Source organism: Ranitomeya imitator, chromosome 4, assembly GCF_032444005.1.
Source record: "Ranitomeya imitator isolate aRanImi1 chromosome 4, aRanImi1.pri, whole genome shotgun sequence".
Classification (NCBI taxonomy): domain Eukaryota; kingdom Metazoa; phylum Chordata; class Amphibia; order Anura; family Dendrobatidae; genus Ranitomeya; species Ranitomeya imitator.
This window is the reverse complement of record NC_091285.1, coordinates 132,556,373-132,844,730: the sequence shown is the minus strand read 5'-3', so window position 1 is coordinate 132,844,730 and position 288,358 is coordinate 132,556,373. Positions and strand designations below refer to the sequence as shown.

At 45.0% G+C, this 288,358-nt stretch overlaps 1 long non-coding RNA gene across 1 annotated transcript; it reads left to right on the top strand.

The window, feature by feature from the left end:
* The first annotated feature begins 48,417 nt into the window (after window positions 1-48,417).
* On the top strand, window positions 48,418-241,158 carry LOC138673971 (uncharacterized). The gene is made up of 3 exons (XR_011320399.1): window positions 48,418-48,510; window positions 49,398-49,487; window positions 240,239-241,158. It is a non-coding gene; the product is annotated as an uncharacterized lncRNA (long non-coding RNA).
* Window positions 241,159-288,358: the final 47,200 nt, after the last annotated feature.

The following is a 288,358-nucleotide window of genomic DNA, read 5'->3' as shown; positions in this document are numbered from 1 at the left end:
CATTTATACCATGCACCCTCTATTTTTCCACATGATTTGCAAACAATTGTTTTGGATATCCCAAGATTATATAGGTCTTGTGCTTACTTACCCAGGTACCCCTACCAATACTTACCAGATTTTTGTATTCTTTGGTCTTTCTCTGTGGATCCTTATTCATTTTTGGACTTTCCACTTTATGACAGCTAGTAGTATTGGGATAGGTAGTAGGTAGTAGTATAGGTGTGTTTACTCAATTCAACATTAGCCATAGATCACGCACCCTACAGTTGCTTCGTCTATTTCAGAACCAGGGGTGTCTAACCAGTGGTTTTTACATGTGTTTTTAGATACTTTTATCATGTACATTTTGTTTAACCCCTTCATGACCCAGCCTATTTTGACCTTAAAGACCTTGCCGTTTTTTGCAATTCTGACCAGTGTCCCTTTATGAGGTAATAACTCAGGAACGCTTCAACGGATCCTAGCGGTTCTGAGATTGTTTTTTCGTGACATATTGGGCTTCATGTTAGTGGTAAATTTAGGTCAATAAATTATGCATTTATTTGTGATAAAAATGGAAATTTGGCGAAAATTTTGAAAATTTCGCAATTTTCACATTTTGAATTTTTATTCTGTTAAACCAGAGAGTTATGTGACACAAAATAGTTAATAAATAACATTTCCCACATGTTTACTTTACATCAGCACAATTTTGGAAACAAATTTTTTTTTGCTAGGAAGTTATAAGGGTTAAAATTTGACCAGCGATTTCTCATTTTTACAACGAAATTTACAAAACCATTTTTTTAGGGACCACCTCACATTTGAAGTCAGTTTGAGGGGTCTATATGGCTGAAAATACCCCAAAGTGACACCATTCTAAAACTGCACCCCTCAAGGTACTGAAAACCACATTCCAGAAGTTTATTAACCCTTCAGGTGCTTCACAGCAGCAGAAGCAACATGGAAGGAAAAAATGAACATTTAACTTTTTAGTCACAAAAATTATCTTTTAGCAACAATTTTTTTATTTTCCCAATGGTAAAAGGAGAAACTGAACCATGAAAGTTGTTGTCCAATTTGTCCTGAGTACGCTGATACCTCATATGTGGGGGTAAACCACTGTTTGGGCGCACGGCAGGGCTTGGAAGGGAAGGAGCGCCATTTGACTTTTTGAATCAAAAATTGGCTCCACTCTTTAGCGGGCACCATGTCACGTTTGGAGAGCCCCCATGTGCCTAAAAATTGGAGCTCCCCCACAAGTGACCCCATTTTGGAAACTAGACGCCCCAGGGAACTTATCTAGATGCATAGTGAGCACTTTGAACCCCCAGGTGCTTCACAAATTGATCCGTAAAAATGAAAAAGTACTTTTTTTTCACAAAAAAATTCTTTTAGCCTCAATTTTTTCATTTTCACATGGGCAACAGGATAAAATGGATCCTAAAATTTGTTGGGCAATTTCTCCTGAGTACACTGATACCTCATATGTGGGGGTAAACCACTGTTTGGGCACATGGTAAGGCTCGGAAGGGAAGGAGCGCCATTTGACTTTTTGAATGAAAAATTATCTCCATCGTTAGCGGACACCATGTCGCGTTTGGAAAGCTCCTGTGTGCCTAAACATTGGCGCTCCCCCACAAGTGACCCCATTTTGGAAACTAGACCCCCCAAGGAACTTATTTAGATGCCTAGTGATCACTTTAAACCCTCAGGTGCTTCACAAATTGATCTGTAAAAATGAAAAAGTACTTTTTTTTCACAAAAAAATTTTTTCGCCTCAATTTTTTCATTATCACATGGGCAATAGGATAAAATGGATCATAAAATTTGTTGGGCAATTTCTCCCGAGTACGCCGATACCTCATATGTGGGGGTAAACCACTGTTTGGGCACTCGGCAGGGCTCGGAAGGGAAGGCGCGCCATTTGACTTTTTGAATGGAAAATTAGCTCCAATTGTTAGCGGACACCATGTCGCGTTTGGAGAGCCCCTGTGTGCCTAAACATTGGAGCTCCCCCACAAGTGACCCCATTTTGGAAACTAGACCCCCCAAGGAACTTATCTAGATGCATATTGAGCACTTTAAACCCCCAGGTGCTTCACAGAAGTTTATAACGCAGAGCCATGAAAATAAAAAATAATTTTTCTTTCCTCAAAAATGATTTTTTAGCCTGGAATTTCCTATTTTGCCAAGGGTAATAGGAGAAATTGGACCCCAAATGTTGTTGTCCAGTTTGTCCTGAGTACGCTGATACCTCATATGTGGGGGTAAACCACTGTTTGGGCGCACGGCAGGGCTCGGAAGGGAAGGCACGCCATTTGGCTTTTTAAATGGAAAATTAGCTCCAATCATTAGCGGACACCATGTCACGTTTGGAAAGCCCCTGTGTGCCTAAACATTGGAGATCCCCCAGAAATGACCCCATTTTGGAAACTAGTCCACCAAAGGAACTAATCTAGATGTGTGGTGAGGACTTTGAACCCCCAAGTGCTTCACAGAAGTTTATAACGCAGAGACATGAAAATAAAAAAAAAAAATTAATTTCTCAAAAATGATCTTTTAGCCTGGAATTTTTTATTTTCCCAAGGGTATCAGGAGAAATTTGACCCCAAAATTTGTTGTCCAGTTTCTCCTGAGTACGCTGATACCCCATATGTGGGGGTAAACCACTGTTTGGGCACATGCCGGGGCTCGGAAGTGAAGTAGTGACGTTTTGAAATGCAGACTTTGATGGAATGCTCTGTGGGCGTCACGTTGCGTTTGCAGAGCCCCTGATGTGGCTTAACAGTAGAAACCCCCCACAAGTGACCCCATTTTGGAAACTAGACCCCGAAAGGAACTTATCTAGATGTGTGGTGAGCACTTTGAACCCCCAAGTGCTTCACAGACGTTTATAATGCAGAGCCGTGAAAATAATAAATACGTTTTCTTTCCTCAAAAATAATTATTTAGCCCAGAATTTTTTAATTTTCCCAAGGGTAACAGGAGAAATTTGACCCCAACATATGTTGTCCAGTTTCTCCTGAGTACGGTGATACCCCATATGTGGGGGTAAACTACTGTTTGGGCACATGCCGGGGCTCGGAATTGAAGTAGTGACGTTTTGAAATGCAGACTTTGATGGAATGCTCTGCGGGCGTCACGTTGCGTTTGCAGAGCCCCTGATGTGGCTAAACAGTAGAAACCCCCCACAAGTGACCCCATTTTGGAAACTAGACCCCGAAAGGAACTTATCTAGATGTGTGGTGAGCACTTTGAACCCCCAAGTGCTTCATAGAAGTATATAATGCAGAGCCGTGAAAATAATAAATACGTTTTCTTTCCTCAAAAATTATTATTTAGCCCAGAATTTTTTATTTTCCCAAGGGTTACAGGAGAAATTGGACCCCAAAAGTTGTTGTTCAGTTTCTCCTGAGTACGCTGATACCCCATGTGTGGAGGTAAACCACTGTTTGGGCACACGTCGGGGCTCAGAAGGGAAGTAGTGACTTTTGAAATGCACACTTTGATGGAATGGTCTGCGGGCGTCACGTTGCGTTTGCAGAGCCCCTGGTGTGCCTAAACAGTAGAAACCCCCCACAAGTGACCCCATTTTAGAAACTAGACCCCCCAAGGAACTTATCTAGATATGTGGTGAGCACTTTGAACCCCCAAGTGCTTCACAGACGTTTACAACGTAGAGCCGTGAAAATAATAAATCATTTTTCTTTCCTCAAAAATGATGTTTAGCAAGCATTTTTTTATTTTCACAAGGGTAACAGGAGAAATTGGACCCCAATAATTGTTGCGCAGTTTATCCTGAGTATGCTGGTACCCCATATGTGGGGGTAAACCACTGTTTGGGCACACGTCAGGGCTCGGAATTGAGGGAGCACCATTTGACTTTTTGAATACGAGATTGGCTGGAATCAATGGTGGTGCCATGTTGCGTTTGGAGACCCCTGATGTGCCTAAACAGTGGTAACCCCTCAATTCTACCTCCAACACTAACCCCAACACACCCCTAACCCTAATCCCAACTGTAGTCATAACCCTAATCACAACCCTAACCCCAACACACCCCTAACCACAACCCTAACCCCAACACACCCCTAACCCTAACCACAACCCTAATTCCAACCCTAAGCCTAACCACAACCCTAATTCCAACTGTAGCCATAACCCTAATCACAGCCCTAACCCTAACCCCAACACACCCCTAACCCTAATCCCAACTGTAGCCATAACCCTAATCACAACCCTAACCACAACACACCCCTAACCACAACCCTAATTCCAACCCTAACCCTAAGGTTATGTGCCCACGTTGCGGATTCGTGTGAGATTTTTCAGCATCATTTTTTAAAAATCCGCAGGTAAAAGGCACTGCGTTTTACCTGCGGATTTTCCGCGGATTTCCAGTGTTTTTTGTGTGGATTTCACCTGCGGATTCCTATTGAGGAACAGGTGTAAAACGCTGCGGAATCCGCACAAAGAATTGACATGCTGCGGAAAATACAACGCAGCGTTTCCGCGCGGTATTTTCCGCACCATGGGCACAGCGGATTTGATTTCCATATGTTTACATGGTACTGTACACCTGATGGAACACTGCTGCGAATCCGCAGCGGCCAATCCGCTGCGGATCCGCAGCCAAATCCGCACCGTGTGCACATGGCCTAATTCTAAAGGTATGTACACACGCTGCGGAAAACGCTGCGGATCCGCAGCAGTTTCCCATGAGTTTACAGTTCAATGTAAACCTATGGGAAACAAAAATCGCTGTACACTTGCTGCGGAAAAACTGCACGGAAACGCAGCGGTTTACATTCCGCAGCATGTCACTTCTTTGTGCGGATTCCGCAGCGGTTTTACAACTGCTCAAATAGAAAATCGCAGTTGTAAAACCGCAGTGAAATGCGCAGAAAAAACGCGTTAAATCCGCCATAAATCCGCAGCGGTTTAGCACTGCGGATTTATCAAATCCACAGCGGAAAAATCCGCAGAGGACCAGAATACGTGTGCACATACCGAAACCCTAACCCTACCCCTACCCCCCTAGCCCTAACCCTACCCCTAACCCTACCCCTAACCCTAGCCCTAACCCTACCCCTACCCCTAACCCTACCCCTAACCCTACCCCTAGCCCTAACCCTAACCCTACCCCTAACCCTACCCCTACCCCTAACCCTACCCCTAACCCTACCCCTAACCCTAACCCTACCCCTAACCCTAACCCTACCACTAACCCTAACCCTAACCCTATTCTAACATTAGTGGAAAGAAAAAAATTCTTTATTTTTTTATTGTCCCTACCTATGGGGGTGACAAGGGGGGGGGGGGTCATTTATTATTTTTTTTATTTTGATCACTGAGATAGATTATATCTCAGTGATCAAAATGCACTTTGGAACGAATCCGCCGGCCGGCAGATTCGGCGGGTGCACTGCGCATGCGCCCGCCATTTTGGAAGATGGCGGCGCCCGGGGAGAAGACGGACGGACCCCGGCAGGATCGGTAAGTATGATAGGGTGGGGGGGGAGCACGGGGGGGATCGGAGCATGGGGGGGTGAATCGGAGCGCGGGAGGGGTGGAACGGAGCACCGGGGGGGTAGAACGGAGCACGGAGGGGGTGGAACGGAGCACGGGGGGGTGGAACGGAGCACGGAGGGGGGTGGATCAGAGTGCAGGGGGGGTGATCAGAGCACGGGGGGGTGATTGAAGCACGGGGGGAGCGGAAAAGAGCACGGGGGGGAGCGGAGCACAGGACAGAGGGGAGCCGGAGCAGTGTACCGGCCAGATCGGGGGGCAGTGGGGGCGATCGGTGGGGTGGGCTGGGGGCACATTAGTATTTCCAGCCATGGCCGATGATATTGCAGCATCGGCCATGGCTGGAGTGTAATATTTCACCCGTTATAATAGGTGAAATATTACAAATCGCTCTGATTGGCAGTTTCACTTTCAACAGCCAATCAGAGCGATCGTAGCCACGAGGGGGTGAAGCCATCCCCCCTGGGCTAAACTACCACTCCCCCTGTCCCTGCAGATCGGGTGAAATGGAAGTTAACCCTTTCACCCGATCTGCAGGGACGCGATCTTTCCATGACGCCACATAGGCGTCATGGGTCGGATTGGCACCGACTTTCATGATGCCTATGTGGCGTCAAAGGTCGGGAAGGGGTTAATAAAGATGTGTTGTTACATATAATTAGGCTTGCGCATCACTCATATGTTGGCCTTTTCTTCTAGTTCTCAAAGAGCAAAATGCACTCAGAGGCCTCAATATTATTGTGGTGTGCATGGTTGTCAAATTGGGCATTTCAATCTGGTACATGTAAATTTTATAAAAAGTTTCTATGCTTATAACACTCTTATCTCCCCCCTCCTTGAGAAACTGTTTACTTTCTCACTTTCGTCTGCCATTGAGTTGCTCACACATTGTGCATTCTCACACTTTGGTTTGCCACAAGCATTGCTCAATTTCACACCATGGTCAGCCAATGTTTACCATATACAGATTACTAAATTACAGTTGTCCTCAAAAGTTTACATACCCTCGCAGAATTTTTGCTTTCTTGGCCTTTTTTTCAGAGAATATTAATGATAACACCAAAACTTTTTCTCCACTCTTGGTTAGTGGTTGGGTGAAGCCATTTATTGTCAAACTACTGCTTTCTTTTTTTTAAATCATAATGACTACCCAAAACATCCAAATTACCCTGACCAAAAGTTCACATACTCCATGTTAGGGCTAGCGGAACGCACCGAGTAAATAGAGATGTTTATTGATATTGGTGCGTTCGCAGCCCGGGGTCCACCGTGCAGGAGTACCTGCTGCTAGCAAACAGCGGAGCTATATGGCGGTATAGACTAACTCAGTTAATTCACTGAGTAGCCGTGAAAGGAAAGCACTGTGCCCTGTTAGACTCCACAGAGGCACAGGCTAACTGCCCAAACAGAGAGCAGTCAGTGGTCACACAAACACACAAAACTCCTCGCCGGAGGAGCCAGCATTCTAGGGGCTTATTTCAGCCGGGTCCCTGAATACACTCAGACTCAATCTCCTCGCCGGAGGAGCCAGCATTCTAGGGGCTTATTTCAGCAGGGTCCCTGAACACACATACATGTGACCACACTGGCGCAAAGCACATAACATAAGACAATACTAGCGCATGGCCGTGCGGTCATGCGCAGTTTATATAGTTTCAGCACAGGAAGCTGCTACCGAAGTTTTGCCCTTTCAGGACCTAACTGGAGGACCAATGGGATGCGCTGCAGTACCTGAACATGTGACCGAACATGTGACCCTCGACCTCCAATGGGAGACCTTGCCCTGGGCATGCTCAGTGTGTACAAATAAGGACTTAGTCCCAGAGAGACCCGCTCGCCGCAGATCAGTGCAGGGTACCATAGGAAAGCCAGAAAAGGCAGTGGTGACCCTATGCACAGATTCAGCCTCAGCGAGACGCTGGGAGCGACGTCTCTGCTGAGCAGACCCCACTGCGGCCGATGCTGAATGGGAGACCGCAGCAGACACGGATCGAGATTCCCCCTGTGCAGCAGAGGAAACTCAACTCCTAACATTACCCCCCCTCCTAGGGCCCCCCGCTCCTTGAGCCTCACTACGCTCAAAAGCTGCGATAAGCAGCGGAGCCCGAATGTGCTCCACAGGCTCCCAGGTTCTATCCTCTGGGCCGTGACCCTTCCAGTCCACCAGATAAAATTTCTTGCCACGTACCACCTTGCACCCCACAACAGCATTCACCTCAAACTCATCCGTGGATGAACCCGATGTCCCAGCAGATGACTCAGAAAACCGGGACAAACGAACGGGCTTTAAGAGGGAAACGTGAAAAGTATCGGTGATACCAAGGCGTGGAGGAATAGCCAAACGGTAGACCACAGGGTTGACCTGTTCCAGAACCTTAAACGGGCCAATGTAGCGAGGAGCAAACTTAGTGGACTCAACTCGCAGCCTGATGTTACGGGCGGAGAGCCACACTAAGTCGCCAGGAGCAAAGACTGGAGTGGGGCGCCGGTGTGTATCAGCCGAAACCCTCATTCTCTCCTTGGAGGCCCGGATGGCATCCTGTGTGCGGTCCCAGATGTCACGTGCCTCCACCGCCCAGTCTGCCACCCTAGAATCGGTGGATGACACGGGCATGGGCACAGGGACACGCGGATGCTGGCCGTAATTAAGGAGAAAAGGTGTTTGACCAGTGGAATCGGCTACGGCGTTGTTCAAGGCAAATTCCGCCCAAGGTAGCAAAGATGCCCAGTCATCCTACCTAGCAGAGACGAAATGTCGCAAATATGTCACCAGAGTCTGGTTGGTTCTCTCTACCAACCCATTTGTCTCGGGATGGTATGCAGAGGAGAGGTTTAACTCTATGCTGAGTAAACGGCAGAGCTCTCTCCAAAACCGAGACGCGAACTGGGGACCCCGATCGCTGACAATTTTATCAGGCATACCATGCAATCGGAAAACGTGCTTGATGAACAACACCGCCAAGGCCCGTGCTGAGGGTAACCGAGGAAGCGGCACCAAATGCACCATCTTAGAGAAATGGTCGGTGACAACCCAAATAGTGGAGCAGCCACGCGACTTGGGTAAGCCCACCACAAAGTCCATCCCGACCATCTCCCAGGGCCTGTCTGCCACCGGTAGAGGGTAAAGCAACCCAGCAGGCCGTTGCCGAGGAGACCGATTCTGGGCGCAAGAAACGCACGCCTGAATATAGTCCCTGACATCTCGGGCCATATGCGGCCACCAGTATGTTCTCGCCAAAAGCTCAGATGTCCTCTTGGTCCCAAAATGCCCACCCACTCTGGAGGAGTGAGCCCAAGAGAGAACCTCCGGTCGCAAGTTAGCTGGTACGAAAGTCTTGCCCGGGGGCACAGACTCTAGCGAAACCGGAGCTACAGTTCTCAGGCTCTCAGAAGGGACAATAAGCCGAGGCTCCTCCTCCTCCTCCTCCGATGACACTACAGAGCGGGAGAGAGCGTCAGCACGAACGTTCTTCTCCCCGGAGAGGAAATGGAGAGAAAAATGGAACCGGGAGAAGAACAGGGACCATCTAGCCTGGCGAGAATTCAGCCGCTGGGCCGTTTGTAGATATACCAAGTTCTTGTGGTCAGTGAAGACTTGGATCCCGCTCGTGTCACCTCTAAGGCCTCATGTGACTCGGATGCCTGGACTGGAGATTCCAAAGGTTTGGCGAAGGTGGGAGCCAGCCGAAACCTCTGCCTACACTGGGCTCGCTCCAACCTCCGCTCGTTAAAACGGAGGTGAATACGAGTAGAGACAGTTATTAACTCCTCCAGTGTGGCAGGAATCTCCCTAGTGGCCAGAGCGTCCTTAATGTGGTCAGCCAGGCCCCTCCAAAATATGGGGATAAGGGCTTTATCCGACCACTCCAGCTCGGAAGCTAAAGTACGGAAGCGGACGGAAAAATGGCTGACCAAGGACTCACCCTGAGTTAATGCCAGTAGTTGGAGCGCTGTGTCATGGGTGACTTGAGGTCCTAAAAAGACCTTTTTCAGAGTGCTCAGGAACAACGGAGCACTCTGCATCACATGATCACCACGCTCCCACAGCGGCGTAGCCCACTCCAACGCCCTGTCCGACAAAAGAGACACAATAAATCCCACCTTAGCCCGCTCTGTAGGAAAACATGCAGCCAGGAGCTCGAGGTGATTAGAGCACTGACTCAAGAATCCCCTACAAGTTTTACTATTTCCAGAAAATTTTTCTGGCAGCGGGAGGCGAGATAACGTCGGAACAGGGGTGGCAGTGGACAAGGTTGCTGCAGCCACGCTAGCAGCCTGTACAGCAACTGCGGTAACATCCACAGCTGAGGTTGAGCTCTCGAGAGCCGCCAACCTACCCTCCAGCTGCTGGATATACCGCAAAGATTGCTGAATGTCCGCCATTTACTAGCCAGACCCTGGCGCTAGTATTCTGTTAGGGCTAGCGGAACGCACCGAGTAAATAGAGATGTTTATTGATATTGGTGCGTTCGCAGCCCGCGGTCCACCGTGCAGGAGTACCTGCTGCTAGCAAACGGCGGAGCTATATGGCGGTGTAGACTAACTCAGTTAATTCACTCAGTAGCCGTGAAAGGAAAGCACTGTGCCCTGTTAGACTCCACAGAGGCACAGGCTAACTGCCCAAACAGAGAGCAGTCAGTGGTCACACAAACACACAAAACTCCTCGCCGGAGGAGCCAGCATTCTAGGGGCTTATTTCAGCCGGGTCCCTGAATACACTCAGACTCAATCTTCTCACCGGAGGAGCCAGCATTCTAGGGGCTTATTTCAGCCAGGTCCCTGAACACACATACATGTGACCACACTGGCGCAAAGCACATAACATAAGACATGGCCATGCGGTCATGCGCAGTTTATATAGTTTCAGCACAGGAAGCTGCTACCGAAGTTTTGCCCTTTCAGGACCTTCCTGGAGGACCAATGGGATGCGCTGCAGTACCTGAACATGTGACCGAACATGTGACCCTCGACCTCCAATGGGAGACCTTGCCCTGGGCATGCTCAGTGTGTGCAAATAAGGACTTAGTCCCAGAGAGACCCGCTCGCCGCAGATCAGTGCAGGGTACCATAGGAAAGCCAGAAAAGGCAGTGGTGACCCTATGCACAGATTCAGCCTCAGTGAGATGCTGGGAGCGACGTTTCTGCTGAGCAGACCCCACTGCGGCCGATGCTGAATGGGAGACCGCAGCAGACACGGATTGAGATTCCCCCTGTGCAGCAGAGGAAACTCGACTCCTAACACTCCATTTCTTAATACCGTGTATTGCCCCTTCTAACATCAATGACAGCTTGAAGTCTTTTGTGGTAGTTGTGGTTGAGGTTCTTTACTTTCTCAGATGGTAAAGCTGCCCACATTACCTAGCTAAAAGCCTCCAGTTTCTGTAAATACCTGGGCTGTCTAGCATGAACAGCGTGCTTGAGATCTCCCCAGAGTGGCTCAATGATACTGAGGTCTGGAGACTGAGATGACCACTCCAGAACCTTCACTTTGTTCTGCTGTAGCCAATGACAGGTTGACTTGGCCTTGTGCTTTGGATTGTTGTCATGTTGGAACGTCCAAGTACGTCCCATGCGCAGCTTCTGGGCTGATGAGTACAAACTTGTCTCCAGTATTTTCTGATAATGTGCTGCATTCGTCTTTCCTTCAACATTGACCAAGTTTCCTGTGCCTTTGTAGCGCGCACATCCCCAAAACATCAGCGATCCACTGTGCTTTACAGTAGGAATGGTGTTCCTTTCATCATAGGCCTTGATGACTGGTCTCATAATGTAACGTTTATGGTTGTGGCCAAAAAGTTTAATTTTGGTCTCAGCACTCCAAATTACCTTGTTCCAGAAGTTTTGAGGCTTGTCTCTGTGCTGTTTTGCATATTGAAGGCAAGATACTTTGTGGCATTTGCGCAGTAATGGGTTTCTTCTGGTGACGCGACCATTCCGCCCATTTTTCTTTAAGTGCCTCCTTATTGTGCATCTTGAAACAGCCACATCGCTAGTTTTCAGAGAGTCCTTTATTTCAGCCGATGTTATTTTTGGGTTTTTATTTGCATCCCAAACAATTTTCCTGGCAGATGTGGATGACATTTTTGATAGTCTACCTGACCAGCCTTTTGTTTTCACAGAGCCCCAGATTTTCCATTTGTTAATCACAGTTTGAATGCTGGTGACTGGCATTATCAATTCCCTGGATATTTTTTTGTATCCCTTTCCTGTTTTATACAGTTCAACTACCTATTCCCATAGATCCGTTGACAATTCTTTTGCTTTCCCCATGACTCACAATCCAGAAATGTCAGTGACTTGATGAAAGATACAACAGTCTTTCTGGATCCCAGAAACTCACTCAGCTTTTATGTACACACACTGATTACAAGCAAACAGGTCAAAGGTGAGGAGGTTACCTTTAATCAAACCCATTTGTATCAACTTCTGTGCATGTTATCAGGCCAAAAACACTAGGGTATATGAACTTTTGATCAGAGTCATTTGGATGTTTTGAATTGTCATTTGATTTAAAAATAAAAAACAGTAGTTTGACAACAAGTGGCTTCACCCAATCACTAACCATGAGTGGAGGAAAAGTTTTAGTGTTATCATCCATATTCTCTGAAAAAAGGCCAAGAAAGCAAAAATTCTGCCAGGATGTGTAAACTTTGGAGCACAACTGTAATTAAACTACTATTCCCAACTGTCATTTCCAGTGAACAAGACAAGATGGTAAACCTGGAAAAATCACAAAAATAATTGGGTTTCATATACTGCTGTACTTGCTTTTTATCATTACCCATTGCTTTCAATGGTTGAAAAATGGGAAAAAAACGCTGAAAGAAGTGACATGCTCTATGTCAAAAAAACATGCAAAGCGCAAAATACCAATGACAAAAAAACAATGGGTGTGCGAGACATTTCTGAAATTTCAGAGGCTTTGCTGGTACTGTCAAAAAAAGCTGAAAATTAGCATTAAAAAACACAGCAAAAACATCCAGAATAAACTTAGCTTAAAGGTACCTTCACACTCAGCGATGCTGCAGCGATACCGACAATGATGTCGATCGCTACAGCGTCGCTGTTTGGTCGCTGGAGAGCTGTCACACAGACAGCTCTCCAGCGACCAACGATGCCGGTAACCAGGGTAAACATCGGGTTACTAAGCGCAGGGCCGCACTTAGTAACCCGATGTTTACCCTGGTTACCATCGTAAAAGTAAAAAAACAAACACTACATACTTACCTTCCGCACTGACTGTGAGCACAGCGGCCGGAAAGCAGAGCGGTGACATCACCGCTGTGCTTTCCGGCTGGCCGGCGCTCACAGCCAGTGCAGGAAAGCACAGCGCCGGGGACAGACAGCGGAAAGTAAGTATGTAGTGTTTTTTTTTTTACTTTTACGCTGGTAACCAGGGTAAACATCGGGTTACTAAGCGCGGCCCTGCGCCTTACCCGCTGGCTGCATGCTGGCTGCAATATTGGATTGAAGTTCATTCTCTGTCCTCCGTAGTACACGCCTGCACAAGACAATCTTGCCTTGCGCAGGCGTGTACTATGGAGGATAGAGAATGAACTTCAATCCAATATTGCAGCCAGCATGCAGCCAGCGGGTAAGGAAAGGGTGAATCAAAAACCCCAAAACCCCGCCTCCATGGCTGAAGATTGTTCCCTCCATATCCAGGTGACTGTGTCCCTTTAAACCCACAGCGGATACTTGACTCATTTGGGTTTACATTATTTAATTGTATTATGTTGTGGGTCTTTACATTACATTATATAAGTGGTTGGTCTGTTGTCTATTTTTTTGATCCTTATTGGATATGTTTTTAATGCTTTTATGTTTTATATGTGCTGGTTTTCTAATAAAGTTGTGTATTATTCATATATATAGTTGTGCACGCTTTTTATGCAATGTCTTTCTTCTTTTTTGTTTGGTATTTATATTCTTCATGCATTGCGTAGCACCCTAGTTGATATATATTTCTTTGTCTATTGGTAGTGCTCCCGACATATTTTGCTATTTCAAACTGAATGATATCGCTAGCCAGGAAGCTGCAACGTCACGGATCGCTAGCGATATCGTTCAGTGTGAAGGTACCTTAAGTCCGCTGATGCTTCCACCTCTCCTACCTAAATCCTTTATTTCTCTGTCTCTAATGACAAGCTTTACACTCTGATGATCTTTTTATAGCCTGTAACCAGGGCCGCCATCAGGGCATGACGGCCGTGACTGGCGTATGGGGCCCGGTGAGCAGAGGGGGCCCGCATCGGGCCCCGTCTCATCTGGTCACCGGGTCCCCCCTGCAGGCGCTGCGGCAGCGGCACACTATTGACATGCGGGCCCGCGCCCGCACGTCAATAGTTAACAGCCGCCAGCCAGTCTGAGGCTGGCGGCTGAATAGGGCCGCAGTGCGCACTCGCCGGCGTTGCCGGCGTCTGACGTCATTGTCAGCCGCCGGGCCCGGCGGCGAGTGCGTCTGTGTGGAGCCTGGAGAGGGAGCTTCACCCGGCGCTGGAGCTTGGCCAGGTAAGAAGTTGTTTTTTTTTTTTCTTTGAGAGCTGCTGCGATCCAGGGGGGCCCGGGGGGCAGGATGATGGACACACAGGGGCAGAAATGCTGGACACACAGGGGCAGAATGGTGGACACAGTGGGGCAGAATGCTGGACACACAGGGGCAGAAATGCCGGACACAGTGGCAGTGGGGCAGAAATGCTGGACACAGTGGGGCAGAATGGTGGACACACAGGGGCAGAAATGCTGGACACAGTGGGGCAGAATGGTGGACACACAGGGGCAGAATGGTGGACACAGTGGGGCAGAATGCTGGACACATTGACACAGGGGCAGAAATGCCGGACACAGTGGGGCAGAATGGTGGACACAGTGGGGCAGAAATGTGGACACAGTGGGGCAGAAATGCTGGACACAGTGGGGCAGAAATGCTGGACACAGTGGGGCAGAAATGCTGGATACAGTGGGGCAGAAATGCTGGACACAGTGGGGCAGAAATGCTGGACACAGTGGGGCAGAAATGCTGGACACAGTGGGGCAGAAATGCTGGACACAGTGGGGCAGAAATGCTGGACACAGTGGGGCAGAAATGCTGGACACACTTGGGGCAGAAATGCTGGACACAGTGGGGCAGAAATGCTGGATACAGTTGGGCAGAAATGCTGGACACAGTGGGGCAGAAATGCTGGACACAGTGGGGCAGAAATGCTGGACACAGTGGGGCAGAAATGCTGGACACAGTGGGACAGAATGGTGGACACGGGCAGAAATGCTGGACACAGTGGGGCTGAATGCTGGACACAGTGGGGCAGAATGCTGGACACACAGTGGGGCAGAATGCTGGACACACAGTGGGGCAGAATGTTGGACACAGTGGGGCAGAATGCTGGACACAGTGGGGCAGAATGCTGGACACAGTGGGGCAGAAATGCTGGACACAGTGACAGGGGCAGAATGCTGGACACAGTGACAGGTGCAGAATGCTGGACACAGGGGCAGACTGTGAGACCCAGGGGCAGAATGGAGATACGGGGCATGATTGGAGACACGGGGCAGGATGAAAGACATGGGGGCATGACTGGAGACAGATGGGGCAGGATTGGAGACAGATGGGGCAGAATGGAGACACAGGGGGCATGATTGGAGACAAGTGTCAGGATTGCAGACATGGGGGCATGGTTGGAGACATAGGGGGCAGAATGGAGACATGGGGCATGATTGGAGACACTGGGGGCAGAATTGGAGACAGATCGTGCAGGATCATGGGGCAGGATGGATATGATGGAGACAGATGGGGCAGGATGGAGAGATCACATGGGGCGATCATATGGGGCAGGATAAGGAGATCATATGGGGCAGAATGGATACTCATGAGGGCAGGATGGGAGAATATCTGGCTGACGCCAGGAATGAGACACACGGGGCCAGGCTGGGTGATATTATTAATACCATAGGGGCTAATTTAGGGATATTATTACTGCAGTGATGTATTTATTTTATTTTTTGAGTATACTGTTTTAAATGGGGGGCGGTCCTGTTACTGTATAGAGTGATACTATGTCGCCTTCTTCATGTGGTGTAATGTAGAAGTTGTGAAAAATTAAGTAATGTGTTCTGCAAGCGGAGCTCGAGATAACTGTGTTATTTCCTGCAGAGAGAAGTCCTGGCTGGATGAAATGATGGTGGTCTGTGCTGGATGAAAGATGAAGGACTTCACCTAGAGACGTCACTGGTGAGTCAGTGTGTTACCTATACACTGACACTATACACTGTATACAGAGCTCCTGTGTATAATTTCACTAGTGATCACTATATTATCTGTACACAGACACTGCATACTAAGTACAGATCTCCTGTGTATAATGGCACTTATGGTGATAGTATGGTGCTTTTTTAAAAATTACTGATCAGAATTGTAGTATTCAGTCACTATGTGGTGGTAATATGTGGTCTGGACATGGTGTTGTGGTATTTGTTCCTTGTATGTGATATTATTCGATCACTGTGGTGGTAATATGTGGTCTGGTCATGGTGTTGTGGTATTTGTTCCTTGTATGTGATATTATTCGATCACTGTGGTGGTAATATGTCATCTGGTCATGGTGTTGTGGTATTTGTTCCTTCTCTGTGATATTATTGGGCATTTTAAAAATTGAAAAATAAATAAAAATATACCTAAATTGTATTGCATATTTTAACAAATATTTAATAGGTTACAGCAGAGTAGGGCCCGGCCAAAAGTGTCTACCGTGTTATGGTGGCGGCTTAAAAAATCTTTTGGCCAAAACAAAAGCTGCCTGCTATATGTGTGATCTGGTGATGGGAACTGTTAATGTGTGATTGGTGAGAAGTGGAGTTTTTCCAAGAGAGAGCGGTGGGACTGTGGACAGTTCGAGGGGTGGAGCCTGGAGGCGGGGCTGGGGTGGAGCCTGGGCGGAGTCTCAAGGGGGCCCCGAAAATTTTGCCAGTATGGGGCCCTGAAATTTCTAGTGGCAGCCCTGCCTGTAACACCCTAAAATAACTACACCATTCCCTTCCTAAGCTCTGATAGCCAGTATTGACTGATTGCACTATATAATGTGATGTGATAGCTGCAAGAAATGATGTGGAAGCTGGGCGGCTGCACATGAGATTATGAGAGGGCTCCAGCTGATGCAATCTCCGGCAAGGTGTAGAAAGGGACCAGGCCCTTTTTTGTCAATTCGCGTGAATCTATTGTAAATTCTTTTCCAGTACCTGCTTATTTTATGAAATTCGACACAAAGTCAATTTGCATTTAATGGATTCACTCATGTTTAGTTATAAGATAATGCGTGATTTATTGAATATATGACATCAAAGGACATTAGAAAGATTAGCATAAAGGAATGACTATCCCATACCAGGGATTGTGGATTGCAACCCAAAATACAAAATATGTAGACCGAAAAATGTAAAATAATATTTTGTCAGACAAGCTAATCATGATATAATCCAGGAAATGACAAGATACAGTGAAACTTTGTTCTGGTTGACCTTATGACCATGCCTGCTGGGTTCTCAGAAAGAAGACATTATAGATAAGGAATGAAAAGACTGAAACACTGAAGGAAGGGATTTCTTGAATTATTCATAAAAGATTTTGAAATGTATTTTTGTCTCATTAAAAATATTTCTTGAGGTTGGGAGATGTACTGCCGTAAATGCGGTGCTCATGTGGAAATAAGTCCACTTGGCACGAGCAGAATGTTTGTCAGATATGTAAACAGTAGCACTCTGTGGCTAAATGGGAACGATTTGTGACTGAATCATATCAAAGCTGTTAGGAAGAAAAAAATTCCATCCAAAAATAAGTGTATAGTAAGATCAACATTCTCTAGAGAATCCTGCTTTCCTAATATTTCCCTACTGAGTTCTTGTTTTCACAGAATTCTCTACTCTTCAAAAAGAATGAAATGATCTTTATGTGAATAGTCAGCTTTTGTTCCATAAACTGAATATTTCAAATAATTTAACATCTCAAATAGCATTTATGAAATGATTAGAATTTGCAGTACATAGGGTTAATGTGATCCCAATTTAAATGGATTTTCCTATCTGGGACATTTATAGCATATCCGCAAGATATAGCACAGCTACTAAGGGGCTTGGAGCTATTGTTAGAAAGTACAAGAATTGGGTTAGTTTGAGATGTTCAAAATTCCATAGTAATAGTGTGTGAAGTATTATCATAATTTCACATTCGGAATTCATCTCACCACTCCTTGTCGGAGATAATAGTCTTTCAGCCCCAGCTGAGTTCTCTTGCCACTATTTACTCTTTACAAATATCCTTCTCTCACTCCTGGTCCAGAATGGTGCTAGGAAGCAAGCATACACTTCTTTGCTCTATTTTCTTATGGAAGCTGCTCCAATCCAAAAAGGTGAGTTGTTCTGTTTGTGGCTCTAGTAGTTCCTCGTTATATAGTACACGCCTACAAATGTATTCCTATTTGCTGTATAACATGTAGAGGCTATGTTGGACACACAGAAAGTAGAAAAAATATACTGTGTAAATTCTCATTATAAGTTTCTTCCACACATGTAAATGGTTAAAATCAGCACATCAAGTAAAACATCTGTTAGATATCTGATTCACGTTACCAGGCTTTGCCAAGGGCTTTTCTTAGATAATATTCACATCAGGTTTTTGAACCTTACAATTAGTCATATAGGTGTAAAGACATGTCTTAGCTTGGCAGGGCTCTACCTCCCTCGCCAATGACTGCTGCTCTCTGCTGTGCTCCACATCGGGTTTTACAAATGACCAAGCGTGCCTCCAGAACATTATCTCCCTAGGCTTTTAAGGCCCATTTAAATGCAACCCTGGATCGAGCATTGTACTAGGATGGTGTCCTATAGGTTTGTTTTGGTATAGGTTTGTGTTGGTCTCTGACTTTATACAAGTGCTTGGTTTCTGTTATCTTCTCAAGAGTTCTGTGAACTCTTCATCATTTTGGTAGGTTAACTCAGTCTTTGCCAAATGCTTCTTGAACTATTACTGAAGTTTGTTTGTAATACTCAGATCTGGTGCCATTTAACCCACTCCCTGCTGTGATCATTTGGAAATATTATAGGAGACTGTTCACATTACTTAGACATGTGTGCCTTCTTAACACTGACCATATTCCTACTTTTGTCCTCCTTCGTTACCAGATTCTCTGCTGTTTGCATTGCCAGTTATCTCACCTTACTTCATGCCTGACAGCCTGGTGTGCTGATGCCTGGGGTTCCTGTGTGGAACCTGACCAGTGGCTTTGTGGATCCATCTCACTAGGTGAGCTTAACAATACATCAATGTTCACAGTTTGATCTTACAATATAAGAAAACTCCAGAAATATTTCACAACTACAATATATCAATTACAAAAATGCATCAAATTATCATTCCCAAATTCTGAATTTTAAAATCCCTGATGAATTCAATATAGTTGATTTTGAGATTAATTTTTACTAAGGCTGTAAATTAACCTTTATAAAATGTACAACAAAGCAGGATAAGTGATAGCTTGATGATCAATAGGTGTCTGACTGGTAGAACCTACACCAATTGGCATAATTGAGAAATTTTATCCACAGTTGGGGAATTTTATCCTTTTTGTAAAATGGAACAACAGGCGAGACGTCTATCAACCGCTCCATTCATTTTCCTAGGTTGCAGGAAAAAGCCTAGTTCAGCATTCGACTGTCCCAAAGGGAATGTATAAAGCGGCAGTTGAGCATGGGCATTGTTGCTCCATTCTAACTTGGATAACAGTTTTTCCCATTTTGCTCATCGTTGTGGGTCCAAGCAGTCGAACTCTCACCAATCAAAAAGTTATCAACTATTCTGTGTATTTTTTTCTGGTCAACCTCTTTAAGTATGGTTATTATTCAAAACACACTTGAAACACCAAGCTCAATAGGTCCACTGGGATTTGGTTATCTGATGAATTAAGTAAATGGAGCAAAAATTCATTTCATTAGCAAATAAATTTGAGACCGTTAACGCTTCTCAGCATTCTGAAAACCTCTCTGCTCATAATTAAAGAGGATGCATTGCAGGCAGAGCACGAGGACATGGAGCATGGTGATTACACTCAGCCCAGCCTCATGTCGTCCTAACGTGGATTGGTAGACAATGAGGAGGAGGAAGAACAGGAGCTAGTTTCATGCGCTATAGATGGTACTACAAGCACAGCTGTCATACCGTCTGTTCAGCGTAGATGGCCTGAGGACAGGGAGGAGGAGGACAGCATGGTCAGTCGTCCTGTTGGTGAGAACACTGAAGTCTTGCCTGTTAGCAGTCTGGCAGGCATGGCTGAGTTTATGTTGCGCTCCGTTTCCTGTGACCCTGTCATTATTAACATTTTTGGTGACACTCATTACTGGTTGGTGACACTTCTAGACCCACGCTACAAGAAGAACTTTCAATCTCTTCTTCCAGAGGCAGACAGGTGTACTAAAATGTTGCAGTAGCAGAGGATCCTTGTAGCGGAATTACTAAAAAAACTTCCATCTGAGAACACTGGCAACAGATGTCAGAGTTTGTTGTACAACCAAGGAGTCCAAGCAAGAGAGACAGAAGTACAATCCAGCTCAGGCAGGGGAACAATGGAAAAGTTCTGGGACAGTTTTCTCAGACCCTCCCATCGTGCCAGCACAGAGGCAACGGGTGCTGTCACAAGAAGTGCAATGTTTGGGAAGATGTTGAGGGAGTACCTTGCTGATCGTACAAACGTCCTCTGTGATTCCTCTGTGCTTTTTAATTATTGGGTATCCAAGCTGGACATGTGGCATGAACTGGCTCTCTACGCCTTGGAAGTCCTGGCCTGCCCTGCTGCTAGTGTTCTGTCAGATTTTGTTTTTAGTGCCGCTGGTGGAATTATAACAGATAAGTGCATCCGCCTGTCACTGAAAATGCTGACAAGCTGAATCTTATAAAAATGAACAAGGACTGGATTGGGCAAGACTCCTGTACACCACCGAATTTAAACAGCGAAATATAACATCAAATGCATGTCTTTTTTGCAGAGGTGTATTTTCATTCACCTCTTTACAACCAAACATGGGTATTCAGTTCCTGATTTGGTCTGTTTGGTGTTATTCTCCTCCTCCGTATCCTCATCCTCATCATCCTCAACCGTACGAACACCAGGGTGATGCAAAAGTCACTCATTTTTTGTGCAAGGGTGTTTTTATGATGCCTGTTAATAATTTTAAACTAAAAAAAATTGTACTCCTGCAGGGGGAAGTGTTTGTCAGCCCATACACTTAGTGTATGGGCATTAGAAGTCTAGGAGACCCACTCCTTTACATTGGGCCTAGTTTTTAATGAGGCCTTCATTAATGTCTCATCATTATTGGCCACTAGATCAGCAGGGTTAACATGTTCTTTTCTTCTACAGCCAGTCAATTTTTGGGCAAGGGTGTCTATGATCCCCATAAAATATTTTTTTAAAATGTACCCCCATGGGGAAATGTTTGTCAGCCCATGCACTTAGTGTATGGGCATTACGAGTCTAGGAGACCCGCTTCTTTGTAATGGGACAGTTTTTTTATGAAGCTCTCCTCCATGTTGCTTCCAAGGGGGGATTGTGTTTCGTGCAAATTTAGGTCAAGGCGGCCCTTGCACTCAATGCATAAGGAAATAGAATGGCAGGACCAACTGAAGAATGTGAAGTAGGTTTTCCTGTGGCCATCCAGTACCTGGGTTCAAAGGCTTATTGGGGTGCATATGACTTGGTAGCAGAGCAGGCCTTGCAGTTAATACATAAGAAAACAGTATGGGATTACAAAATGAATAATGTGAAGTGTATTTTCCTGTGGCCATCCAGTACCTGGGTTCAAAGACTTATTGGGGTGCATATGACTTGGTAGCACGGCAGGCCTTGCAGTTAATACATAAGAAAACAGTATGGGATACAAAATGAATAATGTGAAGTGTATTTTCCTGTGGCCATCCAGTACCAGGGTTCAAAGCCTTATTTGGGTGCATATGACTTGGTAGCATGGCAGGCCTTGCAGTCAATACATAAGAAAACAGTATTTGATTACAAAATGACTAATGTGAAGCGGATTTTCCTGTGGCCATCCAGTACCTGGGTTCAAAGGATTCTTGCTGTGCATATGACTTGATAGCAGGGCAGGCCTTGCATTCAATGCAACATTTTTTCAGGAAGCCCTCCTGTACCTCTCCTGAAAGGGGTATTGGGGTGCGTCATAATTCATGGCAGCCCGGCCACTCACTGCATAGGGAATAACAGCATAGGAGACCCACTGTTTGATAATGGTCTATAATTGAGAATATTATTGCTGCCTGATGCCCCTATAAAAATAGGCTTTGTGACTTTAAGAGTCCATTCTTCATAAATGAAACAAGATGTCTCCTTATGTGGCACACAACACATGGCCAGCTAGGGTTGTTAAATGTTACAATGACATTTCCAAGTGAATGCATTTGTATTGGTTGAAAGCAATGTTAAAGTTGAAAAACGCATCAAAAACACTGTGGTTCCTCCACCACCAAGTGGTGGAGGAACATTTTTGTCTCGGGTTAATTATTTTGCCTTATATACAAGTCATTACCCTGAAAAGGATACAAGTCATTACACTGGAAAGGATGTACCTTAACATATTTCCCAGCAAAATCCATTTTGGTTTAGTTTTTGTATGTTTTTTGGTGCACCTCTAAAAATGGCGTGAAACTCCGACAACATTGCTTAAAGCTGTGACCTACGAGTCAGAAATGCTTCCAGGGGTGATCCCATGATGTTCCTATGTCATTTGAGCAGTGTTTCCATAATTCAGATGTTTTTAGACCTTAAAAGGATAGCAGTAAAAATACTCAGGTTTTCCAAAGACTTACATTGGGCTCATTGCTCGGGTCGAGTACTCGAGTATTCCAATTTACTCAACCAGAGCATTTTAGTGCTTGCCCATCACCAGTGATAACTTATTGATCATTTAGGTCCAACCATTGTAAACCGCACCGATCAGCTTAAGCGGAATTTTTATCCCTGATAGGATACTAACCCCCATTTTAAAATGGAGTAGCGGTTGGGATGTCTGACCGCAGCTCCATTCATTCTCTTTGGGGCTTCCAGAAAAACACAAGAGTAGTGCTCACAGCCACTGAGGGAATGAATGGCTATGCTGCTTCAGTCTCATGAGGATAAAAGCTGCACGTTCTGACGATTGGGTCAACAGTCAGACCCCCACCAATCAATACATTAGCACTTATGCTTTGAAGAGGTAGATTACTTTTTTCCATCGTAAAAACACTATAGGTGTATCTCTGCTGCTGTGTTGCAAGAATTTAATCACTAATGGAAATAAAGAATCTTCTCCTAATTAATATCAGAGAGAACAAATGACCTCCATACATAGCACAACCCACTATACCAATGCCAATAATACCACATACAAGAGAGAAATATCATCACACCATGAACAGACAGTGTAAAGTATATAGTGTAAAGATGTTTATATAGTATGGAATTCACACTATATATACACTGCTGCCACATCTCTACACTATATAATATATACACCACTCTATATTCCTTAATACAGTATATAATATGCCGCTGTGTATATAATAGATTGTAGTATACCGTATAAACTCGTGTATAAGCCGAGTTTTTCAGCTTATTTTTTTTGAGCTGAAAACACCCCCCCTTGGCTTATACGCGAGTCATTGTCCCAGAAAGACGGAGAGGGAGCAGCAGGTCACAGAGGCAGGAGCCGGCGGCTGCGGCTAAAGCCTGTGCCGCGGCTAAAGCCTGTGCCGCTGCTAAAGTGAAATGAATATTTACTTCTCTGGCATTGAATATTAATTTCTCTTATAGCATTCACAGCTACAGCTACCGGCTTCATCACACATCCTACTTACCTTCCCTGCGCTCCCTCGCTGCATCTCGTTCCGGCGCCAGCAGCTCTTCAGGCAGAGGGATCATGTGTCCTCCGCTCATTAAGGTAATGAGTATTCACCCCTCTCCACTCCCATAGGTTTGGGTAAATATTCATTACCTTAATGAGCGGGGGACACGTGATCGCACAGAAACAGGAGCTGCTGGCACCAGAATGAGATGCTGCGAGGGCATGCAGGGAAGGTAAGTAGGATGTAAGTAGGATGTTTTTTTTTTCTATTGGAACCATGCATGCATGAACAGGGATAATGAGCCATGCATACAAGGATGGGGATAAGGAGCCATGCATACAAGGACGGGGATAAAGAGCCATGCATACAAGGACGGGGTAAGGAGCCCATGCATACAAGGATGGGGATAAGGAGCCATGCATACAAGGACGGGGATAAGGAGCCATGCATACAAGAATGGGAATAAGAGGCCCTTATTGTATGGTGGGAATCATACAAGGACGGGGATAAGGAGCCATGCATACAAGGACAGGGATAAGGAGCCCATGCATACAAGGATGGGGATAAGGAGCCATGCATACAAGGACGGGGATAAGGAGCCATGCATACAAGGATGGGGATAAGGAGCCATACATACAAGGACGGGGTTAAGGAGCCATGCATACAAGGATGGGGATAAGGAGCCATGCATACAATGACAGGGATAAGGAGCCATGCATACAAGGACAGGGATAAAGAGCCATGCACAGAAGGACGGGGACAAGGAGCCCATGCATACCAGGATGGGGATAAGGAGCCATGCATACAAGGACAGGGATAAGGAGCCATGCATACAAGGATGGGGATAAGGAGCCATGCATACAAGGATGGGGATAAGGAGCCATGCATACAATGACAGGGATAAGGAGCCATGCATACAAGGACAGGGATAAAGAGCCATGCACAGAAGGACGGGGATAAGGAGCCCATGCATACCAGGATGGGGATAAGGAGCCATGCATACAAGGACAGGGATAAGGAGCCATGCATACAAGGATGGGGATAAGGAGCCATGCATACAAGGATGGGGATAAGGAGCCATGCATACAAGGATGGGGATAAGGAGCCATGCATACAAGGACGGGGATGTGGGAGCCCATGCATACAAGGATGGGGATAAGGAGCCATGCATATAAGGACAGGGATAAGGAGCAATGCACACAAGGACAGGGATGTGGGAACCATGCAGACAAGGATGGGGATGAGGAGCCATGCACACAAGGACGGGGATAAGGAGCCATGCATACAAGGACGGGGATAAGGAGCCATGCATACAAGGACAGGGATAAGGAGCCCATGCATATAAGGATGGGGATAAGGAGCCCATGCATATAAGGATGGGGATAAGGAGCCCATGCATATAAGGATGGGGATAAGGAGCCATGCATACAAGGACGGGGATAAGGAGCCATGCATACAAGGATGGGGATAAGGAGCCATGCATACAAGGACGGGGTTAAGGAGCCATGCATACAAGGATGGGGATATGGAGTCATGCATACAATGACAGGGATAAGGAGCCATGCATACAAGGACAGGGATAAGGAGCCATGCATATAAGGATGGGGATAAGGAGCCATGCATACAAGGACGGGGATATGGCGCCATGCATACAAGGACGGGGTTAAGGAGCCATGCATACAAGGATGGGGATATGGAGCCATGCATACAATGACAGGGATAAGGAGCCATGCATACAAGGACAGGGATAAGGAGCCATGCACAGAAGGACGGGGATAAGGAGCCCATGCATACCAGGATGGGGATAAGGAGCCATGCATACAAGGACAAGGATAAGGAGCCATGCATACAAGGATGGGGATAAGGAGCCATGCATACAAGGACGGGGATGTGGGAGCCCATGCATACAAGGATGGGGATAAGGAGCCATGCATATAAGGACAGGGATAAGGAGCAATGCACACAAGGACAGGGATGTGGGAACCATGCAGACAAGGATGGGGATGAGGAGCCATGCACACAAGGACGGGGATAAGGAGCCATGCATACAAGGATGGGGATAAGGAGCCATGCATATAAGGACAGGGATAAGGAGCAATGCACACAAGGACAGGGATGTGGGAACCATGCAGACAAGGATGGGGATGAGGAGCCATGCACACAAGGACGGGGATAAGGAGCCATGCATGCAAGGACAGGGACAGGGGAGCCATGCAAACAAAGACGGGGATGAGGAGCCATGCATATAAGGACAGGGATAAGGAGCAATGCACACAAGGACAGGGATGTGGGAACCATGCAGGCAAGGATGGGGATGAGGAGCCATGCACACAAGGATTCGGATAAGGAGCCATACATACAAGGATGTGGATAAGAAGCGATGCACACAAAGACAGGGACAGGGGAGCCATGCGTATAAAGATGGGGATAAGGAGCCATGCATACAGGGACAGGTGAGCCATGCATACAAGGACGGGGATGTGGGGACAATGCATACCCGGCTTATACTCGACTCAATAAGTTTTCCCAGTTTTTTGTGGTAAAATTTGGTGCCTTGGCTTATACTTGGGTCGACTTATACTCAAGTATATATGGTATATTGTGGAGTTGTGTATACTTCTACTGTCCTGCATAAATGGTGTAATTCTCAGTATCTATTCTTATTATGTATGTGTATCTGTCTATCTATCACTCCGATTAAGGCCGGCCGTATATTACGGCGTATATTACGGCCGTAATACGCTGAAAAGTCCCAAAAATAGTGGTCCGTAGCTTCTCCGTATGCAGGGTGTTTCAGCGTTTTTTGCGCATGGCATCCTCCGTATGTAATCCGTATGGCATCCGTACTGCGTGTTTTTATCGCAGGCTTGCAAAACCGACATACGGCTATACAAGGGATCCATGTGTAAAAAAAAAAAAAACATATATACTGTCTAATATATATATATATATATATATATAATGTCAGTAGACACATATATGTATATATATTAATATTTCATCCAGCGCGATATAGCAGAAAGCCGGTAATTCAATTACCGGCTTTTGCTTTCTCCTTCCTAAACCCGACATGATATGAGACATGGTTTACATACAGTAAACCATCTCATATCACCATTTTTTTTGCATATTCCACACTACTAATGTCAGTAGTGTGTCTATGCAAAATTTAGCTGTTCTAGCTAGTAAATTAAAGGGTTAAATGGCGGAAAAAATTGTGCGGGAGCCCACGCCAATTTTTTCCGCCATTTATTCTACCTATTCTACCGTAAGCTGTCAGTGTGATTTTACTGTACACCGCACTGAATTGCCGGCTTTTCTCTCTAACAGCACTGCGTATTCCTCGCAAGTCACACTGCTGGTCCGTGTGTAATCCGTATTTTTGGGGCTTCCATAGACTTTCATTGATGTTTTATTTGCGCAATACGGTGACAAACGCAGCATGCTGCGATTTTCTACGGCCGTAGAAAGCCGTATAATACTGATCAGTTTAATACGGCAGATAGGAGCAGGGGCATAGAGAATAATTGTGCCGTATGTTTTGCGAGTTTTACGGACGTAGTTTCTGCGCTCTTATGTCCGTAAAACTCGCAAGTGTGACGCCGGCCTAATTGTGAGAAAAGTAGCGTACTCTTTATTGGCCCATGTGGCAACGTTTTGGATCAATTTCTCTGTCTCCTCTACACCTGTGCTGTGAGAGCATTGACACTTGGCTCACACTCACAGCAGAGCAAGAGCCGAGTGTCATTGCCGTAACACATCTGATGCCATATGCTAGTATGATTCCACCCTAATGAGTACCTGTATTAAGCCCACGTTCACACGGTCAGTATTTGTTCAGTATTTTAATCAGTATGTGTGAGCTAAAATCAGGACTGGAACAATCAGAGGAAAAGTATAATAGAAACACGTCACCACTTCTGTATTTATCATCCACTCCTGGTTCTCCTGGTTTTCGCTTACAAATACTGAGGTGAAATACTGACCAAATACTGACCGTGTGAATGTGGCCTTATTCTGTATATATACACTGCACAGTACCACTCCTCCTGTATATATGCACTGCACAGTACCACAACTCCTGTCCTGTATATATACACTGCACAGTATCACTCCTCCTGTCCTGTATATACACTGCACAGTACCACTAACCCTGTCCTGTATATATACACTACACAGTATCACTCCTCCTGTCCTGTATATACACTGCACAGTACCACTAATCCTGTCCTGTATATATACACTGCACAGTACTACTAATGCTGTCGTGTATATATACACTGCACAGTACCACTCCTCCTGTACTGTATATGAACACTGCACAGTACCGATCATCCTGTCCTGTATATATACACTGCACAGTACCGATCATCCTGTCCTGTATATATACACTGCACAGTACCGCTCCTCCTGTCCTGCATATATACACTGCACACTACCACTCCTCCTGTCCTGTATATATACACTGCACAGTACCACTCCTCCTGTCCTGCATATATACACTGCACACTACCACTCCTCCTGTCCTGTATATATACACTGCACAGTACCGCTCCTCCTGTCCTGCATATATACACTGCACACTACCACTCCTCCTGCCCTGTATATATACACTGCACAGTACCACTCCTCCTGTCCTGCATATATACACTGCACACTACCACTCCTCCTGTCCTGTATATATACACTGGACAGTACCGCTCCTCCTGTCCTGCATATATACACTGCACACTACCACTCCTCCTGTCCTGTATATATACACTGCACAGTACCGCTCCTCCTGTCCTGCATATATACACTGCACACTACCACTCCTCCTGTCCTGTATATATACACTACACAGTACCGCTCCTCCTGTCCTGCATATATACACTGCACACTACCGCTCCTCCTGTCCTGTATATATACACTGCACAGTACCACTCGTCCTGTCCTGTATATATACACTGCACAGTACCACTCCTCCTGTCCTGTATATATACACTGCACAGTACCACTCCTCCTGTCCTGTATATATACACTGCACAGTACCGCTCCTCCTGTCCTGCATATATACACTGCACACTACCGCTCCTCCTGTCCTGTATATATACACTGCACAGTACCACTCGTCCTGTCCTGTATATATACACTGCACAGTACCACTCCTCCTGTCCTGTATATATACACTGCACAGTACCACTCCTCCTGTCCTGCATATATACACTGCACACTACCACTCCTCCTGTCCTGTATATATACACTGCACAGTACCGCTCCTCCTGTCCTGCATATATACACTGCACACTACCGCTCCTCCTGTCCTGTATATATACACTGCACAGTACCACTCGTCCTGTCCTGTATATATACACTGCACAGTACCACTCCTCCTGTCCTGTATATATACACTGCACAGTACCACTCCTCCTGTCCTGTATATATACACTGCACACTACCACTCCTCCTGTCCTGTATATATACACTGCACAGTACCGCTCCTCCTGTCCTGCATATATACACTGCACACTACCGCTCCTCCTGTCCTGTATATATACACTGCACAGTACCACTCGTCCTGTCCTGTATATATACACTGCACAGTACCACTCCTCCTGTCCTGTATATATACACTGCACAGTACCACTCCTCCTGTCCTGCATATATACACTGCACACTACCACTCCTCCTGTCCTGTATATATACACTGCACAGTACCGCTCCTCTTGTCCTGCATATATACACTGCACACTACCACTCCTCCTGTCCTGTATATATACACTGCACAGTACCGCTCCTCCTGTCCTGTATATATACACTGCACAGTACCGCTCCTCCTGTCCTGCATATATACACTGCACACTACCACTCCTCCTGTCCTGTATATATACACTGCACAGTACCGCTCCTCCTGTCCTGCATATATACACTGCACACTACCACTCCTCCTGTCCTGTATATATACACTGCACAGTACCATTTCTCCTGTTCTGTTGTCAGAGAGGCGACATTCGTCTTTGGGAAGGTCAATACTGGTTTATTGATTTCATTTTTTTATGGTAAAATAAAAAAAAATTGGAAAATGCATTTAAATGGATTATCCCAAGGAATCTCCTATGCCGAGAACTTTTCAATCGCTGGGGTCCAACTGCTGGGACCGCCATGATCCCGAGAGCTGGAGCTCTAAAGAGCACCATGTAAATGGACCTGTGGTCGATCATGTGCACTGCGGCGCCATTCACATGCTGCTCTTCAAATAACGCTTGTAAGAGGAGTGTTGAAGGGCAGGACAAAGTATAGCAAAATTCACAGATCGGGGATGGGGAGTGTTATATTATGTGGGCTGGTGGGGTTTGTGTGGTAGGGCTGATTTTTTGTCCCAGTCCGGCCCTGTGTGTGTGTCATTATACAGTGTGTGTGTGTGACTGTACAGTGGGGCTGTGTGTGTGTGAGATTATACCATGGGGCTGTGCATGTTATTATACAGTGGGGTTGTGCGTGTATCATTAATTATACAGTGGGGCTGTGCGTGTCATTATACAGTGGGGCTGTGCCTGTCATTATACAGTGGGGCTGTGCGTGTCATTATACAGTGGGGCTATGCTTGTCATTATACAGTGGGGCTGTGCGTGTCATTATACAGTGGGGCTGTGCGTGTCATTATACAGTGGGGCTGTGCCTGTCATTATACAGTGGGGCTGTGCCTGTCATTATACAGTGGGGTTGTGCGTGTATCATTAATTATACAGTGGGGCTGTGCATGTCATTATACAGTGGGGCTGTGCGTGTCATTATACAGTGGGGCTGTGCGTGTCATTATACAGTGGGGCTGTGCGTGTCATTATACAGTGGGGCTGTGCGTGTCATTATACAGTGGGGCTGTGCGTGTCATTATACAGTGGGGCTGTGCCTGTCATTATACAGTCGGGCTGTGTGTGTGCCTGTCATTATACAGTGGGGCTGTGCGTGTCATTATACAGTGGGGCTATGCTTGTCATTATACAGTTGGGCTGTGCCTGTCATTATACAGTGGGGTTGTGTGTCATTACACAGTAGGGCTGTGTGTGACTGTCACTTTACAGTGGGACTGTGCATATATATACTGTATATATATATATTCGCATGCTTGCAGTCACAAGACCACCTGTTCCCGGTGCCGGCATCAGAGAATCCTTACAGAGTACAGAGTGCACGATATGAGGATTCACACATAGTGACTGTAGACATGTATCTTAAGATCCGACAACCCCTTTAAGGATGGGCCGCTACTCATGGGCCACTGCTGTGTGCTTGTCCCCAGGCTAAAATTTGCCAGCCAGCCCCTGTGAACAGACCACATATTTCCAGCATATAGCAAGCAAATTATTCCACATACAAAGAACAAATACATCACACATGACCAGACCACATATTACCAGCATATAGTGACCAATAATACCACATAAATGGAACAGCTCTTGATAGAGGCAAAGCAATATTTTTCCAGCACACAGAATACTAGCATTTAGTGCTGACATTTTTTTAAAGCACCAGTCTATTTTCCCTGCTGTTTTTGGGGTCCGAGCATGGCTTCTGCTGTCCACATTAGTCCACTTAAAAAGGCGGTAAGTGCCCTATGCAAAGCAGTTGTCCAAACATTTCCTATTGCCTGCTATAAAGCACGCACCAGGCCATTTTCCCCATTGCCATTTTTCACTGCTGTTTTGGGGTCAAAGCCTACCTTCTGCTGTCCACATTAGTCCACTTATAATGGTGGTTTGTGCCCTATGCAAAGCAGTAGTCCAAACATTTCCTACTGCCTGCTACCAAGCATGCACCAGGCCATTTCCCCCACTATTGTGGCTGTGACAGCTAACTTGGCATGTGCCATCAACATCTAAAAATCTGTGAGCAAAACCCAAAATGCCAAAAAAAAGCCTGTTGTTAAGGGACAGGGATGTGGACGTGGACGTGGTGTTGTCAGTGGGGCGTGAAAAGACTCCGAGTCTGTGTCAGGTCAGAAGAAGCTTGATGCATCCCTATGTTCCTTGAAAAATTTTCTGGTCTGGAAAGTAAATGTTTGTGGAAGCCAGAAAAGCAAGAACAGATTCTGTCTTGGATAGCAGACAAGGCCTCTATGCATTTGTCAAGCAGCAACTAATCTTCCACCATAACACAGTCTACAGTCCATACAAAGAAGGCTAGCCCATCCAATCATGAAGCTGGTTCTCCTTCCTCCCACCATTATTAGTCGCAGGAGACATATGACCCCAAGCTTGGCCACTCTGAGGATCTGTTTGCTACGTATCCTTTGGTTGGCTCTGTCCTATCACCGTGAAGCATTGAAGAGGGACATGAGGAGGTGGCGTGCACTCATGCTCATGTACTTGAGGAACTACGGCATCATTTACTGTCTCCAGAGGTGGAGGCTGATGATAATGAGACACAGTTGCCATAAGGTCAGCCTACAATGTCAACTGGTAAGGAGGATGAGATGGAAGACGATGTGGTCGATGATGAGTCCACTGATCTGACCTGGACCGTTGGCACGCCTAGCCATCACAGCAACACAGAGGAAGATGGATATGTACCACCAACAGCAAGGGGCAGTAGTTTCCCCAGAGTGAGAACTGGGTCAATTGTTCCCAAGAGCAGGGCAAGGGGAGGTTCAGCCGCTGTGTGGAATTTTTTTTTTCCTGAAAGTCATTTAGGGAAATTTTAGTCTGTAGCATCTGCCATACCAAGTTGAGCAGAGGCCAGGTCAAAGGCAACCTGAGCACCACCAGTATGCAAAACCCCATGGCAGCCAAGCAATCTAGTAGGTGGGCGGATCACCAGTGTACCAAATCTGTGTCTGCAGGTGAAACCACTGCCATGTCGCCTGGGCCATGTCCTTCAGAAAGTGCTGTTCAGGAATGAGGCGATCATACCTCCTGCCCACAAGCTGCGGTTGATCACAAAGAAACATTAACCGCATCCACTTTGTTGTCCCAGCAATGCGTCCAATTGTCCGTGCCCGAGAGCTTGGAAAGAAAGTGTAAATACCCAGCCACACACCCACAGGCACAAATATTAAACTCGCACATTGCCAAATTGCTAGCTGTGGAGATGTTGCCATTTAGGCTTGTGGGAACAAGTTGTCACGATCCGTGTTTGGATCTGTGGCAGATCTGGTTTCCCTCAGAATTAAACCTTTTTTCCTTTCTGGTCATTGGGGGTTAATGCAGTTTTCTCACCCTGGTGGCCGCTGGTGTTATTGCATTGCATTGCTGCTGGGTCAGCTAATGTTTGTGACCACTCCCACCATCCTTTATAAGGTCACCTGGTGCTTCAGCTGACTATTGGTTATACAGGTCCTTTGGATACCAACTTTGCTGGAATAGGAGCTTGCTGAGTGCTGTTGTTCTACAGCTGAATACGTATTCCTGGTGCCTTACTCTGCTGTGCGGTGCATTGCAGCCGACAAAGCTAAGTGTGGTGTTATTGTTTCTTTGTCCCTTTGTAGTTTTTGCATTCACCTTTTGGTATCGTGTTCCCCTCACTCTCATATTGTTTATTCCTGTTTATTTGCTTTGAGGTGCTGTTTACACAGTAACATACCAGCAGTTAGAAGAGGGATAGAAGTACATGGGATTCAGGGGATGCTGTGGCTAGTTCACATTAGGAGACATTTCGCACATAACAGCAGTTAGAAGAGGGATAGAAGTACATGGGATTCAGGGAGTGCAGTGGCTATTTCAGATTAGGAGACAGTTCGCACATACCTGTGAATGAAAGGAGATGGATCAGGGCATGACAGCATGAAGGAGAATATACCATGGGTTATCTTTCTGCTATATTTCTGATGACACTTAAAAGATGTCACTTCAAATGATGTCACATCTGACCGAGGCCATATCACTTAAACTGCATTTACTAAATTCAACAATGACCTACTAACTGCCAAATCCAAGCAATACTACTTTGTCCTCCTCCTTACTGGACCTGTCATCTGCCTTCGATACAGTGGACCATTCCCTCTTGCTAGAGACTTTCTCTTCTCTTGGCATCACAGACTGGCCCTATCTTGGATCTCCTCATACCTCACAGACAGGACATTCAGTGTCTCTCACCCTCACACCACATCCTCATCTCGCCCCCTATCTGTCAGTCCCCCCTAAGGTTTAGTTTTAGGAACCCTGCACTATTCCATCTACACCTTCGGGCTGGGACAGCTTACAGAGTCTCATGGCTTTCAGTATCAGCTCTATGCTGATGACACACAGATCTACCTCTCTGGACCTGATATCACCTCCTTACTTACCAGAATCTCACAATGTCAGTCCTCTATTTCATCTTTCTTCTCTTCTAGGTTTCTAAAACTTAACATGGATAAAACCAAATTCATCATCTTTCCACCATCTCATTTAAACCCCTTCCAACTCATCTATCCATCAAAATCAATTACTTGATTATGATCTTTTCTTCAAATCTAAGATCCAAGCCCTTTCTGCTAACTCCAGTTCAAAAATATATCCTGAATCCACAGATTTCTCAACCATGAATCTGCAATAACACTAGTGCATGTCCTCATCATCTCCCACCTCGACTACTGCAACCTTCTGCTCTGTGACCTCCCTTCTATCACTATCGCACCCATCCAATCTATCCTGAACTCTGCTGCCCAACTAATCCACATGTCACTCCACTATTCCCCAGCTTCTTCTCTCTGTCAATCCCTGCCCTGATTTTGAACCCCCATTTTGGCATACAAAGCGATCCAAACCTGTTTCCTCCATACAGCTGTGACCTCGTGCATGCAACCTCCGATCGTCACAAGGTACAAAAGCACAAATCTTTTAAGTACCGTAGTTTTCGCTTTATAAGATGCAGCTGATTATAAGACACACCCCCAAATTTGGCCCCCCCAGTCACTACATGCCCCCCTGCAGGCACACACATCGCCCCCCCAGTCACTACATGGCCCCCCAGCCACTATATGGCCCCTGCTGGCAGGCACATGATAAAATAACAAACACTTAACTCACCTTCTGATGATGGCTCCATGCTCCCAGCTCCTCGGCTGCACTTCCTGTTTCCCAGGCATCAGATCATGTGACCTGGGCACACAGTGATGACATCACTGTGCTGTGCCGATCACATGATCGGATGTCGGCACAGACACAGGAAGAGCCACGGGAGAACTGGGAGCAGGGAGCCATCATCAGAAGGTGAGTTAAGTGTTTGTTATTTTATCATTCATGATGGGAGGAGGGGGAGTGCAGGCACATGTAATATGCACTGCTTCCCTGTCAACCAACTCGGCACGGCCTCAGCACAGAGGTGATGGACAGCAGGTGCAGTGAATATTACATGAGGCTAATGAGCGGGAGCACAGGACCTCCTACTGTCTCTGTAGCCTTCAGCCAGCCCACCCCAGCCCCCTGACACCACTTCAGAGCCACCCCCCCCCCTCCTCTACAGCACAGCACATAACAAAGATTTGGATTATAAGATGCACCCTCCACTTTCCTCCAAAATTTGGGGGAACAAAAGTGCGTCTTTACACTACTACTATCTGAAAACGCTAGGTCCACAATTTAGTGATCATAACCGTTTGGTCATTCAAGCTTTGGAGTTTTGTCTCACAAAAAATTATTTTCTTTTTGACAATAAGCACTTCCACCAGCTCAGGGGCACAGCCATGGGGAGCCCCTGTGCCCCCTCATAGGCTAATTTGCTCCTGGGCTGGTAGGAGGAAAATTTCATTTTTGCAGAAACTATGTCTATGGCCGAGGAGAACATCGTACTTGTTAGGATTGGCGGAATGAACAGAGTGTGTATATATATATATATATATATACCACTGCGTAAGCAGCTTTACCCTCACCTATTGTATCCTCACCCATCCTCCTGGGCTGGGTTATATATATATAAATATGTATTAGGTGCGTTCTCAACCAGGGGTCCACCATGCAGGAGAGGAACCTGTTGCTGGCAAATGGCAGCGCTATAGGGCGGTATAAGCAAACTCTGTTAACTTCACAGAGTCGCTAGGAACAAGATGCTGTGCGCTGTTAACCTCACAGAGGTACACAGCTACCAACCAGAGCAAACTATGGTCATGCAGTCAGAGAAAACAGACAAACAACTCCTCACCATAGGTGCCAGTATTCTAGCAGCTTATTTCAGCGAAGGCCCTGAACACACTCATACAAACTCCTCACTGGAGGTGCCGGTATTCTAGGGGCTTATTTCAGCCAAACCCTAACCGCATCCAGACATGACCACACTGGCGCTGAGCTCATAAACATGCGGCCATGCGAACCTTTTATAGCTGCAGCAGTTTCAGGACCTTCCTAGAGGACCAATGGGAGCTGCTACAGTACCTGAGCAACTTCAGGACCTTCCTAGAGGACCAATGAGAGCTGCTGCAGTATCTGAGCATGTGACTCCCGACCTCCAATGAGAGGTCTTACCCTGGGCATGCTCAGAATGGGAAAAGCAGGACTTAGTCCCAGAGACGTCTGCTCGCCTCTGACCAGTACTGGCTACAACGGCAGAGCCTGGAAGAACAGTAGTAACCAGTCGCCCAGTATCAGCCTGAGTCAGACACTGGGACTGACGTCTCTGCTGAGCAGGCTCCACTGCATCTGGAGAAGAATAGGAGACGACAGCGGAGGTGGTTCGAGATTCCCCCTGTGCAGAGGTGGGAACTCGACACCTAACAGTACTTTGGCTACGTTACATAGACGATGTGTTTGTGATATGGAGGGGAAGTGAAGCCAGTTTCAGTACTTTTGGGGTGGGTCTGAATATAGATGATCTGGGCCTACACTTCACACATGAGACTAACACCTCCAATTTGCCCTTTTTGGTCATCTTGATTGAGAGAGGAAGAGAGGGGAAGTTGATTACAAGCACCTATAGAAAGCCAACAGCATCAAATTCTCTCCTGAGATGGGAATCTAATCATCTTTCCCCTCTCAGGAGAGGAATCACCAAAGGCCAGCACCTCCGAATACGGAGAAACTGATCACGGGATGCACAAAAAACAAGCAAACTACCTAAGAGAAGGTTTTCAGAAGCGCGGTTACCCAGACAATGTTCTGAGGGAAGCGTATAGGTCTGCTGTTGTGAGACAGGAAAGAATTACTTACACCGGTCCAGAAAAAGGAAGAAGATAACAAAAACATTATCAGGTTCAACACTAGATAGACGAATGGGGCAGATAGACAATGATCTGAGAGACATTGTAACCACCTCCCCTCAGATTACTTTCAGGAGAGGTCGTTCTATCAAAGATAGGATTGTCCACAGCCATTTCCCCCTCCCAACCCTACAAACTCACTTGGATGGACAATAAGATCAAGGGCTTTTACAGATGTGGAGGGTGTAAGTATTGTGGTTCCATGTGTCAGGGAAAATAATTTATAGGTAATGTGATAGGGAAAACTTTTCAAAAATCATGTTTAAGATGTTGCATGAGGTATCTGGGCACAGCAGGCTTACACCAGTCCGTCATCCACTTTGTCTTAAATAAAACTTCAATTCAAAGCTGTAAATACTGGCTCAGACCCTGATACCTTATGCATGGCTCATGGATGACTGTTTCCATGCCATTATAACAGGTTCTAGTGTGGGTCAATTGATGATAATAATAATAATAATAATAATAATAATTTTTATTTATATAGCGCCAACATATTCTGCAGCACTTTACAATTAAGCGGGGACATGTACAGACAATAAATTCAGTATAATTTAAGACAATTTAAACAGTGAGATTAGGGGTGAGGTCCCTGCTCGCAAGCGTACAATCTACAAGGAAAAGGGGGGACACTATAGGTGAAAAGTGCTTGTTATTTCAGGTCTGGCAATTATAATATATAGGGATTTTCATATAAAGCTGCATGATCCGGTCATCAGCCTGTGTGTTTAAGTGCAATAGTCAAGTATCAAGTGCAGTTATCATGTGCATGGAGGGTGTGGAAACAGATGAATAGTAGGGTGCAGATTCACATGCAGATAATATTTGGAAGGAGGGAACAGGACAAAGTTAGTTTACTGAGTAGTTGATGTGGTAGGCTTGTTTGAAGAGATGGGTTTTGAAAGCGCGCTTGAATAGGTCGGGGCTAGGTATCAGTCTGATCGTCTGGGGAAGTGCATTCCAGAGAGCTGGCGCAGCACGAGAGAAGTCTTGGAGATGGAGGTGCGAGGTTCGGATTACGGGGGATGTTAGTCTTAGGTCATTTGTAGAACGGAGGGCACGTGTAGGGCGATAGACTAGATGAGAGAGGAGATATAAGGCGGTGCAGAACTGCGGAGAGCTTTGTGGGTGAGAGAGATGAGTTTATACTGGACCCTGTAGCGAATGGGCAGCCAGTGTAATGACTGATCAGTCAACTACCTATGTAACTATTTTTACACTTTTCTATCAATAGTAGTCTATATACCTGATCTTTGTGCCATCTGAACTGTTCGACATACAGTGGTCATTCGGCGGACCCAAACTGAACCTTGAGGTTATGTGTGCACGTTGACAATTTGCTTGCAGAAATTTCTTCAAGGTTTCTGCATCTCTTAACAGGAAAAATGCTGCAGAAAACCCACATGCTTTTGGTGCATATTTGTATGCGTTTATGCATGCATCTTTGTACAGCATAAAGGCTTTTTTTAGCTAAATAAAGATATTTAAAAAAAAGTTTTGTGATGTAATTTCTTGGTTCAGCACCACATTTTTCATTCTGATGCAGTAGTAGGGCTTGGTGTCAGCAGCTGTCATTGACACCTAGCTCGAGGCTTAGTAATGAAAAGGTGTCAGCCTCACCCTGTAGTGCTCTGACCGACAGTCTGCGGTAGCATTACCGAGTGTCGCAGTCACAGCTGCGGGGTCACACTGACAACTGTCAGCATGATCCCACAGCGCTGTGACCAACAGTACCAGAAGTTGCATTACCGCGGGTGACAGTCACAGCTGTGGGGTCATGCTGACATCTGCGAGCATGATTCCACAGCGCTCTGACCAACGGTCTTACCGGCGGTAGCGTTACCACTGATATGACCCACTGCGCCAGTGTTCGCCAATGCTGTCACACAGAGGACAGCTTTGAAAACACCATAGGAAAATGGTAAAATACAAAACAAAAACTCAGCAAATCCGCAAAAATTTTTACACCTGCATTTTTGCATTTTGCTGCGGATTTCACTGACTCAATTGAAGTCTATGGGTGCAGAAACGCTGTAGAAACGCAAAAAGAATTGACATGCTGCAGAAAAAAATGCACTGAAAATATGCACAGAAATTTGCTGATCATGTGCACAACATTTCAGGATTGTCATTGAATAAGCTTGCATAAGGATCCCATAGTGTTTTGGCCTATTTCCGTGCAAAAAAAGCAGCAAAAACGCATAAAAAACGCACTGTGTGCACATAGCCTTAAAGGTTCGCTTGGCTCTTTTTATTACCCCATTCATAGTTTTTTTGCCTTGTTTGAATCATGATTTTCTCTATTTTGTGTGTATTCATATTCCTTACAATTCTACATAGAAAGGAAAGCTGGCAACAACTGTGTAGATCTGTAACGGCAGACATAAAAACTATAAGCTTCCTGAGAAACTGGTATAAATAACCAAAATGTAAACAGCTGTATTGCTTAGGAGGGAATGTAAAGGTCTGTATGTGATGTTTTATTTGTGCATGTCTATTCATTAAAATGAAGTAACTACAGAGGTTAATGTTGACACCATGTAACATCATGGTAATTAGCAAAGCTTCATTTGAAGTTTTTCTGATGAGTCCTAAATGAATTTTCTACAACAGGTTCAGGTTAAAAATAACATTGCTGTTAGCCTTTCAGTTATTAGTTTTTGCAAACTTGCAAAATAATGTAAAAAGTACCACAACATGATAGTTGGTTTACAAATACATACTCATTACTACTAATTATACAAATTGTTATTTATAGGATTATTGCTAAGATAGTAAAGAGTCTATGTTATACAGGCGTCATCCGCACACAAAAAAAAATTCTTGTGATACTAACATTCAACAGTAAGGAAGATCTCACTTTGAAATCATTGGGAGCACCTAATCTATATTATACAGGCATCATTGACACAAAAAAATTTCTTCAGTTACTAGCTTTCCACAGTAGTTAAGATCTCAGTTTGAAATTGTTTGGAGCATCTAGTCTATAATATAGTCTAGGCCTCATCCACAGCCCAAAATTTTTTTATTTGGTTACTAACGTTCTACAGTAGGGAAGATCTCAGTTTGAAAATGTTTGGAGCATCTAGTCTATGTTATACAGGCCTCATCCAAAGCCCCCCCCCAAAATTTCTTCAGTTATTAATGCTCTACAGTAGGGGATATCTCAGTTTGAAACTGTTTAAAGCATCTAGTCTATGTGAAACAGGCCTCAGCTACAAAAAATATATTCTTATGTTACTAACATTCTACAATAGGGAAGATCTCACTTTGAAATTGTTTGGAGCATCTACTCTATTTTATACAAGCCTCGGCCCTCATCCACACCAAATTAAAAAAAAAATATTCTGTTACTAATGGAACACCCACCAGAGCCGTGGGGTATACCGGGTCCAGCCGTTATTAAAGGGGTGGTCACGGTGGCAGCAACCCGGTCTTTAAAGTGGTTTGAATAAAGTCTGTAAAATAGGAAATGTTCATGACGCCACCTGTGGTACTCGGTCAGGAGTGACCGACGCTGCCTAAAGGGGTCCTCTGGGGGTGATATTATTACAACAAAAATGGCATCACTTCCCACAGGTGAAGCTGGGTCCCCAGGGCTCCCAATGTGTTTGGGCAAAGATGGTGTGGTGCCAGAAAGAAATGGAGGACACAGGGCTGCAGTCTCTTTACCTGGTTTACTGTTGGTTGGCAGTCTCAGCCCAGGGTACTGGCAACCGGTGATGTGGAGTCCAGGCAGCCTGGAAACTAATTGAACCCCCTTGGTCAGGTCAGATTGGGAGCCTTCCACTATGCGCTGAATATTAGTCCCTTGCTGCCTGCGGCATCCTTACAAGGTCCTCTTTTTCTCCTGTCCTGGGACAGTATCTGCATGGTAGGCAACTTGAGCCATTTCTTTGGGGTCTCTATCCACGGTGACTCTGGGCTCTGGTTGTTGCTTTACCTCAGGTGTAATGTAGACAAGTCACTTCCAATTTCCTGCCCTCCAGTTCTGCCGTGGAACTTATAGTTCCACACAGCTTCGGGCTCCCGGTGCTTGGTTTCTGTGCTCTAGCTTAGAGGGAGCCCACTCACAGCTCTCCTCTAGCTCCTGACTTCTCCTGTGCTCCTTCACTGTTCTATCTCTGCACCAGACTACTTAACTCCTCCTCCAGACCAGAATGTATATAATCTAGGGAAGCTCTCCGGAAAACCAAGTTCAGAGCTCCACCTTCTGGCCTTGAGTCAGAAAGTGTTGCATGTAAAGATTACCTGTCAAAGGGATCCTCCTCGTTTCCAGGCATGGCATCACCCACCATGAGAGGAAGACAATACCACTGTGGTACCTGAACTCCTGGGGTGCCACACTAATGTTGTACAGTAGGGAAGAACTCACTTTGAAATTGTTTGGAGCATCTAGACTAATTTATGCAGGCCTCATCCTCAGAAAAAAAATGTCTTTGGTTACTAACATTCTACAGTCGGTAAGATCTCAGTTTTAAATTTTTTTGGAGCTTCTAGGCTATGTTATACAGACCTTATTCACAGCTCTCAAAAAAAATTCTTCTGTTACTAATGTTCTACAGTAGGGTAAATCTCAGATTGAAATTGATGCATCTAGTTTATGTTATACAGGCCTCATCCACAGCTAAAAAAATGCATTTTTTACTAACATCATACTGCACGTTAGATCTCACTTTGAAAGTGTTTGGAGCATCTAGTCTTTTATTATACAGGCCTCATTCAAACATACAAAAAAATTCTTCTGTTACTAACGTCATACAGTAGGGAAGATCTCATTTTGAAATTGTTTGGAACATATCTTCTTTGTCATACATGCCTGATCCCCACTCAAACAATTATTTCTTCTGTTACTAACATCATACAGTAGGGGCAATCTCATTTTCAAATTGTTTGGAGCATATCTTCTGTGTCATACAGGCCTCATCCATACTCAAACAATTCTTTCTTCTGTTACTAATATACAGTAGGGGAGATCTAATTTTGACATTGTTTGGAGCATATGTTTTATTTATACAAGCCTTATCCACACTCAAACAATTCATTCTTCAGTTACTAACGTCATACAGTAAGGGAGATCTCATTTTGAAATTGTTTGGAACATATCTTCTTTGTCATACATGCCTCATCCCCAAACAAACAATTCTTTTATCCATTACTAACATTGTACAGTAAAAGAGATCTAATTTTGAAACTGTTTTGAGTATATCTTCTTTGTCATACAGGCCTCATCCACACTCAAACAATTCTTTCTTCTGTTACTAATGTTATACAGTAGGGGAGATCTCATTTTCAAATTGTTTGGAACATATCTTCTTTGTTATACAGGCCTCATCCACACTCAAACAATTCTTTCTTCTGTTACTAACGTTATACAGTAGGGGAGATCTAATTTTGAAATTGTTTGGAGCACACAGTGCCTTGCGAAACTATTCGACCACCTGGAACTTTTCAACCTTTTCCCACATATCATGCTTCAAACATAAAGATACCAAATGTAAATTTTTGCTGAAGAATCAACAACATGTGGAACAAAATTGTGAAGTTGAATGAAATTTATTGGTTATTTAAAATTTTTGGGGAAATTCAAAAACTGAAAAGTGGGGCGTGCAATATTATTTGGCCCCTTTACTTTCAGTGCAGCAAACTCACTCCAGAAGTTCATTGTGGATCTCTGAATGATCCAATGTTGTCCTAAATGACTAATGATGATAAATATAATCCACCTGTGTGTAATCAAGTCTCCGTATAAATGCATCTGCTCTGTGATAGTCTCAGGGTTCTGTTGGAAGCACAGAGAGCATCATGAAGACCAAGGACCACAACAGGCAGGTCCGTGATACTGTTGTGGAGAAGTTTAAAGCTGGATTTGGATACAAAATGATTTCCAAAACTTTAAACCTCCCAAGGAGCACTGTGCAAGCGATCATATTGAAATGGAAGGAGTATCATACCACTGCAAATCTACCAAGACGCGGCCGGCCCTCTAAACTTTCATCTCAAACAAGGAGAAGACTGATAAGAGATGCAGCCAAGAGGCCCATGATCACTCTGGATGAACTGCAGAGATCTACAGCTGAGGTGGGACAGTCTGTCCATAGGACAACAATCAGTCGTACACTGCACAAATCTGGCCTTTATGGAAGAGTGGCAAGAAGAAAGCCATTTCTCAAAGATATCCATAAAAAGTGTATTTTAAAGTTTGCAACAAGCCACCTGGGAGACACACCAAACATGTGGAAGAAGGTGCTCTGGTCAGATGAAACCAAAATCAAACTTTTTGGCAACAATGCCAAACGATATGTTTGGTGTAAAGGCAACACAGCTCATCACCCTGAACACACCATCCCCACTGTTAAACATGGTGGTGGAAGCATCATGGTTTGGGCCTGCTTTTCTTGAGCAGGGACAGGGAAGGTGGTTAAAATTGATGGGAAGATGGATGGAGCCAAATACAGGACCATTCTTGAAGAAAACCTGTTGAAGTCTGAAAAAAACCTGAGACTGGGATGGAGATTTGTCTTCCAAAAAGACAATGATCCCAAACAAAAAGCAAAATCTACAATGGAATGGTTCACAAATAAACGTATCCAGGTGTTAGAATGGCCAAGTCAAAGTCCAGACCTCAATCCAATCGAGAGTTTGTGGAAAGACCTGAAAACTGCTGTTCACTAACGATCTTCATCAAACCTCACTGAGCTCGAGCTGTTTGCCAAGGAAGAATGGGCAAGAATTTCAGTCTCTCGATGTTCAAAACTGATAGAGAGAAACCCCAGGCCACTTGCAGCTGTAATCGCAGTAAAAGGTGGCGCAACAAAGTATTAAGTTAAAGGGGCTGAATAATACTGCACGCCCCATTTTTCAGTTTTTGAATTTCCACAGAAATTTAAAATAACCAATAAATTTCATTCAACTTCACAATTGTGTTCCATTTACTGTTGACGACACCGAACTCTGTTGGGTATTAAAATCAGATCTTGACACTATAACATTGTCAAACAATCTGGATAAGATGACGGAATGGGCAAACACTTGGAAAATTAGATTTAATATAGATAAATGTAGATTAATGCAGCTAAGATGGAATAATCCTATTGCTGCATATACATTAAATGGGAAATCCGAACAGAAGGATTTATGTATTCTGGCTACAAGTATGCTGATCAGTAGTACTCAATGTCAAGCAGAAGCCGCAAAACCAAACAAAACTTTAGGGTGTATAAAAAGAGATAAAATCCCACGATCCCAACGTAATGGGTTTATAAATCACTTGTAAAGTCACATCTATAATATGGGATCCAGTCTTGGGCGCCACATTTTCAAAAGGATATTCAGAAGTTAGAGTCAGTTCAAAGGAATGCAACTGGGGATGGAAGACCTCCGATATGATGAAAGGTTGGAGAAGTTGGACTTGTTTAGCTGAGAAAAAAGATACTTCAGAGGAGATCTAATTTACGCTATGGATGAGTAATTGAAAACAGAAACATATTTTCACGCATTTTTGGACTGTTATATACTACCGAAAAGTAACAGAAAGCAATTAATACTTTATGAATGCACATGGAAAGAAAAATCCAGCTCCAGGAATAAAAAGTATCAAAAATTTATTTAAACATATTAAAATATGGAAAACTGCTGACAAGTGAAAAATTACATCATTTGGATGGAAGCTACCATGTAGTCGCTGGACGCGTTTTAAGCACAAACGGGGCTCTTAGACTTCAGCATAAGACTAAACAGATGAACCCAATATATAACCACTAAAAACAAGTGAAAATAATTCAGCTAAGTACTTTGGGTCACTACCATGCCAACTTTGCGGGAGGGAGAGAACCAAAGCAAAAACTGCAATAACAACAAGACATGTAAAATATTCATGAAAGAAAAAACACATAACAGGCAAATGTAAAAAAAATGAATAACTAAATATGAAGTGGGGAATAAACAAAAAACACAAGTATGAGTTAATAATGCAACATAGCTTCTTTTCTGAGATTTAACCCTGATGGAACACGAGTATTTTGCAAATAGATCCAGAATGCTTCTCTGTCACGTAGTTTTTTCTCTCTATCTCCCCCCCTGATATCTCGGTATATTTGTTCAATTGCAAAAACTCTTTAAAAAGTTGTTTGTCTGTTATGTATTCTAATAAAGTGATTAGAAATGTTGGAAACGTGTCTGACTGTTGGTTGCAATATGTCATGAAGATGTTCACGTAAACGATCTTTTAATCTTCTTATAGTAGATCTGACATAAAAAAGTTTGCAATCTGTGCACTCAATGATATAAATTACGTAATTTGTATTGCAACTCAAAAAACTCTTAATAAAAAAATTCTTCTGATTTTCAGAACAGGAGAAATTAGCGTTTTTTTAGTATAAGAACAGGTTTTAAAAGAGTGTGACCCACATTTGAAAAACCCTTTAGTGGATAACCATCCAGTTGGATTCCTGGCACTCATAGAATCTGAATAACTAGTGGATAAAATATTACCCAAAGTGGGAGCACGTCTTGATACTATTTTTATACCATCCTGAAGAATAGTATCCATAATATGGTCGTCCCTTAATATGTTAAGATTTTTATGAACAATATTAGATACAGATTTAAAAAAAAGTACTATAGGTTAATACCAAAACTGGTTGATCACTAGAATTTTTATTAGTGATGTTTTGTATTTCAGAAATGGAATTAATATTGATAAGGTCCGATCTGTGTTTGGTGTCAGCAATATCAAAAGCAGAGGTGTCAAACTGCATTCCTCGAGGGCTGCAAACAGGTCATGTTTTCAGGATTTCCTTAGTATTGCACAGGTGATGGAATCATTCTGTGCAGGTGATTAACCCTGCTGTTCTGTTCGGGTCATAGTGACCCGAACAGACTTTTTGCGGCCCTGTAGATTTTTTTCTGTAAGTCTCTAAAACTTGAGACTCCTTGACTTTTCCTCATTTGGGGGGACCTACCTATGAGTATTTCTTTTTTTTTTTTTTTTTTCGTTTACTTTTTGCTACACGCAAAAAGTTACACTTGTTGTGTTCGGGTCATAGTGACCCGACATCGTTTTTTACAGCTGTGAGGCCATATTTTCAGTGAAATAAAAGAGTTATAACCTCAGTTGGGTCTATTTATTGCATCTACTATTGTATATCAATTGATTTATTTCCTAAATTATTTCAATGGGGTCGTACACGCGCTCTACCGGGGGTATGCATTGAGATCTGCGCACCATAAAAATGGCTTTATATTGATTATTTTTGGTGCGCAGTCTATTCTAAAATGTAGAGTGCATCTGGAGAGATCACTAGGTGTGCACTACACGTGTATATTATGCGCAGAACGGACTGCTCAGAACGCGCTAAGACGTTTTTTTTTGTAAAGCTGAGCTGTAATGTCTTGCAAATAATTTTTTTTGCTAAGTAAGTCTGTCTTCCTGGCTTATCTGCTTGTTTTCAGAAGGGTTCTTATCTTCTCTGCTCTTATCAGTACACATCTGCTAGCCCAGACATGTTACCTTTCAGTTTCTTTGGAGAGCAGCTGTGTGCTTCTACCCCCATGGCCTCTTCCGGCATCAAAAGAAAAAGATGCAGCTATTGCCCTTCTACTTGTGACAACAAGACGAGTATAACATGTTCTGGCTGTAAAACATTTCTATGCAAAAATCATGTGTATTGTTTTTCATGCAAGAATCTGTAAATTTATATGATCATGTAAATATATTCACATTGTAATGTTTATTATCTTTAATTTTTTATCACAAAATGTTTGATTTGATTGTTTAGTTGTTTTTTTTTTACAAAATATGTGTAGTTTTCTATTTTCTTTTTGCTCATTGGATGGATCTGTTTTTTCAGAATAAAAACCAAATAAAAAAGATTTCTAGTTCATTTTTCTTTTTTTTTTTACTACCAAACATGTTCACAAACAGTCTAGTAAGCAAAAAGTATAAAAAAAAATGGAGTTAGAGTGTCTAAAATCAAGGTTTAATAAGCCGGGTCATAGTGACCCGGAACACTACAAGTGTATAGTAAATGCGAACAAAACAGCAGGGTTAAAGGGACACTGTCACCTGGATTTGGAGGGAACAATCTTCAGCCATGGAGGCGGGGTTTTGGGGTTTTTGACTCACCCATTCCTTACCCGCTGGCTGCATGCTGGCTGCAATATTGGATTGAAGTTCATTCTCTGTCCTCCATAGTACACGCCTGCGCAACGAAAGATTGCCTTGTGCAGGCATGTACTACAGAGGACAGAGAATGAACTTCAATCCAATACTGCAGCCAGCATGCAGCCAGCGGGTAAGGAAAGGGTGAATCAAAAACCCCAAAACCCCGCCTCCACGGCTGAAGATTGTTCCCTCCAAATCCAGGTGACAGTGTCCCTTTAAATTATCACCTGTGCAACACAAGGAAATCCTGAAAACATGACCCGTTTGCAGCCCTCGAGGAATGCAGTTTAACACCTCTGATCAAAAGCACATTTAATGCTCCAATTGGGATAATGTCTGGTGGTCAGACTTTTTTAATGATGTTTTTTTCACGATTAAAAGCTAAATTATTGCTGCAGTTTCTCTTGGCTTTGAGTACTTTGCCCAATGGAATAGATTGAATAGTATAAACGTTTCAACGTCAGACAGAGATGTTTTTTCCTTGCTCGGACATTATGTGGACCACAGACGAATGTTTCTACAGGTGAGCTGAAAAGTTTTTCTGTTTTTCTACAATACTTTATGAATAATTTAATTAATTCATTTTTCAATGCTTTTTTGGAGTGTTATTTACCACCAAAATTTAACAGAAAACAAAAATACTGTATGGATAACTAACTGAATCCAGACAAAATTTTTCAAAGCTTTTTTTGAGTCGTATACCACCAATATTTAGCCGAAGGTACCAAATACCATATGGAATTGAATCCAGACAAATATTTGAACGCTTTTTTGTAGTCTTACATACCAACAAAATGTCACAGAAAGCACCTAATACTACATGGATGACTAGTTGAATCCAGACAAAATTTTTTTTACACTTTTTAGAAGTCTTTAGAAGCAGCGTTCGAGGTCCGTCCGAAACTAACGGCACATCGCAGACGCATGCCAAAAATGTCATACGTTTGCGATGCGTTAGGGATCCGTTAGCACATTGCAGTCAATGGGTGCGCTAACGGATCCGTTACATAGCGTTAATTGCAACAATTGCGCCATGTAACGGAGTCCGCTAGCGGACACCCATTAACGCAATGTGAACCTAGCCTTACAAAAATGAAAATTATTATTCATGATAAAGGAATAGATTTGTAAATTTGAAATTATCTTTTTTAAGTAAACTACTTCTTATCAGTAGAAACACAATTTGCGGGTTTCCTAATTTCATGGACCTCCATAGCTATTTAGAAAAAACAATCCAGTAAAATAATAAAATATCCCCTGACAACAGGAGGAACATACTGTATAAGGATTGTTTAGTTTAACAGAAGTTATATAAATCCTCATGTAATGGCATTAGAAAGCTGCTGAAGAAAAGTTTTATTTTTAGAGTCTTATATCTGAAAATCAGAGCTATGACTCATAAAGAATTTGGAAATATGTAAAGTAAATGAAAAAAAATTAATTTTCCCATAATTATAATTTATTATTACCATCAAAACCATTTTAAGAATATAATACAAATCCCGAAAAAAGAGAGCCCAGGAAAAAGGTTGAGTCTATCAGAGTAGACACCACTAAAATTTCCCTGATTTGCCGTGCATGACAATGTGTGCTTTCCCATCTTAGTCACTACATTAAATTGCACTTGCTGCATAGGGAACAGGATGAAGCCAATAGAGAAAAAAACAGAAGTGGCAGAACCACACGTCATGTGACTGATGACGTCGGAGCAACCATGTGATTCGACGCGTCAGGCACATAAAGACAAAGGGGACAGTCCGCAGCTGGGACACGAGAGAGTGCATGCGCACAGCCAGTAACACCGTATGGGTAAGTGGTAGATATAGCGAGACGGTGGGGACGTGCATGGTATACAAGGGTGACAGATGTGTGCGGAAGTTAATGTAAGAGATAAATAATGCGATGGGAAATGAAATGGAAGTGGGGGAGTATGTGGCAAAGAGAAGTGAGGGAGGAGCAGGAAATGGCAAGAAATGTCTGTTCAATAATGAATATAAGGAATATAAGGACATGAACAATCAGGGTAGATCAATCTTAAATATAAATGCTATATATAATTGATACATACAAGTGCAAACTGTGAGAAAGCAGTGACTCTACATCCGTAAATAATAACAGGGAGGGAAGGGGCAAGAGACATGCAAGTATATGCCAAATGGATGTGGGAAAATGGGGTGCACGGGGGAAGGGGAATGTATTGTTAAAAATGTATACAAAGGTAACATCACAGCAATATATGTGTGAAGTTAACACAAATGTGTAGGGGACAATATAGAACAAGAAATAGTGAAGTAAAAAATATCCAATAAAGGTCAAAGACAAGTACAAAAAGTTAAATATAATTGAAAGAAATATAGTATGGAAGAACCCGCCGTAGATAGGAAAAAATTTTTTTTTGCATAATTAGAAGTGTGTATATAAAATGCTAAGTCATAAAAAGTAGATTAAAATACAAATAGCAAATAACATGCTACATATAGTATAATATATCAAAATAACATGTACATACATGTAGTGCAGCACATAAATAATAAATACATTGGTAGATCACAAGTGACGAAGAAACAGCACACATCCATAAACATAGGTATGCATGAATGTCATAAATAATGATTAAGAAAGAAGGGGGGGGGGGATAAGTGGAGTGTACAGGGGTAGGTAAATAACCATAAATACCTAAATCTGTGTTGTCATAGGAAGAGGGAAAACTTCACTGCTTGAGTCAAAGGGGACCATGAAAAAACTCCAGACGACTGCAATCAAGAGGGTCCAGCACGAAAGTATGAGTAAGTAAATGCTAAAAGGAAAGGGAGGGAAATGAAAATAATTAAAAAAAAAAGAGTATGTACAAAAGAATAAAATACACCAAACCATCTCCCAATGGTTCAGGGGACACGCAGGGTCTACAAAAAAAGATACAAAACTTAGATTCTCATTGAGAGCATGGGGGGTTACAGTTCTCAGGGTCCAAATCCATTTGGTCTCTAATCTTGTCAGGGCGGTGGTGATCTTACCACCTCTAATGTTGGGAAAAATGCGATCAATACCAATGACCTTGAGTCCCACAGGGTCACAGTCATGGTATAGTCTGAAGCAAAGTGGGAGAGTTTTTAATGTGGTAATGTCCTCTATGTTGGCTGAGCTGATAACTAGCACGTGTTCACGTACACAGACTTTTAATTGCCGGATTGTTAGGCCAACATAGATGAGTGAGCACGAACATGTAGCATAATACACAAGGGAGAGAGAACAGGCTGTGGAGGGGTTTAGCCTCCAAAAGTACTATAAACATAAGGATGAATGACCTCTGGGAGATCAAAACATCCAACACCGTGCAGACACCATCACGTGTTTCTCAACGCAGTGATCCAGAACACTGCTCCCATCCCTTATGGGAAATATGCAAATGCATGTAGAAAAGCCGCGGAGACACCATCACGTGTTTCTCAACGCAAGCAATAAATAGCCAGGTCTTTCACCGGGAAGGAACAACCACGGGAAGGGCAGCATCCCAGAAGGAAAACCACCTATGCCAAAACATGGTATCCATCCACAGACCTGGCTATTTATTGCTTGCGTTGAGAAACACGTGATGGTGTCTCCATGGCTTTTCTACATGCATTAGCCTCCAAAAGTAGGCATGGTTTGGGGCAAATATTTTTTTGGGTGGAATAACATACTGTCCAGAGGAATATCTGCACAAGGTAGTACGTGGATATTTGGCACATGACTTTGGATATTTGGATATACGGTAAATATACATTTGGATATTTGACTGAGGGCATTTTTACATCTCCACTTTTGGCAATTGTATATTTAGAAACCCGTCTTGATAATCTATTGCATATTTCTTAAATTATAGGTAGACATTTGTAAATTCTATCTATATCCTTGTTTTGCACAGAACCCCCATAGGAAAAGCGTAGTTGTAGTCATTAAATATTTTTTCCTTTTTCAGCATATTAATTTTCAGTTTGAGCGTTCGGAGAGTATTTCCAGAAATATGAAGGAACATTATGACAAATGATAAACTATTTCCTGGTTCATTTATATGGCATTCCTTATGTAGGGATCTCACTGCTGTATATTTTCTTATGCAAGAGAATCAGGATGATTATGGAAATGTCATTTGGATCAAACTGTGTCTGAGTTTTAACCCAGTTTCACATTAATATGATTTGATTCTGTCGTATTAGAGAATCACAGTACAGGTGTAGAGAAAACGAGTAGCTTAATTTCTCTATCTTATCCATTATCTGTGTTTGTGTAAATTGGACTGCAGTCAGATGACATCCGAGTGCAATACAATGTCTCACATGCACTCATAGACTTACATGACCAGGGCCGCCACCAGGGCATTACTTCCCTTTCTGCTGTATGGGGCCCGGTGAGCAGCAGTAAAGACGAGGGCCCCGGGCCCCCCTATTGTGCTTCTGTTAACCGGGTCCCATTGTGCAGTGAAGTGCTGTGCTTGGCGCACACACGGCACAGGGAGTTTGTCTAAGAGCTCCATGGCAGTCTAACCTGAACGGCTGAGCAGCTCCCGCTCCCTCCACCTTTTCTAGACTTCTTGTCAGGTGATGGTGCGATTACGTCATATATATGTAAATATAATGTGTCTGAAATGAACTATTTAAGTCGGATATCAACACAGCCAGATCATGAGTGATGATTTGTTGTAGATCTTAATGATATAATAAATGAATAAGTCATTAAATGTTATTTAGAAAGTGCCAGTATAATGTCAACAGTGATCACTGTGTTACCTGAACACTGACACTATATACAGAGCTCCTGTGTATAATGATACTGGTGATCACTGTATTACCTGTACACTATACACTATATACATAGCTCCTGGGTATAATGTCACTGGTAATCCCTGTATGACCTGTATATTATACACTATATACAGAGCTCCTGTATATAATGTCACCAGTGATCACTGTTTTACCTGTACACTGACACTATATACAGAGCTCCTGTGTATAATGGCACTGGTGATCACTCTATTACCTTGACACTGACACTATATACAGAGCTCCTGTCTACAATAGCACTTGGTATTGTGTTTTTATTAAATTAATGATCAGTATTGTAGTAATTGGTCACTATGTAGCGGTGATATGTGTTCTGGTCATGGTGTGGTGGTATTTGTTCCTTGCATGTGGCATTATTCAGTTACTATATGATGGTAATATGAGGTCTGGTAATGGTGTAGTGGTATTTGTCCCTTGTATGTGGTATTATTTGATCCCTAAGTGTTAGTAATATGTGATCCTGTCATGATGTGACAGTATTTGTCACTTGTAAGTGGTGGTAATATGTGATCCTGTAATGGTGTGATGGTATTTGTCACTTGTAAGTGGTGGTAATATGTGATCCTGTCATGGTGTGACGGTATTTGTCCCTTGCATGTGGCACTAATCATTTTAAAAAATGTTTAAGACACGTTCCCTTAAAGAAAAATAAATAAAAATATACCTAAAAAGAGTATTGGATAGTTTAAGAAATTTTGAATAGGTTAGAGTAGAGTAGAGCCCCACCAAAAGAATCTACCTAGTCGTGATGGCGGCTCAAAAAATCTTTCGGCAAAAACATAAGCTGCTGGCCATGTATGTGATCTGGTCTTCAATGGGAACTGTTACTGTGTGATTGGAGATGACATAATGCAGAAGTGGATTTTTTCCAAGAGTGGGAGGTGGGATTGTGGAAGGTTTCGAGGGGTGGAGGTGGATCTGGGGTAGAGCCTGGGTGGAGTCTCAAGGGGGCTCATAAATTTTGTCAGTATAGGGCCCTGAAATTCCTAGTGGCAGCCCTGCACATGATTCTATCATTGACTGCATGTGCATGTGATTGTTTTCCCATGCCAAAAAGGTCTGCACTGCCCCATAGTATAACATTGGGCCAAGTGGGCCAAGTGCTATCCGATAAAATATATCACTCAGCCGTGTTATACATTAGTGAGAGCAAGCCCTTATACTTAGGATACATTTATACTTCCATGTGCTGATTTGAGAGTATGGATCACAATACACGTATGTGTCATGGGTCCCCTGATCCCTGACCCAAATTCAACAGCCTCATATATGACTATGAGACTGTTGAGTTTGGGTCAGATGACTAGTAGCTGATCAGTACATTGTGATCCCTACTCAGACTATGACACAGGCGTGTGTGAATGTAACCTTACATGCCATTGTAAACAATGGAAATTCTTCTAGTTAAATACTGAATACATTGTCTTATTGTTACATCTACTGTATATACTCGAGTATAAGCCGAGATTTTCAGCCCAAATTTTTGGGCTGAAAGTGCCCCTCTCGGCTTATACTCGAGTCAAGGTGGGTGGCAGGGTCGGCGGGTGAGGGCGCTGAGGCATACTTACCTAGTCCCAGCGATCCTGGCGCTCCCCCTGCCGTCCCACGGTCTTCTGTGCTGCAGCTTTTTCCCCTCTTCAGCGGTCACGTGGGACCGCTCATTAGAGAAAGGAATAGGCGGCTCCACCTCCCATAGGGGTGGAGCCACCTATTCATTTCTCTAAGCAGTGGTAACGGTGACCGCTGATTAGAGAAAGAAGCTGCGGCACCGAAGACCAGCTGTGACAGGCAGAGGGATCCGGACGTCGGGACCAGGTAAGTATGTAATATTCACCTGTCCGCGTTCCATCCGCCGGGCGCCGCTCCATCTTCCCGGTGTCTGCGCTCTGACTGTTCAGGTCAGAGGGCGCGATGACGCATATAGTGTGCGCGGCGCCCTCTGCCTGATCAGTCAGTGCAGAGAGACGCCGGGATGAGACGCTGGGAGCTGCAAGCAAGAGAGGTGAGTATGGCATTTTTTTTTTTTTTTACTGCAGCAGCAGCGGCAATGGCAGAGCTTTCTATGGGGAACTATGAACGGTGCAGAGCACTATATGGGGCACAGCTATAGGGAAATAATGAACGGTGCAGAGCATATATGGGGCACAGCTATGGGGCAATAATGAACGGTGCAGAGCACTATATGGGGCACAGCTATGGGGAAATAATGAACGGTGCAGAGCACTATATGGGGCACAGCTATAGGGAAACAATGAACGGTGCAGAGCACTATATGGGGCACAGCTATAGGGAAACAATGAACGGTGCAGAGCACTATATGGGGCACAGCTATAGGGAAACAATGAACGGTGCAGAGCACTATATGGGGCACAGCTATAGGGAAACAATGAACGGTGCAGAGCACTATATGGGGCACAGCTATAGGGAACTATGTACGGTGCAGAGCACTGTATGGGGCACAGCTATAGGGAAATAATGAATGGTGCAGAGCACTATATGGGGCACAGCTATATGGCAATAATGAACGGTGCAGAGCACTATATGGGGCACAGCTATAGGGCAATAATGAATGGTACAGAGCACTATATGGCACAGCCAGGGCCGTATTTGCCACTAGGCACGCGAGGGCACGTGCCTAGGGCGGCGACATTGCGGGGGGCGGCACCTGAGCAAGGTGTGTTTTTTTTTTTTATAAGTCCCGGCCCGGGTCAAAAACGCGACCGACGGCCCCGCCCCCCACCTATGAGTCCCCCCGCCTCCGAGTCCCCCCACCTCCGAGTCCCCCCACCTCCAAGTCTCCGAGTCCCCCCGCCTCCGAGTCCCACCCACCCCCCTTGAAGACAATACTCACCTGCTCCAGCGATGCCTGGTCTCAGCGTCTGTAGCACGTCCTGAGTGAGCGGTCATATGGTACCGCTAATTAAGGTCATGAATATGCTAATATTCATTACCTTAATTAGCGGTACCACATGACCGCTCACCCAGGAAGAAGGCGCTGCGGCGGGACAGAGCCGGAGCCGGAGGGATGTCGGCGCGGCGTGTGGAACAGGCAGCTGACAGGTGAGTATGAGGGATTAGGGGCGGGTGGGCGGGGGGAGGATGGTAAGCCACCCACGCCATGCAAGATGGCCCAGGAGAAGGAGCGGGGGAGGGGGTGGAGAGATGAGCCATGCATAGGGAGGGGGGGGAATTATGAGCGCCATCAGCCATGCATAGGGAGGGAGGGGGGGGGGAATTGTGAGCCATCAGCCATGCATAGGGAGGGGGGGAATTATGAGCGCCATCAGCCATGCATAGGGAGGGAGGGTGGGAATTGTGAGCCATCAGCCATGCATAGGGAGGGGGGGGGAATTATGAGGGCCATCAGCCATGCATAGGGAGGGAGGGAGGGGGGGGGGGAAATTGTGAGCCATCAGCCATGCATAGGGAGGGGGGGGAATTATGAGCGCCATCAGCCATGCATAGGGAGGGAGGGGGGGGAATGGTGAGCCATCAGCCATGCATAGGGAGTGAGGGGGGGAATTGTGAGCCATCAGCCATGCATAGGGAGGGGGGGGAATTATGAACGCCATCAGCCATGCATAGGGAGGGAGGGGGGGGGGAATTGTGAGCCGTCAGCCATGCATAGGGAGGGGGGGAATTATGAGCGCCATCAGCCATGCATAGGGAGGGAGGGGGGGAATTGTGAGCCATCAGCCATGCATAGGGAGGGGGGGGGAATTATGAGCGCCATCAGCCATGCATAGGGAGGGAGGGGGGGGAATTGTGAGCCATCAGCCATGCATAGGGAGGGGGGGGAATTATGAGCGCCATCAGCCATGCATAGGGAGGGAGGGGGGGAATGGTGAGCCATCAGCCATGCATAGGGAGTGAGGGGGGGAATTGTGAGCCATCAGCCATGCATAGGGAGGGGGGGGGAATTATGAGCGCCATCAGCCATGCATAGGGAGGGAGGGGGGGGGGGAATTGTGAGCCATCAGCCATGCATAGGGAGGGGGGGAATTATGAGCGCCATCAGCCATGCATAGGGAGGGAGGGGGGGAATTGTGAGCCATCAGCCATGCATAGGGAGGGGGAGGGAATTATGAGCGCCATCAGCCATGCATAGGGAGGGAGGGAGGGGGGGGAATTGTGAGCCATCAGCCATGCATAGGGAGGGGGGGGAATTATGAGCGCCATCAGCCATGCATAGGGAAGGAGGGGGGGTAATTGTGAGCCAACAGCCATGCATAGGGAGGGGGGGGAATTATGAGCGCCATCAGCCATGCATAGGGAGGGAGGGGGGGGAATTGTGAGCCATCAGCCATGCATAGGGAGGGGGGGGAATTATGAGCGCCATCAGCCATGCATAGGGAGGGAGGGGGGGGAATTGTGAGCCATCAGCCATGCATAGGGAGGGGGGGGAATTATGAGCGCCATCAGCCATGCATAGGGAGGGAGGGGGGAATTGTGAGCCATCAGCCATGCATAGGGAGGGGGGGGAATTATGAGCGCCATCAGCCATGCATAGGGAGGGAGGGGGGGGAATTGTGAGCCATCAGCCATGCATAGGGAGGGGGGGAATTATGAGCGCCATCAGCCATGCATAGGGAGGGAGGGAGGGGGGGGGAATTGTGAGCCATCAGCCATGCATAGGGAGGGGGGGGAATTATGAGCGCCATCAGCCATGCATAGGGAAGGAGGGGGGTAATTGTGAGCCAACAGCCATGCATAGGGAGGGGGGGGGAATTATGAGCGCCATCAGCCATGCATAGGGAGGGAGGGGGGGGGGGAATTGTGAGCCATCAGCCATGCATAGGGAGGGGGGGGAATTATGAGCGCCATCAGCCATGCATAGGGAGGGAGGGGGGGAATTGTGAGCCATCAGCCATGCATAGGGAGGGGGGGGAATTATGAGCGCCATCAGCCATGCATAGGGAGGGAGGGGGGAATTGTGAGCCATCAGCCATGCATAGGGAGGGGGGGGAATTATGAGCGCCATCAGCCATGCATAGGGAGGGAGGGGGGGGAATTGTGAGCCATCAGCCATGCATAGGGAGGGGGGGGAATTATGAGCGCCATCAGTCATGCATAGGGAGGGAGAGGGGGGGAATTGTGAGCCATCAGCCATGCATAGGGAGTGGGGGGGAATTATGAGCGCCATCAGCCAGGCATAGGGAGGGAGGGGGGGGGGGAATTATGAGCGCCATCAGCCATGCATAGGGAGGGGGGGGGATTATGAGCGCCATCAGCCATGCATAGGGGGGGAAATTATGAGCGCCATCAGCCATGCATAGGGAGGGAGGGGGGGAATTGTGAGCCATCAGCCATGCATACAGGGGGGGGGGAATTATGAGCCATCAGCCATGCATACAGGGGGAGGGGGGAATTATGAGCCATCAGCCATGCATACAGGGGGGGGAATTATGAGCCATCAGCCATGCATACAGGGAGGGAATTATGAGCCATCAGCCATGCATACAGGGGGGGAATTATGAGCCATGCATACAGGAGGAGGGGGGGATATGAGCCATGGCCATTATACAATATGGAGCATCATGTGGGGCCATTATACAGTATGGAGCATCATGTGCGGTCATTATACAGTATGGAGCATCATGTGGGGCCATTATAAAGTATGGAGCATCATGTGAGGTCATTATACAGTATAGAGCATCATGTGCGGATATTATACAGTATGGAGCACTGTGCGGTCATTATACAGTATTGAGCATCATGTGAGGTCATTATACAGTATGGAGCATCATGTGCGGTCATTATACAGTATTGAGCATCATGTGCGGCCATTATACAGTATGGAGCATCATGTGCGGTCATTATACAGCATTGAGCATCATGTGGGGCCATTATAAAGTATGGAGCATCATGTGAGGTTATTATACAGTATGGAGCATCATGTGCGGATATTATACAGTATGGAGCACTGTGCGGTCATTATACAGTATTGAGCATCATGTGAGGTCATTATACAGTATGGAGCATCATGTGCGGTCATTATACAGTATTGAGCATCATGTGCGGCCATTATACAGTATGGAGCATCATGTGCGGTCATTATACAGTATTGAGCATCATGTGGGGCCATTCTAAAGTATGGAGCATCATGTGCGGTCATTATACAGTATTGAGCATCATGTATGACCATTATACAGTATTGAGTATCATGTGTGGTCATTATACAGTATTGAGCATCATGTATGGCCATTATACAGTATTGAGTATCATGTGTGGTCATTATACAGTATGGAGCATCATGTGTGACCATTATACAGTATGGAGCATCATGTGGGGCCATTATACAGTATGGAGCATCATGTGGGGCCATTATACAGTATGGAGCATCATGTGTGGCCATTATACAGTATGGAGCATCATGTGCGGTCATTATACAGTATTGAGCATCATGTGGGGCCATTATAAAGTGTGGAGCATCATGTATGGCCATTATACAGTATTGAGTATCATGTGTGGTCATTATACAGTATGGAGCATCATATGTGACCATTATACAGTATGGAGCATCATGTGGGACCATTATACAGTATGGAGCATCATGTGGGGCCATTATACAGTATTGAGCATCATGTGAGGTCATTATACAGTATGGAGCATCATGTGCGGTCATTATACAGTATTGAGCATCATGTGGGGCCATTATACAGTATGGAGCATCATGTGGGGCCATTATACAGTATGGAGCATCATGTGTGGCCATTATACAGTATGGAGCATCATGTGCGGTCATTATACAGTATTGAGCATCATGTGGGGCCATTATAAAGTGTGGAGCATCATGTATGGCCATTATACAGTATTGAGTATCATGTGTGGTCATTATACAGTATGGAGCATCATGTGTGACCATTATACAGTATGGAGCATCATGTGGGACCATTATACAGTATGGAGCATCATGTGGGGCCATTATACAGTATTGAGCATCATGTGAGGTCATTATACAGTATTGAGCATCATGTGAGGTCATTATACAGTATGGAGCATCATGTGAGGTTATTATACAGTATAGAGCATCATGTGCGGTCATTATACAGTATTGAGCATCATGTATGACCATTATACAGTATTGAGTATCATGTGTGGTCATTATACAGTATTGAGCATCATGTATGGCCATTATACAGTATTGAGTATCATGTGTGGTCATTATACAGTATGGAGCATCATGTGTGACCATTATACAGTATGGAGCATCATGTGGGGCCATTATACAGTATGGAGCATCATGTGGGGCCATTATACAGTATGGAGCATCATGTGTGGCCATTATACAGTATGGAGCATCATGTGCGGTCATTATACAGTATTGAGCATCATGTGGGGCCATTATAAAGTGTGGAGCATCATGTATGGCCATTATACAGTATTGAGTATCATGTGTGGTCATTATACAGTATGGAGCATCATGTGTGACCATTATACAGTATGGAGCATCATGTGGGACCATTATACAGTATGGAGCATCATGTGGGGCCATTATACAGTATTGAGCATCATGTGAGGTCATTATACAGTATGGAGCATCATGTGTGGTCATTATACAGTATTGAGCATCATGTGGGGCCATTGTAAAGTGTGGAGCATCATGTATGGCCATTATACAGTATTGAGTATCATGTGTGGTCATTATACAGTATGGAGCTTGTGTGACCATTATACAGTATGGAGCATCATGTGGGACCATTATACAGTATGGAGCATCATGTGGGGCCATTATACAGTATGGAGCATCATGTGTGGCCATTATACAGTATGGCCTTTAATGAAGAGAAGGGTGCACTCTAGCCGTATATAAAAACTAGTCTAAAGTGTGCAGAGCCAAGTCCAATAATGTAGATACCCAAACTAAACAGAGAAAAGAATGGCCTACAAGAAGGCTCGCACAACCATATATAATATGAAAATGCAAAAACGTTTATTCAAAACACCACAACAAAACAAATAAAAACACTAAAAACACGATATCCTATACAAATCACCCGCATATATATATACCTGTAGGAAATAAATCCATATGGCTGTATCACATATACCGTGCAATGAACTGGGTTAAGCCCAAGACATAATACCTCAAAAACTGTAACGGCTGAAACCAGAGCCCACATAAATATAATAATCCACAGTGGCCCAGCTATGAAAAGAATACCCCCTAATAAAGTCTGGATGAGAAGATAATGAGGTATAATACCTATACAGACCTAAAGGGTGACATAGCGCCAGAATGTCAATATGTTCAGCTGAGTCAGAGAGTAGCTGAGCCAACACCCGCACCTAAACCAGCCATGAGATCCTAAACAGATGTCCATGCCTAAGTGTCCGGCATAAGGACACAAAAATGGGGTGAAAGGAGAACGCCCCACGCGTATCGCCGCCACAGCGGCTTCGTCAGGCGATTATACAGTATGGAGCATCATGTAGGGCCATTATACAGTATGTGGAGCACTGCGTAGCTATTATACAGTATGGAGCACTGCGTGGCCATATTTTTTTGGTTTTAATTATTGTATATGAAACAGTGTGATCAGCAGTGCTGAATGGGTGTGGTTGGGACTTGGATATGGGTGTGATTAGTTGTGAAATGGGTGTGGTCAGAGGCGTGGCCCAAAATTTGCCGTGGCGCACTACGTGCGCCGCAACCTTTACACCTTTTTCCCTTCTTCAAAAGTTTGGAGGTATGGTACAGCATTTCCCAAATCACAGCAAGTACCGCAAATCCCATAGGGAATGAATGAAACCAAACGCAGTGTTGCCGTAAGTGATCCGTTACATGGCAGATGCAGAAAAACTGCCCCGATCTACTGCAAACAGCGACTTTCACAACAGTGATTCTTGCCAAAGTCACTGCGGATAGTGTCATACTCACCAATGGGGGAGGCAGCACTAAAAGTGCCTAGGGCAGCAGAAACTCTAAATACGGCCCTGGGCACAGCTATAGGGAAATAATGAACGGTGCAGAGCACTATATGGGGCACAGCTATAGGGAACTATGAATGGTGCAGAGCACTATATGGCACAGCTATGGGGAAATAATGATCTATTTTTATTTTTGAAATTCACCGGTAAATGCTGCATTTCCACCCTAGGCTTATACTCGAGTCAATACGTTTTCCCAGTTTTTTGTGGCAAAATTAGGGGGGTCGGCTTATACTCGGGTCGGCTTATACTCGAGTATATACGGTAATTACTATAGTCACTGAAATTGAAACCAGTTGCTTGTGTTCTGTGCTCTAAGTGTTGTCATTTCATATCAGCATGTATAAATGTTAATGGAGTGTTACTAATAGAGCTTATCTTAATGATCTCCTAAACCAATAGTGATGGCACTTTGTTCCAGAATTATTCAATTATCCAAGTTATTCTTGTCATCTAAGCTATTTGCATACTGTATGTGAATGCAAATAAAACAAGTTCTCTTCAACATTCTGTTTCACCTGTCAACGTTTTGGTATTTGCGTTATGGATGATTTTTAAGGGAAATATTAATTTTAGTTGTTTCATTACTTTACAGACTACTACTTATGTATTTTAACTGTGGCTATAAAAGGGCTAAAATAGTAAACAATCATAGGTCTATACTATGCAATGCATGTTTGTATCAATATATATAACACTGAAAAAAAACCAAAAGCATAATTAAAGCATGAAGGAAGCCATAGAGTATTTTCAACCTTAAAAAAAACTATTTTATTAAAATAAACACACTATTAAAAATACAGTTGGTGTGGAAAGTATTCATACCCCTATAAATGTTTCATTCATTGATTGCAGCCATTTGGCAAATTCAAACAAGTTCATTTTTTTCACATTAACGAACACTCTGCACCCCATCTTGACTGAAAAACATAAATGTGGAAATTTTTACAAATTTAATGAAAAAGAAAAACTGAAATATCACATGGTCATAAGTATTCAGCCCCTTTGCTCAGACACTCATATTTAAGTCACATGCTATCCATTTAATTAAACTGATAGGACTTGATTTGGAAAGGCACACACCTGTCCATATAAGACCTCACAGCTCACAGTGCATGTCAGACCAAATGAGAATCATGAGGTCAAAGGAACAAGCCAATGAGCTCAGGCAAGGCACAGGCAAGGCGCAGATCTGGCCAAGGTTACAACAGAATTTCTGCAGTACTCAAGGTTCCTAAGAGCACAGTGGCTTCCATAATCCTTAAATGGAAAAAATTTGAGACCACCAGAAGTCTTCCTAGACCTGGCCATCCAGCCAAACTGAGCAATTGTGGGAGAAGAGCCTTGGCGAGAGAGGTAAAGAAGAACCTCAAGATCACTGTGGCTGAACTACAGAGATGCAGTAGGAAGACGGGAGAAAGTTCCACAAAGTCAACTATCACTGCAGCCCCCCACAGTCGGGCCTTTATGGCAGAATGGCTCAATGGAAGCCTCTCCACAGTGCAAGACATATGAAAGCCTGCATAGAGTTTGCTAAAAACACATGGAGGACTCCCAGACTATGAGAAATAAGATTCTCTGGTCTGATGAGACTAAGATAGACCATTTGGTGATAATTCTAAGCGGTATGTGTGGAGAAAATGAGGCACTGCTCATCACCTGCCCAATACAATCCCAACAGTGAAACATGGTGGTGGCAGCATCATGCTATGGGGGTGTTTTTCAGCTGCAGCGACAGCACGACTGATTGGCATTGAAAGAAACATGAATGCGGCCAAGTACAGAGATTTCCTGGATGAAAACCTCTTCCAGAGTGCTCTGGACCTCAGACTTTGTCAAAGGTCCACTTTCCAACAAGACAATGACTCTAAGCACACAGCTGAAATAACAAAGGAGTGGCTTCAGAACAACTCTGTGACTATTATTGACTGGCCCGGCCAGAGCCCTTGTCATGGTTTACTGTGCTCTCAGGTCAGGTAGTTGCAGGGTTAATTGGAATGGCCTCTTTCTGGATCCTGGGAGGCTTTTTATAGCCTCACTGTGAGGTCAATCCTTGTCGTTTATACTCTGACCCTTGGCTGAGTGTGTCTGACTCTGGTGTGCCTCTGCTTTGTGCAAATACTAGTCTGTCTGTTTGGTTTCTGATCTGGTCCTGTCCCTGTTGTGATTCCTGCCTGCTGTTTCTGTACCGTCTATTGCCCGTTCTGGTTTTCTGATTCTGGCTACGTTCTGACTATTCTCTGCTCGCCTCTTCTGTACCGCGCCGCCCTCTCCATGTATGACCCCCGCCTGTCCGACCTGAGTTCCCCTCTCCTCTATTTCAGATTTCCTGTAAAATCCTGCACTCATCCCCAGCAGCAGGACGCTAAGCCCCGCCCCCTGTGGTCACATGATCGTAGGTCCTTCTGTTCTCTATCATACTCAGCATGCTGTGCAGGTCCCGTCTGTCTGAGTTTTCCTTGTAGTATCTGACTCTGGGCTCTCCAGCAGTGTGGGTGAGTCACCTTGTTCAGCCATGGCAGTGCGCCAGTGCTGACAGGATCCTGACAGCCCTGACCTAAACCTAATTGAGCATCTCTGGAGAGACCTGAAAATGGCTGTCCACCAACATTCACCCTCCAACCTGATGGAATGGGAGAGGATCTGCCAGGAAGAATGGCAGATGATCCCCAAATCCAGGTGTTAATAAACTTGTTGCATCATTCCCAAGAAGACTGATGGCTCTAGTAGCTCAAAAGGGTGCTTCTACATAATACTGAGCAAAGGGTCTGAATACTTATGACCGTGTGATATTTCAGGTTTTCTTTCTTAATAAATTTGCAAAAATTACTACATTTCTGTTTTTTTCAGTCAAGATGGGGTGCAGAGTGTACATTAATGAGAAAAAATGAACTTTTTTGAATTTACCAAATGGCTGCAGTGAAACAAAGAGTGAAAAGTTTAAAGGGGTCTGAATACTTTCCGTACCCACTGTGTGTATGAACAGAATATCACCTCTAAAAGGAGGAGAAAATTGAGGGATCAACAATCAAATATGCAGCCATAGGTATGTATTCATGCATAAAATATCTGTGGTATCAATATGATCACTGTGTAAGGAGATAGACTGGATGTCGGGTACCTGCATGCCCGGTCCGGAACTGGAGAGGCTGCACCCTCTGTTCCTGGGGGGAAGCCTGAGTGGGACAGAGCTTTCCCTGCTGCATGAGGGAAGCTTGAGAGGGAGAGGGTTTCCTGCTGAGAGGAGGGGGCCGGGAGCCAGAGAGTAGAAAGCACACGTAAGAGGAGAGTTGCGGGCCAGAGCAGAGAGCAGTGCAGTGAGTGGCGTGCTCAGCCTCCCTTGCCCTCAGAGAGGACTGGCACTGTAGCAGGCCACATAGAGGGGGCATCATCACCTGCAGAGACAGGCGTGCACAGTAGCACGCAAGAGAGAGACCGTTACAGAACTATACAGAGCGGAGCAGAGCCGTGCAGAACAAAGGTGTGCAGAGCTGTGCACACAGAGCGGAGCCAGAGACGGTGCCGCCACAGATATAGAGAGGAGTGCTTTGGTCGGGAGCACCAGCGCCAAAGTCGTCTGCCACCAACAGCGGGGACCAGGGAGAGCGGGAACTGCAGTGTGTGCCTAATAATAGCCAGAGAGTACCAGGTGCTGTACATGATGTGATCGTGAGTACCTCACATGCGCTGCCCCCAAGAGAGATCACACAAGGGACTGAGACTTGCACCCTGAAGTGGGGAGAGAATACTTGTCCTGACATTCGGTAACCTGACTACCCCCCATTTGAGATAATTAATAAGCCAAGTTGGGCTCGCACCTGACTGTGGCCTGTGACTTTAATAGTCACATTAATATATGGACTAGGCCCAGTGGAAGGTACCGGAGACCGACCACTGCCGCAAGAAGATGGAACTTGCGACTACAGTACCCTCCAGGAGGAGGCGCCGACGCTATTTAGTGCACATAGATTTATAAAAAACAGCCGCACTCAAGGTATAGGTTTTCAAATGCAAAAATTGAGTGACATTTTATTGTATTCACCACAGTAGCATAAAGGTGTTGAGGCAACGTTTCGACCCCGTAATGGGCCTTTATCAAACCTCACTGGAGAAAACAATAAAGATACAGTACAATAGATGTTGAAGTAAAAAGTAATATGCCAGAACTATATACAAAACTATATACAAACATAACATAAGTTCCGATATCAAATAGAAAGAGATCCGATACCAATTGAAAAATGCATGTGGAACTACATACAGTGACATATACACTGTGCCTTTAATACCGTTAACTCTTTACCTCCTTGCATGGAGTATCTCCCCTGTAAATAAACGTGTTAACCCTTGCTCTGCCTCCCCTCCGTCACTGCATCCCGCGCTCCTGCTTGATTATCTTACAACTGCACCCCTAGATGAATTTATTGAGAGGTGTAGTTTGTAAAATGGGGTCACTTATGGGACTTCTGCTGTTCTGGCACTTCATGTGCTCTCCCAGTGGGTCATGGCACCTGCAAACCATAACAGTAAAATCTGGCACTCCTTGCCTTCTGAGCTTTGCACTGTGCCTGAAAAATATTTCCCAATTACATATAGGGTATTGGTGCACTCAAGAAAAAATGGACCAAAGTTTATAGTAAAAAAAAATCCTATTAGCCCTTAGAAAAATTAAAAACTTAGGGCTGAAACAACATTTTAGTGGTAAAAATGTAATTTATTCTTTCTTCACCGCTCAGTGGTCTAAAATTCTGTGAGGTACATGTGGTGTCAATGTGATCACTGCACAACTAGATGAATTAATTGGGGAGAGTAGTTTGTAAAATTAGTTCACATATATGTGGTTTCTGTTGTTCTGGCCTCTCAGGGGCTCTGCCAATGTGACATGGCACTCTCAAACCATTCCAGCAAGATTTGAACTCCAATACGGCGCCTCTTCCTTTCTGAGCTTTGCACTGTGCCTCAAAAGTAGTTTTTCTGCCTTCCTCCTTGTATGACACTGTATGGATTTCAGCATACGGCTAAACCCTCATCCACTTCCCAGTAAACAGACTGTATGGATTCTTAAGTCTATATTTTTTGAGATGATGATGTGAACGATAACGGTGAACAATAATGGTGGACGATAATAGTGGATGATATTAATGGACCATAATTGTGGATGATATTGGTAAAAATTGCAAAGAATAAACAGCGTATCAGTACTGGCATGTCACAGCAACAACAGCATAATACAGGGTGCAATTACATAAGTAACTGGGACTTTACAGGAAAGAATGATACAGGGTGCATAGTGCAGAAATGCTACTAGCATTGCCCTACTCCATACATAAATTCATCTATCTATATGCAGAGCAAAGAGCATTATCACTAAATTGAAGGACACAGAACACAATATGCCTCACTTCCTAATATGCAATAAGGAGTCTGCATAAGGTTCACTGATACAGATTCTAACACACACATGACTGCATTACAACTCTCACTGGGATCCGCTGGACAGGAGGAGTGATTGTAGGGAGTGAGCCAGGAACACGTGTGCATCACTAAGAAAGCCCTGAGAAAGATGTCTGCATATCTTGTTTTCCCCAGGAAACTAAGGGGGCGGTTCTAACCAGAACACACTGCTTCTTTAAAGGAGAAATTCTCATGTTTACAGAAAATGGGATAAATGGGTAACCAATGACCTCTAAGGGTTGTAACTAGTGATGAGAGAGTGTACTCATTGCTCGGTGTTTCCCGATCACGCTCAGGTGGTCTCCGAGTATTTGTAACTAGGGTTGAGCGAAACGGGTCGGCAATTTTCAGAAGTCGCCGACTTTTGGCAAAGTCGGGTTTCATGAAACCCGACCCGACCCCTGTGTGGGGTCGGCCATGAAGTCGGCGATCTTCTGAATCTGGAATCGGAATTCCGGTACCGATTCCCGATATGTTTAAGGTATCGGGAATTGGTATCGGAATTCAGATTTAAGTGTAAAATAAAGAATTAAAATAAAAAATATCGCCATACTTACCCTCTGACGCGCCCTGGTACTAACCGGGAACCTTCCTTCCTTCGAATCAGCCTTCCAGGACCTTGCGGTGACGTCGCGGTGACGTCGCGGCTTGTGATTGGTCGCGCGGCCGCCCATGTGACCGCTCGCGCGACCAATCACAAGCCGCGACGTCACCGCGATGTCACCGAAGGTCCTGGAAGGGCTGATTCTTAGGAAGGAAGGCTGCCGGAAAGAAGCAGGGCGCGTCCGAGGGTGAGTATATACCTAATAGGAATATATACCTAATAGGAATATACTCACCCTCGGACGCGCCCTGCTTCTTTCCGGCAACCTTCCTTCCTAAGAATCAGCCCTTCCAGGACCTTCGGTGACGTCGCGGTGACGTCGCGGCTTGTGATTGGTCGCGCGAGCGGTCACATGGGCGGCCGCGTGACCAATCACAAGCCGCGACGTCACCGCAAGGTCCTGGAAGGCTGATTCGAAGGAAGGAAGGTTCCCGGTTAGTACCAGGGCGCGTCAGAGGGTAAGTATGGCGATATTTTTTATTTTAATTCTTTATTTTACGCTTAAATATGGATCCCAGGGCCTGAAGGAGAGTTTCCGCTCCTTCAGACCCTGGGAACCATTGGAAACTCAATGCACTGCATTGGGTTTCGAGTTTCGGCCGACCCCGACCCCGACTTTTTTATAGGATCGGCCGATTTCACTCGACCCGACTTATGAAAAAGTCGGGTTTCGTGAAACCCGACCCTATAAAAGTAAAGGTCGCTCAACCCTATTTGTAACTGCTTGGAGATTTAGTTTTTGTTGACGCAGATGCATGATTTATGGCTGCTAGTCAGCCTGAGTACATGTGGGGGTTGCCTGGTTGCTAGGGAATCAGCTGTCTATCAGCTGTAAATCATGCAGCTGAGGCAACAAAAAATAAATCTCTGAGCACTTACAAATACTCGGAGATCACCCGAGCAACAAGTATACTCGCTGATCACTAACATAGGAGGGAAGGAGTGAGGGGAAGTGTAGAAAGCTCACCACGTTGCCAATTTCAAGTCCATATGTCAGCCGGGATCCATTCTGAGGCTGCCGCACCCATTGGTTATCACAAGCAAAAGAAAAAAGAAAAGGGAAATCCACCGGCACGTCCAACAGGAGAATAAAATTTACTATTTATTAGAAAAAACTTTAAAACATGGTAAAAAATGAAACCTCAGAAACCTAATTCTTCTGAGGTTTCATTTTTTACCATGTTTTAAAGTTTTTTCTAATAAATAGTACATTTTATTCTCCTGTTGGACGTGCCGGTGGATTTTTCTTTTCTTTTTTCTTTTGCTCATCACTAGTTGTAACTGGTACTACGCTATGAATATTTAACTGCTGCTCATAAATGGGCAGAATAGTAGTATTCCCACACATATGCGGTATTGCTGTACTCAGAAGAAATTGCACAACAAACTGTATGGTGCAATCTCTCCTGTTAACCTTATGAAAGTGCAACATTTGGGGCCAAGACAACATATTTATGGGGAAAATGTGATTTTTTTTATTTTCCCGGCTCAATGTTAAAAAACTTCTGTGAAGTACCTGGGGGTTCAAGGTGCTCACCATGCATTTAAGTACATTCCTTGAGGGGCCTAGTTTCCAAAATGGGGTCACTTGTTGGGGGGGTTTCTACTATGTAGGCACATCAGTGGCTCTCAAAATGGGACATGATGTCTGCTAACGATTCCAGCAAACTTTACATTGGAAAAGTTAAATGACGCTCCTTCCATTCTGAGCCCTGTTGTGTGTGCAAACAGTAATTTTCTCCCTCATTTGGGGTAAACTCTTTCTCAGGAGAAATTGTATTACAAATTGTATGGTGCAATATCTTCTGTTACCCAAATGAAAATGCAAAATTTGGGGCTAAAATATAATTTTTGTAAGGAAAATTTGATTCTATTATTTTCACGGCTCAACGTTATAAACTTATGTGAAGTACCTGGGGGTTCAAGGTGCTCACCATGCATTTAAGTGCATTCCTTGCAGGTTCTTGTTACCAAAATGGGGTAACTTGTGGGGGGTGTCCACTGTTTAGGCACATCAGGTGCTCTCCAAATGGGACATGACTGACATACACTATTGATTCGAGGAAATTTTACATTAAAAAATTCAAATGACCCTCTTTCCCTTCCGAGCCCTGCCGTGCGCCCAAAACATTATTTTTCTCCCTCATTTTGGGTATCTGCATACTCAGAAATAATTGCACAACAAATTGTATGGTGAAATTTCTTCTGTTACCCTTATGAAAGTGCAATATTTAGTGCTACAAACATATTTGTGGGGAAATTTTTATTTTTTTATTTTTACAGCTCAATTTTATAAACTTCTGTGAAGCATCTGAGGGCTCACCACACATCTATATCAGTTCCCTGAGGGGTCTAGTTTCCAAAATTGTGTTACTTATGGGGGATTTTCATTGTTTAGGCACATCAGAGGCTCTCAGAATGCAACATGGCAGCAGTCAATTATTCCAGCAAATTTTGCATTCAAAAAGTCAAATGGCACTCTTTCCCTTCCAAGCTCTGCTGTGCGCCCAAACTGTGTTTTTCTCCCTCATATGGGGTATCAGCATGCTCAGGAGAAATTACACAGCAAATTTTGGGGTAAATTTTTTTCTGTTACCCTTGTCAAAAAAAATCGATCTGAAGTGAATTTTTTGAGAAAAAAAGTTAAATGTTAATTTATTGATTTTTTTTTCAAATAATTCATGTGAAGCACCTAGAGGGTTAATAAACTTTTTGAATGTGGTTTTTAGCACCTTGAGGAGAGCTGTTTTTAGAATGGTGTCACTTTTGGGTATGTTCCATCATATAGTCCCCTCAAAGTGACTTCAAATGTGATGTGGTCCCTAAATAAATGGTTTTGTAAATTTTGCTGGAAAAATGAAAAACCACTGTTCAACTCTCCACCCTTATAACTTCCTAACAAAATAAAATTTTGCTTCCAAAATTGTGCTGATGTACATGTATTTATTAACTATTTTGTGTGACATATCTCTGTGATTTAAGAGTATGAAAATTCAAAGTTGGAAAATGCAAAATTCTCAATTTTTGAAAATTTCAGTTTTTTTCACAAATTAACGCTTGTCATACTGAAAAAATGTTACCACTATCATGAAGTACAATCACAATAACACAGTCTCAGAGTCATCAGGATCCATTGAAGTGTTCCAGAGTTATTACTTCATAATGTGAAAATGGTAAGAATTGTAAAAATTGGTGCCATCATTAAAGTGCAAACCACATTCGGGGGTACAGGATTTAAGGTTGAAAATAATCAATGGCTATCCTTTAATTATGCTTTTAGTTTTTTTCATTGTTATAATATTTATTGAGCTCTGATTCGTTATAATTTGGGAAATATTGTGCTTAATGAGATATCTATCTATCTATCTATCTATCTATCTATCTATCTATCTATCTATCTATGTCAGTGTTGTTCCTTGGCCAAGACTGCTAACACTATAGTGCCTACTTCAATAAACATGAGAGTGTCACGAACAGAACAAAGAGTCATGCCGGCTCGGATGTTGCCCAGATTAACAAGGTCCTTGTCACATGTCGAGGAACCAGGACAATCTGCTGATAAATGGGCTACTGGAACAAACCATACGTGGACAAGGCAATAGAACCAGGGTTCTGATGAAATGCTACTATCACAGCAGACGAAATGAGAAAGGTTACATGAAGTATATGAGGAAACTCAGGATGGATGCAAGACCGCCATGTCTACTGACTGAGAAACAACTAGTCACCCAATGTTTCAATATCATAAAGAGAAAGCTACTATCACAACTTGAGATCGATCAACTGCACTGCAGATCCACCTCACATGAAGACCTGGAAGAACAACATGTGCAACCTCATGGAAATCCTGATCCAATCCTGCAACTAGAGAGCACTGCAGCTGATTTGAAACAGGAGATCTTAGATAAACTAAATGCCATCAATACCAGAGATCAACTGCCAAGGCTCAGCAAAGAAACACCACCAGTCAGTATGCTAGAAGATGCCAATAGAGCACTTGCATCTATACCTACCACCACTATAGCGCAAACTAATAAACTGATCTATGCTACTGCCTCAGCAATCCTGGAAATGCTTGGCTATACAACCAACAAGAACAACAGAAGTACATGGAAAAGAAGACTGGAGACCAAGACTGGAGACCAAGATCAAGATGACACGAAGGGAAGACAGCCAACTAACAGAAATACAGAGGGGTGTAAAGATAAGACCAAGCTGGACAAGTACAAAGGCCCGGTTCTCCAAAGAACCATCCAAGGTGTACTCCCAACTACAGAGTAATAGCACAAAGGCGGCAACTCCTCCAATAGCAGAGACTGAACAATACTGGAGGAACATACGGGAGAAGGAAAAAATTCACAGCAAGAACCAGTCACCATTACAGGAGCAGACATCCATCAGTGTGTAAAGAACATGAAGACCTGGTCAGCACCTGGCCCAGACATGATCCACACCCACTGGCTAAATAAATTAACAGTGGTACATTAACGTATGGCAAAGGAGATGAACCAACTGCCACCACCCAGATTGGCTAACAAAAGGAAGAACAATGCTAATCATGAAGGATCCTCACAAAGGATCCAACTATCGCCAAATAATCTGCCTTACAACAACATAGAAACTCCTGTCAGGCATCATAGCCACCAAGCTACAGAACAATATGAACCAGTACATGAATCCAGCTCAGAAAGGCATTGGAACTGACACCAGAGGCTCTAAGAACCAGCTCCTAGTAGATAGAGCAGTCACTCAAGACTCAAGATTTAGACAGACCAATCTCAGCACAGCCTGGATTGACTACAGGAAAGCCTATGACTCAATGCCAAACACATAGATCTGAGAATGCTTGGCTCTCTACAATGTCAACAGGAAATTACTACAAGAAATAGGAGTCTTCATCAGAAACTCAATGGGGCAAAGGAGAACAACATTGGAAGTCAACTCAAGACAACTAGCACAAGTGACCATCAAATGTGGCATATACCAAGGTGATGCTCTGTCCCCATTTCTGTTCTCCATAGGCTTAAACCCCCTCAGTCAGAAAATTACAGAGTCTGGCTATGGATACAAGTTCAAGAGTGTAAGCACCATCAGCCACCTCCTGTACATGAATGACATCAAGCTGTATGCAAAAACAAACGAGACATCAAGTCGCTGATCCACCAGACAAGGATCTACAGTGAAGACATCGGGATGTCCTTCAGACTGAAGAAGTGCGGCCGGCTGTTAATAAAGAGAGGCAAGGTAGTCAAGACTGATGGAGTGTAATTACCAACAGGGCACATAGCAGATGTACAGACAAGCTACAAGTACCTCGGCATCCCACAGGGATATGATAACCATGATGAAGAGGCAAGGAAAGCAGCAGCATCCAAATACCATCAAAGGGTAAGACAGGTCCTGAAGAGTCAGCTCAATGGGTAGAATGAAATTTGCAACATCAATACATATGCCTTGCCAGTTATCAGATACCCTGCTGGCATAGTGTGTTGGCCAAAAGAAGAGATGGAAGCTGCAGATGTGAAGACACAAAAGCTTCTCACAATGCAGGGAGGTCTCAACCCTAAGTCTAATGCCCGAATATTGTATACCAACAGAAAGGAGGGTGGGCGAGGCTTGATAAGCATCCAAGCCACCATCATGGATGAAATAAGGAATATCAAGGAATACATCAGATAAATGGCACCAAAAGATGAGATGCTGAGAGGAAGCCTAAGGCAGCAACAGCAACAGATCTGGAAGGCAAGACAAGCTACTACATGGGATGTACTATCGACAAATAATGGAAGTGGGTGACATGGAGAAATCCTACCAATGGCATAGATTCCTGCTTCTATGGATCTTGTACAAAACAGCTGACATGTCGTGACTTTGATGTGGGCTCACCGCCGGAGTCCACATCAAAGGGGGACACACAACATACGCTGTACAAGTATGGGCATGTCGTGAAGGGGTTAACTACCCCTGATAACCTATACCCCAGAGATTTTTTGATTCTGGGGTTTACTATACCCTTAATTCTCGGTGCTGAGGAATAAGTACCCTTAACTGCCACCGTTAAAAGGCGTATCGGCGGTCGTTAAGGGGTTAAAAAATTGCTTTGTGGCTGATATTGAACTTGGATTCAAAGGCTAGAGAATTCAATGGGGTATTCCTTGTCCTGCAGATTTCCACTGTGCATGTTTTTCTCTGTAAAATGACATATCACTTAGATTTTCTTTGAAGTTGTCCAAACAAAGCCAAGACCTATGCCATCAATGCACTTTATGCTTTACAGCTCACTTAGTAGAAACATTGATGAATGGAAGAAAACTTCACTCAGCACAGTATAGAAAGGTGCCAAAGTATGGTGGCACAGTGCAGCACTGGAGTCCAGGGTTTAAATTCCACTAAGGACAACATTTGCAAGGAGTTTTTATGTTCTCCCACACTCCAAAGACATACTGATAGGGAATTTAGATTGTGAGCCTCAATGAAAACAGCTATTATAATGTCTGTAAAGTGCTGTGGAATAAGATAGCAATGCATAATAAATAATATGATTAGTGTAAAGGGATAAAGTGATTACATAAATAAAGGGCGTTCAAATATAAACTTAAAAATACATATGCAATAATTCATATTCTCTTACCAAGAAATGTATATTTTGTTGTTTATTTATTACATTTTTTCATCATTGTGTGTATTTGGAGAATTTTCTCAGATCTGTGCAACTCCATTGATTGCATCATAGCTATCTCTGTCTTTCTAACATTTAAAACATATATTGAGGTCATGTTCACACACAGCGTAAATGCTACTTTTCTGTTGCATATTTTCCATAGCTGTCCACAACATATTACACAATTTTCTTTAATTGTTGCTGCAATTTTGCTTTTCTATGGTGTTTTCCATTCTTTTATATGTTTTTTAAGCAAATTAAAATCAGCATTTTTGAAATGCATTTTTTAAATAATAGACCAACAAAAAACAATGAAATGCTCAATGAGTAAACATATACTGTATCAAAAAGAAGGGATGGGATCGTAAAAGACAAAAACAAGCATATATCAGCCCAGCACCAAAAATATACTAATTTACACATCAATATGTATATAATATTATTGGAAAGAATATTGATTATCAAATATAGATAATTGAAAAACATACAAGACAAAGTAAAAATAGAACAATAGAAAGCAGAAGAGCAGGGATAAATGGATCAATGTGTAGGCTTGGATATTAAAGATATGAGATGAAGATATATCTAATAAATAAATAAATATGAAATATATATCTAATAACTATGGAAAAACAAAATATAAATATACAGTCATGACTGAAAGTGTTTCTCGCACCCATTGATTGCATTGGCAAGTCTTGTCCAAGATATGAGGCCAATCACAGCATACTGTGATTTTTATCTTATCTCGATCTGAGCAAGGACTCATAGATTAACATTGGTCTGAGTGCAATCCGATTTTTTGTTGGGTTGCACTCGTCCGTTTTCCTCGCACATGAGTAAGAGCCCTAACACTGGCAATCCAGATTACCAGAGGCAAGTATACAGTGGGGAAAAAAAAGTATCCAGTCAGCCACCAATTGTGCAAGTTCTCCCATTTAAAAGATGAGAGAGGCCTGTAATTGACATGATAGGTAGACCACAACTATGAGAGTCAAAATGAGAAAACAAATCCAGAAAATCACCTTGTCTGATTTGGCAAGATTTATTTAGCAAATTATGGTGGAAAATAAGTATTTGGTGACCTAGCAACATGCAAGATTTCTGTCTCTCAAAGACCTGTAGCTTCTTTAAGAGGCTCCTCTGTCCTCCACTCATTACCTGTTTGAACTAGCTATCAATATAAAAGACACCTGTCCACAACCCTATAGAATGTAAGTCCGCAAGGACAGGGTCCTCTACCCTCTGTACCAGTCTGTCACCATAAACTTGTTTACTGTAAACTTTATCTATAACTCTGTATATAACCATACCATCTCATGTACAGCACCATGGAATTAATGGTGCTATATAAATAAATAATAATAATAATAATAATAATAATAATAATAATAATAATCATAATAATAACCTCAACTATTCACACTCCAAACTCCACTATGGTGAAGAAAAAAGAGCTGTTGAAGGACACAAGAAACAAAATTTAAACCCTGCACCAGGCTGGGAAGCCTGAATCTGCAATAGGCAAGCAGCTTGTTGTGATGAAATCAACTGTGGGAACAACAATAATAAGAAAAGAGAAGACATACAAGAGCACTGATAATTTCCCTCGATCTGGTCCTCCACGCAATATCTCACCCAATGGGGTCAAACTGATTACAAGAACGGTGAGCAAAAATCCCAGAACCACCCGAGGGGACCTAGTGAATGATGTGCATGGAGCTGAGACCACCGTAACAAAGGCTACCATCAGTAACACACTACGCCGCCAGGGACGCAGTTCCTACAGTGCGAGACGTGTCACCCTGCTTAAGCCTGTACATGTCCAGGCCCGTCTGAAGTTTGCTAGATAGCATTTGGATTATCCAGAAGAGTACTGGGAGAATGTCATACGGTCTGATGAAACCAAAGTAGAGCTGTTTGGTAGAAACAAAACTTGTCGTGTTTGGAGGATTCACAATGCTGAGTTGCATCCAAAGAACACCATACTTACTGTGAAGCATGGGGGTGGCAATGTAAGATGTTAGCAGGTGCGTAGGATGCAGTGACACACAGTAGGCCGAGCAAGGGTTAACAGGGATTTTTATGTAACACAGTAATAAATCAAGCAGGTGGGTATTGTAAAAGTAACAACAGTTCAACTTATCAGTCTCTGGGCTTTGGTAGGAGGTGGCTGGAAGATCCCTTGGTGATGCCGCAGGCGGCGCGAGAAGTCTCCAATTCTGTCCCGCAGAAAGGCGATGCACTGTCTCCTTGTGGTGGTGAATCCTCCGGGTCCTTCGGCACATGGTCTCCTGGTCCAGGCACAAGATGTTGTAAAGGTGTTGGTCAGAAAAAAAACAGAAAGAATGGACTAAAACAAGCTCGCACAACCCTGAGGTATAGAAAAAATAATAAACACGTTTATTGAATCACCACAACATGATCTAAAAACACTTAAAAACTCACAACAAGTGTGTACAAAACACCCCCATAACACAATAAAGTATCTATAGCAAATATACATATATGTATGAGATATCATGCATAGCCGGACATGTGGTTAAATACATTACAGTGGGGTAATAATCATGACCATAAATCAGGGAAATATATAAATGCATACAATCATTGCATACCCAACTGGTAACTAAATATCCCTAATGGACCTAAAATACTCTAAGGATCCAAATAATGCCCACTGTGTGATGTAAATGTGGAAGAAAAAAGTCAAAATAGAAAGATAAGACTTCTATGGAGCAAAAAACCAGACAGCATAACGCCAGAGATACTCAGCTGTGTCTAAGACGGTATAGCCGGGAGCAATATGCTGCTGGGCTGTAGATCGCTCCAAAGGTCCACATATAACACATGCCCGGCAAGGTCAAAAAAGAAGAAGAGGGGGTGTGAGGAGGAGACCCCACGCGTATCGCCGCCGCAGCGGCTTCGTCAAATTTGCATATTGTAAAGGTGTTGGTCCACGCCACAGCAGATGTAGCAAAGTGTTCAGCAGACAAGGCCACAGAAGTAGTATGTAGTCCATCGGTTGTGGTAACAGGTACAGGCCGGCACTCAGTGGGCACCACAGGGATAGGACTGAGCGGTGCCTCTGTGATGGTTAGCGGAACAATGCTCTGCAGTCCATACCGGTCACTGTACCATGCGGCGATCTCTCTAGGCTGTGGGCCGTCAGTCGGGATGGAACTGCTCAACGGGTGAGAAGGCAGGGATAGCTGGAGTCGGTCAGTCAAGAGGGAGTCAGCGTTCTCTGTGCTCTCACGCTGGTTCCCCGCCAAAAGCCCCATCTTCGCGTGCATACCGCTATTTAAGTCGGACCTGCCACCTTCAGTCAGATGTCCTGAACTGCTCCGGACAGAAATCTCTTCCCCTAGGAATGATGGTGACAGCCCCGACAGTTCCAGCCCAGACAAAGAGGGACCATTAGGCTGGCTCTCCTCCCTACAGCAACATCATGCTTTTTGGGCTGTTTCTCTGCAAAGGGACCAGGATACCTGATCCGTGTACATTAAAGAATGAATGGGGCCATGTATTGTGAGATTTTGAGTTCAAACCTCCTTCCATTGACATAGAAGGGCATTGAAGATGAAACGTGGATGAGTTCTTCAGCATGATAGTGATCCCAAGCACACTGCCAGAGCAATGAAGGAGTGGCTTCGTAAGAAGCATATGAAGGTCCTGGAGTGACCTAGCCCTTCTCCAGATCTGAACCCCATAGAAAAGTTTTGGAGGGCGTTGAAAGTCTGTGTTGCCCAGCGACAGGCCCAAAACATCACTGCTCTAGAGGAGATCTGCATGGAAGAATGGGCCAACATACCATCAACAGCGTGTGCCAACCTTGTGAAGACTTACAGAAAATGTTTCAAAAACCTGACCTGCACATCCAAACATAGACTCAGTGTGAACAGGTGCTGAACCTAGAGTCGCCAACTCGTACATAGTTAAGCAAATAAGGCAGCACACTGCAGCGCTAAAACATGCAAACTTGAAAACACGAAATTTGAACTGCATTACTGCACTAGAAATATGAAAAATGAGAGCTTTTAGCGCATAAAAATGGCCAATTTTATGTGTACCTGGTAGCCCCTTTACGGCATCTCTCTTATACCAGGTCCTACGCTTGCCTTACCTCGCTGAGAATAAACGTCTCCATCTGAATGGGTGCATGTGAAACCTCTTCTTAGACTAAAATTCTCTCTCTCTGTGGAGGGGTATTGGACCTGCTGTAATTAAAACACCTGAAGCTAGGAGGCGGAGTGCACGATCAGAAGGCTAGAGAATACATTTCAAAAACCTGACCTGCAGATCCAAACATAGACTCAGTGTGAACAGGTGCTGAACCTAGAGTCGCCAACTCGTACATAGTTAAGCAAATAAGGCAGCACACTGCAGCGCTAAAACATGCAAACTTGAAAACACGAAATTTGAACTGCATTACTGTACTAGAAATATGAAAAATGAGAGCTTTTAGCGCATAAAAATGGCCAATTTTATGTGTACCTGGTTTTATGCGCTAAAAGCTCTCATTTTTCATATTTCTAGTGCAGTAATGCAGTTCAAATTTCGTGTTTTCAAGTTTGCATGTTTTAGCGCTGCAGTGTGCTGCCTTATTTGCTTTACAGAAAATGTTTGACCTCTATAACAAAGAGAAAAAAGCACATGCAAAAATTCAGGATCACCACAATGTTAACAATACAAAAAGTTTTTAGTATTTCCAAACCAGAAAAAACACTCACAAATTTAAAAACACTTAAACATCCCAGAAGGCACATACATGATAGATCCAATATACAAAAAAATGATATTCACAATAAGTGTATATGATTAAACCATTGGCTACACTGATACTTTATAATATTGATGCATGGTATTGCAAGCAAATACTGTCAATCATAATAACCTCCATGATAGCATTAGGCACAATTAAACCTAGCTTCCCATGCTTTTATGCGTCCTGCAGTAACATACATCATTTTCTAGGGTATATATATATATATAACAACCTCCGGACCCTATACAGTGATAGCTGGGCTGATGGTACTCCCAACACAACAAGTTCCTGAACAAACCAGACAAATAGGATTATAAACCAAGGCAAGCTGATACTTAACCCTAGCCAGTCCATGTCATTGCAAACAAAGGATATATAACAAAATATCGAGATGTTTTGTTAATGACCAAATACTTATTTTCCACCATAGTTTGCAAAATAAATCTTGCAAAATCAGACAAGGTGATTTTCTGGATTTTTTTCCCATTTTGACTGTCATAGTTGTGGTCTACCTATGATGTCAATTACAGGATTCTCTCATCTTTTTAAGTAGGAGAACTTGCACAATTTGTGGTTGACTAAGGCTGGTTTCACATTTGCGTTTTTTTGTGTGTTTTTGCGGTAAAAAACGCAAAAAAACACATGCGTTTTTTCCCCTATATTTAACATTAAAAACGCATACGTTATTTTGCATGCATTTTGATGCGTTTTGCAACGCATGCGTTTTTTCTCTGCATTTCTGCATACGTTGTGTTGCAGAAATGCAACATGTAGTAATTTTTGCGGCGTTTTTTTGCCGCAAAAAATGAATGCGTTTTTTCGCGGCAAAAAAACCTATTGATGTCTATGTAAACGCATGCGTTTTTAAGCACATGTGTTTGTTTGCGTTAAAAATGCATGCATTTTTATAAAAAAAAAAAAACAGAAAACACACTGATATGCCACCCCCCACCATAAAGGTGATAAAGGGATCCTAACCCTAACCCTAAAGGTATCCTAACCCTATCCCTAAAGGGATCCTAAGCCTATCCCTAACCCTAACCCTACCCCTAACCCTAACCCTACCCCTACCCCTAACCCTAACCCTAAAGGGATCCTAACCCTAACCCTACCCCTACCCCTAACTCTAAAGGGATCATAACCCTAACCCTAACGCTAATCCCTTTAGGGTTAGGGTTAGGGTTAGAATCCCTTTAACCTTAGGGTTAGGGATAGGGTTAGGGTTAGGATCCCTTTAGGGTTAGGGTTAGGGTCATGATCCCTACCCCTAACCCTACCCCTAACCCTAACCCTAACTATTTCTGTTTATAGGGGGTTTTTTACTTTATTTTGATGATTGGCAGCTGTCACACATTTCTCAGCATGCGTTTAAAAAACACAAACGCATGAAAAAGTGCATGTAAACGCGTCAAAACGCCGCGTTTTTTCACCACATGCAAAAACGCATGCGTCAAAAAAACGCAGCGTTTGCACGCGTTTACATGCGTTTTTTCACCATGCGTTTTTTTTTAAAACGCATGTGTGAAACCAGCCTAAATGCTTTTTTTTCCCCACTGTATACTCGCCTCTGGCAATCTGGATTGCCAGTGTTAGGGCTCTTACTCAATCGGATTGCACTCAGACCAGTCCTTGCTCAGATTGAGATAAGAAAAAATCACAGCATGCTGCGATTCTCCTCATATCTTGGATGAGACTTACCAATGCAAGTCAATGGGTGCAAGAAAAAAAATCAAACGGCAGTTCGATCATGCATGTGCCATCCAACTTTTACACATCAATGTCCTTTGAAAAGCTGGCAATTCATCTGCCCCATACATTAAAATCACAGCATGACCCAACAGAACAGAATAACTAGAAAAAAAGATATTTACACATAGAATAGATAGATAGATATAAAGATGTCAGTGACATATATAATTGGTGCTTGTGTAGCTTACTGTACATGTATTTTTGTATATACTAAATTATTTTCTGAAAAACATGGCATAGGATCCCCCAACATTTTATTAGCCATCAGACGGAAAGCGGATAGATGGAGGCAGGTGTTTATTGCCTGGTAAGGGTTAATACCCATGAATCTTCCCTGACTAATAATATCAGCTCACAGTTGCATACTTAGCCTTTACTGGTTATTAAAATGGGGAACCCCTCAAAAAAAGTACGTAAGGTTCCCCTATATTTAATAACCAGCAAAGGCTAGGCAGACAGTTCCAGGCTGATATTAATAGCCTAGGAAGGGACCATGGATATTGACCTCCTCCCAGACTAATAACATCAGCTCTCAGCCACCCCAGAAAAGGTGTATCCATAAGATGCTTCAATTCTGCCACTTAACCTTGCTCTTCCCACTTGACCTGGTGTGGTGGCATGTGGGGTAATAGTTGGGAGGTTGATGCTACCTTTGTATTGTCATTTTTGGGGGTCACCCATTTTAAAAACCAGGAAAGGCTGATATCAATAGGCTGGGAAGCTCTATGAGTATTACCCTCTTGTGGGTGACCCAAACGCAATTTTTTCCGTAAGGAATTTATTTGATAAAAATAAACATGTACAGTAAACTACACACAGAAAGCACTGATTATATATCTCACTCACATATGTAAATCTATCTTTTTGTATTTATCTATCTTTCCATTTATCTATCTATCTAATTTCTCTCTCTCTATACTGTATATATATTTATTTATTGTAAGATGGCCGAATGGGTCCTTGAGGGGAGATATGTGTCATCACAGTTATTAGCTACAATGATGTGAGCTCAGAAGCATGCTCCAGCACCTATAGTCCTAAGAGAGTTATTCTAGGATTGGTTTTACGAGCAGTCATAAGAGATGGGTGGAAATGACTGCTCACATATCCCAACCCCAGGGGCGTGTTTTGGCCGATAAAATGGAGGCCGAGTTTCTCATTCAGTGTCTGGAGCTGGAGATGTGTGGATCTCCTGTGTGTTGGTCTGTGCTAAGGCCTAAAGAACTGGACACTATCCTGAGCGGGTGGACCCCCTATACATTGTATGGACTTTTTACTTCATCAAAAAGTGAAAAAGCAGAAAAAACAGCGCCAAACTGTTAACTGCAGTCTGAATCAGTCCTTAATCCCCAGAGCTTTTTTTTTAGTTTTGCGTTTTCGTTTTTCGCTCCCCTTCTTCCCAGAGCCATAACTTTTTTATTTTTCTGTCAATATGGCCATGTGAGGGCTTTTTTTTGTTCGACGAGTTATACTTTTGAAGGACACCATTGGTTTTGCGATGTCCTGTACTAGAAAAAAGGAAAACAATTCCAAGTGCGGTGAAATTGCAAAAAAAGTGCGATCCCAGACTTGTTTTTTGTCTGGCTTTTTTGCTAGGTTCACTAAATGCTAAAACTAACCTAACCATATGATTCTCCAGGTCATTACGAGTTCATAGACAGCAAATATGTCTAGGTTCTTTTTTATCCTAAGTGGTTAAAAAAAAAAACAAACTTTGTTAAAAAAAAAAAAAAAAATTGTGCCATTTTCCGATACCCGTAGCCTCTCCATTTTTCCTGATCTCGGGTCGGGTGCCAAGCTGACGTTTTTAATTATACCGTTTTGGTGCAGATCTGATCTTTTGATCGCCCGCTATTGCATTTTAATGCGATGTCATGGCGACCCAAAAATTTAATTTGGACGTTTTTACTTTTTTTCCCACTACGCCATTTAGCGATCAGGCTAACCCTTTTTTTTTACTGATAGATTGGGCGGTTCTGAACGATACCAAATATGTGTATGTTTGATTTTATTTTTGTTTTATTTTGAATTGGGAGAAAGGGGGTGATTTGAACATTTTTTAAATATTTTTAAAAACATTTTTTTTTTTACTTTGGGCATGCTTTAATAGTCTCCATGGGAGACTAGAAGCTGCCATAACCCGATTGGCTCTGCTACACCACTGGGTGGTGCTCACAGCAAGCCGGCACTGACAACCATAGAGGTTTCCAGGAGACCTCAGGTTGTCATGCCAAAACACTGGTGACCCGCGATCACGTGACGGGGTCACATGTGTGCATATTTCTGGCCCGATGGCCGGAAGCACAATTTAAATGCTGCTGTCAGAGTTTGATAGCGGTATTTAACTGGTTAATAGCCTCGGGTGGATCTCAATTCCACCTGCGGATATTGCGGGCACATGTCAGCTGTTCGGAGCCCACATCAAAGGGAGTGACCCTGAAACCGGCGTAAATGTATGTCCGATGTCAGTAAGGGGTTAACATAAAGCATGCCACATGATAGTGAGCTAGGTGGTGCATGAAAAATATGTTGAAGACCAAGTATATTCAATATTGAAAAGAGTTGCAGCACTCACCATTGCTTATTGCTTGCTTCCTTGACGCGCGTTTCGATGTTAGATTTTCATCAGAAGGGGTGCATCTGAGGAAGATCTAACATAGAAACATGTGTCAAGGGTACACTGGACGTGACTGCACATTGCGTATTTATATATCCCTGGCTCTTACGCTGTTTAATATATGCTGCTTTACTTAGTTACCTTGAGCTATGGTGTGCACAATATTGTCTCTGACTTCCACTAGGAGTTGTGCGCCTTATCTTACTTTTTCTTATATTTTTTATTGATACCTTACATCTCTCTAGGAGGAATCAGAGATAAATAATATTAAAAAAAACAGGTGTGTCTGATTTTTTTTATCTATGTATCTCGCATCCCTGTGCATATTATAATCATCTGCACAATGCACTTTACTTAGAACTAATTTATACTTTCTACCTCATTGAGCTGTTTATTTCACAATATTGGTTGTAAAAATAAATTTTAGGATGTGGTACACTCTGTGTTATCTTTCAGGGGGGCACAGATTCAGTACACTTTTTGTTCACTGTTTGCTTTATTCCATCCTCTGGTCTGCTTTCATCTCCAATTACTCTATATTTATTTTTGATAATAATATGTAAACTAATAATAATATTATTTATTTGGTTTGTAACCTCGTGTTGGAGGACTTTGTTTTTTCTACACAATTTTTGGCTTGTATACAGTCATCCATATTTATATTCGAGGGCCTTGTAGTTTACACATGGAATAAAGGATATTATCCTTTTTAAGAAGCTATGGTGAGTGCTGTTTCTTTTTTCAGTATTGAATATACTTTTTACTTTCTTTTCGCTTTGTGCCGGAAAAGGCCCCTCTTTTGTTTTGCTATCCTGAGAAGGCGATGCAGTTTAAATAAAATTGCATGGAAATGTCAGCAATACTGCTTCCTGTGCCTACCTCAACCACAGCTGAGTGAGTGCAAACCTCTACAACTGTTGGAGAATGTGAGCACGAATCCCAAGGGGTAGTGTGACTGCCGCACACATACCGCATGTCCTGGGTGAAATCAACTGCAGGAGCGAAACCCGACAACATTTAGGAATTAATAAAGCAACTGGTGCAGCCTAATCTCCAACAGCAACAGATATGAAAGCAGCAGCAGCATCAACAGCAGCAGCAGATGCAGCAGCACAGGCAGCAGATGGAACTCCTAGCTGAGGCGATCCATGGCAGGGCACCTGCCCCAACATAAAATCCAGGCGATGACTCTCACGTGAGAAAGACAGTAAAAAGAACATTGCAAAAGATGACCCCGGGAGATGACGTTGAGGCATTCCTGACGATTTTCAAGAGTATGGCGGTGCAGGAGAAATCATCTGGAGCAGAGGGTGGAGGTTCTGGCGTCATATTTAACACGTGAACCACAGAAGGCCTATTATGACCTGGCCTTGCAGGATGCTAAAAAGTATGCCAAGTTAAAAGCTGAGATCTTGGCATGCTTCAGAGTAATTCTGACTGTCAACGGGTGTACCAGTGGGACTATCGCAGTGACAAACCTCCCAGGTTCAAAATGTTTGACCTCCTACACCTGGGCCAAAAATGGTTGCAACCTGAATCTTCCTCCCCAGCACAGATGGTGGAGAAGGTTTTCATAGACAGGTTAATACACTCCCTACCAAGGGCGGTGCAATTCTGGGTTGCCCAAAGTGGTCCCCATAATGCCAATGACCTACTGAGCCTGTTGGAGATGTACCAGGTGGTTGAGAGTTCCTTGGAGAAGCAAGATGTCACAGCATCCTCATACTGAGGTTCCCAAAGGGGTTCTGAAAAGAGGGGAGCTAGAGCCTTAACTGGGAGACATCCAAAAGCTCAGGAGGCATCTGCGTTGTTGTCAAAGGCCCCATCCAATAGTATAATTGTTTGGAGGTGTCATACCCCACGTCACATAGCCACCCATTGCCTCATGGCAACCGAGCTAATGGACTGCAGCAAAGGATGGCACTGCTCATATTTTGCATATCCCACCTGCAGTGCTGTCCCTCAAAAAGGTGAGGGACCATAGGCATTCCCTGTAACAGTGAACGGGTTACAAATGACTTGTATGTTGGACTCAGGGAGTTTGGTAATCCTAGTGAGGGCCACAATTCCCTATTGGCTGACTCATAAAAGGAGGGTGGGCATCCTCTGTATCCATAGAGATGCTAAGGACTACTCTATGGCCCAAGTGGTCGTAAACACAAACTTTGGCACAAAGTCACATGAGGTGGGTGTAGTCAAGGACCTATTGCACCCTATTATAATAGGATAGGACTTTTCATTAGGTGGGGGAAAGGGAGTATGTCTGGTTGTCCGGACAACAGCCAGGTTGCTCCTAAAGAAACCTTGTCGCAGGCCGCAGCTTTCCATTTTGTGTACTTGTTGGCGATGATGATCAGACAGCATCCCCATAGGCCAATATCCCTGAGCTGGAGGTGCCCAGGGGAAACTTTGGAACTGCTCAACTCAGGGATTTAACTCTAAAATGGGCATTTGATAATGTGACAGTGCTTAATGGTGTTGCTCAAAAGCTGGGGCTGACACTCAATACCCATATTTTGCTTTGAATGGGGAGTTGAAATATTGGGTCACCAAGCTGAGAGAGGACGTAATTAAGCAATTACTGGTGCCAGGGCCGTAGAGGCGCAGTGTGTTAGAAATGGCCCATACACATGTGTTAGGTAGTCACCTGGACATAGAAAAAACCCAGGAATGGACCCTCCAGAGGCTCAAGTGGCCCGGATGAAAGGGGTTGCCTAAAGAGATCCTGACTGGCCAAGAGACCCCGTTTATGTCAAAGGTGGTGAAGAAGTTGTGCAAAACCCTGCAGATCACACAACTCTGGACCTCAGTCTACCACACATCGTCCACAGACGGATGGCTTGGTAGAAAGGTTCTGTAAAACCTTGAAGGCCATGTCAAAGAAGGTCATAGAGAAGGACGGCCAAGACTTCAGCTGTCTACTACCGTACCTTCTATTCTCCATCAGTGAAGACCCAAAGGCCTCTACTGGGTTCTCCCGTTATGAACTTTTGTATGGCCAACACCCCCTTGGGCTCCTCGATGTAACAAAAGAGACATGGGAGGTGGAGTTTACACCTTACTGGAGTGTAATCAAACATGTGGCCCATATGCTAATGAAGATTGCCGAGGTGATGCCCATTGTGAGAGAACACCTCCTCAAAGCACAAGAGGTGCAGTCGAGGGTGTACAATAGGTCAGCGACAGTGAGACACTTAGACCTTAGGGATTGTGTACTGGTGCTGGTACCTATGGTGGAGAGCACATTCTGGGACAAATGGCAGGGCCCCTATGAAATTGTTGAAAAGGTTGGGGATATCAACTATAAAGTCCACCAACCAGGGAGAAGGAAACCCAACAGGTATACCACGTCAACCTGATAAAGCCATGATGAGATACGGAGCCCGTGGAAGCTCCGTGCTTGGTGACTAAACCTGAAGCTGATGTGGAAGAAGTTAAGGTGGCAGAGACACTGTCACGTGCCTAAAATCAACAGTGGTGAGTAGGGTTGAGCGAAACGGGTCGTTCATTTTCAAAAGTCGCCGACTTTTGGCAAAGTCGGGTTTCATGAAACCCGATCCGACCACTGTGCGGGGTCGGCCATGCGGTACGCGACTTTCGCGCCAAAGTCGCGTTTCAATGACGCGAAAAGCGCCATTTCTCAGCCAATGAAGGTAAACGCAGAGTGTGGGCAGCGTGATGACATAGGTCCTGGTCCCCACCATCTTAGAGAAGGGCATTGCAGTGATTGGCTTGCTGTCTGCGGCGTCACAGGGGCTATAAAGGGGAGTTCCCGCCGACTGCCATGTTACTGCTGCTGATCTGAGCTTAGGGAGAGGTTGCTGCCGCTTTGTCAGAAGCAGGGATAGCGTTAGGCAGGGTCCATTAACCACCAAACCGCTTGTGCTGTAGCGATTTGCACTGTCCAACACCACCTTCGGTGTGCAGGGACAGTGGAAGCTACATTTTTTTTTTTCCTCAGCGCTGTAGCTCATTGGGCTGCCCAAGAAGGCTCCCTGATAGCTGCATTGCTGTGTGTACGCCGCTGTGCAAACCAACTGCATTTTTCAAAGCACAAATCCTCTTGTTCCTTCCTTTCTGCACAGCTATCTTGTTTGTTTGTCCACATTTTTTATTTAATTTGTGCATCAGTCCACTCCTTATTGCTGCCTGCCATACCTGGCTGAGGTTACTGCAGGGAGATAGTAATTGAAGGACAGTTCCTTTTTTTTTTTTTTTTGTGGGAGATTAAGATTGGCATTTCTGCTAGAGTGCCATCCCTGTCTGTGCCATCTCTCACTCAGTGGGCCATAGAAAGCCTATTTATTTTTTTGCTTGATTTGGGTTCTAAAATCTACCTGAAAAAATCACTACATCAATCAGTGGGAGAAAAATATTGGCCTCAGGGCTTGTGTGCCACTCCTGACTCCTGTGTGTGCCATCTCTCAGTCAGTGGGCCATAGAAAGCCTATTTATTTTTTTGCTTGATTTGGGTTCCAAAATCTACCTGAAAAAATCACTACATCAATCAGTGGGAGAAAAATATTGGCCTCAGGGCTTGTGTGCCACTCCTGACTCCTGTGTGCATCATCACTCACTCAGTGGGCCATAGAAAGCCTATTTTTTTTTTGCTTTATTTGGGTTCTAAATTCTACCTGAAAAAAATCAATAAATCAATCAGTGGGAGATTAATATTGGCCTTTGGGCTTGTGTGCCAGTCCTGAGCGTGCCATCTCTCTCACAAATAGTGGGCCATAGAAAGCCTATTTATTTATTTTTTTTGGTTTTATAAATTCTCCCTGAAAAAAAAAAGGGAGATTAATATTGGCCTTTGGGCTTGTGTGCCAGTCCTAAGCGTGCCATCTCTCTCTCTCAGATAGTGGGCCATAGAAAGCCTATTTATAATTTTTTTTTATTGGGTTTATAAATTTTCCCTGAAAAAAAAAAAAAAAAGTGGGAGATTAATATTGGCCTCTGGGCTTGTGTGCCACTCCTGACTCCTGTGTGTGCCATCTCTCAGTCAGTGGGCCATAGAAAGCCTATTTTTTGTTTTATTTGTTTTCTAAATTCTCCCTGAAAAAATCATTTTATTTTATTTGGTTTCTAAATTCTTCCTGAAAAAAATCATTTTTTTTAATTATTTTTTTTTCTAAAGTCTCCCTGAAAAAAAAAAAAAATCAAATCAGTTGGAGATTAATATTGCCCTTTCTGCTTGTGTGCCAGTCTTGACTCCTGGGTGTGCCATCTCTCTCTCTCTCTCCAATTGTGGGCCATAGAAAGCCTATTATTTTTTTAGCTTGATTTGTGTTATGGCTGGCAATCAGGCAACACAGCGTGCAGTAATCAGCGCACATACAGAGATCTGGCAATAACCAAAAACAATAGGACGAGCTCTGAGACGTGGAATCTCTGTAGACTGCAGTACCTGATCTATCCTCACACAACTATAAGCAGCAGTGGATTGCGCCTATCACTACCTATGCAACTCGGCACTGCCTGAGGAGCTAACTAGCCTGAAGATAGAAATACAAGCCTGACTTACCTCAGAGAAATACCCCAAAGGAATAGGCAGCCCCCCCACATATAATGACTGTTAGCAAGATGAAAAGACAAACGTAGGAATGAAATAGATTCAGCAAAGTGAGGCCCGATATTCTAGACAGAGCGAGGATAGCAAAGAGAACTATGCAGTCTACAAAAAACCCTAAAACGAAAACCACGCAAAGGGGCAAAAAGACCCACCGTGCCGAACTAACAGCACGGCGGTGCACCCCTTTGCTTCTCAGAGCTTCCAGCAAAAGTTAATAGCAAGCTGGACAGAAAAAACAGAAAACAAACTAGAAGCACTTATCTAGCAGAGCAGCAGGCCCAAGGAAAGATGCAGTAGCTCAGATCCAACACTGGAACATTGACAAGGAGCAAGGAAGACAGACTCAGGTGGAGCTAAATAGCAAGGCAGCCAACGAGCTCACCAAAACACCTGAGGGAGGAAGCCCAGAGACTGCAATACCACTTGTGACCACAGAAGTGAATTCAGCCACAGAATTCACAACAGTACCCCCCCCTTGAGGAGGGGTCACCGAACCCTCACCAGAACCGCCAGGCCGACCAGGATGAGCCACATGAAAGGCACGAACAAGATCTGGGGCATGGACATCAGAGGCAAAAACCCAGGAATTATCTTCCTGAGCATAACCCTTCCATTTGACCAGATACTGGAGTTTCCGTCTAGAGACACGAGAATCCAAAATCTTCTCCACAATATACTCCAATTCCCCCTCCACCAAAACAGGGGCAGGAGGCTCCACAGATGGAACCATAGGTGCCACGTATCTCCTCAACAACGACCTATGGAATACATTATGTATGGAAAAGGAGTTTGGGAGGATCAGACGAAAAGACACCGGATTGAGAATCTCAGAAATCCTATACGGACCAATAAAACGAGGTTTAAATTTAGGAGAGGAAACCTTCATAGGAATATGACGAGAAGATAACCAAACCAGATCCCCAACACGAAGTCGGGGTCCCACACGGCGTCTGCGATTAGCGAAAAGCTGAGCCTTCTCCTGGGACAAGGTCAAATTGTCCACTACCTGAGTCCAGATCTGCTGCAACCTGTCCACCACAGAATCCACACCAGGACAGTCCGAAGACTCAACCTGTCCTGAAGAGAAACGAGGATGGAACCCAGAATTGCAGAAAAATGGAGAGACCAAGGTAGCCGAGCTGGCCCGATTATTAAGGGCGAACTCAGCCAACGGCAAAAATGACACCCAATCATCCTGGTCAGCGGAAACAAAACATCTCAGATATGTTTCCAAGGTCTGATTGGTTCGTTCGGTCTGGCCATTAGTCTGAGGATGGAAGGCCGAGGAGAAAGATAGGTCAATGCCCATCCTACCACAAAAGGCTCGCCAGAACCTCGAGACAAACTGGGAACCTCTGTCAGAAACAATATTCTCAGGAATGCCATGTAAACGAACCACATGCTGGAAGAACAAAGGCACCAAATCAGAGGAGGAAGGCAATTTAACCAAAGGCACCAGATGGACCATTTTAGAAAAGCGATCACAGACCACCCAAATGACCGACATTTTTTGAGAAACGGGAAGGTCAGAAATGAAATCCATCGAAATATGTGTCCAAGGCCTCTTCGGGACCGGCAAGGGCAAAAGCAACCCACTGGCACGTGAACAGCAGGGCTTAGCCCTAGCACAAATTCCACAGGACTGCACAAAAGCACGCACATCCCGCGACAGAGATGGCCACCAGAAGGATCTAGCAACCAACTCCCTGGTACCAAAGATTCCTGGATGACCGGCCAGCACCGAACAATGAAGTTCAGAGATAACTTTACTAGTCCACCTATCAGGGACGAACAGTTTCTCGGCCGGACAACGATCAGGTTTATTAGCCTGAAATTTCTGCAACACTCTCCGCAAATCAGGGGAGATGGCAGACACAATGACTCCTTCCTTGAGGATACTCGCCGGCTCAGATAACCCCGGAGAGTCGGGCACAAAACTCCTAGACAGAGCATCCGCCTTCACATTTTTAGAGCCCGGAAGGTATGAAATCACAAAATCAAAACGAGCAAAAAATAACGACCAACGGGCCTGTCTAGGATTCAAGCGCTTGGCAGACTCAAGATAAGTAAGGTTCTTATGATCAGTCAAAACCACCACGCGATGCTTAGCACCCTCAAGCCAATGACGCCACTCCTCGAATGCCCACTTCATGGCCAGCAACTCTCGGTTGCCCACATCATAATTACGCTCAACAGCAGAAAATTTCCTGGAAAAGAAAGCACATGGTTTGAACACTGAGCAACCAGAACCTCTCTGTGACAAAACCGCCCCTGCACCAATCTCAGAAGCATCAACCTCGACCTGGAACGGAAGAGAAACATCAGGTTGACACAACACATGGGCACAGCAAAAACGACGCTTCAACTCCTGAAAAGCTTCCACGGCAGCAGAAGACCAATTAACCAAATCAGCACCCTTCTTGGTCAAATCGGTCAATGGTCTGGCAATGCTAGAAAAATTACAGATGAAGCGACGATAAAAATTAGCAAAGCCCAGGAATTTCTGCAGACTTTTTAGAGATGTCGGCTGAGTCCAATCCTGGATGGCCTGAACCTTAACCGGATCCATCTCGATAGTAGAAGGGGAAAAGATGAACCCCAAAAATGAAACTTTCTGCACACCGAAGAGACACTTTGATCCCTTCACGAACAAGGAATTAGCACGCAGTACCTGGAAAACCATTCTGACTTGCTTCACATGAGACTCCCAATCATCTGAGAAGATCAAAATGTCATCCAAGTAAACAATCAAGAATTTATCCAGATACTCACGGAAAATGTCATGCATAAAAGACTGAAAAACAGATGGAGCATTGGCAAGTCCGAACGGCATCACCAGATACTCAAAATGACCCTCGGGCGTATTAAATGCCGTTTTCCATTCATCTCCCTGCCTGATTCTCACCAGATTATACGCACCACGAAGATCAATCTTAGTAAACCAACTAGCCCCCTTAATCCGAGCAAACAAGTCAGAAATCAATGGCAAGGGATACTGAAACTTAACAGTGATCTTATTAAGAAGGCGGTAATCAATACACGGTCTTAGCGAACCATCCTTCTTGGCTACAAAAAAGAACCCTGCTCCCAATGGTGACGACGATGGGCGAATATGTCCCTTCTCCAGGGACTCCTTCACATAACTGCGCATAGCGGTGTGTTCAGGTACGGACAAATTAAATAAACGACCCTTAGGGAATTTACTACCAGGAATCAAATCGATAGCACAATCACAATTCCTATGCGGAGGTAGGGCATCAGACTTGGACTCTTCAAATACATCCTGAAAGTCCGACAAGAACTCTGGGATGTCAGAAGGAATGGATGACGAAATAGACAAAAATGGAACATCACCATGTACTCCCTGACAACCCCAGCTGGTTACCGACATAGAGTTCCAATCCAATACTGGATTATGGGTTTGTAGCCATGGCAACCCCAACACGACCACATCATGCAAATTATGCAGTACCAGAAAGCGAATAACTTCCTGATGTGCAGGAGCAATGCACATGGTCAGCTGGGCCCAGTACTGAGGCTTATTCTTGGCCAAAGGTGTAGCATCAATTCCTCTCAACGGAATAGGACACCGCAAAGGCTCCAAGAAAAATCCACAACGTTTAGCATAATCCAAATCCATCAGATTCAGGGCAGCGCCTGAATCCACAAACGCCATGACAGAATACGATGACAAAGAGCACATTAAGGTAATGGACAAAAGGAATTTGGACTGTACAGTACCAATAACGGCAGAGCTATCGAACCGCCTAGTGCGTTTAGGACAATTAGAAATAGCATGAGTAGAATCACCACAATAGAAACACAGTCTGTTCAGACGTCTGTGTTCTTGCCGTTCTACTTTAGTCATAGTCCTGTCGCACTGCATAGGCTCAGGTTTACTCTCAGACAATACCGCCAGATGGTGCACAGATTTACGCTCGCGCAAGCGACGACCGATCTGAATGGCCAAGGACATAGACTCATTCAAACCAGCAGGCATAGGAAATCCCACCATTACATCCTTAAGAGCTTCAGAGAGACCCTTTCTGAACAAAGCCGCTAGTGAAGATTCATTCCACAGAGTGAGTACTGACCACTTCCTAAATTTCTGACAATATACTTCTACATCATCCTGACCCTGGCATAAAGCCAGCAGATTTTTCTCAGCTTGATCCACTGAATTAGGCTCATCGTAAAGCAATCCCAGCGCCTGGAAAAATGCATCAACATTACTCAATGCAGAATCTCCTGGTGCAAGAGAAAACGCCCAGTCCTGTGGGTCGCCGCGCAAAAAAGAAATAATAATCAAAACCTGTTGAATAGGATTACCAGAAGAATGAGGTTTCAAGGCCAAAAATAGCTTACAATTATTTCTGAAGCTCAGGAATTTAGTTCTGTCACCAAAAAACAAATCAGGAATCGGAATTCTTGGTTCTAGCATCGATTTCTGATCAATAGTATCTTGAATCTTTTGTACATTTACAACGAGATTATCCATTGAGGAGCACAGAGCCTGAATATCCATGTCCACAGCTGTGTCCTGAAGCACTCTAATGTCTAGGGGAAAAAAAAGACTGAAGACAGAGCTAAGAAAAAAAAATGCTGTCAGGATTTCTTTTTTCCCTCTATTGGGAATCATTGGTGTGGCTCCTTGTACTGTTATGGCTGGCAATCAGGCAACACAGCGTGCAGTAATCAGCGCACATACAGAGATCTGGCAATAACCAAAAACAATAGGACGAGCTCTGAGACGTGGAATCTCTGTAGACTGCAGTACCTGATCTATCCTCACACAACTATAAGCAGCAGTGGATTGCGCCTATCACTACCTATGCAACTCGGCACTGCCTGAGGAGCTAACTAGCCTGAAGATAGAAATACAAGCCTGACTTACCTCAGAGAAATACCCCAAAGGAATAGGCAGCCCCCCACATATAATGACTGTTAGCAAGATGAAAAGACAAACGTAGGAATGAAATAGATTCAGCAAAGTGAGGCCCGATATTCTAGACAGAGCGAGGATAGCAAAGAGAACTATGCAGTCTACAAAAAACCCTAAAACGAAAACCACGCAAAGGGGCAAAAAGACCCACCGTGCCGAACTAACAGCACGGCGGTGCACCCCTTTGCTTCTCAGAGCTTCCAGCAAAAGTTAATAGCAAGCTGGACAGAAAAAACAGAAAACAAACTAGAAGCACTTATCTAGCAGAGCAGCAGGCCCAAGGAAAGATGCAGTAGCTCAGATCCAACACTGGAACATTGACAAGGAGCAAGGAAGACAGACTCAGGTGGAGCTAAATAGCAAGGCAGCCAACGAGCTCACCAAAACACCTGAGGGAGGAAGCCCAGAGACTGCAATACCACTTGTGACCACAGAAGTGAATTCAGCCACAGAATTCACAACAGATTTGGGTTCCAAAATCTACCTAAAAAAATCACTACATCAATCATTGGGAGAACAATATTGGCTTCTGGGCTTGTGTGCCACTCCTGACTCCTGTGTGCGTCATCTCTCACTCAGTGGGCCATAGAAAGCCTATTTTTTGTTTTATTTGTTTTCTAAATTCTCCCTGAAAAAAATCATTTTATTTTATTTGGATTCTAAATTCTTCCTGAAAAAATCTTTTTTTTTTATTAATTTTTTTTTTCTAAAGTCTCCCTGAAAAAAAACAAAAAAACAAATCAGTGGGAGATTAATATTGCCCTTTCTGTTTGTGTGCCAGTCTTGACTCCTGGGTGTGCCATCTCTCTCTCTCTCTCCAATTGTGGGCCATAGAAAGCCTATTATTTTTTTTGCTTGATTTGGGTTCCAAAATCTACCAGAAAAAATCACTAAATCAATCAGTGGGAGATAAATATTGGCCTCTGGGCTTGTGTGCCACTCCTGACTCCTGTGTGCGTCATCTCTCACTCAGTGGGCCATAGAAAGCCTATTTTTTGTTTTATTTGTTTTCTAAATTCTCCCTGAAGAAATCATTTTATTTTATTTGGTTTCTAAATTCTTCCGGAAAAAATCATTTTATTCTATTATTTTTTTTCTCTAAAGTCTCCCTGAAAAAAAAAAAAAAAAATCAGTGGGAGATTAATATTGCCCTTTCTGCTTGTGTGCCAGTCTTGACTCCTGGGTGTGCCATCTCTCTCTCTCCAATTGTGGGCCATAGAAAGCCTATTATTTTTTTAGCTTGATTTGGGTTCCAAAATGTACCTGAAAAAATCACTACATCAATCAGTGGGAGAACAATATTGGCTTCTGGGCTTGTGTGCCACTCCTGACTCCTGTGTGCGTCATCTCTCACTCAGTGGGCCATAGAAAGCCTATTTTTTGTTTTATTTGTTTTCTAAATTCTCCCTGAAAAAATCATTTTATGTTATTTGGTTTCTAAATTCTTCCTGAAAAAATCATTTTATTCTATTATTTTTTTTTCTAAAGTCTCCCTGAAAAAAAAAAAAAAATCAGTGGGAGATTAATATTGCCCTTTCTGCTTGTGTGCCAGTCTTGACTCCTGGGTGTGCCATCTCTCTCTCTCTCTCTCCAATTGTGGGCCATAGAAAGCCTATTATTTTTTTTGCTTGATTTGGGTTCCAAAATCTACCTGAAAAAATCACTACATCAATCATTGGGAGAAAAATATTGGCCTCTGGGCTTGTGTGCCACTCCTGACTCCTGTGTGTGGCATCTCTCACTCAGTGGGGCATAGAAAGCCTTCTTTTTTTTTTTTTAATTTGGTTTCTAAATTGTCATTGGAAAAATCATTTTATGTTATTTGGTTTCTAAATTCTTCCTGAAAAAATCATTTTATTTTATTTTGTTTCTAAAGTCTCCCTGAAAAAAATAAATAAATAAAAAAAAACAGTGGGAGATTAATATTAACATTTGTGCTTCAGTGACAGTCCTGCGTCTGTGGCATCTCTTTCATTTGGTGCCACCAAAAACAGAGTGTGTAACATTGTGCCTGATTTTCGTTGTGGTCTCACCCACCTGTAAAGGGGTAGCTAAATCATACTGAAGTTATAGCTCACCGTGTAAGTTGTGTGACAGCAACAAATACCGTTAGTTTGGTTACGTTTTTAAAGCAATGAGGAAGTCTGGTGGAAGAGGTCGTGGCCGGGGGCGTTCATTGTCAGCTGGTAATGAGGGTAGTGGTAGTGGTGGAGCATCAGGTGGTCATGGGAAAAAAAATATTGCACCTAAGTCTGGAGCTGTGGAGCCAGGTTCGTCGTCTGGCTACACAAGGCCTCGAACGCTCCCTTTTCTGGGAGTAGGAAAACCGCTTTTAAAGCCGGAGCAGCAAGAGCAAGTTTTGGCTTATCTTGCTGACTCAGCCTCTAGCTCTTTTGCCTCCTCTCGTGAAACTGGTAAATGTAAAAGCAGCGCGTCGTTAGTGGATGTACACGGTCAGGGACAAGTCGCTTCCTTGTCCTCTTCAGCAAAAACAACAACAGAGAAGAATGCAGCAGGTGACACAATGGGTTACTCCATGGAGCTCTTTACACATACCGTCCCTGGCTTAGAAAGTGAAGCAGTTAACAGTCCATGCCCATTACAAGTTGAATCTGACATGGAGTGCACTGATGCACAGCCACAGCCAGACTACTATGCTGGTCCTTTGACTCAGACCACAACATTGCCCTCGCAGGGTAATGATCAAGAATCAGACCCTGATGAGACTATGTTGCCCCATCACGAACGCTATACCACCGACCGACACGGTGACACAGACGAAGTTGCACACGAGCTACAAGAAGAGGTAATAGATGACCCAGTTCTTGACCACGATTGGCAGCCATTGGGGGAACAGGGTGCAGGCGGCAGCAGTTCTGAAGCGGAGGAGGAGGGGCCGCAGCAGGCATCAACATCGCAACAGGTTCCATCTGCCGGGCCCGTATCTTGCCCAAAACGCGTGGCAAAGCCAAAACCTGTTGGAGGACAGCGTGGCCATCCGGTTAAAGCTCAGTCTGCAATGCCTGAAAAGGTATCCGATGCTAGAAAGAGTGCAGTCTGGCATTTTTTTAAACAACATCCAATTGATCAGCGCAAAGTCATCTGTCAAAAATGTTCAACTACCTTAAGCAGAGGGCAGAATCTGAAAAGTCTCAATACAAGTTGCATGCATAGACATTTAACCACCATGCATTTGCAAGCTTGGACTAACTACCAAACGTCCCTTAAGGTTGTAGCACCCTCGGCCAATGAAGCTAGTCATCAACGCAACATCCCTTCCGGCAGTGTAGGGCCACCATTTTCCGCACCACCTGCAGTATCTGTGCAGGTTTCTTTGCCAGGCCAAAGCAGTCAGGGTCAGGGAATCACCAGTTTCGTAGTAGGAAACATTGCATCTAGGGCACGGGCGGCAACAATACCATCACCCACCGTCTCTCAGTCTGCCATGTCCACCGGCACCCCCGCTAGTTCCACGATCTCCAGCTCTCCAGTCCAGCTCACCCTACATGAGACTATGGTTAGAAAAAGGAAGTACTTAGCCTCACATCCGCGTACACAGGGTTTGAACGCCCACATAGCTAGACTAATCTCGTTAGAGATGATGCCCTACCGGTTAGTTGAAAGCGAAGCTTTCAAAGCCCTGATGGACTACGCTGTACCACGCTACGAGCTACCCAGTCGACACTTTTTTTCCAGAAAAGCCATCCCAGCCCTCCACCAGCATGTTAAAGAGCGCATCGTCCATGCACTCAGGCAATCTGTGAGCACAAAGGTGCACCTGACAACAGATGCATGGACCAGTAGGCATGGCCAGGGACGTTACGTGTCCATCACGGCACACTGGGTGAATGTTGTGGATGCAGGGTCCACAGGGGACAGCAAGTTTGGGACAGTTCTGCCTAGCCCACGGTCTAGGAAACAGTTGGCTGTAGCCGTTCGCACCCCCTCCTCCTCCTCCTCGTCCTCCTGCAGAAGCGAGAGCTTGTCCACAGACCGCAGTCGCACAACCACTCCATCCGCAGCTGCCACTGTTGCACACCAGGTCTCCCATTATGGGGCAGCTACTGGCAAACGTCAGCAGGCTGTATTGGCTATGAAGTGTTTGGGCGACAACAGACACACCGCGGAAGTTCTGTCCGAGTTCTTGCAGAAAGAAACGCAGTCGTGGCTGGGCACTGCAGATCTTGAGGCAGGCAAGGTAGTGAGTGATAACGGAAGGAATTTCATGGCTGCCATCTCCCTTTCCCAACTGAAACACATTCCTTGCCTGGCTCACACCTTAAACCTGGTGGTGCAGTGCTTCCTGAAAAGTTATCCGGGGTTATCCGACCTGCTCTTCAAAGTGCGTGGACTTTGCTCACATATCCGCCGTTCGCCCGTACACTCCAGCCGTATGCGGACCTATCAGCGTTCTTTGAACCTTCCCCATCATCGCCTAATCATAGACGTTGCAACAAGGTGGAACTCAACACTGCACATGCTTCAGAGACTGTGCGAACAGAGGCGGGCTGTTATGTTTTTGTGGGAGGATACACATACACGGGCAGGCAGTAGGATGGCAGACATGGAGTTGTCAGGTGTGCAGTGGTCGAAGATTTAAGACATGTGTCAAGTCCTTCAGTGTTTTGAGGAATGCACACGGCTGGTTAGTGCAGACAACGCCATAATAAGCATGAGCATCCCCCTAATGCGTCTGCTGATGCAAAGTTTGACGCACATAAAGGATCAGGCGTCTGCAGCTGAGGAAGAGGAAAGCCTTGATGACAGTCAGCCATTGTCTGGCCAGGGCAGTGTACAGGACGAGGTAGCGGGCGAAGAGGAGGAGGAGGACGAGGAGGATGATGGGGATGATTATATTTTTAATGAGGAAGCTTTTCCGGGGCCACTGGAAATTGTTGGCGCGGCAAGGCCGGGTTCTGGTTTTTGGAGGGACACAAGTGACGTGGATTTGCCTGAAACTGCCCCTCAACCAAGCACAACCGCAGATTTGAGAACTGGAACTTTGGCCCACATGGCGGATTATGCCTAACGTATCCTCAAAAGGGACACACGCATTACTAAAATGATGAACGATGACGATTACTGGTTGGCCTGCCTCCTTGATCCTCGCTATAAAGGCAAATTGCAAAATATAATGCCACATGACAACTTGGAAATAATATTAGCAACCAAACAATCAACTCTTGTTGACCGTTTGCTTCTGGCATTCCCTGCACACAGCGCCCGTGATCGTTCTCACACGAGCTGCAGGGGCCAGCAGACCAGAGGTGTTAGAGGGGCAGAAATCAGAAGTGGCGTTGGCCAGAGGGGTTTTCTGACCAGGTTGTGGAGTGATTTTGCTATGACCGCAGACAGGACAGGTACTGCAGCATCAATTCAAAGTGACAGGAGACAACATTTGTCCAGTATGGTTACAAACTATTTTTCATCCCTTATCGACGTTCTCCCTCAACTGCCATTCCCATTTGATTACAGACACCTGGCCAGAATTGGCAGAATATGCATTGCAGGAGCTTGCTTGCCCGGCAGCTAGTGTCCTATCAGAAAGAGTATTCAGTGCTGCAGGTTCAATACTAACAGAAAAAAGGACTCGTCTGGCTACCCAAAATGTAGATGATCTAACCTTCATTAAAATGAACCACAACTGGATTTCAAAATCTTTTGCCCCACCTTGCCCGGCTGACACCTAGCTTTCCTATGAAAAGGTCTTGCCTGTGGACTATTCTGAATGACTTTTCCAATCTCGTAATTTTCTGCACCTGATTGTCCAGCATACGACATGTTTACACCTCACTAAATGGCCAAACTCCCCACACGGGGCCGTGGTATCGCCACTTGGCGCCAGCACCCGTGAGAGTGCTGTTTGTCTGAAGAGGTGGGTGTGCCCGCTTTTGGTCGACGGCACTGCCACTGGGTCCCTCATAGTACAATAAAGTGTCTCTGGCGGTGGTGGTGCGCACCCAACATCAGACACACCGTTGTAATATGAGGGGCCCTGGGCCTGTACCGCCGGCCACAAGACAGTTCCCCCCCCAGCTCAAACAGTGCTCTACCACTTGCAAAATTATCTCTCACAGCTCCACCAATGTTTAGTCTATGCGCTGACATCCTTCAATGCCTGGCACTGACAATACCATTGTATTGACATTTTTGTTATGTTAGGCCTTCGAAGCCTGTCTGCGGTCCCTCCTTCCACTAGGCCTCCACTGACCATTGTACTGCTGCCCGTGTACCCCTGGAACCAATTTTAAATTGCCAACAGCCCTTTTTTTATGTTAGGCCTTCGAAGCCTGTCTGCGGTCCCTCCTTCCACTAGGCCTCCACTGACCATTGTACTGCTGCCCTTGTACCACTGGAACCAATTTTAAATTGCCAACAGCCCTATTTTTTTATGTTAGGCCTTCGAAGCCTGTCTGCGGTCCCTCCTTCCACTAGGCCTCCACTGACCATTGTACTGCTGCCCTTGTACCACTGGAACCAATTTTAAATTGCCAACAGCCCTATTTTTTTATGTTAGGCCTTCGAAGCCTGTCTGCGGTCCCTCCTTCCACTAGGCCTCCACTGACCATTGTACTGCTGCCCATGTACCCCTGGAACCAATTTTAAATTGCCAACAGCCCTATTTTTTTATGTTAGGCCTTCGAAGCCTGTCTGCGGTCCCTCCTTCCACTAGGCCTCCACTGACCATTGTACTGCTGCCCTTGTACCACTGGAACCAATTTTAAGTTGCCAACAGCCCTATTTTTTTATGTTAGGCCTTCGAAGCCTGTCTGCGGTCCCTCCTTCCACTAGGCCTCCACTGACCACACCACTGCTGCCCGTGTACCCCTGGAACCAATTTAAAATTGCCGACAGCCAGCCCAATTTTATTATGTTAGGCCTTCGAAGCCTGTCTGCGGTCCGTTCTTTCTACTACTACTACACTGACTAGGCCACTGCTGCCAATGTTCCCCTGGAACCAATTTAAAATTGCCTACAGCCATCTGTTATTATGTTAGGCCTTCGATGCCTGTTTGCGGTCACTCCTTCCACTAGGCCTCCACTGACCACACCACTGCTGCCCGTGTACCCCTGGAACCAATTTAAAATTGCCTACAGCCAGCCCAATTTTTTTATGTTAGGCCTTCGAAGCCTGTCTGCGGTCCGTTCTTTCTACTACTACTACACTGACCGGGACACTGCTGCCCGTGTTCCCCTGGAACCAATTTAAAATTGCCTACAGCCATCTGTTATTATGTTAGGCCTTCGATGCCTGTTTGCGGTCACTCCTTCCACTAGGCCTCCACTGGCCACACCACTGCTGCCCGTGTACCCATGGAAACAATTTAAAATTGCCTACAGCCATCTGGTATTATGTTAGGCCTTTGATGCCTGTCTGCGGTCACTCCTTCCACTAGGCCTCCACTGACCACACCACTGCTGCCCGTGTACCCCTGGAACCAATTTAAAATTGCCTACAGCCATCTGTTATTATGTTAGGCCTTCGATGCCTGTCTGCGGTCACTCCTTCCACTAGGCCTCCACTGACCACCACTGCTGCCCGTGTACCCCTGGAACCAATTTAAAATTGCCTACAGCCATCTGTTATTATGTTAGGCCTTCGAAGCCTGTCTGCGGTCCTTCCTTCCAATAGTTCTCCACTGACCAGACCAATGCTGGCCGTGTACCCCTGGAACCCAGCTGAAAGTGCATGTAGCCTCCTTTTTTTCTTTGTTTTATATTTAGAAAGCCCAGATGAACTACGCTGTGCAACGGTTCAAGCTACCCAGTCGACATTTCTTTTGCAAGAAAAGCCATCCCAGCCCTCCAGCGGCATGAAAAAGTCTGCATTGTCATAGCACTCAGGCAATCAAACAGTAGAAAGGTGCACCTGACAAGAGACGCATGGACCAGTAGGCATGTCCACAAAAAGTTACGTGTCCATTACGGCGCACTGGGTTAATGTGTTGGATGCATGGTCCACAGGGGACAGCCTACAAAGTCTGTCTGCAGTCCCTAATTCCAATTTTCCTCCGCTGACCACACCACTGCTGCCCGTGTACCCCTGGAACCAATTTTACAGTGTCTACAGCCTAATTTTGTTATGTTAGGCCTACTACGCCTGTCTGCGGTCCCTCCTTCCAATACTCGTCCACTGACCACACCACTGCTGCCCGTGGACCCCTGGAACCTATTTTTAATTGCATAGAGCATCCTTTTTTTAATAGTAGGCGTACAAAGTCTGTCTGCGGTCCACTATTGAAATTGTCCTCCACTGCCCAGAGCACTGCTGCTTGTGTACCCCTGTAACTTTTTTAAGCTGCAGTGAGCCACATTTTTGGTTTAAGTCCTACTACCTGTGTCTGTCTGCGCCACTCAATTCAGCTGTGTTCCTTTGAAAAAAGCTGAGCGTCAATAGTCTTGTGTTCAGCCTCTAGGAATTTTAAAACTGCATTGGGGGTACAACTTTGGTAGGGCCTACTAACGGTGTCTGCCTCCCCAAGGTGTGCCCCAGGTTTCCTCGCCATTGCTTCGATCTTAATGCTCTCGTTTAGCAGTTGTTGGAAACTACACTGCATTAGGCCTACAAATTGGGTATGGGGTGTAGAGAGATGGTGTGTTCCACTCCAAGGTGTTCCCCAGGTTTCCTCTCCATTGCTTCGATCTTCATGCTCTCGTTTAGTAGTTGTTGGAAACTACACTGCATTAGGCCTACAAATTGGGTATGGGGTGTAGAGAGATGGTGTGTTCCACTCCAAGGTGTTCCCCAGGTTTCCTCTCCATTGCTTCGATCTTCATGCTCTCGTTTAGTAGTTGTTGGAAACTACACTGCATTAGGCCTACAAATTGGGTATGGGGTGTAGAGAGATGGTGTGTTCCACTCCAAGGTGTTCCCCAGGTTTCCTCTCCATTGCTTCGATCTTCATGCTCTCGTTTACTAGTTGTTGGAAACTACGCTGCATTAGGCCTACAAATTGGGTATGGGGTGTAGAGAGATGGTGTGTTCCACTCCAAGGTGTTCTCCAGGTTGCCTTTCCTGAGCTTCGATCTTCTGGCTCTCGTTTAGTAGTTGTTGGAAACTACGCTGCATTAGGCCTACAAATTGGGTATGGGGTGTAGAGAGATGGTGTATTCCACTCCAAGGTGTTCCCCAGGTTTCCTCTCCATTGCTTCGATCTTCATGGTCTCGTTTAGTAGTTGTTGGAAACTACACTGCATTAGGCCTACAAATTGGGTATGGGGTGTAGAGAGATGGTGTGTTCCACTCCAAGGTGTTCTCCAGGTTGCCTTTCCTGAGCTTCGATCTTCCGGCTCTCGTTTAGTAGTTGTTGGAAACTACACTGCATTAGGCCTACAAATTGGGTATGGGGTGTAGAGAGATGGTGTGTTACACTCCAAGGTGTTCCCCAGGTTTCCTCTCCATTGCTTCGATCTTCATGCTCTCGTTTAGTAGTTGTTGGAAACTACGCTGCATTAGGCCTACAAATTGGGTATGGGGTGTAGAGAGATGGTGTGTTCCACTCCAAGGTGTTCTCCAGGTTGCCTTTCCTGAGCTTCGATCTTCTGGCTCTCGTTAAGTAGTTGTTGGAAACTACGCTGCATTAGGCCTACAAATTGGGTATGGGGTGTAGAGAGATGGTGTGTTCCACTCCAAGGTGTTCCCCAGGTTTCCTGTCCATTGCTTCGATCTTCATGCTCTCGTTTAGTAGTTGTTGGAAACTACACTGCATTAGGCCTACAAATTGGGTATGGGGTGTAGAGAGATGGTGTGTTCCACTCCAAGGTGTTCCCCAGGTTTCGTCCACATTGCTTCGATCTTCCGACTCTCGTTTAGTAGCTGTAGAAAACTACACTGCATTAGGCCTACAAATTGGGTATGGGGTGTAGAGAGACGGTGTGTTACACTCCAAGGTGTTCCCCAGGTTTCGTCCACATTGCTTCGATCTTCCGACTCTCGTTTAGTAGTTGTTGAAAACTACACTGCATTAGGCCTACAAATTGGGTATGGGGTGTAGAGAGATGGTGTGTTACACTCCAAGGTGTTCTCCAGGTTGCCTTTCCTGAACTTCTATCTTCAGGCTCTCATTAAATTGTGGTTAAATGGAACAACTGCACTTGGCGTACTAGTTGGTTTGGGGCCTACTATCGGTGTCTGCTACTCCTTGCTGTTCTCCTGGTTTCCTGTCCTGAAATTCCATTTTCAGGCTCTCGTTAAGTAGTTGTTAATGTTAGACTGCATTTGGCCTACTAGTTGGGTTGGGGCCTACTATCGGTGTCTGCCACTCCTTGCTGTTCTCCTCCACTGAACAAAGCTGTGCCGCCTGTTTACTACGGTTGCCAATTTTGAACTGCATTTCGACTACTTACTGATTTGGGCCTACTCTCTGTGTCAGCCTCTCATTCCAGTTGTCCTCCACTGCAATGCCCCCTGGTTAGTCCTGTGTTACCAATTTTGAACTGCATTTAGCCAACTTTATTCTTTGGGCCTATATCTGTGTTTCCTCCTCATCCTGCCCATTGCCCAGCCAGTGATAGATGAGTCTGCTGGTACATTGACCCATAACGCAAAATTCCCCGTGCACGCTACACAGCAAGATTGTGACCCTGCTGAAAGTCAGGTTCCTTTTCCCGCATACCATACCACCTTACACGGGGACAAAGAGGAAGGTGCAGATGAAAGTGCAGGTTCCTTCATCAGGTGGGGGGAGGAATACTAGTTGGCGACGTCACTGGCACAGGGCCTCTCATAGTACGCAAAAGTGTTGCTGCCGGTGGGAGGCGCTCCCGCCGTGCAAACACACCGCTGTACTTTGAGGGGCCCTGTGCCAGTGCCAATGCCAACGAGTGGGCCTCCCCTGCTTGCTCAGGATCACAGCACTTGCAAAGTTGAAATACTTACCTCTCCCTGCTCCACTGCCGTGACGTGGTCCAGATTTCCTGGGCCCACTAATTACTTGAACCAGCCCTACCCCCCACAACTTTAGCCAAATGACCCCCAATTTCAAATGCCTTCCAATTATTATAAGCTAAATTACGATTGACAAGCTTCTGTAACAAGAATGGATGTTTTTGCCATTAACCCCTTCCCAACCTTTGACGCATACGCTGCGTCATGAAAGTCGGTGCCATTCCGACCCATGACGCAGCATATGCGTCATGGAAAGATCGCGTCCCTGCAGATCGGGTGAAAGGGTTAACTCCCATTTCACCCGATCTGCAGGGACAGGGGGAGTGGTAGTTTAGCCCAGGGGGGGTGGCTTCACCCCCTCGTGGCTACGATCGCTCTGATTGGCTGTTGAAAGTGAAACTGCCAATCAGAGCGATTTGTAATATTTCACCTAAAAAACTGGTGAAATATTACAATCCAGCCATGGCCGATGCTGCAATATCATCGGCCATGGCTGGACACACTAATGTGCACCCACCCCACTCCTCCGATCGCCCCCCCAGCCTCCCGATCTGTGGTCCGCTCCCCTCGGTCCTGTGCTCCGCTCCCCCGTCCTCCTGTCCGCTTCCCCCGTGCACCAATCACACCCCCCGCGCTCCAATCAAACCCCCCCGCACTCCGATCCCCCCCCGCACACAGCGACCCCCCCCCCGTGCTCCGATCCACCCCCCCCGCACAGCGATCCCCCACCCCGTGCTCCAATCCTCCCCCGTGCTCCAATCCTCCCTCCCGTGTTCCGATCCACCCCCCCATGCTCCGATCCACCCCCCCGTGCTCCGACGCCCCCCCCCCGTACCCTGATCTCCCCCCCCTTATACTTACCTAGCCGCCCGAGGTCCGTCCGTCTTCTTTCCTGGGCGCCGCCATCTTCCAAAATGGCGGGCGCATGTGCAGTGCGCCCGCCGAATCTGCCGGCCGGCAGATTCGTTCCAGAGTGAATTTTGATCACTGAGATATAACCTATCTCAGTGATCAAAATAAAAAAAATAGTAAATGACCCCCCCCTTTGTCACCCCCATAGATAGGGACAATAAAAAAAATAAAGAATTTTTTTTTTTTCACTAAGGTTGGGGTAAGAACTAGGGTTAGGGTTAGGGGTAGGGTTAGGGGTAGGGGTAGGGTTAGGGTTAGGGTTAGGGGTAGGGTTAGGGGTAGGGTTAGGGCTAGGGTTAGGGCTAGGGTTAGGGTTAGGGGTAGGGTTAGGGGTAGGGTTAGGGGTAGGGTTAGGGCTAGGGTTAGGGCTAGGGTTAGGGTTTCGGTATGTGCACACGTATTCTGGTCCTATGCGGATTTTTTCGCAGCGGATTTGAAAAATCCACAGTGCTAAACCGCTGCCGATTTATCGTGGATTTACCGCGGTTTTTCTGCGCATTTCACTGCGGTTTTACAACTGCGATTTTCTATTGGAGCAGTTGTAAAACCGCTGCGGAATCCGCAGAAAGAAGTGACATGCTGCGGAATGTAAACCGCTGCGTTTCCGTGCAGTTTTTCCGCAGCATGTGTACAGCGATTTTTGGTTCCCATAGGTTCACATTGAACTGTAAACTCATGGGAAACTGCTGCGGATCCGCAGCATTTTCTGCAGCGTGTGCACATACCTTTAGAATTAGGCTATGTGCACACGGTGCGGATTTGGCTGCGGATCCGCAGCAGTGTTCCATCAGGTTTACAGTACAATGTAAACATATGGAAAACCAAATCCGCTGTGCCCATGGTGCAGAAAATACCGCGCGGGAACGCTGCGTTGTATTTTCCGCAGCATGCCAATTCTTTGTGCGGATTCCGCAGCGTTTTACACCTGTTCCTCAATAGGAATCCACAGGTGAAATCCGCACAAAAAACACTGGAAATCCACGGTAAATCCACAGGTAAAACGCAGTGCCTTTTACCCGCGGATTTTTCAAAAATGGTGCTGAAAAATCTCATACGAATCCGCAACGTTGGCACATAGCCTTAGGGTTGGGTTGGAATTAGGGTTGTGGTTAGGGTTAGGGGTGTGTTGGGGTTAGGGTTGTGGTTAGGGGTGTGTTGGGGTTAGGGTTGTGATTAGGGTTACGGCTACAGTTGGGATAAGGGTTAGGGGTGTGTTGGAGGTAGAATTGAGGGGTTTCCACTGTTTAGGCACTTCAGGGGGTCTCCAAACGCAACATGGCGCCACCATTGATTCCAGCCAATCTTGTATTCAAAAATTCAAATGGTGCTCTCTCACTTCCGAACCCTGACGTGTGCCCAAACAGTGGTTTACCCCCACATATGGGGTACCAGCATACTCAGGACAAACTGCGCAACAATTACTGGGGTCCAATTTCTCCTGTTACCCTTGAGAAAATAAAAAATTGCTTGCTAAAACATCATTTTTGAGGAAAGAAAAATGATTTTTTATTTTCACGGCTCTGCGTTGTAAACGTCTGTGAAGCACTTGGGGGTTCAAAGTGCTCACCACATATCTAGATAAGTTCCTTGGGGGGTCTAGTTTCCAAAATGGGGTCACTTGTGGGGGGTTTCTACTGTTTAGGCACACCAGGGGCTCTGCAAACGCAACGTGACGCCCGCAGACCATTCCATCAAAGTCTGCATTTCAAAAGTCACTACTTCCCTTCTGAGCCCCCACGTGTGCCCAAACAGTGGTTTACCCCCACACATGGGGCATCAGCGTACTCAGGAGAAACTGGACAACAACTTTTGTGGTCCAATTTCTCCTGTAACCCTTGGGAAAATAAAAAATTCTGGGCTAAAAAATTATTTTTGAGGAAAGAAAACGTATTTATTATTTTCACGGCTCTGCGTTATAAACTTCTGTAAAGCACTTGGGGGTTGAAAGTGCTCACCACACATCTAGATAAGTTCCTTTGGGGGTCTAGTTTCCAAAATGGGGTCACTTGTGGGGGGTTTCTACTGTTTAGGCACACCAGGGGCTCTGCAAACGCAATGTGACGCCCGCAGGCCATTCCATCAAAGTCTGCATTTCAAAAGTCACTACTTCCCTTCTGAGCCCCCACGTGTGCCCAAACAGTGGTTTACCCCCACACATGGGGTATCAGCGTACTCAGGAGAAACTGGACAACAACTTTTGTGGTCCAATTTCTCCTGTAACCCTTGGGAAAATAAAAAATTCTGGGCTAAAAAATTATTTTTGAGGAAAGAAAACGTATTTATTATTTTCACTGCTCTGTGTTATGAACTTCTGTGAAGCACTTGGGGGTTCAAAGTGCTCACCTCACATCTAGATAAGTTCCTTTCGGGGTCTAGTTTCCAAAATGGGGACACTTGTGGGGGGTTTCTACTGTTTAGCCACATCAGGGGCTCTGCAAACGCAACGTGACGCCCACAGAGCATTCCATCAAAGTCTGCATTTCAAAACGTCACTACTTCACTTCCGAGCCCCAGCATGTGCCTAAACAGTGGTTTACCCCCACATATGGGGTATCAGCGTACTCAGGAGAAACTGGACAACAACTTTTGGGGTCAAATTTCTCCTGTTACCCTTGGGAAAATAAAAAATTGCGGGCTAAAATTCATTTTTGAGAAAATAATTTTTTTTTTTTATTTTCATGGCTCTGCGTTATAAACTTCTGTGAAGCACTTGAGGGTTCAAAGTGCTCACTACACATCTAGATTAGTTCCTTTGGGGGTCTAGTTTCCAAAATGGGGTAATTTGTGGGGGATCTCCAATGTTTAGGCACACAGGGGCTCTCCAAACGCGACATGGTGTCCGCTAATGATTGGAGATAATTTTCCATTTAAAAAGCCAAATGGTGTGCCTTCCCTTCTGAGCCCTGCCGTGCGCCCAAACAGTGGTTTACCCCCACATATGGGGTATCTGCATACTCAGGACAAACTGGACAACAACATTTGTGGTCCAATTTCTCCTATTACCATTGGCAAAATAGGAAATTCCAGGCTAAAAAATCATTTTTGAGAAAAGAAAAATTATTTTTTATTTTCATGGCTCTGCATTATAAACTTCTGTGAAGCATCTGGGGGTTTAAAGTGCTCAGTATACATCTAGATAAGTTCCTTGGGGGGTCTAGTTTCCAAAATGGGGTCACTTGTGGGGGAGCTCCATTGCATAGGCACACAGGGGCTCTCCAAATGCGACACGGTGTCCGCTAACAATTGGAGCTAATTTACCATTCAAAAAGTTAAAAGGCGCGCCTTCCCTTCCGAGCCCTGCCGTGTGCCCAAACAGTGGTTTACCCCCACATATGAGGTATCGGCGTACTCGGGAGAAATTGCTCAACAAATTTTAGGATCCATTTTTTCCTATTGCCCATGTAAAAATGAAAAAATTGAGGCGAAAATAAATTTTTTTGTGAAAAAAAAGTACTTTTTCATTTTTACGGATCAATTTGTGAAGCACCTGAGGGTTTAAAGTGCTCACTATGCATCTAGATAAGTTCCTTGGGGGGTCCAGTTTCCAAAATGGGGTCACTTGTGGGGGAGCTCCAATGTTTAAGCACACAGGGTCTCTCCAAACGCGACATGGTGTCCGCTAACGATGGAGATAATTTTTCATTCAAAAAGTCAAATGGCGCTCCTTCCCTTCCGAGCCTTACCATGTGCCCAAACAGTGGTTTACCCCCACATGTGAAGTATCGGTGTACTCAGGAGAAATTGCCAAACAAATTTTAGGATCCATTTTATCCTGTTGTCCATGTGAAAATGAAAAAATTGAGGCTAAAAGAATTTTTTTGTGAAAAAAAGTACTTTTTCATTTTTACGGATCAATTTGTGAAGCACCTGGGGGTTTAAAGGGCTCACTATGCATCTAGATAAGTTCCTTGGGGCGTCTAGTTTCCAAAATGGGGTTACTTGTGGGGGAGCTCCAATTTTTAGGCACACGGGGGCTCTCCAAATGTGACATGGTGTCCGCTAAAGAGTGCAGCCAATTTTTCATTCAAAAAGTCAAATGGCGCTCCTTCCCTTCCAAGCCCTGCCGTGCGCCCAAACAGTGGTTTACCCCCACATATGAGGTATCAGCGTACTCAGGACAAATTGGACAACAACTTACGTGGTTCAGTTTCTCCTTTTACCATTGGGAAAATAAAAAATTGTTGCTGAAAAATCATTTTTGTGACTAAAAAGTTAAATGTTCATTTTTTCCTTCCATGTTGCTTCTGCTGCTGTGAAGCACCTGAAGGGTTAATAAACTTCTTGAATGTGGTTTTGTGCACCTTGAGGGGTGCAGTTTTTAGAATGGTGTCACTTTTGGGTATTTTCAGCCATATAGACCCCTCAAACTGACTTCAAATGTGAGGTGGTCCCTAAAAAAAATGGTTTTGTAAATTTCGTTGTAAAAATGAGAAATCGCTGGTCAAATTTTAACCCTTATAACTTCCTAGCAAAAAAAAATTTTGTTTCCAAAATTGTGCTGATGTAAAGTAGACATGTGGGAAATGTTATTTATTAACTATTTTGTGTCACATAACTCTCTGGTTTAACAGAATAAAAATTCAAAATGTGAAAATTGCGAAATTTTCAAAATTTTCGCCAAATTTCCGTTTTTATCACAAATAAACACAGAATTTATTGACCTAAATTTACCACTAACATGAAGCCCAATATGTCACGAAAAAACAATCTCAGAACCGCTAGGATCCATTGAAGCGTTCCTGAGTTATTACCTCATGAAGGGACACTGGTCAGAATTGCAAAAAACGGCAAGGTCTTTAAGGTCAAAATAGGCTGGGTCATGATGGGCAGTGTAGGTGTTTTCCTGGCCTCCACTCACTGCCGACTATGCTCCCCCATTGACTTGCATTGGGTTTCGTGTTTCGGGCGATACCCGACTTTTCGCCATAATCGGCCGATTCCACTCGACTCGACTTCTAAGATAGTCGGGTTTCGCGAAACACGACTCGACTCTAAAAAGGTCAAGGTCGCTCAACCCTAGTGGCGAGAGTTGTTACAACAGAACAGAGACCTGTTCTCGGAGCTGCCAGGTTGTTCAAAGGTCATAGAGCACGAGGTTCTGACTGAGACTCATGTCCAGGTCAGCTTGAAGCTATATCAGATTCACGAAGCCCCTCAGGAGCTGATCTCGAAAGAGGTAAAGTGGATGCTGAGCCTGGGAGTCATCGAAGAGTCCAAGAGCGGGTGGTTCTGTTCAATAATCTTAGTACCAAAACCAGATGGAGAATGGCAGTTTTGTAATGACTATAGGAAACTTAGTGAGGTCTCTAAGTTCGATGCATACCCAATGCCCCGTGTCAATGAATTAATTGAGAGGCTAGGGCCGGTTTGGTAATTTACTACCCTTTACCTCACAAAAGGGTACTGGCAAATTCCCATGTCATAAGATGCCAAGAAGACTGCCTTTTCAATGCTGGATGGATGCTTCCAGTACACTAGGTTGCTGTTTGGGTTACAAGGCACTCAACCCACATTCCAGAGAGCCATGGACCAGATTCTAGCACCCCACAAGAGGCACACGCAGCCTACCTGGATGACATTGTGCTCTTCAGCCAGGATTGGGGAAACCATCTGAGCAAGGTCCAGGCGATACTTGATGCTCTACGGAAGACAGGATTTTCCATAAACCCAAAGAAATGTGCCATGGGAAAGGAGGAAGCAAAATACTTGGATGATCCAGGGTTGGCCACAACCCCTCTCAAAGAAGTAGGTGAGAGCATTCCTGGGCATTGTGGGATACTACTGCCGGTTTATCCCAAACTTCATCATGATCCAACTCTCTGATGGACCTCCTTAAAGGGACAAAGTTTGCTATGGCTAAGTGGTTTCCAGAAGATGAGATGGCTTCCCAGGAACTAAAGCTAACCCTGTGTAAACAGTCGGTGCTGGTGGCACCGGATTTCCCCTAGAGTTTTTGGTCCAAATGGACGAGTCAGATGTCGGGCTGGACGCTTTCTTATTATGAGAGGTGAACGGGGAACAGCATTCCATAATGAATCTGAGTCAGAAGTTGTCATCCTGCAAGAAGAATTACTTCATAGTGGAGAAGGAATGTTGTTTGGCCATCAAGTGGGCGTTGGATACTCTAAGGTACTACCTCTTAGGCAGGAAATTCAGACTATTGTCAGACCATGCCCCACTGAAGTGGAGGAGGGAAAAGAAGGGTAACAATGCCCAAGAGACCAGGTGGTTTCTGGTACTTCAGGATTTTAACTTCAATGTGAAGCATAGGCCAGTGAAACTGCGTGACACCCTCTCTCGAGTCCACTGTTTGATGACATAAAGTGCCAAGCCCCCCAGCTTTCAGCAGAGGGGGAATATGTAAGATGGCCACTGGAACGGTCCTTGAGGGGAGATATGTGTCCTCACAGTTATTAGCTGCGGTGATGTGAGCTTGGAAGCATACTCCAGCATATGTAACGCTGAGAGAGTTATTAAGCCATTCCAGTGCTGGGTTTTACAAGCAGTCATAAGAGATGGGTGGGCATGACTGCTTACATATCCCAACCCCAGGGGCGTGGTTTAGCAGTTTAAATGGAGGTCAAGTGTCTCATTCAGTGTCTGGAGCTGGAGATGTGTGGCTCTCCTGTGTGGTGGTCTGTGATAAGGCCTAAAGAACCGGACACTATCCTTAGCAAGCGGACCTGCTGTATGTTGTCTGGACTTTTTACTTTATATTTCACTTTGTGCCAGAAAAGGCTCTTCTTTTGTTTTGCAATCCTGAGCGGTTTATTCTGTTTAAATAAACTTGCCTGGACATTTCAACAATAACGCTTCCTGTGCCTACCTCAACCGCAGCTGAGTGTGTACAAACTAAAGTTTGGACACACCTTCTCATTTAAAGATTTTTCTGTATTTTCATGACGAGGGTTGAGCGAAATGGGTCGGCCATTTTCAGAAGTCGCCGACTTTTGGCAAAGTCGGGTTTCATGAAACCCGACCTGACCCCTGTGTGGGGTCGGCCATGAGGTCGGCGATCTTCTGAATCTGGTATCGGAATTCCGATACAGAGTTCCGATATGTTTGCAATATCGGAAATCGGTATCGGAATCCATATTTAAGTGTAAAATAAAGAATTAAAATAAAAAATATTGCTATACTCACCCTCTGATGCGCCCTGGTACTAACCGTCAGCCTTCCTTCCTTAGAATCAGCGCGTAAAGGGCCTTAGATGACGTCATGGCTTGTGATTGGTCGTGCGACCGCCCATGTGACCGCTCGCGTTACCAATCACAAGCAGCGACGTCACCGAAGGTCCTTCAAGCGCTGATTCTAAGGAAGGAAGGCTGCCGGTTAGTACCAGGGCGCGTCAGAGGGTGAGTATAGCAATATTTTTTATTTTAATTCTTTATTTTACACTTAAATATGGATCCCAGGGCCTGAAGGAGAGTTTCCTCTCCTTCAGACCCTGGGAACCATTGGAAACCCAATGCACTGCATTGGGTTTCGTGTTTCTGCCGACCCCTACTTTTTTATAGGATCGGCCGATTTCACTCGAACCCGACCCGATCCTATAAAAGTAAAAGTCGCTCAACCCTATTCATAACTATGAAAATTGTAAATTCACACTGAAGGCATCAACACTATGAATTAACACATGTGGAATTATATACTTACCAAAAAAGTGCGAAACAACTAAAATTATATCTTATATTCTAGGTTCTTCAAAGTAGCCACCTTTTGCTTTGATGACTGCTTTGCAAACTCTTGGCATTCTCTTGATGAGCTTCAAGAGGTAGTCACCGGAAATGGTTTTCACTTCACAGGTGTGCCCTGTCAGGTTTAATAAGTGGGATTTCTTGCCTTATAAATGGGGTTGGGACCATCAGTTGTGTTGAGCAGAAGTCTGGTGGATACACAGCTGATAGTCCTACTGAATAGACTGTTAGAATTTGTATTATGGCTAGTGTTGAGCATTCCGATACTGCAAGTATCGGGTATCGGCCAATATTCACGGTATCGGAATTCCGATACTGAGTTCCGATACTTTTGCAATATAGGATATCGGAATCGGAAGTTCCCATAATGCAATCAGCCAGTTTGATTTAATTCAGCCAATGAGGAATCATTAGAAATGTTGGCACATCCTGTTCTGCATGTTAGGCATGTAACTACTGGTATGGCTGTGATTGGCTGCTGAAATGATGTCATGATGCACTATAAAAGTCGCCGCCACCATTTGGGGTTCACTCTGCTGTGAATTCAGTTAGGGACAGGACGCTGTGTTCTTCTGACTGAGGGCTAGTTTGAGATGGCGATTTGCTTCATTATGCTTTACCCAGGCTAATTTAGCAACCGCTGTGTGAGAACCTTGTTTTTGCCTTGCAGCGCTGTTCACGGCTGTCTGCAAGGTCTCTGTGTGAGTGCAGCTCACTCTGTAGTCTGTTCTGCAGCCACAGCCGGTTGTAGACAGCTCAGCGTGCATCACTGCCTCATACTGTTCCATTGTCCTTTTTTCAATTAGTGCTGCCTGCTGCACATTTTGTCCTGATTTATCCTATTAGTGGGTTTCCATCCGTATACTGCTAGATTGATTGTGGAAAAACACAATATAGGAGTACATAGAGGAGCTTTTTAGGCCTTGCAGCGCCGTTCACGGCTGTCTGCAAGGTCTCTTTGTGAGTGCAGCTCACTCTGTAGTGTGTTCTGCAGCCACAGCCGGTTGTAGACAGCTCAGCGTGCGTCACTGCCTCATACTGTTCCATTGTCCTTTTTTCAATTAGTGCTGCCTTCTACACATTTTGTCCTGATTTATCATATTAGTGGGTTTCCATCCGTATCCTGCTAGATTGTGGAAAAACACTATATAAGAGTACACAGAGGAGCTTTTTTTGGCCTTGCAGCGCTGTTCACGGCTGTCTGCAAGGTCTCTGTGTGACTTCAGCTCACGCTGTAGTCTGTTCTGCGAAAAAAACAAAAAGTTAATAAAGTTCACCAAACACTCCACTTTACAGTTGTATACAGTCATGGCCAAAAGTTTTGAGAATGACACCAAAATTATATTTTCACATGATCTGCTGCCCTCTGGTTTTTATTAGTGTTTGTCTGATGTTTATATCACATACAGAAATATAATTGCAATCATATTATGAGTACCAATAGGTTATATTGACAGTTAGAATGAGTTAATGCAGCAAGTCAATATTTGCAGTGTTGACCCTTCTTCTTCAAGACCTCTGCAATTCTCCCTGGCATGCTCTCAATCAACTTCTGGACCAAATCCTGACTGATAGCAGTCCATTCTTGCATAATCAATGCTTGCATTTTGCCAGAATTTGTTAGTTTTTGTTTGTCCACCCGTCGCTTGATGATTGACCACAAGTTCTCAATGGGATTAAGATCTGGGGAGTTTCCAGGCCATGGACCCAAAATCTCTATGTTTTGTTCCATGAGCCATTTAGTTATCACCTTTGCTTTATGGCAAGGTGCTCCATCATGCTGGAAAAGGCATTGTTGGGCACCAAACTGCTCTTGGACGGTTGGGAGAAGTTGTTCTTGGAGGACATTCTGGTACCATTCTTTTTTCATGGCTGTGTTTTTAGGCAAGACTGTGATTGAGCCGATTCCCTTGGCTGAGAAGCAACCCCACACATGAATGGTTTCAGGATGCTTTACAGTTGGCATGAGACAAGACTGGTGGTATCGCTCACCTCTTCTTCCAAACAATCGAAAAGGGGATTCATCAGAGAAAATGACTTTGCCCCAGTCCTCAGCAGTCCACTCCCTGTACCTTTTGCAGAATATCAGTCGGTCCCTGATGTTTTTTCTGGAGATAAGTGGCTTCTTTGCTGCCCTCCTTGAAACCAGACCTTGCTCAAAGAGTCTCCGCCTCACAGTGCATGCAGAAGCACTCATACCAGCCTGCTGCCATTCCTGAGCAAGCTCGGCACCTCTGGTAGTCCGATCCCACAGCTGAAACAGTTTTAAGATACGGTCCTGGCGCTTGCTGGTCTTTCTTGGGCACCCTGGAGCCTTTTTGACAACAATGGAAGCTCACTCCTTGAAGTTCTTGATGATGCAATAGATTGTTGACTGAGGTGCAATCTTTGTAGCTGCGATACTCTTCCCTGTTAGGCCATTTTTGTGCAGTGCAATGATGGCTGCACGTGTTTCTTTAGAGATAACTATGGTTAACTGAAGAGAAACAATGATACCAAGCACCAGCCTCCTTTTAAAGTGTCCAGTGATGTCATTCTTACTTAATCATGACTGGTTGATCGCCAGCCCTGTCCTCATCAACACCCACACCTGTGTTAATGGATCAATCACTAAAACAATGTTAGCTGCTACTTTTAAGGCAGGACTGCAATGATGTTGAAATGTGTTTTGGGGTTAAAGTTCATTTTCTGGGCAAATATTGACTTTGCAAGTACAGTAATTGCTGTTAAGTTGATCACTCTGACATTCCGGAGTACATGCAAATTGCCATTAGAAAATATAAAGCAGTAGACTTTGGAAAAATTAATATTTGTCTCATTCTCAAAATTTTTGTCCATGACTGTAGGCCACATTAGCTCATATTAACTTCTAGTCCACACTTTATAAAATTAGTGTTTCTTATACCTGTTAGCAGCTGTTCAGGAATAAGCACACTAAGCCCTTAGCACTTTTCTGCCTATCGGTATCAGTCTACCAAGATGAAGAAGGCAGGGAGTAAGGCACGTGGTAGTGGGCGTGGAGTAGGAGCAGTGAGAGGACGTGGGGATTCTGTGCCTGCTGCGGGCACCGGTGACTCTTCATCCCCCAGTTTTAGCAGGGAACAGTCCTTCATGCACATCTTTGTAGGAGCTCGCCGTACCCCACTGCTGCGGGATGAACAAATTGAAGCCGTTGTCGGATGTATGGCAGCTAATGCATCGACTTCAATTAGTGCCACATCCTCTCACGCACAGAGCACTAAAGAGCACCCATCTGTCTCTTCACCACCTGCCAAATTGCCCAGACAGTCAGAGAGCCCAGGACAGGAGCCATCTCTGTTCTCTGAATCTCTTGGCTTGGAAAGAGGGGGCCAGCCAAGCAGTATTCTAGAATCTGACGAGGTAGTATGCAGTGATGCGCAACAGCTTTATCTCTCTGAATCTGAAGAGGCAGGTGGGTCAGTGCCTACGGTCAGCACACCTCAGTACGCATCTGATGATGAGACTCAGGTGCCACTTTCTGGTGTGTACCGTGCTGCCGAGACTACCCAGGAGAAGCAGTTGTTGGAAGAAGGTAGTGTAGATGATGAAGTCCATGACCCATCATGGCGTGAGGCACAGGAGGTGGTGGGAGCTGTTCTGAGGAAGAGATTCCCCAAATGGCCCAAAAAAGGAGGGAGAGGGAGGAGGAAGACGGCATTGCCTGTAGCCTCCACTTCGGCACCCATTAGGAGCATGCCTCTTCCAAAAGCCAAAACGGGCTCTCCCAAGACTTGCAGTGCCTGGTCCTTTCTTGACACAGTTGCAGATGACATTTGCTTTATCAAATGCAAGCTGCGTCATCAGAAAGTCAAAAGAGGGAAAAGTGCCAGCAACCTCAATACCACAAATATGTGGAAACATGTGCGGACCAAGCACGTGGTGGAGTTACAAAAACACACTGAAGACCTAGGCCAACCTACAGCGGCACCTACCACCTCTTCAGCTCGTGTTGTAGCCTCTTCCTCCAGCTCACACACAGCTGATCCCTAAGCGCATGCCACGGTGATTAGGGAACAGCTGACGCCGCACAGTCTTAAGAAGGCGGTGGGAGATGAGTGAGAGGTGAAGATATGCACTGCACATGCCCATGAATCCCAGCCCCGCAGTGTGAATAAATCAGAAGACACTGTGGGGTGGGATCTTGGGCAGCGTGGCCGCACAGCCTGACAACAAATGATGTCAGAAGACGGGCAGCGCTAACTGCGCATGCCCAAGGGATAACATAACAGCGCATGCTCCGGGACAGATTCAAACAACGCTGAGGAGATGGCGCCTGGTGCCAAAGGGGTATGAATGATGGCTGTGTTGCGTCTCATTAAGAGGGAAAGTCCCACCTTCGGGACGGTTTCACGGTATGAGGGGGCACATTTTATAAGTATTAACTTCAGCGTGTGCAAGGATCATAAGTAAAAGAGCCACCTTTTCCTTCTGCAGCATTAGTGCTGCACAAGATGGCTCTTTTAGTTACAACTGCCTGGGAGGGTTACAGGTTTCCTTTCAACTTGCTCCAATTAGGCCTCAGCCTATACTCTGTTTCTCCTGTAATCCCTGGGCTCCAACACCACCAGTTGCTGCTTGGAAGTGCTGTCTGCACAGTCAACACATGCTTTACACGAACATCAAAAGAAAAACCCCCCCGCACAGCTGCTATGTAGTTAGATTCTGTTATACAAACAACCCTTGTTTTCAGAGAAGACCGATCAGGCATACCTTTTCACATATCCACGGGGTGCGACTTGCAAAGTAACACACTGCAGTCCATGAAATAGAGAAAAAAAGAAGTGCACTTACCCTTATGTGATGGTCACAATTTTTATTCGGACATATATAACAATGTGCAGGGAGGGATGTGAAAAAAGCGGACAACGGCCGTTTCGTGCCTCAGCACTTCAACGGGTCCTCACCCAATGAAGGACCCGTTGAAGTGCTGAGGCACGAAACGGCCGTTGTCCGCTTTTTTCACATCCCTCCCTGCACATTGTTATATATGTCCGAATAAAAATTGTGACCATCACATAAGGGTAAGTGAACTTCTTTTTCTCTCTATTTCATGGACAACACATGCTTTAGTGTTTTGAGGTTCAGTAACGTCAGCTGATCACCAGCTGTGTGTGCGACAATTTGTCCTGCTCCCTCCACATTGACACCACTACAGATTTTAAGCTTGCTCCAATTAGGCCTCAGCCTACACTTTGTTTCTCATGTAATCCCTGGGCTCCAACACTGCCAGTTGCTGCTCAGAAGTGTCTTTGGCAAGGGTACTCCCTCCTGCCCAGACTGGTTCCAGCACGCCAGCTGTTTCCGGGTAGTGTCAAGGTCACTTTGCCTCCAATACATTGTCCTGTCGGGTTGCGGTCGAGTTGGCCAACTCTACGGTGCCTGCAGCTTAGGTGCTTCCTATGTGGGCTGTGGGAACTGGCAATGAAGGCTGGTTCCATAGTGCCAATAGGACAAGCTCCCCCTGTAGGACTGTGGGTTTTCGGTAACTATGGCCAGCTCGCGGCCTAGCAATTTTTTTTTCCTGTGGACTTTCTGCTGCTTATCTGAGTTTCAGCATCATAACCTGGTTCTTTAGAAAACAATCTTGAATAGGTCCCCCTGGTTCCAGTACCGTCAGCTGGTTCCAGGCACAGCCTTTGGCTTAGGAGCTTCTTTCTGGGTATCCGAGTTCCACCAACGTCTGGTGGTCCTTGGTAGTGCTTTCTGGCACAGGTACCTCCTGCTTAGTAACCGGGTTCCAGTACCTTCAGCTGGTCCTCGGTAGTTCCATTGGCTCTTGTACCTTCTGCTACCCATCTGGGTTCTAGTACCATCAGCTGGTTCTCGGCAGTGTCTTTGGCACGGATACTCTCTCCTGCCCAGCCTGATTCCAGCACGCCAGCTGTTTCCAGGTAGTGTCAAGGTCACTTTGCCTCCAATACGTTTTCCTGTCGGGTTGCAGTCGGGTTAGCCAACTCTATGGTGCCTGCAGTTTAGGTGCTTCCTATGTGGGCTGCGGGAACTGGCAATCAAGGCTGGTTCCGTAGTGCCAATAGGACAAGCTCCACCTGTAGGACTGTGGGTTTTTGGTAACTATGGCCGGCTCGCAGCCTAGCAATTATTTTTTTTTCCTGTGGACCTTCTGCTGCCTATCTGAGTTCCAGCACCATTAGATGGTTCTTTGGAAAACAATCTTGAATACAGTAGGTCCCCCTGGTTCCAGTACAGTTGGTTCCAGGCACAGCCTTTGGCTTAGGTTTCTCCTTCTGGGTATCCGAGTTCCACCAACGTCTGGTGGTCCTTGGTAGAGCTTTCTGGCACAAGTACCTCCTGCTTAGTAACCGGGTTCCAGTACCATCAGCCGGTCCTCGGTAGTTCCATTGGCTCTTGTACCTTCTGCTACCCATCCAAGTTCCAGTACCATCAGCTGCTTCTCGGCAGTGTCTTTGGCTCTTGTACCTTCTGCTCCCCATCCTGGTTCCAGTACCGTCAGCTGATTCCAGGCAGAGCATTTGGCTTAGGTGCCTCCTTCCGGGTATCTGAGTTCCACCAACATCTGGTGGTCCTTGGTAGTGCTTTCTGGCACGGGTACCTCCTGCTTGGCAACTGGGTTCCAGTACCATCAGCTGATCCTCGGTAGTTCCATTGGCTCTTGCACCTTCGGCTACCCATCCGGGTTCCAGTACCATCAGCTAGTTCTCGGCAATTCCTCAGCCTTCTTGTACCTTCTGCTAAATTTCCAAGTTCAAGTTTTTGGAAATTGTTTTTGCTAATCACTCTAATCACCCCGAAGAAGACAACGACCCCGGAGACGACGACCCTGGAGACGATGACCCTGGAGACGATGACCCTGAAGACCACCCCAAAGAAGACGACGACCCCGGAGACCACGACCCTGGAGACGACGACCCTGGAGAAGATGACCCTGGAGACGACGACCCTGAAGGCCAAGAAGCAGAAGAACAAGAAGCTGCAGAAGAAAAAGCAGAAGAAAATTAAGCATAAGACTGAAAATCAGAGCAAAAGATAGTATCTAAATTATAAGCAGAAGAAGACTAAGCAGTGTATGGGGTTGTGTCCGCTCCTCCTCGTGGTGCCCCTGGAAAAAACCTGCTGCTGCAGGCCAAACTGAACACGGACAAATCCTGTTGATATCCAATATTTTTTGGATATCTGCCGATCCAATCCAATACCGATATTTCTGAATATCGGAAGGTATCGCTCAACACTAATTATGGCAAGAAAAAAGCAGCTAAGTAAAGAAAAACGAGTGGCCATCATTACTTTAAGAAATGAAGATCAGTCAGTCTGAAAAATTGGGAAAACTTTGAAATCGTCCCCAAGTGCAGTGGCAAAAACCACGCTACAAAGAAACTGGCTCACATGAGGACCGCCACAGGAAAGGAAGACCAAGAGTCACCTCTGCTTCTGAGGATAGGTTTTTCCGAGTCACCAGCCTCAGAAATCGCATGTTAACAACAGCTCAGATTAGAGACCAGGTCAATGCCACAGAGAGTTCTAGCAGTAGACACATCTCTACAGCAACTGTTAAGAGGAGACTTTGTGCAGCAGGCCTTCATGGTAAAATAGCTGCTAGGAAGCCACTGCTAAGGACAGGCAACAAGCAGAAGAGACTTGTTTGGACTAAAGAACACAAGGAATGGACATTAGACCAGTGGAAATCTGTGCTTTGGTCTGATGAGTCCAAATTTGAGATCTTTAGTTCCAACCACCGTGTGTTTGTGCGACGCAGAAAACGTGAACAGATGGACTCTACATGCCTGGTTCCCACTGTGAAGCATGGAGGAGGTGAGATGGTGTGGGGGTGCTTTGCTGGTGATGCTGTTGGGGATTTATTCAAAATTGATGGCATACTGAATGAGCATGGCTACCACAGCATCTTGCAGCGGCATGCTATTCCATCCGGGTTTGCGTTTAGTTGGGCCATCATTTATTTTTCAACAGAAAAATGACCCCAAACACACCTTCAGGCTGTGTAAGGGCTAGTTGACTAAGAAGGAGAGTGATGGGGTGCTATGCCAGATGACATGGCCTCCACAGTCACCAGACCTGAACCCAATCGAGATGGTTTGAGGTGAGCTGGGCCGCAAAGTGAAGGCAAAAGTGCCAACAAGTGCTAAGCATCTCTGGGAACTCCTTCAAGATTGTTGGAAGACCATTCCAGGTGACTACCTCTTGAAATTCATCAAGAGAATGCCAAGAGTGTGCAAAGCAGTCATCAAAGCAAAAGGTGGCTACTTTGAAGAACCTAGAATGTAAGACATAATTTCAGTTGTTTCACACTTTTTTGCTAAGTATATAATTCCACATATGTTAATTCATAGTTTTGATGCCTTCAGTGTGAATGTAGAATTTTCATAGTCATGAAAATAAAGAGAAATCTTTAAATGAGAAGGTGTGACCAAACTTTTGGTCTGTATACAGTTGTGGCCAAAGTATAGACACCCCTGCAATTCTGTCAGATAATACTCAGTTTCTTCCTGAAAATGATTGCAATCACAAATTCTTTGGTATTATTATCTTCATTTAGTTTGTCTTAAATGAAAAAACACAAAAGAGAATGAAGCAAAAAGCAAAACATTGATCATTTCACACAAAACACCAAAAATGGGCCAGATAAAAGTATTGGCACCCTCAGCCTAATAATTGGTTGCACAACCTTTAGCCAAAATAACTGCGACCAACCGCTTCTGGTAACCATCAATGAATTTCTTACAATGCTCTGCTGAAATTTTAGACCATTCTTCTTTGGCAAACTGCTCCAGGTCCCTGATATTTGAAGGGTGCCTTCTCCAAACTGCCATTTTTAGATCTCTCCACAGGTGTTCTATGGGATTCAGGTCTGTTCTCATTGCTGCCCACTAGAGTTGAGCGACCTTGACCTTTTTAGAGTCGAGCCGGGTTTTGCGAAACCCGACTATGTCCAAAGTCGGGTCGAGTGAAATCGGCCGATTATGACGTAAAGTCGGGATCGACCGAAACACGAAACCCAATGCAAGTCAATGGGGCAGCATAGTCGGCAGTGAGTGGGGGCCAGGAAAACACCTAGAGTGGCCATTTTAATGTCAAAACCATCCATTCTTCTTAATGAAGCTTGTCAAGCGTAATTTACCTTATAATAATTGGAAGGCATTTGAAATTGGGGGTCATTTGGCTAAAGTTGTGGGGGGTAGGGCTGGTTCAAGTAATTAGTGGGCCCAGGAAATCTGGACCACGTCACGGCAGTGGAGCAGGGAGAGGTAAGTATTTCAACTTTGCAAGTGCTGTGAACCTGAGCAAGCAGGGGGGGCCCACTCGTTGGCATTGGCACTGGCACAGGGCCCCTCAAAGTACAGCGGTGTGTTTGCACGGCGGGGGCGCCTCCCACCGGCAGCAACACTTTTGCGTACTATGAGAGGCCCTGTGCCAGTGACGTCGCCAACTAGTATTCCTCCCCCCACCTGATGAAGGAACCTGCACTTTCATCTGCACCTTCCTCTTTGTCCCCGTGTAAGGTGGTATGGTATGCGGGAAGAGCAACCTGACTTTCAGCAGGGTCACAATGTTGTTGTGTAGCGTGCACGGGGAATGTTGCGTTATGGGTCAATGTACCAGCAGACTCATCTATCACTGGCTGGGCAATGGGCACGATGAAGTGGAAACACAGATATAGGCCCAAAGAAGAAAGTGGGCTAAATGCAGTTCAAAATTGGTAACACAGGAATAACCAGGGGGCATTGCAGTGGAGGACAACTGGAATGAGAGGCTGACACAGAGAGTAGGGCCAAATCAGTAAGTAGTCGAAATGCAGTTCAAAATTGGCAACCGTAGTAAACAGGCGGCACAGCTTTGTTCAGTGGAGGAGAACAGCAAGGAGTGGCAGACACCGATAGTAGGCCCCAAACCAACTAGTACGCCAAATGCAGTTGTTCCATTTAACCACAATTTAATGAGAGCCTGAAGATAGAAGCTCAGGAAAGGCAACCTGGGGAACACCTTGGAGTGTAACACACCATCTCTCTCCACCCCATACCCATTTTGTATGGCCTAATGCAGTGTACTTTTCTACAACTACTAAACGAGAGTCGGAAGACCGAAGCAATGGCAAGGAAACCTGGGGAACACCTTAGAGTGTAACACACCCTCTCTCTACACCCCATACCCAATTTGAAGGTCTAATGCAGTGTAGTTTCCAAGAACTACTAAACGAGAGCCGGAAGATCGAAGCTCAGGAAAGGCAACCTGGGGAACACCTTGGAGTGTAACACACCCTCTCGCTACACCCCATACCCAATTTGAAGGCCTAATGCAGCGTAGTTTCCAACAACTACTAAACGAGAGCCGGAAGATCGAAGCTCAGGAAAGGCAACCTGGGGAACACCTTGGAGTGTAACAAACCCTCTCTCTACACCCCATACCCAATTTGTAGGCCTAATGCAGCGTAGTTTCCGACAACTACTAAACGAGAGCCGGAATATCGAAGCTCAGGAAAGGCAACCTGGGGAACACCTTGGAGTGTAACACACCCTCTCTCTACACCCCATACCAAATTTGAAGGCCTAATGCAGTGTAGTTTCCAAGAACTACTAAACGAGAGCCGGAAGATCGAAGCTCAGGAAAGGCAACCTGGGGAACACCTTGGAGTGTAACACACCCTCTCGCTACACCCCATACCCAATTTGAAGGCCTAATGCAGCGTAGTTTCCAACAACTACTAAACGAGAGCCGGAAGATCGAAGCTCAGGAAAGGCAACCTGGGGAACACCTTGGAGTGGAACACACCATCTCTCTACACCCCATACCCAATTTGAAGGCCTAATGCAGAGTAGTTTCCAAGAACTACTAAACGAGAGCCGGAAGATCGAAGCTCAGGAAAGGCAACCTGGGGAACACCTTGGAGTGTAACACAACGTCTCTCTACACGACGGAAGGGCTGATTCTTAGGAAGGAAGGCTGTTGGAAATAAGCATTGCGCGTCCGAGGGTGATTATATTCTTATTAGGTATATACTCACCCTCGGACGCGCCCTGCTTCTTTATTTGGAATGAATGTTTATTTGCAATGTGGTGTTGACTTTCTCTATTATTTTGGTAATTAATGATTTTATTATTTTCATTATTTTGCATCTTCTCGGCAATAATATAAAGAAGACGCGACAGGACAACACTCGGTGGATGCCATATGTGTGTTTTCAATTTAAAAAAACTTTCAGTTAACTACTTGCAGGAGAAAGTAATTGTAGCTGGTGGCCATTTTTAGTACTGTACCAGATTTTAGTTGTGTGTTTGTTTTTAATGTTAAAATGTCTGCATTTGATATCTCACCAGTATTTTCTTTTTTATAAGCAAAATACTTATTTTTATATTTTCTGATGTTGGTTCCAGGGGTACACGGCCAGCAGTGCCCTGGTCAGTGTAGTAGTAGTTGAAAGAATGGACCGCAGACAGGCATCGAAGGCCTAAAATAATAACACATGGCTGTAGGCAATTTTAAATTGGTTCCAGGGGTACACGGACAGCAGTGGTGTGGTCAGTGGAGGCCTAGTGGAAGGAGTGACCGCAGACAGGCATCGAAGGCCTAAAATAATAACACATGGCTGTAGGCAATTTTAAATTGGTTCCAGGGGTACACGGGCAGCAGTGACCTGGTCAGTGTAGTAGTAGTTGAAAAAATGGACCGCAGACAGGCATCGAATGCCTAAAATAATAACACATGGCTGTAGGCAATTTTAAATTGGTTCCCGGGGTACACGGGCAGCAGTGACCTGGTCAGTGTAGTAGTAGTTGAAAAAATGGACCGCAGACAGGCATCGAATGCCTAAAATAATAACACATGGCTGTAGGCAATTTTAAATTGGTTCCAGGGGTACACGGGCAGCAGTGACCTGGTCAGTGTAGTAGTAGTTGAAAGAATGGACCGCAGACAGGCATCGAAGGCCTAAAATAAAAAAATTGGGCTGGCTGTAGGCAATTTTAAATTGGTTCCAGGGGTACACGGACAGCAGTGGTGTGGTCAGTGGAGGCCTAGTGGAAGGAGTGACCGCAGACAGGCATCGAAGGCCTAAAATAATAACACATGGCTGTAGGCAATTTTAAATTGGTTCCAGGGGTACACGGGCAGCAGTGACCTGGTCAGTGTAGTAGTAGTTGAAAGAATGGACCGCAGACAGGCATCGAAGGCCTAAAATAAAAAAATTGGGCTGGCTGTAGGCAATTTTAAATTGGTTCCAGGGGTACACGGGCAGCAGTGACCTGGTCAGTGTAGTAGTAGTTGAAAAAATGGACCGCAGACAGGCATCGAATGCCTAAAATAATAACACATGGCTGTAGGCAATTTTAAATTGGTTCCAGGGGTACACGGACAGCAGTGGTGTGGTCAGTGGAGGCCTAGTGGAAGGAGTGACCGCAGACAGGCATCGAAGGCCTAAAATAATAACACATGGCTGTAGGCAATTTTAAATTGGTTCCAGGGGTACACGGGCAGCAGTGACCTGGTCAGTGTAGTAGTAGTTGAAAAAATGGACCGCAGACAGGCATCGAATGCCTAAAATAATAACACATGGCTATAGGCAATTTTAAATTGGTTCCAGGGGTACACGGACAGCAGTGGTGTGGTCAGTGGAGGCCTAGTGGAAGGAGTGACCGCAGACAGGCATCGAAGGCCTAAAATAATAACACATGGCTGTAGGCAATTTTAAATTGGTTCCAGGGGTACACGGGCAGCAGTGACCTGGTCAGTGTAGTAGTAGTTGAAAAAATGGACCGCAGACAGGCATCGAATGCCTAAAATAATAACACATGGCTGTAGGCAATTTTAAATTGGTTCCCGGGGTACACGGGCAGCAGTGACCTGGTCAGTGTAGTAGTAGTTGAAAAAATGGACCGCAGACAGGCATCGAATGCCTAAAATAATAACACATGGCTGTAGGCAATTTTAAATTGGTTCCAGGGGTACACGGGCAGCAGTGACCTGGTCAGTGTAGTAGTAGTTGAAAGAATGGACCGCAGACAGGCTTCGAAGGCCTAACATAACAAAATTGGGCTGGCTGTAGGCACTTTAAATTGGTTCCAGGGGTACATGGGCAGCAGTGTATGGTCAGTGGAAGTCTAGTGGAAGGAGTGACGGCAGACAGTCTTCGAAGGCCTAACATAACAAAATTGGGCTGACTGTAGGCACTTTTAAATTGGTTCCAGGGTAACACGGCCAGCAGTGGCCTGGTCAGTGTAGTAGTTGTAGAAAGAAGGGACCGCAGACAGGCTTCGAAGGCCTAACATAACAAAAATGTCAAAACAATGGTATTGTCAGTGCCAGGCATTGAAGGATGTCAGCGGCTAGACTACACATTGGTGAAGCTGTGAGAGATAATTTTGCTAGTGGTAGAGCACTGTTTGAGCTGGGGGGGGGAACTGTCTTGTGGCCGGCGGTACAGGCACAGGGCCCCTCATATTACAACGGTGTGTCTGACGTTGGGTGCGCACCACCACCGCCAGAGACACTTTATTGTACTATGAGGGACCCAGTGGCAGTGCCGTCGACCAAAAGCGGCCACACCCACCTCTTCAGACAAACAGCACTCTCAAGGGTCCAAGCGCAAAGTGGCGATAGCACGGCCCCGTGTGGGGAGTTTGGCCATTTCGTGAGGTGGAAACATGTCGTATGCTGGACAATCAGGTGAAGAAAATTACGAGATTGGAAAAGTCATTCAGAATAGTCCACAGGCAAGACCTTTTCATAGGAAAGCTAGGTGTCAGCCGGGCAGGGTGGGGCAAAAGATTTTGAAATCCAGTTGTGGTTCATTTTAATGAAGGTTAGATCATCTACATTTTGGGTAGCCAGACGAGTCCTTTTTTCTGTTAGTATTGAACCTGCAGCACTGAATACTCTTTCTGATAGGACACTAGCTGCCGGGCAAGCAAGCTCCTGCAATGCATATTCTGCCAATTCTGGCCAGGTGTCTAATTTGGATGCCCAGTAATCAAATGGGAATGACGGTTGAGGGAGAACGTCGATAAGGGATGAAAAATAGTTTGTAACCATACTGGACAAATGTTGTCTCCTGTCACTTTGAATTGATGCTGCAGTACCTGTCCTGTCTGCGGTCATAGAAAAATCACTCCACAACCTGGTCAGAAAACCCCTCTGTCCAACGCCACTTCTGATTTCTGCCCCTCTAACACCTCTGGTCTGCTGGCCCCTGGAGCTCGTGTGAGAACGATCACGGGCGCTGTGTGCAGGGAATGCCAGAAGCAAACGGTCAACAAGAGTTGATTGTTTTGTTGCTAATATTAGTTCCAAGTTCTCATGTGGCATAATATTTTGCAATTTGCCTTTATAGCGAGGATCAAGGAGGCAGGCCAACCAGTAATCGTCATCGTTCATCATTTTTGTAATGCGTGTGTCCCTTTTGAGGATACGCAAGGCATAATCCGCCATGTGGGCCAAAGTTCCCGTTGTCAAATCTGCGGTTGTGCTTGGTTGAGGGGCAGTTGCAGGCAAATCTACGTCACTTGTGTCCCTCAAAAAACCAGAACCCGGCCTTGCCACGCCACCAATTTCCCGTGCCCCCGGGAAAGCTTCCTCATTAAAAATATACTCATCCCCATCATCCTCCTCATCCTCCACCTCCTCTTCGCCCGGTACCTCGTCATGTACACTGCCCTGACCAGACAATCGCTGACTGTCATCAAGGCTTTCCTCTTCCTCTGGTGCAGACGCCTGATCCTTTATGTGCGTCAAACTTTGCATCAGCAGACGCATTAGGGGGATGCTCATGCTTATTATGGCGTTGTCTGCACTAACCAGCCGTGTGCATTCCTCAAAACACTGAAGGACTTGACACATGTCTTGAATCTTCGACCACTGCACACCTGACAACTCCATGTCTGCCATCCTACTGCCTGCCCGTGTATGTGTATCCTCCCACAAAAACATAACAGCCCGCCTCTGTTCGCACAGTCTCTGAAGCATGTGCAGTGTTGAGTTCCACCTTGTTGCAACGTCTATGATTAGGCGATGCTGGGGAAGGTTCAAAGAACGCTGATAGGTCTGCATACGGCTGGAGTGTACAGGCGAACGGCGGATATGTGCGCAAAGTCCACGCACTTTGAGGAGCAGGTCGGATAACCCCGGATAACTTTTCAGGAAGCACTGCACCACCAGGTTTAAGGTGTGAGCCAGGCAAGGAATGTGTTTCAGTTGGGAAAGGGAGATGGCAGCCATGAAATTCCTTCCGTTATCACTCACTACCTTGCCTGCCTCAAGATCTACAGTGCCCAGCCACGACTGCGTTTCTTGCTGCAAGAACTCGGACAGAACTTCCGCGGTGTGTCTATTGTCGCCCAAACACTTCATAGCCAATACAGCCTGCTGACGTATGCCAGTAGCTGCCCCATAATGGGAGACCTGGTGTGCAACAGTGGCAGGTGCGGATGGAGTGTTTGTGCGACTGCGGTCTGTGGACGAGCTCTTGCTTCTGCAGGAGGACGAGGAGGAGGAGGAGGAGGGGGTGCGAACGGCTACAGACAACTGTTTACTAGACCGTGGGCTAGGCAGAACTGTCCCAAACTTGCTGTCCCCTGTGGACCCTGAATCCACCACATTTACCCAGTGTGCCGTGATGGACACGTAACGTCCCTGGCCATGCCTACTGGTCCATGCATCTGTTGTCAGGTGCACCTTTGTGCTCACAGATTGCCTGAGTGCATGGACGATGCGCTCTTTAACATGCTGGTGGAGGGCTGGGATGGCTTTTCTGGAAAAAAAGTGTCGACTGGGTAGCTCGTAGCGTGGTACAGCGTAGTCCATCAGGTCTTTGAAAGCTTCGCTTTCAACTAACCGGTAGGGCATCATCTCTAACGAGATTAGTCTAGCTATGTGGGCGTTCAAACCCTGTGTACGCGGATGCGAGGCTAAGTATTTCCTTTTTCTAACCATAGTCTCATGTAGGGTGAGCTGGACTGGAGAGCTGGAGATCGTGGAACTAGCGGGGGTGCCGGTGGACATGGCAGACTGAGAGACGGTGGGAGATGGTATTGTTGCCGCCGGTGCCCTAGATGCAGTGTTTCCTACTACGAAACTGGTGATTCCCTGACCCTGACTGCTTTGGCCTGGCAAAGATACCTGCACAGATACAGCAGGTGGTGCGCTAAATGGTGGTCCTACACTGCCGGAAGGGATGTTGCGTTGATGACTAGCTTCATTGGCCGAGGGTGCAACAACCTTAAGGGACGTTTGGTAGTTAGTCCAAGCTTTCAAATGCATGGTGGTTAAATGTCTATGCATGCAACTAGTATTGAGACTTTTCAGATTCTGACCTCTGCTTAAGGAAGTAGAACATTTTTGACAGATGACTTTGCGCTGATCAATTGGATGTTGTTTAAAAAAATGCCAGACTGCACTCTTTCTAGCATCGGATACCTTTTCAGGCATTGCAGACTGAGCTTTAACCGGATGGCCACGCTGTCCTCCACCAGGTTTTGGCTTTGCCACGCGTTTTGGGCAAGATACGGGCCCGGCAGATGGAACCTGTGGCGATGTTGATGCCTGCTGCGGCCCCTCCTCCTCCTCTGCTTCAGAACTGCTGCCGCCTGCACCCTGTTCCCCCAATGGCTGCCAATCGGGGTCAAGAACTGGGTCATCTAATAACTCTTCTTGTACCTCCTGCGCAACTTCGTCTGTGTCACCGTGTCGTTCGGTGGTATAGCGTTCGTGATGGGGCAACATAGTCTCATCAGGGTCTGATTCTTGATCAGCACCCTGCGAGGGCAATGTTGTGGTCTGAGTCAAAGGACCAGCATAGTAGTCTGGCTGTGGCTGTGCGTCAGTGCACTCCATGTCAGATTCAATTTGTAATGGGCATGGACTGTTAACTGCTTCACTTTCTAAGCCAGGGACGGTATGTGTAAAGAGCTCCATGGAGTAACCCGTTGTGTCGCCTGCTGCATTCTTCTCTGTTGTTGTTTTTGCTGAAGAGGACAAGGAAGTGACTTGTCCCTGACCGTGAACATCCACTAACGACGCGCTGCTTTTACTTTTACCAGTTTCACGAGATGAGGCAAAAGAGCTAGAGGCTGAGTCAGCAAGATAAGCCAAAACTTGCTCTTGCTGCTCCGGCTTTAAAAGCGGTTTTCCTAATCCCAGAAAAGGGAGCGTTCGAGGCCTTGTGTAGCCGGACGACGAACCTGGCTCCACAGCTCCAGACTTAGGTGCAATATTTTTTCCCCCACGACCACCTGATGCTCCACCACTACCACTACCCTCATTACCAGCTGACAATGAACGCCCCCGGCCACGACCTCTTCCACTAGACTTCCTCATTGTTTTAAAAACGTAACCAAACTAACGTTATTTGTTGCAGTCACACAACTTACACGGTGAGCTATAACTTCAGTATGATTTAGCTACCCCTTTACAGGTTGGTGAGACCACAGCGAAAATCAGGCCCAATGTTACACACTCTTTTTTTGGTGGCTGCAAATTAGAGAGATGCCCCACACGCAGGACTGTCACTGAAGCACAAATGTTAATATTAATGTCACACTATTATTTTTTTTTTATTTTTATTTTTTTCAGGAACACTTTAGAAACCCCCCAAAAAAAAAAAAATAGATTTTTGCAGGGAGAATTTAGAAAACAAATGTAACAAACTATATGCTTTCTATGGGCCACTGAGTGAGAGATGACGCACACAGGAATCAGGAGTGGCACACAAGCCCAGAGGCCAATATTTTTCTACCAATGATTGATGGAGTTATTTTCTCTGGTAGATTTTGGAACCCAAATCAAGGAAAAAAAATGTAGGCTTTCTATGGACCACAATTGGAGAGAGAGAGAGAGAGAGATGGCACACCCAGGAGTCAAGACTGGCACACAAGCAGAAAGGCCAATATTAATCTCCCACTGTTTTTTTTTTTTTTTTTTTTTTTGTTTTTTTTTCAGGGAGACTTTAGAAAAAAAAATAATAAAAAAAATATGATTTTATCAGGAAGAATTTAGAAACCAAATAAAATAAAATGATTTTTTCAGGGAGAATTTATAAAACAAATAAAAACAAAAATAGGCGTTCTATGGCCCACTGACTGAGAGATGACGCACACAGGAGTCAGGAGTGGCACACAAACCCAGAGGCCAATATTTTTCTACCAATGATTGATGGAGTTATTTTCTCTGGTAGATTTTGGAACCCAAATCAAGGAAAAAAAATGTAGGCTTTCTATGGACCACAATTGGAGAGAGAGAGAGAGAGAGATGGCACACCCAGGAGTCAAGACTGGCACACAAGCAGAAAGGCCAATATTAATCTCCCACTGTTTTTTTTTTTTTTCAGGGAGACTTTAGAAAAAAAAATAATAAAAAAAATATGATTTTATCAGGAAGAATTTAGAAACCAAATAAAATAAAATGATTTTTTCAGGGAGAATTTAGAAAACAAATAAAACCAAAAATAGGCGTTCTATGGCCCACTGACTGAGAGAGAGAGAGAGAGATGGAACGCTTAGTACTGGCACACAAGCCCAAAGGGCAATATTAATCTCCCTTTTTTTTTCCAGGGAGAATTTCTAAAACCCAAAAAAAAAATAAAATAGGCTTTCTATGGCCCACTATTTGTGAGAGAGATGGGACGCTCAGGACTGGCACAGATGGCACGCTCAGGACTGGCACACAAGCCCAGAGGCCAATATTAATCTCCCTTTTTTTCTGGGAGAATTTATAAAACCAAAAAAATATTTAAATAGGCTTTCTATGGCCCACTATTTGTGAGAGAGATGGCACGCTCAGGACTGGCACAGATGGCACGCTCACAACTGGCACACAAGCCCAGAGGCCAATATTAATCTCCCTTTTTTCAGGGAAAATTGATAAAACAAAAAAAAAAATTAAATAGGCTTTCTATGGCCCACTATTTGTGAGAGAGATGGCACGCTCAGGGCTGGCACAGATGGCACGCTCAGGACTGGCACACAAGCCCAGAGGCCAATATTAATCTCCCTTTTTTTCAGGGAGAATTTATAAAACCCCCAAAAAAAATAAAATAGGCTTTCTATGGCCCACTATTTGTGAGAGAGATGGGACGCTCAGGACTGGCACAGATGGCACGCTCAGGACTGGCACAGAAGCCCAGAGGCCAATATTAATCTCCCTTTTTTTCTGGGAGAATTTATAAAACCAAAAAAATATTTAAATAGGCTTTCTATGGCCCACTATTTGTGAGAGAGATGGCACGCTCAGGACTGGCACAGATGGCACGCTCACAACTGGCACACAAGCCCAGAGGCCAATATTAATCTCCCTTTTTTCAGGGAAAATTGATAAAACAAAAAAAAAAATTAAATAGGCTTTCTATGGCCCACTATTTGTGAGAGAGATGGCACGCTCAGGGCTGGCACAGATGGCACGCTCAGGACTGGCACACAAGCCCAGAGGCCAATATTAATCTCCCTTTTTTTCAGGGAGAATTTATAAAACCCCCCAAAAAAATAAAATAGGCTTTCTATGGCCCACTATTTGTGAGAGAGATGGGACGCTCAGGACTGGCACAGATGGCACGCTCAGGACTGGCACAGAAGCCCAGAGGCCAATATTAATCTCCCTTTTTTTCTGGGAGAATTTATAAAACCAAAAAAATATTTAAATAGGCTTTCTATGGCCCACTATTTGTGAGAGAGATGGCACGCTCAGGACTGGCACAGATGGCACGCTCACAACTGGCACACAAGCCCAGAGGCCAATATTAATCTCCCTTTTTTCAGGGAAAATTGATAAAACAAAAAAAAAAATTAAATAGGCTTTCTATGGCCCACTATTTGTGAGAGAGATGGCACGCTCAGGGCTGGCACAGATGGCACGCTCAGGACTGGCACACAAGCCCAGAGGCCAATATTAATCTCCCTTTTTTTCAGGGAGAATTTATAAAACCCCCCAAAAAAATAAAATAGGCTTTCTATGGCCCACTATTTGTGAGAGAGATGGGACGCTCAGGACTGGCACAGATGGCACGCTCAGGACTGGCACAGAAGCCCAGAGGCCAATATTAATCTCCCTTTTTTTCTGGGAGAATTTATAAAACCAAAAAAATATTTAAATAGGCTTTCTATGGCCCACTATTTGTGAGAGAGATGGCACGCTCAGGACTGGCACAGATGGCACGCTCACAACTGGCACACAAGCCCAGAGGCCAATATTAATCTCCCTTTTTTCAGGGAAAATTGATAAAACAAAAAAAAAAATTAAATAGGCTTTCTATGGCCCACTATTTGTGAGAGAGATGGCACGCTCAGGGCTGGCACAGATGGCACGCTCAGGACTGGCACACAAGCCCAGAGGCCAATATTAATCTCCCTTTTTTTCAGGGAGAATTTATAAAACCCCCCAAAAAAATAAAATAGGCTTTCTATGGCCCACTATTTGTGAGAGAGATGGGACGCTCAGGACTGGCACAGATGGCACGCTCAGGACTGGCACAGAAGCCCAGAGGCCAATATTAATCTCCCTTTTTTTCAGGGAGAATTTATAAAACCAAAAAAAAAAATAAATAGGCTTTCTATGGCCCACTATTTGTGAGAGAGATGGCACGCCTAGGGCTGGCACAGATGGCACGCTCAGGACTGGCACACAAGCCCAGAGGCCAATATTAATCTCCCTTTTTTTCAGGGAGAATTTATAAAACCCCAAAAAAAATAAAATAGGCTTTCTATTGCCCACTATTTGTGAGAGAGATGGCACACTCAGGACTGGCACACAAGCCCAAAGGCCAATATTAATCTCCCACTGTATTTTTATCAGGGAGAATTTATACACCCCACAAAAAAAAATACAGAAAAATGAAAAGGCTTTCTATGGCCCACTATGTGAGAGAGATGGCACACACAGGGATGGCACTCTAGCAGAAATGCCAAATTGCCAATCTTAATCTCCCACCAAAAAAAAAAAAAAAAAAAAAACAGGGAATGTCCTACAATTACTATCTCCCTGCCTGCAGTAATCTCAGCCAGGTATGGCAGGCAGCTACTATCTCCCTGCCTGCAGTAATCTCAGCCAGGTATGGCAGGCAGCAATAAGGAGTGGACTGATGCACAAATGAAATAAAAAGTGTGGACAAACAAAAAAGATAGCTGTGCAGAAAGGAAGGAACAAGAGGATTTGTGCTTTGAAAAAAGCAGTTGGTTTGCACAGCGGCGTACACACAGCAATGCAGCTATCAGGGAGCCTTCTAGGGCAGCCCAATGAGCTACAGCGCTGAGGGGGAAAAAAAAAAAAAAAAAACTTCCACTGTCCCTGCACACCGAGGGTGGTGTTGGACAGTGCAAATCGCTGCAGCACAAGCGGTTTTGTGGTTAATGGACCCTGCCTAACGCTATCCCTGCTTCTGACAAAGCGGCAGCAACCTCTCCCTAAGCTCAGATCAGCAGCAGTAAGATGGCGGTCGGCGGGAACGCCTCTTTATAGCCCCTGTGACGTCGCAGACAGCAAGCCAATCACTGCAATGCCCTTCTCTAAGATGGTGGGGACCAGGACCTATGTCATCACGCTGCCCACACTCTGCGTTTACCTTCATTGGCTGAGAAATGGCGCTTTTCGCGTCATTGAAACGCGACTTTGGCGCGAAAGTCGCGTACCGCATGGCCGACCCCGCACAGGGGTCGGATCGGGTTTCATGAAACCCCGACTTAGCCAAAAGTCGGCGACTTTTGAAAATGTTCGACCCGTTTCGCTCAACCCTACTGCCCACCTTAGAAGTCTCCAGTGCTTTCTCTCAAACCATTTTCTAGTGCTTTTTTAAGTGTTCTTTGGGTCATTAGCCTGCTGGAAGACCCATGACCTCTGAGGGAGACCCAGCTTTCTCACACTGGGGCCTACATTATGCAGCAAAATTTGTTGGTAGTCATCAGACTTCATAATGCCATGCACATGGTCAAGCCTGGTAACCATCAACAAGCTTCTTACACTTCTCAAATGGAATTTTGAACCACTCTTGTCTTGCAAATTGTCTCTCATATTTGAAGGGCGCCTTCTCCAAACAACAATTTTAAGATCTCTCCATAGGTCTTCAATGGGATTTAGTTTCGGACTCATTGTTGGCCACTTCAGAATTAATTACTTGCACAGTGATGGCTTTCTTCTGGTGACTTGACTGTGCAGCCCATTTTTCTTCAAGTGCCTCCTTATTGTGCATCTTGAAACTGCCACACTGCTAGTTTTTAGAGAGTCCTGTATTTCAGCTGATGTTATTTGTGGGTTTTTCTTTGCATCCCAAACAATTTTCCTAGCAGTTGTGGAAACATTTTTGTTGGTCTACCTGACTGTGGTTTTGTTTTTACAGAGCCCCTGATTATCCATTTGGTAATTACTGGTTGAACTCTGCAGACCGTCATTATCAATTCCTTGGATATCTTTTTGTATCCCGTTCCTGTTTTATACAGTTCACCTACCTTTTCCCATGAGTCCATGGACAATTCTTTTGCTTTTTCCATGACTCACAATCCAGAAATGTCAGTGGCTGGTTGAATGATGCAAGAGTCTGTCTGGACCCCAGAAACTCACTCAGCTTTTATGCACACACACTGATTACAAGTAAACAGGTCACAGGTAAGAATGTTACCTTTAGTAGCCATTCAAACCCATTTGTGTCAACATCTGTGCATGTTGGCAGGCCAAAATCACCAGGGTATGTGAACTTTGAATCAGGGTCATCTGGATGTTTTGGGTTTTTATTATGATTTAAAAAGAGAAAACACAGTAGTTTAACAATAAATGACTTCACCCACCCACTAATCATGAGTGGAGAAAAAGTTTTGGTGTTATCATTCATATTCTCTGAAAAAAGGTCAAAAAAGCAAAAATGATGCCAGGGTATGTAAACTTCTGAGCACAACTGTATGTGTGTAATGCAGACCTTGTTGGAACATTATTGAAAATTATGCTCCTCCACTCTGCTCTTCAACTCACGTTTTGCATTTGCTTTCTCAGGGAGTGAGGAGGCAGGGAGGGCTGTCAATTCTTATAGTTGATGAGGAGAGGTGTCCAGCCAATGAAAGCTAAAAAAGGCTTTAGTCATTATCGCTTGTGACGTTAGATTGAGTGTGATTGAAAATCAGGAAGTCTGCAAAAGTGCAGAGCTCAGGAGGTCCGAAGCCACCACCCAGTAGTGACATCACTGCAATTATGTATAAACTGAAGCATAACGCTAGACCCATCCTAATTAATATGGTAATTGTGCGCAATAAACTAAGAAAGGTACTACATGTCAGGTTATTCCCACTCTCCACCTAAACAAGTGTTATTCACATTTTTTCCTCTCGACCCTATACATTTCCATCTAGATGTGTTAATATGAAAATTTCTTATATCACTATCTCATCAACCATGCATTGAAAAGGAGGACCTGAGTCACCATATCGGTGGGCTACGTGGACGCTGCTCGGACAGGAGTTACCGCACTCATGGGTAATTAACCCTTTTGATCCTTAATTTTTTATGGCATTACATAACGAACACTGAATTTTTGGTACCATGGTATTGTATGGGCATTATAGTAGCATGGACTGATCTGGGTTGATTCATTCAGTCCTTTTCCTTTATGTGGATGGTCTGTTTTTGATTTAGGCCATTTCTTTACCATGTGGCCATATATATTAATGATTATATATATGATTAGTACAGGCAAGAAAAAAGAAGGCACTCACCAATCTAAAAGTTGGCAATCTTTATTCAATCTTCATATAAAATCTTCATGGCCGGGGGAGTGGGGAAAGGAGCTCATGCATTGTGTGTGTGCAGGTGGTTATTGTAGTATTTGAGCGCATACAGGTACTTAAATGTGAATGAATAAACCTCTCTCCTGCCTGGTCACAGAGAAAAGAAAAAGGTTTTTTTTTTTCTTTTTTGTGAATTAGGCAGGAGTGAGTGGAGTATTGATGTTTATAACTGTCGTTATGGACGCTCATGCATATTTTAATGTTTTGTATTTCTGGTGGTGTGGGAGGGAATGGACAGGGGGAGGAGTGTATTGTGGCTGGTATATTTCCTTTTCCTTCCATGCCTACACACATGCTGACCCGTAGAAGCGCAAGCACAGCGCGAAACGGCCTGTTGTGAATTCTGTGGCTGAATTCACTCCTGTGGTCACAAGTGGTACTGCAGCTTCTGAGCTTCCTCCCTCAGGTGTTCTGGTGAGCTCGTTAACTGCTTCATTACTTAACTCCGCCTGATGCTGCTGTCCTTGCTCCTTGTCAATGTTTCAGTGTTGGATCTGAGCTTCTCCTGATTGTTCCTGTGACCTGCTGCTCTGTATAGCTAAGTGCTTTTTGCTTTTTTGTTGCTTTTTTTCTGTCCAGCTTGTCTTTTGTTTTGCTGGAAGCTCTGAGACGCAAAGGGTGTACCGCCGTGCCGTTAGTTCGGCACGGTGGGTTTTTTTTGCCCCCTTTGCGTGGTTTTGCTTTAGGGTTTTTTGTAGACTGCAAAGTTCGCTTTACTGTCCTCGCTCTGTCCTAGAATATCGGGCCCCACTTTGCTGAATCTATTTCATCCCTACGTTTTGTCTTTTCATCTTACTCACAGTCATTATATGTGGGGGGCTGCCTTTTCCTTTGGGGAATTTCTCTGGGGCAAGTCAGGCCTATTTTTCTATCTTCAGGCTAGCTAGTTTCTTAGGCTGTGCCGAGTTGCCTAGGTAGTTGTTAGGCGCAATCCACAGCCGCTTTTAGTTGTGTTTAGGATAGGATCAGGTGTGCAGTCTACAGAGTTTCCACGTCTCAGAGCTCGTTCTTGTATTTTTGGGTGTTTGTCAGATCACTGTGTGCGCTCTGATCGCTAAGCACACTGTGTTTCTGGATTGCCTTCATAACACCTGTCATTAGCAAACATAACAGTACAAGGAGCCATAACTAATGATTCTCAATAGAGGGAAAGAAAAAGTTCTGACATCATTTTTTTTTTTTTCTGCTCTGTGTTCATTTTTTTTTTTTCCCCTAGACATTTGGGTGATTCTGGACACAGGTGTGGACATCTCGGCTTTGTGGTTTGCATCTCGGCTTTGGGAAAATGGCCGCCGCGATCTCTAATGCGCACGCGCGGCATCCCGCGGCCATTTTCCTGAAGCCCTGTGCAGCAGAGCACTCGATCTGCGCACGCGCGGCCCCAGGAAGATGGCCGCCCCCACCGACGAAAGGGATGACAGCGCAGATCGCGCGCTGTGTCTTCACCACTACGCCACTACGCCACCAACGTAAAGCTGAGGAAGAACCAGCGATGTCACCACGCCCTCCCGACCTGACCAGCCTGATTGACAGGCGAAAACGGCGACTTTGGTAAGTTATTTCTCAGCATACATGGGGAATCGGGGTACACTACATACACTATAGGAACACACAGCGCAGGCCCTATTTAACAGTATTTATAGCTCAATCTCAAAAAACGGGGTGACAGGTTCCCTTTAAGGTCCAAGCCATCCAGGATTGGATTCAGCCGACATCTCTGAAAAGTCTGCAAAAGTTCCTGGGCTTTGCTAATTTTTATCGTCGCTTCATCTGTAATTTTTCTGGCATTGCCAAACCATTGACCGATTTGACCAAGAAGGGTGCTGATTTGGTTAATTGGTCTTCTGCTGCTGTGGAAGCTTTTCAGGAGTTGAAGCGTCGTTTTTGTTCTGCCCCTGTGTTGTGTCAGCCAGATGTTTCTCTTCCGTTCCAGGTCGAGGTTGATGCTTCTGAGATTGGAGCAGGGGCGGTTTTGTCACAGAGAGGTTCTGATTGATCAGTGATGAAACCATGTGCTTTCTTTTCCAGGAAGTTTTCGCCCGCTGAGCGTAATTATGATGTGGGCAATCGAGAGTTGCTGGCCATGAAGTGGGCATTCGAGGAGTGGCGTCATTGGCTTGAAGGAGCTAAGCATCGCGTGGTGGTATTGACTGATCATAAGAACTTGACTTATCTCGAGTCTGCCAAGCGCTTGAATCCTAGACAGGCCCGTTGGTCGTTATTTTTTGCCCGCTTCGACTTTGTGATTTCGTACCTTCCGGGCTCTAAAAATGTGAAGGCGGATGCTCTGTCTAGGAGTTTTGTGCCCGACTCTCCGGGTTTATCTGAGCCAGCGGGTATCCTCAAGGAAGGAGTCATTGTGTCTGCCATCTCCCCTGATTTGCGGCGGGTGCTGCAAAAATTTCAGGCGAATAAACCTGATCGTTGTCCAGCAGAGAAACTGTTCGTCCCTGATAGGTGGACTAATAAGCTTATCTCTGAACTTCATTGTTCGGTGTTGGCTGGTCATCCTGGAATCTTTGGTACCAGAGAGTTAGTGGCTAGATCCTTCTGGTGGCCATCTCTGTCACGGGATGTACGTACTTTTGTGCAGTCCTGTGGGATTTGTGCTAGGGCTAAGCCCTGCTGTTCTCGTGCCAGTGGGTTGCTTTTGCCCTTGCCGGTCCCAAAGAGGCCTTGGACACATATTTCGATGGATTTCATTTCTGACCTTCCCGTTTCTCAAAAGATGTCAGTCATTTGGGTGGTCTGTGATCGCTTTTCTAAAATGGTCCATCTGGTGCCCTTGGCTAAATTGCCTTCCTCCTCTGATTTGGTACCTTTGTTCTTTCAGCATGTGGTTCGGTTGCATGGCATTCCTGAGAATATTGTTTCTGACAGAGGTTCCCAGTTTGTTTCAAGGTTTTGGCGAGCCTTTTGTGGTAGGATGGGCATTGACCTATCCTTTTCCTCGGCTTTCCATCCTCAGACTAATGGCCAGACCGAACGAACCAATCAGACCTTGGAAACATATCTGAGATGTTTTGTTTCTGCAGACCAGGATGATTGGGTGTCCTTTTTGCCGTTGGCTGAGTTCGCCCTTAATAATCGGGCCAGCTCGGCTACCTTGGTTTCTCCATTTTTTTGCAATTCTGGGTTCCATCCTCGTTTCTCTTCAGGACAGGTTGAGTCTTCGGACTGTCCTGGTGTGGATTCTGTGGTGGATAGGTTGCAGCAGATCTGGACTCAGGTAGTGGACAATTTGATCTTGTCCCAGGAGAAAGCTCAACTTTTCGCTAATCGCAGACGCCGTGTGGGTCCCCGACTTCGTGTTGGGGATCTGGTTTGGTTATCTTCTCGTCATATTCCTATGAAGGTTTCCTCTCCTAAATTTAAACCTCGTTTTATTGGTCCGTATAGGATTTCTGAGGTTCTCAATCCTGTGTCTTTTCGTTTGACCCTCCCAGACTCCTTTTCCATACATAATGTATTCCATAGGTCGTTGTTGCGGAGATACGTGGCACCTATGGTTCCATCTGTTGAGCCTCCTGCCCCGGTTTTGGTGGAGGGGGAATTGGAGTATATTGTGGAGAAGATTTTGGATTCTCGTGTTTCTAGACGGAAACTCCAGTATCTGGTTAAATGGAAGGGTTATGCTCAGGAAGATAATTCCTGGGTTTTTGCCTCTGATGTTCATGCTTCCGATCTTGTTCGTGCCTTTCATGCGGCTCATCCTGGTCGGCCTGGGGGCTCTGGTGAGGGTTCGGTGACCCCTCCTCAAGGGGGGGGTACTGTTGTGAATTCTGTGGCTGAATTCACTCCTGTGGTCACAAGTGGTACTGCAGCTTCTGAGCTTCCTCCCTCAGGTGTTCTGGTGAGCTCGTTAACTGCTTCATTACTTAACTCCGCCTGATGCTGCTGTCCTTGCTCCTTGTCAATGTTTCAGTGTTGGATCTGAGCTTCTCCTGATTGTTCCTGTGACCTGCTGCTCTGTATAGCTAAGTGCTTTTTGATTTTTTGTTGCTTTTTTTCTGTCCAGCTTGTCTTTTGTTTTGCTGGAAGCTCTGAGACGCAAAGGGTGTACCGCCGTGCCGTTAGTTCGGCACGGTGGTTTTTTTTTGCCCCCTTTGCATGGTTTTGCTTTAGGGTTTTTTGTAGACTGCAAAAGTTCGCTTTACTGTCCTCGCTCTGTCCTAGAATATCGGGCCCCACTTTGCTGAATCTATTTCATCCCTACGTTTTGTCTTTTCATCTTACTCACAGTCATTATATGTGGGGGGCTGCCTTTTCCTTTGGGGAATTTCTCTGGGGCAAGTCAGGCCTATTTTTCTATCTTCAGGCTAGCTAGTTTCTTAGGCTGTGCCGAGTTGCCTAGGTAGTTGTTAGGCGCAATCCACAGCCGCTTTTAGTTGTGTTTAGGATAGGATCAGGTGTGCAGTCTACAGAGTTGCCACGTCTCAGAGCTCGTTCTTGTATTTTTGGGTATTTGTCAGATCACTGTGTGCGCTCTGATCGCTAAGCACACTGTGTTTCTGGATTGCCTTCATAACACCTGTCATTAGCAAACATAACAACGGCCGTCGTTTGCACCTGCTCGCATGAGCTCCTTTCCTCACTCCCCCGGCCATGAAGTTTTTACATGAAGATTGAATAAAGATTGCCAACTTTTAGATCGGTGAGTGCCTTCTTTTTTCTTGCCTGTACTATTGGAATTGTCTGCTTCATTCTGTAGAGCACCCGATCTGAGCATATGTGGCTGGCAGTATAATGATTGTTGATTAACACTGGCTCCCGGAGGGGAGCGGCCTTGGCTTTGTTCAGACAGTGCCATTTTTGTCTTTTTGGTCGATGATATATATGATTAGACTATGTTGCAAATGGTGTTCTGATATGTTTTCCTGGCCGTAGTCTATGACCTTTACATCTTGTGAATCACCATTTTTCAAATCCATAAATATGTAAAGAAATAATTCTCTTAATACTTCTATATTGTACTTTTATTCTGAAATCTATTTTTATATTAATAAATATTGTATTTCATAATATATGGTGACTCATGTCCTGGTTTTAAATGCATTGTATATTGGAGTAAATATGTGTTAGGTCTCGAGTTCCCGCTTCTGCACAGGGGGAATCTCGAGCCACCTCCGCTGCGGTCTCCCATTCTTGTCCAGCCGCAGTGGAGTCTGCTCAGCAGGGACGTCGGTCCCAGCGTCTTGCTCAGTCTCACTCTGTACAGAGAGTTACTGCTGCTTCTTCAGCTTCTGCCATTAAAGCCAGTGCTGGTCAGCAGCGAGCGGACTTCTCTGGGACTAAGTCCTTGTCTGCACACACTGAGCATGCCCAGGGCAAGATCTCCCGTTGGAGATCGAGGGTCATGTGCTCAGGCTCTGCAGCACATTCCATTGGTCCTCTTGGCAGGTCTTGGAAAGGCAAAGTTTCTGTGGCCACTTCCTGTGCTGCAACTATATAAACTGCGCATGACCGCACGGCCATGCGCTAGTGTACAATTGTTAATGTGTGTATGTTGTGAGTGCAAGTCGTCCTTGGATACCCCTACCCTATTGAATGTCTGTTCGCGGAAGGTGTATGGTTGCTATCTAGCGCCCGACTAAGCCTACAGCGCTAATCACACATTACAGCGTCCAGTTGCTGTGACCGCCAGCACGGCGCCGAGCACTTTCTCTGTGCTTTCCTTACCCAAGCCTGGGTGGTTAGTGGCGTTCGTCAGTGCGGCACCGCATGCACTCTTGTGCCTTAAAATTGTTATTGAGTTTCCTTACACACCCAGTTGCGGTGTTGTGCCAGCAAGGGTCTAATCGGACTTCAATCCTAGTTGGGGTTGAGTTCGCTGACTACTTGCTCGCGCTCTATGTGCGGTACCGCGGTCCTGTGATGCAACAGGATCGCTTCCTTCACGCTGGGTGAAGTTTAACCCACGTGTGTATACTTATGAGTACCGCCATATAGTCCGTCATTACTTGGCAGCAGGTTCCATCTCTGCACGGTGGACCCCGGGCTGCGAACGCACCATACTCTATCTGTCTTATTATTTGGTGCGTTCCGCTAGCCCTAACAATATGTTTGCGAATACTGTGATAATTTAGTACTGGTAATATTTTTGCAGTGCCCCAGGGTCCTGGTCGTTGCAGTAATATCATTTTCCTCTAGGGGGAGTGATGTTATGTTTGGAGGCAATAAAGGAGATCTCTTTACCAGGTACCACAAGCATACAACACATTTCATACTCCAGTCCACCAGGGGGAGCTATGCTCCTATTTATTAAGGCACTCTTCACACTTAGGTAAAACTGGTGGGCTGGATAGGAAGTTAGGCACTTGCTGGCTGAGCTTCGGCTCAGGTAGTTGGTCCCTGACAGGGGTGGGATCCTGTCAGAGACCCAGACAGAAGGACACGGAGCTACACCTGCCCCACGTGCAGCAGTTTCCTAAGAAAGGACACGAACAGAGAACTGTATTGTAGAGAGTGAGAAAGAAGTCATAGCAAAAGGAGTGGAAACCAAAAGGAGTTCTGCCCTGGACAGGCTGCCTACTTCTGAGGTGCAGGATCCCAGTAGCCGGAACACCGAGGGAGCAACAGTCCTTTATGCCTTGCTCCAGAGACCGGCAGGACAGCTAATTTCACGTTACGTTCAAAGGTTGATACATAAAATTAGAATAATGGGGATGGGGAAAATATGTGTAAGTGGGTTGAGAGCTGGCTCAGGGATAGGAAACAAAGGGTGGTTATTAATGGAGCACACTCGGACTGGGTAGCGGTTAGCAGTGGGGTACCACAGGGGTCAGTATTGGGCCCTCTTCTTTTTAACATATTTATTAATGACCTTGTAGGGGGCATTCAGAGTAGAATTTCAATATTTGCAGATGACACTAAACTCTGCAGGGTAATCAATACAGAGGAGGACAATTTTATTACAGGATGATTTATGTAAACTAGAAGATTGGGCTGATAAATGGCAAATGAGCTTTAATGGGGATAAATGTAAGGTAATGCACTTGGGTAGAAGTAATAAGATGTATAACTATGTGCTTAATTCTAAAACTCTGGGCAAAACCGTCAATGAAAAAGGCCTGGGTGTATGGGTGGATGACAAACTCATGTTCAGTGGCCAGTGTCAGGCAGCTGCTACAAAGGCAAATAAAATAATGGGATGCATTAAAAGAGGTATAGATGCTCATGAGGAGAACATAATTTTACCTCTATACAAGTCACTAGTTCGACCACACTTAGAATACTCTGCACAGTTCTGGTCTCCAGTGTATAAGAAAGACATAGCTGAACTGGAGCGGGTGCAGAGAAGAGCGACCAAGGTTATTAGAGGACTGGGGGATTTGCAATATCAAGATAGGTTATTACACTTGGGGCTATTTAGTTTGGAAAAACGAAGACTAAGGGGTGATCTTATTTTAACGTATAAATATATGAGGGGACAGTACAAAGACCTTTCTGATGATCTTTTTAATCATAGACCTGAAACAGGGACAAGGGGGCATCCTCTACGTTTGGAGGAAAAAAGGTTTAAGCATAATAACAGACACGGATTCTTTACTGTAAGAGCAGTGAGACTATGGAACTCTCTGCCGTATGATGTTGTAATGAGTGATTCATTACTTAAATTTAACAGGGGACTGGATACATTTCTGGAAAAGTATAATGTTACAGGGTATATACACTAGATTCCTTGATAGGGCGTTTATCCAGGGAACTAGTCTGATTGCCGTATGTGGAGTCGGGAAGGAATTTTTTTCCCCAACGTGGAGCTTACTCTTTGCCACATGGGGTTTTATTTTTGCCTTCCTCTGGATCAACATGTTAGGGCATGTTAGGTTAGACTATGGGTTGAACTAGATGGACTTATAGTCTTCTTTCAACCTTAATAACTGTGTAACTATGTAACTATGTTACTGATCCACCCCATACCCAGGAGGCAAGGTGGCACCCACAAGAGGCCGGGGTGTGCTAGAGTCCCTGTAAAAGCCTCAGGCCACCGGTCATATGGGTTGTCCTATCCATCTGGGGGACAGAGAGAGACATTACATCTAGAACATCTACAACAGTTGTGATAACCTTATGAGAGGCTCAGCAATAAGGTACTGTTATGATACGGTGGTCTAGGAGCAACATGGAACGAGCTCTGAAGGAAGTGGTAACTGTACTGACCGCAGTCCCTAAGCTCAACACAACACTAGAAGTAGCCGTGGGATGCTCCTAACTCTCCCTAGGCACCTCGTCACAGCCTAAGAGCTAACTACCCCTAAAGATAGAAGCAGGAAAACTATCTTGCCTCAGAGAAAATCCCCAAAGGATAGATTAGCCCCCCACAAATAATGACTGTGAGTGGAGAGGGAAAAGACATACACAGAATGAAACCAAGATGAGCACAGAAGGCCAGTCTAGCTAAATAGATAGGACAGGATGGAATACTGTGCGGTCAGTATAAAACACTACAAAAATCCACGCAGAGTTTACAAAAAATCTCCACACCTGACTAAAGGTGTGGAGGGTAAATCTGCTTCCCAGAGCTTCCAGCAAGACAGAATTAATTCATACTGATAAGCTGGACAAACATAGAAAGCACAGAACGGATAAGTCCACAATCTATGGACAGAAAAGAGCAAGCAAAAACTTAGCTTTGCTGAACTGGTCAGGATAACAGGGAAATCCAAAGAGATGTGAATCCAACCAGGAACCATTTACAAGTGGCACTGGCTAAAGGAAAGAGCCAGGCATAAATAGCCGAGCAGAAAAGACGATCAGTGGAAGCAGCTGATGACAGCTAAATCCAAGGAGCAGCCATACCACTAGAAACCACAAGAGGGAGCCCAAGAGCAGAACTCACAAAAGTGCCACTTACAACCACCGGAGGGAGCCCAAGAGCGGAATTCACAACAGGTACTACAACACCCAGGTGCTAGAGGAAGGCTACTGATTTCCACCTGGATAAGGGGACTCTGGATTTGCCTCCAAACCGGCCAGATTCTGCCTTCCCTGTGATCTGTGCTCTGGACTGTGGATGCTGAAGCCTTCAGTAAAAGGTAAAGAGACTGCAACCTTGTGTCCTCGTTCTTCACCGCGCCCCTCACCATCCACCATCTACACACTGGGAAGCCCTGGGGACATACTTCACCTGTGGGAAGGTATACCATCTAGCTGCCATAACATCACCCCAGTGGACCCCTTAAAGCAGAGTCCCTGACCGAATACCACAGGTGGCATCACGAACACAAACTTTATCCCTTTAAAGACCTTTCCCCTTTTACAACGGACATCCTGAGGGCCACGGACCGGGTTAGCCACTGTGACATCTCCCTTGAGAACCGAAAGGACCCGGTACCGAGTACCCCTAGCCCTTGGGGGCGATCCATCTTCATGCTAACTCATCAACCATGCGTGACTGATAAATAAATATTTTGCTATTTGTTTTATCGATTATTGACTTACAGCTACTTTCATGTTTCAAATACAAGTGAACAAAGTAGCAGACCACAGATTACAAAAGTAATAGAATATATATATATATATATATAGGAATAATAATACTCAATTTATATGCAATAGATGGCTGCTAAAACCTATGAATGGCAGACCATTCGGATAGTAAGTATAAAAACAAGACCCCAAACTGGAAGTCTAACTTATATTATATATACCAAATAAGATAATAAAAGAAAGGCAAATATAATGTGACAAAATAATATCTTTATTGAATCATAAAATTGTGGCACTACAAGAATTGTGCCTGTGCTTGGAGATATATAATAGATGGGTATGTGCTATCACAAAATGGCCTATAAAACGGAAAATATTCCAATACCTATAGCACAACCAAATAAATGGACACACCAGGAGGTAGAATAAAAATATAAAAAACTCTATCACTGGCACCTAGGGCATGCAAGGGCATATGTATGCATATAAATGCAGGGGGAGCCAAAATGTGAGTGCTATAAGAAAACTCATATGTATACTCTGCAAGCTAATCAAAAACTATAAAAAGTGCTAATAATTATATATATATATGTACAAAACCAAATATGTGGAAAAAATATATATAAATACAAGAATATATATGTAAGAAAACAAAAAGAATGTGCCTCAGTGCAATATATACACAAAATACATGTGCCCAAAATTAGGAACAGGCAGTGGAAAAAATGACTCCGTCTGGAAGTACAGCGCACAATATGCCCCAAAACATGCACCAATCGCCGCCCGGCGCCAAGTAATGTATATAAACAAATACACAGATCAATTCAGATAGTAACTACCTGCCAAGGTCCGTTCCCCAAGCACAGCGCACCCCGACGCGCGTTTCGGATACACTCCTTCATCAGGGGGTGTTGTGCGAGAGGAACCGGAGGGCATATATATACCATTCATGGCCGCCGATGAACGGGGCGGACTGACAATGGCGCATGCGCAACCAGGAGGACCCGGAAGTGTGCAGCGCCCGCGTCACGCAACCCGGCAGCAAAGGATCGCTACCAAGGCAACCAAGACGCCGGATGCACGCATCCCGGGACGCAGGCCGCGCACGCGTACAGTGGCCGCCCACAGACATGGGCATGTAGGTAAGGAATAATAGACGTAAACAGAAAATCAGGACGGAACAGAGAAAAAAACATACTTCCTACAGCTGCAGTGATATACAGGTACTATAGCGGTACATTCATATACATTACACGTACCCACAATAGAATGTAGGGACATGGACATAAAGCAGTATCACATACGGCCAGATACTACATATCAAAAGTAGAGGTAAAATATAGGCAATATTATGACAGCACATAAATATATGCAAAAAAATTATAATAATAATAAATGATGAATGCACATAATGTTTCGTAACAAAGACAGTCCCAACGATCCTGAGAGGAAGAATGTCCATCAAATGGAAAAACCATTCTGATTCTGGATGAACACCAAATAATCCCAATAGAAAACGTTGTCCAGATAATGGAAAGTTCATTCTGATTGTGCAATATGCTGCATACACCAGACGGTTCTGGATGAACACCTTCACGATAGTTCCAGAAACAAAATATCCGTGAAACAAAGATATACATTTCACTAAAAAAATATAAAAATAGAAGAATTAATCAAAAATACACATCAATATACCACCTACTTAAAAGCATGAATGAGCAAAAAAATGTGTGCAATATACAAATAATTTCTCACCGCATATATACGATGAGACACAAATACTGTATATGATAAAAAACATAGAGGGACACATTAAAATGCAATAAAAGATTAAAATGTATAAAATATAGAAATATATAAAAAAACATATAAAAAACCGGTGTCACAACGGTTCACAAAAAAGCAGCAAAATTAAAATTTTCATTAAGACCTAGAGGTGAAACAGTTTTGAGGGTCCAAATCCACTTGGATTCTAATCTCGCCAAGGGAACACTAATCTTACCCCCTCTCAAAGTTGGTTTGATAGCGTCAATACCAATGACCCGTAATAAAGTGGCATCACAATTGTGGTATAGTTTAAAGTGCTTCGGAAGGGTTTTTAAAAGTGACAAATCCCTGACTTCTTTAGCAGCAGTAATCCCCAGAACATGTTCACGAACCCTAATTTTTAGATGTCGGGTAGTCAGACCTACATAAATTAGAGCACAAGGACAGGTGGCATAATATACCACCGCCTTGGTGGTACAGGTTATGGAAGACATGATTTTAAAGGTATTCAAGCCGTCCGAACTCACAAATTCAGGGGCTTTGGCCACATTTGGACAAGCCACGCATTTCCCACAGGGGCGGCAGCCAACTGATGATTTGAACCCGGATAGAAAAGTTTTATTTTCATCCACATAGTGGCTCTTGACCAACTTGTTTCCCAGATTCGTAGATCTTTTAAATGTTAAGCTTGGTTTGTCACCGATATATTGGGAGATCACAGGGCCACCAGGAGAATGGGCCATGATTTCTCTAGATATTGTCTCATCAAATCCGCCTGGCCATTAAATTGTGTAATATATCTAACCATTTTATTAGGTTTAGTGGATTTTGCGGAATACAAAGCTTGGTGTCTAGTAGTATTCCTCGCCCGATTATATGCCCTCTTAATGGAGCGATGGCTATACCCCCTGTCCAAAAATCTCACTTTGAGGTCCGCAGCTAGTTTCTCAAAATCAATATCTGAGGAGCAAATCCTGCGGAGACGCAGGAATTGACCAATTGGTATGGACCGAATCATGGCAGGAGGGTGTGAAGATGAAGCGTGCAAAAAAGAATTGACCGCCGTATCCTTGCGATTCAAATCAGTCTGCAGGCAATCATCCGCACCCCTAAATACCCTGACATCCAAAAATTCAATTTGATCCCTGTTGGGGAGTCATTTTTTCCACTGCCTGTTCCTAATTTTGGGCACATGTATTTTGTGTAAATATTGCACTGAGGCACATTCTTTTTGTTTTCTTACATATATATTCTTGTATTTATATATATTTTTCCACATATTTGGTTTTGTACATATATATATATATATATATATATATATAATTATTAGCACTTTTTATAGTTTTTGATTGCCTTGCAGAGTATACATATGAGTTTTCTTATAGCACTCACATTTTGGCTCCCCCTGCATTTATATGCATTCATATGCCCTTGCATGCCCTAGGTGCCAGTGATACACAGTTTTTTATATTTTTATTCTACCTCCTGGTGTGTCCGTTTATTTGGTTGTGCTATAGGTATTGGAATATTTTCCGTTTTATAGGCCATTTTGTGATAGCACATACCCATCTATTATATATCTCCAAGCACAGGCACAATTCTTGTAGTGCCACGATTTTATGATTCAATAAAGATATTATTTTGTCACATTATATTTGCCTTTCTTTTATTATCTTATTTGGTATATATAATATAAGTTAGATTTCCAGTTTGGGGTCTTGTTTTTATACATGTTTCAAATACGTATTTAAATATTGTGTATACAATGATAAACAAATGATTTGAAGATGGAGTCAGCTTTTAACTTTGCTATTAATAATTGGAAGCAGCTTGTCTTGTTGGCCTATTTTCTTTATTAAATAATTAATCTTGCATGAAAAATACAAAAAAGTTATCAGGATTCAAAAAGCATTTGGAGTATGATGTAAAAATATATAAATGACTGTTACATACCTGCTTTATCATAACCGTTCACGTTGTGCTCCATTTCTCTATGAGCATCACTCTTTTTTGTGCTCCATGTCGTGTTTTACAGATGCCTTGGTGGTCCTCAGTCATATACTGTACTTTCTCAAGTCCTTTTAAGGCCCATTTGGACACACCCCTGTCTCTGAGTATTGAGATATGAGTGTGTTCAGTTGATGGTTGTTTGGAGATTGCCACCATTCAGTATCTTCTGTTGCCATCATTTCCTCAGATACCTGTGATTTCTACTGTTTGTATCTGTTGATCCATGACCATGACCTGCTGCTTAATGAATCAATTGCTGTAAACATCACATACTCTTATTGGATTGTTTAACCCCTTAGTGACCGAGCCAAATTTTTGAAATCTGACCAGTGTCACTTTATGTGGTAATAACTCTGCAATGCTTCAACAAATCCCAGTGATTTTGAGATTGTTTTTTCGTGACACATTATACTTTATGATAATGGTAAATTTAGTTCAAAATTTTTTGTGTTTATTTATAAAAAATATAAAAAATTTGAGAAAAATGTTAAAAAATTTGCAATTTTCTAAATTTGAATGATTATCCCTTTAATCCAGATAGTTATACAACAGCAAACCATTAATAAATAACATTTCCCTCATGTCTGCTTTACATCCGCACCATTTGTAAAATGTTATTTTATTTTGTTAGCATTTTAGGAGGTTTAAAAATGTAGCAGCAATTTTTCATTTTTTCAAAGAAATTTACCACATTTATTTTTTAGGGACTTATCCATGTTTGAAGTGACTTTAGGGGTCCCATATATTGGGAAACCCCCAAACGTGATACCATTTTAAAAACAGCACCCCTAAACATATTGAAAACTGCTGTCAGGTAGTTTATTAACCCTTCAGGTGCTTTACAGGAATTAATGCAAAGTGGCATGACAGAAATGAAAATGTGTATTTTTACCACCTAAATGTTGCTAACTTCTAAACAGATTACTATAGCCGTCAGACTCTAAGGCCGCTATTTGGTCATGAATTGCCATCGCAAACATCAGGACCACAAAATCATGATCTGAGGGCACCAATTGGGATAAAGAAGAAGCCCCCACCCTCTGTTAACCATTTATGATGAAGTAATCACTATTGACAGCAGCATCTAAGGGGTTAAACAGATTTAGAAGGTGCAAATACTGATCGTGGCTGATACAGCAAGTTGTCAGCTATAGTGTACAACCAACAGATGCTGGATTGTCATCTGTATGGGGAGGCTATTCTCTTATATCTCAGGTCAGTTAAAAGACGTATTGGCGGTCATTAAGGGGTTAAAATACTTTGCAATTTTCTGCAGATTCTATAATTTGCATCTGCTGTTTCTGTGACCTGCTGTATAACCCATTGTTTGTTGTAAGCATCACAAACTGTTATTTAAGACTATTCACATTATGGTACCAACTGTTGTAGATTCTGGTACCTGCATCTGAATTCTGTTTTAGACCTGCCACTTTCCTCTTCCTTTGCCCTCATTGTTCTGTGGCTTCTGGGATGTCCTACCTCCTTCACATATTTGCCTGCTATTTATCATAGTCTGTAGTCTGATTCTTTACTGCTCCTTATGACTTTCAGCCCGATTAACAAACACATTGGGTCAGGGCCGGACTGGCCATCGGGCAGGGCCGGTACCAGTAGTAGGCCGCTGCACTCTTTCCCCCCCTCCCCACGCCAGTGCCGCCGCATTCAACTATACCGGCGTCTATAACGCCGGTATAGTTCAATGCAATGATGGAGGAGAGAGTGTCCGCTGACACTCCCTCTCCCATCATTCCCCGCTCTGCCTCTGACACTGCGGGTGCGCAATGACGTCATATCATCGCGCACCTGCTGTGTCCTAGGCAGACTGCAGCCGCTGAGACAGGAGCAGTGCGGGCAAGAGGAAAGGTGAGGAGAGTGTTGCTTTTTTAACTGGACTGTGGAGCCATTATCGGGGGGATGAGATGTGGGTTGTGCTGTATATACCACTGTGTGGGCTGTGCTGTGTATATACCACTGTGTGGGCTGTGCTGTGTATATACCACTGTGTGGGCTGTGCTGTGTGTATACCACTGTGTTTGCTGTGCTGTGTATATACCACTGTGTGGGCTGTGCTGTGTATATACCACTGTGTGGGCTGTGCTGTATATACCACTGTTTGGGCTGTGCTCTGTATATACCACTGTGTGAGCTGTGCTGTGTATATACCACTGTGTGGGCTGTGCTATATACCACTATGTGTAGGCTGTGCTGTATATACCACTGTGTGGGCTGTGCTGTGTATATACCACTGTGTGAACTGTGCTGTGTATATACCACTGTGTGGGCTGTGCTGTGTATATACCACTGTGTGGGCTGTACTGTGTATACTACTATGCGGGCTGTGCTGTATATACTACTACGCGGGCTGTTCTGTATATACTACTACGCGGGCTGTGCTGTATATACTACTACGTGGGCTGTGCTGTATATACTACTACGCGGGCTGTGCTGTATATACTACTACGTGGGCTGTGCTATATTATGCAGGCTGTGCTATATACTATGCAAGTTGTGCTATATTATATGCAGCTTTGATATATACTATGGGAGGTATATTATATTCTATGGGGGAAGCCGTGTTATATACTATGGGGGGTATATTATATTCTTTGGGGGAGGCTGTCTTATATACTATGGGGGGCTGCATTATATTTTATGGGGGGCTACATTATATATTATGGGGAGGTGGGCTGCATTATATTCTATGGGGGGGCTGTATTAGATTTTATGAGGGATGATTGCATCATACTCTTTGATGGGGCTGCATTATATTCTATGAGGAGGTGGGCTGTATTCTATTCTATTCGGGGCTACATTATATTCTATGGGGGGCTGTATTATATTTATATTCTATGAGGGGTGATTGCATCATACTCTATGGAGGGGCTGCATTATATTCTTTGGGGGTTACATTATACTCTGGGGTGGCTGCATTATACACTGGGGTGGCTGCATTATACTCTGTAGGGTGGTGGCTGCATTATACTGTATGTGGGCTGCATTATACTGTATTGAGGATTATGGGGAATATGTTATACTATATGAAGGACTATGGTGTGCATTATACTATGGGAAGTGAATTGTACTACATGGATGACTATGGCGGAGCATTATACTATATGGAGCACTATGATGAGTGTATTATGCTATATGAAGGACTATGAGGACTGTAATATACTATGTGGAGGACTGAGCAGTGTATTTTAATATATGGAGGACTATAGGGAGTGTATTATACTATATGGCGGACTGTGGTGCACATAAGTTATACAATTTATATTCTAAAAAACAAAGCCTCATACAGCCACATCAGTGAAATAATAAAAAATGAATAGAGGCAAAAACAAACAAACAAAATTGCAATTCATTTTGGCCCATTCAGGCCTGGTCACTAAGGGTTTAATACATTTAACCTTAATAACAAAAAAAATATAAACATTGGCTCTCACGTACCTATTGTATCATTGCAGAATTCAGGGAACCAATTTCCCAGCTTTTTTTTTAACGATACCATTCTTTTCATGACACACTTTAATCTTACCCAATCAATCTATCTGTCGCTTAACTATAGGATTCCTGGGAATTTAGTCAACTCTGTGAGAATCAGACACAAGACATATTTATGTAGTGATCTGAGTTAATAGTTGTTTGTCTGAGAACCATCTTAATTGAAAATCGAGCTATGAGTCTATAAATCATGATGTGGATAGATGAGAGTGCATAATAAATCAGGCCACATGTGAAGAAAAAGAAAGACTGTTGTGTCTACAGATTTATTTTAATCCGATAAAATATTTTAGGAGCGCAGAAGATTTAGAAATGTTACATTTTCAATGAGCATGGGTTTTATTTGAATCATGGAAGTATACTGATGTAGAAGCAGAATAGAATTTCACAGACGCAAAGCTACATTTTATGGGACAAAAAATGAAAAAATATGCTATGAAATTCGTCCTTGCTAGGAATAATTTATAGACTGTAATTAGTCCTGAATTTTTCAATGCTGAGTTCATACACCTAGGATATACCTAGCGTCTACCAGTAGTAGAAGAAATAATATGGCTGTGGGCTACACTTTACAGCACACATGTACACTAGCTGTGAGCCGAAATATAAATTATTGAAGATGTCCTTAAATTTGAGGATTCTAGCAAACTTTAATGTTTTGGGCATTTGATTTGCTCAATGATAGCAGGTTGCTTGTTGGCTGTGTTCACATTAGCCAGGAGGGTGATAAAAACAATAAAACACTCACCTAGTCCCTTAACTACATCTACTGCCAACAACTCCCCGTTGGCCATCAACTGGTTTTCTAAAGAATTTGTCATCTGTTCACTATTTTCTTCTGGAAATGATTAGGACTCAATGTTCTCACGATGTCATAACGTGTATTGCCCAAAACAGTTATGTGATGCAGAGCACATTATGATGGCATGATAGCCGTGGACGCCTAGCCAGTGTTGGAAGCTCAAGGACCCAATTGAAGACCAGTGTGGTACTGCAGTGGCACTAATAGGTGAGGAGTGAGAGGAGTGTGATGTTTTATTGCTTTTGAACCTATTTCTGGCCCTTCTGATTATCATGCTTAGGAGAACTTGGAGCATAAAGGCTTTTTTAATAGCAATTGAGTCACATGTGATTCACATAGAGACACCCAGCAGAATTTCAGCAAATCTCCTAAATTTGAATTTTTGCAGATTCCCTCATATTTATAAAATATGTTTAAGCACTTTTTACATTATGAGAAAATGCATCATATGTGCATTTATATCACACAGCATATGAAGAGCTTTCAGAAGCATTTACAGTTAGGGCCAGAAATATTTGGACAGTGACACAAGTTTTGTTATTTTAGCTGTTTACAAAAACATGTTCAGAAATACAATTATATATATAATATGGGCTGAAAATGCACACTCCCAGCTGCAATATGATAGTTTCCACATCCAAATCGGAGAAAGGGTTTAGGAATCATAGCTCTGTAATGCATAGCGTCCTCTTTTTCAAGGGACCAAAAGTAATTGGACAATGGACTCTAAGGGCTGCAATTAACTCTGAAGGCGTCTCCCTCGTTAACCTGTAATCAATGAAGTAGTTAAAAGGTCAGGGGTGGATTCCAGGTGTGTGGTTTTGCATTTGGAAGCTGTTGCTGGGAGCAGACAACATGCGGTCAAAGGAACTCTCAATTGAGGTGAAGCAGAACATCCTGAGGCTGAAAAAAAAGAAAAAAATCCATCAGAGAGATAGCAGACATGCTTGGAGTAGCAAAATCAACAGTTGGGTACATTCTGAGAAAAAAGGAATTGACTGGTGAGCTTGGGAACTCACAAAGGCCTGGGCGTCCACGGATGACAACAGTGGTGCATGATCGCCGCATACTTAATTTGGTGAAGAAGAACCCGTTCACAACATCAACTGAAGTCCAGAACACTCTCAGTGAAGTAGGTGTATCTGTCTCTAAGTCAACAGTAAAGAGAAGACTCCATGACAGTAAATACAAAGGGTTCACATCTAGATGCAAACCATTCATCAATACCAAAAATAGACAGGCCAGAGTTAAATTTGCAGAAAAACACCTCAAGAAGCCAGCTCAGTTCTGGAAAAGTATTCTATGGACAGATGAGACAAAGATCAACCTGTACCAGAATGATGGGAAGAAAAAAGTTTGGAGAAGAAAGGGAACGGCACATGATCCAAGGCACACCACATCCTCTGTAAAACATGGTGGAAGCAACGTGATGGCATGGGCATGCATGGCTTTCAATGGCACTGGGTCACTTGTGTTTATTGATGACATAAGAGCAGACAAGAGTAGCCGGATGAATTCTGAAGTGTACCGGGATATACTTTCAGCCCAGATTCAGCCAAATGCTGCAAAGTTGATTGGACGGCGCTTCATAGTACAGATGGACAATGACCCCAAGCATACATCCAAAGCTACCCAGGAGTTCATGAGTGCCAAAAAGTGGAACATTCTGCAATGGCCAAGTCAATCTCCAGATCTAAACCCAATTGAGCATGCATTTCACTTGCTCAAATCCAGACTTAAGACGGAAAGACCCACAAACAAGCAAGACCTGAAGGCTGCGGCTGTAAAGGCCTGGCAAAGCATTAAGAAGGAGGAAACCCAGCGTTTGGTGATGTCCATGGGTTCCAGACTTAAGGCAGTGATTGCCTCCAAAGGATTTGCAACAAAATATTGAAAATAAAAATATTTTGTTTGGGTTATGTTTATTTGTCCAATTACTTTTGGCCTCCTAAAATGTGGAGTGTTTGTAAAGAAATGTGTACAATTCCTACATTTTCTATCAGATATTTTTGTTCAACCCTTCAAATTAAACGTTACAATCTGCACTTGAATTCTGTTGTAGAGGTTTCATTTCAAATCCAATGTGGTGGCATGCAGAGCCCAACTCGCGAGAATTGTGTCACTGTCCAAATATTTCTGGCCCTAACTGTATATCACTTTGCCTGAAAAACCTGTGGTCTTGTTATGCAAAGTAATTCCTTCTTTTATTATTATTATTATTATTATTATTATTATCATCAGTATTCATCTTTATTAGGGATAAGCAGACCCATGGAAGTTTGGGTTCGGCTGAATTTTAGTCCAAAATTTGGTTCGGGCACCAGAACTGGACCCGAACTTGACCCCAGACCTTTAACCCCATATAAGTAAATGGGGACTTGAACTTCTGGTGCTGTAAAATGGCAACAAAATGGTCATCATAAGGGCTAGGGCACTGAAAAAGGAAAAAAAATGGGGGTAAGAGAATGAAAATTGTCCTGCAAACAAATGTGGATAGAGAAATTACTTAAAATAGCATAAAAATTAATAAAAATAAAATAATAATCATGAACCGGGAAGTGGAGGTCCAAGTGGAGGAGTTAAGCAGAGCCTTATACAGTGGGGCAAAAAAGTATTTAGTCAGTCAGCAATAGTGCAAGTTCCACCACTTAAAAAGATGAGAGGCGTCTGTAATTTACATCATAGGTAGACCTCAACTATGGGAGACAAACTGAGAAAAAAAAATCCAGAAAATCACATTGTCTGTTTTTTTAAGAATTTATTTGCATATTATGGTGGAAAATAAGTATTTGGTCAGAAACAAACAATCAAGATTTCTGGCTCTCACAGACCTGTAACTTCTTCTTTAAGAGTCTCCTCTTTCCTCCACTCATTACCTGTAGTAATGGCACCTGTTTAAACTTGTTATCAGTATAAAAAGACACCTGTGCACACCCTCAAACAGTCTGACTCCAAACTCCACTATGGTGAAGACCAAAGAGCTGTCAAAGGACACCAGAAACAAAATTGTAGCCCTGCACCAGGCTGGGAAGACTGAATCTGCAATAGCCAACCAGCTTGGAGTGAAGAAATCAACAGTGGGAGCAATAATTAGAAAATGGAAGACATACAAGACCACTGATAATCTCCCTCGATCTGGGGCTCCACGCAAAATCCCACCCCGTGGGGTCAGAATGATCACAAGAACGGTGAGCAAAAATCCCAGAACCATGCGGGGGGACCTAGTGAATGAACTGCAGAGAGCTGGGAACAATGTAACAAGGCCTACCATAAGTAACACACTACGCCACCATGGACTGAGATCCTGCAGTGCCAGACGTGTCCCACTGCTTAAGCCAGTACATGTCCGGGCCCGTCTGAAGTTTGCTAGAGAGCATTTGGATGATCCAGAGGAGTTTTGGGAGAATGTCCTATGGTCTGATGAAACCAAACTGGAATTGTTTGGTAGAAACACAACTTGTCGTATTTGGAGGAAAAAGAATACTGAGTTGCATCCATCAAACATTATACCTACTGTAAAGCATGGTGGTGGAAACATCATGCTTTGGGGCTGTTTCTCTGCAAAGGGGCCAGGACGACTGATCCGGGTACATGAAAGAATGAATGGGGCCATGTATCGTGAGATTTTGAGTGCAAACCTCCTTCCATCAGCAAGGGCATTGAAGATGAAACGTGGCTGGGTCTTTCAACATGACAATGATCCAAAGCACACCGCCAGGGCAATGAAGGAGTGGCTTCGTAAGAAGCATTTCAAGGTCCTGGAGTGGCCTAGCCAGTCTCCAGATCTCAACCCTATAGAAAACCTTTGGAGGGAGTTGAAAGTCCGTGTTGCCAAGCAAAAAGCCAAAAACATCACTGCTCTAGAGGAGATCTGCATGGAGGAATGGGCCAACATACCAACAACAGTGTGTGGCAACCTTGTGAAGACTTACAGAAAACGTTTGACCTCTGTCATTGCCAACAAAGGATATATTACAAAGTATTGAGATGAAATTTTGTTTCTGACCAAATACTTATTTTCCACCATAATATGCAAATAAAATGTTAAAAAAACAGACAATGTGATTTTCTGGATTTTTTTTTCTCAGTTTGTCTCCCATAGTTGAGGTCTACCTATGATGTAAATTACAGACGCCTCTCATCTTTTTAAGTGGTGGAACTTGCACTATTGCTGACTGACTAAATACTTTTTTGCCCCACTGTATGTGTAGTTTGCTGTATTTGTTAATATATAAAAAAGTAAATGAAACAATCTGGGGTCTCCATAACCAGCCAAGGGAAAGCAGAAAGCAGGGTAAGCTGGCCTTATTATGCTAGGAAAGGGACAATATCTATGGACCTTCCCAGCCTATTAATTTAAGTCCTCAGCTGACTGCTTTGCCTAGGCAGGTTATTAAAAATGGGGACCCACCCAAAAAAGATGTGGGGTCCTCCCTATTTTCAATAACCAGCTAAGGCAAAGCAGGCAGCTGGGGGCAGATATTAAAAGTCCGGGAAGGTCCATGGATATTGGGTCCTTCACAGCCTAATAATACCAGCCCTCAGGGCCCCAGAAATGGTGCACCCATTAAAAACACCAACAGTGGTGCCTAGCCTTAGTTCTTCCTTATTGCCCTGGTTCAGTGATAATAAGTTCTTCCTTATTGCCCTGGTTCAGTGGCAATCAGGGTAATGGGATTGTGAGGTTGATGTCTGCAGCTAGCAGTGACACCAAGCCCAAGGGTTACTAATGGAGAGACTTCTATCAGACATTTCCATTACTAGCTCAGTAATGCTGGTTTCACATTTGCGTTTAAAAACGCAGCGTTTTAAACGCAAACGCATTTGGTGAAAAACGCATTTAAACGCGTTTAAATGCTGTTATTTAGGCACATGCGTTTTTGCATGTTTTAACACAAATGCGGCGTTTTGACGCGTTTACATTGGTTTTTTCCTGCATTTGCGTTTTTGAAACGCATGATGAGAAGTGTGTGACAGCTGCCAATCATCAAAATCAACTAGAAAACCCACTATAAACAGAAATACCTAGGGTTAGGGTTAGGGTTAGGATCCCTAGTAACCCTAGGGATCCTAACCCTAACCCTAAAACACAAACTCTAACCCTAACCCTAATCCTAAAACACAAACTCTAACCCTAACCCTAACCCTAACCCAAATTCTAACCCTAACCCTAACACAAACCCTAACACAAACTCTAACAGAAACTCTAACACAAACTCTAACCCTAACCCTAACACAAACTCTAACACTAACTCTAACACAAACTCTAACACAAACTCTAACCCTAACACAAACTCTAACCCTAACCCTAAAACACAAACTCTAATCCTAACCCTAACCCTAAAACACAAACTCTAACCCTAACCCAAACTCTAACCCTAACCCTAACACAAACTCTAACACAAACTCTAACCCTAACCTTAACACAAACTCTAACACAAACCCTAACACAAACCCTAACACAAACTCTAACCCGAACCCTAAAACACAAACTCTAACCCTAACCCAAAAATACAAACTCTAACCCTAACCCTAACCCTAGGGACCCTAACCCTAGGGACCCTAACCCTAACCCTAGGGACCCTAACCCTAACCCTAGGGATCCTAACCCTAACCCTAACCCTACAGGATCCTAACCCTAACCCCTAGGGTTAGGGTTAGGGGGTGGCTTTTCAGTGTGTATTCTTGTGTTTTTCTATAAAAAACGTATGCGTTTAAAAACGCATGCAAACGCATGTGCTTAAAAACGCATGCATTTACATAGACATCAATACGTTTTCTTTGCGGCAAAAAAACGCCGCTAAAATTACTACATGTTGCATTTCTGCAACACAACGTATGCAGATAAAAAACGCATGTGTTGTCAAAACGCGTCAAAACGCATGCAAAAAAAGCATGCGTTTTTAATTTTAAGTATAGGGAAAAAAACGCATGCTTTTTTTGCGCAAAAACGCAAAAAAAAAACGCAAATGTGAAACCAGCCTAAGTAATGAAATAAAAAATAGATACAGAAGAAAATATTTTTTGGGGGAAATACTGAAAAAATCTTTATTTGAAATAAAACTCCCCAATATTTTTTATTAATTAATAGAAGCTGCATGATTATTGAACCCTTACCTGCATAATAAGACTAGCTCACAGCCAATAGAAGCCAATGGGGGCCCTAATTTTTTTTGCTGTGAAATGGGGATAATAAAGGGTAGGGGGCTGAAAAAGGATGCAAAATGGGGGTGGAAAATTGTCCTGCAAGCAACTGTTGATGCCGGTCCACACACTGCATAAAACTCAGCACTTGGCTCCTGTGTTTCGTCATCCTCTGAAATGTGCTGCGGTGGTCCACTGATTAGCCTTCCCATGTACTCATTCCCCAACATAAAAAGTGGTTGGTCATCAGTGCACACAGTCTCTTCCACTTTTTTGGCAGTTAAAGGTGGATGGGTCACAGAAACCCAGACAGCGGTGTCATCAAAAAGCAGAAGAGATTGCTGTATGACTTTGGGCCCAGACTGACTGGATGATTTGCAAAGGGGGTTAAGTAGAAGAAAGATGTTCATGGATCTCAGGTGCCAACTCTGCACTTTCTGCAAAGGACTGGGTGGAAGAGAATGTAAAGAAACTGGAGGAACTCAGCCACCCAATCTAACACCGCCTCAATTTACTCTGGCATCACCATTTGTCCAGTGCTACTCAGGTCTACAAAATAACCTAAAATGTCCTGTTGCTTGCGTGCACCTGAGGAAGATGTTGCACTTGGACACATAATAGGTACAGATTGACCACAACCTTTCACTGCAGCAGCTACACCATCACCACCAGCAGCACCATAATCACTCTCCTCATGTATAATATATTTGATGCTCTCCTCATGTTTTTTTCCTCTAATAAAAATTCCTAGTACAGAAGAGGCCTGATTAGGGCACTCTGCACTAGGCTTTTAGGGCAGTATGCACCAGGAGATAATACAGGCACGCTACACCAGCTTTTATTATGGGCACGCTTAACTAGCTTGTATTATGGGCATGCTACACAAGGCTATATTATGGGTATGCTACACCTCCTTGTATTACGAGCATGCTATACAAGGCTGAATTAGGGGCATGCTACACCAGCCTATATTATGGGCACACTATACCTGTCTGTCTTATGAGCACGCTACACCCGTCTATATTATGGTCAAGCTACACCAGGCTGCATTATGGACACTCTACACCAGGTTATATTACGGACACACTATACCAGGCTGTATTACGGGAATGCTACACCAAGTTGTATTACGGGAACTCTACACCAGGCTGTATTACGGACACGCTGCACCAGGCTGTTATGTCATTCTACATAAGCCTATTAGGGCACTCTAGAGAATATGTATTTTTTGCATGCTGCACCAGGCTCTTAGGGCACAAGGATCTGAAGACAGAATGGCGTCGCAACACGTGATCCAGCCTTTACACCGGACGTGTCGCGTGGTGCACTGGCCAAACACAGCCATGTATATACTTGGCATGGCTGTTATTAGTTCAGAAGTGCCCACAGTCTTAGAGCTTGTTGATTGGCTGTGCTGCAGCCTTCCAGCAAGCTTTATTAGGCCATTGAACCCTAAGAGGAAGTCCATGTTTAAGGTTCGATACCAGGCACTAGGTGTCCGGTACGAACCCCGAACTTTACCTTTTGGGTTTGCTTATTCTTAATCTCTATTACAAAAAAAGATGATCCAATATCCAGTGAGTTCTTCATAAATTATTCTGCTTTATTCAAACTATGTTAAAGGGAACCTGTCTTGCTGAACATTGTATGTGATCTGCCACAGAAGCTGATCAGATTGATGTACATTTCAGCATGAAAAGTTTCAACATATCTTACTTCTTTTTCTTTGAAATGCCAGGTGTCTGTGTGGCACCCCAGGAGTCCAGTTTGCCACAGTGGCATTGCCTCCCTCACAGGGGGTGATGACATGTCTGGAAGCAAGAAGGGTTTCCCTGACTAGATAACACTTACATCAACATCCTTCCTACCAGAAGACCAGAAGGGAGAGCTCTAACACCTGATTTCAGGGGAGCTTCCTGATATTAGTTCTGGCTTGGAGGCGGAGTTAGTTAGTCTGAAGATGACAGAGAGGAGAGAAGAAGTCAAGGAAGAACCTGAGGAGTGGAGCTGTAGATAAGCTGACCTCAGGGTCAAGTGCTAGAGACTGCATGCCAGAGTCCGTGGTTGTGCCTTTGGTTGCAAACAAAGGGTACAGGACAGTATACGGGGCTATGCACTTAACCTTCAGAAAGCACCACAGGCTGTAAAGCTGGTTGACCCTGACAGTGTGCAAGATGAAGATAAGTTGCTGATGGAGAAGTTTATAGAAAGCTGCATTAATTTAAACCGTGCAGTCCATGCAAGAGGCCCCAAAGAAGAAGATTCAGCTGGCCTCCAGTCCAGATGACGTCCCATGGCAACGGCAGAGGAGGAATCCACTGACCAGAGGGAGAGACAACAACCGCTACGAGCAGGATGGACAACCCATTTGTTGCCGCTGCAACAAGGTGGGACACATCGCAAAATTCTGCAATTTAAATGAGCAAACCCCTGGGGAAGAGGGCTAACCCCCAGGAGTAAGATGTCCAGGCCCCCACAGTTGGCGAGACAAGTACGTGGGAGGATGGCCAGTCCTGTCTGTTGTAAACGATGGAATCCCGATGAACGCTTTACTGGACACCGGTTACCAGGTGAAGACTATGCCATATATTCTTTACAAATAGTACTGGGCTGACTCTGATATTACCCGTGGCCCAGGTAATGATCTGATAATAGTCGCCAGAAATGGTCAGCCTTTGCCACAAGTAGGGTATAAAGAGGTGACCATTAAGATTGGTCAAGTAGAATTGCCGTCACAAGGTTTGATTGGAGTTGATATTGACAAAAGAGAATGCCATCCTATGATCACTTTAGGTACCAATGTAATAGAACATTGTCTTGCAGAAATTATTGTTTTGTTGCAACAGGTAGCTGAGACGGCCAGTTCCAGTCAACAATGAATCCTGCGAAAGGAGATCAAAGCACTGATGCAGAGACAGCAGGTGGAGTTGTCTGGTGGAGAAGTCGGCAGTGTCAGAGTGAGTGATCCGTTCCCCATTGCAGTACCTCCAAGGATTGAAATGTTAAGTTGGTGTCGGGCAGCCATAGGCCTCAGGGGTCAAGATTACCAGGCCCTGGTAGAACCAGTGTACTCTGATATTAGGCTCTCTGTCCTGACAGCCAGGGGCGTAGTCGATGTCCGCAAGGGGAGAGTACCGATACGCATCCTGAATTGTGGGGAAAAAGAGGTCTATTTACCCTGACATTCCACTCTTCTAAGCTGTTCACTGTAAGTAACAATGTAATAGAGACAGCAGAACCCTTGCTTCCGTCCAACCAGGTGAGGACAATAGCTCTGAAGGGCAGCTGGAGGATTGGTGTCAACAGCTACATGTAGGCACTGACTCCACTCATTTGCACCAAAAGCATGGGGCTTAACCGGGTGGCTCGAGAGTATGAGTGGGTCTTCAGCAAACTTCCTCTAGACTTTGGGCAGATAAAAGGGGTCCAACACCATATCCCCACTGAAAATCATTCGCCCATTAAAGAAGGGTACCGGAGTGTATCCCCAGCACATTATCAATGTGCCAAGGATATGTTGCGGGAGATGAAGGAGGCTGGGGTAATCAGAGATAGTTGTAGCCCCTGGGCAGCTCCGTTAGACCTCGTAAAAAGAAAGATGGTACCATAGTAACATAGTAACATAGTTAGTAAGGCCGAAAAAAGACATTTGTCCATCCAGTTCAGCCTATATTCCATCATAATAAATCCCCAGATCTACGTCTTTCTACAGAACCTAATAATTGTATGATACAATATTGTTCTGCTCCAGGAAGACATCCAGGCCTCTCTTGAACCCCTCGACTGAGTTCGCCATAACCACCTCCTCAGGCAAGCAATTCCAGAATCTCACTGCCCTAACAGTAAAGAATCCTCTTCTATGTTGGTGGAAAAACCTTCTCTCCTCCAGACGCAAAGAACGCCCCCTTGTGCCCGTCACCTTCCTTGGTATAAACAGATCCTCAGCGAGATATTTGTATTGTCCCCTTATATACTTATACATGGTTATTAGATTGCCCCTCAGTCATCTTTTTTCTAGACTAAATTATCTTAATTTCGCTAATCTATCTGGGTATTGTAGTTCTCCCATCCCCTTTATTAATGAGATTGTGTGTAGACAATAGGTGAATTAACAGCATTACACACAAGAACGCCTACCCATTACCTGACAAGTGACAGCTTTGCAATCCGGTAACAGCAGCACGGCGTGCAAAGCCTGAAAAGGTATTCCATAGTAGGACGAGTGCAGTGTGGCAATTTTTTAACCAAGATCCGAATGATCAGTCCAAAGTTATCTGTAAGAAATGCTCCAAGACCTTTAGCAGAGGGAAGAATGTTCAAAATTTAAATACAATGTGCATGCGTAGACATCTAACGAGCAGGCACTTGGAAGCATGGACTAACTACCAAACGTCCCGTACCGTTGGTGCACCTGCTCATATTGAAGCTAGTCAGCAACGCAACATTGCTTCCCTCACTGGAAGCCCACCGGTTATGACAACAACAGTACCAAATGTGGAGGTATTGTCGCAAGGCCAAAGCAGTCAGGGAATCGCAAGGTACTTGGTTGGAAACACAGTAGGTAGGCCCACATCAAGAATACCATCATCAAATCTCTCTCAATCTGCCATGTCCACCACCACCCCCGCTAGTTCCACCATATGCAGCTCTCCAGTCCAGCTCAGCCTAAAAGAGACTCTCAATAGGAAAAGAAAGTACTCTTCCTCTCATCCGCGTACACAGGGTTTGAATGGCTACATTGCTTGACTAATCTCGTTAGAGATGATGCCCTACCGTTTGGTTGAAAGCGAAGCTTTCAAAGCCCTGATGGCCACACTATGACCTACCCAGTCGACACTTCTTTGCGAGAAAAGCCATCCCAGCACACCACCAGCATGTCAAAGAACGCATTGTCCATGCACTCAGGCAATCGGTCAGTAGAAAGGCGCACCTCACAACAGATGCATGGACCAGCAGGCATGGCCAGGGACGTTATGTGTCCATTACGGCACACTAGGTTAATGTGGTGGATGCAGGGTCCACAGGGGACAGCCATAGTGGCACAGTTCTGCCTAGCCCACGGTCTAGGAAACAGTTGGCTGTAGGCGTTTGCCCCTCCTCCTCCAGAAGCGAAAGCTCGTCCACAGAGCGCAGTCGCACAACCACCCCATCCGCAGCTGCCAGTGTTGCACCCATGGTGTCCCATTATGGAACAACTAGTGGGAAGCGTCAGCAGGCTGTGCTGCAAATGAAGTGTTTGGGCGACAACAGACACATCACGGAAGTACTGGCCGAGTACTTGCAGCAAGAAACTCAGTCATGGCTGGGCAGTGTACATCTTCAGGGAGGCAAGGTAGTCAGTGATAACGAAAGGAATTTTATGGCTGCCATAGCCCTTTCAGAACTGAAACACATACCTTGCCTGGCTCACACCTTGAACCTGGTGGTGCAGTGCTTCCTCAAGAATTACCCTGATTTACCAGCCCTGCTCCTGAAGGTGCGCAGACTGTGCTCGCACATCCGCCGATCACCCGTACACTCCAGCCGTAACCATCAGCGATCGCAGAATCTTCCCCAGCACCGCCTAATAATGAACGTTTCTACAAGGTGGAACTCTACACTGCACATGCTTCAGAGGCTGTGCGAACAGAGGAATGCTGTCATGTATTTGTGGGAGGATACACGTACACGGGCAGGCAGTTGGATGGCAGACATGGAGTTGTCTGGTGTGCAGTGGTCGAAGCGCCAAGACCTCTGTCAAGTCCTTCAGTGTTTTGAGAAATGCACACGGCTGGTCAGTGCGGACGACACCATCATAAGCATGAGCATCCCACTAATGCGTCTGCTGATGCAAAGTTTGACGCACATCAAGGAGCAGGCATCTGCGGCCGAGGAGGAGGGAAGCCTTGATGACAGCCATTGTCTGCTCAGGGAACTTTCCTGGACGAGGTGGCGGACGAAGAGGAGGAGGAGGAGGAGGACACGTCTGGCTCCCCGAAATGTTGATGATGTAATTTTCATTAAAATGAACCAATCATGGATTTCGAATTATTTTGCCCCACCTTTCCCTGCTGACACGTACCTTGCCAGAAAAATTTATTGTATTTTGCCTCCTCTTACTGACTGCTCCAATTCTGCCATTTGCAGGTGCCGAATGTCCACCATAGGCCATTTGTATACCTCCCTAAATGGTCTGACCCCCCCACAGGGCCGTGGTCACAACTTGGCGCAAGCACCCGTGCGAGTGCCGTTTTCCTGGACAGGTGTGTGTGCCCACTCTTGGGCGACGGCACTGGCATAGGGTCCCACATAGTATAATGAAGTGTCTCTGACGGTGGTGGTGCACAACCAACGTCAGGCACACCGTCGTAGTATGAGGGGCCCTGTGCCAGTACCGTCGCCCACGAGAGAGTGTTCCCCCCCAGCTCGAACAGTGCTCTACCACTTGCAATACTTACCTCTCCCTGCTCCACCACTGTGTAGTCTGTGCTGTTAAATCCTTAAGTGGCACTGCCATTACAAATTTTGTGCAATAAAAGATAATAGTAACAATATACAGGGGCCCTGGCCTCCATTTAGACCCCTTAATACTTTGCGCCAAATACCACTGTCTGCAACTCTGTAGAGGAGCCCACCCCTGTACCTCGCTATGCCACCAGTTTATTTATGAACAATTAATTGGCAGACATTTAGCCCAATTTAGTTTTTTGGCCTACTAACTGTGTCAGCCACTTATAACAGTTGTCCTCCGCTGAACAAAGCTATGCCACCTGAGTAATCCTGTTACCAATTGTGAACTGCATATAGCCTACTTACTTATTTGTGCCTAGTAACTGTGTCAGCCTCTCCTAACAGTTGTCCTCCCACGCAGAATCAAGCTAGGCCGCCTGGTTAGTCCTGGTAGCAGTTTTGAACTGCATGAAGCCACCTTTTTTTATTTTAGGCCTCTGTCTGTCTGTCTGTCAGTCTGTGCCACACATTACCACTGCCCCTCCCCCCTGAAACAAGCTAGGCCACCTGGTTAGTCCTGCTAGCAGTTTTGAACTGCATTTAGCCACCTTTTTTTTATTTTAGGCCTCTGTCTGTCTGTCTGTCTGAGCCACACATTACAACTGTCCCCCCCTGAAACAAGCTAGGCCACCTGGTTACTCCTGGTAGCAGTTTTGAACTGCATGAAGCCACCTTTTTTATTTTAGGCCTCTGTCTGTCTGTCTGTCTGTCTGCGCCACACATTTCAACTGTCCCCCCTGAAACAAGCTAGGCCGCCTGCTTAGTCCTGCTTGCAGTTTTGATCTGCATGAAGCCACCTTTTTCTATTTTAGTCCTCTGTCTGTATGTCTGTCTGTCTGCGCCACACATTACAACTGTTCCCCCCCCCCTGAAACAAGCTAGGCCGCCTGGTTAGCCCTGGTAGCAGTTTTGAACTGCATTTAGCCACCTTTTTTTCTTTTAGGCCTCTGTCTGTCTGTCTGCCTGTCTGCGCCACACATTACAACTGCCCCCCACCCCCCGAAGCAAGCTAGGCCGCCTGGTTAGTCCTGGTAGCAGTTTCGAACTGCATTTAGCCACCTTTTTTTATTTTAGGCTTCTGTCTGTCTGTATGTCTGTCTGTCTGCGCCACACATTACAACTGTCCCCCGCTGAAACAAGCTAGGCCGCCTGGTAAGTCCTGGTAGCAGTTTTGAACTGCATGAAGCCACCTTTTTTAATTTTAGGCCTCTGTCTGTCTGTATGTCTGTCTGTCTGTGCCACACATTACAACTGTCCTCCGCTGAACAAAGCTATGCCGCCTGTGTACTACTCAAACAAATTTTGAACAGACATTAGCCTACTTTTTATATTTTAGGCCTACTCTGTCTGTCTGAGCCACTTATTACAGTTGTCGTCCGTTGAACCAAGCTATGCCGCCTGTGTACTCCTGTTACCAATTTGGAACTGCATTCAGCCAACTGTTTTATTTTAGGACTACTCAGTCTGTCTGAGCCACTTATTACAGTTGTCCTCCTCCGCTGAACCAAGCTATGCCGCCTGTGTGCTCCTCTTACCAATTTAGAACAGCATTTAGCCTACTTACTTATTTGGGCCTAGTAACTGTGTCAGACTCTCACAGCAGTTGTCCTCCACCACTGAACCCAGCAATGCCGCCTCTGTAGTCCTCTTACCTTAACTGCATATGGCCTACTTCTTTGGTTGGGCCAACTAACGGTGTCTGCCGCTGCTTGGTGTTCTCCACTGAACAAATCTGAGCTTCAATCTTTAGGCTTTCAGCCTATATCAGATATTAAACTGCATTTGGGCTACTGGTTTGGTTGGGCCTACTAACGGTGTCTGCAGCTGCTTGGTGTTCTCCTCAACTTTACAAAGCTGAGCTTCAATCTTCAGGCTTTCGGCCTATATCAGATATTACACTGCATTTGGGCTACTGGTTTGGTTGGGCGTACTAATGGTGTCTGCAGCTGCTTGCTTTTCTCCACTTTACAAAGCTGAGCTTCAATCTTCAGGCTTTCGGCCTATATCAGATATTAAACTGCATTTGGCCTACTGGTTTGGTTGGGCGTACTAACGGTGTCTGCCGCTGCTTGGTGTTCTCCTCCACTTTACAAAGCTGAGCTTCAATCTTCAGGCTTTTGGCCTATATCAGATATTACACTGCATTCGGGCTACTGGTTTGGTTAGGCGCACTAATGGTGTCTGCGGCTGCTTGCTTTTCTCGACTGTACAAAGCTGAGCTTCAATCTTCAGGCTTTCGGCCTATATCAGATATTAAACTGCATTTGGGCTACTGGTTTAGTTGGGCGTACTAATGGTGTCTGCGGCTGCTTGCTTTTCTCCACTTTACAAAGCTGAGCTTCAATCTTCAGGCTTTCGGCCTATATCAGATATTAAACTGCATTTGGCCTACTTGTTTGGTTGGGCCTACTAACGGTGTCTGCTTGTTGTTCTCCAGCACTGAACAAAGCAGTGCTGCCTGTTTACTCCTGTTACCAATTTTGAACTTCATTTGGCCCACTTTATTACTTGGGCCTACTAACTGTGTCTGCCACTCTTTACAGTTTTTCGCCACTGAACAAAGCTATGCCGCCTGTTTAGTCCTGTTACCAATTTTGAACTGCATTTAGCCTACTTTATTCTTTGGGACTATATCTGTGTTTCCTCCTCATCCTGCCCATTGGCCAGCCACTGCTACATGAGTCTGCTGGTACATTGACTCAGACCACTACATTCCCCTTGCACTCTACACAGCCAGAATCTGACCCTGCTGAAAGTCAGGTTCCCCTTCCCGCATACTATACCACCTTACACTGGGACAAAGAGGAAGGTGCAGGTTCCTTCATCAGGTGGGGGGGAATACTCGTTCGCGATGTCACTGGCACAGGGCCCCTCATAGTATGCAAAAGTGTCTCTGCCGGTGGGAGGTGCCCCCGCCGTCAAACACACCGCCATACTTTGAGGGGCCCTGTGCCAGTGCCAATGCGAACAAGTGGGTACCCACTGCTTGCTCGGGATCACAGGACTTGCAAAGTTTTAATACTTACCTCTCCCTGCTCCACCGCCGTGATGTAGTCCGCGTTTCCTGGGCCCACGAAGAACTTGAACCAGCCCTACCCCCCACAACTTTAGCCAAATGACCCCCAATTTTCAATGCCTAACTATTATTATAAGGTAAATTAAGATTCACAAGCTTAAGTGACAAGAATTGATGTTTTTGACATTACAATGGGCACTGTAGGTGTTTTCCTGTCCTCCACTCAATGCCGACTTTGATTCCCCATTGACTTACATTGGGTTTCGTGTTTCGATCGATCCATGACTTTTCGCAATAATCGGCCGATTTCACCTGACCCGACTTTTGACAAAGTCGGGTTTCACGAAACCCAACTCGATCCTAAAAATGTAAAAGTTGCTCAACCCTACCCATGACTGCTGCTGTGCCATTTGCAAATTTCTACTGTGGGTCAATTGATGACACTTTTCATGGTGATTACCCCTAATTTTAGCTATTTGCGAAGCTTTTTGTCACCCCTTATGATGTTGTTTAGAATCTAATGACATTCGGGTACATTCATTGACCAATTGTCGAACTTGTTCAGCGAACGTCTAATTGTTTGCTGAATCTAACAGAACCGAACCTTGAGAATTTCAATCATCTCTAGCAAATACACCAGCAAAACAAGATGTCCATTTTTTATATGGCCAGGGACATGTATCTTTGGCAGCCAATCACAAAAGACATTGTATCATGACATTGAGAATGGTTTCTGAGCTATTATTAGCTGACAGAATCAATACACATAAAGTTAAGGGAGGGAAAAAAAAAGAGCGTGTCACTACTTTAACATCTTCACACGCTCTTCTAACCTCTCTCCAACTACTCTCTTCATCAAACATGTATCCCCATCCCCTCCGCTCATCATACTGCACCGCTATCCTAGCCAAAGTAATAACAAAGGTATTGGTGGAAACGCGATGATTTACCGAACTATGACAAAATTTTGCTGACTTTGAGTAAAAATGCTCATGAAAGTGAACACGAATCCGAATGTGATACATTTGTGGCGAATTTGAGATTGGCGAACGTTTTTCGAACAGGTTCCCTCATCTCTAGTATGTATTTGAGCCATGAAAAACTAATGTCTATATTTAGCCTTATTGGTAGTGGTTTTCTTTGTTTTATTTGGTCTCATGGCATTATAAAAGTGTAAAGATCATTTTCCCCATTTAATGAAAAGACAGAAGTTTATGCAAGCATTCCCTTTAAAAATACAGCCATCAAATAGAAAAGGCAACATGTTCCATCAAGCAGAAAATACACTTCAAATGAAAGTTCTGAATTAAGAAATAGTTGTAACATTAAAATATTTTAAAAGTAATTGACACTTGTTTGAAATGTAAAACACCCTCTGAATTTATTTTTGACAGGTTGCACAGTGAACTAAAATTATATTTTCTAATGAAACCGTAAAGTGAATGTATTATATTTAAAGATGAGTCAGTTCCAGAAGAATAGTTGGACTAAAGTAAATGTATTTTGCTACTTATGCTTCTCTCCCAGAAAACAGATCATACATTTGCAAAAAAAAAATCAACTCTAATTCTTCTGCATCAAAGCAGTACTCTGCACACAAAATTAAAAAGAAGGTGAGAAAATATGGGTGACTTTCCAATTGGCGCTCTTAAGAGAGAGCTTGGTCACCAACAACAACAAAAAAAGAGTTTCTTTACTTGTGCTGGTTAAAGATTCTACTGGGGCACAAAATGCAGAAGAGGGAGCAGCGCAATCAGAGATGTTGTCCCGATGACCCTGGTAATTGTGCAACAGGAGAACGAACAGTAGGCAGCTGTGGCCAACCCTCATGATGCAACATATTAGAAAGCATCTGGAACAATGTTATATAGGACCAGAATGGGGGTACTACTACTCTACATTGGGTGACATTAATAATATTCACCACTGTGGCCGATACATTTTTTATTATTAAACGTATTACCGGTATGTCAGTAGGATCAACTCTCCAAAACTGTCTATGGGGGCTTGCAAGTCATAGGGAGCTGGATTAAGTGATAATGGCATATGTGCGATCCAAATAAAACTACTTATTCCAGAGAAAATTGTATTTTTCTTATAAGTAAATGAGCTGTTCAGGACTAGAAAAGAGCAAAGGTGTTTAGAAAACGTTTGCCAGTCTCAAATTCAGTACAAGCGTAGCACATTCAGATTCGTATTCGCTTTCACGAGCATTTTTACTCAAAGTTGGCAAAAGTCTATCACGGTTCGGTAAATCATCACGTTTCCACTAATGCTTTTGTTATTGCTTTGGCTATGAGAGTGGTGCTGTATGATGAGAGGGTGAATTGGGAGACGTGTTTGATGAAGGGAGGGGTGTGCAGAGGTTAAAGGAGTGTCCGAAGAGATTACAGCAGCGCCATGCGCTTTTTCTTTTTTTTTTTTTAACTTACATTAACTTTATGTGTGTTGATTCCGGCAACAAATCAGTGTGCAGAAACCAACCACAATGCCATGACACAAGGTCTTCTGTGATTGGTTGCCGAAGTCACATGTCCCTGGCCATATAAATAGCAGACATCTTGTTTTGCTGGCACCATTTTTTCAGTGTCACAGTGCAGAAAGGTCACTCCTGCACTAGTGCTGCTGCTGAAAGTGAACTTATCCTGTGTGAAATCCATTGTCCAGCATCGATGTAGATTGTGCAAAAACTGTGTGGCAGTCTCCAGAAACCCTATTAGCTACTCCAAATATTTTGTGCTAACACTGTGTTTCAGTGGCAAATTAGAAGGCCAGATTTCCACTTAATAATCAGTAGTGATGAGCAAATACATTCGTCACTATTCGTTATAGTACGGTATTCGGCTATTCGTTACACCTCGGTATATTTGAGTGACCAGCCCAGCATGTTTGGCGCTTTATTTGCAGCCAATGAAAATGCTGGGCTTGCTTGCCCATCCCAGTAATGCCGGCGCCATCTTTAGTGTGATATTACTGTGATTTGCTGACCTTCCAGTGTCATAGGGGATATTTAAAGGCTGATGGCACCATCTTGCGCACATTGCAGCCGGAAACAGCGTAGGGAGAGTGAAGTTTGAGTGTAGGGAGGTGAAAGGCTCTTAGGGAGAATGACAGAAGCGTCATTCATTCCAGAAAGCTCTTTTAAGGACTGAAGATTGTCAAGATTAGTTATTTGTTAGGTGGGGATTTAGTAGGGAGAGATTTAATAGGAGGAAGAGTGAAAGGCAGATCCTGGGTGTCCTCATCATTGCGAGTACATGAGGAAAATCTCTGCTATTTTCCACTGTGTTGTATAGTAGTTAGTACTATATAATCTACTATATAATTGTCTGAGGGGTACTTCCGTCTGTCTGTCTTTCTGTCTGTCTGTCCTGGAAATCCCGCGTCGCTGATAGGTCTTGCCAGCTGCCTGTCCTGGCTGCCGCGACGAATCAGCGATGGGCACAGTCCGGCCAAGAATTAGTCCCTCCCTACTCCTGTCCAGTCAGTGCCCGGCGCCCGCTCTATACTTCCCTCCAGTCAGCGCTCACACAGGGTTAATGGCAGCGTTAACAGACCGCGTTATGCCGCGGGTAACGCACTCCGTTAACGCTGCTATTAACCCTGTATGACCAACTTTTTACTATTGATGCTGCCTATGCAGCATCAATAGTAAAAAGATCTAATGTTAAAAAAATAAAAAAACAAAAAACCTGCTATTCTCACCTTCCATCGTCCGCCGAGGCGCGCGCGGCGGCTGCCGCCAGCTTCCGTTCCCAGAGATGAATTGCAAAATTACCCAGAAGACTTAGCGGTCTTGTGACCGCTAGGTCATCTGGGCAATTTTGCAATGCATCGCTTTGAACAGAAGCTGGCGGCAACCACGTGCGCATCGACACAGCTTCGCTGGATGACAGAGGGTGAGTATAGAACTATTTTTATTTAAATTTTTTTTTAACAGGGATGTTTGCCACACTGTTATATACTACGTGGGCTGTGTTATATACTGTGTGGCTGCTATATACTACGTGGCCAGTGTTAGATACTGCGTGGGCTGCGTTATATACTGCGTGGGCTGTGCTATATATTACGTGGGCAGTGTTATATACTGCGTGGGCAATGTTATATACTACGTGGGCAGTGTTATATACTGCGTGGGCAGTGTTATATACTGCATGGGCTCTGTTATATACTGCGTGGGGTGTGTTATATACTGCGTGGGCTGTGCTATATACTACGTGGGCAGTGTTACATACTACGTGGCTGCTATATACAACATGGGCAATGTTATATACTGCGTGGGCTGTGTTATATACTGTTTGGTACGTGGCCTGTACTATATAGTATGTGGCTGCTATATACATACATACATATTCTAGATTACCCGATGCGTTAGAATCGGGCCACCATCTAGTACCTAATATTTGTCTAGCAGTTGTGCAACTGGCGCAAAACAAGTACAGATAATCTTACATGACAATTTAGCAAGGGCAATAATCTTCATGACTCCGCATTTCTTGTGTGTCACCAAGAAGATTTAAAAGAAATCATAATTTTCTATTGGTTTAAAAAATAGTATTTCTTTCGCTAGCAGTTGTACATTTGGTGCAATTTGGGTAGATATAATCGTATGTGACAATTTAGCAAGAGCAACAATCTTCAATTCTCTGTATTTGGAGTGTGTCAGCAAGGTGACTGGAAAAAAATCATAATTTTCTACTGGTTTAAAAAATATTGTTTCTTTATCTAGCAGTTGTGCGACTGGCGCAATCCGGGTAGAGATAATCTTATGTGACAATTTGGCAGGGGCAATACTCTTCATTACTCCACATTTGGAGTGTGTCAGCAAGACAATTTAAAAAGAATTATAATTTTCTGTGGTTAAAGAAAGAGCGTATATTTATCTAGCAGTTATGCAACTGGCGCAGTCCAGGTAGAGATACTCTTATGTGACAGCTTAGCAGTGGCAATAATCTTCATTACTCCGCTGTTGGAGTGGGTCATCAAGGGAATCGATATGGAGTACAAGTTTCACCATTGCACAAAGTTCCAACTTTTCACATCGTTAAAGACATTAGCCACATGGGTTATACATACATTACCACTAAGTACTTGTTGCAAAAGCAGAAGGAAAAGGAAGTGATCTCCTGAACAAAATGGGTTTGGATAGTAAGGGATCGATGTTAAGACAACTTCCCCCCAAAAAACATTTGGGCTGCTTTTACATTAGTTTGCTGTTATCCATAGGACTTGCAAAGTCTGAGGAAATCCAGCCCTTGTTCAATTTTAGAAGAGTCAGCCTGTCTATAGTTGCGCTCAAAAGTTTCATATCCCGGCAGAATTTTTGCTTTCTTGACCTTTTTTCAGAGAATATGAATGATATGAACTGATATGAATTACAAAGGTGGGGGGGGGCGGACAAAAGGGGAATATTGTGTCCCCTCTGCCCAAGGGCGCAACCTGTGGGCTAATGCATTAGGGACATGCATCTCACATGGAACCTATTATACATACATATAACTGCACAACATATTCTGGGTGCTGAGTGGTTCCGTAACACGTAACAATCATATTGAATGGTTTATGCTTATGAAAAAAAAATCCTGGCATTACTCTTCTACTACCCTCACAGAGGTGTTATGTACAAAATCAATATATCTAGCAATATGTGGCAATTTTTTTTAAGATATCAGTTTTATTACACACGGCAACAGCAGACTCACGAAAATTAGAGATAAATTGTCATGATTGCGTATCTCTGCAGGATTTGTGCTAGTTGCCCAACTGCTAGATAAAGATTTGCTATTTATTAAACCAATAGAAAAGTAGTGCTCTTTTTTATATACCTCTTGTAATAAATGCAAAGTATATTATGATGTCCCCATCACGACATCTTTCAATGTGTATGATACAGACCCCTTGGGTTAATTTTTGGAAACCTTTGTACATTGTGCAAACGTCAAATTTCTACTCTCAATCTTTATATATTCTGCTAGTTCGAAAATCTTACCCACAAATTTCTTTATAAAGGGAAATTCTACATAATACCTCTGTTAGCATACGCCATATACTGCTCATATACGCAGCACCCTGTAGGTTGGTGGAACGCCTGGGTACAAACTCTGTGTCTGACGGTGAAACCACTGGCCCTTTCCATGTGTTAGGTCCTTCCCAATCTGCTGTCCAGGAAGGATGCGCTGATGCCTCCTGTCCACAACCTGAAATTGCACAGATACATCAGTCATCAATCATGTCCAATTTGTTGTCCCAGCACAGCGTTCAGTTGTCCCTTGTCAGCATATATGTCTGTTAACGATATGTTAGTTAGGTAGGGCATACATATTCGTTAGCACTTTACATTGTCCAGTGCAGGACAAAAAGCATTGCTGACTTTTCCAGGCTCCTAAATGAGATTTGTGTCTCTTTATTAAACTGTCACTTCCCTTGCATTTTCTAAATTTGGATCCTTACAAAAATCATGGTTGTGGGGTATTGGCCAGTTTCTGTACATTTTAACCCCTTAGTGATGGGGCAAAATTTTAGAAATTTGACCAGTGTCACATTACGTGGTAATAACTCTGAAATGCTTCAACATATCTAATTGATTTGGAGGTTTTTTTGTGACACATTATACTTTATGATAATGGTAAATTTACATCAATATGTTTTGTGTTTATAAAAAATATCAGAAATTTGACAATTTTTTTTAAAAAAATAGCAATTTTCAAACTTTGAATGATTATCCCTTTTACCCAAATTGTCATACCACAGAAAAACATTAATAAATAACATTTCCCTCATGTCTGCTCTAAATCAGCACCATTTTTAAAATGTTATTTTATTTTATTAGCATTTTAGGAGGTTTAAAAATGTAGCAGCAATTTTTCTTTTTCCCAAGGAAATTTACAAAATTATTTTTTAAGGGACCTATCCAGATTTGAAGAGACTTTGGGGGTCCTATACATTGGAAACCCCCCAAAAGTTATACCATTTTAAAAACAGCACCTCTTGAAATATTCAAAACTGCTGTCAGGTAGCTTATTTACTCGTCAAGTAATTTTCAGGAATTAATGCAAAGTGACATGACAGGAATGAAAAAATATATTTGTATTACCTAAATATTGCTAACTTATGAACAGATTGCTACAGCACATTATTTGGTCGTAAATTGCCATGGCAAACATTAGGACCACACAATCATAATCTCTGGGTGCTGATGGGGATAAAGAGGAAGCCCCCACACTCTGTTAACCATTTATATGATGTTAGTAGAAACCAACCACCAGAGCTAAAGACCTAATTCCAAGAAATTAGTGGCAAGGATATACGTGTTATCACAATAGTACTTTATTTGTAATGGTAACAACATATTTATATGTGCACATGTTTGAAAGGTATAAAAAACATATAATAAATGACAAATAAAATCATCAATAATATATAAAAACCTAAATAGGTATAAGGTACACCATAAAAAGAAGGGTTAATCTCAGCACTCCTATTACAAATCAATAAGGAATATTAAAAATTAGTATGTGCCACGAGTGCTAAAAAATGGGATAAAAAATATATAATGTGGGCGTGTAACGCCTAAAAAAATGATGGGGTTAAATTATATAACCCACAATGTAACCAATTCTTATGGCCAAACACCATGCAACAAAGTGCAATGTGCAATCATGTGGCAAAAGAACCAAAGTGCAAAGTGTGCAAAAATAGCTATATATAAAAGAGGGGGTAATGAGAGGGAAGTATATAGGAGTTCCTGTACCTTAATGGCGTCACCAGATCCAAACAATACACACCCCGACACGCGTTTCGGATATAAAATCCTTCGTCAGGCACTCGTGGCACATTGTTATGACCTGGTGGTCAGGACAATAATGGACCTGGTGGTTAAGAGCACACGGAATTACCTAATAGCTACTGATAATAAAGGACGAGCTCTGGGACGTGGGAACTCTGCTGACCGCAATCCCTAATCCTATCAAACACACTAGAAATAGCCGTGGATTGCGCCTAACGCTCCCTATGCAACTCGGCACAGCCTAAGGAACTAGCTAGCCCTGAAGATAGAAAAATAAAGCCTACCTTGCCTCAGAGAAATTCCCCAAAGGAAAAGGCAGCCCCCCACAAATAATGACTGTGAGTAAAGATGAAAATACAAACACAGAGATGAAATAGATTTAGCAAAATGAGGCCCGACTTACTGAACAGACCGAGGATAGGAAAGGTGACTTTGCGGTCAGCACAAAAACCTACAAAAAGACCATGCAGAGGGCGCAAAAAAGACCCTCCGCACCGACTCACGGTGCGGAGGCGCTCCCTCTGGGTCCCAGAGCTTCCAGCAAGCAAGACAACAATAAAAATAGCAAGCTGGACAGAAAAATAGCAAACCAAAGAAATACAAGCTGGAACTTAGCTTCTGCTGGGAAGACAGTTCACAAGAACGATCCAGGAGTGAACTAGACCAATACTGGAACATTGACAGGTGGCATGGAGCAAAGATCTAAGTGGACTTAAATAGAGCATCCAGCTAACGAATTAACCTCGTCACCTGTGGAAGGAAACTCAGAAACACCCACCAGAGGAAGTCCATGGACAGAACCAGCCGAAGTACCATTCATGACCACAGGAGGGAGCCCGACAACAGAATTCACAACAGTACCCCTTCCTTGAGGAGGGGTCACCGAACCCTCACCAGAGCCCCCAGGCCGACCAGGATGAACCAAATGAAAGGCACGAACCAGATCGGCAGCATGAACAGAGGCAAAAACCCAGGAATTATCTTCCTGACCATAACCCTTCCACTTGACCAGGTACTGGAGTTTCCGTCTCGAAACACGAGAATCCAAAATCTTCTCCACCACATACTCCAACTCCCCCTCAACCAACACCGGGGCAGGAGGATCAACGGATGGAACCACAGGCGCCACGTATCTCCGCAATAACGACCTATGGAACACATTATGGATGGCAAAAGAAGCAGGAAGGGCCAAACGAAATGACACAGGATTGATAACCTCAGAAATCTTATACGGACCAATGAAACGAGGCTTAAACTTAGGAAAGGAAACCTTCATAGGAACATAACGAGACGACAACCAAACCAAATCCCCAACACGAAGTCTGGGACCCACACAGCGCCGGCGGTTAGCGAAATGTTGAGCCTTCTCCTGGGACAATGTCAAATTGTCCACCACATGAGTCCAAATCTGCTGCAACCTATCCACCACAGTATCTACACCAGGACAGTCCAAAGACTCAACCTGCCCTGAAGAGAAACGAGGATGGAAACCAGAATTGCAGAAAAACGGCGAAACCAAAGTAGCCGAGCTGGCCCGATTATTAAGGGCGAACTCAGCCAAAGGCAAAAAGGACACCCAATCATCCTGATCAGCAGAAACAAAGCATCTCAGATGTTTCCAAAGTTTGATTAGTTCGTTCGGTTTGGCCATTTGTCTGAGGATGGAAAGCCGAGGAAAAAGACAAATCAATGCCCATCCTTGCACAAAAGGATCGCCAAAACCTCGAAACAAACTGGGAACCTCTGTCAGAAACGATGTTCTCCGGGATACCATGTAAATGAACCACATGCTGGAAAAATAATGGCACCAAATCAGAGGAGGAAGGCAATTTAGACAAAGGTACCAAATGGACCATCTTAGAAAAGCGATCACAAACCACCCAAATGACAGACAGCTTTTGAGAGACGGGGAGATCCGAAATAAAATCCATAGAAATATGCGTCCAGGGCCTCTTCGGGACCGGCAAGGGCAAAAGCAACCCACTGGCATGAGAACAGCAGGGCTTAGCCCGAGCACAAGTCCCACAGGACTGCACAAAAGAACGCACATCCCGTGACAAAGAAGGCCACCAAAAGGATCTAGCCACCAAATCTCTGGTACCAAAGATTCCAGGATGACCAGCCAACACTGAACAATGAATCTCAGAGATAACTCTACTAGTCCATCTATCAGGGACAAACAGTTTCTCCGCTGGGCAACGGTCAGGTCTATCAGCCTGAAATTTTTGCAGCACCCGCCGCAAATCAGGGGAGATGGCAGACAAAATTACCCCCTCTTTGAGAATACCCGCCGGCTCAGGAACACCCGGAGAGTCAGGCACAATACTCCTTGACAGGGCATCAGCCTTCACATTCTTAGAGCCCGGAAGGTACGAAACCACAAAATCAAAACGGGAGAAAAATAACGACCATCTAGCCTGTCTCGGATTCAACCGTTTGGCAGACTCAAGATAAGTCAAATTCTTGTGATCTGTCAAGACCACCACGCGATGCTTGGCTCCTTCAAGCCAATGACGCCACTCCTCGAATGCCCACTTCATGGCCAACAACTCACGATTACCAACATCATAATTACGCTCAGCAGGTGAAAACTTTCTAGAAAAGAAAGCACATGGCTTCATCACCGAGCCATCAGAACTTCTTTGCGACAAAACAGCCCCTGCTCCAATCTCAGAAGCATCAACCTCAACCTGAAACGGGAGCGAAACATCTGGCTGGCACAACACTGGGGCAGAAGAAAAACGACGCTTCAACTCCTGAAAAGCCTCTACAGCTGCAGAAGACCAATTGACCACATCAGCACCCTTCTTGGTCAAATCAGTCAACGGTTTAGCAACAGTAGAAAATTAGCGATGAAGCGCCGATAAAAATTAGCAAAGCCCAGGAACTTTTGCAGGCTCTTCACAGATGTCGGCTGAGTCCAATCGTAAATGGCCTGGACTGTAACAGGGTCCATCTCGATAATAGAAGGGGAAAAAATGAACCCCAAAAATGAAACCTTCTGAACTCCAAAGAGACACTTTGACCCCTTCACAAACAAGGAATTCGCACGAAGGACCTGGAACACCATTCTGACCTGCTTCACATGAGACTCCCAATCATCCGAAAAGACCAAAATATCATCCAAATACACAATCATGAATCTATCCAGGTACTCTCGGAAGATGTCATGCATAAAGGACTGAAATACTGATGGAGCATTGGAAAGCCCGAATGGCATAACCAGGTACTCAAAATGGCCCCAAATGGCCCTCGGGCGTATTAAATGCTGTTCTCCATTCATTGCCTTGTTTAATACGCACAATATTATACGCCCCTCGAAGATCTATCTTGGTGAACCAACTAGCCCCTTTAATACGAGCAAACAAATCAGACAGCAACGGCAAAGGATACTGAAATTTGACTGTAATTTTATTAAGAAGGCAGTAATCAATACAAGGTCTCAAAGAACCATCCTTCTTGGCCACAAAAAAGAACCCTGCTCCTAACGGTGATGACGACGGGCGAATATGGCCTTTCTCCAAGGATTCCTTTATATAACTCCGCATAGCGGCGTGTTCTGGCACAGATAAATTGAACAATCGGCCCTTAGGAAACTTACTACCAGGAATCAAATTAATTGCACAATCGCAATCCCTATGAGGAGGTAGGGCACTGGCTTTGGGCTCATCAAATACATCCCGATAATCCGACAAAAACTCTGGAACTTCAGAAGGAGTGGAAGACGAAATAGACAAAAATGGAACATCATCATGTAGCCCCTGGCAACCCCAGCTGGACACAGATATAGATTTCCAGTCCAATACTGGATTATGAACCTGTAGCCATGGCAACCCCAAAATGACCACATCATGCAGATTATGCAACACCAGAAAGCGGATATCCTCCTGATGTGCAGGAGCCATGCACATGGTCAATTGGGTCCAGTACTGAGGCTTATTCTTGGCCAAAGGCGTAGCATCAATTCCTCTCAATGGAATAGGATACTGCAAGGGCTCCAAGAAAAAACCACAGCGCCTAGCATACTCCAAGTCCATCAAATTCAGGGCAGTGCCTGAATCCACAAATGCCATAACAGAATAGGATGACAAAGAGCAAATCAGAGTAACGGACAATAGAAATTTAGACTGTACCGTACCAATGGTGGCTGACCTAGCAAACCGCTTAGTGCGCTTAGGACAATCGGAGATAGCATGAGTGGAATCACCACAGTAAAAACATAGCCCATTCCGACGTCTGTGTTCTTGCCGTTCAGCTCTGGTCAAAGTCCTATCACATTGCATAGGCTCAGGCCCATGCTCAGATAGTACCGCCAAATGGTGCACAGCTTTACGCAAGCGTCGATCGATCTGAATGGCCAAGGACATAGACTCATTCAGACCAGCAGGCATGGGAAATCCCACCATGACATCCTTAAGGGGTTCAGAGAGACCCTTTCTGAAGATTGCTGCCAGGGCACATTCATTCCACTGAGTGAGCACAGACCACTTTCTAAACTTCTGACAATATATCTCCGCTTCATCCTGACCCTGACACAGAGCCAGCAATATTTTCTCTGCCTGAACCACTGAATTAGGTTCGTCATAAAGCAATCCAAGCGCCAGGAAAAGCGCATCAACATCACACAATGCCGGATCTCCTGGAGCAAGGGAAAATGCCCAGTCTTGAGGGTCACCACGTAACAAAGAAATAATGATCTTTACTTGTTGAACAGGGTCACCTGAGGAGCGAGGTTTCAAGGCAAGAAACAATTTACAATTATTTTTGAAATTCAAGAACTTAGATCTATCACCAAAAAACAAATCAGGAATTGGAATCCTAGGCTCTGACATCGGATTCTGAACCACAAAATCTTGAATGTTTTGTACCCTTGTAGTGAGATTATCCATCCAAGAGGACAGACCTTGAATGTCCATGTTTACACCTGTGTCCTGAACCACCCAGAGGTAAAGGGGAAAAGAGAGACAAAACACACTGCAAAGAAAAAAAAATGGTCTCAGAACTTCCCTTATCCCTCTATTGAGATGCATTAGTACTTTGGGCCACCTGTACTGTTATGACCTGGTGGTCAGGACAATAATGGACCACACGGAATGACCTAATAGCTACTGATAATAAAGGACGAGCTCTGGGACGTGGGAACTCTGCTGACCGCAATCCCTAATCCTATCAAACACACTAGAAATAGCCGTGGATTGCGCCTAACGCTCCCTATGCAACTCGGCACAGCCTAAGGAACTAGCTAGCCCTGAAGATAGAAAAATAAAGCCTACCTTGCCTCAGAGAAATTCCCCAAAGGAAAAGGCAGCCCCCCACAAATAATGACTGTGAGTAAAGATGAAAATACAAACACAGAGATGAAATAGATTTAGCAAAATGAGGCCCGACTTACTGAACAGACCGAGGATAGGAAAGGTGACTTTGCGGTCAGCACAAAAACCTACAAAAAGACCATGCAGAGGGTGCAAAAAAGACCCTCCGCACCGACTCACGGTGCGGAGGCGCTCCCTCTGGGTCCCAGAGCTTCCAGCAAGCAAGACAACAATAAAAATAGCAAGCTGGACAGAAAAATAGCAAACCAAAGAAATACAAGCTGGAACTTAGCTTCCTCTGGGAAGACAGGTCACAAGAACGATCCAGGAGTGAACTAGACCAATACTGGAACATTGACAGGTGGCATGGAGCAAAGATCTAAGTGGAGTTAAATAGAGCAGCCAGCTAACGAATTAACCTCGTCACCTGTGGAAGGAAACTCAGAAACACCCACCAGAGGAAGTCCATGGACAGAACCAGCCGAAGTACCATTCATGACCACAGGAGGGAGCCCGACAACAGAATTCACAACAGCACATACTACTTTTTACTATTCCTTATTGATTTGTAATAGGAGTCCTGAGATTAACCCTTCCTTTTATGGTGTACCTTATACCTATTTAGGTTTTTATATATTATTGGTGATTTTATTTATGTCATTTATTATATGTTTTTTATACCTTTCAAACATGTGCACATATAAATATGTTGTTACCATTACAAATAAAGTACTATTGTGATAATACGTCTATCCTTGCCACTAATTTCTTGGAATTAGGTCTTTAGCTCTGGTGGTTGGTTTCTACTGTTTATGCGAGTGGTTCCCACTCACCCTATTTGTTCTCACTGGGGTCCACTTAATAAATCTCCAACACATATATTTAGATCTGATATAGAATTTTATTGCCGCCTTCAAGTGTTAACACATTTTCTTGCCATTTATATGATGTAGCAGGGCCAGACTCCTTCACTGCCTGTCAGATCGCTGATCTCACAGGGTGCTTTGTACAGTGATGTCCCACCCTCGGACAATGTAAAAAAGTTTAAAAAAATTTACTGGGTAAAAATATTTTTAAAAAATTCTACATAAAGAAAATAAATATATATTGTTCCAATAAATACATTTCTTTTTTTAATTAAATAAATTAATAAAAGTACACATATTTAGTATCGCCGCGTCTATAACAACCCGACCTATAAAACTTTCCCACTAGTTAACCCCTTTAGTGAACCCCATAAAAGAAACAACGCAAAAAAATACTTTATCATCATACCGCCAATCAAAAAGTGGAATAACACACGATCAAAAAGACAAATATAAATAAACATGGTACTGCTTAAAACGTCATCTTGTGCCGCAAAAAAATGACCTGCCATACAGCATCATCAGGGAAAAAATAAAAAAGTGATAGCTCTCAGATTAAAGCGATGCAAAAATTATTGTTTTTTATATAAAATATCTTTTATTGTATAAAAGCACCAAAGCATAAAAAATTATATAAATGAGGTGTTGCTGTAATCGTGCTGACCCGCAGAATAAAACTGCCTTATCAATTTTGTCACATACGGAATGGTGTGAAGGCCCTCCAAAAGAAATTCATCAAGGGCTGGTTTTAGTTCATTCTGCCTCCCAAAAATCATAATAAAAGTGATCCAAAAATGTCATGTGCCCGAAAATGGTACCAATAAAAACGTCAACTCATCCCGCAAGACTTCACATGACTCTGTGGACCGAAATATGTTAAAATTATAGATCTCAAAATGTGGTGATGCAATAACTATTTTTTGCAATAAAAATCATCTTTAGCCTGTGACAGCTACCAAACATAAAAACCCGCTATAAAAACCCACTAGAAATAGTATATCAACCCCTTTATCACCCCCTTAGTTAGGGAGAAATAATAACATTAAAAAATGTATTTATTTCCCTTTTCCAATTAGGGTTAGGGTTAGGGCTAAAGTTAGGGTTAGGGTCTGGGCTAAAGTTAGGGTTAGGGTTGGGGCTAAAGTTAGGTTTAGGATTTGGATTAGAGTTAGGGTTGGGATTACATTTATGGTTGGGATTATGGTTAGGGTTGGGATTAGGGTTAGGGGTGTGTCAGGGTTAAGGGTGTGGTTAGGGTTATGGTTAGGGTTGGGTTTAGGGTTGTGGTTAAGGTTGTGATTAGGGTTAGGGGTGTGTTCAAGTTAAGGGTGTAGTTAGGGTTATGGTTATGGTTGGGATTAGGGTTATGGGTGTGTTGGGGTTAGGGTTGGACTTAGAGTTGGGGGGTTTCCACTGTTTAGGCACATCAGGGGCTCTCCAAACGCAACATGGCATCCAATTTCAATTCCAGCCAATTCTACGTTGAAAAAGTCAAACCGTGGTCCTTCCCTTTTTGAGCTCTGCCAAACAGTGGTTTACCCACAAATATGGGGAATGAGCGTACTCAAGACAAATTGCATAACAGCTTTTGGTGTACAATTTCTCCTGTTACCCTTGGGAAAATAAAAAATTCGGGGCAAAAAATAATTTTTGTTAAAAAAATATGATTTTTATTTTTACGTCTCTACATTATATACTTCTGTGAAGCACTTGGAGGATCAAAGTGCTCACCACACATCTAAATAAGTTCCTTAGAGGGTCTACTTTCCAAAATAGTGTCAATTGTGGGGGGTTTCCACTGTTTCGGCACATCAGGAGCTCTCCAAACGTGACATGGCTTCCGATCTCAATTCCAGCCAATTTTGTATTGAAAAGTCAAACGGCACTCCTTCCCTTTTTGAGCTCTGCCAAACAGTGGTTTACCCACAAATATGGGGAATGAGCGTACTCAAGACAAATTGCATAACAGCTTTTGGTGTACAATTTCTCCTGTTACCCTTGGGAAAATAAAAATTCGGGGCAAAAAATAATTTTTGTTAAAAAAATATGATTTTTATTTTTACGTCTCTACATTATAAACTTCTGTGAAGCACTTGGGGATTCAAAGTCCTCACCACCAGTCCTGTTACCCTTGGTAAAATAAAACAAATTGGATCTGTGGTAAATTTTTGTGAAAAATTTAAAAAATTCCAAAAATTCCTGTGAAGCACTTACAGTTAATAAACTTCTTGAATGTGGTTTTGAACACCTTGAGGGGTGCAGTGTTTAGAATTTTGTAACTTTTGGGTATTTTCTGTCATATAGACCCCTCAAAGTGACTTCAAATGTGATGTGGTCCCTAAAAAAATGGTTCAGTGGCAAATAAGAAGGCCAGATTTCCACGTACAAATCATTAAGCCTACTCAGGGGCCGACACTTGGGGTCCCTAGGCAAGAAATGTGTCTGGGCCCACCTCCTTTTATGGCTACAAAGCTATATATATTGTGGAGATATAGCTCATCAGGGATCTCTGCTTTGGCCCAAGCAGGTGGCTATGGAGTCACAACGAACAATAGCAGGCTAGCGAGTTCCACACAGGTATGTGTCAGGTGTATTTATTGTACACATTTGCCGTACAATGTTACACGTGCCAAACATGAAATAAAATGTCTAAGGCCGTCTGGCCACTAACTAACAACAAGATACTAACTGCAAAATAAACCTACACAACAAGAAAGAAGTTTGTGCAACCTTACTGTGTCAGCTCCCAGACCAGCAGATGAGAGACTGAGAGCCCAGCAGTTCCTGATTATATCAGCTGAATCAGACAGGAGTCAAAAGCTGGATTGAATGTGTGGAAGGGAAGCACCAGTCCTTTCAGGCTGATCACTAAAGAAAACCAGGACCGGATTACAGTGAAATAAACAGCTTCACAATCAATACCGCGATACATATGAAATGAAACGGGGAGAAACATATCTGTTTTCTAGTACTTCTCCCCTTGGCACCTCACATACCCCCTTCCTCTGTTCGAGCCCGTGGGGTCGGACACAACGAGCTGCCAAGCAATGTGTCCTAGACAACGCATCTGCATTCCCGTGCGCTGCACCTGCCCTGTGCTCAACGGAAAAGTTAAAAGGTTGTAATGCCAAGAACCAGCGTGTCACCCTCGCATTGCCCTCTTTTGTGCGGGACATCCATGTTAGGGGTGAATGGTCCGTTACTAGCCTAAATTGGCGACCTAGTAAATAATAGCATAAGGTGTATAGGGCCCATTTTATAGCCAGGGCTTCTCGCTCAACCACGCTATAATTCTTTTCTGCCCTAGTAAGCTTTCTGCTTAGATAGATCACTGGGTGTTCCTCGCCATTCACTTCCTGTGACAATACTGCACCGAGGCCGACACCAGAGGCATCCGTTTGGACAATAAACTCCCGTTTAAAGTCAGGGGCAACCAACACTGGTTGGTCACAGAGGACCGTTTTTAAATACTGAAAGGCCTTCTCTGCTTCTGTGTTCCACTTTATTGTGACAGATTTCGAGCCCTTAGTAAGATCTGTGAGAGGGGCCGCGATGTGGCAAAATGTTTGCTGAACCGCCTATAATAACCAACGATCCCCAAAAAGGCTCCAACTTGCTTTTTGGTGACTGGTCGTGGCCAATTCTGAATAGCGTCCACCTTATTGGTCTGTGGCTTTACGACTCCTCGCCCTATGCTATATCCCAGATAGCGAGCTTCTTCCAATCCCAAAGTACATTTCTTAGGATTGGCAGTTAACCCAGCAGCTTTTATTGAGTCCAAGACGGCTTGTACTTTTGACAAATGTGTGTCCCAGTCATCACTAAATACAATGATATCGTCCAAGTATGCGGACGCATACTGGACGTGAGGTTTTAGGACAATATCCATTAGACGTTGGAAGGTGGCTGCAGCACCATGTAACCCAAATGGCATATCACGGTACTGGAACAGTCCCTGGGGCGTTACAAAGGCCGTTTTCTCTTTGGCTGAATCCGTGAGGGGAATCTGCCAATAACCTTTTGTTAAGTCGATAGTGGATATGTACCTGGCCGACCCCAGTCTCTCTATAAGTTCATCAACTCTCGGCATCGGGTAGGCATCAAATTTCAATACCTCATTTAATTTCCGAAAATCATTACAAAATCGAATAGTCCCATCGGGTTTGGGCACCAGCACGATTGGGCTAGCCCAATCACTCCGGGACTCTTCATTGACTCCAAGTTCTAACATTTTCTCGACTTCCTGGGCAATGGCTTGTCTCCGAGCCTTCGGAATTCGATATGGTTTTAGTCGTACACGGGCCTGTGGATCAGTAACAATGTCATGTTTAATTAAGTGAGTACGGCCAGGAAGCTCTGAAAAAACCTCTGCGTTTTTCTGTATAAATTCCTTGGTCTCTCGTTTTTGACTTTCGGATAGTGTCTCTGCAATACCCACCTCTGGCAACGCCACCTGGGGGTCATTTACCACAGATGGGGGTGCCCTACGAGGTCCATCATTAAGGGTGGCTTTTGTCATTAGACTCTCCCTATCCCGCCAGGCCTTAAGCAAGTTTATGTGGTAGATTTGTTCGGTTTTCCTCTTGTCTGGTTGATATATCTTATAGTTCACTTCACCTATTCTCTCCAACACCTCGTATGGGCCTTGCCACTTCGCAAGAAATTTATTTTCTACAGTAGGTACTAATACTAACACCCTGTCTCCAGGTTGAAAGACTCGTGTTTTAGCCGCTCGGTTATATACCGTGCTTTGGGCCTGTTGCGCACGTTCTAAACATTCTTTAACTATTGGCATGACCGCCTCAATTCTATCTTGCATAAGCATTATGTGTTCAATTACACTGCGATAAGGAGTCACCTCTTGTTCCCAAGTCTCTTTAGCAATATCTAACAGGCCTCTAGGACATCGCCCGTAAACTAACTCAAAAGGCGAAAAGGAGGATTGGGGTACTTCCCGTATAGCGAACAGGAGATATGGTAGGAGAGCATCCCAATCCCTCCCATCCTTATCTACTACCCTTTTCAACATTGCCTTCAGGGTTTTATTAAATTGCTCCACCAACCCGTCAGTCTGAGGGTGATATACTGAAGTACGCAAGTGAGAGATTTTTAGCAGCTTACACAAGTCCTTAAGTATTCGAGACATAAAGGGGGTTCCCTGATCTGTTAGTATTTCTTTCGGAATGCCGGTGCGAGAAAACATATTAACAAGCTCCTTTGAAATTGTTTTCGCATTGGCATTCCGCAGAGGCACTGCTTCAGGGTAACGAGTGGCATAATCTAGTACTACCAAAATGTACTGATGTCCCCTGGCAGATTTAACTAATGGACCCACTATATCCATTGCTATCCTCTCGAAGGGCACCTCTATTATTGGTAAGGGCACAAGGGGGCTTCTAAAATGTGACATAGGTGTGGTCAATTGACACGTAGGACAGGACTGACAATACCGGGTCACGTCCCCCCTAGACCCGGCCAAAAGAAACGCTGCAGAATACTGTGTTTTGTTTTTTCTCCGGCCAGGTGTCCCCCCAAGGGATGTTTATGTGCCAGTTCCAAAACTACCTTGCGAAAGGACTTGGGCATCACTAGTTGCTCTACCGCCACCCCTCGCACTTTGTCTATGTGATACAGCATACCCTGTTGCACAGCTAGATGTGGGAACCATCGAAACCTTCAAAAAGAACCTGAAGACTCACCTCTTCCGACAAGCCTACAACCTGCAGTAACCACCGATTGACCAAACCGCTGCACGGCCAGCTCTACCCTCACCTACTGTATCCTCACCCATCCCTTGTAGATTGTGAGCCCTCGCGGGCAGGGTCCTCTCTCCTCCTGTACCAGTTGTGACTTGTATTTTTCAAGATTATTGTACTTGTTTTATTATGTATACCCCTCCTCACATGTAAAGCGCCATGGAATAAATGGCGCTATAATAATAAATAATAATAATAATAATAACTCATTTTGAGCCCCTGGGTACAATGGTCTTCCCTCAGAGACCTTTATATTTTCCCATGCCCTTGCCAGAGTAGGGTCCTGGTGTTGAGCGGTCCCGAACTTACCACGGGCCACCTCAAGACCTGGCATTTCTATAGCCTCCTCTAGTTCACTTGCGTCGCCTGCATATACAGCCAGAGGTGAGTCTACAGATTCTGGAGTTACCTCTGAGATGGACTCCCCCCACCTCTTGCTGCAATAGCTCAGGGGTTAGCCCCACGGCACCCTCCTCAACTAGAGTGCTCATGCCATTTTTAAGGCTCCACAAGTCCCAAAATAAGGGAAAGTCTCTCCCCAATATTACATCATGTCCCATAGACTTTAGGACTGCCGCTTGATGTCTTTTGGTTCCTACTGGCGTGGCAAGGGTGACCCAGGCAGTGGGGTAGTTTTTTATATCGCCATGGATGCAACTAATACCCAGGGTTGAGTTTGTTAGGGCTCTAGGGTCCACCAAACTGGCATGTACCAGAGTTACTTGACTGCTGGAATCCAAGACGGCATTCACACTATGGCCGTCGACCTCGAGGCAACACACGTGTCGTTCATTTCCTGTGAGGACCTCTGCAACACAGACCGACTGTACATATAACGAAAGGTGTCTCATAGCGTTACAGTCCATTGGCTCTGTAGTCATTGGGCAGTTAGCTGCTACATGGCCAAGCCCGCGACATCGCCAACATTGTATAGGACCTTGCTTCCTCGCCGGAGACGCCTGATAGGGTCTGCTGAATTGCTGTGAGACTGTACCGCCTCCATAGTTCTTTGTGGGTCTGCTACCCTTTATTGCAACGTTCTCTTCTTTTGAAGATGAAGTAGGTTTCGCAGTATTTTCTGGCAATTTCTTGGGAGCCCAGCGAGGTGATAACGTCCCTTGGAGTAGGCTTTCGGAAGCATTGTAGCGTTCGACCATATTCACCAACTGTTCGGCTGTATATGGGTCACCTTGTCCAACCCATCTCTGTATCTTAGGGGCAAGGACCGCAGGTACTTGTCTAGAACAACACGTTCCACCATCTCTGCAGATGTCAAAATCTCTGGTTGCAGCCATTTTTTTACTAGATGGATAAGATCATGCATTTGTGAGCGGGCTGGCTGATCTTCCATAAAAGTCCATAAATGTACCCTCTGTGCTCGTACATATGGGTTTACTCCCAGCCTTGCCAGGATTTCGCCTTTTAATTTGGTATAGTCCATAGCATCCACTCCGTAATAGGCCTTTTGTGGGTCCCCGCTCAAAAATGGCGCAACCACTTCAGCCCACGTGTCCACCGGTAAATGCTCACGTTCTGCAATACGTTCAAATACAGTGAGATACGCTTCTACATCATCGTCAGCAGTCATTTTAAGCAGGGTGTTTTGTACGGCTTTCCGTGCACCAGCAACACTTTGTGCATGATCCCTCTCATCTCGGGGCTGCCGAATCAAAGCCTGCTTTATTGCATTCAACTGCTCTTGCTGAATATGGTTTTGCTGGTCCAGGGCTTGCTGGAAGTAAGTATTAGTCTGCTGTTGTTGAACATTTGCCTGCAATAACTGTTTCACTAGTTCCTCCATATTACTGGACTCTTGGCTCCTCAAAAGCACCGGAGCTTTCAGCCAAGACATACACAGAGCACTTTATCTGCAGTCACAGTCCAACAGCCAGTATGCCCGCATTCTCAAAACCATTTGTGGAGATATAGCTCATCAGGGATCTCTGCTTTGGCCCAAGCAGGTGGCTATGGAGTCACAACGAACAATAGCAGGCTAGCGAGTTCCACACAGGTATGTGTCAGGTGTATTTATTGTACACATTTGCCGTACAATGTTACACGTGCCAAACATGAAATAAAATGTCTAAGGCCGTCTGGCCACTAACTAACAACAAGATACTAACTGCAAAATAAACCTACACAACAAGAAAGAAGTTTGTGCAACCTTACTGTGTCAGCTCCCCAGACCAGCAGATGAGAGAGTGAGATCCCAGCAGTTCCTGATTATATCAGCTGAATCAGACAGGAGTCAAAAGCTGGATTGAATGTATGGAAGGGAAGCACCAGTCCTTTCAGGCTGATCACTAAAGAAAACCAGGACCGGATTACAGTGAAATAAACAGCTTCACAATCAATACCGTGATACATATGAAATGAAATGGGGAGAAACATATCTGTTTTCTAGTACTTCTCCCCTTGGCACCTCACAATATATATATATATATATATATATATATATATATATTATATATAGTATATATACAGTATTATATATATATATTGTATAAATTAAGAAAACTTCCTTCTCACCCCCAATGGGGGTGGTCTTTGTTGTCCTTTCTCATCCTTGGGTCCTCTACCAGAGTACTGAGAGTTTGAGGGTTCTGTGCAGGATCTTAGTTGCTCATTTGATCTGTTGTAGCCATTCTTCCAATTTAGGGGTCACTGCTCCAAGTGCTCCTATCACCACTGGAATCACTTTTGCCTTCACCTTCCACATCTTCTCCTTTGAGGCTCTGGTATTTCTCCAGCTTCTCATATTCCTTCTTTCTGATGTTGCTGTCACTTGGCACTGCCACATCTATTATCCTTGCTGTCTTCTGATCCTTGTCTACTATCACAATGTCTGGTTGGTTAGCCAACACCTGTTTATCCACCTGGATCTTGAAGTCCCATAGGATTTTAGCCCTTTCATTCTCCACCACATTTTCTGGGATCTCTCACTTGGACTTAGGGGGAATTAGCCCATATGCTGTGCAGATATTCCTGTATAGAATTCCCACTACTTGGTTGTAGCATTCGGTATATGCTGTTCCTGCTTGCATTTTGCATCCTGCCACTATGTGTTGCATGGTATCAGATGTTTATTTGCATAATCTGCACCTTGGGTCTTGTCTTGTGTGGTAGAATCCTGCTTCTATGGATCTGGTACTTAGTGCTTGCTCTTGTGCCACTATGATTAGTTCCTCTTGTAGTCCCGCTTTCTCCAGCCATTGGTAGGATTTCTCCACATCAGCCACCTCCATTATCTGTCGGTTGTACATCCCATGCAGCGGCTTGTCTTGCCATGGCACTTCATGGTCCTGTTCTTCATTCCAGATCTGTTGTTGTTGCTGCCTTAGGCTTTCTCTCAGCATCTCATCTTTTGTTGCCATTTTCTGATGTATTCCTGGATACTCCTTGCTTCAACCGTGATGGTGGCTTGGATGCTTATCAAGCCTCACCCACCCTCCTTTCTGTTGATATACAATCTTTGGGTGTTAGACTTAGGGTGGAGACCTCCATGCATTGTGAGGAGCTTTTGTGTATTTACATCTGCAGCTTCCATCTTTGGCCAGCACACTATGCCAGCAGGGTATCTGTATTGATGATGCAGATTTTATTCTTCCCATTGAGCTGACTTATCAGGAGGACCTGTCTTACCCTTTGATGGCATTTGGGTGTTGCTGTTTTTCTTGCCTCCTCATCATGGTTACCATATTCCTGTGGAATGCCGAGGTACTTGTAGCTTGTCTGTACATCTGCTATGTGCCCTGCTGGTAATTCCACTCCATCAGTCTTGACTACCTTGCCTCTCTTTTCTACCAATCGGCCGCACTTCTCCAGCCGAAGGACATCCCAATGTCTTAACTGTGGGTCCTTGTCAGGTGGATCAGTGAATTGATGTCTCGTTCATTTTTCTCACACAGTTTGACGTCATCCATGTACAGGAGGTGATTATCTGACTGAGGGGTTCAAGCCTATGCAGAACAGCAATGGGGACAGTGCATCACCTTGGTATATGCCGCATTTGATGGTCACTTGTGCTAGTTGTGCTAGTTGTCTTGAGTTGACTTCCAATGTTGTTCTCCATTGCCCCATTGTTTCTGGGGTAGGTTCTTAATTTCCTGTTGACATTGTAGAGAGCCAGGCATTCACAGATCCATGTGTGTGGTACTGAGTCATAGGCTTTCCTGTAGTCAATCCAGGCTGTGCTGAGATTGGTCTGTCTGGATCTTGAGTCTTGAGAGACTGGTCTATCTACTAGCAGCTGGTTCTTAGAGCCTCTGGTGTTGGTACCAATGCCTTTGTGAGCTGGATTCATGTACTGGTTCATATGGTTCTGTAGCTTAGTGGCTATGATATCTGATAGGAGTTTCGATGTTGTTGTAAGGCAGGTTATTGGGCAGGAGTTGGATGGAACTGTTCCTTCATGAGGATCCTTGATGATCATCAGCACTGAGAGATGCCGTAAAGTGGATACCAGGTACACATAAAATTGGCCATTTTTATGCGCTAAACGCTCTCATTTTTCATATTTCTAGTGCAATAACGCAGTTCAATTTTCGTGTTTCATGTTTGCAGGTTTTAGCGCTGCAGTGTGCTGCCTTATTTACTTGACTATATACGAGTTGGCGACTCTAGGTTCAGCACCTGTTCACACTTAAGGTACCTTCACACATAACGATTTCATTAATGATATCGTTGCAACGTCACGCTTTTTGTGACGTAGCAACGATCCCGCTAACGATCTCGTTATGTGTGACAGCGACCAACGATCAGGCCCCTGCTGGGAGATTGTTGGTCGTTGGGGAATGATCAGGACCTTTTTTGGTCGCTGATCACCCGCTGTCATCGCTGGATCGGCATGTGTGACGCCAATCCAGCGATGTGTTCACTTGTAACCAGGGTAAATATCGGGTTACTAAGCGCAGGGCCGCGCTTAATTGCCCGATATTTACCCTGGTTACCATTGTAAAAGTTAAAAAAACAAAACAGTACATACTCACATTCTGATGTCTGTCACGTCCCCGCCGTCAGCTTCCCTGCACTGACTGTCAGTGCCAGCCGTAAAGCAGAGCACAGTGGTGACATACCGCTGTGCTCTGCTTTACGGACAGTGCTGACACAGTCAGTGGAGGAAGCTGACGGCGGGGGACGTGACAGACATCGGAATGTGAGTATGTACTGTTTTGTTTTTTTAACTTTTACAAGTCCTCTTTTACAAGTCCTCTTCAAGACTAGAGGAGCATTGATATTCTCTAGAGGCTCCCAAGACCTTACCTCGGGTCCAAACCCTTTCCAATCGATCAAATAAAACGTCCTGCCCTTGACAGATTTCTTAGCGAGAATATTCTAGACTTCAAAAGAGGCATCGGAAGAAATAGGTTGGTGACAACGTGACGAAAATGATTAAAAAATTGCGGGTTTGAGGAGTGATACATGAAAAGCTTTAGGAATGCATAGGGAAGCGGGCAACTTCAACTTGTACACATCATTATTAATTTGGCTATAAACCTCAAAGGGACCGATGTAACGTGGTCCTAACTTCTGAGAAGGAATCTTGAGTCTGATGTAGCTAGAGGAAAGCCAGACCTTATTGCCAGGTCGATAAGGAGGGACATCCAAAAGCCTTTTGTCAGCATACCTTTTCATTCTGCTACTAGCCTTTTCAAGCTCCTCCTTAGTCTCCTGCCAAATCTTGGAAAACTCCTGGGACAAGGAATCCGCCACCGGTACACTTGAGGTGGGGAGAACAGGGAGAGGAATGCCGGTATGTTGCCCAAAAACAATAAAAAAGGGAGACTTAGTTGAAGATTCGCTAGTGTGGTTATTGTAGGCGAATTCTGCCCAGGGAAGAAGAGACACCCAGTCATCATGATGAGCATTGGTAAAATGACGAAGATAAGATATGTAGTATTGAAAGATAGGAGACAAAAAAAGCGCAAATAGGGTCTTATCCCCAGGATTGTTCTTAATCAATTGTGAGAGAACTGCTCACCTGGTAGTACACAGTACAAGCGTGTAGTTGTCAGCTGCTGCAGATCCACAGGTCGGCATTGCGACCTCTCAGAACCGTTATAATAAATGAAATGTGGATTACATCTGCGCTGCTGCGACAAATAATAGATCCAGATATACTGTTAGGGTGTTCGGGTGGTTTATTCAACGCGTTTCGAAGCTCAAAGGCTTCTTCTTCAGGAAGTTTCCACACAATGATATCTTTGTGTGGAAACTTCCTGAAGAAGAAGCCTTTGAACTTCGAAACGCGTTGAATAAACCACCCGAACACCCTAACAGTATATCTGGATCTATTATTTGTCGCAGCAGCGCAGATGTAATCCACATTTCATTTATTATAACGAAGATAAGATATGAGGATTTGATTTACACGCTCCACCTGACCGTTGGACTGGGGATGGTAAGCCGAAAAATCTAGCGATACCTTCATAAGACCACAAAGGGCTCTCCAAAAACAGGAGTTAAACTGGACTCCTTGGTCGGACACGATATGCTGAGGGAATCCGTGGAGTCGAAAAACTTGAAGTAAAAAGATCTTCACTAGGTCAGGAGCAGATGGTAGACCAGGTATATAGATGAAGTGGGCCATCTTGGAAAATCTGTCTTCCACCACCAAAATTTCTGTGCAATTAGAAGACTTTGGTAAGTCGGTGACAAAGTCCATAGCAATATGACTCCAGGGAATAGATGGCACAGGAAGTGGAAGCAAAGAACCTGAAGGAAACTGTCGAGGAACCTTGTTCCGAGCACACGAGAAACAGGAAGCAACGAAATCCAACACATCCTGGCGAAGAGAAGGCCACCGATAATGACGAGAAATCAGGGAGAGAGTCTTCTTACCTCCAACAGGTCTCCAACAAGTCTAGCGAACTGGGAGCAATGACCCCAACGTAAGACCTTCAACTTGTCACGATTTGATACAAAGGTTTTTCCCATAGGAGGAGTGGTCATATCTAGAGGAGCCAAGGAAACAATCTTAGCTGGATCAAGAATATGTGTAGGTGTTAGGGCTAGCGGAACGCACCAAATAATAAGACAGATAGAGTATGGTGCGTTTGCAGCCCAGGGTCCACCGTGCAGAGATGGAACCTGCTGCCAAGTAATGACGGACTATATGGCGGTACTCATAAGTATACACACGTGGGTTAAACTTCACCCAGCGTGAAGGAAGCGATCCTGTTGCATCACAGGACCGCGGTACCGCACATAGAGCGCGAGCAAGTAGTCAGCGAACTCAACCCCAACTAGGATTGAAGTCCGATTAGACCCTTGCTGGCACAACACCGCAACTGGGTGTGTAAGGAAACTCAATAACAATTTTAAGGCACAAGAGTGCATGCGGTGCTGCACTGACGAACGCCACTAACCACCCAGGCTTGGGTAAGGAAAGCACAGAGGAAGTGCACGGCGCCGTACTGGCGGTCACAGCAACTGGACGCTGTAATGTGTGATAGCGCTGTAGGCTAAGTTGGGCGCTAGATAGCAACCATACACCTTCCGCGAACAGACATTCAATAGGGTAGGGGTATCCAAGGACGACTTGCACTCACAACATACACACATTAACAATTGTACAATAGCGCATGGCCGTGCGGTCATGCGCAGTTTATATAGTTGCAGCACAGGAAGTGGCCACAGAAACTTTGCCCTTCCAAGACCTGCCAAGAGGACCAATAGAATGTGCTGCAGAGCCTGAGCACATGACCCTCGATCTCCAACGGGAGATCTTGCCCTGGGCATGCGCAGTGTGTGCAGACAAGGACTTAGTCCCAGAGAAGTCCGCTCGCTGCTGACCAGCACTGGCTTTAATGGCAGAAGCTGAAGAAGCAGCAGTAACTCTCAGTACAGAGTGAGACTGAGCAAGACGCTGGGACCGACGTCCTTGCTGAGCAGACTCCACTGTGGCTGGATGAGAATGGGAGACCGCAGCGGAGATGGCTCGAGATTCCCCCTGTGCAGAAGCGGGAACTCGAGACCTAACAGTAGGTCTCTCCTCTTCATCCAACGGTTGAAAAGACCGTGATAGGGCGTCAGCTTTGATGTTTTTATTTCCAGGTCGGAAATGTCATTCGAAGTCGAAACGTCCGAAGAACAAGGACCATTTGGCTTGTCGAGGATTCAGCCTTTGGGCAGACTGGACATAGGCTAGATTCTTGTGATCCTTAAAAATGACGAAAGATGAACAGCCCCTTCAAGAAGATACCACCACTCCTCCAAGGCCAATTTGATGGCTAACAATTCCTTGTCACCGATGGAATAATTACGATCAGGAGGAGAAAATGCTTTGGAGAAAAAGCCACAGGAGACTAATGAACCCGAGTTAGAACTCTGTAAAAGTACAGCTCCGGCTCTGATAGAAGACGCATCCACTTCAAGAATAAATGGCCTATTGGTATCCGGTCGATGAAGCACTGATGCAGAAGCAAACTCTCGCTTCAGAGTTTAGAAGGCTGTTTCAGCTTCCAGTGGCCAAAGATTAGGATCGACCTCCTTGCGGACCAGAGCAGAGATTAGTTTAGACAAAGAGAAGAAGTGAGGAATAAATTGTCTGTAGTAATTGGCAAAGCCAAGAAATCGCTGAATAGCCTTTACTCCTGATAGACGGGGCCAATTCAGAACGGCAGACACCTTCTCAGGATCCATCTTCAGGCCATCCTCGGAAACGATATAACCCAGGAAAGGCACAGAGGACTGTTCAAAGACGCATTTTTAAATCTTCACGAAGAGATGATTCTCCCTTAGACGAAGTAAGACCTGGCGAACGTCTCGTCAATGGGTGGATAGATCAGGAGAGAAGACGAGAATGTCACCCAAGTACACTACAACACTGGTATAGAGGCAGTCTCGAAAGATGTAATTGACGAACTCTTGGAACACAACAGGAGCATTACAAAGCCCAAATGGCATTACCAAATACTCGTAGTGACCGTCCCGAGTGTTGAATGTGGTCTTCCGCTCATCTCCTGCACAGATACGAACCAAGTTGTAGGCTCCCCGAAGATCAAGCTTGGTAAAAATTCGTGCTCCTCTCAGACAGTCGAAAAGTTCAGAGATAAGAGGTAAAGGGTATTTGTTCTTCACAATGATGTTATTTAATCCTATGTAATCAATACACGGGTGAAGAGTACCATCCTTCTTTTTCACGAAAAAGAAACCTGCCCCAGCTGGAGAAGATTTCTGAATACAGCCTCTAGTGAGGTTCTCCTGAACATAGTCCAGCATAGCTTGTGTTTCTGCAGGTGAGAGAGGATAGATTCTTCCCCTAGGAGGCAGGGTACCAGGAACGAGGTCTATAGGACAGTCGTAGGGTCGATGTGGCAAAGGAGACTCTGCCTCCTTTTTGTCAAAAACATCCGAAAATGAAGAAAAAGCAGAAGGCAACCCAGAGGGAGTGGGGGAGGGACAAGGAACACCAACAGGATGCATCGGCAGCAGACAACGAGACCGACAGGTATCTCCCTAATGAAGAATGTTTCCCTAATGCCAATCTAAGAAAGGTTTGTGGAGTTGCAACAAGGAGAATAGGATGAGAGATGTTGGCTAAAACAAAGAACGAAATTCTCTCCCTATGAAGAGCCCCTACCTGAAGCTCTACCAAGTGCGTAACTTTAATTATGGTTTCTTGCAGGGGTCTCCCGTCAACGGAAGCGAGAAGAAGAGGATTCTCTAAAGACCTAACAGGGACTGAGAATTTATTTACCTCCTCCAACCTAGTAAAATTTCCCGCTGCACCCGAGTCCAGATAAGCCTCAAGAGAGAAACGTTTATCATGAATATGCAACAAAATAGGCAGAGTGAGGGGTTGAGAGGTTTCACATGCACCTAGGGAGGCCTGACCCCAGGACCTTATAGTACTAGACGACCAGTCCAGCAAAGGATTGTGCATTTTTAACCAGGGTAAACCCAGGACAACTGGGCAAGGTAATTTAGCAAGGACAAACAAGTCTATACACTCCTGATGTTCCATATTCACAGAAAGTGGGAACCCGGTAACCTTTCGAGACATACACCCATGTTCCAGAGGAGTGTTATCAATAGCCACAACAGGAATAGGAGACGTCAATGGTTCAGAATCAAACTTATATTTGTCTAGGAATTGTTGATCAATCAAATTAAGTGCAGAACCACAATCCACCATTACCTGAAAATCAATGGAATGACCATGATATGTGGTATTACCAGAAAAAAAAACTCCTGTGGATCGTAAAAATGCAATACGAACTGGAGTGTTACTCCTACTGACCTATTTTTTTTCTTTCCTTATGCGAATCTCACATTGCTTAATGAAATGGTCAGCCTTACCACAATACAAGCATAGCCCTTCAGAAAACCTCTTCTCCCTCTCCTGGGAATGAGAGGGTATCACCCCAAGTTGCATTGGTTCCCCGCTGTCGACGGGGCTATCCTGAGAGACGGGGTTCAGCATTATAAGAGCCTTCTCTTCATTCTGTCTCTCAATCTTCTATCCACACGGATAGCTAACTGCATAGCAGTTTCCAAAGTATCAGGTGCAAGATATGCAATGAGCAAATCTTTAACTCTTTCACTCAATCCTGCTAAAAACTGACTCTTGAGCGCTGGGTCATTCCACCTCTCCTCTTCAGACCATCGTCTGAACTGGGTGCAATACCTCTCAGCATAAGCAGAACCCTTTTATTATTATTATTATTATTTATTTATATAGCACCATTAATTCCATGGTGCTGTACATGAGAAAGGGGTTACATACAGAGTTATAGATATCGTTTACAGTAAACAAACTAACAATGACAGACTGGTACAGAGGGGAGAGGACCCTGTCCATGCAGACTTACATTCTATGGGATTGTGTTTAAGCCATCTGAGCTCTGCCTCAGCTGACGTGACCCGATAAGGATCATCATATAACAACCCCATAGCAGAAAAAAATGCTTCTACTGATGTCAAAACAAAGATCATCAGGATGTAATAAAAATGACCAGATTTGGGGTTCATCTCGCAATAAAGACATAATAATCCCCACACGCTGTAATTCACTCCCTGAGGATCTGGGTCTAAGCCAAAAATATAGTAAAAATGAATTTTTAAACGTAAAACATTTCTGCCGTTTACCAGAAAAAACTCAGGTAATCCTACCTTAGGTTCTTCAGAGCGTAATTACTCACAGAATCTATCTTTCAATCTGCGAATAGTGGATCCAATGTCACGCAGATTGCATGAAACACATTCTATGATATAAATAACATGGTCCGTATTACAACTGATAAAGTCTTTTATATTATAAATTTTCTGATGATTGTTGCCCATAAAGGTTGCGTTTTTTTTCGTGAACAAACATGTTTTGCATGGAGAAGAGCCGCATTTAAAAAAAATTAAAAACGTTAATACAAAGAAAAATAAAACTTATTTCAGTAACAAAAATGTTTATCAGAAACAACCGGTATTAATATTAACTTATAGTACATATTTTAAGTCAATCTCAAATATAGTACATCGTAATCTAAATATCTTACGAGATGACCCCACAATAGATCTCATTCTACAGGAAGGCATTAAAATAGTTTCCAGGAAAGCCCCCACTTTAGGTACCTTGCTTGCTCCAAGCTTTGTCCAGTCTGATGTGCTCAAAAACCTAGCTAGCTGGCTATCCACAAAGGTTTTTTTTAAATGCGGCTCTTCTCCATGCAAAACATGTTTATTCACGAAAAAAACGCAACCTTTATGGGCAACAATCATCAGAAAATGTAAAATATAAAAGACTTTATCAATTGTAATACGGACCACGTTATTTATATCATAGAATGTGTTTCATGCAATCTGCGTTACATTGGATCCACTATTCGCAGATTGAAAGATAGATTCCGTGAACACTTATATGATATTACACAATCCACATTGAGACACGTCTCCAGTGCCTCCAACCACTTCATACACATCCATAATAGGAACACCTCATCATTGAAAGTCTATGCAATTGAACATATTCATAAGAATTTACGGGGTGGAGATAGAGAAAGGACCTTACGTGATCGAGAGGCTTTTTGAAACGCGTTCAGTGAGAGCTGATATGTGATCCTATGCCTAGCCACCTATTGGGATCAACAATTTTATGGATTTGTTTCAATAAAGTTTATTGGATTTTAATTCAATATAATTTTCCTTTTCTCCTGGAGCTGGATTACCGAACTCTTTGTGCTTCTACGTTGGCTGAACGTTTATTCCCTGCTCGGATGTCTGTATCGCTTGTGGATTCCTGTTGGGTGAGCTGAATATTTTCCTTTTTCATAAAAAACAGGTCACCTCCTAATAGAAACACAGAGACGGCTGCAGAAACCCACTGAAAACAGAAACTAAAGATAACAGAACCAGAGATCTCAGAACTGCCCAATATCAAACACAGAAAGTTATCAAGGTCACCTAGCCAGAACTGGATGAGCAGCGCTCCTGCGCCCTGCTGCTGCGGCATGTTCATACAGTACCCTCCATTTACATCAGTACAAGCCTCAGGAGCGCTGCCCGCATGGGTCATTCAGCAATACACAGGCCCACTACCGATGTCACAGCCTCTGTGTGCCACTATCGCTTTGCATTACAAAACAACATATTCCCAGCCTGTTCCAGGTTAAGCGACAGCTTATATACCAAGGGACTTGCCCTCCTACCCTATGCCTGCCACCTACATATGTATCCTAGCGTGCATCAAGTAACCCCATGAATAAGGCCCGGGAGGGTCGAAACGTTGGGTTTCTGCACTTTTTGTTTCCTTTTTGTGGCAACCTGTTTTGTGAACACAATAAATTTGTTATATATTTGCATCATACCAGCTTCAAGTGTGCGGTAATTTTTGATATTGGACCAATTGTGGAGAAACAGGGTCAGTAGGTTCTCTAATCCGCTGGCCTGGCTGACTTTAGCAAGTCTGCATGGACCAGGGCTCATACCACTGAACGCCCATTCTACACAGACAACATAGGGTTAGGGTAAAACAGTGTGGCAATACTTTATTAAACCACAGTACCCAATAGCAAACAGAACAATCTCAGCAATTACCCCAAGATGGTGCACATTACAGGGCCTAACCCTTCCACTGACTCACCCTCACCCTTCCACTGAATAAAAAAAATTAGAAGTGTTGCATGAGGTGTGAGGTTTCCCAGCTAAGAAGGCTTACACCGCTCCCTTAACCACCAGGTCCTTATTAAAATTTAAATTCCAAGCTCTAAATGCTGGGACAGACACTGATTCCTCATGCATGGTCCATGAATGACTGCTTATGTGCCATTATAAATGGATCTAGTCTTTGTCAATTGATCAGTCAACTACCTGTGTTACTATTCTTATATTTTACTATTAATAGTAGTCTATGAAACTGATGTTTGTGCCATTTGAGTGTGGCTGGAATAAAAAAAAATTGGAAGGGTTGCATGAGTTTTGAGGCCTCCCAGCTAAGAAGGCTTACACCACTCCATTAACCACCTGGTCCTCATTAAAACTTCAATTCCAAGCTGTAAATGCTGGGTCAGACACTGATACCTCATGCATTGCCCATGGCTGACTGCTGTGCCATTTGCACATTTCTACTGTGGGTCAATTGATGCCACTTTTCCTGGTCTCTGTCCCTAATTTTAGCTGTTTGGGAAGCTTTTTGTCACCCCTTAGGGTGTTGTGTATGCATTTGTTTCTGCTTCCCATTTGTTAGGACTGGCGGAACGCACCAAGTAAGATGATATAGATGCGTTCGCAGTCCGGGGTCCACTGTGCAGGCGAAACCCGCTGCTAGTGAACTACAGACTATATGGCGGTACTAAAAGTATAAACACGTGGGTTAAACCTCACCCAACATGAAGAAAGCGATCCTGTTAAGTCACAGGACCACGGTACCGCACATAGAGCGCGAGCAAGTAGTCAGCGAACTTAACCCCGAAAGGGATTGAAGTCCGATTAGACCCTTGCTGGCACAACACCGCAACTGGGTGTGTAATGAACCTTATTAGTAATAAATGAGCACAAGAGTGCGTGCGATGCCGCACTGACAGATGCCACTAACCACCCAGGCTTGGGTATGGAAAGCGCAATGCAAGCGCACGGTGCCGTACTGGCAGGCACAGCTATAGGACGCTGTGATGTGTGTAACATACAGATGGATAGTCGGGCGCTAGAGAGCTACCATCATCCGCGAGCAATCAACAACTCTAGGGAGGGATACTTAGGAGCTTTCATCCATCGACATACATCCATCTACACACACACACAATAATTGTACACTAGCGCATGGCCGTGCGGTCATGCACAGTTTATATAGTTGCAGGACAGGAAGTGGCCACAGAAACTTTGCCCTTCCAAGACCTGCCAAGAGGACCAATGGAATGCGCTGCAGAGCCTGAGCACATGACCCTCGATCTCCAACGGGAGATCTTGCCCTGGGCATGCTCAGTGTGCGCAAATAAGGACTTAGTCCCAGAGAAGTCCGCTCGTTGCTGACCAGCACTGACTTTAATGGCAAGAGCTGAAAAAGCAGCAGTAACTCTCTGTACAGAGCGAGACCGAGCAAGACGCTGGGACCGACGTCCCTGCTGAGCAGACTCCACTGCGGCTGGATAGGAATGGGAGACCGCAGTGGAGACGGCCCGAGATTCCCCCTGTGCAGAAGTGGGAACTCGAGACCTAACATTACCCCCCCTCCTAGGGCCCCCCCCTTGGGCCTCGCTACGCTCGAAGGCAGCAATGAGCTGTGGGGCCCGAATGTTTTCAGTAGGTTCCCATGATCTGTCCTCTGGGCCATAACCCTTCCAATCCACCAAATAGAACTTTTTGCCGCGTACCACCTTGCACCCCAAAATAGCGTTCACCTCATAATCGTCCGTAGACGAACCCGATGTCCCGGCAGATGACTCGGAAAACCGGGACATGTATACGGGTTTCAAGAGGGACACATGAAAGGTGTCGGTGATACCCAAGCGTGGAGGAAGACCCAAACGGTAGACCACAGGATTAACCCGTTCGAGAACCTTGAAGGGACCCAAGTAGCGAGGAGCAAACTTAGTGGACTCAACTCGCAGCCTGATGTTATGGGCGGAGAGCCACACCAAGTCGCCAGGAGCAAAGGTCGGAGCGGGGCGCCGATGAACATCGGCGGAGGACCTCATTCTCTCCTTGGAGGCCCAAATGGCATCCTGCGTGCGGTCCCAAATGTCCCGTGCCTCCACAGCCCAGTCTGCCACCCTGGAGTCAGCGGAAGACAGAGGCATGGGCACAGGAACACGCGGATGCTGGCCGTAATTTAAGAGGAATGGAGTCTGACCGGTGGAGTCGGCTACGGCATTGTTAAGTGCAAACTCTGCCCACGGTAGCAAGGATGCCCAGTCATCCTGCCTGGCAGAAACAAAATTTCGCAGATATGTGACCAAGGTCTGGTTGGCCCTTTCAACCAACCCATTCGTCTCTGGATGATATGCCGAAGAGAGATTTAACTCAATACTGAGTAGACGACAAAGCTCTCTCCAGAATCGAGACGCAAACTGGGGACCCCGGTCACTAACAATTTTGTCTGGCATACCGTGTAGGCGAAAGATATGCTTGATAAACAAGACAGCCAACGCCCGTGCAGATGGTAGCCGTGGAAGAGGCACCAAATGCACCATTTTGGAAAAATGGTCGGTGATCACCCAGATAATGGTGCAGTTACGAGACTTGGGCAAGCCCACCACAAAGTCCATCCCGACCATCTCCCAGGGCCTGTCCGCCAAGGGCAGAGGATAAAGCAAACCAGCTGGCCGTTGCCGAGGAGTCTTGTTCCTGGCCAAGAGACACACGCCCGAACATACTCCGCGACATCACGGGCCATATGCGGCCACCAATATGTCCTCGCCAGTAGCTCAGATGTCCTTTTAGTACCAAAATGTCCACCCACCCTGGACGAGTGCGCCCAAGAAAGAACCTCCGGTCGCAAACTGGATGGAACAAAAGTCTTGCCCGGGGGCACAGACTCCAGCGAAACCGGAGCCACAGTTCTCAAGCTCTCGGTGGGGACAATAAGCCGAGGCTCCTCCTCCTCCGCAGATGACACAACGGAGCGAGAGAGAGCGTCGGCCCGAATGTTCTTCTCCCCAGAAAGGAAATGGAGGGTGAAATGAAACCGGGAGAAGAACAAGGACCATCTGGCCTGGCGAGAATTCAACCGCTGAGCTGTCTGCAGGTACACCAAATTTTTATGGTCTGTGAAGACTTGGAAGGGAAAACGTGCTCCCTCCAAGAGATGTCTCCACTCCGAGAAAGCCAACTTCATGGCTAGCAACTCCCTGTCCCCGATGGAATAATTCCTCTCTGCTGGTGCGAAGGTCTTGGAGAAAAAGAAGCATGGATGCTTCCGACCTTGAGCATCCTTTTGGAAGAGGACTGCTCCAGCACCAACAGAAGAGGCATCCACCTCCATGATAAATGGCTTATCAACATCGGGGCGATGTAGAATGGGAGCGCTATCGAAGTGTGACTTTATAGAGATAAAGGCCTTGGAGACCTCCTCAGACCACAATTTGGGATTCGCCCCCTTTTTGGTGAGGGCAACCAAGGGAGCTACCAAAGTTGAGAAGTGCGGGATGAACTGGCGATAATAATTGATGAATCCCATACAGCGCTGCACCGCTTTAAGAGAATGGGGTTCCTGCCAGTCCATCACAGCCTGTAGTTTGGCAGGATCCATAGCCAATCCCTGGGCTGAGATGATGTAGCCTAGGAAAGGTAAGGACTCCTGCTCAAACATACACTTCTCCAACTTGGCATAGAGAGAGTTTGCCCGTAGGAGGTCGAAGACTTTGCTAACATCTCTCCGGTGGGAGTCAATATCTGGAGAGTAGATGAGAATATCATCCAGATAGACTACGACCGAGGTGGAAAGCATATCACGGAAGATATCGTTCACAAAGTCTTGGAAAACGGCTGGGGCATTACAGAGCCCGAAGGGCATCACCAGATATTCATAGTGCCCAACCCTGGTGTTAAACGCCGTCTTCCATTCGTCCCCCTCACAGATGCGAATCAGGTTGTAAGCACCCCGCAGATCTAATTTAGTAAATACCCTTGCTCCCCGAAGCCTATCGAATGCTCGGATATCAGAGGCAAAGGGTACTTATTCTTAACGGTGATGGCGTTAATACCCCTGTAGTCTATGCATGGACGCAATTCCCCATTCTTCTTCTGCACGAAGAAGAATCCTGCCCCAGCAGGTGACACTGACTTCCTGATGAACCCTCTTGCCAGATTTTCCTGGATGTACTGTGACATTGCCTCCGTCTCCGGGAGAGATAGCGGATAGACTCTACCCCGGGGAGGCTCAGCACCAGGCAAGAGGTCAATAGGACAGTCATAGGGGCGATGGGGCGGAAGGGTCTCCGCCGCCTTTTTGGAGAACACGTCTGCATAAGACCAATACTGCTTGGGGAGAGAGGATAGATCTGCGGGTACCTCTGTTGTAGCAACCTGAACGCACTCCCTCTGACACCTACCCCCACAAGATTCACCCCATCCCAGAATTCTGCCTGAGGACCACTCGATATGAGGAGAGTGGTACCGTAGCCAAGGTATTCCCAACAGGATCTCATCAATTCCCTCTGGAATGACGAGCAGAGAAATAATCTCCTGATGAGATGGCGACATGGACAGAGTAAAAGGGATGGTCTGGTGTGTTATCTGTGAGGGCAGTGTCGACCCATTCACCACTCGTACCGTTACAGGTTGAGCTAGCATAACCAGGGGTATTGCGTGACGTTGGGCGAAGGCAGAAGACATAAAATTGCCCTCCGCCCCAGAATCCACGCAGAGCTCTACTGAGTGGGAGAATGAGCCTATAGTAATTGTCCCCTTAAAGGACAATTTAGAGGCAAACGTCGCCGTGTCTAGTGTACCTCCACCTACGACCACTAGACGCTGATGCTTCCTCGACCGCTGAGGACATCTGGTGGCTAGATGTCCTGACTGCTGGCAAACATGACAGACCCTGAGTGCACAAGCGGTCCGGGACTTAGATCCCGCTTGTGACACTTCTCTGGCCTCATGTGACTCAGGAACCAGGACCGGAGATTCCAGAGGTTTGGCGAAAGTAGGAGCCAGCCGAAACCTCTGCCTACACTGGGCTCGCTCTAACCTCCGCTCGTTAAAACGGAGATCAATTCGAGTGGAGACTGTTATTAACTCCTCCAGTGTGGTAGGAATCTCCCTAGTGGCCAGAGCGTCCTTTACGTGGTCAGCCAAGCCCCTCCAAAATATGGGGTTAAGAGCTTTATCCGACCATTCCAGCTCAGATGCTAAAGTGCGGAATTGGACGGCAAAATGACTGACCAAGGACTCACCGTGAGTTAATGCCACCAGTTGGAGCGCAGTATCATGGGTGACTTGAGGTCATAAAAAGACCTGTTTCAGAGTGCTCAAAAACAGCGGAGCACTCTGCACCACATGATCGCCACGCTCCAACAGCGGCGTAGCCCATTCCAACGCCCTGTCCGACAATAGAGATACAATAAATCCCACCTTAGCCCGCTCTGTGGGGAAGCGTGCAGCCAGGAGCTCAAGGTGAATAGAGCACTGACTCACAAATCCCCTACAAAATTTGCTATCACCAGAAAATTTTTCTGGCAGCGGGAGGCGAGAAAATGTCGGAACAGGGGTGGCAATGGACAAAGTTGCTGCAGCCACGCTGGCAGCCTGTACAGCAACTGCGGTCACATCCACAGCTGAGGTTGCGCTCTCGAGAGCCGCCAACCTACCCTCCAGCTGCTGGATATACCGGAAGGATTGCTGTTTGTCTGTCATCACTAGCCAGACCCTGCGCTAGTGTAATGTTAGGACTGGCGGAACGCACCAAGTAAGATGATATAGATGCGTTCGCAGTCCGGGGTCCACTGTGCAGGCGAAACCCGCTGCTAGTGAACGACAGATTATATGGCGGTACTAAAAGTATAAACACGTGGGTTAAACCTCACCCAACGTGAAGAAAGCGATCCTGTTAAGTCACAGGACCGCGGTACCGCACATAGAGCGCGAGCAAGTAGTCAGCGAACTTAACCCCGAAAGGGATTGAAGTCCGATTAGACCCTTGCTGGCACAACACCGCAACTGGGTGTGTAATGAACCTTATTAGTAATAAATGAGCACAAGAGTGCGTGCGATGCCGCACTGACGGACGCCACTAACCACCCAGGCTTGGGTATGGAAAGCGCAATGCAAGCGCACGGTGCCGTACTGGCAGGCACAGCTATAGGACGCTGTGATGTGTGTAACATACAGATGGATAGTCGGGCGCTAGAGAGCTACCATCATCCGCGAGCAATCAACAACTCTAGGGAGGGATACTTAGGAGCTTTCATCCATCGACATACATCCATCTACACACACACACAATAATTGTACACTAGCGCATGGCCGTGCGGTCATGCACAGTTTATATAGTTGCAGGACAGGAAGTGGCCACAGAAACTTTGCCCTTCCAAGACCTGCCAAGAGGACCAATGGAATGCGCTGCAAAGCCTGAGCACATGACCCTCGATCTCCAACGGGAGATCTTGCCCTGGGCATGCTCAGTGTGCGCAAATAAGGACTTAGTCCCAGAGAAGTCCGCTCGTTGCTGACCAGCACTGAGTTTAATGGCAGGAGCTGAAGAAGCAGCAGTAACTCTCTGTACAGAGCGAGACCGAGCAAGACGCTGGGACCGACGTCCCTGCTGAGCAGACTCCACTGCGGCTGGATAGGAATGGGAGACCGCAGCGGAGACGGCCCGAGATTCCCCCTGTGCAGAAGTGGGAACTCGAGACCTAACACCATTGAATCTAATGGCGTTCGTTCGGGTACGTTCGATGAACCGTTCGGTGAACCTTTAAAGATTTGCTAATCTCTATCCGGAACTATGGGCAGGGCACTGATCTGAGAATCTGTCTACAGAGCATGTTTTACATAAAAGGAGACATTACCAGTGTGACATATAATGGCCGCTCTCTTCTCTCCTATTCTCACTGCATTGCTGTGTGTGATTTTACCTGACACATCTGTAGGTTCCTCTCAATGCTTCAGCTTCCATCTCATAGACCAGACCTGAGCAAGATGCGGCCCGCGGGCCGCATCCGGCCCGCCTGATGATTTTAAGCGGCCAGCCAGCTAGCTGTCACTTCTGACAGCCGCCCCTGGCACCGCTCGGCCAGCCGCCAGCCGCTTCTGAGGAGGACCGCTGGTGGCTGAAGTGAAAGCCAGGTTGATTACCTGTTTATCGGTGGTGGCGGCCATCTTCCCGAGGCCACGAATGCGCAGATGGAGTGCTCTGCTTCACGAGGCTTCAGAAAAATGGCCGCGGGAGGCCGCATGTGCGCAGATGGAGATCATGGCAGCCATTTTCCTGAAGCCGAGTTTGCATGATCTCCATCTGCGCACGCGTGGCCTCCCGCGGCCATTTACCTGAAGCCCCATGAAGCAGAGCACTCCATCTGCGCATGCGTGGCCTCGGGAAGATGGCTGCCGCCACCGATATTCAAGCTGGCTCTGCTGCTCACATTGCATTCCACGCCGCTGTGTCACCTCACCGGTGGAAGGGACCCTGCGCACGCCATACCGCACCTCTGCCGCCGCCACACCACTATTGCAACCCCCCCATGGACACCAGGCTGTGGCGTCGCCCGCCTAAGCAGGAAGGGACCCTGCTCAGGTGCACGCCACACTGCATCACCCCACCTCTGCTGACACTATGCCTCCTGTGACCCTGCTCTGCCACCGCCAACCCTGAGGTAAGCATCTTACCGTAAGATACTGTAAATTCGGACAATAAGACGAACCCCCATCTTATAAAAAATCTTTTTTTCTGCAATTTTCACCCCAAATTTGGGGTGCGCCTTATGGTCCGGTGCGTCTTATAGTCCGAAAAATACGGTAATTATGTTAGTTCAGCCCTCTAAAACCATCCCACTTTCTCATGCGGCCCCATGGCAAAATTAATTGCCCACCCCTGCTATATATCATTAAGCATACATTTTCCCAAAATATGTGTCAAGGATTCATTGAGAACTCTCTAGATTAATCAACTAAAACAAAAATCCTTCTGAATGTGAAAATCACAGACAAAGATCAAAGAGTATATTCATTCATAGAAAATATTCAAGTTTATTAATTCAAAATATAACAATTGTACCAAATCAGAGTAAACGCCTATTGAAGCAGGAAAAATCGGGGAATATTAAACCAGAAGTATAGCTAAAAGAATAATTTACCCAAGTGGGGTTACACACTAAGAACTAGTATGAGAATTTATATATCAGGCACCATAAACAATCCATATAGGAACTACAATTGCATCGGCGTACTATATAGTCCTATAAGAGGTCATACTTAAATAAGATGGAACCCTGAAAATGCAGCAGCGGCAATTCAAAGAGGTGCTATAAAGCGTGATGTGCAAGTTAGCAAAGAGAAATTAAAGTGCATGTGCAAAAGCTATAACTCCCATAGTATAGGTAAAATGAGACTCGGCCTGCTGTCTCAACACGCGTTTTGCGGGCTTCTGACCAATAGTATATTAGGGACCGTCACCTCCTCCACTACAGCCAACCCAGCAAATGGAGACCCAAACAGGAGCCTTCAAATTTCTAAAAGATAGGGCCTGACAACACTGAATTGGCATCAATTTCACCATAGTAGAAATAGTATAATATACTATCCCCAAACCCCAGCACCCTCTAACCAAATAACCATCTCCCCTTCCTCCCCACCTGACCTCCTCTGCAGACCTGCTCATCAACCTCAGATCTCTCCTAGTAAAACATAAAACAAGCAGACCACTCTCCTTCTCCCACCTGCTCTTCCAATCTCTGCTTCTCCTCACTGCTGGTGACATTTCTCCCAATCCTGGACCCACACAGCTCATACCTCCCATTACTACCCCCTTTTACTGCTCTGTTATGAAAGGTAATTCAGTACCACAATGGACATAGAGGTCAGCGCACATACAGTGACCTGGCAATAACCCAAAAAACAAGAACGAGCTCTGAGACGTGGGAACTCTGTTGACCGCAATCCCTAATCCTTTCCAACACACTAAAGGCAGCCGTGGATTGCGCCTAACGCTCCCTATGCAACTCGGCACGGCCTGAGAAACTAGCCAGCCTGAAGATAGAAAATAAGCCTACCTTGCCTCAGAGAAATACCCCAAAGGAAAAGGCAGCCCCCACATATAATGACTGTGAGTTAAGATGAAAAGACAAACGTAGAGATGAAATAGATTTAGCAAAGTGAGGCCCAACTTTCTGAACAGAGCGAGGATAGGAAAGGTAACTTTGCGGTCAACACAAAACCCTACAAAAACCACGCAAAGGGGGCAAAAAGACCCTCCGTACCGAACTAACGGCACGGAGGTACACCCTCTGCGTCCCAGAGCTTCCAGCAAGCAGAAAAAAACAAAATGACAAGCTGGACAGAAAAAAAACAGCAAACAAATAGCAAAGAGGAACTTAGCTATGCAGAGCAGCAGGCCACAGGAACGATCCAGGAGGAAACAGGTCCAATACTAGAACATTGACTGGAAGCCAGGATCAAAGCACTAGGTGGAGTTAAATAGAACAGCACCTAACGACTTCACCACATCACCTGAGGAAGGAAACTCAGAAGCCGCAGTACCACTTTCCTCCACCAACGGAAGCTCACAGAGAGAACCAGCCGTAGTACCACTTGTGACCACAGGAGGGAGCTCTGCCACAGAATTCACAACACTGCTCCCTATATAATATGAACTACCGTAACCTTTCCAATGCAAAACCCATGCCCCTGATGCCCACCCCCCTGCTCCCTTTCCCTGGAGCAGTCTGGAATTACCTCTTTCTCTCTCACAATCTTGCCTTCCTCGGCCTCACAGAAACATGGCTGACACCCTCTGACACCACCTCCCCTGCTGCGCTATGCTACGGTGGCCACCACTTCACCCACACACCTCTCCTCGGCAACAGACATGGTGGAGGAGTGGGTCTTCTCCTTTCCACTAACTGCACCTTCAACCCAATCTCACCTCTACCCTCCCCAATTTTGAAGTCCACTTGGTCCTCATCTACTCTCCCTCCAACCTCCAAGTGGTCATCATAAACCGACCTCCGGACCCGGCCACTGCCTTTATTGACCAGTTCTCTACCTGACTTCTTCACTTTCTTTCCACTGACATTCCCACTGTCATCATGGGTGACTTCAACATCCCCACTAATACCCTTTAGGCAACAGCCTCCAAACTCTTGTCCCTTACTTCATATTTTGGACTTACTCAGTGGTCCTCCGTAGCCACCCACACAGACGGACATACATTAAACCTGGTCTTCACCCGTCTCTGCTCTCTATCTAACTTCACTACCTCCCCTCTCCCTCTATCCAACCACTATCTACTCACTTTCTCATCCCTGTCCTACTCACCTGTCACCCATGTCCAGCAACCCCCACAGAAACCTCACACACCTAGACACCCACACACTCTCTGCCTCTATTCTACCACTGGCATCCATATCCTCACTCCTTGACACAGACAGTGCCACTGTTTTCTACAATGCCACTCTCGCATCAAGCTATTGACATGGTCACCCCTCTCATTCACTGCAGAGTGCAACGGATCAATAGACAACCCAGGCACATTAAAATCACTAAAAAGCTCTGACAAATGTTCAGGGTTGCAGAGCGATGTTGAAAGAAAACAAATTCACAAGATGATTTCGATGTATTCAAACAAGCAATGCTTGCTTTCGAATCTGCTCTCACCTCTGGTAAACAGGCTTACTTCACAACCCTCGTATCTTCCCTATCCTACAACCTCAAACAGTTATTCAAAACTTTAAACTCCCTCCTCCTCCCACCATTACCCCCTCCAACCTCCCACATCTCTGCTGAGGACTTTGCCACACACTTCAAAAATAAGATCGACCAAGCAAGGCATCATTGAAGGGGAGCTTAATTGTTTCCTCTCCAAATCACACCTCACCACTTGTGCGCTAGACTCCATCCCATCCTACCTGCTCCCCAACCTCACCACTACACTTATCCCATCCATAACCAATCTCTTCAACCTATCACTAACTTCTGGTACCTTCCATTCTGCTTTCAAACATGCCACAGTCACGCCTAATTTTAAAAAGCCAACACTTGACCCAAACGCTATATCCAGCTATCGATGAATATCTCTGCTCCCTTTCGCTTTCAAACTCCTGGAGCAACACGTCCAAGCTGAACTTTCCTCCCACCTCTCATCTAACTTGCTCTTTGACGATCTACGATCTGGTTTTCGTCCCCATCCTTCCAATGAGACTGCCCTGATCAAAATTACTAACGACCTACTTATAGCCAAAGCTAGCGCACAATGCTCTATACTCCTCCTTCTAGACCTGTCCTCTGTTTTCGACACAGTTGACCACTGCCTTCCACTACAGATCCTCTCCTCCTTTGGCATCAAAGACCTCACCTTATCCTGGATCTCCTCATACCTTTCCAATCGCACATTCAGCATCTCCCACTGCCACATTACCTCCGCATCCCACCCTCTCTCTGTTGGAGTCCCCCAAGGCTATGTTCTAGGACCCTTACTCTTCTCAATCTAGAAAAATATTTAGAATTGAGAGTCCTCAGTGGTTGATACCTTTTATTGGCTAACTGAAAAGAAGGTAACAAATTGCAAGCTTTCCAGACTACCGTACTCAGGTCTCTTCATCAGGTATAGACTAAACGAAATTCTGGAGAATCACATATTTATGCACAACACATCACACAGAGAAAAAAACATGGATAAGACAGGTGACATGAAGCAGAATTACCATGAGTGATAAACAGTTATGTCCATAAATATTGGACCAGTTCTTAGATAAGGAATTCCTTATCTAAGAACTGGTCCAATATTTATGGACATAACTGTTTATCACTCATGGTAATTCTGCTTCATGTCACCTGTCTTATGCATGTTTTTTTTCTGTGATTTCTTGTGCATAAATATGTGATTCTCCAGAATTTCTTTTAGTCTATGCATGATGAAGAGACCTGAGTAGTCTCAAAAGCTTGCAATTTGTTACCATCTTTTCAGTTAGCCATTAAAAGATATCAATCTCTGAGGACTCTCAATTCCTGAATTCTAAATATTTTTCTATCTACTGGCTAACACGGTACCAAGATATATATCTTTCCTGTATCTTCTCAATCTATTCACTTGACTTGGGACAACTCAGTACCACCTGTATGCTGATGACACTCAGATCTATCTTTCTGGTCCAGGCATCACCTCTCTGCTGTCCAGAATCCCAGAGTGTCTATTAGCCCTATCCCCCTTCTTCTCCTCTTGCTTCCCTAAACTCAATGTGGACAAATCTGAACTCATCATCTTTTCTCCATCTCACAGATCTTCCTTACCTGATCTTTCTATCACAATTAATGACATCACGCTATCCCCCATACCAGAAGTCCGCTGCCTCGGAGTAACCCCTGACTCTGCCCTGTCCTTTAAACTGCACACACATCCAGTCTCTTTCCACCTCCTGCCGCTTGCAGCTCAAAAATATCTCCAGAATCCATCCTTTCCTCAACCCTAAATCTACTAAAATGTTTGTGCATGCCCTCATCATCTCCCGCCTTGACTACTGCAACATCCATTTCTGTGGCCTCCCTGCTAACACTTTTGCACCTCTCCAGTCCATGGGTAACTCTGCTGCCCAACTAATTAATCTCTCTCCTCATTACTCCTCTGCTTCTCCCCTCTGCAAATCTCTTCACTGGCTCCCATTCCCTCAGCATATCCAGTTCAACTTACTAATCTTGACCTACAAAGCCATCCATAAGCTGTCTCCTCCATATATCTCTGAACCAATCTCCCAATATCTTCCCTCACATAATTTCCAGTCCTCCCAATACCTCCTTCTCTCCTCCACACTTTTTTGTTCCGCACCTAATCGCCTCCAAGACTTCTCTCGAATATCTCCCATCTTGGGAATTCTGTGCCCCAACACGTCTGACTGTCAACCACATTCGGATCCTTCAGATGGAACCTGAAAACCCACCTTTTCAAGAGAACCTACAGCCTGCAATGACCCCGCTGCCTCCTCATCACTACCGTCTCATCAAAACTGGAGCTGCCGCAACCCCCCTCCAACCTACTGTTCCCTTCCCCACCATCCTGTAAAATGTAAGCCCGCAAGGGCAGGGTCCTCTCCCCTCTGTATCATTCTGTTATTGTTAGTTTGTTTACTGTAATTTGTATGTAACCCCTTCTCATGTACAGTACCATGGAATGAATGGTGCTATATAAATACATAATAATACTGTATGACATTAGTAACAGAAGAAAGATTTGTTTCAGTATGGATGAGGCCTGTTTGACAAAGAAGATATGCTCCAAACAATTTCCAACAGAGATCTACTCTACTGTATCACGTTAGTAACAGAAGAAATAGTTTTTGTGTGGATGAGGCATGTATAGCATAGACTATATACTCCAAACAATTTCAAAATGACATCTCCCCTACTGTATCACGTTAGTAACAGATACAATTTTTTTTTTACTGTCTAACAGCTCTAACACAGAACAATTTCACTACAATATAATGACAATGCGGAATATGGCGGGCTATACTGTTATGATTAGGTAATTCAGTACCACAATGAACATAGAAGTCAGAGCACATACAGTGACCTGACAATAACCCAAAAACATAGAACGAGCTCTGAGACGTGGGAACTCTGCTGACCGCAATCCCTAATCCTCTCCAACCACACTAGAGGCAGCCGTGGATTGCGCCTAACGCTCCCTATGCAACTCGGCACAACCTGAGAAACTAGCTAGCCTGAAGATAGAAAATAAGCCTACCTTGCCTCAGAGAAATACCCCAAAGGAAAAGGCAGCCCCCCACATATAATGACTGTGAGTTAAGATGAAAAGACAAACGTAGAGATGAAATAGATTTAGCAAAGTGAGAGCCGACTTACTGAACAGAGCGAGGATAGGAAAGGTAACTGCGGTCAACACAAAACCCTACAAACAACCACGCAAAGGGGGCAAAAAGACCCTCCGTACCGACTAACGGCACGGAGGTACACCCTCTGCATCCCAGAGCTTCCAGCAAGCAAGAAAAACAAATAAACAAGCTGGACAGAAAAAACAGCAAACAAAAATAACACAAGAGCAACTTAGCTATGCAGAGCAGCAGGCCACAGGAACGATCCAGGAGGAAACAAGTCCAATACTAGAACATTGACTGGAGGCCAGGATCAAAGCACTAGGTGGAGTTAAATAGAGCAGCACCTAACGACTTCACCACATCACCTGAGGAAGGAAACTCAGAAGCCGCAGTACCACTTTCCTCCACCAACGGAAGCTCATAGAGAGAATCAGCCGAAGTACCACTTGTGACCACAGGAGGGAGCTCTGCCACAGAATTCACAACAGTACCCCCCCTTGAGGAGGGGTCACCGAACCCTCACCAGAGCCCCCAGGACGACCAGGATGAGCCATATGAAAGGCACGAACAAGATCGGGAGCATGGACATCAGAGGCAAAGACCCAGGAATTATCTTCCTGAGCATAACCCTTCCACTTAACCAGATACTGGAGTTTCCGTCTTGAAACACGAGAATCCAAAATCTTCTCCACAATATACTCCAACTCCCCCTCCACCAAAACCGGGGCAGGAGGATCAACAGATGGAACCATAGGTGCCACGTATCTCCGCAACAATGACCTATGGAATACGGTATGGATGGAAAAAGAATCTGGAAGGGTCAAACGAAAAGACACAGGATTAAGAACTTCAGAAATCCTATACGGACCAATGAAACGATGTTTAAACTTAGGAGAGGAAACCTTCATAGGAATATGACGAGAAGACAACCAAACCAAATCCCCAACACGAAGTCGGGGAGCCACACAGCGTCTGCGATTAGCAAAACGTTGAGCCTTCTCCTGGGACAAGGTCAAATTGTCCACCACATGAGTCCAAATCTGCTGCAACCTGTCCACCACAGTATCCACACCAGGACAGTCTGAAGACTCAACCTGCCCTGAAGAGAAACGAGGATGGAACCCAGAGTTGCAGAAAAACGGCGAAACCAAGGTAGCCGAGCTGGCCCGATTATTAAGGGCGAACTCAGCCAAAGGCAATAAGGACACCCAGTCATCCTGATCAGCAGAAACAAAGCATCTCAGATATGTTTCCAAGGTCTGATTGATTCGTTCGGTCTGGCCATTAGTCTGAGGATGGAAAGCCGAGGAAAAAGACAAGTCAATGCCCATCCTTGCACAAAAGGCTCGCCAAAACCTCGAAACAAACTGGGAACCTCTGTCAGAAACGATATTCTCTGGAATGCCATGTAAACGAACCACATGCTGGAAGAACAATGGCACCAAATCAGAGGAGGAAGGTAATTTAGACAAGTGTACCAAATGGACCACCTTCGAGAAGCGATCACAAACTACCCAAATGACCGACATTTTTTGAGAGACTGGAAGATCTGAAATAAAATCCATAGAGATATGTGTCCAAGGCCTCTTCTGGACCGGCAAGGGCAAAAGCAACCCACTGGCACGAGAACAGCAGGGCTTAGCCCGAGCACAAATCCCACAGGACTGCACAAAAGAACGCACATCCCGCGACAGAGATGGCCACCAAAAGGATCTAGCCACCAACTCTCTGGTACCAAAGATTCCAGGATGACCAGCCAACACCGAACAATGAACCTCAGAGATAACTTTATTCGTCCACCTATCAGGGACAAACAGTTTCTCCGCTGGGCAACGATCAGGTTTATTAGCCTGAAATTTTTGCAGCACCCGCCGCAAATCAGGGGAGATGGCAGACACAATTACTCCCTCTTTGAGAACACCCGCCGGCTCAGACAAACCCGGAGAGTCGGGCACAAAACTCCTAGACAGAGCATCCGCCTTCACATTTTTAGAGCCCGGAAGGTACGAAATCACAAAGTCAAAACGGGCGAAAAACAGAGACCAGCGAGCCTGTCTAGGATTCAACCGCTTGGCAGACTCGAGATAAGTCAAGTTCTTATGATCAGTCAAGGCCACACGCGATGCTTAGCTCCCTCAAGCCAATGACGCCACTCCTCGAATGCCCACTTCATGGCCAGCAACTCTCGATTACCAACATCATAATTTCGCTCAGCAGGCGAAAACTTCCTGGAAAAGATGGCGCATGGTTTCATCACCGAGCGATCAGAACTTCTCTGCGACAAAACAGCTCCCGCTCCAGTCTCAGAAGCATCAACCTCGACCTGGAACGGAAGCAAAACATCTGGCTGACACAACACAGGGGCAGAAGAAAAACGACGCTTCAACTCTTGAAAAGCTTCCACAGCAGCAGAAGACCAATTGACCACATCAGCACCCTTCTTGGTCAAATCGGTCAATGGTTTAGCAATACTAGAAAAATTGCAGATGAAGCGACGATAAAAATTAGCAAAGCCCAGGAACTTTTGCAGACTTTTCAGAGATGTCGGCTGAGTCCAATCATGGATGGCCTGGACCTTAACAGGGTCCATCTCGATAGTAGAAGGGGAAAAAATGAACCCCAAAAATGAAACCTTCTGAACACCAAAGAGACACTTTGATCCCTTCACAAACAAAGTATTAGCACGCAGGACCTGAAACACCATTCTGACCTGCTTCACATGAGACTCCCAATCATCTGAGAAGACCAAAATATCATCCAAGTATACAATCAGGAATTTATCCAGGTACTCTCGGAAGATGTCATGCATAAAGGACTGAAACACTGATGGAGCATTGGCAAGTCCGAATGGCATTACTAGGTACTCAAAATGGCCCTCGGGCGTATTAAATGCAGTTTTCCATTCATCGCCTCGCTTAATACGCACAAGATTATATGCACCACGAAGATCTATCTTGGTGAACCAACTAGCCCCCTTAATATGAGCAAACAAATCAGATAACAGCGGCAAGGGGTACTGAAATTTAACCGTGATCTTATTTAGAAGGCGGTAATCTATACAAGGTCTCAGCGAACCATCCTTCTTGGCCACAAAAAAGAACCCCGCTCCCAATGGCGACGATGACGGGCGAATATGCCCCTTCTCCAAGGACTCCTTCACGTAACTCCGCATAGCGCCGTGCTCAGGCACAGATAAATTAAACAGTCGACCTTTTGGGAATTTACTACCAGGAATCAAATCGATAGCACAATCACAATCCCTATGCGGAGGTAGGGTATCGGACTTGGGCTCATCAAATACATCCCGGTAATCAGACAAGAATTCTGGGACCTCAGAAGGGGTGGATGACGAAATAGACAGAAATGGGACATCATCATGTACCCCCTGACAACCCCAGCTGGACACAGACATGGATTTCCAATCTAATACTGGATTATGGACTTGTAGCCATGGCAACCCCAACACGACCACATCATGCAGATTATGCAACACCAGAAAGCGAATAACCTCCTGATGTGCAGGAGCCATGCACATGGTCAGCTGGGTCCAATACTGAGGCTTATTCTTGGCCAAAGGCGTAGCATCAATTCCTCTCAATGGAATAGGACACTGCAAGGGCTCCAAGAAAAACCCACAATGCCTAGCATACTCCAAGTCCATCAAATTCAGGGCAGCTCCTGAATCCACAAATGCCATGACAGAATAAGATGACAAAGAACAGATCAAGGTAACGGACAAAAGAAATTTTGACTGTACCGTACCAATGGTGGCAGACCTAGCGAACCGCTTAGTGCGCTTAGGACAATCAGAGATAGCATGAGTGGAATCACCACAGTAGAAACACAGCCCATTCTGACGTCTGTGTTCTTTCCGTTCAACTCTGGGCAAAGTCCTATCACACTGCATAGGCTCAGGTTTATGCTCAGATAATACCGCCAAATGGTGCACAGATTTACGCTAACGCAAGCGTCGACCGATCTGAATGGCCAAAGACATAGACTCATTCAGACCAGCAGGCATAGGAAATCCCACCATGACATCCTTAAGGGCTTCAGAGAGACCCTTTCTGAAAATAGCTGCGAGCGCACATTCATTCCATTGAGTGAGTACGGACCACTTTCTAATTTTCTGACAATATACCTCTATCTCATCCTGACCCTGACACAGAGTCAGTAAATTTTTCTCTGCCTGATCCACTGAATTAGGTTCATCGTACAGCAATCCGAGCGCCAGGAAAAACGCATCAATATTACATAATGCAGGATCTCCTGGCGCAAGAGAAAATGCCCAGTCCTGAGGGTCGCCACGTAAAAAAGAAATAATGATCCTGACTTGTTGAACTGGGTCACCAGAGGAGCGAGGTTTCAAAGCCAGAAATAGTTTACAATTATTTTTGAAACTCAGAAATTTAGTTCTATCTCCAAAAAACAAATCAGGAAGAGGAATTCTTGGTTCTAACATAGAATTCTGAAGCACAAAGTCTTGAATATTTTGTACTCTTGCCGTGAGCTGATCCACACATGAAGACAGACCTTTAATGTCCATCGCTACATCTGTGTCCTGAACCACCCAAATGTCTAGGGGAAAAAAAAGGCAAAACACAGTGCAGAGAAAAAAAAATGGTCTCAGAACTTCTTTTTTCCCTCTATTGAGAATCATTAGTACTTTGGGCCTCCAGTACTGTTATGATTAGGTAATTCAGTACCACAATGAACATAGAAGTCAGAGCACATACAGTGACCTGACAATAACCCAAAAACATAGAACGAGCTCTGAGACGTGGGAACTCTGCTGACCGCAATCCCTAATCCTCTCCAACCACACTAGAGGCAGCCGTGGATTGCGCCTAACGCTCCCTATGCAACTCGGCACAGCCTGAGAAACTAGCTAGCCTGAAGATAGAAAATAAGCCTACCTTGCCTCAGAGAAATACCCCAAAGGAAAAGGCAGCCCCCCACATATAATGACTGTGAGTTAAGATGAAAAGACAAACGTAGAGATGAAATAGATTTAGCAAAGTGAGGCCCGACTTACTGAACAGAGCGAGGATAGGAAAGGTAACTTTGCGGTCAACACAAAACCCTACAAACAACCACGCAAAGGGGGCAAAAAGACCCTCCGTACCGACTAACGGCACGGAAGTACACCCTCTGCGTCCCAGAGCTTCCAGCAAGCAAGAAAAACAAATAAACAAGCTGGACAGAAAAAACAGCAAACAAAAATAACACAAGAGCAACTTAGCTATGCAGAGCAGCAGGCCACAGGAACGATCCAGGAGGAAACAAGTCCAATACTAGAACATTGACTGGAGGCCAGGATCAAAGCACTAGGTGGAGTTAAATAGAGCAGCACCTAACGACTTCACCACATCAACTGAGGAAGGAAACTCAGAAGCCGCAGTACCACTTTCCTCCACCAATGGAAGCTCATAGAGAGAATCAGCCGAAGTACCACTTGTGACCACAGGAGGGAGCTCTGCCACAGAATTCACAACACTATACCACGTTTAGCTACTAGTGATAAGAGAATGTGCTAGCCACTACTTGGTACTCGCCCGAGTATCACTATGCTCGGTGTACTCAGCGAGCACCGAGTATTTCCAAAATTATTCGTCGGGTGCTTGGGCCTCTGCCCTGCAATTCTGACGCTCTTTAGAGCACCAATGACAGTGCAGGGATTGTCAACCATGCACTGTAATGCCGCAGCCATCTTTGTTGTGGTATTACAGTGTTTGGCTGGTCTATAAGAGACCTGGCGCCGCCCTGCTCGCCGCATTCTGCTCTGGACTTAGCGAGTGTAGGGAGAGCTGCTGCTGGGATAGGGTCAGAATCGTGCTTTTAAGGCTGCCGTCACACTATCACACTAGCAGTATTTGGTCAGTATTTTACCTCAGTATTTGTAAGACAAAACCAGGAGTGGAACAAATAGAGGAAAAGTAGAATAGAAAAATATATGCACCACTTCTGCATTTATCACTCACTCCTGCTTTTGACTTACAAATATTGATGTAAAATACTGACCAAATACTGCTAGTGTGACGGCAGCCTAATAGTTAGTGTAGAGGTCTGCAAATGTTCAGTCCACAACTCCTGAGAAACCAACAGTCCATTTTAGGGCTAATTCGGGGGTCCCAAAATTGCAACACTAGGTAGGCAGGGGAATCTATGTGCGCATAGCCACATCAGTGCAAGGACTGCAGGCACTGTATGTGAGTACATAGCTCTCACTGCATACCTCCAAAGGCTCCATTACTGTCTGCGGCTGCTGCTTATTTAACATATATCTAGCTGCAGTTTTCTGTGTTTTTTTTTCTTCACCTGATAGCTGCTCCTTTTATTCTAAAGCAATCCATAGCCCCCTTATTTTAACATTTATTTGCTTGTTTACGCTGCCTACTACAGCCAGGTTATTGAAATCTAAGAGCGTGCAAATCTACCTTTTTTTTTGTCCCAGAGACCAGATGTTAGTGCGCCAAAAAATCTTTATTTTTTGTGTCACAGCCAACTTGTTTACGCAATTTAGTTATGCCCCCAAAAAATCAAGGCAACATTTACATCAGTCTGTTGTCTAAGGCTGACGGCTGGTGTATCAGCGGTGGAAAACTCATAGCTTCGCAGGCATAAGTTTCATAGTTCTGTCTGCTAGCTTTGTTCCACTCTTTTTTTTTTAAATTTATTTTAAAAATTCTCCAACCCCCCCAAAAAAAAATTATACAGTCTGTTATGTCATGCTGAGGCCTGTTTTTTATGGCTGCGGCCTGGTGTATCGGTGGAAAAATCGTAGCTTTGCAGGCATACGTATCATAGTTCTGTGTGCTAGCCTTGGTCTCCTTTTTATTTTATATTTTACATTTCACCCAAAAAAATATTTTCAGTCTGTTATGTCAGGCTGAGGCCTAGTGTATCTGTGGTGGGAAAATTGTAGCTTTGAAGGCATACTGATCAGATATAATTTTACTCCAAATAAATACATTTGCATTGAGCTTTTGAAATATTTCTGTAGTCCATTTAAAATGGGCAATGCAAGGGGAAGTGAATGTGATGCTGATGGTGCATGCAGAGGATGAGGCCATGGCCAAGCTGAAAGTGGGCCACAACAAAGACCCACATCTTCTCGCTTGACCTTCCTGTCCCAGTTTCTAGGGGATCGTAGCATACCACTATTGAAGCCAGAGCAGTGTGAAATGGTTTTTGGTTGGATAGTGGATAATGCTTCCAAGTCACTTAGCCACCACCACCATGTCTTCCATACGGTCAAGACTGAGTAGCCATGAGAGTGGACGGGATATTCCTCACCCTGATCCTCCTTCCTCCCACCATGCCGAGTGCCCTGAGACAACTGATCCGACTTTTGGACACTCTGAAGAGCTGTTCAGTTTTCCCTTTCAAGATTCTATACTCTTGGCCAGTCAACTTGAAGTGGGGCAAGATGAGATCGCATGTATCCATGGCCAAAATTTCAACCAACCACGGTCACACGAAGGCGATGGTGGAAAAGTGTCACAAGAGGTGGACGATGATGAGACACAATTGCCAGAAAGTCAGGAGGAGGAGCAGGATGCAGATGTGGAACACGAGGTGGTGGATAACATAGTGACTGACCCAACCTGGTAAGAGGTCATGCAGAGCGAGGACAGCAGCACACATGGGGAAGGAGGCATATCACCCCAACAAGCAGGAAGAAGCAGTGTGGTGGCCACATACAGAAGGTGTGCATCTGTTCCACGTAACACCAACATGAGGGAAGTTGCCATTCCAACTGTTAGATCTCCCTGAGTTTGGTTATTTTTTAAAGACTCTGCCGATAAACCCCAAACAGGCCATTTGTAGCACCTGCCTTGCCCGCATCAGCAGGGGTAGCAAAACTGCCTGACAACCACCAGCATGACCAGCCACATGTCAGCAAAGTACCTGAGTTTGTAGGCCGACCCTCAGGCTCCCAGAACACTGTCTGCAGGGGACACCACTGCATCTTCCACTGTTTTGCATAGAAGCCAATCGCCAGTCCACCGTGCATGTGAAGATGCCTCTAGCCCTGCACCTGTTGTTGCCCACAGCCAAGGAGCACCATCATCAAGCTCGTCCACTTCCTTGTCCAAGCACAGCCTTCAGTTGTCTATACCCCAGTCATTGGAACACAAGCGAAAATACCCAGCCAATGCCACACAGGCCACAGTCCTAAATTTTAACATTTCTCTTCTGCTTGCGCTGGAAATGTTGCCTTTTAGGCTCGATGAGACAGAAGCTTTCTGCAACCTGATGGCGGCGGCTGTCCCAAGGTACTCGGTCCCCAGTCGCCTCTATTTCTCCCGGTGTGCCGTGCCGGCATTACAGCAGCATGTGTCCCACAGCATTACCTGTGCCCTCAACAATGCTGTTACTGGGAAAGTCCACCTAACCACGGACACGTGCACAAGTGCTTGTGGTCAGGGAAGGTACATCTCACTGATGGCACACTGGGTTAACATAGTGGAAACCGGGACCCAGTCGGACCTTCGGATGGAACACATCCTCCCCACACCTCGGATTGCGGGCCCTACATCAATCAGGGTTGCCCCCACAGTCTACAGCTCATGTACCTCCTCCTCTTTATCCTCCATGTCTGAAATCAACACATCAGTCAGAAGCTGGAAGCACTACAGCACTGCCTCAGCCAAGCGACAACAGGATGTGCTGAAGCTAATCTGCATAGGTGACAAACCACACAATGCAGAAGAGTTGTGAACAGTGCTGAAAGAGCAGTCAGATATTTGGATGACACCGCTGAACCTACAGCCAGGCATGGTCGTGTGTGACAATGGCCGTAACCTGGTGGCGGCTCTGAGGCAAGGTGAGCTCACACACGTACCTTGCTTGGCCCATGTACTTAACCTTGTGGTTCAACGTTATCTGAAGAGCTACCCAAAGCTGCCGGATCTGCTAGTGATAGTATGCCGTCTGTCTGCCCATTTTAGAAATTCAGCTACAGTTTCAGCCGCCATTGCCGTGCTTCAGCAGCATTTGCAGCTTTCGGCTCATCGACCCGTATGTGATGTCCCCACATGTTGGAACTCTACGCTGCATATGTTGGAAAGGATCTGTGAGCAGAAGAGGGCAGTTGTTGACTACCAACATCAACAAGGCCGTCGATATTCAGTACAGACTCCACACAAAAGACCTCAGGAGTGGACATGGATGTCAGACATATGTACCATCCTCCAAAACTTTGAAGACTCCACCAAAATGGTGAGCGGTGATGATGCCATAATTAGCGTCACCATCCCGCTTCTCAGCATTCTGAAAACCTCTCTGCTCACAATTAAAGAGGATGCATTGCAGGCAGAGCACGAGGACATGGATCAAGGAACCATACAGGGGGATTACACTTAGCCCAGCCTCATGTCTTCCCAATGTGGATTGGTAGGCAATGAGTAGGAGGAGGAAGAACAGAGCTACTTTCATATGCTATAGACGGTACTACAAGCACAGCTATCATACCGTCTGTTCAGCGGGGATGGCATGAGAACAGGGAGGAGGAGGAGGAGGTCAGCATTGTCAGTTGTCCTGTTGGTGAGGACACGGTAGTCTTGCCTGTTAGAGGTCTGGCACGCAAGGCTGAGCTTATGTTGTGCTGTGTTTCACGTGACCCTCACATTATAAAATTTTTTGGTGACACTCATTATGGGTTGGTGACACTTCTAGACCCACGCTACAAGGAGAACTTTCAATCTCTTCTGCCAGAGGCAGAAAGGTGTAATAAAATGCATACTGATAGGATATTTAGATTGTGAGCCCCATCTGGGACAGCGATAATAATGTGTGCAAACTGTAAAGCGCTGCGGAATATGTTAGCGCTATATAAAAAAAAAAATAAAGATTATTATTATTATGTTGCAGTACCAGAGGGCCCTTGTAGTGGAATTACTTGGAAAATTCCCATGTGAGAACGCTAGGAGCAGACGTCATAGTTTGCCTAGGGTGTACTCCATCATAAAGAAACACTGGCCATTATTATCAAAGGCATACCCAAACATAGACTCATTTAAGGCACCAACCTTGATCTGTACTAAACGGCCCTCCAATATCCGGGACAAGTTGGTAAGAGCAGATGTGGGGAGTTCCAGACCTACTTCAACACAAAAGGTACTGGCAACCCGCCGTCAGGGGACATTCCCCTGTCTGCTCTAACGTTATTAAGTCAGATAACATAACCCATCCTAGGACAGGCAAATCCTTCCCTATCAAAGGCTTCTACACATGCAATTCGAACTTTGTGGTGTACCTGGTGAAATGTCCTTGTGGTCTCCTCTATGTGGGGGAAACCACCCAACATGTAAGGGACCGCATTGCGAGCCATAAATCTACTATCCGTTGTAAAAAGAATTGGCTCCCCCTACCAGAACATTTTTCCAACTCCGGACACTTTGTAGCACAACTCTACTTTCAGGTAATAGAACACGTCCCCCGCCCCCGAAGGGGTGGTAACCATGTAAGACTCCTTAAAATGAGAGAGACATATTGGATTCAGAAGCTAGATACCTTAGCCCCAAAAGGGCTTAATAGAGAAATAGATTGGCTTCTATGAATAATCTTTATCCTATTGCCTTTACAGACCCGCCAAACTCCTGTCATCGTAGGTGAGTTTCCCATATACCCTCCTTACCTCCCCCCTCCCACCCTCTGGTATCTGTCTCTTTATTTTCCCTGTTTCTTTCATCCTTATACGCTTACAGATTCATACAGCCATATTACGTCCTTTCCACTAGGTACAACTGGTGCAACTTCTACATTTACAAGGGATTATATTGCCAAGCTCCCACTGCATTCCCTCTATTATATTCTTCTAGTTTCACTCCCTTATATTTATATCGGTCCATATATATGGCTACCATCCTGCTCTACTTATATGTGACCCATAGTAGACTAGTTTCCTAATATATGTGCTTATATAGGACAACACCATTACTTTATTATAGCGCTATCATTTAGCCCCTTTTTCCTCCCCCCCCCCCCTTTTTTTTGCTTGAGGCACACACTAACATCCCATATCTGCGCAGGGCGATCCACCTACAGACATTTGTACACATATGCGGTTTGGGGCCATACCATAGCGCTATCACAGCGCCACTGCCTCTTTTCCGTTACCCTGACTACAGGGTGTACACAGGCTCTCTCACATCTGTGCACTGCGACCCTGACAGACAGCGCCACGTCACTTCCGGTCCGGGACTTACGGTTTTCGGCGCTCCTGGCCGCATATAACACTGGAACATGGGGTCTGCAGGCACGCCTCTGACAGAAGCAAGGCGCGGGAGCGCCACTCACACCTACCACATTTCAGGTAACCTATGCCAGCACACCAGCTGGGGGTCTATTAGCGCCATGACAAACTCCTATATATTTGTCCCCACACACATACCTCCATATGGGCTTCCTTTTTACCATAGGCTACCACATATCTGCTGGGCCACCACCTGTATACAACATACGAGCAGCACCACAGCCATAGGAACCATCCCATCATTCTTCCTTTTCTCTATGATATAGGGAGTGAGACCTATATATTAATCATGATGCTATTCTTTGCAGCCTTATCTGGGCACTGAGGGATCTCTACCCTATCCATCTCAACTCATTCTTTACTGTGGATAAGGTAACATACGCTTCCTCAATGTGTATACTCATTAGGACTAGAATACTGGTTAACTAAATATTGTATATTTTGTATATATCTGTTCGTTCACGATACGTTGTTCTTTTACTTTTAGGATCACAGAAGAATTTCATTATGTATTGTCACTATGTTATTTTGTTGTTTTGTGATATACGACTTTTTTATTTTTTCAGCGATTCAATGAATAAGGCTCTGGTTGAGCCGAAACGTCTGTATATATCGCTCCCAGCACTGTATTTCTGTTTCGCTCCCTAATATAAATTTATTTGACAATAAATGTTCAAGCAATCCACACGTTGTCATTAGAGTGTGCGGTGTAAACATACTTACATGTACCTGGGATCATTTGATCCATTACACCAGCACCTCGCATTCCTGACCGTGTGCACGCCATCTATATCTTTTACAGTTTGTTGTAAAACCAAGGAGTCCAAGCGAGACAGAAAGAAGTACAATCCAGCTCAGGCAGGGGAGAAATGGCAAAGTTCTGGGACAGTTTTCTCAGACCCTCCCATCGCGCCGGGATTGCTGTCACAATAAGTGAAATGTTTGGGAAGATGCTGAGGGAGTACCTTGCAAATCGTACAAACATCCTCCGGGATTCCTCTGTGCCTTTAAGTTATTGGGTATCCAAGCTGGACACGTGGCATGAACTGGCTCTCTAAACCTTGGAGGTCCTGGCCTGCCCTGCTGCTAGTGTTCTATCAGAGCGGGTTTTTAGTGCTGCTGGTGGAATTATAACATTAAGCACATTCACCTGTCAACTGAAAATGCTGACAGGCTGACTCTTATAATAATGAACAAGTGCTGGATTGGGAAAGACTTCTGAACACCACCAAGTGAAAACTGCGAAATGTAACCTCTAATACATTCTCAGATTTGGTCTGTTTGTTGTTATCCTCCTCCTTATCCTCATCATCCACAACCAGTATGACACCAGGGTCAACGAATTCCGTTATGCAAAAGTCACAATTTCTTTTTGTGCAAGGGTGTTTTTATGATGCCCGTTACTAATTGAAAACCAAAACAAATGTTACTCCCACAGGGGAAAATGTCATAAAAAAGAGATGTACGTCTATTATTCCCATTTATTCTTACATTTTCCATTTTCCCTATCTCTGGACAGTTCTCTGATAAGGCAGTGTATACCTCTACAATAGAAAAAAATTCAATGACTTTTATGTTATATTTTTATTTATAGCCCTATCTCTGAGCTGTTGCTTAGGGACAAACATATCTCGTTGGACACATTCAGGCTTCAAATCTATGAACCTGTGTTTGCTTCTCCCTTTTGTTATTTACTTTCTTCGGTGGATTCACATTTTTGATGTATTTGTTTTATTTTATTATTATTTTTCTTCATGTCTCCTCATTCTGCACCACTAGATCACCAGGGTTCACAAGTTCCGTGCTGCTACAGGCAGTCAATATTTTGACAAGGGTGTCTAGGATGCCCATAGTATAATTTAAAAAAATGTAACCCCCTTTGGAAAATGTTTGTCAGCCTATACACTTAGTATATGGGCATTACAAGTCTAGGAGACCTGCTCCTTATCATTGGGCCTAGTTTTTAATAATGACTTCCTCCACATATCATCATTCTCCACCAATAGAACACCATGATGAACATGTTCTGTGCTGCTACAGCCGTTCAATTTTTGGCCAAGGGCGTCTATGATCCCCATAAATAATTGTTTAAAAATGTAACCCCCATGGGGAAATGTTTGTCATCCCATACACTTAATGTATGGGCATTACAAGTCTAGGAGACACACTCCTTTGTAATGGGACAGTTTTTATGAGGCCCTTCTCCATGTTTCTTCCAAAGGGTATTGGAGGGCGTGCAAATTTGGGTCAAGGAGGCACTTGCATTCAATGCATAAGGAAACAGTATGGCAGGAACAGCTGAAGAATGTGAAGTGGGTTTTCCTGTGGCCATCCAGTACCTGGGTTCAAAGGCTTATTGGGGTACATATATCTTGACAGCAGGGCAAACATTTCTTCAGGAAGTCCTCCTGTACCTCTCATGAAAGGGGTATTGTGGTGCAATGTAATTGTTGGCAGCCCAGCCACTCACTTCATAGGCAATAACATCATAGGAGACCCACTGTTTAATAATGGCCCTTTAAAAATATTAATGCCGCCTGATGCCACTCTAAAAATAGCATAACTAAATCCCATAATGGATACAATCCTGCTCCTATGTTCGTTCATCATGCCATAGATGAACCATGGACACTGGGCCACCAAGTCACAATAGGACACTCCATACTCAGAGCATTTAACCATATACAAAACGGAGTTCAAGTCCAGATTAGTAAGTAAAAATATCAATTTTCTTAATCTAAATACTAATAACAATCATAATAAAATATCATATACCTAACATTACATGCTCAGCAAGGGAAAGCAACAGTGGTACCAGACCTGTGTGATCAGCCACTCACTGCCATAACATAAATAAAGTGCTTAGTGCTACTATCATATTTAATGGGACAAGGAAAAGACCCCCAGGAACAAGTATTATCTATCTAACCTCAATACAACGTAATTCACCTGGCGCGTTTCCTTACCCATGTAGCAGGCAGCGGATGGTCACACAGCACAGCTGAGCATGTAATGTTAGGTATATGGTATTTAATTATGATTGTTATTAGTATTTAGATTAATAAAATTGATATTTTTACATACTAATCTGGACTTGAACTCTGTTTTTGTATATGGTTAAACACTCTAAAAATAGGCTTTGTGACTTTAAGAGTCCATCCTTCCTAAATGAAACAAGATGGGTCTGCTTATGTGTCACACACCACATGGCCAGCTAGGGTTGTTAAATGTTACAATGACATTTCCTAGTGAATTCATTTGTATTGGTTGAAAGCAATGTTAAGGTTGAAAAACGCATCAAAAACGCTGCGTGTGAACATAACCCAAGTGGTGGAGGAACATTTTGGTCTGGGGTTAATTATTTTGCCTTATATACAAGTTATTACCCTGGAAAAGATGTACCCTAACATATTTCCCAGCAAAATCCATTTTGGTCTCGTTTTTGTATGTTTTTTGGTGCACCTGTAAAAGTGGCGTGAAACTCTGACAACATTGCTTACAGCTGTGACCGTGGAGTCAGAAATGCTTCCAGGGGCGATCCCCATGATGTTCCTGTGTCATTTGAGCAGCGTTTACATCATTTTCAGACATTTTTAGACCTTAACCCCTTAGTGACAGAGCCAATTTGGTACTTAATGACCGAGCCAATTTTTGCAATTCTGACCACTGTCACTTTATGAGGTTATAACTCTGGAACGCTTCAACGGATCCCGCTGATTCTGAGACTGTTTTTTCGTGACATATTGTACTTCATGTTAGTGGTAACATTTCTTCGATATTACTTGCGATTATTTATGAAAAAAACGGAAATATGGCGAAAATTTTTAAAATTTTGCAATTTTCAAACTTTGTATTTTTATGCCCTTAAATCAGAGAGATATGTCACGAAAAATAGTTAATAAATAACATTTCCCACATGTCTACTTTACATCAGCACAATTTTGGAAACAAAATTTTTTTTTGTTAGGGAGTTATAAGGGTTAAAAGTTGACCAGCAATTTCTCATTTTTACAACACCATTTTTTTTTAGGGACCACATCACATTTGAAGTCATTTTGAGGGGTCTATATGATAGAAAATAATGAAGTGTGACACCATTCTAAAAACTACACCCCTCAAGGTTCTCAAAACCACATTCAAGAAGTTTATTAACCCTTTACGTGCTTCACAGGAACTGAAACAATGTGGAAGGAAAAAATGAACATTTAACTTTTTTTTGCAAACATCTTAATTCAGAACCATTTTTTTTATTTTCACAAGTGTAAAAACAGAAATGTAACCATAAATTTTGTTATGCAATTTCTCCTGAATACGCCAATACCCCATATGTGGGGGTAAACCACTGTTAGGGCGCACCGCAGAACTTAGAAGTGAAGGAGCGCCGTTTGACTTTTTCAATGCAGAATTGGCTGGAATTGAGATCGGACGCCATGTCACGTTTAGAGAGCCCCTGATGTGCCTAAACAGTGGAAACCCCCCACAAGTGACACCATTTTGGAAACTAGACCCCTTAAGGAACTTATCTAGATGTGTGGCGAGCACTTTGAACCCCCAAGTGCTTCACAGAAGTTTATAACGTAGAGCCGTGAAAATAAAAAAATCGCTTTTGTTTACACAAAAATGATCTTTTTGCCCACAAATTCTTATTTTCACAAGGGTAACAGGAGAAATTAGACCACAAAAGTTGTTGTGCGATTTCTCCTGAATACGTCGATACCCCATATGTGGGGGTAAACCACTGTTTGGGCGCACCGCAGAGCTTGGAAGTGAAGGAGCGCCGTTTTACTTTTTCAATGTAGAATTGGCTGGAATTGAGATTGGACGCCATGTCGCGTTTGGAGAGCCCCTGATGTGCCTAAACAGTGGAAACCCCCCACAAGTGACACCATTTTGGAAACTAGACCCCTTAAGGAACTTATCTAGATGTGTGGCGAGCACTTTGAACCCCCATGTGCTTCACAGAAGTTTATAACGTAGAGCCGTGAAAAAAAAAAAATCGCATTTTTTCTACAAAAATGATCTTTTTGCCCACAAATTTTTATTTTCACAAGGGTAACAGGAGAAATTAGACCACAAAAGTTGTTGTGCAATTTCTCCTGAGTACGCTGATACCCAATATGTGGGGGTAAACCACTGCTAGGGCGCACCGCAGAGCTTGGAAGAGAAGGAGTGCCGTTTTACTTTTTCAATGTAGAATTGGCTGGAATTGAGATCGGACGCCATGTCGCGTTTGGAGAGCCCCTGATGTGCCTAAACAGTAGAAATCCCCCACAAGTGACCCCATTTTGGAAACTAGACCCCCCATGGAACTTATCTAGATGTGTGATGAGAACCTTGAATGCCCAAGTGCTTCACAGAAGTTTATAATGCAGAGCCGTGAAAATAAAAAATATTTTTTTTTTCCACAAAAAAGATATTGTAGCCCCCAAGTTTTTATTTTTACAAGGGTAACAAGAGAAATTGGACCCCAAAAGTTGTTGTCCAATTTGTCTTGAGTATGCTGGTACCCCATATGTGGGGGTAAACCACTGTTTGGGCGCACGGCAGAGCTCGGAAGGAAGGAGCGCCGTTTTGGAATGCAGACTTTGATAGAATGGTCTGCGGGTATTATGTTGCATTTGCAGAGCCCCTGATGTACCTAACCAGTAGAAACCCTCCACAAGTGACCCCATTTTGGAAACTAGACCCCCCAAGGAACTTATCTAGATGTGTGGTGAGAACTTTGAATGCCCAAGTGCTTCACAGAAGTTTAGAATGCAGAGTCGTGAAAATAAAAAATATTTTTTTTTTCACAAAAAAGATTTTGTAGCCCCCAAGTTTTTATTTTCACAAGGGTAACAGGAGAAATTGGACTGCAATAGTTGTTGTCCAATTTATCCCGAGTACGCTGATGTGCCATATGTGGGGGTAAACCACTGTTTGGGCGCACGGCAGAGCTCGGAAGGGAAGGAGCGCCTTTTTGGAATGCAGACTTTGATAGAATGGTCTGTGGGCATTATGTTGCGATTGCAGAGCCCCTGATATACCTAAACTGTAGTAACCCCCCACAAGTGACCCCATTTTGGAAACTAGACCCCCCAAGGAACTTATCTAGATGTGTGGTGAGAACTTTGAATGCCCAAGTGCTTCACAGAAGTTTAGAATGCAGAGTCGTGAAAATAAAAAAATATTTTTTTTTTCACAAAAAAGATTTTGTAGCCCCCAAGTTTTTATTTTCACAAGGGTAACAAGAGAAATTGGACCCCAGAAGTTGTTGTCCAATTTATCCCGAGTACGCTGATGCCCCATATGTGGGGGTAACCCACTGTTTGGGCGCACGGCAGAGCTCAGAAGGGAGGGAGCACCATTTGACTTTTTGAGCGCAAAATTGGCTGTTGTGTTTGGAGACCCCCTGATGTACCTAAACAGTGGAAACCCCCCAATTCTAGCTCCAACCCCTAACCCTAATCCCAACCTGATCCATAATCCTAATCACTAACCCTAACCATAATCACAACCCTTACCCCAAAACAACCCTAATGTCAACCCTAACCATAACCCTAATCAAAACCCTAAATCCAACACACCCCTAATCCTAATCTCAACCCTAACCCTAATCCCAATACACCCCTAATCACAACCCTAACCTTAACCCTAATCCCAAACCTAACCCTAATCCCAAGCGTAACCCTAATGCCAACCCTAACCCTAATACCAACCCTAATCCAAACCCTAAACCTAATCCCAGCTCTAACCCTAACTTTAGCCCCAACCCTAGCCCTAACTTTAGCCCCAACCCTAACCCTAGCCCTAAGGCTACTTTCACACTTGCGTTGTTTGGCATTCCGTCGCAATCCGTCGTTTTGGACAAGAAACGGATCCTGCAAATGTGCCCGCAGGATGCGTTTTTTGCCCATAGTATTGCCGACGGATCGTGACGGATGGCCACACGTCGCGTCCGTCGTGCACTGGATCAGTTGTGTTTTGGCGGAGCGTCGGCACAAAAAAACGTTCAATGAAACGTTTTTTTGTACGTCGCATCCGCCATTTCTGACCGCGCATGCGTGGCCGTAACTCCGCCCCCTCCTCCCCAGGACATAGATTGGGCAGCGGATGCGTTGAAAAACTACAGCTGCTGCCCACGTTGTGCACAATTTTCACAACGTGCGTCGGTATGTCGGGCCGACGCATTGCGACGGCCCCGTACCGACGTAAGTGTGAAAGAAGCCTAACCCTAAATTTAGCCCCAACCCTAACCCTAAATTTAGCCCCAACCCTAACCCTAAATTTAGCCCCAACCCTACCCCTAACCCTACCCCTAACCCTACCCCTAACCTAACCCTAGCCGTAACCCTACCCCTAACCCTAACCTAACCCTACCCCTAACCTAACCCTAGCCGTAACCCTACCCCTAACCTAACCCTACCCCTAACCCTACCCCTACCCTAACCCTACCCCTAACCCTACCCCTAACCCTACCCCTACCCCTAACCCTAACCTAACCCTAACCCTACCCCTAACCCTACCCCTAACCCTACCCCTAACCTAACCCTAGCCCTAACCCTACCCCTACCCTAACCCTACCCCTAACCCTACCCCTAACCCTACCCCTAACCTAACCCTAACCCTACCCCTAACCCTACCCCTAACCCTACCCCTACCCCTAACCTAACCCTACCCCTAACCCTACCCCTAACCCTACCCCTAACCCTACCCCTAACCCTAACCCTACCCCTAACCCTACCCCTAACCCTACCCCTAACCCTAATTTTAGCCCTAACTGCTGTTCTCCTGCCGGCCGGCAGATGGAGACAGATGGCGGGCGCACTGGGCATGCGTCCGCCATGTTCTTCTGCCGGCGGCCAGGAGGAGCAGCAAGAGGATCCAGGGACCTAGGTGAGTATGCTAGGGTCCCCGAATCCCCCTATTTCTCTGTCCTCTGATGTGCGATCACATCAGAGGACAGAGAATTACACTTTACTTTTTTTTTTTTTTGCGGTCGCCGGTAAACAGTTAATTACCGGCGATCGCAAAACAGGGGTCGCTAAAACCGACCCCCGATCATGCTCTTTGGGGTCTCGGCTACCCCAGGCAGCCGAGACCCCAAAGATTCTCCCGGTGCCGGCCGGCGGGCGCACTGCGCATGCGCCCGCCATTTTGAAGATGGCGGCGCCCACCGGGAGACACGAGGAGCATCGGGGGAGCTAGGTGAGTATTGGGGGGCCACCTGGGACCCCTTTTCTCTGTCCTCCGATGTGCGATCACATCGGAGGACAGAGAAATTAAAAAGAGATCGCTTTTTTTTTTTTTTTTTTTTTTTTTTTTGCGATCGCCGGTAAACGGTTAATTACCGGCGATCGCAAATGCGGGGTGGGTTAAAAACCCCCCGAATCATGTTCTCTGGGGTCTCAGCTACCCTCGGCAGCCGAGACCCCGGAGAAAATCGGCCTGTGGGGGGCGCTATACACTTTTTCCACAGCGCCGTTAATTAACGGCGCTGTGGTTTAAGTACCCTTAGCGGCCGCCGTTAAAAGGCGTATCGGCGGTCGCTAAGGGGTTAAAAGGACCCCCGGGGGATCACGGTAAAAATACTAAGGTTTTCCATAGACTTACATTGGGATCGTTGTTCGGGTCGAGCATTCCAATGTGCTCGACCCAAGCAACGAGCACAAGAGCATTTCAGTGCTCGATCATCACTATTAGCTACAGATTTTTTTTTTCAACTGTGCAACAGCTGTGCAGAAAGATGAATTTCACCTCCGCTAAATGATATAGCAAGCAGGCTATATCACGTTTAGCTGCTGAATTTTTGTTTTTTGTTTTTTTTTACTGTGCAACAGCTGGACAGAAATATGAATATCTCCCCCACTAAATGAAAGGGTGAGATATTGCGTGCTAAATCACATGAGTGATGTGCTACTTTGTAATATTCTTGTTACCCTTTACAATATGTTGTTACTAATGTTGGCTTCCGGCAACCTTTGTCTATGTGTGGTGCTTTACTTTTTTTAAAACATTTTTAATGTATCGCCTTGTGAATAAAATGTATTCTTTGTTATATTCTTTAGATGTAGTATTTTGGTGTCTTGTATATAACTTTGATAGTAACCATATGGATGTGTTAGTAAAACAGCTTGGCACAAGCTTAATTTCACCGTCAATAAATGAAAAGGTGAGCTATAGCATGCTGAATCATGTTAACAACTGCCAAAACTTTTTTTGTACTGTGCAACAGTTCTCCACACAGAACAATTTCACTGCCACAAAATGATAAGATGGGATATGGCTAGCTGCATCACATTTATCAACAGAAAAACATGTTTTTACTGTGCATCAGCTGTGCAGAAAGATGGATTTCACCACCACAAAATGGCAAGTTGGGATATGGTGGGTTGTATTATGTTTAGCTATAGAACATTTTTTTTATTGTGCAACAGCTGCATAGAAAGAGTTTCAACACCACTAAATAAAAGGGTGAGATACGGCATGCTGAATCACATTAGCAACTGCCCAAACATTTTCTTTTCTTGGGCAACTGCTTAAATATTAGAACAGTGTCACCTCCACTAAATGACAAGGTTGGATATGGCATGCTGTATCACATTTAGCAACTGAAAAAATAAGATTTAGAAAGGTCTACTTGTGCATGGAGCACAGCACAATAAAAGCAGTGCACAACACACTTTTATGAAATGTGCACTGCTGTATTTGTCTGTAGACCTCAGTAATGGCACAAAAAAAAGAAAAAAAAAACTGCTGGAAGGTCGATTTCACAGCGATACTGGACACTAGCTTTCTAAACTATCTGACATAGAAACAACCACCTAGCTAACCAGTTAAAATGTATCAGCCCCCAGGATCAGCATCAGGGGCAGCCTCCCTGGGTTGTTATATTGCCAAAATGGCGCTAAAACAAGATGTCCGCTCTTTAAATTGAGAGGGACATGTGATTTCAGCAGCCAATGAAACAAGCCATTTTTTCTGGACAGTGTGGATGTTTCCTGCACCCTGATTGGCTAGCCACAATGAGCACACATAAAGTTAGAAAAACAAATTGTACAAGCACACTGCTCCTCTGAGCTGTCCCACCCCTTCCTCATATCAAACACATGCCCAAGTATAAATCATACACCACCACTATCATAGCCAAAGTGGTCAAAATACTTTAGTGGTGGCGCAAATTTTCCTGCACTTTTTACGGAATGTTACCAATTTTTCCCGATTTTATACAATTTTGCTCTTGTTTCCGATCACGAATCCGAATGTGCCATATTTGTGCCAAATTTATGTTTGGCAATCATTTTTCAAATACATTCGCTCATCTCTAGTGGGGTCCCTCCATTTTTAACAACCAGCCAATCTAAAGCAGAAAGCTGGTATTCTCAGGCTGGCAAAGGACCATGGACATATACCAAAAATTATCAGCTCCCAGCAGCATCTATAATATGTAACAATTCTGGCACTTTTCTCTCCTCTTGCCACTTGCCCTGTAGTGGTGGAAAGTGGGGTAATATTTATTTTGTAGATGTCACCTTTGTATTGTTTGGTGAAATCAAGATTAGTAATGGAGAGGCATCTATAAGTCACCTATCCATTACTAATTTCTATGGTTAAATAAACACAGAGCCAGAATAGAGCTCTATATTTGAAATAAAAACAAAACACAGTTTAACTTTTTATTTAAAAATAGCAAACACAGTTATTCTCACTTATTGCCCATTTCATTGAACCCAACGTCTCCTTTAATAAAACAAAAATAAAAAAACAATATCCCTCACCTGTCCTTTATTCTGACCTATGGCGTAATCCATGTCTGGAGATAAACAGTATTCAACCCGGATGGTGCCAAGATACAACCGTCCAGGATGAGAACCACTGAGGAATGAGCTACTGTGAATGCAGCATCAGTGACTAGCGGTGACTTCCTCGAGGATACTGCCAGTCACTGAGATTGCGTTCCCAGCTGGGCCCCTGAACTGCAATGAGCTCGGTGGGATCCATGCTAGCGCAGTGAGAAAGTCTCACTGTGCAGCGCTGAGCTCAAAGAATTTTCCTCTGTAATATAACTATAGGATTAGTAATGGACAGGCGTATAGATGCCTGTCCATTACTGAACTGTAGGCTTGATGTCACTAGACGGTATAAAGGTGACATCAACCCCACAAATATGAACCCCATTTGTCACTGCAACAGAGCAAGTAGGAAATGCCAGGCAAGGTGACAGAATTGGCGCATCAAATAAATGTGCCTTTTCCGGTGGCAGCGGGCTGCTATGTCTAGGCTGGGGGGCTGCCATGTCCATGGCCCCTTACCAGCCTGAAAAAAACAGCCCCTTGCTTTAGCTTGGCTGTTTTGCTTTGCCTTGCTAAAGCTGACAGTTGAGCATTGCAGTCCCAGCTGTAAGTCTTGCCTGGCTGTTATCAAAAATACAGGGGAACTGACGCCATTTTGTTTTCTTTTACTGTTATTTACTTTGAGCATAGACGCCAGCTAGTGGATACTCCCATCAGCTGCCACCTGCTCTCACTGTTATTAACGGCAGCAGGATTACTGCTCCCATCAGCCGATGTCAGGGACTGGAGGTGAACTTTTTACCTCACAGCTGCAGGCTCCTGCTGTCATGTGACACCGTGGAAACTGTGGCTGTCTGACAAACGATAATGATTTTACTGACGATTAGATGGAGTGTTTGGCATGCTGCCATGCACCTGACAGTGCGAGAAACACCCGGTGTTAGGGGAGCTGAACCCAAAAAGTAACACAGACTTCCTGGTGAAGTCTGTGTTAAGTGTCCGTGTTTGAACAGTATGTGTTCAGTACTGCCGCCGAAGTTTACTGTTTGGATTTACCCATCTCTAGTTCCCATCAAGAAATGCTCACATTTCAATTTTAGTGCCTTCTCTTTATATGCATGGACATCCCTCCTGAAGATGAACTCAAGCGGCATGAGGACAAGCTGTGCACACTCCGCCGCCATTTCCAACACAGCCTGGAGTCCCTTTTCATATTTAATGTATGTCTGATGGTTGTCTTGGTGGCAATTGTCTTGGGCATGAATACATCTGACGTCCAGACTTATGACTCTTACATACCTTACCTCAGAACAAAACGAATATGGGAGAAGCCTGAAATACAGAAAGCAGCATTCTTTAAAGGAAAACATTTTTTTTTACAGCCAGCTGAATAATTAGCAATAACCACAAAATATGTTATTTATGTAAACCCCACCTCCCTACTATTACATATTTTGGATAAATATTTCAGTAAAGATTCAGTTAATTATTTTGCTTTTATATAAATGCATGCCTTTATTAATTTTCTAGAAATAAACTATAGCATACCAAGATAGAGATTCCGAATATACAGTATTTAGCCATGGTCATTTCTTATGTGCTTAACATTTTATAAGTATATTTTTTGTTTTAACTTGAGTAGGGTAAATTACACACAACTTAACATTTTTTTGCCACCAGGTATAGAATGAGCAGAAACATCTGGCAGAAAAACTCGCTGTTTGGTTATATCTGAATGAATATGTGCACAAAATGTTTTATTTAGGTCAACAAATCTTTATATTTTTTAAAACATTATTTCACTGTTTTCATAAAAAAAAAATACAAACACTATTCTCAATGTGTAGCTTTAATAATCAGTAAATAGCCATGCAAAATGATTGTGCCTTATCCACACTTGTTATATGCACGCATTAAATCAAACATCTAGAATAGCTCAAAGCGCTCTGACACAATTACACTTAGTAGATTAAGCTTTGATGGGCAGTCTTGACACTTTCAGTACACCAACAGTTATGTCTTATAGATAAAAAAACAATTTTATATTATATGTTTTAGAAACAGTTAAATATTAATTAGTATTATGAGTATTATAAGAAAGCGTTATTTTTAATAATCGGTATTCTGACGGCAACTTCATCGCGTTACTTGTAGAAGACAGACATCAAAAAAGAATCTAGGGAATATATTATTTTAGTTCAAGTCTAAAAATATACCTAATTTAGCAATATTTTTCTAGAAGACACATCAGTTCTCTATGAACATATGAATATTTCATGTAGTCTTAAGTTAAGTGAACTTTCTCCTAACCTTCTCTTTGCAACTCAAGTCATTCATGTCATTTCAGATGATATCTTCCTGACTGCAGAAGCCTTTGTACACCTGTCTTCAAGAAGAGGGATTCATTTTGTCTAGAACGGTGAAACAGAAAGAGAGGATGTGAAAATGAGATAAACATCTAACTAAATGTGGAAATATCTAGATTACAAGAGAAATTCAAGCAAAGCAAATTGCTTGTCAAAGTGTAGCAGTTGTAATTATTTAAAGAGGATGGAGGATGTTAGGAACCAGGTATCCCAAAGTCTGGAAATGTTCAGCGGATGTTTAACCCCTTCCCGACATATGATGTCTTATGTGTCTTATGCTGAGTCCTTGACTTTGGTGTGGGCTTGCACATCGAGCCCGCATTGATAGCTAAATTATTCAGCCATCATCTACCTCTAGCAGTGGTATTTGATGCGTACTGGCAAAGAGGGGCATCTATACGTTGCCGTGACGAATGACTGTCTGTCGAGGACCTCCATGCTTGTCCTGGTGTTTCTCCTGTGAAAGCCAGCATTTAGCTGACATTCATAGGAGACTAAGATTTTTTCCGTAAATGCATCTTTTGTGCCCTCTCAATGGTAATATCGCCCTTAGAAAATATCAGGTGCCCTCAAAAACAGTGTAAGCCAAAAAAAGAAATATTCACAGAAAGATGTATACAATATAGAAAAATAAAACATGATTACACAACAATAGAATAATAAAATATAATTACACAAAAACATTATTATATAAGAACAAGTTAAAACACAAAATATTAAACAATGATATGTAGGGGGAAAGATTTGTCACCTCAATTGGCAAATAATAATTCAACATAATAACGCACCCTAGTAACCAGCACAATTATGGGGGCTGCTGTATAAATAATTATCAATGGCAAAAATACATTAAATCATGGTAAAAAGTGCATAGTGCTGTGATTAATTATTGTAAACTAGATTGTGGCCCGATTCTAACGCATCGGGTATTCTAGAATATGCATGTCCCCGTAGTATATGGACAATGATGATTCCAGAATTCGCGGCAGACTGTGCCCGTCGCTGATTGGTCGAGGCAACCTTTATGACATCATCGTTGCCATGGCAACCATTATGACATCTACGTCGATACTGTGCCCGTCGCTGATTGGTCGAGGCGAATTCGCGGCAGACTGTGCCCGTCGCTGATTGGTCGAGGCAACCTTTATGACATCATCGTTGCCATGGCAACCATTATGACATCTACGTCGATACTGTGCCCGTCGCTGATTGGTCGAGGCGAATTCGCGGCAGACTGTGCCCGTCGCTGATTGGTCGAGGCAACCTTTATGACATCATCGTTGCCATGGCAACCATTATGACATCTACGTCGATACTGTGCCCGTCGCTGATTGGTCGAGGCGAATTCGCGGCAGACTGTGCCCGTCGCTGATTGGTCGAGGCAACCTTTATGACATCATCGTCTCCATGCTGTGCCCGTCGCTGATTGGTCGAGGCCTGGGGGCCTCGACCAATCAGAGACGTGGGATTTCCAGGACAGACAGACGGAAAAACCCTTAGACAATTATATATATAGATACCAGTATAGCCTTAGTAATATTAGAAGCATGAAGTGAATATATAAGTATGGGGAACATTTTGAATTATATCACAAACAAAAGTAAATACATCATGCTATAAGTTTGCAGTTTTTGAATTTCCACAAAAATTTAAAATAACCAATACATTTCGCTCAACTTCACAATTGTGTTCCACTTGTTGTTGATTCTTCCCCAAAAGTTTACATTTGGTATCTTTATGTTTGAAGCATGATATGTCGGAAAAGGTGGAAAAGTTCCAGGGAGCCGAATACTTTCGCAAGGCACTGTAGGTAACCATGGAAAAGACAGCCTTACCATGCATTTCTCCTAGAATGCTACATGAATTCTACTAGTAGCCAAGTCAGTTTTCATGCTTTGCACTGACGAGGGCCAACAGCCCAAAACACTGTGTCTGCAAATTGAGATACTGCATTGGCTTTTATCCTGTCATATTACAAGATTTGTTAAAGGGTTGATTGTGACTTGCAGGATATCTACTTCCAACAGGTGGCGCTATAGAGTTTAAGTCCACTTTTTCTCTGAAGAGGCAATTTGCATACAAGTAGATGGAATAACTCAAAGATGACATATTAAAATTTGAATTGAACTGCAGCGCTCCCAGAAGGAAACCTATCCATGGAAGAATATCAATGTTAAAGCTGAAAAAAACATACATAAAAAATAAGTAATTGAATAAGTGATGCCGAGCTATGTGATTTCACAAAAAACTGGAAAAAACCCCACTGTTCATTCAAGTGACATGGAGTCATACTTATTAATAGTGTGATCCTTCTGCACTCTTTGTCAATCTTTTGCTTAAAACCTCCCTTCTATTACCAGGATAAATACGGTCGATCCCTCTGATATTCAATAAATGAGATTGGTTATTATGGAAATTACAGAAATGTCTTGCCAAAGGTTTTAGTTTGGATATAGTTCCTTTGCCATCAATGTTGATTTTTTCTGCTGTTTTGATGTCTTTAATATGCTTAACCCCTTTACCCCCAAGGGTGGTTTGCACGTTAATGACCGGGCCAATTTTTACAATTCTGACCACTGTCCCTTTATGAGGTTATAACTCTGGAATGCTTCAACGGATCCCGATGATTCTGACATATTGTACTTCATGCTAGTGGTAAAATTTCTTTGATATTACCTGCATTTAATTGTGAAAAAAATGGAAATTTGGCGAAAATTTTGAAAATTTCGCAATTTTCCAACTTTGAATTTTTATCCAATTAAATCACAGAGATATGCCACACAAAATACTTAATAAGTAACATTTCCCACATGTCTATTTTACATCAGCACAATTTTGGAACCAACATTTTTTTGTTAGGGAGTTATAAGGGTTAAAAGTTGACCAGCAATTTCTCATTTTTACAACACCATTTTTTTAGGGACCAAATCTCATTTGAAGTCATTTTGAGGGGTCTATATGGCAGAAAAGTGTGACACCATTCTAAAAACTGCACCCCTCAAGGTGCTCAAAACCACATTCAGAAGTTTATTAACCCTTCAGGTGTTTCACAGGAATTTTTGGAATGTTTAAATAAAAATGAACGTTTTTTCACAAAAAAATTACTTCAGTTCCAATTTGATTTATTTTACCAAGGTTACCAGGAGAAAATGGACCCCAAAAATTGTTGTACAATTTGTCCTGAGTACGACAATACCCCATATGTTGGGGTAAACCACTGTTTGGGCGCATGGCAGAGCTCGGAAGCGAAGGAACGCCATTTGACTTTTCAATGCAAAATTGACTGGAATTGAGATGGGACGCCATGTTGTGTTTGGAGAGCCCCTGATGTGCCTTAGCATTGAAACCCCCCACAAGTGACACCATTTTGGAAAGTAGACCCCCTAAGGAACTCATCTAGATGTGTGGTGAGCACTTTAAACCCCCAAGTGTTTCACTACAGTTTATAACGCAGAGCCGTGAAAATAAAAATTCTTTTTTTCCACAAATTTATTTTTTAGCCCCCAGTTTTGTATTTTTCCAAGGGTAACAGTTGAAATTGGACCCCAAACAATGTTGTCCAATTTGTCCTGAGTAAGCTGATACCCGATATGTGGGGGGAGCTACAGTTTGAGCACATGGCAAAGCTCGGAAGGGAACGAGTGTCATTTGGAATGCAGACTTAGATGTATTGGTCTGCAGTCGTCACATTGCTTTTGCAGAGCCCCTAATGTACCTAAACAGTAGAAACCCCCCACAAGTGACCCCATATTGGAAACTCGACCCCCCCAAGGAACTTATCTAAATGTGTTGTGAGAACTTTGAACCCCCAAGTGTTTCACTACAGTTTATAACGCAGAGCCGTGAAAATAAAAAATCTTTTTTTTTCCACAAAAATTATTTTTAGCCCTCAGTTTTGTATTTTCCCAAGGGTAACAGGAAAAATTGGACACCAAAAGTTGTTGTCCAATGTGTCCTGAGTACGCTGATACCCCATATGTTGAGGTAAACCCCTGTTTGGGCGCACGGATGAGCTCGGAAGGGAAGGAGCACTGTTTTACTTTTTAAACGCAGAATTGGCTGGAATTGAGATTGGACGCCATGTCGCGTTAGGAGAGCCTCTGATGTGCCTAAACAGTGGAAACCCCCCAAATTATAACTGAAACCCTAATCCAAACACACCCCTAACCCTAACCAAATTCCTAATCCTGACACACCCCTAACCCTAATCCCAACCCTATTCCCAACCGTAAATGTAATCCAAACCCTAACCCTAACTTTAGCCCCAATCCTAACCCTAAATTTAGCCCCAACCCTAACTGTAGCCTTTACCCTAGCCCCAACCCTAACCCTAGCCCTAACACCAGCCCTAACCCTAACCCTAGCCCTAACCCTAGCCCTAACCCTAGCCCGAACCCTAGCCCTAACCCCAACCCTAATGGGAAAATGGAAATAAATACATTTTTTTATTTTTCCCTAACTAAGGGGGTAATGAAGGGGGGTTTGGTTTTCTTTTATAGTGGTTTTTTTAGCGGATTTTTATGATCACACACTGAAAGACGCTTTTTATTGCAAAAAATATTTTTTGCGTTACCACATTTTGAGAGCTATAATGTTTCCATATTTGGGTCCACAGAGTCATGTTTGGTCTTGTTTTTTGCAGGACGAGTTGACGTTTTTATTGGTAAGATTTTTGGGAATGTGACATTTTTTGATCGCTTTTTATTCTGATTTTTGTGAGGCAGAATGACCAAAAACCAGCTGTTCAGGAATTTCTTTTGGGGGAGGCGTTTATACCGTTCCGCCTTTGATAAAATGGATAAAGCAGTTTTATTCTTCGGGTCAGTTCGATTACAGCGATACCTCATTTATATCTTTTTTTATGTTTTGGTATTTTATATGATAAAAACTATTTTATAGAAAAAATAATTATTTTTGCATCGCTTTGTTCTGAGGACTATAACTTTTTAATTTTTTCTTTGACGCTGTATGGTGGCTTGTTTTTTGCGGGACAAGATGATGTTTTCAGCGGTACCATGGTTATTTATATCCATCTTTTTGATCGCGTGTTATTCCTCTTTTTGCTTGGTGGTATGATAATAAAGCATTGTTTTTTGCCTCGTTTTTTTTTTACGGTGTTCACTGAAGGGGTTAACTAGTTGGACAGTTTTATAGGTCGGCTCGATGCAGACCCAGCGATACTAAATATGTGTACTTTTATGAATTTTTTTATTTAGATAAAGAAATATATTTATAGGAACTATATATATATGTGAATATTTTTTTTACACTATAACATTGCCCCGGGGAAGGGCATCATGTTATAGTGTAAGATCAGTGATCTGACACTTTGCTGTGCACAGTGTCAGATCAGCGATCTGACAGGCAGGGCTGCAGGCTTACCAGTGCTTGCTCTGAGCAGGCATTGGTAAGCCACCTCCCTGCAGGACCCGGATGCAGCCCCGCGGACATTTTGGATCCAAGCCTGCTGCAGGGAGGAGGTAAGAGACCCTCGCAGCAACTCGATCACATCGCGTTGCTCCGGGGGTCTCAGGGAAGCACGCAGGGAGCCCCCTCCCTGCACGATACTTCCCTATACCGCCGGAACACTGCGATCATGTTTGATCGCAGTGTGCCGGGGGTTAATGTGCGGGGGGCATTCCGTGACCACTCCTGACACATAGTGCCGTATGTCAGCTGCAATAGTCAGCTGACACCCGGCTGCGATCGGCCGCACTCACGGGGGGAGCGCGGCCGATCGCATATGACGTACTATCCCGTCGGTGGGCATACAGGCCCACCCCACCTCGACGGGATAGTACGTCTAATGTCAGAAAGGGGTTAAGAGTGCAGACATGTCATTCATGTGTGTAATGACCTCAGATGCTAATAAATAGTTCAGCTGGATGCCTGTCTTCGAACGCACATTCAACTGAAATGTGTGGCAGCTCACAGGCCATGCGCCACAATACACACTACAGGCTAATCATAGGCCAGCAACTGGCATTGGCATGCACATGAGGGGGGGGTGCATGGCATTGACAATATGTGCTCCCATCACTTGCATGCTGATGTCAACTGCTGGCTTCAGAACAGGACACCATGCTGCAGGGAGCACAGGAAAGGTGATTATTTGTATTTTTTAGATCAGTGAGTGTGTGGTGCCCATAGCCATACTGCTGCATGTATGGCTATGGGCTGTGCATTGCACTACATAGATACTCAGAGACACCTGCACAAATATGGCCTTAATGGAAGAGTCATCAGAAGAAAACCTCTCCTGCATCATCACCATAAAATTCAGCATCAGAAGTATGCAAAACAACATCTAAACAAGCCTGATACATTTTGGAAACAAGTCCAGTTGACTTATGAGTTTGAAATAGAAGTTTCTGGTGTCCTGACAGATGCAGCTTAGCTTACTTAGCTTACGCTCCCATGTCACCAGGACCCGTTGGCGTGCATCCCAAATGGTAATGGAATGTGGACCCACTGGACCACAGAGGGGGACCCTGGCCAACCCGGACTAGGGAAGGGCAGCAACCGGGGTCTGTGGCAGCTGAGCATGTGGGCAAAGTGGTGACATGCAGGACTAGAAAACACTGCACAACATCAGGTATGAATAAACATAAAGTTTAATACATAAACTCACAATACAGAACACAAGACATAACAATCCTATGCTCCCTATTCCACACATCAAGTAAGGGTGAACATCACAGGACAGCACATGTCAGACGATGGCAAGAGGTCATCATGGGTTGATGCAGTCCAAGGTCATCTGGCTCAGGCAAATAAGGATAACCTCTCTCTCTCAGACCTCAGGAGCAGTACAGGAACAGCAGGAGAACATCAGACACCGCCCTTGGACAGACGTCATCACAGGATGGACCCCAGGGAACAGGCAGGACGTTGAGAGACAGGCAAGACACAAACAGCACAGGTCCAGGAACATCGACATGGCAGCTCAGGACATCTGCTGGTCAGATCCAGGACACACAGGCAGAGCCATCACCAGGAAACAAGACTGGAGACTCCCCAGGAACATGGAAGAGGAGCCTGTCCAGGAAAATGAGTGGGACCGACTCTGAAACACCGGCAGGACCACCAGGACCACTGACTGGATATCTGGACACGGGCTGCTACAGGCTGGACATCTAGGACAAAGGCAGGTTATCTGGACTCCGGACATCAGACACAGCTCCAGGCAGATAACATCAGGACACAGACAGGACATCAGAGACACCGACAGAACATAAGGGAAGGCTCCAGGCACTAGGCAGCGGTCATCAAGACTCCAGGCACCAGGCAATGGTCATCAGGCTCCAGGCACCAGTCGACGGTCATCAGGCTCCAGGCACCAAGCAATGGTCATCAGGCAGCAGTCATCAGGCTCCAAGCACCCGTCAGCAGTCATTGGACTCCAGGCACCAGGCAGCAGTCATTGGACTCCAGGCACCAGGCAACGGTCATCAGACTCCGGAGAATGGACATGACCTAGAAAGGAACTCAAGTGGTATGGTGCAAGCACCGCAGCATCGGACCGGAGCTGGATGAAGCTAGAACCGCATAGTAGGCTGGGCACAGAATAGTAGGTGCTCTGCTGGAACAACGGACTCCATCTTCAGAAGACAAACACAGGTTTATTTTCAAGACTCGGGTAACAGGAAACTCACAGTCACTGAGCACATGGTTCAAGAGACAGACGGACTTCAGGAACATCACACAGCAGGAATGCACATTCAAGGCAAGGACTTTGGTACCAATACATAGACAGGATGGGTGCAGGGGCAAAGACATCAGCTTTCCTACAACTGATAGCAGGCAGAACAGGAGCTGAAGGCCAGGCAGACCAGGAGCAACATGGAGGACCAAACACACATGGCTAGGTTCAGAAACCTAATGAGAAGCTCTGACAACACCCAACAAGGAAGAGGAACTTTAAATAGGAGCTGTCCCTCAGCAATAGGTTGGGGACAGCAATTCAAGTGCACACACTGCTAATAATAAAAGCGGGGAAGGTGTGGCCATACGCCCCCTAAGCACAGCCAGAAACCAGTACAGCATAGCCAGCACAGAAACTGGGCCTAGGGTACTTGGCAGTGGCTGAAAGCCTGGACATACGTGGAAAGTCATGCATCAGCTGCAGAGGACCTCACAACCCGTGGATAGCTTCCACAGGGGCAGCCAGGGACCACACATGCGGATGGTCATGCAGCGGAGCAAAGGTTCTACAACACTTGTACGGCTACGCAGCAGAGCAGGGAACTGAGCAGCATCCATACAGGTAACATACAACAGTATCCCAGCTGATTAGGGGAAAGGAGCAAAGGGTAAGAGCACAGACATGAAGAGTAACACCATGGAAACAAGTCACAAACTCATTGGCGTTACATTTGGCCACAATGGTCAAGGTATTATGTGGAGAAAAAAGGGCACAGAATTTCAAATTTCAGGAAAATAACATTTCACCAATTATTATGTATGGGGGTGGATCAATCATGTTTTGAGGTTGCATATAACAGTAATCACCGCACTGAGTAAAAAAAGACTATATAATGTGATGTAAATATCAAAAAGTAAGGTATACTCACTTTTGTAGAGGAGATAGTTGGAAAATATTCATAGAGCCATAAGAGGATGAAATATCCGATGGTAGAAGCTAGTGAGATGAAATGGTAATTAGTACCTGGTATCAGTATAATTATAGTGATATGCAGACTGGTTATAAATGGTAGATAATTACTTACTCCAATAAACAGATGAAAAAGTACCAAAACTAATACGAAAAAGGATAAGTACTGTCTTGCTGTTGGTGCAAATTTTAGACCTTTTTGGAGGAGGGACTGGTCATGGAATGTTAATTGATAAGAACTTAAATTGAAAATATTTGTGAATTAAAAGTGGATGGGGGTTGTGCATTTGTTTGATTATTTATTTTCTTTTTGGTGCGTGACTCACCCCTCTTGCCTCTTTTGGTTTTGTAACTACTGGACGAAAAGCAAAACGCTGTATCACCACTTTTACAAGCAGTACTGGGCAGACTACAGTTAAAGGCCATCTCTAGATGACTTGCAGGACCTAGGTCCCACTCACAAACAGCGGTTTAACCCAGCAAGTGCCATTATACAATTGGTACTCCTTTCAACACACTGTGATCCCTTTATTATAATTTTTATTTTTATTTCCAGTATTTTTTTTTTACCTTTGGACCCGTAGGCAAGTGCCTCTAAAACCCCAGTCATCTTACAAAATACTCACGCATACCAGCACATCAAAATCCACAATAGACTATATCAAAAGGAAGAAGCCGAAGACTTTTCAATGGCCTTTCACAGTCCCTTGATCTGAACATCATTGAAAATCTGTAGCTAGACTTCAAACAGCAGTGCAAGCAAAACGACCCAGGAATTTCACAGAACTGGAAGAATTTTCCAAGGAAGAATGAATGAAAATCCCTCAAGCAAGAATTGAAAGACTCTTGTCTGGCTACACAAAGTGTTTACAAGCTGTGACACTTTCAAAAGGGGGTGCTTCTAGGTACTAATCATACATTGGCTCATTTTGCTTTTTTTAAAGTGTAAAAAAATGACAATATTTTATATTTTGTCTAAAATGCGAAGTAAAATTATCATATTTACCTTTAGCCCTTTTAGAGATCGACAGAGAGCGCCGACGTCATTACCTGTCTGTTGGCACCACAAGCAGGAGAACTTTCTCACACTGCTGAATGACAGGCTGCATGGTCGCATCATGCAGCTTGCCATCTACATGTAGCAGAGCTTTACCTGTCATGGGACAAAAGGATTAAAAGCTTTTCTGCAGAAAGGTGAAGAATACTGTTGTTTGCTTTTTTTACCTCTTTTGCAGATGACGAGGGCATCGGGGAATAGGCGAGGTTGTAAGTATGGTTTAATTAAGAATTTTAAAGGAGTCTGTGTCTTTCTTTCAAAGAAAGGAATTTTTCTGGGGGTGTCTTATTGTTGCCTCTCCATTACTAACCTCAGTGATTGATGTTACCTGATGGTAATATTAACCCCCCCAATAATCACCCCACTTGCTACCGCTACAGGGCAAGTGGGCAGAGCGAAGCTAAGTGCCAGAATTGGCGCATCTTAGAAATGCGCCTTTTCTGGGGTGGCTGAGAGCTCATGTTTTTAGGCTAGGGGGCAGTATCCATGACCCCTTCTTAGGCTATTAATATCAGCCCGCACCTGTCTGCATAGCCATTGCTGGTTATTAATTATAAGGGGACCCCATGAGATTTTTTGGGGGTAAAGGCTAATTATACAGCTGTGAGCTGATATTAATAGCCTGGGAAGCTCCATAGGTAATATCCCCTTCCCAGGCAAAAACCATTGCCCCCCAACCTTCGGCTTTCCCTCTGCTGGTTATGAAAATTCCGTGGGAGCCCACACAATTTTTTTCCTAAAAATAATCTTTTATTAATTAAATACTTGTACAGTAAGCTGCACACACACTGTTAGGAGTCGAGTTTCCTCTGCTGCACAGGGGGAATCTCGATCCGTCTCCGCTGCGGTCTCCCATTCTCCTCCAGCCGCAGTGGAGTCTGCTCAGCGGGGACGTCGATCCCAGTGTCTCGCTCAGTCTGACTCTGTGCGAAGAGTTACTGCTGCTTTACCTGCTTCTGCCATTGAAGCCAGTGCTGGGCAGCGGCGAGTGGACGTTTCTGGCTCTAAGTCCTTATTTGTACACACTGAGCATGCCCAGGGCAAGATCTCCTGTTGGAGATCGAGGGTCACATGCTCAGGTACTGCAGCACATCCCATTGGTCCTTTTGGCAGTTCCTGAAAGGGCAAAACTTCTGTAGCTGTTTCCTGTGCTGCAGCTATATAAACTGCGCATGACCGCACGGCCATGCACTAGTATTGTCTTGTAAATATGTGTGTGTGTTGTGAGTGAAAGTCGCTCTTTGACGCAACAGGATCGCTTCCTTCACGCAGGGTGCAGTTAACTCGTGCGTGTATACTTGTAGTACCGCCATATAGTCCGTCCGTCTTACTAGCAGCAGGGTTTTTACCTGCAAGGTGGACCTCGGACTGCGAACGCACCTAGTTCCATTTCATCTTGTACTTGGTGCGTTCCGCCAGTCCTAACATAATACTAGCGCCAAGGTCTGGCTAGTAAATGGCGGACGATCAGCGTTTACAGCGGTACATCCAGCAGCTGGAGGGAAGGTTGGCGGCTCTAGAGCGTTCAACCTCAGCTGTGGATGTCACTGCTGTCGCTGTTCAGGCTGCTAGCGTGGCTGCAGCTACCTTGTCCACTGCCACCCCTGATCCGACTCTATCTCGCCTCCCGCTACCAGAGAAATTTTCTGGTGACAGTAAGTCTTGTACGGGTTTCGTGAGTCAGTGCTCTATACATCTCGAGCTTCTGGCCTCTCGTTTCCCTACAGAGTGGGCAAAGGTGGAGTTTATCGTGTCTCTCCTGTCGGACAAGGCGTTGCAGTGGGCTACGCCGCTGTGGGAGCGTGGCGATCATGTGGTGCAGAGTGCTCCGTTATTCCTGAGCACTCTGAAACAGGTCTTTTTAGGACCTCGTGTCACCCATGATACGGCGCTCCAACTGTTGGCATTGACTCAGGGCTCGTCCTTGGTCAGCCATTTTGCCGTACACTTCCGCACCCTAGCATCTGAGCTGGAGTGGTCGGATAAAACCCTTATTCCTATATTTTGGAGGGGGCTGGCTGACCACGTTAAGGACGCTCTGGCTACTAGAGAGATTCCCGCCACACTGGAGGAATTAATAACAGTATCCACTCGTATTGACCTCCGTTTTCACGAGCGGAGGTTAGAGCGAGCCCAGTGTAGGCAGAGGTTTCGGCTGGCTCCCACCTTCGCCAAACCTTTGGAATCTCCAGTCCAGGCTCCTGAGTCCCATGAGCCTATGGTAGTGTCACGAGCGGGATCTAAGTCCCGGACCGCTCGTGCACTCCAGGTTTGTCATGTGTGCCAGCAGTCAGGACATCTTGCCACCAGATGTTCCCAGCGGACGAGGAAATGTCAGCGTCTAGTGGTAGTAGGTGGAGGTACACTAGACACGGCGACGTTTGCCTCCAAATTGTCCTTTAAGGGGACAATAACATTAGGCTCATCCTCCCACTCGGTAGAGCTCTGCGTGGATTCTGGGGCTGAGGGCAATTTTATGTCTTCTGCCTTCGCCCAACGTCATGCAATACCCCTGGTTATGCTACCTCAACCAGTAATGGTACGAGTGGTGAATGGGTCGACACTGCCCTCACAGATAACACATCAGACCATCCCTTTTACTCTGTCCATGTCGCCATCCCATCAGGAGATTATATCTCTGCTCACCATTCCTGAGGGAATTGATGAGGTCCTGTTGGGGATACCTTGGCTACGGTACCACTCTCCTCACATCGAGTGGTCTTCAGGCAGAATTCTGGGATGGGGTGAATCTTGTGGGGGTAGGTGTCACCGAGAGTGCGTTCAGGTTGCTACTACAGAGGTACCCGCAGATCTATCCTCTCTTCCCAAGCAATATTGGTCTTATGCAGACGTGTTCTCCAAAAAGGCAGCGGAGACCCTTCCGCCCCATCGCCCCTATGACTGTCCTATTGATCTCTTGCCTGGTGCTGAGCCTCCCCAAGGTCGAGTCTATCCATTATCTCTCCCGGAGACGGAGGCAATGTCTCAGTACATTCAAGAGAATCTGGCAAGAGGGTTCATCAGGAAGTCGGTGTCACCTGCTGGGGCAGGGTTCTTTTTCGTGCAGAAGAAGAATGGGGAACTACGTCCATGCATAGACTACAGGGGTCTTAACGCTATCACCGTTAAGAACAAGTATCCTTTGCCCTTGATATCTGAGCTTTTCGATAGGCTTCGGGGGAGCAAGGGTGTTTACTAAACTAGATCTGCGGGGTGCTTACAACCTGATTCGCATCCGTGAGGGGGACGAATGGAAAACGGCATTTAACACCAGAGATGGGCACTATGAGTATCTGGTAATGCCCTTCGGGCTCTGTAATGCCCCAGCCGTTTTCCAAGACTTTGTCAACGACATCTTCCGGGATATGCTTTCCACCTCAGTTGTAGTCTATCTGGATGATATTCTCATCTTTTCTCCAGATATTGACTCCCACCGGAGAGATGTTGGCAGAGTCTTCGACCTCCTACGGGCAAACTTTCTTTATGCAAAGTTGGAGAAGTGTATGTTTGAGCAGGAGTCTTTACCTTTCCTGGGCTATATCATCTCCGCCCAGGGATTGACTATGGATCCTGCCAAACTACAGGCTGTGATGGACTGGCAAGAGCCCCATTCTCTTAAAGCGGTGCAGCGCTTTATGGGGTTCATAAACTATTACCGCCAGTTCATTCCCCACTTCTCAACTCTGGTAGCTCCCTTGGTAGCCCTCACCAAGAAGGGAGCGAATCCCAAATTGTGGTCGGAAGAGGTCTCCAAGGCCTTCACTTCTATTAAGTCCCACTTTGCTAGCGCTCCCATCTTACATCGTCCCGATGTTGATAAGCCATTCCTAATGGAGGTGGATGCCTCGTCCGTTGGTGCTGGAGCAGTCCTCTATCAAAAGGATGCTCAAGGTCGGAAGCATCCATGGTTCTTCTTCTCTAAGACCTTCACGCCAGCAGAGAGAAACTACTCCATCGGGGACAGGGAGTTGCTAGCAATGAAGTTGGCCTTTTTGGAGTGGAGACACCTTCTGGAAGGTGTGCGGTTTCCTTCCAAGTTTACACGGACCACAAAAATTTGGTCTTTTTGCAGATAGCCCAGCGGCTAAATTCTCGCCAGGCCAGATGGTCCCTGTTCTTCTCCCGGTTCCACTTTTCCCTTCATTTTCTCTCCGGGGAGAAGAATATCCGTGCTGACGCTCTCTCTCGCTCCCTTATGTCAACTGAGGAGGAGGAAGAGGAGCCACGGCTTATTGTCCCTTCCGAGAGCCTGAGAACCGTAGCGCCGGTTTCGCTAGAGTCTGTGCCTCCAGGCAAGACTTTTGTGCCCATTAATTTGCGACCGGAGGTTCTCTCTTGGGCTCATTCGTCCAGGGTGGGTGGACACTTTGAGACAAAGAGGACATCTGAGCTACTGGCGAGGACGTACTGGTGGCCGCATATGGTCCGAGATGTCAGAGATTACGTTCTGGCGTGTGTCTCATGCACCAAAAATAAGTCTCCTCGACAACGGCCATCTGGGTTACTCTATCCCTTGCCGGTGGCAGACAGGCCCTGGGAGATGGTCAGGATGGACTTTGTAGTGGGTTTGCCCAAGTCTCGCGGCTGTATCGTCATTTGGGTTATTACCGATCATTTCTCGAAAATGGTGCATTTGGTGCCGCTCCCACGGTTACCTTCTGCACGGGCCTTGGCAGCGTTGTTCACAAGACACATCTTCCGCCTACACGGCATGCCAGACAAAATTGTCAGTGACCGGGGTCCCCAGTTTGCGTCTCGGTTCTGGAGAGAGCTTTGTCGTCTTCTCAGCATTGAGTTAAATCTCTCTTCCGCATATCATCCCGAGACGAATGGGTTGGTAGAGAGGGCCAACCAGACCTTGGTCACATACCTGCGACATTTTGTTTCAGCCAGGCAGGATGACTGGGCATCCTTGCTATCATGGGCAGAGTTTGCACTGAACAACGCCGTAGCCGACTCCACTGGACAAACCCCATTTCTCCTCAACTATGGTCAGCATCCACGGGTACCTGTGCCTATGCCCGTGTCTTCCGCAGACTCCAGGTTGGCAGACTGGGCTGTGGAGGCACGGGATATTTGGGACCGCACTCAGGATGCCATTCGGGCCTCTAAGGAGAGAATGAGGTCCTCCGCCGATGCTCATCGGCGCCCCGCTCCGACCTTTGCTCCTGGCGACTTGGTGTGGCTCTCCGCCCGTAACATCAGGCTGCGAGTTGAGTCCACTAAATTTGCTCCTCGCTACTTGGGCCCATTCAAGGTCCTCAAGCAGGTTAATCCTGTGGTCTATCGTTTGGCCCTTCCGCCACGCCTGGGTATCACCGACACCTTTCATGTGTCCCTCTTGAAACCCGTGTATATGTCCCGGTTCTCCGAGTCATCTGCTGGGACATCGGGTTCGTCTACGGACGATTATGAGGTGAACGCTATTTTGGGGTGCAAGGTGGTACGTGGCAAAAAATTTTATTTGGTAGACTGGAAGGGTTATGGCCCCGAGGACAGGTCCTGGGAGCCTGTTGAGCACATTCGGGCCCCACAGCTCATTGCTGCTTTCGAACGTAGCGAGGCCCAAGGAGGGGGGGTAATGTTAGGAGTCGAGTTTCCTCTGCTGCACAGGGGGAATCTCGATCCGTCTCCGCTGCGGTCTCCCATTCTCCTCCAGCCGCAGTGGAGTCTGCTCAGCGGGGACGTCGATCCCAGCGTCTCGCTCAGTCTGACTCGTGCGAAGAGTTACTGCTGCTTTACCTGCTTCTGCCATTGAAGCCAGTGCTGGGCAGTGGCGAGTGGACGTTTCTGGATCAAAGTCCTTATTTGCACACACTGAGCATGCCCAGGGCAAGATCTCCTGTTGGAGATCGAGGGTCACATGCTCAGGTACTGCAGCACATCCCATTGGTCCTTTTGGCAGTTCCTGAAAGGGCAAAACTTCTGTAGCTGTTTCCTGTGCTGCAGCTATATAAACTGCGCATGACTGCACGGCCATGCGCTAGTATTGCCTTGCAAATATGTGTGTGTGTTGTGAGTGAAAGTCGCTCTTTAAATACCCTCCCTATTGAATGTCTGTTCGCGGAAGGTGTATGTTTGCTATCTAGCGCCCGACTTATCCAACAGCACGTAACACACATTACAGCTACCAGTTGCTGTGTCCGCCTGTACGGCGCCGTGCGCTTGCTCTGCGCTTTCCTGACCCAAGCCTGGGTGGTTAGTGGCGTCCGTCTGTGCGGCACCGCACGCACTCTTGTGCCTTTATATTATTATTTAGTTTCCTTACACACCCAGTTGCGGTGTTGTGCCAGCAAGTGTCTAATCGGACTTCAATCCTAGTTGGGGTTGAGTTCGCTGACTTATTGCTCGCGCTCTATGTGCGGTACCGTGGTCCTGTGACGCAACAGGATCGCTTCCTTCACGCAGGGTGCAGTTAACCCGTGCGTGTATACTTGTAGTACCGCCATATAGTCCGTCTTACTAGCAGCAGGGTTTTTACCTGCACGGTGGACCTCGGACTGCGAACGCACCTAGTTCCATTTCATCTTGTACTTGGTGCGTTCCGCCAGTCCTAACACACACTGTACTAATTGTTTTTGTCATAGACATCTATATATCTATCTATTCTATTTGTATTTACTGTATGAAATCCATCTTTTCTGTTGGCTCCTGCAGTGATTTTACAGAACACGGCATTTGAATTGCCGACTTTTCTTCCATCTGGCTATGTAATATATACACACATATATATATATATATATATATATATATATTTATATATATATATATATATATATATATATATGTGTGTGTGTGTCATTGACATCTATATATATATATATATATATATATAATATGTATTCTATGTGTATATATCTATTCAATTCTAACCTCTCACTCTGTGATTTTACTGTACACGCGGCAGATGAATTGCTGGCTTTTCTATTATCTATCTATCTATTATACAGAGTGGGCCATTTATATGGATACACCTACATAAAATGGGACTGGTTGGTGACTTCAACTTCCTGTTTGTGGCACATTAGTATATGACAGGGAAAAACTTCTTAAAATGGATGGTGACTAGGGTTGAGCGACTTTTACTTTTATAGGATCGGGTCGGGTTTCACGAAACCCGACTTTTTCAAAAGTCGGGTCGAGTGAAATCGGCCGATCCTATAAAAAAGTCGGGGTCGGGGTCGGCCGAAACCTGAAACCCAATGCAGTGCATTGGGTTTCCAATGGTTCCCAGGGTCTGAAGGAGCGGAAACTCTCCTTCAGGTCCTGGGATCCATATTTAAGTGTAAAATAAAGAATTAAAATAAAAAATATTGCTATACTCACCCTCTGACGCGCCCTGGTACTAACCGGCAGACTTCCTTCCTTAGAATCAGCGCGTGAATGACCTTAGATGACGTCGCGGCTTGTGATTGGTCGCGCGACCGCCCATGTGACCGCTCACGCGACCAATCACAAGCCGCGACGTCACCGAAGGTCCTTCAAGAGCTGATTCTTAGGAAGGAAGGCTGCCGGAAAGAAGCAGGGCGCGTCCGAGGGTGAGTATATTCCTATTAGGTATATACTCACCCTCGGACGCCCCCTGCTTCTTTCCGGCAGCCTTCCTTCCTAAGAATCAGCGCTTGAAGGACCTTCGGTGACGTCGCGGCTTGTGATTGATCGCGTGAACGGTCACATGGGCGGTCGCGCGACCAATCACAAGCCGCGACGTCATCTAAAGTCATTCATGCGCTGATTCTAAGGAAGGAAGTCTGCCGGTTAGTACCAGGGCGCGTCAGAGGGTGAGTATAGCAATATTTTTTATTTTTATTCTTTATTTTACACTTAAATATGGATTCCGATACCGATTTCCGATATTGCAAACATATCGGAACTCAGTATCGGAATTCCGATACCAGATTCAGAAGATCGCCGACCTCATGGCCGACCCCACACAGGGGTCGGGTTTCATGAAACACGACTTTGCCAAAAGTCGGCGACTTCTGAAAATGGCCGACCCGTTTCTCTCAACCCTAGTGGTGACCATGGCTGTCATTTTGAAGTCGGCCATTTTGGATCCAACTTTATTTTCTCCCATGAGAAGAAGGTCATGTGACATCAAACTTATTGAGAATTTCACACGAAAAACAATGGTGTGCTTGGTGCACCATCTTGGGTGTCAGGTTTGAACATTTCTACATGAAAAGTTTCCTGGAAAGTGGATTGGTCATAGTTGGCCAGTTGAATGGCCACCAAGGTCTCCCAATCTGAGCCCCTTAGACTTTTATCTTTGGGTCATCTGAAGGCAATTGTCTATGCTTTGAGGATACAAGATGTGAAGCATCTGAAACAATGGATACTGGAAGCCTGTGCTAGCATTTCTTCTGTGGTGTTGCTATCAATTTGTCAAGAGTGGGAGAAGAGGGTTGCATTTACAATCCAACACAATGAGCAGCACTTTGAACACATTTTAAAAGTGGTCATAAACTTGTAAATAACTCATGAAAGAATAAAGCTATGTTTAAACCAAGCTCACCATTGTTTTTCTTGTGAAATTCTCAGTACCGTAAGTTTGATGTGTCAAATGACCCTCTTCCCATTGGAAAAAATAAAGTTGGATCCAAAATGGCGAACTTCAAAATGGCCACCATGGTCACCACCCATGGTCACTCACCACCATCGCCGGTATTCTATGGTAGTGTGACCCCGGCCTAATTGGAATAGTGAGTAGGGAGTTATAGACTGTGTGGAGATATGATCTATGTTCAGCACATGTAAATGTGATTTTTCGAACCTAGAGTGCATTTGAACATGATGGCTTAGAATTGTTGGCACAAAAATGTCTTCTGAAGACGAATAAGGAATATATCACACATGACCCACTTACAGCAGCTATTTACCATTTTTCATTTGACTTATTGAGTAAAGTTGAAAGAATAATTAAATTATTAAACACTATTTCTCACAATTCGCTCAACTCCACATTTTTAGATTTGACCTTCAGTACATTTTTGGTTGAAATTTAACTTATTAATTAACCCACTAACAAGCCATGATGAATATTTCCATATATTTGTCAAATTCTTCAAATCCTACTATTAATGCTTAAAGGGACACTGTCACCTGAATTTGGAGGGAACAATCTTCAGCCATGGAGGCGGGGTTTTGGGGTTTTTGATTCACCCTTTCCTTACCCGCTGGCTGCATGCTGGCTGCAATATTGGATTGAAGTTCATTCTCTGTCCTCTGTAGTACATGCCTGCACAAGGCAATCTTGCCTTGCGCAGGCGTGTACTATGGAGGACAGAGAATGAACTTCAATCCAATATTGCAGCCAGCATGCAGCCAGCGGGTAAGGAAAGGGTGAATCAAAAACCCCAAAACCCACCTCCATGGCTGAAGATTGTTCCCTCCAAATTCAGGTGACAGTGTCCCTTTAACGTGCTTAGGTGATATTTCAGCAATTTAATATAAGGTCATTTCATGTTACTTTCTGTATGAAAGACCAGTTGTCTGCAAAAAAATTTTTTTCAAGAGCTGTTTTGGTTATTCCACGTAATCTTTATGTTTTTAAGTGCGCTGAATCCGAAAATGACCTCCGTTTTGTTATAGGACATCACGTTTTCTGACAATTTAAGTAACTATGTTAAATAAGACAATATCTCAAAATAAATGAAAATAGACTCATAAAATTAATTTTTTAATACAAATGTTTCATGAAAATAATTTTTTAACTGCAATGAGCTCAATTACACACACTAAAATCGTTTCTTCTTCCCTGTCAGGCTCCTATTGGTACATTTACCATTTGTGCGTAGCATCTGGAATGTCTCTCTGAAGCGTCCAACAGTAGTCTGCCATCATTGTAATGCTCCATCTTCCCTGGTATCTTCTTTCCATCTCTTTAATGTCCTGGTGGAATCGTTCACCTTGCTCTTCACTCACAGCTCCCAAATATTCAGGAAAGTTGTCAAGGTGGGAATGGAGGAAATGCACTTTCAAACTCATCAGGCAACCTAAAGCTTGAAATGCTTTCAGCATTTGTCCGACGATTTTTTTTGTAGTCAGGGTCTTGTATATCTTCAATGCATTGATGTGAATTAATTAATAGTAATTTTGACTTTCAAAACCCTAAGGCTAGGTTCAGATTGCGTTAGGGCAATCCGTTTAGCGCTAAGTGTTAGCAGATTGCGCTAACGCAATGTCTTTTTCGGGTCGCGCTTAACGTCCCCGCTCTTGCAGATCCCCGATCTGCGAGAGCGGGTAACGGACCTTGGGCGCGCCGCAGGCGCTGCAAGCAGCGTCCGAGGCGCGTCACAAAAGACCGGCACATCGCTAGCGCGTGGCGAAAATGGCACGCGCTAGCGATGCGCATTCCCATTGCTGCCAATGGGTGCGCTAACGGACGCATTGCACGGCGTTAATTTCGCCGTGCAACGCTGTTTGTTAGCGCGGTCCCATTAACGCAATGTGAACCTAGCCTAAGATAAAAAAAATACCAAAATTGAGAAAAATTTACTAAATTTGAAGACAGGGGCTGGCTGGCAAATTTTGGCCTGGAGGGCAAGCACACAGCAGTGGCCCATGAGCAGTGGCCCATCCTTAAAGGAGTTCTCGGATCTTATGCTACATGTCTACAGTCACTATGTGTGAATCCTCATATCGTGCGCTGTGAAGATTCTCTGGTGCCGGTGCCGGAAACAGGTGGTCTTGTGACCACAAGCATGCAATATATATATTCCCAGCCACATTCCGACTAAACTGTTTCTGGCCTTGTTCAATACAGTTGCATTATGCCATGAAAGTCTAGTCAGCATGTGATCGTATGTATGCAAATCACAAACTTGCAGTCACACACCCGCAGAATAAGCACAGCACTGCGAGCAATGTGAGGATTCACAAGTCTACAGTCACATAGAATGACACAGAGTGAATGCGCCAATGACACACGCACAGTCCCACTGTATAATGACACACACGCACAGCCCCACTGTATGACACACACACACCACAGTCATTGAAATGCGCTAGCAGTAAAACACTTTGCCCAATACTCCCTTACCTCCTCTTCCCTTGTCAGGCCATGTAATCTTCAGCTCATATGTGGATCACTGCTCAGTGCTCACCATTCCCGCTGTTCACCGCCCATACAGTACCTCCATAGCGGCACCATACAAAACCTCCATAACACCAACATAGTGTACCTCCTTAACATCACCATACAGAACCTACAAACAGGGCTGCCACTAGGAATTTTGGGGCCCCATACTGGCCAAATTTTCGGGGCCCATTCAGACTCTGCCCAGGCTCCAACCCCAGCCTCGCCTCCACCCCTCGAACTGTCCACAGTACCCCCGCTCTCTCTTGGAAAAACTCCACTTCTCACCAATCACACATTAACAGTTCCCATCACCAGATGACACATATAGCCAGCAGCTTTTGTTTTAGCCAAAAGATTTTTCTAATCTGCCACCACGACAAGGTAGACTCATTTGGCTGGGCCCTACTCTATGCTAACCTATTAAAAATTTGTTAACATATGCAATACAATTTAGGTATATTTTTATTTATTTTTTCAATTTTTAAATCACCAATAATGTCACATCCAAAGGGACAAATACCAACATACCATGACCAGACACCATATTACCACCACAGTGACCCAACAATATCACATACAAGGGATAAATACAACCGCACCATGACCAGACCACATATTACCACCACATAGTGACCTATAATACCACATGCAAGGAACAAATACTGCCACACCATGTCCAGATCACATATTACCACCACAGTGACCGACTAATATCACATACAAGGTATAAACACCATTGCACCATGTTAAGATCACATATTACCATCATATGTGACCAATAATACCACATACAGGGAACAAATACCTCCACACCATGACCAGTCCACATATTACCACCATAGTTACCGAATAATAGCACATACAAGAGACAAATACTGCAACACTATGACCGGACCACATATAACCACCACATAGTGACCGAATACTACAATACTGGTCATTAATAAAAAAAAAAACAATACTATCATCAAAAGTGCCACTATGCACAGGAGATCTGTACTTAGTATGCAGTGTCTGTGTACAGGCAATACATTGATCACCAGTGACAATATACACAGGAGCTATGTATATAGTGTCAGTGTAAATGTAATACAGTGATCACTGGTGACATTGTACACAGGAACTCTGTATATAGTGTATAGTGTCAGTGTACAGGTAACACACTGACTCACCAGTGACGTCTCTAGGTGAAGTCCTTCAGCTTTGCTTTTATCCTCAACCAGCACAGACCACCATCACTTCTTCCAGCCAGAATGGGTCTCTGCAGGAAATAACACAGTTATCTAGAGCTCTGCTTGCAGAACACATTACTTAATTTTTTCCCAACTTCTACACTGCACCAAAAGAAGAAAAAAGAGCGAAATAATGTCGCTCTGCACAGTAACAGGACCGCCCCCTCATTTAAAACAGTATCCTCAAAAAATAAAATAAATACATCACTGCAGTAATAATATCCCTTAATTAGCCCCTATGGTAATAATATCCCCAATCCTGGCCCCCGTGTATCTCATTCCTGGCTCCAGCCTTATCTTCTCCGATTCTGCCCTCATTAGGATCCATTCTGCCCCCATATGATCTCCACATCTTGCCCCATCTGTCCCATGATCCTGCCCCATCTGTCTCCATTGTATCCATACTGCCCCATCATCCTGCACCATGTATCTTCATCCTGCACCATGATCCTGCCCCATCTGCCTCCGTCCTGCCCCATCTGTCTCCATATTCTTGCCCTATTTGTCTCCATCCTGCCTCCATGTCTCCCATGCCCCCATGTCTCATATTCTGCCACCTGTGTCTCCATCCTGCCCCCTGTGTCGTTTCCATTCCTGCCCCCTGTGTTGTTTCCATTCCTGCCCTCAGTGTTGTTTCTATGCCTGCCCACTTTGTTGTTTTCATGCCTGCCCCCTGTGTTGTTTCCATTCCTGCCCCCTGTGTTGTTTCCATTTCTGCCCCCTGTGTTGTTTCCATTCTTGCTCCCTGTGTTGTTTCCATTCCTGCCCTGTGTTGTTTCCATTCTTGCCCCATGTTGTTTCCATTCCTGCCCCCTGTGTTGTTTCCATTCCTGCCCCTTGTTGTTTCCATTCTTGCCCCATGTTGTTTCCATTCCTGCCCCCTGTGTTGTTTTCATTCCTGCCCCCTGTGTTGTTTCCATTCCTGCCCCCTGTGTTGTTTCCATTCCTGCCCAGAGTTGTTTCATTCCTGCCCCGTGTCTCCATTCCTGCCCCCTGTGTTGTTCCATTACTGCCCCCTGTGTTGTTTCCATTACTGCCCCATGTTGTTTCCATTCCTGCCCCGTGTCTCCATTCTGCCCCGGGCTTGCCGCATTCAATAAAAATAAAAAAAAACACCTTTCTCCTTAACCTGGCCATGGTCCAGCGCCGATGTCCATTCCTGGCATTTCAGTGCGGACTCGCCGGCGAATAACAATTACGTCATACGCTGGTGACATGCGCGATGATGTCAGCTGCCAGCCTCTGATTGGCTTGCAGCTTTAACTGCGCGCGTGCACACACACACAGGAAAGCTCACATGCACACACCCCCACCCTCACGAAAACACACACACACTGAGGAAAACACACGCACCCACACACTCAGGAAAACACACACACATACATACACACACCCATACACTCAGGAAAACACACACTCTGGAAACACACACTCAGGAAAACACACACACTCAGGAAAACACACATACTCTGACCTGCCATGTTTAAATTTGTTAAATGCCCCCCTCCCCCCTGCCACTTAGCACAGCAAGCGTTGAGATGAGCAGCTGGAAAGGTTGCCTGGCGTGTGCTGGGCAGTGGGCACACAGAGCAGCTTCCTCTCATCTTGTCTATGTCCTGCCGTCCTGTGCTGCTTCTCTAGTCTGCACGCTGTAGCTCCTCCCCCTCCAGGCCTGGCTGAGCAGATATCGGAGATAGATCTGCACACAGAAAAGGAGGAGGCTGCGTGCGATCACTATGTAAGTAATGCAGTCTTCTCCTCCTCTTGTGTGCCAGGAGCTGCTCCCTCTCACCGCAGCCTGCACATTACTGAAGCCTCAATGGCTCCAGCCACAGGTGCAGGCTGCGTGTGTCCCACCCTCCTGTTCCTGCTCATCACAGGTCCTCCAGCGGCCCTGTGTAGTGGCTTAGGCACCGGCCCGGGGGGCAAATGCATTCCTGCCACCCGGCCCAGTCCACCCCTGTTTGAAGAGAATATTGCATTTTGTGGTAAATCCTGACGTCCAGGATTTTTTTCAATATTTTTTTCGTTTTCAGCACACCAAAATACATGGAAATTAGATGAAAATAATCAAACAGCTTTTTAGTCGCAGACCTGTGTTATTCCTAATGCACCTAGTTCTTAGCACATTAAATTCTAGCTATTCTCTGCTGAAATTTGCATACTAGCTTTGATTTTGGGTGATTAATAATGGAAATTCAACGGTTTTGATACACATCCATGTGAAATTTGGTACAATGTAGAATTCATATGGATGCTCACTAATGGATGAAATAAGAACGCATGGACTAACTGCACTCTTTATTGTTTATATAATACTAGATGGTGGCCCGATTCTAACGCATCGGGTATTCTAGAATATGCATGTCCACGTAGTATATTGCGCAGCCATGTAGTATATTGCCCAGCGATGTAGTATACAGCACAGAGCCACATATTATATTGCCCAGTCATGTACTATATTGCCCAGCTACGTAGTATATTGCCCAGTCATGTAGTATATTGCCCAGCCATGTAGCATATTGCACAGCCCACATAGTATATTGCCCAAGTCTCATAGTATATTGAACAGCCCACGTAGTATATTGCCCAGTCACGTACTATATTGCCCAGCCATGTAGTATATTGCACAGCCCACGTAGTATATTGAAAACACCTAAGCACAATAATACGGAATCCCAGAAAAAAGTATATCAACCAAAACAATAAAACAGAGATCCCTAAAAAATAACTTTTAATAATGAATTTAAAAAGACTATATTTACCCACAAAATTAATAAAACAGTATTAAATGTACCTAGTAGACCCTAGATTGAACTACAATGAGTCCTACCTGGCAGTGGAGGTTGGCACCCTACGTTACTGCGGTTGGCGCCCCCACTCCTCGACGGCTCACCCTTACAAGCCCTAAAAGGACCTATACTATAGGAAAGGCTAAGTAGGCCCTACTCTCAATACCTAAAATGATAACCTGCCTATCAGTGGAGGTTGGCACCCTAATTTACTGCGGTAGGCGCCCCCACTCAACGACGGCTTACCCTAGGGTCCCTAAAAATCCCTATAATACGGGATAGACAAAGAAAATTTTGTCCCACAAACACCACCGATACCCGTAGAAGAGAAAAAAAAAAAAAAACAAAAATAGAAAAATAAACCTAAACAAAATAATATAAGTAACGAAAAAAAGTAACACTATACTTGGCTGATGTACTATTTTGAGCAAGCAAATAATGCTATGATAGATAGAATACTATAAACCAAATACGGGTACACTGGGTGCAATAATATTTATGTCCACAAAATAGAGACCCAGCACTCAGATAAAGTCCACTCTTGTGACACTATATGATATACATATGCTTAATAACAAATAGTATATGTCCATAAATATGGCACAGCAACCATGGCAAGAAGTGGACAAAAGAAAAAATCTTCAAGGCAGCCAATATAACCACAACCACCACTAGATGAACAATAATAACAACTCCTCTGAATATCTAGCATGAGGATTAGAGGACACGATCGTCCTAGTGGTGCAAAATAAACTGTCAAGATTATATATCACCAGTGTGCTCATCCATTTACTGCGATTTTTATGGCGTGGATCCAGCTGCCAAGAATACAGAGCGGTTTCATGTGGATAAACACAACTAGCCCCACAAGGCAGCCCATGTGACCACAACCACTACTAGATGAGAAAAATGATAACAACTCCTCAGAAAATTTAACATGAGGATTTAAAGGACACAATCGTCCCAATGGTGCAGAATAGACAGTAAGGATTACATATCACCAGTATACTCATCTATTTGCTGCGGTTTTCATGGCGTGGATCCAGCTGCTGCCAAGAGTACAGAGCGGTTTCATATGGATGAACATAACCGGCATCTGTCAAATAGTCCCCAAGCAATGCCCGACGCGTTTCCCCCCCATAGGGAATGGTGGGGGTTCATCAGGGGTATGCAGACACGCATAGGATGTAGGTGCTGTAGCGGCAAGCGCCACTTACCAAGTCCGCATTTTTATACATCAGCAGGGTGCACACTGGAAGCGCCGGCAAGTACGCCGGAAATGACGCCGCCAGGACGCCCATAATGCACAGCGCTACATGATGCGAGCCGGGCCACAAGAAAATGGAGGAGCGGCCAAAAGCCGACCACACACAAATGGCCGATTTGAACTGTGCATTCGCATATAGGCGCTCTGCAGAAACAAAAGCAACATACATACGGCTCCATAGAAATGGCCGACACAGCAGCGCAAACGCCCTAGAAGGTCAAGGCTAATGCTGGGCAGTGAGAATACACCGCTAGAGGCAGACCAACTATGAAGATAGATATCCCCACACATATATTGTAATAGGGCGAATACTTTGGCCAATGATAGAACATATACAGCTGATAGGTGGTAAGTGGCCATATGGACAAGAACCAAATGAATAAATAAAGTCAAAATAACAGAAAATGATGAAAAAAGGTCAAACTATACGACCTAGCTTGTAAAACAAAGTATAAATATACAAGGCCATAAATACACATATAGAGACCCACCATATATGACTAGACAAAACTAGCAAAGGACAACTGCTCATTAAGACCCAAAGGGCTCACAGATCTAAGTAGATACATCCACCTGGACTCCCGTTGTAGTATCTTTCTGTCAAAATCACCGAGTCTGACCGTGGGAGTGATTACTTCAATGACCTTAAACGATAAGCATCCACTGTCACCTCCATGCTCCATGTTGACGTGTCTCGCTAAAGGTGTATCTCTGTTGTGTCTGATATCACCAAGGTGTTCGCTCATACGAACACGTAGTTCACGTTTGGTTTTACCAACATAATCCCTGGGACAAGAACACGTACAGAGATACACCAAGCCCGTAGTTCTACAGTTGGCAAACTGTCTGATAGAGAAAATCCTGCCTGTAACCGAACTACAAAAAGTTTTGGACACGTCAATATATTTACAAAAGGAGCAATGCCCACATTTGAAGGTGCCTACGGACCTATTGGCAAGCCACGTACTCTGTTTCTTAGGGGGGATAAAGTGACTATGAACGACACTGTCTTTAATAGACCTACCCCTTCTATAAGTAATTGACGGATGGGAAGATACAAACTTACCAATTACAGGGTCAGATTTAAGTATCTGCCAATGTCGTTTAAAGACTTCATAGATTCTCCTGGATTGGTCATCGAAGGTACCAATTAACCGTGTAATGGTAGAACACTCAGTTTTAATCTTCGGTACCAACAAAGATGTTCTATTTGATCTTCGTGCTACATGATAAGCAGAATCTATCACATCATGCGGATATCCCCTTGCCCTAAAACGGTCCTTCAATTCCAACGACTTCCTCTCAAAATCATTAAGGGAGGAACAATTCCTGCGAAGTCGCAAGAATTGTCCCTTAGGTATACCTCTTTTTAACGGAGGGGGGTGGTGGCTCTCCCATCTCAGCAAGCTGTTTGTAGCTGTTGGTTTACAAAAAATAGTTGTGCTGAGAGAGCCATCCATTTGCCTACAAATGTTAACATCCAAAAAGTTTATGCTCTGTCCCCCAATCTCAAAGGTGAAAAATAAACCTTCAATGGTAGTGTTGAGATATGTTACAAAGTCGGAAAAAGAGCAGGCATCACCCCTCCAAAGGACCAGGATGTCATCGATAAATCGGCCCCAGAAAATAATCCTGGGGCTCCATGTCTCATCCTCATCCTTAAAGATCAAAGTATCCTCCCACCAGCCCAGGAGCAGATTAGCGTAAGTGGGGGCACAAGGGCTCCCCATCGCTGTGCCCCTGAGCTGGTGGTAGTACTTCCCTCCAAAAAGAAAGTAGTTCCGCTGTAACACAAAATTAAGAAGCTCTAAAAGAAATGTATTATGACGTCCACAATGAACGCCCCTGCTACTGATGTAATATTCAATTGCCCTAAGTCCATCCCTGTGTCGAATACTACTGTACAGTGCCTCCACATCAATGGAGGCAATGATAGTATCAGGTTCAACCACGACCCCCTCCAATTTTGTCAATAGATCACTCGTATCCCTTATATAAGAGGGCAGGGCCGTGACAAAAGGTCTTAAAAGTCTGTCCAGATAGATGCTCGAATTTTGGGATACAGCATCTACCCCTGATACTATAGGCCGGCCCTTAAGGGGACTGTACCCTTTATGGATTTTAGGTAAAGCATAAAAGGTTGACACCATAGGGAACCTAGGTAGAAGAAAACCAAATTCACTTTTAGATATAAGTTTAGACTCAAAGGCCCGTGTTAGCATCCTCGATAATTCAGCAGTGTAGTCAGCCGTGGGGTCACCCTTTAATATCTCATAAGATGATACATCAGATAGAATAGACATGCACATCTTAGTATAATTCTCATGATCCATAATAACCGTATTACCGCCTTTATCGGAAGGCTTAATAACTAAAGATGTGTTATTCCTGAGATCATTCAAAGATTTCCTCTCTGAATAGGTCAAATTAGGATGAGTCGAGTCAAAGCTCGGAATGATGTTATTAATCCTTAAAGGAGAAGAGGGCTTATCCCTCCTTACAGGTCACTACAGCAACAGGGGTGGACATCTCCTCCTCGGATATTGACTCTTCAGACTTAGATTCAGCACCAAGGGGGACAGTGTCCAGACAATTTTCTAGACAAAAGAGCCGTGGTCGAAGGGGTGGACGGAGATGGCAAAACTATGGATTGGACAGGGGTTATCAACCCTCTACCTCCTCGTCTTCCTCTTTTTTAGAGGACCGGGGGGGGCCTTTGTACCATCTACGAAACTGGAATCCCATCAGCCACCAAAAGTAGTGACACAGTTCAAACAGGACGATAACCAGATTATCAATCTGTCATCATATTCACTTACTATGTCTGAGAAACAAGTGCTTAAAAAGGGTCTCACCTTTGTCCCAACAATGCGTTTTGATCCGTTTACCTGGATCAAGGACCTCAACCTTTTCACTAGGAAGCTTAGGTGGAGGAATTTCTTTCATAAAAATGACCTACAGAAATGTCAACAACTGGGTATTTCGGCTGAGGACCTGAGTGACTTTGAAATTCTTACGGAGCTTAGTGAGGAAGGTAGTAGGGTCGCGGGTGAGGGCACTTTCTCGGATCTTAAACCTACTAGCAGTAGAATGCCACCGTCTTGTGATTTTGGCAGCATCGATGTGTTCCAGAAACTGGTAATGGAAGAGATTAATAACATCATTCCGAGCTTTGACTCGACTCATCCTAATTTGACCTATTCAGAGAGGAAATCTTTGAATGATCTCAGGAATAACACATCTTTAGTTATTAAGCCTTCCGATAAAGGCGGTAATACGGTTATTATGGATCATGAGAATTATACTAAGATGTGCATGTCTATTCTATCTGATGTATCATCTTATGAGATATTAAAGGGTGACCCCACGGCTGACTACACTGCTGAATTATCGAGGATGCTAACACGGGCCTTTGAGTCTAAACTTATATCTAAAAGTGAATTTGGTTTTCTTCTACCTAGGTTCCCTATGGTGTCAACCTTTTATGCTTTACCTAAAATCCATAAAGGGTACAGTCCCCTTAAGGGCCGGCCTATAGTATCAGGGGTAGATGCTGTATCCCAAAATTCGAGCATCTATCTGGACAGACTTTTAAGACCTTTTGTCACGGCCCTGCCCTCTTATATAAGGGATACGAGTGATCTATTGACAAAATTGGAGGGGGTCGTGGTTGAACCTGATACTATCATTGCCTCCATTGATGTGGAGGCACTGTACAGTAGTATTCGACACAGGGATGGACTTAGGGCAATTGAATATTACATCAGTAGCAGGGGCGTTCATTGTGGACGTCATAATACATTTCTCTTAGAGCTTCTTAATTTTGTGTTACAGCGGAACTACTTTCTTTTTGGAGGGAAGTACTACCACCAGCTCAGGGGCACAGCGATGGGGAGCCCTTGTGCCCCCACTTACGCTAATCTGCTCCTGGGCTGGTGGGAGGATACTTTGATCTTTAAGGATGAGGATGAGACATGGAGCCCCAGGATTATTTTCTGGGGCCGATTTATCGATGACATCCTGGTCCTTTGGAGGGGTGATGCCTGCTCTTTTTCCGACTTTGTAACATATCTCAACACTATCATTGAAGGTTTATTTTTCACCTTTGAGATTGGGGGACAGAGCATAAACTTTTTGGATGTTAACATTTGTAGGCAAATGGATGGCTCTCTCAGCACAACTATTTTTCGTAAACCAACAGCTACAAACAGCTTGCTGAGATGGGAGAGCCACCACCCCCCTCCGTTAAAAAGAGGTATACCTAAGGGACAATTCTTGCGACTTCGCAGGAATTGTTCCTCCCGATTTTGAGAGGAAGTCGTTGGAATTGAAGAACCGTTTTAGGGCAAGGGGATATCCGCATGATGTGATACATTCTGCTTATCATGTAGCACGAAGATCAAATAGAACATCTTTGTTGGTACCGAAGATTAAAACTGAGGGTTCTACCATTACACGGTTAATTGGTACCTTCGATGACCAATCCAGGAGAATCTATGAAGTCTTTAAACGACATTGGCAGATACTTAAATCTGACCCTGTAATTGGCAAGTTTGTATCTTCCCATCCGTCAATTACTTATAGAAGGGGTAGGTCTATTAAAGACAGTGTCGTTCATAGTCACTTTATCCCCCCTAAGAAACAGAGTACGTGGCTTGCCAATAGGTCCGTAGGCACCTTCAAATGTGGGCATTGCTCCTTTTGTAAATATATTGACGTGACCAAAACTTTTTGTAGTTCGGTTACAGGCAGGATTTTCTCTATCAGACAGTTTGCCAACTGTAGAACTACGGGCTTGGTGTATCTCTGTACGTGTTCTTGTCCCAGGGATTATGTTGGTAAAACCAAACGTGAACTACGTGTTCGTATGAGCGAACACCTTGGTGATATCAGACACAACAGAGATACACCTTTAGCGAGACACGTCAACATGGAGCATGGAGGTGACAGTGGATGCTTATCGTTTAAGGTCATTGAAGTAATCACTCCCACGGTCAGACTCGGTGATTTTGACAGAAAGATACTACAACGGGAGTCCAGGTGGACGTATCTACTTAGATCTGTGAGCCCTTTGGGTCTTAATGAGCAGTTGTCCTTTGCTAGTTTTGTCTAGTCATATATGGTGGGTCTCTATATGTGTATTTATGGCCTTGTATATTTATACTTTGTTTTACAAGCTAGGTCGTATAGTTTGACCTTTTTTCATCATTTTCTGTTATTTTGACTTTATTTATTCATTTGGTTCTTGTCCATATGGCCACTTACCACCTATCAGCTGTATATGTTCTATCATTGGCCAAAGTATTCGCCCTATTACAATATATGTGTGGGGATATCTATCTTCATAGTTGGTCTGCCTCTAGCGGTGTATTCTCACTGCCCAGCATTAGCCTTGACCTTCTAGGGCGTTTGCGCTGCTGTGTCGGCCATTTCTATGGAGCCGTATGTATGTTGCTTTTGTTTCTGCAGAGCGCCTATATGCGAATGCACAGTTCAAATCGGCCATTTGTGTGTGTTCGGCTTTTGGCCGCTCCTCCATTTTCTTGTGGCCCGGCTCGCATCATGTAGCGCTGTGCATTATGGGTGTCCTGGTGGCGTCATTTCCGGCGTACTTGCCGGCGCTTCCAGTGTGCACCCTGCTGATGTATAAAAAGGCGGACTTGGTAAGTGGCGCTTGCCGCTACAGCACCTACATCCTATGCGGGTCTGCATACCCCTGATGAGCCCCCACCATTCCCTATGGGGGGGAAACGCGTCGGGCATTGCTTGGGGACTATTTGACAGATGCCGGTTATGTTCATCCATATGAAACCGCTCTGTACTCTTGGCAGCAGCTGGATCCACGCCATGAAAACTGCAGCAAATAGATGAGTACACTGGTGATATGTAATCCTTACTGTCTATTCTGCACCATTGGGACGATTGTGTCCTTTAAATCCTCATGTTAAATTTTCTGAGGAGTTGTTATCATTTTTTTCATCTAGTAGTGGTTGTAGTCACAAGGGCTGCCTTGTGGGGCTAGTTGTGTTTATCCACATGAAACCGCTCTGTATTCTTGGCAGCTGGATCCACGCCATAAAAATCGCAGTAAATGGATGAGCACACTGGTGATATATAATCTTGACAGTTTATTTTGCACCACTAGGACGATCGTGTCCTCTAATCCTCATGCTAGATATTCAGAGGAGTTGTTATTATTGTTCATCTAGTGGTGGTTGTGGTTATATTGGCTGCCTTGAAGATTTTTTCTTTTGTCCACTTCTTGCCATGGTTGCTGTGCCATATTTATGGACATATACTATTTGTTATTAAGCATATGTATATCATATAGTGTCACAAGAGTGGACTTTATCTGAGTGCTGGGTCTCTATTTTGTGGACATAAATATTATTGCACCCAGTGTACCCGTATTTGGGTTATAGTATTCTATCTATCATAGCATTATTTGCTTGCTCAATATAGTACATCAGCCAAGTATAGTGTTACTTTTTTTCGTTACTTATATTATTTTGTTTAGGTTTATTTTTCTATTTTTTTTTTTTTTTTTTTTCTCTTCTACGGGTATCGGTGGTGTTTGTGGGACAAAATTTTCTTTGTCTATCCCGTATTATAGGGATTTTTAGGGACCCTAGGGTAAGCCGTCGTTGAGTGGGGGCGCCTACCGCAGTAAATTAGGGTGCCAACCTCCACTGATAGGCAGGTTATCATTTTAGGTATTGAGAGTAGGGCCTACTTAGCCTTTCCTATAGTATAGGTCCTTTTAGGGCTTGTAAGGGTGAGCCGTCGAGGAGTGGGGGCGCCAACCGCAGTAAAGTAGGGTGCCAACCTCCACTGCCAGGTAGGACTCATTGTAGTTCAATCTAGGGTCTACTAGGTACATTTAATACTGTTTTATTAATTTTTTGGGTAAATATAGTCTTTTTAAATTCATTATTAGTGTTGAGCGATACCTTCCGATATCGGAAAGTATCGGTATCGGATAGGATCGGCCGATATTCAAAAAATATCGGATATCGCCGATACCGATACCCGATCCCAATGCAAGTCAATGGGACCAAAATATCGGAATTAAAATAAACCCTTTCTTTCCTTGTAGGTTCATTCTACTTGAATGAAAACAACTAAGAATAATGCAGGATGTATTTGGGGAGGTGGCGGAGACATTAAAGTCATAGAGGTTTAGCCCAATCAAATAGAATAGCATGTTTTTTTTTTTTTTTTAAAGACGTTCGGAGTGACAAAGATATTGACTATGTAAATTTTTTTTTTATTTTGTCAGATATTGATGTTTCACTATTTCACGCCCTTCCCCTTCTTTTTTTTTTACTTTTCCCACACTTTCATCTTCATCATCATCAGCATCTTTGACATCAACTTCTTCTTCACCTTATTCATCTTCTTCTTCATCCTTTACCTTTTTTTTTTATTACATTCTTCATATTCATTTTATTCAACTATTATTATTCTTCCTATTCTACATATTCATTTTATTCAACTGTTATTATTCTTCCTATTCTACTTCTTTATCATATTCTCATTTGTGACAGGCATTCCCGTAGTTGTTATCTATAAAAGTTGGAAGATTACACCTTCCGTTCTGCCAGTCACAAAAGTTACATTTGTCCGCGTTCAGTTTGGCCTGCAGCATCAGGCTTTATCCAGGGGCACCACGAGGAGGAACGGACTCACCCCCATACACTGCTTAGTCTTCTTCTGCATATAATTTAGATAATATCTTTTGCTCTGATATTAACCCTGCTGTTCTGTTTAGATTTCACATACACTTGTACTGTTCCCGGTCATTTTTGACCGTCCTTATAAAATAATCATTTTTAGGTAATCTAAGTGGTTTTTTTAAACAGTTTTTGCACTATTATATTGCTTGTGAAGATGGTTGTTCAAATACCAGAAAAAAAAATAAATACAAAGCTTGTTTTATATTTTTTTTATATCCAAAAGGGAACATGGTATTTTTTCGATTTTTGTAAAAATTGATTATTTTTGCAGATAAAAAAAAAATCTTGATCTAAATGTTAACTATAAGTAATAATATCAAACATTATGTAGATATACTTTTTTCAAAGGCAAAAAAAAAAAAAAAAGCTTTTTTCTCTATAAAATGGCAAAAAACGTTGTTTTTTATACACTTATACTGTTCCCGGTCATTTTTGACCGGACCTAACAAAGTTGTGATTTGTACCTAATTCAAGTGTTATTTGATTACCTGTTGCATTGTTTTACTGTATGTGAACATGGTTTTCAATAATCAGATGAAAAATTAAATCAAAAACTTTTATTTTTTGAATCAAATAAATTAACATTTTTTGCAATATTTGCTTCATATTGCACATAAAAACTTTTCTTTATTCTAAACTATATACAAACTTTTCAAAAAAAAAAAGTTTTTTTGTCAAAAACAAATGATAAATGCGATCAATGTATTACATGCATTGATCACATGTATAATTTACATGACGCTTGCACAAGTATTTTGCACATTTGCAACACATAATATTAGATTTATGGTTACTGGACGTTGGACAGAATGAGCATCTTTTTCGCTTGCAGCTGGTTGCGATGGTGGAAGCCGTTTCAGTATCAGTGGTGGTCGAAGCTGTTGGCTCGCCGTCTCCACCATGCTCTCGAATTTGTCGGGCCACTTTTTCTGCACTCTCATTTCTTGGATTTCGTGGCCGTGTTTTTACATATGGATTAGTGAGAGACTTCCCCAATTCCTCAATAAAAAGCCGTCGTTTGTGTAATTTTTTTTCTTGCCATTTGGGGTTTATTTCCCGCCACAATACAAAGGCATTATAGGCAGATACATCGATCAGGTTGTAAAAGAGAATCATAGGTCACCCATTTGTTTTTCTTTTACATGTATACGTGCCTACAAGCTGGTCTAATGTGTCAACAGCACCTTTAGTGGCGTTATAGTGAAGAATCATGTCTGGCTTTCTGTCATCTCTCTCACTTATTTTTGCATCATGGTGCATGGTGCTCATGAGGATAACTTGTTTATTTTTTTTGGGAACGTACGACACTACCGTAGTGTCCTTTGTAAAATAAAACATTGAACTGTGTACGTCTCTCTTATTGAGGATACCCTGTGGAAGTTCAGGTTTATTTTTTCGTACAGTACCCAGCATAGTTATATTGTTTTTTTGTAACATCTGCCCCAATTGGTAGGATGTGAAGAAATTGTCACAGGTAACGTTTCTCCCTTTGAGTCCATGGGTCAAGTCCAAAACTACCCTCATGCCTTGGTTTTTTTCAGGTCTTTCTAGAGGGTTTTTTCCAATATATACTTGAACATTTGCAGCATATGATGTTTTACTGTCACACAGAGTCCAGATTTTTATACCGTATTTTGCTGGTTTACTTGGAATGTATTGCCTGAATGGGCACCTGCCTCTAAATGACACCAGCTGCTCATCAACAGTGACATTTTCTACGGTATTATAACATTTTGGGAGTATCTCGACCCATTTACTCCACAAATCCCTAATTGGGGCAAGTTTATCTGTGCTTCTTCTTTCAGATCTATCCGTTTTGTCATCAAACCGTAGAACTCTGGAAATTTCGTGGAATCTTTCTAAAGACATGGTGGCCCTAAATATATGGCGCCCCGTTTCCGAATTCCACAAACTTTTAGTGGACTCTCCATATGATTTGTATACTCCAGCTAATAGAAGTAACCCGATGTAAGCATTCATAGCCGTCACATCGAAGTTCTTCCATTTATCGCCATAAACCTTTTTTCCCTCAATGTTTGTCATTTGGATAAGTATATTTTGCATGGCTATATTTATGAATAATAGGAATGCCGATTGAATGTCATCAATTCTAGCAATTGCATATCGAGTGGGACCTGGAGTATCTGTGATGACATTTGATGAAGACCTTCTACCAGTCGGAGCAGGAGGCTGCAATTTCCAAACGACATCTTTGTTTTTTGAATTGATTTCTTGCGTCAGACCGGTTGTCGGGGTTTCCACATCAGATTCACCCTCAGAATCCGAGTTCTCGGCAATATCTTCATCCTCACTAATGTTGTCCTCCTCTTCGGAGACATTTTCAGGTGGGACATCCTCGTCTGTATCGGAGTCGTTTATAAACTCCTCCAATTCAGCTTGGGTGAAGTGTCTTCTTCTCATGCTGTAAGGCATCACTGTTGAATGAAAAAATAAAATATATCCATAAACAATGAATGAAAAAAAAAATCAAAACAATTTCGCAACAATACACACAATAACGTCCCGTCACACATTGAGATATGCCCTGTGATTATGGTGCTGGAGCGTCGCAAACAAAAATGAGGCATGCACTCATTCTATCACAGCAGTGAGAATATGTACTCATAAGCAGACATTGAGTCTACACAACCCTAATGCTAACCCCCTATCATCCATTCTATCACAGCAGTGAGAATATGTACTCATAAGCAGACATTGAGTCTACACAACCCTAATGCTAACCCCCTATCATCCATTTTATCACAGCAGTGAGAATATTGAATAATTTTAGAATAAAAGAATAATTTATCTGTAACATACCTGTAAAAATGGGACTTCAGAGCTCTGACTTCTGAACCTCTGCTCACTCTGTGTTGTCTCCAGCTGAACTGAAACTCTACACTGCTATGTTATCTGTCTACAGATAAGATCAGAGAAGACACCACCCTGCAGCAGGAAAAAGCTCACAGTACAACACTTTAGGTGAATTCTGCTTAGGACAGCATTGCACAGTGTAATACTGTACAACCAGCAAACACATGGAAAATCAGAAAATCATGATTTACAATATGAAATGTTGACAACTGAATGGAACTAGATCTATATGAACAGCAGGGTAAATAAAAACCAGTGAAATAAATTGCGCATAGCTATACTGGAAGCGAATCCGTCGGCTGTATCGCAACTTGAAAATGTTGGTATGTGTAAATCTTTTCTGACCAAAAGTAGTCAGATACATTGATAAATAGTAGTAGATGCAATATATAGTTCAAAATGAGGTGATAGCACCTTTATTTTTGTCAAAAATTGTCTGGAGAGCTGAATAAAGGCCTATCGGTCATTTTTGACCGAACAGTACAAATGTAAAAAAAATTGTACCAAATAAAGTAAACAAAAATTTAAAAAAAAAAAATTCCCACAGAGAGTACCCCCCTAATGACGAAAAGTCAGGGAGCCTCAAGTCTCAGAATCACACGCTGAATTTTTATAACATTATAGAATTTCAAAAACGGTCATTTTTGACCTAACAGAACAGCAGGGTTAAGTGCTATGCTTAATGTTCTTCTGCAGCCTCTTGTTCTTCTGCTTCTCGGTCTTCCATGTCGTCGTCTCCAGGGTCGTCGTCTCCAGTGTCGTCGTCTCCGCCGTCGTCGTCTCCGCCGTCGTCGTCGTCATCGGGGTGGTCTTTCTGGTCGTCGACGTTAGGGTCTTCAACTTGGAAATGTAGCAGAAGGTACAAGAAGGCTGAGAAAATGCCAAGAACCAGCTGATGGAACTGGAACTCGGATGGCTACCCGAAGGTTCAAGAGCCTATGGAACTACCGAGGACCAGCTGACGTTACTGAAACCCGGTTACTAAGCATGAGGTACCCGTGCTAAAAAGCACTACCAAGGACCGCCTGACGTTGGCGGAACTCGGATACCCAGAAGGAGGCACCTAAGCCAAAGTCTCTGCCCGGAACCAGCTGATGGTACTGGAACCAGGATGGGGAGCAGAAGGTACAAGAGCAAAAGACACTGCCGAGAACCAGCTGACGGTACTGGAACCCGGATGGGTAGCCAAAGGTCCAAGAGCCAATGGAACTACCGAGGACCAGCTGACGTTACTGGAACCCGGTTACTAAGCAGGAGGTACCCGTGCCTGAAAGCACTACCAAGGACCACCTGACGTTGGTGGAACTTGGATACCCAGAAGGAGGCACCTAAGCCAAAGGCTCTGCCCGGAACCAGCTGACGATACTGGAACCAGGATGGGGAGCAGAAGGTACAAGAGCAAAAGACACTGCCGAGAACCAGCTGACGGTGCTGGGACCAGGTGGTGGACCCGAAGGCCCACAGGAGAGGAGAGAACAGCTAGGCCGCGAGGCAGCCGCAGTTACCGAACCCCAACAGTCCTACAGGGGGAGCTGGGCCTACTGGCACTACAGAATCAGCCTTGACTACCAATTCATGCAGCCCACATAGGAAGCTCCTAAACTGGAGGCACCCTGGAGTTGGCTAACCCGACCGCAACACGACGGGGCAAGCATAGGCGTCTCAGCGAGTTTGACACAACCCGGAAACAGCTGACGGTGCTGAAACCAGGTTTGGCACGAGGGAGTACCTGTGACAAAAACACTGCCGAGAACCAGCTGGCGGTGCTGGAACCCGGATGCGTTGCCCCAGTGTGCAAGAGCCAATGGCACGACCGAGGACTAGCTGACGGTGCTGGAACCCGGTTACTAAGCTGTAGGTGCCCGCGCTTAAAAGCACTACCGAGGACCGCCAGGCGTTGGCGGAACTCGGATACCCAGGAGGAGGCACCTAAGCCAAAGGCTCGGCCCAGAACCAGCTGACGGTGCTGGAACCAGGTGGTGGACCCGAAGGCCCACAGGAGAGGAGAGAACAGCTAGGCCGCGAGGCAGCCGCAGTTACCGAACCCCAACAGTCCTACAGGGGGAGCTGGGCCTACTGGCACTACAGAACCAGCCTTGACTACCAATTCATGCAGCCCACATAGGAAGCTCCTAAACTGGAGGCACCCTGGAGTTGGCTAACCCGACCGCAACACGACGGGGCAAGCATAGGCGTCTCAGCGAGTTTGACACAACCCGGAAACAGCTGACGGTGCTGAAACCAGGTTTGGCACGAGGGAGTACCTGTGACAAAAACACTGCCGAGAACCAGCTGGCGGTGCTGGAACCCGGATGCGTTGTCCCAGTGTGCAAGAGCCAATGGCACGACCGAGGACCAGCTGACGGTGCTGGAACCCGGTTACTAAGCTGTAGGTGCCCGTGCTTAAAAGCACTACCGAGGACCGCCTGGTGTTGGCGGAACTCGGAAACCAAGGAGGAGGCACCTAAGCCAAAGGCTCGGCCCGGAACCAGCTGACGGTGCTGGAACCAGGTGGTGGACCCGAAGGCCCACAGGAGAGGAGAGAACAGCTAGGCCGCGAGGCAGCCGCAGTTACCGAACCCCAACAGTCCTACAGGGGGAGCTGGGCCTACTGGCACTACAGAACCAGCCTTGACTACCAATTCATGCAGCCCACATAGGAAGCTCCTAAACTGGAGGCACCCTGGAGTTGGCTAACCCGACCGCAACACGACGGGGCAAGCATAGGCGTCTCAGCGAGTTTGACACAACCCAGAAACAGCTGACGATGCTGAAACCAGGTTTGGCACGAGGGAGTACCTGTGACAAAAACACTGCCGAGAACCAGCTGGCGGTGCTGGAACCCGGATGCTTTGCCCCAGTGTGCAAGAGCCAATGGCATGACCGAGGACCAGCTGACGGTGCTGGAACCCGGTTACTAAGCTGTAGGTGCCCGCGCTTAAAAGCACTACCGAGGACCGCCTGGTGTTGGCGGAACTCGGATACCCAGGAGGAGGCACCTAAGCCAAAGGCTCGGCCCGGAACCAGCTGACGGTGCTGGAACCAGGTGGTGGACCCGAAGGCCCACATGAGAGGAGAGAACAGCTAGGCCGCGAGGCAGCCGCAGTTACCGAACCCCAAGAGTCCTACAGGGGGAGCTGGGCCTACTGGCACTACAGAACCAGCCTTGACTACCAATTCATGCAGCCCACATAGGAAGCTCCTAAACTGGAGGCACCCTGGAGTTGGCTAACCCGACCGCAACACGACGGGGCAAGCATAGGCGTCTCAGCGAGTTTGACACAACCCGGAAACAGCTAACGGTGCTGAAACCAGGTTTGGCACGAGGGAGTACCTGTGACAAAAACACTGTCGAGAACCAGCTGGTGGTGCTGGAACCTGGATGCGTTGCCCCAGTGTGCAAGAGCCAATGGCACGACCGAGGACCAGCTGACGGTGCTGGAACCCGGTTACTAAGCTGTAGGTGCCCGCGCTTAAAAGCACTACCGAGGACCGCCAGGCGTTGGCAGAACTCGGATACCCAGGAGGAGGCACCTAAGCCAAAGGCTCGGCCCGGAACCAGCTGACGGTGCTGGAACCATGTGGTGGACCCGAAGGCCCACAGGAGAGGAGAGAACAGCTAGGCCGCGAGGCAGCTGCAGTTACCGAACCCCAACAGTCCTACAGGGGGAGCTGGGCCTACTGGCACTACAGAACCAGCCTTGACTACCAATTCATGCAGCCCACATAGGAAGCTCCTAAACTGGAGGCACCCTGGAGTTGGCTAACCCGACCGCAACACGACGGGGCAAGCATAGGCGTCTCAGCGAGTTTGACACAACCCGGAAACAGCTGACGGTGCTGAAACCAGGTTTGGCACGAGGGAGTACCTGTGACAAAAACACTGCCGAGAACCAGCTGGCGGTGCTGGAACCCGGATGCGTTGCCCCAGTGTGCAAGAGCCAATGGCACGACCGAGGACCAGCTGACGGTGCTGGAACCCGGTTACTAAGCTGTAGGTGCCCGCGCTTAAAAGCACTACCGAGGACCGCCAGGCGTTGGCGGAACTCGGATACCCAGGAGGAGGCACCTAAGCCAAAGGCTCGGCCCGGAACCAGCTTACGGTGCTGGAACCAGGTGGTGGACCCGAAGGCCCACAGGAGAGGAGAGAACAGCTAGGCCGCGAGGCAGCCGCAGTTACCGAACCCTAACAGTCCTACAGGGGGAGCTGGGCCTACTGGCACTACAGAACCAGCCTTGACTACCAATTCATGCAGCCCACATAGGAAGCTCCTAAACTGGAGGCACCCTGGAGTTGGCTAACTCGACCGCAACACGACGGGGCAAGCATAGGCGTCTCAGCGAGTTTGACACAACCCGGAAACAGCTGACGGTGCTGAAACCAGGTTTGGCACGAGGGAGTACCTGTGACAAAAACACTGCCGAGAACCAGCTGGCGGTGCTGGAACCCGGATGCTTTGCCCCAGTGTGCAAGAGCCAATGGCACGACCAAGGACCAGCTGACGGTGCTGGAACCCGGTTACTAAGCTGTAGGTGCCCGCGCTTAAAAGCACTACCGAGGACCACCAGGCGTTGGCAGAACTCGGATACCCAGGAGGAGGCACCTAAGCCAAAGGCTCGGCCCGGAACCAGCTGACGGTGCTGGAACCAGGTGGTGGACCCGAAGGCCCACAGGAGAGGAGAGAACAGCTAGGCCGCGAGGCAGCCGCAGTTACCGAACCCCAACAGTCCTACAGGGGGAGCTGGGCCTACTGGCACTACAGAACCAGCCTTGACTACCAATTCATGAAGCCCACATAGGAAGCTCCTAAACTGGAGGCACCCTGGAGTTGGCTAACCCGACCGCAACACGACGGGGCAAGCATAGGCGTCTCAGCGAGTTTGACACAACCCGGAAACAGCTGACGGTGCTGAAACCAGGTTTGGCACGAGGGAGTACCTGTGACAAAAACACTGCCGAGAACCAGCTGGCGGTGCTGGAACCCGGATGCGTTGCCCCAGTGTGCAAGAGCCAATGGTACGACCGAGGACCAGCTGACGGTGCTGGAACCCGGTTACTAAGCTGTAGGTGCCCGCGCTTAAAAGCACTACCGAGGACCACCAGGCGTTGGCGGAACTCGGATACCCAGGAGGAGGCACCTAAGCCAAAGGCTCGGCCCGGAACCAGCTGACGGTGCTGGAACCAGGTGGTGGACCCGAAGGCCCACAGGAGAGGAGAGAACAGCTAGGCCACGAGGCAGCCGCAGTTACCGAACCCCAACAGTCCTACAGGGGGTGCTGGGCCTACTGGCACTACAGAACCAGCCTTGACTACCAATTCATGCAGCCCACATAGGAAGCTCCTTAACTGGAGGCACCCTGGAGTTGGTTAACCCGACCGCAACACGACGGGGCAAGCATAGGCGTCTCAGCGAGTTTGACACAACCCGGAAACAGCTGACGGTGCTGAAACCAGGTTTGGCACGAGGGAGTACCTGTGACAAAAACACTGCCGAGAACCAGCTGGCGGTGCTGGAACCCGGATGCGTTGCCCCAGTGTGCAAGAGCCAATGGCACGACCGAGGACAAGCTGACGGTGCTGGAACCCGGTTACTAAGCTGTAGGTGCCCGCGCTTAAAAGCACTACCGAGGACCGCCTGGTGTTGGCGGAACTCGGATACCCAGGAGGAGGCACCTAAGCCAAAGGCTCGGCCCGGAACCAGCTGACGGTGCTGGAACCAGGTGGTGGACCCGAAGGCCCACAGGAGAGGAGAGAACAGCTAGGCCGCGAGGCAGCCGCAGTTACCAAACCCCAACAGTCCTACAGGGGGAGCTGGGCCTACTGGCACTACAGAACCAGCCTTGACTACCAATTCATGCAGCCCACATAGGAAGCTCCTAAACTGGAGGCACCCTGGAGTTGGCTAACCCGACCGCAACACGACGGGGCAAGCATAGGCGTCTCAGCGAGTTTGACACAACCCGGAAACAGCTGACGGTGCTGAAACCAGGTTTGGCACGAGGGAGTACCTGTGACAAAAACACTGCCGAGAACCAGCTGGCGGTGCTGGAACCCGGATGCTTTGCCCCAGTGTGCAAGAGCCAATGGCACTGTAACAACCCTGTCGGCATCACTGCATGGCCTTCCATTCCCCACCTGCCTGCTACATCTACTCACTCACCCAGTGCCATGCTGTGAGATCTGTCTGCTGCTGGTTCCATGCCATGTGCTTCATGGCGGCCTGCTCTGTGTACACTTCCTGGCCGTGTGCATAGGGTGGCGGCGCCAGCCACTCCGGATTCTTATTGAGACTGTGTGCACCTCCCTAAGGTGCTTCTGGCCAATTGCCAAGAGGCCTCCTGTATATACGGCAGCTCCACCCTGTGGTCTGGGCCTGTGCAATGTGTTTGCTCAGTTAGTGTTTTGCTTCTGAGTTTGCCAGGTCTAGCTCTGTGTTGCTCCCTCTCTGGAAGCTTTTCTCTGTGCATTTGCCTTTATCTTTGTCCGCCCTCCAGGAGGCAGAATATCCTGGTCCCTGTGTCTTTGTCCTTGTGTCTTGTTCCATTGCCTTGTCTGTACTTAGTCTTGTCTCAGTCTCCTTGTGTGTGCCTTCCTTCCCTGCTGTGTCTTTCCTTGTGTTCTCGGTCTGCTTGCACTCCGCACTCTTGCGGCTCTGCCTGCTCTGCATCTTGGTGGCTTTGCCGCTGCTCCGCACCTCTGCGGTTCTGCTCCGTCTTGCTCTGCTCCGCTCCCGTTGCTGCAGAAACCTCTTGCTGCAGTTCTCCTCTGCAATCCTTGCGGTTCCACTTTGCTTAGCTTCTGCAGTATCTCTTGCTGCAGCTTCTCTCCACATTCTTTGTGGCTCTGCTCAGCTTTTGTCGCTACGCTACCGCTTGCTGCTTTTCCATTCCTATCTGCAGTCTTTCACTCCTCTCCTGTGTGAACAGGTCCCTACCTGTTCCTCCAAACTATATATCCCTACCTGTTCCTTCATCTCACTGACAATTGGACTGCACTCGGGTGTCATCTGAGTGCAGCCTGATTCTAATATCTCATCAGCTAGTCCTGTGTTTCCTGCCATCCTAGCCAGTCCTGTCTCCTGCCGTCCTAAGTCAGTTCTGTGTCTCCTGCCATCCTAGCAAGCCCTGTGTTCTCTGCCGTGTCTCTGCCAGCCCTGTGTTCCAAACTACATATCTGTACCTGCACGTCCAGTGTGAACAGGCCCTTACCTGTTCCTTCATATACCACATCAACCAGTCCTGTGTTCTCTGCCGTGCCTCCCAATCCTGTGTTCCTGCCAGTCCTGCCGTTCCTGCCCTGCCTTCCAGTCCTGTGTTCCTGCTGTCCTAGCCAGTCCTGTTTCCTGCCGTGTCTCTGCCAGCCCTGTGTTCTCTGCCGTGTCTCTGCCAGCCCTGTCTCAGCCGTGCCAGCCTACTCGTCTGTGTTCCAGCCGTGCTCTTCTGCCAGTCCTGCCTAATGCCCGCACCAATCCTGGTGTTCCTGTCTCCCAAGTGGGATCAGCAGCCACAGCCAGACACCACCCTGGAGTAGCACCTGGCAGCTGCCTGCTGCACAAGCCTGTCCTCACCATCAGAGGCTCCAGTGAAAACCCAGGCAGCTGTCATAGTCACGCTCCTTCCAGGGTAGTCTGGTTTGTGGCTCAGTGGGGCCACAAAACCCCCGAGCTCACGCCCACCAGTCAGGGCGTGAGCGTAACAGTTTGCACAGGCCATGGCCTCCGCTGTATCCCATGTCCTACCGCTCGCAGAGCATGATGAACTTTCTTTCTACCAGTGTGAGCAAGCTGAAGAATTTGTTCCACGCTGTGTCGTTCCAATTGAGGAGACCTCGGGCCCAATCATAATTTCTAACGCTCTCTACGATCAACTTCGGGCCTATGAGGAGGAGCACGACCCAGCTGACCCACCTAGGTTCTATGGGAATTCAGAAGAATGCCAAAGCTTCCTGGAACAGTGCTTGCACTACATCCTGCAGAATGCAGCTTGTTTTCCCTCTGACCAGATTAAGGTGGCCTACATCATGTCCTACCTAGCAGGAGATGCGTTATTATGGATTTGTCCCCTCTGGGAAGCAGGGGATCCTATCGTCATGAGTCTTGGGGCCTTCCTGGTGGCCTTTCGTAGGGTCTTTGACAAGCCTCGTCCTGCTGCTCCTGCAAAGTCTTCCCTCACCAGATCCCAGAGGCGGTCTAGATGAGCGAATCCCCCAAAGAAATCGTCACGTCAGACCGAGTTCGTCCAAGACCCACCTGTTCCTCTACCTGTCCCAGCAGCTACCCAAGCAAAACCCCAGAAGGCTGATAAAAGTGGGCTGGCAAAGCAGCAGCCCAAATCCAGCTGCAAGAAGGGAACGCGGTATCGCTGCGGTTGCAAGGAACATCCAGACGGTCTCTGCCCTGTAGATCTAAAACTCCAAAACCCTGGGCCAGCAGGAGAGGCTGCCCTAGGTGAGAGTACCTCCTCTCCGTTAAAATCAAAGACTGTGTCTCTGTTTTCCGGGAGCTTTGGTGTGGTAAAGTCGCCAACCATTCGGAGTCGGTGTGTGGTCTCTGTCATACAGCTCCAGAACCCGGGAAGGGCGTTGTCTGAAGTTGGTCAAGCCCTACTCAAGAGCAGTCTAGTCCTGCAAGGACAACTACAGCTCCAGGTTGGAGCCTTATACACGAAGAAGTTTATCTACCGTATGCTGTCTGTTATGCCCATGGGTCATTCTGAGCCTGGAACTCTACCACCCGCTCTGCTCAAGAGTTCCTGCAAAATACTTCGTTTGAATTTACCCAGTCATGAGAGGTGTCTGGTTCCCATGCATCAAGGACAGTCAACTGTGTTGTCTTCTTCTTCAGCTGGTCTGCTAGTCGTCGAGTCAAGGTGTATTGATGTCACCCAAGATGAGGAAGCGGTGACTATTTCTCCACACGTCTCTTGTGACTATACCAGTAATCTGCTAGTCGTTGAGTCAAGGTGTGTTGATGTCACCCAAGATGGGGAAGCGGTGATTATCTCTCCACATGTCTCCAGTGACTATACCAAGAACCCGTTAGTCATCGAGTCAAGGAGTGCTGATGTTACCAAAGATTGGAAAGTGGTGTCAATCTCTCCTCACTACTCTAATGACTATACCTGTAACCTGTTCGTGGAAATACCTCCGCCTCTTGGACGTTTTTTTCTGGATAATCGGCAAAAAATGGTTCCTATGTGGGTGCCTTCATCGTCCATATGGCCGGTTGGTGAAGATTCCAAAACAGAAGTTTTCTCCTCTCAGTTTTTTCCTGATCCGGTGGAGTTATTATTCTCCACCCTCTGCTCCAGTGATTTTTCCTGTGTTCAGTACTCTGGAACATTTCAGCTACCTGAAAGTTCGTCTCTGGATATCGGGCAGAAGGTGTATCCTGTGAGTGTTCCCTCGGCTTCCATGTGGCCGGCTGGTGAAGATTTCAAGACATCTCTGCTACCTGTAAATTTGTCTCTGGATATCGGGCAGAAGATGTATCCTGTGAGTGTTCCTTCGGCTTCTAAGTGGCCGGCTGGTGAAGATATCAATCCAGTAGCATCCAAGTCCCTGCTTCTTGTCTACCCAGAGGAAATGGTCCAGTCCTTTGATGAAGCTAACCCTGTTGGGCACAAAGAGACTTTGTCTTCTGAGATTCCTGGTGACCCGTTTGCCTTATCCTACTCTAAAGATGTTATGACTTGGACTGTGAGTGGTTTCTTTCTTCTTCTGTGGATCATTTTAGCGGGTTTGAAGAAGAGGGGGCGTAAAGGAGGGGGTACTGTAACAACCCTGTCGGCATCACTGCATGGCCTTCCATTCCCCACCTGCCTGCTACATCTACTCACTCACCCAGTGCCATGCTGTGAGATCTGTCTGCTGCTGGTTCCATGCCATGTGCTTCATGGCGGCCTGCTCTGTGTACACTTCCTGGCCGTGTGCATAGGGTGGCGGCGCCAGCCACTCCGGATTCTTATTGAGACTGTGTGCACCTCCCTAAGGTGCTTCTGGCCAATTGCCAAGAGGCCTCCTGTATATACGGCAGCTCCACCCTGTGGTCTGGGCCTGTGCAATGTGTTTGCTCAGTTAGTGTTTTGCTTCTGAGTTTGCCAGGTCTAGCTCTGTGTTGCTCCCTCTCTGGAAGCTTTTCTCTGTGCATTTGCCTTTATCTTTGTCCGCCCTCCAGGAGGCAGAATATCCTGGTCCCTGTGTCTTTGTCCTTGTGTCTTGTTCCATTGCCTTGTCTGTACTTAGTCTTGTCTCAGTCTCCTTGTGTGTGCCTTCCTTCCCTGCTGTGTCTTTCCTTGTGTTCTCGGTCTGCTTGCACTCCGCACTCTTGCGGCTCTGCCTGCTCTGCATCTTGGTGGCTTTGCCGCTGCTCCGCACCTCTGCAGTTCTGCTCCGTCTTGCTCTGCTCCGCTCCCGTTGCTGCAGAAACCTCTTGCTGCAGTTCTCCTCTGCAATCCTTGCGGTTCCACTTTGCTTAGCTTCTGCAGTATCTCTTGCTGCAGCTTCTCTCCACATTCTTTGTGGCTCTGCTCAGCTTTTGTCGCTACGCTACCGCTTGCTGCTTTTCCATTCCTATCTGCAGTCTTTCACTCCTCTCCTGTGTGAACAGGTCCCTACCTGTTCCTCCAAACTATATATCCCTACCTGTTCCTTCATCTCACTCACAATTGGACTGCACTCGGGTGTCATCTGAGTGCAACCTGATTCTAATATCTCATCAGCTAGTCCTGTGTTTCCTGCCGTCCTAGCCAGTCCTGTCTCCTGCCGTCCTAAGTCAGTTCTGTGTCTCCTGCCGTCCTAGCAAGCCCTGTGTTCTCTGCCGTGTCTCTGCCAGCCCTGTGTTCCAAACTACATATCTGTACCTGCACGTCCAGTGTGAACAGGCCTGTGTTCTCTGCCGTGCCTCCCAATCCTGTGTTCCTGCCAGTCCTGCCGTTCCTGCCCTGCCTTCCAGTCCTGTGTTCCTGCTGTCCTAGCCAGTCCTGTTTCCTGCCGTGTCTCTGCCAGCCCTGTGCTCTCTGCCGTGTCTCTGCCAGCCCTGTCTCAGCCGTGCCAGCCTACTCGTCTGTGTTCCAGCCGTGCTCTTCTGCCAGTCCTGCCTAATGCCCGCACCAATCCTGGTGTTCCTGTCTCCCAAGTGGGATCAGCAGCCACAGCCAGACACCACCCTGGAGTAGCACCTGGCAGCTGCCTGCAGCACAAGCCTGTCCTCACCATCAGAGGCTCCAGTGAAAACCCAGGCAGCTGTCATAGTCACGCTCCTTCCAGGGTAGTCTGGTTTGTGGCACAGTGGGGCCACAAAACCCCCGAGCTCACGCCCACCAGTCAGGGCGTGAGCGTAACAGGCACGACTGAGGACCAGCTGACGGTGCTGGAACCCGGTTACTAAGCTGTAGGTGCCCACGCTTAAAAGCACTACCGAGGACCGCCAGGCGTTGGCGGAACTCGGAT